At 42.2% G+C, this 284,460-nt stretch overlaps 5 protein-coding genes and 5 long non-coding RNA genes across 20 annotated transcripts; 4 read left to right on the top strand and 6 right to left on the bottom strand.

Annotated features, from left to right (window-relative positions):
* The first annotated feature begins 56,350 nt into the window (after positions 1-56,350).
* LOC120380664 lies at positions 56,351-78,965 on the top strand. Its single transcript, XR_005587852.1, has 3 exons — positions 56,351-56,433; positions 68,936-69,043; positions 78,578-78,965. It is a non-coding gene; the product is annotated as an uncharacterized LOC120380664 (long non-coding RNA).
* Positions 78,966-98,445: 19,480 nt separating this feature from the next.
* RBM38 (RNA binding motif protein 38) lies at positions 98,446-116,689 on the bottom strand. The gene is made up of 4 exons (XM_039498588.1): positions 116,207-116,689; positions 114,817-114,940; positions 114,391-114,445; positions 98,446-100,015 (listed from the first exon to the last, which is right to left on the bottom strand). Exons 1-4 carry the CDS (start codon positions 116,372-116,374, stop codon positions 99,715-99,717), a joined length of 648 nt encoding a protein of 215 aa, XP_039354522.1. The 5' UTR covers positions 116,375-116,689; the 3' UTR covers positions 98,446-99,714.
* An 8,533-nt stretch (positions 116,690-125,222) lies between these two features.
* Positions 125,223-129,275, bottom strand: LOC120380938. Its single transcript, XM_039498860.1, has 3 exons — positions 129,031-129,275; positions 127,072-127,129; positions 125,223-126,615 (listed from the first exon to the last, which is right to left on the bottom strand). Exons 1-3 carry the CDS (start codon positions 129,163-129,165, stop codon positions 125,405-125,407), a joined length of 1,404 nt encoding a protein of 467 aa, XP_039354794.1. The 5' UTR covers positions 129,166-129,275; the 3' UTR covers positions 125,223-125,404.
* A 12,166-nt stretch (positions 129,276-141,441) lies between these two features.
* RAE1 (ribonucleic acid export 1) lies at positions 141,442-159,090 on the bottom strand. 3 transcript variants are annotated; one of them, XM_039497796.1, is made up of 12 exons: positions 158,971-159,090; positions 154,918-155,014; positions 153,206-153,310; positions 151,212-151,304; positions 148,711-148,797; positions 147,816-147,902; positions 147,408-147,479; positions 146,786-146,893; positions 145,694-145,800; positions 145,537-145,612; positions 144,767-144,961; positions 141,442-142,690 (listed from the first exon to the last, which is right to left on the bottom strand). In XM_039497796.1, exons 2-12 carry the CDS (start codon positions 155,005-155,007, stop codon positions 142,604-142,606), a joined length of 1,107 nt encoding a protein of 368 aa, XP_039353730.1. In that variant the 5' UTR covers positions 155,008-155,014; positions 158,971-159,090; the 3' UTR covers positions 141,442-142,603. The 3 variants fall into 3 exon arrangements, with proteins under 3 accessions (XP_039353730.1, XP_039353731.1, XP_039353729.1); XM_039497797.1 differs by lacking the exons at positions 154,918-155,014; positions 158,971-159,090 and adding exons at positions 155,052-155,140; positions 157,429-157,618; XM_039497795.1 differs by lacking the exon at positions 158,971-159,090 and adding an exon at positions 157,429-157,617.
* Positions 159,091-159,326: 236 nt separating this feature from the next.
* On the bottom strand, positions 159,327-179,874 carry SPO11 (SPO11 initiator of meiotic double stranded breaks). The gene is made up of 13 exons (XM_039497793.1): positions 179,553-179,874; positions 177,018-177,131; positions 173,553-173,641; positions 171,723-171,789; positions 171,365-171,473; positions 170,676-170,762; positions 168,399-168,435; positions 168,050-168,159; positions 167,644-167,743; positions 162,048-162,085; positions 160,816-160,892; positions 160,461-160,572; positions 159,327-159,830 (listed from the first exon to the last, which is right to left on the bottom strand). Exons 1-13 carry the CDS (start codon positions 179,705-179,707, stop codon positions 159,711-159,713), a joined length of 1,215 nt encoding a protein of 404 aa, XP_039353727.1. The 5' UTR covers positions 179,708-179,874; the 3' UTR covers positions 159,327-159,710.
* LOC120380252 lies at positions 174,458-177,126 on the top strand. Its single transcript, XR_005587670.1, has 3 exons — positions 174,458-174,488; positions 176,175-176,285; positions 176,464-177,126. It is a non-coding gene; the product is annotated as an uncharacterized LOC120380252 (long non-coding RNA).
* Positions 179,875-180,041: 167 nt separating the features above from the next.
* BMP7 (bone morphogenetic protein 7) lies at positions 180,042-259,926 on the top strand. 6 transcript variants are annotated; one of them, XM_039497787.1, is made up of 11 exons: positions 180,042-180,180; positions 183,681-183,849; positions 198,910-199,065; positions 204,331-204,501; positions 208,752-209,213; positions 235,327-235,519; positions 248,339-248,487; positions 254,181-254,378; positions 256,285-256,361; positions 257,042-257,152; positions 258,567-259,926. In XM_039497787.1, the coding sequence occupies exons 5-11, from the start codon at positions 208,781-208,783 to the stop codon at positions 258,714-258,716; spliced, it is 1,311 nt and encodes a 436-aa protein (XP_039353721.1). In that variant the 5' UTR covers positions 180,042-180,180; positions 183,681-183,849; positions 198,910-199,065; positions 204,331-204,501; positions 208,752-208,780; the 3' UTR covers positions 258,717-259,926. The 6 variants fall into 6 exon arrangements, with proteins under 6 accessions (XP_039353721.1, XP_039353722.1, XP_039353726.1 ...); XM_039497789.1 differs by lacking the exon at positions 180,042-180,180 and adding an exon at positions 180,415-180,475; XM_039497788.1 differs by lacking the exon at positions 198,910-199,065.
* LOC120380253 lies at positions 188,906-209,806 on the bottom strand. 2 transcript variants are annotated; one of them, XR_005587672.1, is made up of 3 exons: positions 209,589-209,806; positions 208,237-208,327; positions 188,906-189,016 (listed from the first exon to the last, which is right to left on the bottom strand). It is a non-coding gene; the product is annotated as an uncharacterized LOC120380253 (long non-coding RNA). The 2 variants fall into 2 exon arrangements; XR_005587671.1 differs by lacking the exon at positions 188,906-189,016 and adding an exon at positions 199,621-199,750.
* LOC120380251 lies at positions 223,680-271,058 on the bottom strand. Of its 3 annotated transcripts, XR_005587667.1 has the most exons (4): positions 270,364-271,058; positions 262,320-262,498; positions 259,554-259,662; positions 259,063-259,173 (listed from the first exon to the last, which is right to left on the bottom strand). It is a non-coding gene; the product is annotated as an uncharacterized LOC120380251 (long non-coding RNA). The 3 variants fall into 3 exon arrangements; XR_005587668.1 differs by lacking the exons at positions 259,063-259,173; positions 259,554-259,662; positions 262,320-262,498 and adding exons at positions 223,680-224,459; positions 246,000-246,134; XR_005587669.1 differs by lacking the exon at positions 262,320-262,498 and having other exon boundaries at positions 259,554-259,726.
* Positions 271,059-271,092: 34 nt separating this feature from the next.
* Positions 271,093-284,248, top strand: LOC120380250. The gene is made up of 3 exons (XR_005587666.1): positions 271,093-271,244; positions 278,248-278,404; positions 281,342-284,248. It is a non-coding gene; the product is annotated as an uncharacterized LOC120380250 (long non-coding RNA).
* The last annotated feature ends 212 nt before the right edge of the window (positions 284,249-284,460 follow it).

Below are 284,460 nucleotides of genomic sequence, written 5' to 3'. Positions count from 1 at the left end.
TAAACATTTTACAAAATGCTAGTTTTGAGGGTATATGATCAAAAAGCTATACATAAATATGTGGATTTTAAGACAATATATGGATATGATTAAATACAGTATAGAGAAATAAGATCGCAGCTGTAATCCTAAGAAGTTAAATTGATCAATGGTATTTAAGAGGCCAAAGGAAAAATTATTTTAAAAGTTTGATTGTAATGCTTTAAAGGTTTAAATGTTGTCTTGTATTTTAGTGTATTCTCAAGGAGCTATCGAGAAAACTTGTGCTGTCTGTTACCAGTTGTTTTAGATAAAAGGCCTAATTGTCAAGTCACATTTAATTTTACATTTGCAGTTTTGTACTTGCAATCCCTTCTGAGTACACATGCTAGAATTTAAATGGTAGTTATTTGATTCTCAATCACAGATGTGTGTATCTGCAAATCAAGTAGTTAATCAACAAAATTAGACTATCCTAAGCCTACTTAAACATTCAGTCTAAAAAGCGCAAAGACTTTTTGTGCAGCTGTCTCAACAAAAATTGGATAGAAATTGGGAGATATTTTTGCAAGGGGGAAAGTTTTATTTGTTAGGGGTTTTATGATATTTTTATCCTGTTGGGAATGACTCATGCACTAATATTACAAATGCTAATCTCTTCGTTAGCAGTACAACATGACAGAGCATCAGAAAAATAATTTTTAGTGGGTCTAAGTGTGAGACTACCATCTAACTTCAAGCAGTTGTAATAAACAGAAGTCGAGCATTTCTAAGAGCGAGTAGAACACTTAGCTTCTGAGTTTTCCCCACAAAAATAAGCAATAGTCTTCCCTTTAAATAGTTGATGGCTTCTATGCAAGCATGTAGAACACACATCCAATCGACTAAGGAGAAGAGGTGGTTAAAAGAAAAGGGGTGTGTGTGTGTGTGTGTGTTACATTTTATGCTCGATGCTCAATTTATCTGATACCTGGAAGCATAGCTGCTTCCAGAGCTTTAACATATGAAATATGAGGCAGCAAAAATAATAAAATACAGAACTGGCCATCAGACTTGGTATCTTCCCCGGACAGATGTATAACCCATTTCAAATAATGTATAGAAAACTACCCAATCCTACTGTCAGAAAAATGACAGGCTGGGGATGTATCTGTTTGAAATTGTGAACTGTTTGCAGTGCACAACAATGATTGATTAAGCACTATGCTGTGTGATGGAAGTAATAACAACAGTTTCCTTAAGATGGCAGTCTAAGTTCATTTGTTTGGTCACTCACTAGGTGAAAGTCTTAATCAGGTAAATGTTAGAGGTTCTTTGGATTTTTCATCTTTATGTTGGTTTAAGTGTCTATTAAAGCTGCAGCAGGAGTTCTTTGTGGCATTTTGCCTTGAGCGGGCACAGTCATTCCAGGTGTGTGTAGAAAGTGTGGTCACTGCACCACCCTTGGAAAGGATGTGGAGTGCACAGCTCACATATGCTCCCACTGAAGAGCTTGTAATAGCATAGAAGCTGGAGCTGCCCTTGAACAAAGGAGAGCACAGCCACTGCCACTGTGCTGGATATCTGCATGGCTGGGTATCTACTGGGTTTCCGGGAAACGGGGCGGGCAGAAGCCCGCCCCATGCTAACGGATCCCCCCCTCAGCCTAAGGGGAGGGCCTACAGGACCTTGCATGGCTGGGTATGCAAGGGGGGGAAACTTTCCTCGCCCTTATGTGTCCACATGCCACAGCACTAAGAATTTGTGTAAAAGTATTTGCCAAAAGAAAGCAGTGGGTCATGAGAGAGTTAACCTGTGGAGCTCATTGCTCCAGTATCACTGACACACAGAGTTTGCTAGAATTTAAAAAAAGAATGATATGGGTAATGAGGTAATAAAAAATAATGTATAAGGGATATTACCACACACCCCCCCCCATGCTTCAGGGCATAAGATAACCGCTAACTGCCTGGGAGTAGGAAAAAACTCTGTAAATGAGCAGGTTATTCCATAATTGTCCATTATGTGGTTTCTTGCACATTCCTTTGAAGTGTATGGCAGCTGATGACGAGATACCCAACTAGATGGAACCCATTTAATTCAGTGCATCAATTCTTACAGTCCTATATTTACTAAGGCTTAATAACTCAACAGTGTGAACATACTGAGAGCTTAATTCCCAACTGTAGAATCCCAGTTGACTTCAGTGCAGTTACACTGATCTAAAATTAGAGTAATGCAGACATTCAGTGGTTAAAGCACCCCTTTAAAAATTGTTTTTTTGCCTAGAATAAAAATGTTTGTTCATGTTCATTGTCCCTGAGCTTTATAAGTGAAGTTAGCTCCTATATATAATTTTTCCCCTTTGGAATCAGCCATAAACTGTTGTTTTACACACACACCTTCTGTTGGCCTCCATGGGATTTCCATACATAGAATGACATTGCTCTAAGGTTTTAATCTAAGGTTTATATTACTTCAAATCTTGCATTTAGTGATTTATTAAGTAATGAAGAAGTAGCTTTGTTTTATTCCCTAGTAGATATTTGTCAGCATTAAAAAACTATCACACAATTAATCATGATTGACTTTCTAAAAAAAGGAACCCAGGACTGGATAGGGACATGACCCATTTAAGTATTGAAATTACTAAAACTGTAACCGTGTATTTTATTATATCTATGAACCTGTTTTTCATAAGCATTTCTTCCAGCAAAGAAAGCAGATAATATTTAGCATTTATATATTGTTCTACTCTTCAAAGCACTGAACGAGCATTAACTAATCCTCAGAATACCCCTGAGATGTAGGTAGTGCTGAGTTGAACCTTTGGCCAGTGACGAAGCCTTAAATTGTCCAAAAAGTACAGAACAGGTGTTGTGCCTGTTGAAAGGTGGCAGGTGAAAGGTGGCAGGTGGATCATTTTAACATGTTACATAAAACTGGTTGAAAGTACAGAACAAAGGCAAAGAAATTATGTAAACTAATTTTATCGGAACTAAGAGGACTGTTAATTAGGGGTTCAAAGCTACGAGCAAAGAACCAGTTTTGTTATAGCAACAGACTTTATGGTGAGGTGAAGTGTACACATATCAACCATTGGCTGCTTGTTTTGACTTGAGAGTTTTGGATGGGACAAAGTTGCCACCTCTTTTAGGTATTTATTTTCTGTGGAGTACTTGGAAAACTGCTCTGCACACAGCATGAGAATGGAGCAGTGTTGCCACAGGTGGGGATGCAGGGTTTTACCACCAGCCCTTCTTTTTCCTGATCCTAAAAGATGTCCTGACCAGACTAGATGAGGAGAGGGAATCAGGTGATATTCATCTCCATGGCTGTGCCCTGAGCAACTCCTGAGATGTGAATCTAAGGTTCCTACTCCTCCCCGTGTGTCACTTTCCTTCCCTATTTTATACCTCTTACATCTTTCCTGTCTCTAATTTTTTGCTATCTACTTAGTGAGAGTCTGGCTTAGCCAGACAGGTTCATTGCAAAACTTTGCTGTGATTCCTCTGGCTAGCTAAGAGTGATGCTGTGTGTTGTGCCTGTAGCTTTCTGACAACTAAAGTGCAAACATGACAAACCAAAGCTGCATTTCCTTATCTTTTCGCTCTTCAGTGCCTAGTCCCCTTTGTGTACATTTGTCTCTTTTTGTAGACGAACAAGCATGGAAAAGAACCAGAGGCCATAGCTACACTGATATCCCCAGGATTGCTACAGCAGATCTCTGTCATGGATATAAAAATGCTAGCAGCTTCTCTACATTAGTGCTCCCACTGTTGCTTGCACAAGTGGAGTTGCTGCCATACTAGAGCAGTGGTGGGACAACTCCCAAAATCCTACCCTAAAATAGCCTCTCCCTTTTTCCCCACATGGATAGGTCAGATTATCTGAGACTCTCACACAAGGTTTTTGCCCTTTGAAAAATGTCTGTACAGAAAGAGAAGGAAAGGAGATTACTAAAATGAAGACTCGCTTGATTTTTTTTCATCTTAATTGTTTTTCCCTCTTTCATTTTGTTTGCTTTAATACTAATAATACCTAATGCTTGCATTTTTTCTCTGTAGATCTCAAAGTGCTTTACAAAGGATGTAAGTGTCGTTATCACAGTTTTATAGATGAGGAAACTGAGGCACAGAGTGAACTGGCTGGGAATAGAATCTAGATGTTCTGATTCTTTTCAGTCCATTGTTCTATCCACTAGGTCACATGGCCTCCCCATAGTACAATAAGTAAAACCAAGCATCTGGCAACTAAACCTCAGACCGAAATGACTGCTAATATGGCAGTTAAAAAGGTAATGACTGGAGTAATTTTAATGATACTATTGTGCAGAACCTATGTGTTAGCTGCATTGTACAGATGGGGAAGATGAGAAGATCAAAGTAATCTCTCGTTTAATTCCTTTCCCTTCAGATGAAGGGATGAATTTGGCCCACAAGGTTGACTGGTCCAAGTCACAAAAATGAATGGCTGTGATGGGATTAACATTAAAATGCAGAATTACCTGGCTAGCAGTCCTGTGCTCAGTCCACTAGAGCACATTGTCCCTTAATTGATACCTAGCAGATGATGGTGTAAATTGTATCAGGGCTCCCCGGGGGGAGGAAGGGGGCAAGTGGGGCAATTTGCCCCAGGCCCCGCAGGGGCCCCCATGAGAATATAGTATTCTATAGTATTGCAACTTTTTTTTATGGAAGGGGCTCCCGAAATTGCTTTGCCCCAGACCCCCTGAATCCTCTGGGCAGCCCTGGTGTGTATTGCCAGATGATCACCCCACGAGATTAGAAATAGGAACCCATAAGTGTTGCAGGCCAGCATGATTGAGTTCCATTATCAGAATTGTGTATGGAAACATACAAGGCCAGCAGCCTTACGCCAGTGCTATTAGCTGCTTTCAGGGCCACCAATTAAAATTGAAATAACATTTATAACTAAAGGTCAACCCTTAAAATGATATAAAGGCATTACAGTAGTGTGTGAGAGAGAGCATGGCTCAGATTGCTGTATTAGAATGTCTGATAAAGAAAATGTGAAGAGAGGTTAATATCTTAGTAGTTTAGAAAAGTTCATAAATAAGATACAGATTCTCATTAATCATAAGAGCTTTCTAAGGTAGGTAGAGTTCAGAAGGTGTCATTCACTTAGATACCTGTGTTTAGAGAACCATTCTGCTGACCATCACCCTGAATACAAGCTGCTTCTATTTGATTAGTGGCAGGCTCCCGGATGGATAGCATTTAAATGACTATTGTTATCGGTATAGAGCTCCAACAGTGTCCTCCACTTGCTCAGGTTAACATCTAGTTTTCTGTTTTTTGTCTGAGAAATCAAATCAATGTTTGAAAGCACTTTGCATTAATAAAGTATGCTTTCAAACAAATATCATTCCCTGCTGTTTTGGTTTGTTTTTAACAGCCCACTATTGTTTGAGGTTAGTCACTGAAACAGTTGGACTCTAGCGTTACGGATGTGCGACCATTATAAAATGGCAAAGTATTTTCTAGCAGTTTGAGTTCAATCTGTTTTCATTCTTAACTAACATTTGACAGTTAACAGAATTTAATTTCTTTCTTCTTTTGTCAGTTGACTGTTTTCATTACATCTAAATTATTTTTCTATTTTTAGCTTTTTGTTTTTTTCCAGATTCCATCCATTATTAGTCTTACCCCAGCCCTGTTCACATAGCAACACTGGCTGGTAAGGGTAAGAATGCAAAGAGAGAGTGACAGAGCTGCATGCTTTGATAAGGAAGAGCCCTGCCTTTATTAATACCAACTAATCAAATGGTAGGTAGCAGTTAAATGGCGATTATAATTAACCCTTCTAACTGCCATCCTTTAGCTGAGAAAATTGTGTATTTAGAGAGCAAAAATGTCCTCCCTTTCTGGCAGAAGTGATTTTGTTTTGTTGTAACAACTCATCAGCAACTTTTCACTGTGGAACTAAAGTTATAAAATATTATATATTTACAGTAGTTATTTCTTGCCATATTACTTTGCATGCTCTGTCTCTGAATTGCTATGTTGCCATCATTGGTCATAGCAGTCTGTACATTACTCAGTTTAAATGGGCCAGATCCTGTAAGCGTTACTCCAGTAAAACTTCCACAGAAAATCAGTGGGTGTTGTGCCTTATCCAGAATTGCATGATTGGGTCCTATGAGCCCAGTTATAGTCCCAGCTTGCATTGGTGCAAATTCAGAGTAAATCCACTTCTTTCAATGAGCTTACTCCAGTTATACACTGATTTTTTTTCAGAAGTGCTGAGCACCCACAAATCCCATAAGAGCCAGTGGAAGCTGCAGGTTTTCAGCATCTTTGAAAATCGGGCCATATATCTGTGCTTTATATTCATAAAGGGGTTTTGCTAATGTTGTCTTGAGATCTCCTAAAAGAGATGCAGCTCTTTTCACTCGGTACTAGATTGAGTGTAAAGATGCCTGCCATCCCAAGCTTGTCAGAAGAACAGTACAGCAGTGAACTGCTGTTTGTTCGGTGCCTTGCCATACCGTCTGGCAGATGTAAGCTAACTACAGGAGGTCATATATACAGGCAGGCAGGCTGTCCTAATACTACTTTCCTTCTCAGAAGCAGATGAATGAGTAGAAACAAAGCATTGCTTTCACGATGTGGTGATGAAGGATGACAGTTTGTAGGAGATGAGTCAAAGGTTATTGATGAGAAGATCCATCCAGATAATTGCTATAATTATACCCTGAGGATGCAGTGCCCCTCAGAAAGAGTTATGCAATAATTCTATTTATAAACACATACTTGACAGTGAACTTGTATTCTTGGCCTTAAATCAGGCAAGTTCCTCCTTTACATCTAAAGGGAGAAACTTTCATTCTAACTTCTTAATCCAATTGTGCTGCTTCTGTTGGCATGTGAAAAGGAAATGTTCTTGATCTTCCGAAACAAAAAAGCAATTGTGATTTTTTTTAGACAAGTTACTGATAAACAAAAATACCACTTTTTGTTAAATCCTTATATGTGTAAGTCGGTTGCTTTGAATCCACAACCAATTCAATAAATAGCATGAGTAAGATAAGTGCAAAATGTCATTCATTGAGAAGGTGCAGCTTTCTTGGAGACCACTTGGTTCATCTTTCTGGAGTGTGCCCAGTGGTGGGTCTGCAATGTAATAGAAAGAGCAGCCCAGGGACAAGAACTCTACCTGGAACAGTGGGGACTGAGTATATCCTAGTCAGGGCACTCCCAATGTCCCTATTGCAATAACACCTGTTCAATCAGCCCCTTACTGTACCACATAGATGCTGCAGCAGCATGAGATTCTATGGGGTGTGAATCAAGGAAGTTACTGGAGAACCAGGACAACAGACAGGTGCAAATGCACCAAATTCCCAATCTCATCCTAGCAATAGCTACTGTTAAATGTACAGTTAGTGTTAGACAACATTTTCAAAACTAGAAGCCTAAAGTTAGGTATCTAAGTCGATATTTAGGCTCCTGAATGTATGGAGAAGAGGCAGAGACCATTTAATTTCCTATACATGAGTAACAGATTTTTAAGGGTACTCCAGGTACTTTAAGATGTAGATATAAAATGTAGGACTGGAAGGGACCTTGGTGGGCAATCTAGTCCAGCCCCCTGCTCTGAGGTATGACTAAGTATTATCTAGATAGGCACCTAATGGGAATTTCAAAGCACCTAGGTGCCTATGTCCCATTGATTTCATTGGGAAGTCAATAGGAGTTAGGGGCCTAGTGGCATTTTCAAAGCATCTATCTGCATTTTGGGCATGTAAGTACCTTTAAATATCTGGCCCTTAGTCTAAATGTGGTTAACGGCTATGGGCCAGATTGATCTCAGTAATGCCAGTATAAATCAGTACTAAAGCAATGGATTTACACCAGTGTAGCAGCCTAGCCCTTTGATTTCTAACACTGAAAGACCCCTTTTTGGATCCCATGGCTGAGAAACTGTACATTCCCTGAAATCATTAAACACATTAACCATGGATAATATTTTTTCAAAATTCAGACTTTTATGAAAATACTAGAAGTCCATCTAGTTATCAGGAAAGAATCAGTACAGGTTGAAATGATTCATAGTTTCCTACAGCTTTAACTAGCCAGATGCCACTCTTCAGTAGTTAGAGACTGGATTGGGAACTTCTTGTTTATAAAGTAATTAAAGGATTTAAGGGAAATGTATCTTTAATGCTTAATAAATCTTTTTTTTTTAAGAGTAACTTACAAGTATCTGACAGTAGCAAGACTGTAACATACCCTGCCAATCAAATGCATCTGGGATTTTTGAAGAAGGAATGAGTTTGAAAAATGCATGTAATTTGGATAATGAAACTGTTTAATCCCATGTAGGGTGACCAGACAGCAAGTGTGAAAAATTGGGACGGGGTTGGGGGATAATAGGTGCCTATATAAGAAAAAAAAAACTCCGAATATCGGGACCGTCCCTATAAAATTGGGACATCTGTTTCACTGTAATCCCATGAGGCCATGTGCTCCCTTCTGCTGTATGACAGAGGCAATAGGATATGTGCAACTACCAAATGTATCCAGGAAGGGGAGGGGATGTGGCATGTTCTCCCTCAGCCCATTGGTGGCTTCCTGTGTGTATGTGGCTCCTTGGGATTTTCAGAGGTGTCTCTAGCTAGAAAGTGAGTGGGCACTTTGGGCAGAACACTGCATTCGTTAAGGTATTTGACTACACTTGTCCATCACCCTCCAGCGCCTTTGCAGGTATGATACTTTACTATAGTACCAGTGCTTTGGTGATGCACCTTTTTCCCCTTCCCAGTGTTTTTGTAAGAAAAATAATTGAGCCAGTTCCTTTATTACTGTTTAAGACATAAATTTTTGTATAGTGTATTGATTATTGCCATATTTTGCTCCTTTTAATGCAAGCTTTCTAGAGAAAGCCACAGCTGTCGCTTGCTGCTTTATGTCTGTCCCATAGAGAAAACAACAGGATAATAGAATCTCATGCTACTTTGGAGTGTTACAAAACATCACGTCCGGTGCTTCTTAATAAGTAGGATTACAATCCACAAGCTTTGTGGATACATTTGTGAGTGCAGCTAAAGCTAACAGCATAACACCATTACTTGTCAATTCCAGTTCTCAGAGACTTCCAGTTTAATTGAGTGAAGAACGAAAAAGCCCTCTTAATCTAAACAGGGCATTCACTAAGCAAGAGTTAAAATGGCATGAACTGACTGACCCACAGAAATCATGTCTTGCTTCACACACAAACAATAATTTACATTCTAAAGATGTTTACATCACAAAATGCTTCCATTTTTAGGTAACCAGCTATTTAACAAGAGACTCGTTTACACCAGGACACCCAAAACAGTAGGAAGTAAAATGATTTGTTTCCAAGAAGACAGAGTCTATACTGTAGCAAACCAACATAAAGAAGCAGAAACAGCTTGCCCACACTTTTGCGAGGAAGCTGTGTTCCTAAGGCAAATATGACCTTGTTTTATTTAACAGACTTTATATCTGAAGAAACGGACAGTGCGTTTTTCAGACTACATGTCCTACATAATGGTTTTCTATGGTTACCAGAGGTTGCCAAAATTAAGAGGTGCTAGGGTTACCTGGCACTGCATTAAACAAAGGCTTGTTCCTCTCTGATGCACTCTGGGGATTGTTGGCATGTCCAGGCATGCTCCTCTCTTACAACAATTACACAAAGGCTTTGAGAGAACTATGTTTCTGGAAGCCATTTGGCCTTTTTCTTAATCCTCCTATATTTTTCTCTTCCTCTGTCTTTCTGATCAGATTCCAAGAAAGTGTGATGGAAAGGAAGAATGTTTTTCCTTTAAGTAGATGCTGGTGTAGGCATTATAGTACAGTAATAAATCTTTGCTCTTAGATGGGGGTTAGCCTGCAGCCAGGAGTCCCGTTGACTCCAGTGAGACTTCAGTGGGAGTACTCCTGTGAGTAAAGACTGCAGGATCCAGTTCACAGTGGTTCATGTCTTTAAAAGTGCCATGCAAACACTCGCTAATTGAGTTTCAGGACCAGCGAAGGATTGCTGTGTTTGCAGAAATAGGACCTTGTGCACAGAGCCCACATTTCCAAACTGGCTTGAAGGGGCCTCTTTTAGCAGGATCTGGGTTAGTTGTGACTCTTTGGCCTATCCTGGTGGCTAGTGGACGGCAGCAGCCTCTACCTTCATTGTTTTCAAGGCAATCGCCGACAACAAGCAGCACAAAGAAAAACGCCACAAGTAAAAGCTCATCAAAACTCAAGTTTACAAGCTTGTGACAGCTGCCCAGGGATGGCAGATGTCCGTGAGGCAAGAAAAAAATTCCTCTGTTGACAGGGAAGTAGGTCCAACTGCTGGGGGCAGAGCAGGGACTTGGTCTGCCCCCACCAGTCAGGGCAGCCTTTTGGTGAGTATTGAGATATGACACGTGCTGACAGGCACTCACCCAACTTTGTTCACCCCTCACTTCCTTTTGTGGGCTTCCTGCCTGCCGTGAAGCCCCATTGGGCTGGATCAAATTGGGGGAGAACATCAGGATTTTTGGTGCCGGAGCCAAAAGGACTATCTATCACCCAATAGCCATGAAGCTTTTTTGCTCCAACATTCCCGCTCTCAACTCCCCAGCATGCATGTGCGCGCCCCACAAAACTTTTGGGTCTCAATGTTCCAGTTGCCAAACACACCCCACAACTTCAACAGAACTTTCTGGCCCCAAAATTCAATTTGATGGCTCCCAACCCCCTCAGCAACTGCCACAGGATATTCAGGGTCCCATCATCTGACCTAACAGCTCCAATCCCCCTGCCTTCCCCCCCACCCCAATTCCCATGGAACTCTCAGCTCCAGGCGTTCCCAAAACACCCCTCTCAAACGCATGTGTGCACACAGAGATATGCACCTGTTGAGCTCACAGACACCCACCTTTACACAAACAAGCCACGGTCTGATCACACAAATAGTTTAATTATGTGTGTAAATATTAATGAAGCACATACTTACCTGATTTGTGTACAAATGTGAAGACACTAGTGTCAGCAGATGTGCACTCAATTTTGTGGGTCACCCATTGCAAGACACTTTCAAAAATGTGGCCCTCCCTGTAATTTTGCACTCTAAACTCAGAGGGGTGTTAAAAGAATTAAAATGGAGCTGCACACAAATAGTCTGCTCACTTTACTGTCTTAAGAAACATTAATTATAGAGAGCCCCAAAGATGTAGTGCAGCTAAAGTGGCTGAGTAGTATTTAAAGCTGAGACACTTAAATAACCAGTTGGATTTGAGTTCTAATAAATTACTGTGTTTTGATGGCAAAAATTCAGTAAGAGTGTGGCAGTCAGATGGGGGTTTGGCAGCAAAAGTTTTAAAAATAGTCTTAAATTACAGGAAATTACAGCAAGCAGCTCCTTTGAGTTCTGTTTTTCCAATGCATTATGTGCCTGGGCAGCTAGGCAGCCTGCTGGTAAGCTTTTGACCTTTTGTGTATGGAATAAAATATGCAGGTGCAATATTGTGAGTGCAAGGATGGGAACCAGTAATTTTACACTGGGAGATTGTGTAATGAGTGTTTCGCAGGGTTTATCAAAGGTGTCCCTCGTCGGCATCTAAAAGTTTACATAAAGCCGGCTAAAAATTAGAACTGCTAATGCCAGCTTGTAGGCAATATGTATATCACAGAGATGTTGTAACATTCAAAAATGGTAGGTCAGTTGGTGCTCATTTTAAAAAAATGATTTTTTCCAGATGCTTGTCTCCTTTACACTGGTGTGAATCCGGAGTGACTATTACAGTCAATAGAGTTAGTCCAGAATTACATTGGTGTAACTAAGAACCAGATCTCAGTTACCCTGGAAAAACGTGTGAGATCAGAATCAGGCCCTATTTTACTCTCACTAAAACTAAATTTCTGTAAAATAAAAATTGAACAAATCTAGCTAAGGTACTAATAAGGCTCCTATTGCCATTGGATTTGATTGCCTCACAATCTTTAATGTATTTATCATCACAACACCCCCATGGAATACAGCAGTGCTATTATCTCCATTTTATTGATGTGGACCTTAGTGACATGCCCAACGTAACATAGAAACTCTGTGGTGGAGCAGGGACATGCACCCAGGTCCCCCAAACCAGGCCTAGGCTCCAATCACTGGACCATCCCTACCTCAGTGAACAGGTAAATATAGTGAGGAAAATACTTGATGTAAGGCTTCATTCTTTAAGGATCTAATAATCTAATGCCCACTGAAGTCAATGGCTTTAGTGGATTGTGGATCAGGACTTTACATAGCACGAACTATGCTAAGTGAGAGAGCCTGTATGATAATGTGGAACTGCTGCAGAAGATGTTTATTGCTATAACTGGGATGACCACACAACTCATGAGTAAAGTTAGTTGAAAAATAGGGAAATAATTTCAATATTTTTCCCCAAAATTCCAAAGTTGTTTCCATTTTGCAATGTTTGAAATGGACCCTTTTCCATTTTTAACAAAGTTTTTCAAACAATATTTTAAAGCATTTTAGCAACATTGTTTTTGAAATTACCAAAATTCCTCAATTACTGAAAATCTGATTTTCTTAGGCTACGTCTACACTAAACAGCCTGTGCTGACATAGCTATGTCATCATAGCCCCTAGTGTAGATGCAGCATACGCTGACAAAAGGAGTTTTTCCACTGGTGTAGGGACATTGTCTCCCCTAAGGGTGTTAGCCAGGCCGGCAAAAGCACTCTTCTAAAGCTTCAGAGATTTGGTTTGGATAAGATCCCAAAGTTTTACCAAATGTTTCACCAAATACAAACAATTTTACAGGTTTCAGAGTAGCAGCCGTGTTAGTCTGTATCCGCAAAAAAAACAGGAGTACTTGTGGCACCTTAAAGACTAACAAATTTATTTTAGCATGAGCTTTCGTGAGTTGCAGCTCACTTCTTCAGATGCATAGAATGGAACACACAGACGGGATATTTATACATACAGAGAACATGAAAAGAGTCTAATCAATTGAGATGAGCTATCAATTGATTAGACTCTGCCTGTTGGTATGCATACTTCCACCTTTTCATGTTCTCTGTATGTATAAATATCCCCTGTCTGTGTGTTCCATTCTATGCATCCGAAGAAGTGAGCTGCAGCTCACGAAAGCTCATGCTAAAATAAATGTGTTAGTCTTTAAGGTGCCACAAGTACTCCTGTTTTTTTTAAACAATTTTACAGTTGCAGAATATGCAAAAACAGGGTAGAACTCTCTGCTAAAACAAGTTTGTGCTCCCTTCTTCTGCTCAGTCTGGAAATGCTGTGAGAACAGATTTCTCATGGGATCTTTGTCACAGGGAACAAAGAAGCATAGAGGCATAAAAAATAATGTGATAAGAAAAGTTATCCAAGCCTTTCCTTGTCTTGCCCTCATTAAAGATTCGCTTAAGGTTCTTTTCAAGTGTACCCAAAGCTTTGTGTCAGTTCTTATTTTATATCCAAACTAAATTGCCAAACCCTAATTCTAACCAGCTGCTCCTCTTTCTTTATGTGAAATCTTTTTCTTTTCCCCCACATTTTGACCAAGACAATTTTTCAGTAGATTAACTATTCCTGATTACTGCTTGCCATCAAATTTATACTGCAGCATGTATTCTGCAGCTGAATTTATTTTAATCTCAATTTCAAAGAAGTTGGTTTAACTTTAAATGATTTACCTCTCACAGAAAAAGGCCATTCACAAATGAGGTTTTCCTATACAAAGAACGAGTTTTGGGCTGTAAATAAGTGACTTACACAACAGTAGAAGTCTGGCCATTCATATAATAGGCAATAAAAACCACATTCATTGAATGGCAGTTTCTAAAATTCATTGCTGATGCCTATCAATAAATGAGATGACTTCAACAAGTTCATTTGCACAGTTTAGGAGTAATGAACTCCTTACACTGGTAGATTCAAGACTGCATGGCTCCACTACCGTATAGGACTTCAACAAAATGAGCGTGAAAGATGTATTTTAAAGTAACTTGTTTTAAAGGTGACCTGGAAAGGATTTTTAAAACAGTTTATATAGATATAGATGATATAGATATGGACATGTCTGTTTTAGTACAGTTTGTAGCAATGAAGTACTCATGTTAAGTTACCTAATCAAACTACTAAAATAATCTTGTGATGCCTTTCGTTGTCAGTTTGAAAGCTACTGTATCTGTAGCATCTGTTCTACATACGAGATTTGAGATTAGATAAAGTAATAGTTTCCTTATGTAACTGTGTTCTTGAAAGGATGTAGGAATTGGGTAAGACATACACTCTGTTGGTCACCTTGAGCTGACAGGCAGTGGAATCTGGTTGGCTCGGGAACCTAAATACAGCAAGGGGAATTTTCTGAGAAACCTAGAGCTTTGTGCAGAGCTCTTGCTCGGCTTTGGGTTTCCCAACCAGAGAGTCCGTTGGATTGGCCTGGAAGAGGGTCGGGGAAGTGGTGGTAGCAGAGGAGGATTTTGCGGGACCGGATTTGGGCAATGAAGAACCAGATTTTGCTAGACAGGCCCATGAAGCTGCTGAGCTGACTTCACCAGGGCTGGACACAGGCAGCCGCTGACTTGATGGAGTTGACCTCATGGAATCAGACCAGGTAACTGCAGGTCAGAGCTGGACCTGGTGGGGCAGGCTCTTCAGCAGAAAATTGGATTTTCAGCCCAGGGGCTCCCATGATGAGCCACTTCCTCTCACCAGAGGGGAAGCAGTGGTGCATTATGGGAGATATTGTCTAACCAAGGAGCCTGTGGAGAATGAAAGCATGAAATACTTGAACATCAACTCCCATGAGGTGCCTTGGCCACATTCCCATATTAAAATGTTTCATTTTTTTCATCAAAAGGTCTACAATTTTTGTGCTTCTGGGAGGGCATGTTTTCCAACCAGCTCCACCCACTTTTCTACCACTGAATCTATTTGGATTTGTGATTGAGTGTTTAGATGGGTGAGGATTGTCTTGTGAATAAGTGTTTTGAGCCTCAATAAGCCAGGCAATTAACAGCTGGGGCTGTGGGTAGGTCAGAACCCTTATATGGGTTTTACTCATTTTTTTTTTTGTGCAACTCTTTGGTTGACATGTTTTCCCCTAATTAAAGGTATTTGTGGTTTTGAATTCCCAAGGACTCACATGTACTTGTGAGTGGGAAAGAAACACCTGTGAAGGTGACCTGGTGCTTTACATTTTAAGTTCCTAAAATCTGGGAGTGGATAATGTTTTAGGTGGGGAGGTTTATTCATATTAGGAAGGGTCCCCATGAATCATAGAATCTCAGGGTTGGCAGGGACCTCAGGAGGTCATCTAGTCCAACCCCCTGCTCAAAGCAGGACCAATCCCCAACTAAATCATCCCAGCCAGGGCTTTGTCAAGCCTGATCTTAAAAACCTCTAAGGAAGGAGATTCCACCACTTCCCACATATTATTGATGCAGGCCCTGGTCACTGCGACTACCAGCTGGCAAAAGGGTTATAGAAATATCAGGTATGTCAGGAATGATCTTCACTGGTTTTGTTTGAGTCCCAGAAACATGCATGGTGAGTTCTTACACCGTAACACAGGGGTTAGCAACTTTTCAGAAGTGGTGTGCTGAGTCTTCATTTATTCACTCTAATTTAAGGTTTCGCGTGCCAGTCATACATTTTAATATTTTTAGAAGGTCTCTTTCTATAAGTCTATAATCTATAACTAAACTATTGTTGTGTGTAAAGTAAATAAGGTTTTTAAAATATTTAAGAAGCTTCATTTAAAATTAAATTCAAATGCAGAGCCCCCCGGACCGGTGGGCAGGACCTGGGCAGTGTGAGTGCCACTGAAAATCAGCTTGTGTGCCGCCTTCGGCACCTGTGCTATAGGTTGCCTACCCCTGCCATAACAGATGGGACCAGAGTGCTAAGTCCTTAAAAAAAAAAAAAAAAAAGCCAGCCTTCAAAGACATCCTTTCTCTCACTTGTTCTTTAGGCATCGGAGTTAAATATGAGGGAAAAAAACAAGTTTCCGTTGTTTCAGTTGTTCAGCTTTGAGTTTTGTGACATCATTATTTCACTCTTTCTTCAGTTGCCACAGAGTCTTTCAAGCTAGATAAAGCCTGCATTTCTATTGAAAAAAATAAGCAGACATCTCTACTCTCAGGCTTTTTTTTAATTCACGAACATTTTTCAGATCATTATGCATCGGAAAGAAGCAAGAAATGTCAAAAATCTTTTTATTTTCCTCTTTTGCAGCTCAGCTTTACGATCAGTTTTTAACTTCCATATTCCTACTGAAGTAGGTGATATTTTTAAAAAATATTTCAGTGTCAAATACTTGTAAACTTAAGCAATGTACATGAAGAAATCCATAATGCAAGATTTCTCTGCTGAAATCAGTTCTAGCTACTAGCTGGTGGTGGCACCATTACTCCAGAGGAAGCTAATCTCAAATCTCTTATGTAGAAGAGATGCTACAGATACAGTATCTTTCAAACTGACTTATCAAAAGGCATCACAAGATTATTTTAGTAGTTTGATTAGATAACTTAACACTTGTACTTCATTACCGCAAACTGTACTAAAACAGATTCTTGCCACTGATTGCTGAGTGTGAAAACCAGCAGGGCTGCTGAACTGGTAGGGGAGGTAAAAGAGTCATGCACAGACTGACGCTGGGACTTCCCCCTGAGATTTACACTCGTGTAAGTGTAACCAAGATCTGGTGGGAACTGAGAATTGGTGGCCTGAGAATCTGGCTAGCTGGGCAAGAAGGGACTCACTGTATTAGGTTTTTCAGAAACATTCAAATACTATGGGGTAGATTCAGACCATCATCTGTGCCAGTGGGACTCGCCGAGAGCCAGTAGAACCAAAACGGCAGCATTCTAGCATGGCAGAGGCCCCTGGAAAGATGCACCTGTTCAGTGGTTCTCTTCAGCAGCCTCTGCTGGTGGAGCTTCCAGATTCCCTGGCCATACATTAAAGCTGCTTCTCCCATGTGGAAACCCCAAGGGAAGGTAGAACTGAAAATGCCATGATCTCCCTTTGCCTGGGATGGGTACTTGGAGCACTGAGAGGTGTATTTAAATCGGTCAGCGTAACAACAGTGGATCTGGCCCTGTGCACATCAGAATCAAAGCCACTATAAAATAATCAGGTTTTATGTCAGCTATCAGTCCTTGGTGGTTGAAGATTTATGTTCTCTATTAAAACTTTTTTTTTTAATTTATGATGAAACAGGGAATGAAACTGCTCGCTGGTGCCACCTAAAGCCTGCAGTCCTTTACACAATCATATCCTGTTCTCTTTCTACATCAGTAATATTCTCCATTAGGGTTTTTTTTCTCCCTCTCTTTTTTTAAACCCCAGAAAAAATGAGTAAAATTAATTCTAAACTCTGTCTACCTTTATTATGCTGATTATTAGCGTTTCATTTTCTGCTTTTCTCATTGCATGTGGATAAGAACAAGACCACAATCCTACATTCCCTGGTTTAGTTTTCACAAAGGCTCTGGTTTGTGGTGTGATCAGTTGATAAGCTTCCTCATAGCTCTTTGTTTACTACATAATTACTCTACCAATGTGCACAGGATTCTGTCTGTGGAGCAAGCACGGGCATTCATTTTCCATCAGCTGCTATGATAGAGAGAGCCTCATTCTGTTCTCATTTATACCCATCTAAATTAGGAGTCATTTCCTTGAAGTCAGTAGGTTATACTGGTGGGGAGAAAGGGGTATGAGTGAAAACTCAATTCAATATTTTGTTCATATATTGGAAAGAGAGAGAGTGTGTATGTGTAGAGAGAGAAAGTGCAAGCAGTTTTATAAAAAGTATAATCAGCACTTTTCAGACTGTTTGGATATATCTTATCATTTTATATACATGATCAGCTTTAAGATCTGTATCAAATCAAGCACACATGCTACAACTCCTTCCTGATCAGAACATGGGCTGGAAGGACAAGCAAGATGCTTATGTGGGATTTGGGGAAATCTACCAAAATCAGGCAGGGTAGCACAAGGACTGTCCCTCTCCTAGTCTCCACAAAGTTGATTTAAGGTTATTAAATAGACCTTTGGCTTATAAACTTACAACATCTGGGTCATTTTTTCCATCGAGAGAGGTGGCTTCCAAACTTTCAGGAGATTGCTCAAAAATCCTCCCAAGCGCTCCACTGGAAAGACCCTCCATACATATCCATCTTTCAGATGAGATATAAAATGTGGTCCTGGCCACTTGTGGTCTAAAAACTCCATAGCATGTTGAGATCCCATAACCCTGGTATTCTGTCTAGTTCCATCTCCTGCATTTGGTACCGTCCTAATTCCTTGTGTCATTTCCTAGATTTGCCTTACATCTAGGAAGGTTTTACTCAGGGGCAACTCGAGGGAGGGGCACAAAGGGTTAGGGTTAAGATCAAGTGCCCCTCCCCAGGGTCAAGTGCCCCCAGCAGCTGGCCCAGGTGGGGAGAGGAAGGGGCAGGGCCAGAGCCTTTCCTCTTCCAGCCACGCTGCCTGGGACGCTGCCCAGTGCAGTGCAGCAGCTGCCACCCACCCAGGCCTGTCATACATGGAGGAGAGGTTGCTGAGTTTGGATTCTTTTGTGAGTGGCAGAGCCATGCTAGTGGCTGCATATTAGTCTGTGTCTGTGTTCTCTAACTTTGGTTTTAGTTTGTTTTTCTTGAAATGACTCCCATGTAGAGTTGAGTTTTTCAGTATTTAACAAAGTTAATACTGAAAAACACGTATAGCTTTATCTATTACCTACAGTGACTTGTATTGGGATATACATTTGCTCTCTCTTCACAAGGAAGTTGTTTGATGATCTAAAAATACCACAGCATGTTGAGATCCCATAACCTTGGTATTCTGTCCAGTTCCATTTTCTCATTATTTTAGAGGCTTTCTCATTCTCTGAAATAATGGGGAAATGGTAGGTTCCTTGATCCAGGGCATATTTTAAAGTATGTTTTAGGATCAAACAAAGACTAAAATTATACCACCTATAAATCCTGCTACTGGTCTTCACAATTTTCTTTTCTTCCAAAATTATAGAAAGCATAGATTCACTTTCTCTCATAGTTAACATTGGCTTTTATCTGGGTAGGAGTCACTCATGCAAAACTTATTGTGTATAGGACAGTGCCTAAAAATATTCCAAAAGGTCACTGCGCCTCAGATAGAAGGCAGTGCTCCTTCCAGGCACCGGCACTAGGAAATTCAGGTCTTTGTTTAATATTCATTGTGCATATTCTAAACAGTCAGTGCATGTTTTAAAATACAGTGCACAAACATGCACCAATGAACATTTTATAATCCCAGAGACTGCCCGGTGAAGCTCAGCTTTTCACTGGTGATTTTAGTATGGTCATACTATTTACTGCCCTTTTGACCTCTTTTTATAAGGTTTACAAATTGGGCCCGCGCTTTCAGAATTGCACAGGTACTTGCAAAAGTCTTGAGTGCATTTCCATGCCTAACTTGTGCTCACAGTTACTGCAAATGAAAATGCAATGACAATAACAATGTGCATAAATTTCCAATTAGATATTTAACTGGTTGTTTGCACTGTCGTTAACCAGGATTGTGCTTATGACGATCATTTTGCAGGCATATCATTCTGAAAATTTTGCTCTTTGGTTCCTCCCACCCCTCCAAGAGTGATTATATGGATTTTGCAAAATATGCTCAACTATTATATGTATTTTAAAAGGGATAGCTCAGTGGTTTGCGCATTGGCCTGCTAAACCCAGGGTTGTGAGTTCAATCCTTGAGGAGGCTACTTAGGGATCTGGGGCGAAAATTGGTCCTGCTAGTGAAGGCAGAGGGCTGGACTCGATGACCTTTCAAGGTCCCTTCCAGTTCTAGGAGATTGGTATATCTCCAATTATTACCTTTATTACTGTGTCTAACTGACAGTCCATTACAGCTTCCCAGTTCTCTCCCCCAGCTCTGCCCAGGCATAGGTTAGAATCCCCTCCTGGCCTAAGGGTCCATCTGCCAGCTGAGCTTACTACTCATAGTGCATTGGCCTCAGCCACTTCTCTCTCGCTCACCCTGTACCGCCCTTGATATTCAAACCAACTTACCAGATCACAATGCTACTGACACTCCTATGCTGTCAGCTTCGGAGCGGGTGGCATTAGGACCCAGATACGCTCGCTGTTGATATGTTGGGGAGGGAGTTAGGGCTGGATTCCCTTCTTTTTCCTGCAGGAGCAGTACAAAGGGAAGGGATGACGAAGGCCAGCGAAACCTTTTCTGACATCCCTGTCTTTGCACCCAAACAAAACTGAAGGGCCAGAGCCTGTCCTAAGATGCGCACCAATCCAAGCATTATGCCTCTAACTGGCCAACCTGAATTTAAGATTGTTGCATCTCTGCCTGGAAAATGCCCAAATGCTTAGATTTTAAAAGACGCTGTCCATTTTACTAGACCAGGAAACTGACCAACCTGAACACTGTTCCCATCAGGATCATCTCACACTCTAGAATCTGTGTGTGTGGCTTTTGAATTCACCCTACGAAAACATAACAAAAGACTGATGCTGAGCTTTCCATCTGACTATGTGATGACTGTGTGCTTGGACTACTGTGCATGCACCACCCCTTTCATGCGATATATGCGCTGACTGTTATATATCGACTTAAAATAATTGAGTTCCTGTTTAGCATGAATTGTTTGGGGTGGGAATTCTATTGTTGGGGATCCAGAAAGTGAAGCCAGGCAGATGGAATGTCTGCAGAAATAATACAATCATAATAAATATCAGCAATGTTAATTTCTGCTAGAAGAGAAGCAGAAGGAGCCCCATCAGGATAGGTGCTGCACAAATGATGCAAAAAAAAAAAAAAAAAAAGGAAGCAAACTGCTGATGTTGACATTTCCTGGTTTTGCAGCATTTTCTATTAAATATCGTATAAAGCAGCCCTTAGTGGCATCATTCTGTTTAATAATAGGGTCTGAAGATACACACTTGAAGTGCAGCAGACATGCCACTGGTTTAGCATGATCAGACTGTGTTAATCTCTTATCTTGTGTGAAGAAACCAGTCTCCTTATGTGATCTCTGCCCTGACAGATGCTTTTATTCTGTAGCTGGAAAAGATGTAGAGCTTAGGGCCAACCATTGCACTCCTTATGCATGTAACGCTCTTGTTGGCCTCCGTGGGGATTACGTATGGGTAGGACTCTGGCCACCTGAACATGTTGCTGGCTCTCTGAGTTGCTCAAATTAGCAGCTCCACCTTGTCCATCCAAAGTTGACAGCCTGTCCTTCCCCATCCCTTCCATTGAACATACCCCCAAACACTCTGTTTCCCCTGTCTTCCCAGAGAGTTAGTTCCACGGGGTGGCACAGGAGAAGAAGCAGAGTGGAGTTGCTCAGCTGAGCAGATGGCGGTGAAGGATCCCTGTTTTCGTCCTTCTCCTAGACAGATTTGTACGATGTCGGATCATCCTTTGGTGCCCTCTGCCCCTAGAGGTGTCCTGCTTTTCACTTTGAAAATCTAGTCATCCTACCGGGGCTCCCACTGTTGCCCATTGATGTTCTGTCTTTGGCTAGTGCAAACAGAAGCCATCAACTAGCCCCGCCTCCACCGTGAATATACCATCACATAAATAACATTCATGTTTGTTCTCTTTACAACATTTGAAAGCAAATTTTAGTGCTTGTAACAAGTGCCTGATTGTCAGCAGCTGCTCGTACTCACATCATAAGCTCTTACTTAGAGGGTGACCTCTTTGTAGCAAGGACTGTCTGTTGGTTCTGTCAGGGCAGCGCCTAATGTCCTTCACCATGACTAGGTGATACTGCAATACAAATAACATATAATAGGCGTGACGGGTTCAATCACAGAAACCCCCTTGGGACTGTCACCTGATGTGCTGAGACTACCTCTGAGCCTGTTTTCTCTGCCAGTTTGGGCCTCCAGAACCCTGCCTTGTTGATCCAGACATGCCAGTCTGCTCCAACACAGACCCAGGGTCTGAACCACGTGCCCCAAAGCTGCAGACTTAACTGAAAACAGCTTAAGAAGTGCTCCTGTCTCCAGCACCCAGACACCCAGCTCTCTATAAGATCCAAACCCCAAATAAATCAATTTTACTCTGTAAACTTGATTGGTTTACAAGGTAAACTCATAAATTGTCTGCCCACTATAATACTGAGAGAGAGAGAGAGATGCACAGCTGTTTATTCTCCCCAGTATTACTTACTTACTCTGGGTTAATAATAAGCAAAAGTGATTATATTAAGTATAAAAAGTAGGATTTAAGTGATTCCAAGTAATAACAGACAGAACAAAGTAAGTTACCAAGCAAAATAAAACAAAACATGCAAATCTAAGCCTAATACATTAAGAAACTGATTACAGGTAATATCTTACCCTCAGAGATGTTCCAATAAGCTTCTTTCACAGACCAGACTCCTTCCTAGTCTGGGCCCAATCCTTTCCCCTGGTACCGTTCTTGTTAGCTCCAGCTCAGGTGGTAGCTAGGGGATTTCTCAAGACTTGAACCTCCTTGTTCTGTTCCACCCCCTTATATAGCTTTGGCACAAGGCAGGAATCTTCTGTCTCTCTGGGTCCCTACCCCGCCTTCTAAATGGAAAAGCACCAGGTTTAAGATGGATTCCAGTAGCAGGTGACATGGTCACATGTCCTGTGAGACTCCAAGCCTTCATTCTTCCTGGCCTGACTCACAGGAAGGCTTGCAAGTAAACAGAGCCATTTACAACCAGTTGTCGTAGTTGATTTGACCCATCAAGATTCCAAACCACCATTAATGGCCCACACTTTGAATAATTACAATAGGACCTCAGAGTTATATTTCATATTTCAAGTTTCAGATACAAGAATGATACATGTATACAAATAGGATGACCACACTCAGTAGATTATAAGCTTTATAATGATACCTTACAAGAGACCTTTTGCATGAAGCATATTCCAGTTACATTATATTCACACACATTAGCATATTTTCATAAAATCATACGGAGTACAACGTAACAATAGGAATAATAAGAACTTAAATTCTGCACCCACAGCACAGGTACTGTATTGTGAGTTCCTCACACCTCCAACTGCCAATCAAAATCCATGTTGTGATGGTGTTTTAGACACCTGTCCACTAAGAAGTGGACTAAGACCACCCACTCATTTCTAACAGGCAATTTAACAGCGGTCAGATGATAATCCCTTTCAGCTAGTGATGACCTGGGCCGTATTCAAACCAGTGACCTAGTAATTTAAATGTTCATGAATATTCATGTGTGACTAACAAAACAGAAATTGTAAGTACAATTATCAGTGTATACTTGCATGAAGATATTGTACTCTGCTCTGAAGTATTCTGTATTGGTTTTAATATGACTCATGCAATGCAAACTTGCTCTGAGCCAAGTTCTCCTTTCACTTATGCCAGAGCAAATCCAGGGAAGTCAAAGGGGTTGCAGAGGTGTAAATGAGAGCTGAGTTTGTGCCACTGTATTATATATGCAGATATGTAGTGGTGCATGCAGGTGGAAGTCTTGTTGTTTTAGAAATTCCTTTAGAATTAATATTCTATTAATATTTCCATTCTCAACCTATTCATGAGGAATTTAAAACTTGTCCATAAAATGTGCTCTGGAATAAGACTAGGCATACAGGGACCCAGTCTATGAGCACAGTGTTTTATTTTTTAAATTGTTTAAATTAGTATTTCCAATAACAGCAGAGTGATAACATGGTTGTGTAAAGAACTGATTCTTTTCCACGCACTTCGCTACTCTAAAATGACATTGACATCAGTATAGAAATGTTGTTGAGTCAGTCAGCACCTTTGGACAGTTTACTTTTAAATGAAGTCATCTGTCTTTCCTGTGGATGAGATTTTGGATTTTGGATATTTGGATTTTTTTAAAAAAGCTTATACCATGTGCCTGGGGCAGATAGAGGTTACAGTGTATATTGCATATAGAGATTATTCTATAAATACAAAACAATGTGAAGGAACACTTTTGGTTCTCTTGAAACTTACCATCTCTAGTAATAAAAATGTGGGGGATGTGGATTTTTAGGTCATTTAGTTTCTTCTTATTGAAACACTATGACAGGCAGTACAAAGAATTTCTTAAGGTTTTTACACAGTATCTATACTTATAGATTGGATGCCCGAATGTGATCAATTTGTAATCCAGTTCTGCATAACTAATCTATCTTTTCTGGTGTTCGGTAAAGCTGTGTTCATATGTCCTCACAATCATGGGCAGTCTGAATTTATCTAGCTGCTTGAGATAGCCATTAGAAGCCAGTAGAAAGCTGTCACTTTCCGGACTGCAAGAAAATTAAATTATTAGAACCTTACTCCTACAAATGGGTGTGCATGGATGGATTCTTGCAACCACCCAGAGTCCTGTTCACTTCAATGGGACTTTGAACTGGCATTAGTGTTCACCTGGACAGATCCCTTTGCAAGGTCTGGGCTTAAGGGACCAGACCTGCAGCTACTTAGAATAACTTTAATCATCTGAGCAGTTCCACTGGTAAATGTCCCACTAGTGTAAATGAAATCAGTCCTCGGTGTGTAATGTTGCTTATCCACTTACAAGAGCAGCCCTCAGAGCCTCTTCATCTGAAGATCTTTTTAATGCCTCGATAACAAAATATTGGTCAGATCTCTCTCTCAATTTTGGTCTCTCTCTGTTTATGTATTTTGGTAAAGGCATACATGCAATCCATCTTGGTATGTGTGTGTTTTTGTCAGGGGTTAATTTAGTGTGCTACCGATCTTTAAAGAACAATTAAATTGGAAATTATTATAAAATTTCAAGGGGATTGCTTACCTTGCAAATGAGTATAAATAAAATATTAACTAACACAGGTGTTGTTCATGTGCTGTCAGGCTTTACAACTGCTAGGAGGAGAAGCGAAAAAAGCAGAGCCATTTGCTAATCCTTCCCTTTTGTTGCTTAAGGGAAATTTCAGTATAAAGTAGCAATTTCCATATCATTTGAATGGCAGTTGCAACCCATTGATGTTCAAAACTAAAATGTGCAACTACTATAATCATCAAAATGTATGCAAATGTCTCTTCCTTTAAATGTGGCTCTTTGCTCCGTTGCCGTCTCAAAAATATCTTGGAATTAAGTTTAGAATGGAAAATTTATGAAGACACTTTAAACGTTCTTTAGAAACACAGTTTGTTTAAATTTAAGCAATTCATACAGTCACAAATGCAGTGAGAGAACAGACCTCAGCATATGCTATGGACTGTCTTATTGCTTTTTGGGGTAAGGATTTTTTTAGATTCTGCTCACACTGCCCGATCCAATGGCACTTTGATTAGGCCCTGTGAGTGTTACTGTGATACCAGTAATTATTAAAAACAACAGAAATGAATACCAGACTGTTCATTTGGTTTTTAGCTAATACCGTGTTGAAGTAGCATATAGGACATTGGACAATAGATTTGTAGGTACCAATGTCCACAGAAACTGCCATTGCTTTGTGTTTTAAAACCGTTCCCCAGTGGGCTTTTTGTTTGTGAAAATGGCACAATGGTGTTGAATGTAGAGCTTAATTAACGGGTTGAACAATGAAAACACAGTGGTGGCACTTTCCCTGGCTTGGTCCTGCTGGCTTAACTAGAGCTGGTCAGAATGATTTTCTGACAGAAAATGTCCTTTTTGCAAAATCAAATTTTCTTCAGGGAATCTCCATCAGGGAAAATCAAATTATAGCTCCCAAGCTGCCCTGCCTGGAGGGCTCTTGTCAGTTTCACTTTATGCCTTCAAGGAAAAGTGTAACGGACAAAAATCTTCTGGACAGGCAGCAGGGAGCCCTAGTCAGGCTGGGAGGCTGAAGGCCTCAGCTGTCTGTCAGCTAGGCTAGCAAGGAAGGCCGATTTTCAGAAGTGACCTAGACAGTTAAAGCAGAGATACGCAAAGGCATTTAGAAGTGTAATTCTCAGTGAAATCAATGGGAGTTAGGCACCTAAATACCCTTTAGGATCTGGGCCTTAGGATCCTAAGTCTCAATGAAAGTCATCTGAGCACTTTTCAGTATTTTATCTGAAGTTTATACTACTACTCCTCAAAAACCAAGAAGCTCACCTTGTGCACATAGTAACTAACTAGCAGCTGTGACATAAAGGTGAGGAGCAATGTGTGTATGACCTACCTGGTTCATGATGTAAATTATGTAGGGTGTAAAAAAACAATAAGCACAACAAAACATCATTCAAAGTTGTGCTTTATCTGGGACTGCAAGGATTGCAGACAAAAATTAATGTAAATACTTATTGTTATATTTAGTAAACAGAGATAATCCCCCTGGAAACCATGCATCCCAAAACTCCCATGTGGGCCCAATCCTGCTCCCAATCAAGCCAAGAGGAGTTTTTGCTATTGCCTTCGGTGGGAAGAGGATCAACTTTTACATTCCTCATGTGGGAACAACAGTTTGGGGATCAGAAAATACACCATGTTCTGAAAACTATATATAAAGTAATAGATCATCATAACCACTGTCTAATTAGTACATAGCCTTAGGAAAAAATATAGGATGTAAGTAAGATCTTAGAGAGAGATAAATCCCATGCTTTGCCATTTACACCTCCCAGGAGAATGCTGTGTTTACACTATTTACTTTAAATGTGAGAACTTTGTGTCAGATCAAGCCATTAGCTACTCTCCAGGGAACACACAGTAAAACACTCAGCAACGCTCTGGTCACTGTGAAGAAATACAGTTTCTACACTCTCACATTTCATCACAGGAAGAAAGCGAGGAGAAGAAATTAGCAAGAGGCAGAGAGAGAGAAGAGAAACAGACAAGCTAGCAGTAAAGGAAACAGCTGGGTTTCTCCAGCCTGTTCATGTGTGACTGCAGAACGACAAATCAGGAAAGCAAAACTGGCATGCACTCTGGGCGCTTGCACTCCCACAAAATCAAACTGTGTTGTTAAGTCGTGACAAACATTGTGATGTGAATCATAAACAATGATGATCATTGCCTGAGGAAACTGATAGGAAGGATGGGCTCCAACCGCAACATTTAGATCCAGACTTTCCTAGCATTTCAAGTCTGTTTGGATCTGAGGTTTTGAGCTGGAACATCAGAGAGATAGGAAATAGCCTCAGTGCAGTCACAAATTTCATAGCTTTCTCCAGAGTTTGAGGGGCTTCAGAACTTGGGTGTTGGTCCCTATCTGTAATTATTCTGTTACCAACAGCATTAAGCACATAGATTTTAACTTCTTTTTTAGGAGTTTTGAAGTATAAATGGGAGTACATTCTTGCTCACATGCATGTAGTTAAATGGATCACTAAGTGTAGGGCCTCTGAGGGGTGGGAATTTTCCTCCAACTCCCAGTGGTGAAGAGGTGAAGTTTATTCCCTTGGTCAAGATAGGTGGGACTATTCCACACAGTCAGTTTTGATTTATTAGATTGTGTATGGTTAGATCTCCTCACCGTTTTGGAATTGCTGACTAGTTGGCGCCTTTGAAAGAAGTTTTATTATTAAGTATAAATATACACTATGGGTCAAATTTTAAATATGGCTGCAACAGTGAGCTTGGAAAAACACACATTTGCTTCTGTGAACAGGCATTTGTGTGCTAGACTACCAGTTTGTGTGCACAGTCACCCAGTTTGTGTGGGCAAATGCCCGTTGGTTTATGCAAATGCAGCTTTTTGTGGGTGCATCTGTTGCCTCCAATTTTGAAAAGTTTTCTGCATGCAAATAAATGCACTGCATAAATAAGTCCTTCTCTATCCTGCAGGCCTGACGAACTTGGCCTTGTAATGATCCTTCCTGCTTCCACGCCTGTGCCATCAAACACTGAAGAGGAAGAGAGAAGCACTTTGTAGGAAGGGGAGGGAAAGAGTTGTAAGTGGTTGTGAGCAAAAGGAGTGGTGTTCTAGGCAATCCTGAGTCAAAGGGGAGGTGTTCATGAGACAATGGGCTGTGCTATGAAAATGAAAAACTCTCATCTAGGTCATAATTAGATGTCAGATATTGCTACCATGGAAGCTAATGGCAGAACTCCTATTGACTTGACCCAAGGTAGCTCCTCCTCATCATTTCCGTTTGGTTCCCACCTTTGCCTAACCCATTCTTAGTGTAGTTTCAGAGTCCCCAGCAGTAGATGATAGATGTGTGTAATGACCCGCTACGGGGAGAGAAAAAGTAATTAGTTGCTGGGCTGATTACTAGGGATTCAGCTTGTGGAAATCAGTAACAGGTGGCAGCATGGACAGAAAAGACTGTAAGATGCACTACTCAGATTTTCTGGAGCTAACTGCTGGAACTTCCTCTTTCAAAGCTTCTATCAGGAGCTCCCAGTGGGAGATGACAACGTTCAACAACCCAGCAGGATTGGCTCTGAGGCCCACTGAAGTCATTTCTGGAGATTAGAGACCCAGGACACCGAGGTTGGGGTGAATTTTTTACTGTTTACACAGCCCCATACATTTTTGCTATATGTTCCCTAGCAGCCACCCTGAATAGTGGCTCTGAATGTTCACCACTTCATTGACTTCAGCAGGGCCAGGATTTCATCCAGGAATCCCAACATGCCATTCCTATGTGCAGCTCCAATAGTTTCTATTGCCAGAAAAAGTCCCCTTTTTTTTTCAGTTCATAAACCACTGGCAAGGTTTTCACTATCAGGCTCCCAGCTTTCAGCAATATATAGCCAAGAAATAATGGTTAATCACTATTAATGGCGTATTAGTTCACGGCCTCCGGCGAACCTGAAATCATTAACAGTCTGCTTACTATGCTAACGACTGATTTTTACTAGATGTATAATTTAATATATGCCAACATTCATGCTTAATTATGCTTCTTCTGGAGGAATTGATTTTTTTTTTCTGCATCCATTTATTTAAGAATGTTGGAAGCTGAATGATTTTTGTCTGCATGCTACACCAGGCTAAGCACTAAACCAGGACAATTTGTCTGAGATTTCAGTACAGAGACGGGTATTCGCTTCTTTGCTGTTTCGTTCAATAATTCCATCTTGAAGTGTTTGAAAAATAACTAATGGGGATGAATTACTGACATTTTTAAAGTGACAACATTTCATGCCTCATTGTGTCTCACCACACCTTTCTGGGTAGGTGTAAAACCAAGGTCCTGATGAATGGGGTCATTGTCCCATGGAACTTTGCATATGGACAAGGTTGTTAAACCAATGTCCTGGCGAAATTCCAATTTGGATCACTACAGTTTACCCACCTAAACATCCCCACTACTTTCAGTTGAATACATTGTTCTTCATTTCCTACCCTAGACTGTTGTGGAATGTTGCCATATGCTGTGAAAAAATTATCATGACTCAGCCCAGAGAGGGCTGCATTTCAGTGCTGGGTAAAGCGATTCCTCTATGTACAGAGTGGGGCTTTCAAAAGTGCTCAGCATTGGCCTCTGTTCCTACTGAAGTCAATGGAAGTTTGACCGTTGACATTAATGGGAGCAGAGTTAGGCCAGTGCTGAATGCTTTTGAAAATCCCACCCAGAGTTTATATGTAATGCTCATAAAGCACTTCGGGATCCATTTGGATGAAAGGGGCTATGCATGTACAATGCTTTTCATTGGCATCCCGAATCCATTCCTGTATCACTGAAAGCATATTATAACATTGTCAATCCTAATAATTTTTTAAGCTAGCAGCTGATTGAGGATGCTGATAAAAAATAATTTTGATTTTCTCTATCTAAGTGCCAATGTCCCCTTCGTGGAGATTAAAAATTTCCCTATATTGTTTTCAACTCCAAAGAACAAGCAAAGGATAATCTCCTGCTTGAATACACTGACACTGTTTCAATCCACTAATAGGATCGCCATAGAATTTTGACTTAACAAGCAGTGGAAGAGGATAATCCTGTTTGTTCGACCATCCAGAACACTGATGATCTGAGATAATCAGAGCAGGGGGGTGGGGAATATCTGAGCAGCTCCAGCCTGAGATTCATCTGTTCTCACTGACACTGGTTTGCCTTGATACCGTCTAATGGGATGAACCTCCTAGCTTTGTGGCATTTATTGCTCTGATAACTGCAGCTCCTTTTTACAGCACAGGCACAAGGGAAGCCATCCCAAATGTATCACAGCATCCCGCCCAACGCAAGCCACTTAGAAACCCATCCGTAGGGGGAAAAATTGGTTGAGTAACACTGATATGTTGCAAAATGATTGGGCCTCTCTTGAGTAACTATAAATCACTTTTTTAAGGCCAGATTTAACAAATGCAAATATCCAGGACAGGACCAGTTCAGTACCCAACCAACTAGCTATGTGCAGAATCAGACACCTTGATTTTCATGCTCATGCTGAGTATTTGCACACGTAAGTTAGGTCTCTACAAATGTACATCTTCAGAAATCTGTCCCTTGCAACACTGTCTATGGTGATTTTGGTGTGTGTGTTTTGAAATGTGCTCTCATGAGGTTTCTTGAGAAAGGGAGAATTATTTACACTTTGGAGGAGATTCTTTTTCTGGTCATGCAATCATTAGGACTTTGACTCCTAATATTATATCCCAGTCACTTGGCATTTAACTTATTAGATAAGGTTACTGGGATATGCTACTGCTCCACTTCTGCTTCATATCTACTGTCATGCAAATGTAACAGTTGATAGCTTTCCATCTCAGAAATTTTTGGTAACATTAACTCTTGCAGCTGACACACACTCTGTGGATTAACTTCAAATAACTGTGTCAGTCTGAGAGCTTTATCTTCTGATCTCTGAGCTGTCACCGTTCATAATGACAGGTTTATAGGGTTTGGCAGGCTGGCAACAACCGCTGTGCGGTAAGCCCTTTAGTTTTTATAACTAAAGCACTGTAGCTAGAGACAGAGAAACTCTTCACCATGGTGACACTGACAAATATTGAACCCAGCAAATGATTCATGGGCCCCGGTATAATTCTTTCTTTAATGAATATTTCACAAGATACTAACTTTATTTTAAACTTCCAAATGTGAATGGATGGGGGATAGGATCCAAAGAACAGCATGCGGCCGTGTAAAATTTATAAGCCCTAGTGTCTGTGAGCTTGTTTAAAAAAAAAAAAAAAGGGTTTTGCTCTCTGCTGTGGGCTGGTATTCTGGGTCCCACAAGTGGCTCTCGTGGTTCTTTTGTATCTTTTATGTGCACAATTAAAGAAATGGGCTTTGAAAAGTAACACTCTAGCTTTAATTTTCTTCTTCCCCCTCTTTTTCATCCCCATTGGGCTCGGTAAATCCTTCGCAACTCGTTGTACAACGGGTGATGTATTGTATCCAAGCCCCATTGCAGGGCAATGTGGCACATCAGTCCCTTCCGGATATTTGGTCGTACACTCTCCGTGCCCTGCAGCCACTCTGAGCACCAGACTCGAGCTTTAGCTGGTTTCCCATTAAATGGGCACTGGCTTCTAGAACGTAATAGAGGGTTCTTTACTAGGGCAGGCAGAAAGGAAAGGTGCCAATGACCTAGTACTATGGTTTAGACAGCGGCCATAGAAGATAAGTGCAGCAGTTCCAAATTTGGCCCCTAGGGAACAATACACTAGAGAGGACGGAGGGTAACCTGGCTGTATGAGGTTTCTCAGACATAATGGCTGGGGTCAGGCTAGGAGAATGCTATTGGCCTTCTATACCTTCTCCCATCCTTCTTTTGAGACCATCTGCCCTCAGCTTGTAGTCACTCCACAGCCTTGCAGTTCTTTGGACTCCTCAGTGCTATTGGGTGTCCAAATACCATGGCTGCAAACCCTCTTTCTCCCCCTTCCCACCCAAATCTTCCATGTACACCTGACTATAAGATTGCAGCCTCATCCAATCAGACACAGATCGCGCCACACAGTGGCCCCTCTACTTAGCAACACACATCACATAACCATATCACTTGGGTGAATTGCTTTCTGCACAGGCTTCCCATTGACTATAGGGTCCATTTGGAGGCCTCTGGCCTGATAGTCAAAGTCCTCCAGGGTACTGGGCCTAGCTACCTGAGAGGTCGCCCCTCTCTCTCTACAACCATGAGCTCCCACTACATTCTGCTGGAACAATGCCATTATTAACCACCAGGGGACTTGTGAGTGCAGTAACCAGAACTGAGGCAGGAACTGCATCTCTAGCATCTGACTGTGGAACTGACCCTTGAGATAATAATGCCCACGGAGCTCAGCATTTTCAGGGCTAGATGTAAAACTCAGTTCTACAATTTAGTTTTCCCCCAATAATTTCTTCACACACAAACTTGAACAAGCCAGCAACCAAAAATCCTGTAAACTAACCAAGCTATTCTTCCTGGAGGGTGGGAAAAAGAGAATCTTATTTCTATCTTAAAGTTTTATATGACTGCTCATCACTGTAGTGTCTGATGGTCTTCCATATAAAATCAATAGCAATTGTGAAGTCCTTAGTCAATTTTATGGAATCTCTGGCACTTTCTCTTTTTTTCTATTTTAAGTATTTCGGAAGTACTCCAATACCACCATGTAAGTAACTAGATACAGCAAAATCCTGCATTAGAAAAATTTCTCATGTGTGTTTCTATAATACTACCATAGTTTTCTGAAACTGTTTTCAAGTCCAATTTACTTTTCACTGTTTGTTTGTACTTCTGCATTTCTTTTCACTTGGACAATGGCCAATCAGTTTCACTGCTCTTTATTATGTTTCTAGTCAGTTTTCTGTAGAACTCGTTGCCAGAGGAGGTTGTGAAGGCCAAGACTATAACAGGGTTCAACAAAGAACTAGATAAATTCATGGGGGATAAGTCCATCAATAAGTATTAGCCAAGATGGGAAGGGAAGGGAAGGTGTCCCTAGCCTCTGTTGCCAGAAGCTAGGAATGGGCAACAGGGAATGGATCACTTGATGATCACCTGTTCTGTTCATTCTCTCTGGGGCACCTGGCATTGACCACTGTTGGAAGACAGGATACTGGGCTAGATGGATCTTTGGTCTGACCCAGTATGGCCGTTCTTTTGTTCTCTTTCTGGTTTTCATCCACTAGCACAATCCTGCAAATATTGACTCTCAAAATGATGCAAATGTTTATTTGTTTAAATAAAAAATCTTTCTAAGTTTATTTGAAATGACGGAAACATTTCTGTCAGTCCTAGGTTTTTGTTTGTTGGTTGGTTTTATTAAAACTCTGGGCCAGATTTGACCTGACTAACCCTTGAAGGAGCCATCATCTTGATTGCATGATAGCGTAGATTTATTTTTCTTTCCAAAGTGTTCTTTGGCTTCCCCTCACAGAAAACAGACTGTAACCATGTAGATGTGTGGGCCATGGGTCCTCCGAAACTTTGGAGGATGAGCTCAAAGGATATCTTGTGTTTGACAGCGTCAGTGGGACATCACTGGTGGACTTTGTACCTCCCGCTCTTCTATGGACCGTGTTTAAAAACCCTGTATTTTTTATTGGTCAGTTACACAAAGCAGAAGGCTGCATGAGTGACCTCCTCCACTAGTACAAGTGGGTTAATGTTGGTCAAAGTTCAAATCAATCAAAAGGTCAAGCTTGTATAAGGGGCCATTATCAGAGCCATATATGATAAGTGAGAAGACAGCTCTGAAAATTCATTTCCAGAAGCGGAAATAGAACCAGCCACGCTGCAGAAAAAGCTGCAACCATCCACAGACATTTTTGGTGCTTGAAGTCCATGGGAATAGGCGGAATTACCTATGAGTTCAATAACCGAGGACTGGCCCCTGGTGTGTAAAATTCTTGGCCTCTCTCCTGCAGAGAAATTACTGGTTAGTAATGGTGTTAAATCTAGGTGCCACTTCATTTGCTTGAATTTTCCTAAGGTTTTGAGGCAAGCAATAGAATAGGCTTTTAAAGGAGTATGTGGCTTTTTTGTTGTGGCACTTTCTCACTGAGGGAAGTAGCTGGACATAGTTGCTAAGGTCATTTGTAGCATAGCAGCCCCCAAAGCAGTGAATCTCTGTGGTTGTCTTTGTTCATATGTAGAGCGAGGCAATTTTGTTAGTTTTTCTTTCTCTTTTTTTGTCAAATAGCAAATTCACTGGAAAGCACAGATTCGGAGCAATCAAAACAAATTGAAGTTCAATTTGGTGAATAGTTTTGGATGCATAAAATTGAAAGAAAGGAAAAAAAAGCTCTGAAAAATCTGAAACAGTTCACTTTTGACATTTCTGAAACAAACTATTTCATTTTGAAATGTTGTTTCCAATCAACTTTTTGTTTAGAAAACATTGATTTGAATCAACCCCAACAAAATATTTTTGGGTCTTGCTTCGGCAAGAAAAATTAAAAAATAATTAGTTTTGGTTTGAAACCAACCAATTTGGTTTGGATTTGTTTTGGTTAGGGTCACCCAACCAAAAAATCAATTATTTGCTCATCAATATTCATATGGAATTAGTTATGAGAAAGAGATGCTCAAAACCTCTGGCAAATGAGGCAAATAACATTGGAAACTGATTCAGCCTGAAAAACAGAGATGTGGGGCAGGGGGAGAGGGGATATGAATCCATTCTGAAATGTACAGCACTGTTGTATTTAAGCTTAATACGTAAGATGCTCTAGCATTGCTGCACATTAAAAAATCATGAGTCAGAACCCAAGAGAGCACAAGATCGGTTTTAAAATCATGAGATTTTTTTTTTTAAATGTCGGGTGCTTTTTATTCGCCTTATGGTTTTTGAGTCTCCAGGCACCATATTTTCCAGTTTTTCTCTACAGCCATGCAGACGGGTGGGGTTCTTTGCTCCCCTCACCCCCTCCCAGAAAGCCAAGCTTCTCACGTTATCACACAACCCCAGGAGCTGGAACTGGCAAAGAAACACCAACTAGCACGGAACTCATGATAAAATGATGAGAGTTGGCAACACTGATTTTTAGACAGAAACACAGGGCCAGTGAGGTCCCGTTTGTCTGTCCTTCCACCTCCCAGTCTAGGCTCTTAGCAGAACCCCTTGGCTCTGTATTCTGAGCATTTAGGCAGTTGAACTCTGGCCTTGAGGTCAAGGCAGGTGTGCTTAATTAAGGACTGATTAACATCTGAGGCCCTCTTGGGACTAATCTGCATAGGGGAAAAGCTTTACAGGAGGGATTAGGAGGAGAGCAATAAAGGATTTTATCAACCTATTTTCCTTTATTAGTGGGATTGAAGGCAAGAATTCCCAAGTCTGCCCCACCCAATCCACAGAACCAGAACCAGTGAAAAACCTTTCAGGGAGATGGGAGAAGCATGTCTCCAAGACAGAATTTCCCCTGTCCAGACGTGCAGGCTTTCCCTTCGTGCAAAAATACATAGGGAAGAATGGGCTTTGGAGAAAGATTAGGCCCTGATTTCACCAGGAGCTGCAGGTGTTTCTGCACCTCTCGGGTTTGGGTCTTGCAGCCATTTTGGGATTAACTCTGCAGTCTGCCTGAGAATGGCTTGTGGGGGCAGGGGGTGTTGTTAAAGAGGACTTTCTTATGGTATAGTCAGGTCATTTGAGAAATGATGAAGGGCATTACCAAGGCATTAGAAGTCCCACTAGCCTCCTGTGGCACCTGCCTATGCTTTCATACACTTGCAGGTGATGGATTTTTTTGTTTTAATCAGAGGAAATATTCCCAGAAGGCCAAATATGTAAAGAACCCGGGGACTGATCTGTCCAAATTCCCTGTTATTGACACAGCAAGGAAGTTCTCTGCTCTGGCTTTCTTATGTTTTACACTTGTTCATAATTTCTCCAGGACCAAACCACCAATCTGACTGAGGGCCAGATTCTGCATTACCTCCCATGGAGTAGGCAAGTAACCCTGCCAGCTGAGTGCAGGGGGAGTACTCATCAAGTACGACGATACTCAACATGAGTCAAGGCGGCAGACTTGTGTGTGGTTTTCTGTTTCCTGGCTCCAGTTCTCTTGTACAGTCAAGCTGTGGCTCAGCACAGGAACTAAAAGGTGTTGCCTTTATCTGACCTTTGCACTTCCCATATCCGGGGCCTCAGAGCTGTTCTAAGCTTGCACTTGATCGCATGTGACATGCTTTCTCCAAGGGCTGGATCTACTTCCCCAGCAGCATAAGCAGCGTATTGCAGCTGAGAATTGGGCCCCTCTTTCTCCACGCTCTGATTCATGTAACCACGCGAGTTGGCTTTTTTAAAAGCAATACACTTCTTTGCAAAATCATCAGTTGCCAGATGTCTCCTAAATGGCTGTACTTTAGTCAGAGGTTAAATCTGTGTCAAAACAGTCACTGATAAGAATTTGTATTACTCTTTAAAACCTCCCCAGTTTCCTTCAGCTTTTTCCACTGATAACTTCTCTCATGAAAGTTTTATAGTTTGCAGAGGGTTTGACACCAGCGTCAGTCCCTGATCTACTGATTAATGTTTTTAATGATTAACAGTTGCAATGGCTCTGCACTTCCAAGTGACATGGATCACATCTGTCAGCCAAGCAATAGCCCAGTGTATTAATACAGTCAGAAGCATTGAATTCTAGTGGATTGAATTCTAGCCTGAGCTGTAACGTCAGGATCCAAATCCAAATTTTCCCAAAGTCTAGAGGTATTCAGCTCCCAGGCTTTCGTTTGGGCCCAACTATAAACTCATAGGAACAGAGGCTCATGGGACGTCGGGGGGATTCCAGGATCCTGCACTTTGGCAGGAATCCCAGAGGGTAGAAAGAATGGAAAGGTTCAGATATGGGTGTGCTCTTCCTTTTTTAATTGCTCTTCAGTCCTAGCATTGGTTGCCTTAACTGTTGGAGGGTCATACTCTAAATTAGTACTGGATGCTCATTTTGGAGGGACATTGCAGTGCAGAATGCTTTAAAAATGCTCAAGAGATCAAGTAGATTAAATAGATTTACAGAGATTTTACAGCCAAAAGGGACCATTATAATCATCTAGTCTGGCCTCCTGCACAACACAGGGCAGCAGCTATCCAGTGATAGATTGGATAAAAAGCGTGCTTACTTTTGTTTTTAAAAGCACTGAAAGCTGCATAGTGCAGTGTGTGAGTATGCTAGGCTGGAGACCCGCATTACAACTCGGAAGTTTGCTGAAGAGTAATTCATCATGTCCAACTCATTCTGGATCACTAGCACCGACCAGAGATAGGGAATGCAAACACTGGTTGTTTTATTATTACTAGGATTGCTTAAGAATCCCAGTCATAGACCGGGACTCACTGTGCTAGGTGCTGTACAAACACAGACCAAAAAGACATTCCTTGCCCCAAGAATTTACTATCTAAGTAACGCAGGGAGAGGAAGGGGGATTTAAGCTTCATTTTTTCCCTTTTTTTGGACACAGGAGAGGGCCAGGGACGTATCATAAGATCACATACGTTCATTACTGACAAAATAATCTTTACAAGGTTTTTAGTGCTGACATCATATATGAAAAGCTACTGTACGTCCTCACTGCACAAATTTAACCAGGTGATGTTGAAGTTTAGTTTCTTTTTCCCCATTTTGTGGCTGGTAAGTGAAAGCAGATGATGGCCTCAGTCTAAACTTTAGCTGGTGTTGGTCCCATGTCACAGGCTGGCTTGAATAGCAATAAATTCTTGTCAGGGCAAGACAAGCCCAGAGAGCATTGCAGATCAGGACTGAAATGCACAAGTGTATATATGATGCTTTAAATCCCTGATCAATGTTAGATAAAGCCAACTGATGTGTTGCTTGCTATGTGCTATCTACTTGTTATTTGGCTAGCATCAAAAACACATGGAGTTGTATTTAACTATAGTATAGTTGAGTTCCTCTGCTCTCCTCTTAAGAATGAAATAAACACTGTATTTTAAATACCCTTTAAAAAATGTGTAGGGAACACTTTCAAATAGAATAATTGCGACACTACTAAGTAATGAACAAAAATATATGTATATTATATATATATATTATAATAAATTATATTTATAATATGTATATTATATAAAAAGAAAAGAGAGATTAATAGGCTTTTCAAGACCTAGTTGGACTAACATAATTCATAATACTAAATGATACTTTGCACTCCCGTAGTGGTAATTAGTAGTTCACAGTTGCTGCCTGAGTAAGAAGGAAGCGTTGACATTACCACAGCTTTATGATTAATATATGCTATGTATCCTGGCATTAATCAGCTGATGGAACTCAGCTCTGCATAGAAACTGATGCCAGGATATGATCCTTTGTGTCTGACTGAGCCTAAAACATGAGGGCGATTTCAGATAAAATATTTACAAGACGTTACAGTCGTGGCTTGTAGAAATCATGCCTCGGTAAGCCAATTACAGGCACTTTCTCTTTGTTTTACTGTATCCATAGATAATGCTTTCTCATGTAAAAATAAGTACTGAAATTACGACTTCAAAACTGCTAGCTTTGGAATGTCCTTTTATGTCAATTTCAGATCCGCTATTTATTTAAGCTCCATTTTTCTGGGCACCCTGAGGATCTCGCCTCGAGGCGTCGAAAGAGGGTGTTAGCGGATTTGTTTCCAATCTTAGACAATGTTTGTAGTTATAGTTTCCAGCACGGTGAGCTATCTTGCCCCACAGTCTGGAAAAAGGAGGAACAGAGATATGTGAACTAGAGCTGCTTCTGAGGACAAACGAGGAGCAAGTGGCCCCGGCTACCACAGCCAACCCCAGGGCACGTCAGCTCACCAATGCACTCACAGTCCTTTCTCCTGGTGATGCTGGTTTCTGAGTTTGCCATTTCTGGGGCTGGCTAGGGAAGGAGCGTGAATGCTGAAAACCTAAGCCAAATGTACACTACAAAGGCAGTTGGCTCCTCTTACACACAGGCTTTATTTCTGAGAGGAGTCAGCTTGCCATGTGTGTAGGGTGATGGCTTTTTCTGCTTTTCTTTTTCTAAAAGTTCATTAGAACTAGTCAGAAAATGGGGGACATTTTGTGAACCTTGTCTAGATTTTTAAGGCCAGAAGGGACCATCATCATGTCTTGTAGTCTGACCTCCTGTACATCATGGGCCATGGAATTTCATACAGTTTCTTCTGTACTGAGCCCTATCGCTTATGTTATGAAAGCGATTATATGACACAGTCATCTGTAATAGCAGGGGACTGGATTCATTGACCCAGGGGGTCCCTTCCAGTCCTATGTTCTTGTATCTTTAGCTAAAGCCTATTTTCTATACAAAAAAATTGTCCTTTTTCATCAAAAATATTTGCATGTTGCCATTGTAGGGATGCTGGCAGTTGTATTACAGGAACATACAATTCCTGAAATGTTTCTCATTGCTGGTAACAGGCTGATGAGAATCAAGAAGGTTATAGTATTCTGTCTCCCATCTGTGTTTTTGAAATGGTAGGTGCAGCCACAAGCAGGATCTAATCTGATCCAGGCCTGTTCATTTATTTGGCATAACGGATTCCTTTGCCTCATCAGGCTAAAAAGGAAAAAGAGAGAATCTTAACCGTAAACTGCAAAGGATTTTGACAAAATGAGGCCTGTTCTATCATCCCCTGCCCCTTCATTATGATGTATAGGGAGGGCGTGACATTCGTAAGGGATTTTTTTGCTGCTTTTTTTTTAACTTAGAAATATCGGGAATGGTAACTTGTTTTTTTGTGGTTTTGTTTTGTTTTGTTTTGTTGTTTATTTTGCTTTTTGCTGTTGTTGTTGTTGGGGATCTTAGTGTTATCGCGCATATCATAATTGTATTGGCTCTTTAACCAAGATGACTTTTCTCCAATGTGTGAAGCAATCACTGAAGTGTTTGACTAAAAATCCCTTCATCTGCTCACTTTCACTCTCCTGGTTTTTGTGGTTGTGATCATTTTCTTAACACTTCAGTTACATGAAGCCTGCAGCCGAGATAGGACCTGAATGTAAAAAACAAACGGAAAACCAAAAATACCTCAGGTTCTTTATGTATTATAACAAAGAGAAAAATCAAGTAAGGCAAACTGCTTTTCCCCTTTCCCCCGCCTCCTGTGTAAGTCACCTTCAGGTAGCTAATCAGAGTCCACACTGGAAAGTGTCAGGAACTCAAACCACTTATTTCCTATGTGGCTGGCGTGGCACACAGATAGTGAGGAGGGGCCGCAAACGGCTAAGTACATAATAAACATGTATTATTATTATTTATATTATGGTAACAGTTAGGTGCCCCAGGACCTCACTGTGTAAACGCAGAACAAAAGGACAGTCCCTGCCCCAAAGATCTTACATTCTTACAGTGTAACCACCTATTTTCCTTGCATGCTCTTCCTTTTTCTACAAGACACGTGCAATGCAGGTTCCATCTGCCCCACAGCCCAGGAGAACCCAGGCTCTAAAAATATCCTGCAAAAATCCACTTGTCAATGATTTAGTGAGACCCTCTAAAGTCGGAAACATCTGCTGCCAGTTTACAGTGGCCAGTGTAAGTCAATGGAAGTTACTACAGAGTCACACTGGGAGAACAGAGATCAGAATCAGGTCCAAAAGCCACTGTGTGGCCCATCTAAAATGGCAGAGTTGAAAACATACTAAAGCATATCTTCCAAAAGACCTACAGCTAATTGAAAAGGGCATGATGAGTCTCAAATAGCAGTCAAAAGTCTGCTAATTGTTAATCAGTTAATGTCAATTGAGATGCATTAATGAGAGTTACTTGATAAAAGTTGCCTTATCATCCTCAACTGAGATAGCTAGTCCTGACTAATGTACTTCAGCAATGCTCCAGGAAATGCCTTGTTTGGTCAAGGAAGCAGATATGCCATTTTCACTCCATTGAACAAGATTTACTCAAAGTATAAATCTGAGTCATTTCAGCAGGAGGCAGTTCCCTCCATCTTTGGTATAAAGTAATTGTTTTGTCCATGCGGCAAGCGGGGTTCTGGCTGCACTGTACGAAATTTAGAGTGCAAGAAAATAAATCCACATAGACATCTGCTGTCCTGCATGCTCATAAACTAAGAAGGGCCCATCGCAGCTCTGCAGCTTTAATAAAGCAGCAGCAGCATTTCCCATTGTTACAAGGCTGCAGCAAGCTCGTCAGTAACAGAGCTGGTTGAAGAAATTTCAGGGGAACAGTTTCTGTCAGGAAATGCTGCTTTGCCAGGGTCAAGATTAGGGTGACCAGATGTCCCGATTTTATAGGGACAGTCCCGATTTTTGGGTCTTTTTCTTATATAGGCTCCTATTACCCCCTACCTCTGTCCCGATTTTTCACACTTGTTGTCTGGTCACCCTAGTCAAGATGTATCACAGGAGCATGCTGATTTTTTACAAGAGTTTTCTAAGAAAAGTTTTCAGACTGATTCCAATTGAAATGGAGTATTTCACTGTGACTTTCTCGTTTGATTTTACATTTTTAACTTTTTAACACTTGCTAGTGATTTTAATAGTATATATTATTGATGTGTTGTACTTATATATAGTCTATAATAATTAATATTTTATATTCTAATGTTCGGGCATTTTTAAATGAAACATTTCAATAAGATCATTTCAGTGTTTTTGAAATGAAATGTTTTGGAATTTACATTTCTCTGTAAATGTCAACGTTTTGTCCCGATTTAGGATGAAAGGAAATTTTGAAATGTCAGAATTTCCCGCAGGACAGGAACTGTGTTTTCTGACTAGTCCTAGTAATACAGATCTGAGGGGCTGCTCCTTAGGGCCAGTCTACACTACAAAATCGATCTAAGTTACATCGACGTACAGCCCCTGCAGTAATTAAATTGCTTGCATGTCCACACTACGCTGCTTGTGTCGGCGTAACCAGGAGCACTTGCACTGATCTGAATATCAGTGTGCAATATTGTGGGAGGGCTTCTGAAAGGCAACAACAGTCAATGTAAGCAATGCAGTGTCTACGCGGACACTGCGTCGACCTAACTACATCAACCTAAGCACTATGCCTCTTGTGGAGGAGGAGTTATTAGGTCAGTGTATCGGGCGAGTTACATTGGTGGGAGCTATGTGTTAGTGTAGTCACTTACAGAGTTAGGTCAATATAAGCTGCCTTATGTCGATCTAACTATGTAATGTAGACCAGGTGTTAGAGATAGTTTTTGCCCTAGGAGATCCCAGATGCAAGAGAGGGGTGTGGAGTGCCATGCCAAAGATGCACCACTGGGAGAAATTCTGTCTAATTTTAGGACTCCATTATGATCTCTGTTTTTTTAATCTTACCTGTCCTGTGCTTTTTTGGGTGTTCCCATAAGACCCCTAGGATTCAGCAATAAAACACCCGGCTGCTTAAGGGAATATGAGAAGTATTTTGGTAACTGCACCAAAGCCCTGGAATTTCAATTATGTGCTACGGTGATTCCAGTTTATTCCTTTTTCTTTGTTATCAAAATATATTCAACAGCAGCTGTTTCTTTTCCTGACGGAAGGAGCCACTTCGGTGACCAAACTCAGAGAGAGCCCCTTCTGCACTTAATCATATGCTATACAGCACACCAGCACAAAAGCATTTTCATTTTAAACATTGAATGAAAATATTATTTTAAAAATTTTCTTTAAAAATGTTCCTCAGAATGTGTGCGCACACAAACACAGATTGTCTACGCTATGGAGACTACCCCAGCAAAAGCTAGGCCACCATAGCCCTGTACCATAGACGCCACCTATATCAATAGCAGGAGTTTTTCCGCTGGCGTAGGAACGCAACCACCCTGACCTAAGGGTATGTTTACACTACAGACACAGTGTCAGCACCTCCCTAAGCAATGGTAGCATTCTTCACTCAGCCTAGCTGCATTTACGCTGAGGGAAATGAGCTCTGTGGATGGAAACCCTCTTCGGTCGACATAGCTGTGTCTGCACTGGGAGTTACATTGGCACAGCGACATTTTTTTTCACATCCCTGCAGATGTAGCTATGGTGATATAATTTTCCATTGTAGACCAAGCCACACCCCCTAACACTACTGTCTATGGCACAAACCAGCACCTCCCTTTGGTAATAAGCTATCTGCCCAGCTTGGTTGAACATTGTCAAGGGCATTATAATGAAACCATGGGAAGCTTGAATGTCAAAGGCTGATCTGTTGAATTTAGGCCACTCCCTTATTCTGTAACCACACAAAACATATTGGGTTGGACCTTCAGTTTGACTGGGTTAAAATAGCCATACACCACCTTTTCCCCTCCCCCTTTCCTGGGGACGGCCTAGTCTGAGCAGCCTTCCTCCCGCCCCCATATGTGTATGAACAGTCACAATGTTGATCTAAGTAAGTCCAAAGGCTCAGGATCATCATAGTGCAGCATGTTCTGGCTCCACTCTCAGGAGCTCCTTCTACATGGAGAGGCAGCGGGTGGGTAATATAGGTCGTTTCCCATGTGACCCAGGGATCTCCAGCTACTTCTTTAGGGCGGTTTTAAATAGAGCCGTTCTGGAACATTTGCACCAAACCATTTTTCACTGGAAAGGTCCAGGATGGAATTTCCGGCCATACACACAGAAAGAGGGAGCAAGAGACCCCACGAAAGCCAACTGGTGAAGGCACTCACTGGGATGTGGGACACCCAAGCTCAAGCGCCTGCTTCAAAGCAGGCTAAGCAGGGACTTGAGCTGTAGTTCCCCCACATCCCAGCTGAGTGCCCTAACCATCAAGCCACAGAGTCCGAAATGGAACATGTCTTTTCTGACCAGCCCTAGATTTAAGTCCCCTCCACACCACTGAAGTGGCATATAGGAGGGACAGCCTGTGTGGAGCCAGATATCTGCTGCATTGTAGATGGTGGGGTGGAGAGGATGGATGTAGGGTTGCTGTGTTCTCTTTGGTTTCCAGGTGCCCGGGCTATGTGGAAGCTGCACAGACTGGCCTGTACACTGTACAATGGAACCAGCCTTCATCTCATATATGCACTATGTAGCATGATTTCATTTAACTCGGAGCAGGGGAGGGAGACTGTGTTCCCTCTGATATAATGATGTATTTCTCTGGAGAAAATGGTCTTTTAAATAGTCCATTAAGGTTTTTACAGATTTAGTACATGGTTTTTTGTTCCCTTCTTGGCTGCCTGCTCCTGTCCATCTGCCAGCTGCGTAATCTACCACCTCTTATCTCCAGCGCATTTTGCTTCACCTCCTGCTCATTTTCATTTTATTGCCTGGCTAATCTCATCCTCTTGCTTTTCTTCTAACTGCTCTTTTTCCTCCCCATCTTCTGGAATTGAAACTCCTTTCCCGTTTGTTTGTGTAACTCAAAATTCCTTCACTTCACTTTCCCTCTGTGACACGTCTCCAGACTCCTGCTCTGGCTGTGTATTGCAGTTTATTGGGTAAAAAGGTCTCTCATCATCTTCCTTCCCACTTTACCTAGACTCGTGGGAGTCTTCTTGTGCTGTCTTCATCCTTCACACTAATGCCCTGATCCGTAGGTCCAGCTGAGCTCAGCTTGGTGTTTGACCCATTGTGGGGGAGGTGGCTGTATGCCTCTGATCTCCAGGGGAATCTACAGCTGCCCATGTAGGAGAGCTTGGTGCCTGCATTAGGGCCAATAAGAGGATTATTATTAGTGGAGATGGCCCCAAAAGCAAAACCCCAGACTAGAACATCTCCAAGCTCTGGAGAAGTTTGGAGCCAGATCTCAGCTTGCAACTTGGATCCAGTTGTACTTATGACCGCATTCAGTGTTTCGACACTACCACCAGGATCACTGCTTCTTTCGTATTTAAAGAACCAGGAGCACCTGATCAGAATCAAGGCCCCACTGTTCCTCACACTTAACAGGATTCTCTCAGTGCTCAGGACACTGTCACCACCAGCAGAAAAGCGTCTGTTCTAGAAGAGGCCTCCTTATCTGCTGTGTGACAATAAAGGGTTTCTTCTGCAAATGGTGTCTCTGCAGAGCAGGAACATGCGGCCTGGCATAATGGGGAAAAACAAAGTGCAAAGAGTGGCAGGACTGAACGTAAATCCAAAGGAGGCCTAGTTTGCACTAGGATTTTTCAGACCCATCTTTCCCACTGGGCCTGGGTCCATTAGGGATAGCTGCAGTGGTATAGATACGGCTCAGACAAGGGCAGATGTTTTGCCCCCATGCCATCTAATCCAGTCCAGAGCCTGCCTGAGCCTTGTATATATGAATCGGTACCTCTCACAATGTTGTCTCAGGTTCTGATCCAAAGCCCACTGAAGTCAATGGGAGTCTTCATTATCTTCAGTGGGCTTTGATTCAGACTCTTAAATTACGTCCTGCAGTTTCTGGAAGGACCATTTCCTTGTGTCACTTAGCAGCCCTGTTTATAACACCACTGAACGGTGATGGATTTATCATATCTTTTGTGCAAGACTTGCTGTAAATAGTCAGCTTACTGACCCTAGATGTCCCCTGTACAGACCTTTCCATTAAGAAGAGACCCGTATCTCTCAAACAAAGAGACTGCCACTCCAGCTGTTCTCAGAATTGGCACGGGATACCTTACATCCATCACAGATCCTGCCTTTCCAATTTGCTGGGTTGAGAATAAAATGTGTCAAGCAGAACAATTCAGTCAATGTTTTAATGATCCCCAGAAGAGGCTTGATCCTGTTTGCCTTACGCATGTGAGTAACTCCATTTGTATGGCTAAGTTAGGCACGATTTGTACCTGAGACAGCAAAAATCGATAGAACCAAAATCCTTGTTTAACTGGAGACCTGTCAGACTACATGCTGCACTGGGGTCATTATTGCTATATTGTTACTTGTGATGCACTAGTGCCCAGAAGACCTCATCAGGGATCAGTGTATCATTGGACACAGGAACGACTGTCTGTGCCAAAGAGCTTACATCTCAGCATACGACAAGAGACGACAGCTGGAGAAAAGCAAACAAGGCAGGTGAAGGACACGGTCACAGTGAGAGTGATTAGGAACAATACAAGAAGTAGCAGACTTCAAACACCAGCTGCTTATCCATTGTGGAGTGTTTTGTAGGTATTAAATATCAGGGGGTAGCCATGTTAGTTTGTATCCACAAAAATAACGAGGAGTCCAGTGGCACCTTAAAGACTAACAGATTTATTTGGGCATAAGCTTTCGTGGGAAAAAACCCACTTCTTCAGATGCAAGATGCATCTGATGCAGATCTTCAGATGCATCTGAAGGAGTGGGTTTTTTACCCACAAAAGCATATGCCCAAATAAATCTGTTAGTCTTTAAGGTGCCACCGGACTCCTTGTTGTTTTTGTAGGTATTACAGGGATCCTCCCTAACTTTGGGGAACACTAGTGCATCTAGCACCATGCCAAGACCAGCTCTTTGGGTTCACAATGCAAAACTTGCTTCACTCTCAGTCAGGTTGGTCCCACCTCCAGCATTTTGCCAGAAGTTCCAGATTTGAACTTGAAACCAGCCCCCAAATTCAAAGCACAAGCGCTGAGTTTGACCAGGCTTGATGTCAGAACCGCTGTATACGTGCTGAAAATGGATTTTCAGAACAGCTGTTTAGAAATCCCTGGCCCTCTTGCACATCCCCACAACTGGGAGTGGGGCGGGGTGTCCCTCTCAGTGAATGCTGCCATTTTGCCAATACTTCCTGTCAGGATGTCCTGTCTAATAATGTACAGATTAGGGCACCTGGGCACTGATCCCAACCTCACACCCATTTTACACTGGTGCAACTCCACTGACTTTAGATCAGAATTGAGACCAGGGGACGCATCTGCCATTTGAATGCATGACAGAAGCAAGAGACTTTCAATGTTGCTTTAAGGTGAGAACTGAGGATCATTGGTCATGGGGCAGGGATGGGGAAGTTTGCATAATCACTGGAGAAGTCTCCAGAGCTGTCAGTCCTGTGTGCTGCACAAACACTAATTCCATCATGTTGGTTGCATGGAGTTGTGATGCTAACAATACCAGGCGAATGTTGAACTCTGAAGTCCTTGCTCGAGAAAAATTCCCTTGGACTTCAACGAGAAGTTTTTCCTTGAGCCAAAACTGAGAAAAACCTTTGATATTTGACCCAAGATGACTCACAGTTTATTCCAGGGAGCATTTAGGTACTTTTTCTTGCACTGGTTACCCACCTCCTCCCTAATTCTCAGCTTGCACTGCCAAGCTTGCTGCATTTAGCCTCTCTCTCCTCTCTGCTTTTATCTGCCAATGTGTTTAAGAGTACGAGTGCTGAAAAATAGGCAGGCAACTTAAGATAAAAGCCAGCAATGTGCTTTTAAAAATAGACTCTCCAGCACCGCTGGAGGTGCCAAGTAAATGGGTGCTCAGCAGAGGGATTGAGTGGATTGAAAAGACACTGTTTAAACAGAAGGTAAATAAGTGGCAGGAGGAGCTGCAGTTCATTTTTTTCCCTTACGTATTGCTCAGATAATGCAGCATATCTGTAGGCAAACTCGTTATAAAAATGGATGCGGCTCTTGGCTTTCAGTGGGTGACAGTCAGGCCCCAGCTCTGGCAGACCCTCCCATGAAGCATCGGTGGGAGCAAAGCAAGTGCATGCTAATGAAATGCACATGGAGACATGAAGTGTTCAAAACCAGCAGTAACACTCACCCTCGCCCTCCCTTAAGAGCCTGCCCTTTGCCGTGCGCAATGTATGCCTTTGTATTACCCCGAGCTGTGCGGCACAGGAGAAGCAGCGCAGAAATCTGAGGGCTCTGGCAAATATATCACGGAAACATCCCTTCTTGCTGGGACAGAGCCACAAAAACGGCAACCTTCCAACACTAGCGATTGCAGCTAATTGGCCATTTAGTTTTGAAGTGCATGGTCCAGTGTCTAATTTTACCGAAGCAGAATTTGTGAGTGACATTAGGTTGATGTAACAAATCAGTTGCCCTGAGAGCTTCCTTGGAGTTTTACTGGTGTTTTCTATTAGCTAAATAGACTGCAGAGGACTAGAGGATATGTAGCCCTGAGCAGCGATGTAAATGGGGCTGGGCGAAGGTAGAAAGAGCCTTTCCCACTCCACCCATTGTGCACTCGTATAACCCCTGGTGAGCGAGCACTCATATAACCCCTGGTGAGCGAGCACTCGTATAACCCCTGGTGAGCGAGCACTCGTATAACCCCCTGGTGAGCGAGCACTCGTATAACCCCCTGGTGAGCGAGCACTCGTATGACCCCTGGTGAGCGAGCACTCGTATAACCCCTGGTGAGCGAGCACTCGTATAACCCCCTGGTGAGCGAGCACTCGGATAACCCCCTGGTGAGCGAGCACTCGTATAACCCCTGGTGAGCGAGCACTCGTATAACCCCTGGTGAGCAAGCACTCGTATAACCCCTGGTGGCGAGCACTCGGATAACCCCTGGTGAGCGAGCACTCGTATAACCCCTGGTGAGCGAGCACTCGGATAACCCCTGGTGAGCGAGCACTCGGATAACCCCCGGTGAGCGAGCACTCGGATAACCCCCTGGTGAGCGAGCACTCGTATAACCCCCTGGTGAGCGAGCACTCGTATAACCCCTGGTGAGCGAGCACTCGTATAACCTCCCGGTGAGTGAGCACTCGGATAACCTCCCGGTGAGTGAGCACTCGGATAACCTCCCGGTGAGTGAGCACTCGGATAACCCCTGGTGAGCGAGCACTCGTATAACCCCCTGGTGAGCGAGCACTCGGATAACCCCTGGTGAGCGAGCACTCGGATAACCCCCTGGTGAGTGAGCACACGTATAACGCCCTGGTGAGTGAGCACACGTATAACCCCCTGGTGAGTGAGCACTCCTATCCTCTGTATTGGTATGCGGGCCTGTAACACTCACTCACCAGTGGGGTACAGGACTCACAGATCCTCCTTGAATGCCCCACGGTAGTGTTACTGGTAGCTCCAGCTTTCCCAGAAGTGGAGCTGAGGAGGCATGGGGACTTGAACATTTGACACCTCTTCAACTGATGTTCCCAGAGAGGCTGTGTTTGAATCGGAAATGTGTTGCTCAAAGCCACTGAAAAGTCTCCATTTCTTGGCCAAATTGATGTGTAAAACCACTGTTCAGCCAAGAAATGAGAGAGAAAAGTAAAGTGACCTGTGTTCCTAATACAGTGAGTGCTACCAACACAGGATCCAATCTGGCAGCATCACAACAGTCCATTCAATGAAGTGTTGGCCCCCTAGTCAGGAAAGTACTTAAGCACATGCTTAACTTTAAGCCTGTGCTTAAATCCCAGTGAAGTCAGTGGGTCTTAAGCCTGCACTTACATGCTTTCTGCAAAAGGGGCCTTTGTTGCTGCAACTCATTATAGTCTTGTTATCAGCAGTGCGTTCCATTCCCTGCACTGGCTTTTCCCTGCACTTCCTTAGCTCTCCCTTGCTTTTTCCATGCACATATCCAGCCTCTCCCCTAGCCCAGGGGGCACTGATTTGTCTTGTCTAGGGGTTTCTTGGCATCTCTGAAAAAGCCGTTTCAAAGGAAATGGTTGTCCCTCTCTGCAAAACCTTCGCTGTGTTGATTAAGGACATCTGGCCAATGAGTTTAGCTGAAATGGCATAGCCGGGCACTGTGTATTCTGAAGAGGGAAGTTTAATGTCTCTCTAATTTGATGTCTATAAAAACAATCGTGCCCATTGGGATAAAATATAACAAGGTCTCTTAAAACACATTTATGGGTATCCTCTATACACAGAATCAATTTTTTTTAATCTCCAGTGTTTGTTTTTTAATATCCTGCCTTGGTAATATTTTCCAGACTCTACTGTCTCCAAATTATTCCTATAAAATTTGCCATGGAATATTTCTTGTGCCAAATACCGTGAAGACGCATGGGGCAGTATCAGAGTTAAGGACTTGAGTGTCATGTTGTTCTGGTTAAACACAGCAGAGGGCATTGTTATTATTATACAGGATCATCCAAAGATTTGTACTGTATATATTGAAGGCAAAAATGTATGTGGATGTAATCTTAAGGTTACAGCTTTAGACATTCAATAAAAGCATGGCCCAAGTCCTCTTCAAGGTTTGTTCGACATTCCCCTTTCAAGCCAAAACCTGAAACCAAGGGATTTTTTTTATAGTGTTAGGGCTCAACCCAATAGCCTTCAACAGTTGTAGGGATTATTGGACATCAATAGCAATGAGACTTTGGGAGAGTGCCCCTAAAGTTCATCATGGCCCCAATCCAGCAAAGCATTTGCTTCCCTGTGAGTTGAGTCAATGGGACTATTCACATGCGTAAAGTTCCGCGTGTACTTACGTGTTTTGCTGGATCGGGGCCTGCGCGATGGGTTGCTGGTGAGACCTGACGATTCGTTCCCTCTCTTGTTGGTGCAGTTTGGGTGTCAGCCCCATACGTTGAGACGCAGATACAGCCACTGCATCATCTGGGAAGATGGCTATTGCTGGTCTTTCTAAACTGCCTCAGAAAAACATAAAGGGATGTTAATTGTAAGCCTCAAGCTGGCTCTGTGGTTTTGAATTGTCCTTTCATAATGAATAAGAGCCAGATTTTCAGCACGTTCTCACCGGGAGCTGCTGGTTGCTGAGCACTTTTGAAAATCTGCCAGTTTCTCTTCAGTGCCTAAATGGGAGCTGAGCAATTTTGAAAATCTGTCCCTAAAGACAGGGCCGGCGCAACCCAATAGGCGACTTTTGACTGCCTCAGTCGTCGGCGGTATTTCGGGGGCAGGACCTTCCGCAGCCTCTGTTGGGGGCGGTATTTCGGGGTCGAGACCTTCCACTGCCTAGGGTGCCAAAAAAGCTGGCGGCGCTCCTGCCTAAAGATGCATTTTTGTAACTAGGGCCTTGTCTATGCTATTTTTTCCACCATTGCTTCCCCCAGTGCAGTCACAGGGATGGTAACAATAGCAGGAGCCCCAGTCCAGTCAAGGCACCAGCAATGTTTTAACCACTACGTCATCTAGAGCAACTCCCAACAAGGTTGATGACACACCTGTGTCTCGTCTACAGTAAGGTTCCCGTCATTGCTCGTGCCAGTAGAGCAGCAACTGTGGTGGCAATAGCAGGCAGGGTTTTTAAAAACAAAAGCTGAGTGCAGACACCACCTCCTTAAGCAAAGGGTTTAGAATCCAGCCCAGCATTTCATCCCATGTGTCAGGATTTCTCCACAGCTCTTCGCGATGCTTCCAAGTCTCTGTTCTGTGATAAAGGGCTTCATTTTAATGCAGGATGAATGACCATTTTTAGCAATCTGAGGAGAGGGGGGAGGGTGAAGCACCAGCCTTTATGCAAAGGTTTTCCAACAGTTACTCCAGGGAAGGCTTCTGTTTGGATCCTGTAGGGCTGACATCCTGTCCCAAAAGACTTGGCAGCAAGGAGCTGAGCTACAGCAAACCTGGGAGTCTGGATGCTCCGAACAAAAGGATGGGAAGGAGTCTGAACACAGAGACTGGCGTGATGCTGGAAGGCTGGCAAGTGTCAGTGAGCAAGAGATTAGCAGAGCTCTTTGGAATGTGGATCCTCATTAGCCACTCCAAAGAGAACTGCAGCCCCATTGACTTTTGCTCAGCCAGTAAAGAGCTCTCACACTCCTGGTGCGGGATTGAATGGGAGAATGGGAAAAGCAACATGTGAAATAATCCCAAGGCTTGTGTGGTATTCTTGCTGCGCTCGTGTCCTCCACGTGTTGAAATGCATGTGTCTGTACAATATTGCCTGCAGTGTAGTGGTAGCCGTGTTGGTCCCAGGATGTTAGAGAGACCAGGCGGGTGAAGTAATATCTTTTATTGGACCAACTCTTGTTGGTGAGAGAGAGAGAGATGCTTTCCAGCCACAGAGCCGGAAGAAGAGCCCCGTGGGGCTCGAAAGCTTGTCTCTGTGATTAGTTCACATGTGGCTTTTCACATTCGCCCAGGTCGGAATCAGAGCTCTGTAGCTCTCTCTCAAACAGAAGCGGGTCCAAAAAAAGATATTACCTCACCCACTTTGTCTCGCTGCACAGTATTGACATTTTCCTTTGCCTCATAAAAATTCAGCATCCTGACTGTTAACACAGCTAACAAGGGCCCAAGGAATTGCCAAATCCTACATGAACATCTTTGTCAAAACTCAGGCTGCAACGCTGTGTAATCCAGCCATTTGTTTACATTAGGCCAAAGCAATAAGGGCCTTATTTGGTCGTGTCCTGACTATTGCTAATTTTGCATTCAGATCCTGTGTCACTGTGGTTTTTGTGTGTTTGTGTTATTGCTGCTTCGGTTTGAGTCTTTTTGGGAATGTATCCATTAGGGCTCAGCATGTGCCTGTGGTCAGATTCCCTTGGTTCATTGCCCTTTTTTTTTTTTTTTAATGTATGCCCCATCCACTGCAGTATGGAGTCAATAAAGAGACAACCATGCAATATGCCTGGCTCCCATGCACACTTATGTTGAGCTAAGGTGGAGAAATGATGCATTCTCTGTTCTGCAAGCACTCCTCTGGGCCTGGGAAATCCCTAGCTTTTGGCTATATATGGCATGCAGTACCTCACTGAGTATTGTTTAAAGAGGGTATGTGGCAATGGGCATCAAGTAGGATTCTTGTAAAAACCTGGCACAAGAAGTTGTTTGACAGAGTCTGACAAACCAAAGGCTTTACAAGAAAGAAAGAGAGGGGGGGAAAGACGAGAGCGATTGAAACCACAGCATATGCAATGCCAAGTGCACACTCTGTCTGTTTGGAACATTGGAGAAAGGACACTTAGCACTACGTCATATGGTAGGCATGTGGGAATGAGAGTATCAGTCAGTGGTGGTCCTGAATTCAAAGCTTTGCCAGTCAGCTGTCACTCAGGAGGAAGTGGGAGCTTCAGCAGAGATTAATATTGCTCAAATCAGCAGATTAGGATCCACTGAACCACAACATGGGACTATAGACTGTCTCTGTTGGGAAAAAATTGAAGAGGACTCCCATAGATAGCTGCTATTCTGATATTGCTGTGCTCTGTTAAACAGCTGCCGTGTTTCACCCAGAAGGTAGTTGCATTCCAATATTGGATCTCTGCGTATAGTTTTCAAGCCATTGGTCACTGTTGCAAAGCACGTAACTATTATTATGCCTATTTACTATTTCAAGTGCAGTAGCATCCAAAGGCCCAAATCAGGATCAGGGATGCCCACTGTGCACGTGTAACCCGCTGGTCAGAGGTCACTGTGTCCCTCTCCATGCCTGAGCCATAAAGTATGGGACTCCCTTCCAGGCCTCCACCTGGAAGCATGACGCTGCAGCTCAAGCTGTAGCAATACAGGCTTCCAGCTCTGAAGGTTCCCATTCACTCCTGAATGGAGGCTGTGATATACATGGAGGCTTATCTAGGATTCAAATTGCTGCTGTGGGCCTCAGAGGCTTGAGATGAGCTTCCGCTGGCCGGAGTAAATAGGTAATTCACTGGTCAGTGTGTGCAATGCGTCCCCCTCTGTGCCCAATGAGCACATGAGTCTGGTTTAGCCTCCATCTACTGAGCCTGGCTGGTTAGCTGAAGCTATAGAGATTTATGCTCTCAGCTGCAGAGGTCCACAACTCAGTTTCAGGTGTGTGAGCCAAGACAGCTGCCATCACACTGGGCACTGTCCACATACAGTCACATGGTCCTTCCCTTAAAGACTTTACACCTAGATTGTTCTGGTTGAAAGGCGCTACACCAATGTAGGATCGTTATCAGATATTTGTTAGGATGTTTTCATAAAGGGCATCCCACCCAAAGACAAGATTTATTTTAAAATAGATTTGAAACAAAGGGGAGCTCCAGTCCCTTCTAACCCCATGGTTCTATGACTCTGTGGCTTGCTTGTTTGCAGCTTTTGTTTGTTTGTTTTCTGGGGGTTTGTTTGATTTGGGGTTTTGAGGTACATCACTGTAGTTTTCTTCAGTTCAATAGGTATTTAGTATAGATGTATGAGGTCATGCTACCTATTTTAGTACCATAAAACTGATATTTAATTTAAGTGAGTTTGTTTAATTTAAAATTGTCTAATATATTCTATATTTAGCTGAACGTGCTATGTTTAATAGGGGGTGGGGGGTAGAAAAATGTTTCCAGTTTATCCCATCTCTCGTTCAAAGGGTCCACTACAACAGAGAGCTTTCACCAAGCAAATGAGTGCTCCAGCCAGTGTTTGTTGTGTGCTGGAACGATTTAAAAGGTTTTGAAATGACCTTACTATTGTAAAATATGTCTCGCCTTTGCCTCACAAACTTCTAATGTAGCACTTCTTACTCCAAAGTTCGCAGTGCATTGGCTGACAGAGTTGTTTTGACTTTGCTCTGCAGCTTGAACAGTGATGTAACAGGTCCTGACACTGCATTAGTCATGATGCTGGAAACAAGGCACTGGCCAAGATGGGCTGTGGGAAGAAAGAACCACAGGTTCTTCATCTGTCACTTCCCTTCACTATTAAACTCCATGCAACAACCAGTGCCTAAGCACAACTGGAGTTTCCACCTCCTCTCTCCAGCATAAAGGTCTCCCATGAAGGACACAACACGCTTCCCCAAGGTGATATATAGGCTGGTTTGGTGTCCAGATCCTGCTGTGTGGGATGCTAATGGAGTAAACCCATGACTCGTGCATACTAGCACATCACTTCCATGGATCCTGAAACTCTATTGGTCAGATAGATATAAAGGGCCAAATTCTGCTCTGTGACACCCGTGTCAATCAAAAATAATCCCATTAACTTCCCTGGAGTTACTCCAGATTTACACTGGTGTTACTGTAATTCTTTTCCTGAAAGCTGCAAACAAGCTTCTCATCATCCCTGGGAGGGGAGAAATACTGCTACAAAATCAGCCTCTGCAGGGCTTCAGAATACCAGGCTCCTTCCCTCTAAATGAGAGACAACCCCATAATATATTTTAATTCCTTGCACCGTAAAATAAACTCCTACAAAGCAATGGAATCATAGGGCTTCTGTTTTGCTTTTCCTCTATGAGAGCATTTGCTGAACTCAGGCATGCATAGAGAGCAGGGAGTTAGCCGGAGTCTGGGAGCCTACCAAGTCTGGGTGTTGTTTTCCCCTTCGTGGGCTTTTTTGAATTGTAAAAAGAACAGCAGCCCAAACCTATTAATGCAAATATTTAACATCTCCCATCCAGTAACAAATGACTGGGCGAACCAACCGCCTGCCCACCCACCTGGTCACCATTAACAAAGCAGGCCAGGGCAGAAAATAAATAGCAACAACTCCATAGGCTTTGTAGTCAGTTTCACTAAGGAACAAACGCTGAGTCGAGAGAGCAAACAACACCTGCTCAGAAGGAAGTAAAAGCAAAGTGGCTGCCTAAACAAAGAGAGCGAAGCATGGCGGGCAGAGATTGTTTGTGCAGCCATTAATCTGTGGGGCGGGTCACCTGGGAGAGGCAGGAGGGAGCTGGCACTCATGTTTTTAGAATGTTGTGCTCCTGAAAGGGGCCAGGTTGAGACCCCCAGAGTCTAGTAAGGGTGCAGCAGAGATGCACTTGCGATTAAGGCACTGGAGTGGGACCTGAGAGATGTGGGTTCACATACCGTCTCTGTGTGATCTTGGCCAAGGTGTCTGATCTCTCCATGCCCCGTTCATACACTAGGGATAAGAATCCTTCCTTCCACTGTCTTGTCTATTTAGATCATAAGTTCTCTGGAGCAGGGGCTGGCTCTCACTTTGTGCTATGCCTAGAAGAGTGGAGCCCTGATCTTGGTTGGGGCCTCTCCATTATACAGAGTACAAATCATATAGCAGCAACACGGGCGGCAGCAGGCCAAGCTTCCTTCACTTTGCCCTGCCAATGGGCCTCAATCCTTGAAAGTGAGCTTATTATAGACCATTTACAGGATACCTTCTACAGTGTGGGAGGTATTTCATTCAGTCCCACCTTTATTCTCTGTAGATCACTGAGGAACAAAAAAACCCTGCAAACTTATGGAAGAGGTGAATTCCTTCCATTGTAATCGGTGCCCTCTCCAGCCTGGCACAGCAGAGAACTGCACTGCGTGTAGGAAAACAAACCTACTGCCCTGTATCCTAATGCTGCTGCCTTTCACAGAACCTGGGGGTGAGATTCTCGGGGAATGTACACTGAGAAAGAAGGGCAGGAGCATTCCCTGCAGAGAAAGAAGATGAGAGAGAGAGAGAGAGAGCACACAGAAAAACAGTGAAGCATTCAGGCTCTGTGGGAGTGGATGGCTTAGTGATCCCCTTCCTTCACTGACATCTGCACTCCCGCTTGAGAAGTTGCTGCATGGTGATATGAGGCTGGTTCCCCTACAAGCGGCTGAACAATACAGTTCCCACAGTATCCTCAGCCCCAGCAGGCGTGGGGAGCTGGAGGGCAGGTCTGAGAACCATGTGGTTCATGTGGTGTTGCAAACCACTAAACCACAAGGTCATTAGACTGGCCCCAGAGAAGGTTCAAGCATGACTAGTTTTAGGGACATTGTAGACTATCCGGAGGACCTCACAGCTGTGGGTGCCAATGAGGAAACAAGAGTCATGCTCTTTGAACTAGAAAGTAAGGGAAATGGTAACATATTTTAACTGTTCCAGCTAGACACATATGTGCATGCCAACGCACCCGTGGCCTGAGTTATCTGCTTTGGGTGGGTTTAGGGTTTTTTTTTTACTGACTCTTCAGAAAACAAAAGTCAGATTCACCAGGTGAAAATTATCCCACAGCTTGAAGACAGCCACTTCTCTGTGAAATTGAAGATCTGGAGTCAGACAGAATCACCGGAGAATTTCACTTAATAAAAAAGGTAAGTTTCTAGTAGAGAAAAGTTTGACAATGTGACTGTTAAAGCTCAAAAAACAGAAGGCAAACAAACAGCACCCAATACAGGAGCACAGGAACTAGGGAGCTGGGGGTGCGGCAGCAGCCTCTGGCTTGAGGTAATAATAGATACCGAACGCATAGCTTCCATCCTATACAGCGTTCACAGTTTTGTTCCTTGGCCTTCAGCACAAATCATTCCAGCACCCAGGCCCAATGTTTATTATATTTTAAATCTTGTGCTTTTAAAGTCAACTTCAGGATTTTGCGGGGACCCAGCATTATCTTTCAGTGCTTGAAGTGGGCAGTGCTGATAAATACAGTCAGGATAGGCCTAGTAACTTTGGGTTTGTACTATAGGGAACACAGTTGGAATTGTATTTGTACTACTGCCAGGGAAGAATAAAGAAGCAAACCCCAGTAATTAATTACCAATATACCCAAGTCTCTCATCTCTTTCTTTGAGTAGGAACTCTTTCTACTACCTCTCTGTTTCTGTGTCTCTCTTGTAAATTCTTTACACAGTCAGAAACCTCACTTCAGTGAGTGGCCTATCATATCATTATTGCAAAGCAAGGAGTAACTTGGCACCTCTTCAAAGGAAGTTTTTATCAACTGCTTAGTGTTATGTGACAAACTGGGGAAGTAAGCCATTACTCTGATCCTTCCAGATCCTCCCAGCTCTACCTTGAGTCAACTGGTAAGAGAGAATTCTTGCCAGTATGATCAAAATGTGCCAGTGTGCACCCTGTTTACAGTTGTACTGTGTGTTGTGTGTTTTCCTGTACGTGATGGTAACAATGCACTCCCAGTGTATGCCAGTAACAAAGTCCCATCTGAGATGGTGAGTGGCATATACCTGCCTTCTTAACCACTGACAATGTGAAAGGTGAACTCTAGCCTGTAAGGATAATCTCATTGGAGACACGGATGTACTTAAAGTTAAACATGTACCTATAAGACCTGCTCCTAAGTCAATAAAAATACTCTCATTGACTTCAGTGGGCTTTGGATCAGGCCATTACATTATACACCCGTCAGGGCAGGGACCATATTCTCGCTATGTGTATATGTGTGGGATGCCAATCTCAGTTAGGGGCCTCTAGCCACTGCTAGAGTACAACTAATAAACAGTAATCGAGAGCGAATCAGGAAAGTGAAAATTAGAACCAGGTGAAATTTGTGTTCTGTTTTTTGCCATTGCAGTTCATCTGATCTTTCCCCATCCCTCATATTCCCAATATGAACAAAATTCATCTTTTTGTATCTAGAAGTTGTGAACATGTGAGTTTTCACATATTCATTGTGATGATGATTTTTAGCTGAAATACAGGTGCCCTTCACTTCATTTTACTTGGGATTAACTGCATGTTTTGTTCCAAAACAGACCTAGTTTCACGGGCAATAATATCCATTTTCTCTAAAACAGAGAAATGCACATACATATATTGGTGACATTTCCTGTGAAAATGGGCCTGGTTTTAAGTTGATCGTGAAATGGGAAATCTTTGAATTTCAAGTATAGTAGCTTTGCAATTTGTTGTTCATATTTTGCACAGCTCCAGCAAAATCTGTAGAGGAAGACAGTTTCTTTTCCCAACCATTTCCTGCTCCCTCCAGTACATCAGCCCCACAGGTCATGCCTGCTGGGGCTCAGGGCTTCAGTCCTACTCCTGCCCTCACCCCCACCAGGTACCTTCTGTGGGGCTGAAGCCCTGAGACCTCCCTGCTGCGCAGAAGCCCCAAGTCCCCCCAGAAGTCTGGTAGGTAGAGAATGGGAGGGGCATGGTGGGCTCCGAGAGCCCCACTTTAACTCATGAGCTGCAGTTTGGCCACGCCTGGCCTATACCCATAAACAGCATGAGGCAGATATGGACAGTCACTGTGATACACAGGAAATAGGGCTGTAAGAATATACATAGAAATAGGTTTTTCCAGGCCAGATCTTGGATACTATGTTGAGACAGATCCAGGTAAAATTCTTGTTTTGCTTTGCTCACCTTTTGTGTTGATGATGCTCTTTGACTAAAGCCAGGCCTAATCTAGATGGAAGCTTTCTGAGAGAACTGGTTGGAGGTTTGTACAAACCCAGGTTTCTGATGGCTTTGGTTGTGGGCCAGATGAAAGCAGAGACACTACAAAATGTGCATTGTATGAAGAGGTTCCTTTTGAGGGATACTCTACCAGCGATGGCCCACTTGACTGAGCCATGTAGGCTTCTGAAGGCTCTTGCATAAGCTGTTCCCTAGCTTGTTCATCATGGAAGCCAGAGCCATACATGCAGTGCTGGAACATCCGCCTGTCTTGGTGCCTTAGCTTGATTGTTTGGGCTGCGTTGGACAACAATTTTTAATCCCTCTTTTCACACTGCTCCATATAGCAGGAGGTGGAACATATGGTCTGTGCTCCCCTCCCCTCCCAGGACTCGCAAACTGCTCTGTCCTCACAGCTGCTCAGGGTTACTCTCCTGTGCATCCGTGTCAGAGAGGTATGTGGGGATGACAGCTATATTACGGTACACAGGGGAGGGCCACATGGCGCCCGTCCCTCACGTGGGAATGCAGAGGGAAGGGGACAAAAACCTTCACACCCCACAGAAGAGTCACAGAGAGTTATAATCTGACAGCTCCCAAACTCTTCTGAGCACTGCTCCAGTGAGTGTGGCAAGGAGCTCCCCCAGACACCAGGCTCTCTCAAGCACAACCTCTCCCTGAGTTTCCCTAGAGCAGGGCAGCTCCACACCAGGCCCTACGGGGTGTGGCTAACTGGCACAATCTAGCTCATAATAGGCTATAAACTCCTCTGGGAAGAGACTGTGGGAAGCAGCCCATCTCCTCCCAGCACAGTGTGCGAGGTGTGGTAGGCAGCTCTTTGGTCCACCAGGCACAGCTCAGCTGCAATTGATGATTGAGCCCAGGGTCTCATACGTCTGAACAATGCTTGATGGAAGCAATAAGGTCCCTTTTTACCTTTTGCAGCTACTCATCATCATAACATTCTTTCCTGGGACACTTGATGTCTTCCTGTTCCATTAACTCTCCATCACATTGTCTGTTGATTGTCCTACAATGCTCCTTTCTCTGGGCCTGATCCTGCACCTACTGAAATCAACAGGAGGTGTGCCACTGACTTCAGTGGGAGCAGGACCCCATTCTCTCCCCTTCTTTCCTTCCACCCTACTTCCTCCCATCTCTTACAATAGCCGCCACTCTAATGCTGGACACCATCTGCTGAGTTTCAGTTTGTCTCATCTCACCAGCTGTCACTCCTCTTGATCCTGGGCGTAATGCACTAGCATTTTACATCAAAGGCCCCTAAAATATTAGCATTTGTAGACTAGCTGGGCTGTAGGAAAGGAGCCAAGCAGTTGGCACTTAGTAAGCAACGAGCATTAATAAAAGCATTCGAGTGAGTTTAGTGCCTCATTAAAATAATACTAACGAACTGCCTGTCTTCCAGCAGCATGAACTTTTAATTTTATGTAAGGGTTAATCTGTCCAATGAGGCAATATTAAGTTTTCTGGGCAATTTCATTGCGTGTAGGACCCATTCTGCAGTGGAGTTACTCTGGAATACACTGGTGTTACTGAGAGTAAAATATAGCTTACAGCTTGCAATACCATCATACAAATGGTTCAGAAAATATCTCCAGCCATATGTCATTATAACGGCAATGCATTCAGTGCACTGTTTTCTCTCACGACAAAGTAAAAGTGGCATCTTGAATAGTGGCTATTGTTAACTTCAGAACATTCAGTCCTGATTTACACAGATTTAGATGAGAGCAAGATCAGATCCAACTTTTTTAGATCCACTACCAGTGTATTTATGATGGATTGAACCCCGACTCTGGACCCAAGTGTCCTTAAATCTGGAGTGTTCAGATTCCAGCTCTTAATCCAGTTATCTCCAGCTAGCACATAACCCCTGCCAGAGCCAGCCAGCATCAACTAGTGCAGCATCTAGGATGTTCTAATTGGGGCCAGGGCTACCCTAGATCTGACCCCAGGATCAGCAAGCTTCCACCAGCTCCATTCATTGCAGTTCCCTTTTCAGCTGTGCCGGAAGCAGGTGCAGCCGGGAATCTGGGCCTGGAGTTTAATTGTAAAGATAGGCTGAAATAAAAGAAACTAAATCTCATGTTTCACTGCTTAGGCTCATCACCTATAAGTTCAGGAAGGAAGAATTCCGATGTTCCTTTTGTGCTTGATCCAAAGTCCATTTCAATCAATGGACTCTCATTGATGTCAGTCGTCTGAGGATCATGTGGCATGGATAGTATTTAAGCATCGTCCAGGTGCATGTTGGGTTGATTTAGGTGCTAGTTTTTTATCGGTGTTTGCTTTCCTTTCAAATATAAGGCTGAGGCAATGCTGGAGGCAGGAGACCTGGTCCCAGGGACCTCTGCTTTAATTTGGTAGGTCAGTTCAACAGGAAATTTATAATCAGCTAGGCCCAATCCTGCAGGATGCAGAGGACTCTCAATGTGAGAGTACACAGCAGGACTGGATCCCACAATGCAGATTAATCTGCAGCGACACAACAGGTAGATGTAACCGTTTAAACGGTCATCAGTTCAATTGCTCAATTTCTATTAAAAAAAATGTTTTGACTCTGTTCCTGGGCAAATATGCAGAGTGGTTCCTCATTGTCACCAGTGTTACCTTTGTTTATCGACTGGAAATGTCAAACGCATAACAGACAAGGAGCACAAAGAGAAAATCGCTTTAGAGCGATGACTTAGGGTTGGGCAAGCAGGCTGGGGCATGTCCGTGAAATGTGGGCTAGTGCTCTGTGCGTATCTGTTGCAGGGGAAATAAATGGGCCTATTTGTTTAGAAAGCGCCAGAGTGTACTTAAAAACAAATAAATAAAAGGAACCAAACTTGATTGCAACATTCAGGAATGACATATTCTTGGCGTGGAAACACAAAGCAACTGCCTCCCAGGTTTGGCTCTGACCTACTTCACTCACGTGTCATTTTACACTGGGGTACCGCTATTGACACTGATGGAGCTACCCTGATTCACACCTGTGTAAGGTCGCAATATTGCAAAGCTTCATGCACATGCTTTGCTTTACTACGAGGAGAAGTCCCATTGTTGTCACAGTAGCAAAGCAAGGCATGTGTGTTTGCAGCGCTAAATGAGAGGCAAATGGGGCCCCCAGTGCTCACAATGAAGGAAACATTTCACAAGGTGGAGATGGTTCCTCAATGGAGCTGGACAAAATTTTTCAAAGGAAATATTTTTAATCAAAAAAGCCCTTTATTTAAAATCAGCATTTTTACATTTTTTTAACAAAACTGGAAAATGAAAACATTTAGGGGTTGGGGGGTTTTTTTTGGAAGGGTATTTATCATTTTTTTCCTCTCCACCCATTCTCTCCTCCCTTCCACCTCTTTTTCAGTGGCAAAATGGAAAAAGGCATCAAAAGGAAAACTGAAACACAAAAACTGTGTGTGTGTGGTTGGGGGGAGGGTTGCAACTGAAAATTATCTATTCACAATTCCCAGATAAAATTTGAATAAATAAAACTTTGATACTTTTAAAAATGTGTGGAACAAAGTTGACTTTGAAAGTTTTCATGGACAACATTCTCCATTCTTGACCAGTTCTGTTTCTCATTCACTTCAATAAAATGGCTGGATGCAGACATCAGAACACAGGGACGTTACCTGGTTCGGCCGGGGGATAAGAGACTTGAGTCTGAACCCAGCTGCCCAGACTTTGAATGAAACTTCAGCTGTGAAAGGTTCCTATGAAGCCCATGCAGGCCCTGCACAGCTCTTGTTGTCTTTCAGCATGATTTACAGAAGGTAAAAATTTTAGCCTGGCATAAACTGGAAAAGGCTCCGAACCGAAACCCCAAACCCAATACTATCACCCCTCCCAAACTTCTGGTTTAAAGCCTGAATAGGAATTTTGCAGCTGGCCCTCTCCTCTGTCCCAAGGCAGAACAAAATGCCCCAGAGGCTTCTGGTACATCTCTGGATCTGAATTGTGCAGCTCAGTCTAACTCAAGGACAAATGAGCCTGTGTAATGAGAGCAAGTAAACTTCCCCAGGCTGTGGTCTTATGGCGACCTCAGATGCTGCCATTACAAAAACCAAAACAAAACAAAACAAAAAAACACCAAGAAAAACCCCAGCGACTTGCCTGAGTGTAGTTCCGTTTCAACCCTCCAAGCTTTAGGAAACAGCAGGGGGACATCCTTAGCATACGTCTGCAGCTGCTTTGGGCTCCATCTGATTCAGACAGTTGCTGCACAACACTGAGGCCATTATGACAACATGAGCTCCCCAGGGCAGAGCAGTGAAACAAGCTTCTAAATATAGGGGGGAAACAAGTTTTTTTCAGTTAAAGGAAGTGGTGTCTATTATTAAAACATTGGACTCACTTCAGACCCTTCTTAAAACAATCCCCATCAGGCAAGGGGGCATCCTAAAAAGAGCTGAGCTGCAAGACGCAGATAGCAGCAGCAAAGACAGTTTGGCTTTCCAGATTGTGGACCGGATAGAAATCAGGTGTTAATGGCAGAATCCCGTTAGATTAGAGATGGGCCGGGCCTGGATCTGGATCTAAACATCCCCAGAGCAGGGCTGTGTTTGGACCTGGCATTTTGGACCATGTCTAGTGTCAATGCTACGTACAAAGGTCCTGATTTTCCAAAGGCTGGGGCCAGGCACAGAGCTGGGAGAGCGAGCAAGGTAAAATGATAGCCCAGCCAGCATAATTACCCCTCCCTCAGAGGCTATTATGCTCTCCTGAGCTCTGGAGCAGCTGAGGATTGGGGCTTCTAGGTCCAAATGATACAGACCTTGATGCCTCTGTAAAGAAGTCACAGATATACCACAGTGGTGGCTCTCGTATTTGCCCACCCAGGGATCAAAACTGTGCTCTCTCTGACTGACTTTAAACATGGTTGCTGCTAGCCGGGCTCTCTCGCTGTTGACCTCTCTATAGGGATTGTTGACTCTGCGTACAATGTGAGCCAGACTTTGCGGCAGACTCTACTCCTCCTTAGGCTTTATACCATTGATATAAGGTGGTTCTTGAGGGGGGAAGAAACCAGAAAATTCTCCGGAGTGAGTCCTAGAACCCAGCTGTCAACACCTGTGTCTGAGCACACTTGGCGATAACAGAATGGCAGCTGCGGGGTGATGGCTGGAATGCTGGTACCATATGAAGCTAATCTATCGACACTGTTCGGGTTAATCCATAGCTACAAGGGATCTATCTCTGAGGAGGATTAGAAGCCACGGTTGCTAACACTGGGATTTTCAGTGGGAATTGGGCATTTAACGCCCCCTAGGCTACTTTGGAACTCTCAGTCAAACTAAAGCACCCGTGGCTGTGGTGTATTGTTTACACTAACAGCCCTGAGCGGAACTGTGCCAGCAGTACAACGGTGGGAAATAGGAATGAAACTAGTGTAGACCTAGGGCAACATTTTCACAAGTGGCTGCATGCCTTAGGCGCCTAACTTTTATTGAAAGTCAATGGGAATTAGGTTCCTAAGTTACTTTTGAAAATTGAACTTAGGCTCCTAAATCACTCCGGCACTTTTGAAAATTTTACCCCCAACCTAATTGGTTGTGCTAGAGCGTCCCGTGTAATGGTTATTTCTTTGCATTTCCTTCTTGATCTTGTTCTTTGAAACAGGAGCAAAATCCAGCAGAGTTAACAAACTTTGCAGTGTCCTTCCCATTGCACATCCCCTGTTGTCTAAAACTAACCTCCGCTTCAAATCTTGGGACGGTGTAAGAGGGGAGGTACATGCTGTAGAAAATATAGACGACTGACAAGAAAACTGGCTCCAGTGCTGGAACCTGCAGGGCTGTTTAAAAGAGAGTATTTCAATAAACCACAAAAATGAAGAAGTGACAAGGGGAAACGATGCATGACTTACAAACGGAAAACAATGGAGCGCTTAGCAGAGGGACCTTCCTGCAGTTTTTTTAACATTTATGTTTGTTATTTATAGATGTAGCTATCAGATGCGGTTCTCAAACTGTGGGTTGGGACACCAGAGTGGGTCGCAACCTCATTTTAATGGAGTCACCGAGGCTGGTGTTAGATTTTCTGGGGCTCAGGGCTGAAGGCCAAGCCCCACTACCCAGGTCCAAGGGCTTCAGCCCTGGGTGGTGGGGCTCAGGTTACAGGCCACCCCCACCCCGCTCCCCTGTGTGGGGAGGTGGAGCTTTGCCACCCCCTCCCCCACATGGGGAGATGGGGCTCAGGCAGGCTCAGGTTTCAGTCCCCCCTCCTGGATCGTGTAGTAATTTTTGTTGTCAGAAGTGGGTTGCGGTGCGATGAAGTTTAAGAACCCCAATAAGCTGTAGAGCCACAATTCTGTGGGTTGACGCTGCACTGGAGGATTGCATGTCTGCTCCTGCAGCTGCATTGCATGCAGAACTTGCCTCAGGAAGAGCTCCAAGGTGCACTCAGAGCAGCGCCAAGGTGGCCTCCAAAGTTCTGCAGCTTCCAGCGCAGAGCTGGCTGGAGGATGACAATTCTCTTTTGCAGCAACTTTCAAGTTTTTGCGAGTTGTTTTCCTGGCACAAAAACAGAACATTTGGAACATTTTTATCCACATTGAATTGTGTCAAAATGTCTGTTTGCCGGTTGAAACTTGAGCTTTTTGGTTCAGGAAGTGTGTGTGCTGGAGCCTAGGAGACCCAGGTTCAATTCCCTGCTGTGTGATTTTGGATGAAAAGTTCGGCTCCAAATCAGGTGGAGCAGGGACTTGAATGTGGGTCTCCCACATCCCAGGCTGGTGCCCTACCCACCAGGCTCCAGAGAGTGAAAGTCTTGCTCAAAAAACATGCAGATGAAAATGTCATCAAAATCGGTACCTCTCCGGGAAACAGCGTCAAAAATGGTCCAGCCAGCTCCAGTCCAGTATTTAAACCAGTGCCATGGTTGAAAATAGTGGCCTTCTAGGTTGTGTGAGAAACTCAGCATTGCCCCGCAGCTCATAAATTCAGAGGTTCAATTCTACCTCTGGTCTTGGACCTGGATTTTACAGCGCTGACATTGCTGTGCAGTTGTAAAGTAGGAAGAAATCAAAGGTGATGAGTTACCCAGTTCTGTTCTGTCTTTCCAGGCAAATCCTAGAGCACAGCTCAAAAAGAGCAGCTGATACCTCGAACATCTTCACCCTCATTCCCAACAGAACACATTCAAATATCTAAGGCTGCATATGAATGCTTAGCTCTTGCTTGATTTGCCTTCATGATGTCAGCACTACTGGCATTTAACTCAATTTTATAGGGTGCTTTGTGTTTGAAAAATGCTGTAAAAAAATCAAGTTCTGTACATTTTAACCCTTATTCAAAGCATAAATGTAGGCTGCAAATTGTTTGGGATACAGAACATCTTCCTATTCTACAGGCTAGCTTCTGACTCAGGTTATGTGCCCACACAAGGAATTAAGATGGAATAAAAAACTAGAACTGTGTGGAGCATGGAAGGTGTTTTTTTTTCAAGGAGGATTTTGAAATTTGGCTTTATTCCACATCGGAAAGAAAACCAAAAGTTTTGAAATACTCTGCAAAGGATATTTGTTTTAAAAAAATGGCTTCAGGTCAGTTTAGACTTTCCTAATGTAATATATTAATAATATATATACAAAATAAAGACAAAAATCATTTCAAAATGAAAAATCAAAATATTTCCTTCCAAAAATATCAAAACAGGATGTTTCAACATTGTCAGATTTTTTTTTTCTGTTTTTCTTCCATACAGAAATCCTGGTAAAATTGACCTGATTTCACAAAGAGTTTTGACTTCAACAGAACTGTGTATTCCAAAGGAGTACGGTTCCATCAAAATGTCTCTGACCAGCTGTATAAGAAATGCTTTTTATAGGAGCAGCGGTGGGCGGGAGGAGTAGGGGGGCAGGGAATGTGCAGAAATTTGGCTCCACCCTCCAGTGACTAACCGAGTAACTGAGCCAATATGGTACTACCTGCAATGAAGGCAAACGTGCACTGTGCTGACAAATCCGGGACTTGCTATTTAAGCAGATGCTATTTAGAAACTCCAGCTGACTGGCTGTGCAATCTACACATTTTAGTTTTATTTTAAGTAACGAAAGCAAAATGGTTTTTCCTTTCTACTGGGAAAAAATATATACATTCAAAGTAATAAAGGTGTTTAGCTGGCTTGAGGAAAAGCAACAGTCCTTTCTGTAAAACGATTAGGTGCTTGATCAGCTTTATTATTGATATTGTGGATTCACCTAGGAGCACCAGTCATAGACCAGGACGCTATTGTGCTAGGAACCACAGTAAAAATAGCTGTGCGGCTGTGACTATGTGGGCAGTCGGAGAGGCTAGCTGCCCCGTGTATGTACCTAAGGTTTCAGACAGGATTGTACTCAGGGTAGCTAGCCCATCCCACGGCACATGCACCCATCACAACATTGCTATTTTTAGCACATAAGAATGGCCATACTGGGTCAGATCAATGCCAGTATCCTCTCTTGCGACAGTGGCCAATGCCAGGTGCTTCAGAGGGAATGAATAGAACAGGCAATCATGGAGTGATCCATCCCCTGTCGTCCAGTCCCAGAGCATGGAGTTGCATCCATGACCATCTTGGCTAACAGCCACTGAAGGACCTATTCTCCATGAATTTATCTAATTCTTTTGTGAACCCCATTATAGTTTTGGCCTTCACAACATTCCCTAGCAATGAGTTCCACAGGTTGACTGTGCGTTGTGTGAAGAAGTATTTCCTTTGGTTTGCTTTAAACCTCCTGCCTATTTATTTCATTGTGTGCCCCCTGGTTCTTGTGCTGTGTGAAGGAGTTAATAACACTTGCTTATTGATCTTCTACACACCAGTCATAATTGTATAGACCTCTATCATGTCTCCCTTCAGATGTCTCTTTTCCAAACTGAACAGACCTAGTCTTTTTAATCTCTCTTCATATGGAGGCTGTTCTATACCCTTCATCATTTTTGTTATCCTCCTCTGTACCTTTCTTAATTCTAATATATCATTTTTGAGATGGGACAACCAGAACTGCATGCAGTATTCAAGTTGTGGGTGTTTCATGGTTTTATATAGAGAGATTATGATATTAGGATATTAGGATATTTTCTGTCTTATCTATCCCTTTCCTAATCAGAGCTAGCACAGGTATGTTTACCTGAGCTGGAAATTACATCTAGCTACCGTGCAGACATACCCACAGAACAAAACAAAAGCTTTCACCCTCTTCTGCTACCATCAATTAACAATAGAGCTAGTCCTATTTTTTTTAATAACCGTTTGCATCAGCACTAGGGGGAGGGGTTTAAATTAAAAAGAATTAACCAGTTTTTCCCCCACAGAATACTTGCAACCATTTTTATCAAAAATGAAATCGTTGTTACAATTTTTAGTTCAGCCCAAACTGGACTTTTTCATAAATGAACATTTTAATATCATTTTTAATAAAAATGTAGAATACATAAAGTATGAAAAAATTTAACCCTCCACCCCCCGCAAAAAATGTAAAATGCTGTGAAACTTCAAACCCCGCAAAAAAACTTTTCCAATCAGGTCTAGTTACCAATGTGCTGGCAGCCAGGCTGGGCGAGAAGTCTGTACGTGACATGTTGGGATTGGATACAGAGCTGTATCCTCAGCCTAGCAGGAGCTGGAACAGTCAGTTAAGTATGCCTGCTGTACCCTGCTAAAAAGTGAGGAAGGCTCATTTGTTATGCAAATGTCTACTTGAGCCTGGCATGTGCAGTGGAAAGCTCTTTGAATTATTTTAAGCAAAGGACAAAAGTTCTTTCCCCTCCCCTATCATCTTGGATCCTTGAACAAACAAAATAATAATAAAAAAAGGAAAGCTCTAGCTGTGTGAACCATCTGAAAATGATACGCTCTCTGCTTTCCTGGCAAGAGTCTGTACAGCCAGGGATACACAAGCAGTTGAGAGATAGAACAATTACAGAAATGTACTGGAGGCGGTCTAGGTTTCTTTTTCATAATGGCAGCACAAACTAGTCATCCTATAGCTTTATCTCCAGGATTATGCTGGGGCAGATCGCACACTGTAAAGGGATATTCCAGTGCTAACAGGAAGACAGTCACTTCCTGACTGCACATGCACTGCATACCCCCCTGAATGTTTCCCAGTTTGCTTCTTGTTTGAAGTGAGGCTCTCAGGGTGATGGGGAGAGGTTACTTTGGACAAATGAAAAGCTTTGGACTAAATGTTCCAGGCTTGCAGCCTCACAGCTGCCAACAATCCACGTTTGCATGTTGCACCCACAAAGGGCCCATTTGCAAACATGCAGGACAGAAATTTGAGTGCCTGAGTTCCATTCTTTTGCACAGAAGTTCCTTTCTGCCCCAGTAAACTCCTGGTTTGAACATGCAGATGAGTGGCTTCTGGGTGCCATTGTTGCACATTGTTACTGCTTTTCATATAGTGTGATGATGGTGCATGGCATCTAAAACTGACGTCTTTCCCTTTTGGAACAGCTTACAAGCTTTGGGCATGATCCCGCTCCCATTGGACTCAAGAGCAGAGCTACAGCTGATTACAAAAGGAATCAAATAATGAGGCAAAGGCATCATCGGCGGCTGCAGGTCAGTGGTAAGAACTCACCATTTCGTCAGTGATGGTTTATATGACAAATGCGATAGCATGTTTACCAAGCAACCCGTTCCTCAAGCTGTATCCACATTTGCCTTTTCATCCACTGGGATGTCTAGACTAGGTTTGAGCAGTATTTCAGGGCCTGGTGGTTAAAACAGCCGAAACGGCCCTGGATGGTCCAGTGTTCCCACCACTGAACCCATAAATGGCTGCAACGGTGGAGAACTAAGAAAATAAAGGCCAACGTAGACACAGCCTGAGTGCTCTGGATTCAGTCCTAACTAGGGTGACCAGATGTCCCAATTTTAAACGGACAGTCCTGATTTTTGGGGCTTTTTCTCATATAGGCACCACTACCCCCCAGCCCCGTCCCGATTTTTCACACTTGCTATCTGGTCATCCTAATCCTAACCCACTCTGCTGTTCCTCATGGCACCTGTATGCAGCTCTGTTTATGTCTGTGTAATAGCCCCTCAGAAAGTCCTGTTCTCCTTTGAGATGCGCTCTGCACATTCACACTCTTGGGACGCTGATAGTAGAGAGTATCTCAAAGACCTCTGGTTTCAAGCGAATAACCTTCATTTCTGCAGCTTGCGGGGGCATAGGAGGGAAACATGGAAGAGCCTAGAATTCCCCTCAAGCTCAGCAAGGGTCCATAGGCTTTGAGTGACCTGTTTGATTTAAATAGTACACGGTGATTTCTGGTTTTCTCTTCATCATCCAGCTTCCAACTGGGCTGCGCTAGCGTGATTTGTACTTTGCACTTTGCTGCCTCGGTGTTGGCTGTGAAGTTTAGGACTGGATGAACTGGTTTGGAGGAAGTAGGGAAGGATGGGCTTATGATTCAGTCAGAGAACTCCAGGGCTCTGTTCTCAGCTCTGCTGCTGACTTGGGCAAGTTAGGGGTCAGCAGTAATGCCTTACTGCATCTTCCACAGCTTCACTTTCCACATCTGCAAAACAGGAATAACAATATCCCCCTGAATTCATTACAGCTAGACTCTGGCCGCTCTTGCATGGGTGAGCAAGGTGTGGGAAGGAGCAGGATACAATGAGACATAGCCACCCCTTAGCGTATGTTTTCATTGCAGTTAGCCCAGGCTCTTGCCTGGGTGTTGTCCCTGTCCCCCTCCCATCCATGCACAAATCTCTGTCACCTGGCACGGCTCGGGGGTTGGGTTAAAGCCCGGATGCTGCTTTCACTCAGGTTGGTAACCCACCCATTCCCTTTGCAGTGAGGATGCAGGCTCAGTCACTCAACTGCTGATAGTCCTCCAGTGTCTTCCCACAATTCCCCCCGCGTGCCCAGAAGGGCAAATAAATTATCCCACCATTGACGGGGAAATACTCGTCGAGCAGTTCAGCCTACTGCAGCACAAAGGACCACAGGATATGTCCCCAGACGTCCTAGTAGCACACGTGGAGGAGTGCAGCCCCAGAGAGCACACGGTCGCGTGGGTAGGGCTTTGCTTTGCAGTGTGGCTGCTCATGTCCAGGCGAGGCTCTCACCTGTGTGCTGATCATCTGAGTTAACTCGGCAGTGAAGACATACCCTGCTCCTCCACCTGGCACTCTCAGCCCAGAGCCGGCTCTCAGGGTAGTTCAAGGTGTGGCAGTGGTAAAGGATACAGCAATGGCTGCTCCCATGTGTGTTTTCCCCAGCATTCTGCCTACCTTTGCCCTTCCTTGGCCTAGAGGAGAGAGGCTGTCAGTCCTCAGCGTACTTCTGGCCTGACTGGAAGCCCGAAAGTCTGCAGTTCTCATGAGAGAGCATATTCCCTTGAGATTTCCTGCCCTATTCACTCCAGAGCATTTCAGAGTGGGAGTGGGGATAAGCAGCTGTCCTTTTGGCCTGTTCTCCCAGCAGAGCTTGTGGAGTAATAATAAAATGGGGTGTGGGGGGAATAATCTTTAAAAATGATATCTGCAATGGGGGACCAGGACTCCATTTCCCTGTATTAACACTGTCTGAAGGCTCATTAATAAATTCAGCTTCCCAACCCTCTGGGTGGTTGGTAAGAATGATTATTTCCATGTGCAAATGGAGGAAGCAGAGGTACATAGCTCCTGCTGTGAGTTGTGGCAAAAATCCCTGGGACAGATCCTTATCCCAATTACGCCAGCAAGAACAGCAATCAGGATTTGGTTGCTGGGATGGTGTGAGGCTTAATTAATTAATGTTTGAGACCCTTGGATGCAAGGTGCTTAGAAGTGCAAAGAACTATTCATTACTATTACTGTACTTAGATCAATCACTCTCTCCTATCTTGGTGGTTAAGTGCAAAAACACCTTCCCAGCTTTATACACATATGGCCACCGGCTAGGTAAAGTTAAGGCAAAAATGAGATTTTTCCCTGCCCACCCATTTAAGCCTCTTTTGTAGAAACTGTTTCCCCATTGTCAGATAAGCATCTTGATTTTACAGCCATGCACCAAATGATGTAGCAGAAATGGTCTCTATTAATGTCTTTGGCTGCACTCCCAAGTTAAATTTATGCTGCCATGAACCAGCATCTCACTGAATTCCCTCTGTACTGAGTTGCAGGCTAAAAGGGGGAAGCCTTCCTTTTTCTATATGACGGGTGTTATACACGTAGCCCTTCCTGGAAATTCCTGTGCCTCGTTTTCTCACAGTCCAGTCCCGCCTCTCGGCGCTTGCACTGCATGTGCAGAACTACGTAGGCAGCCCATTGGATTTCTGCGGGACAGCCACAGCCCAGCAGAATTCCACAGCTTTGCGCCGTGGGGAGGAACATTAGGAGCTCTGCTTATTTTATTACAGATGTTCAATGGTGTAAATAAGGCTGGTCAGTCAGTGGAAACTGTCCATGCCAGCCTCCCAGCCTTGATTTAAGAACCAAATTTGAACTGACTCATAGAATCATAGAATATCAGGGTTGGAAGGGACCTCAGAAGGTCATCTAGTCCAACCCCCTGCTCAAAGCAGGACCAATCCCCAACTAAATCATCCCAGCCAGGGCTTTGTCAAGCCTGACCTTAAAAACCTCTAAGGAAGGAGATTCCACCACCTCCCTAGGTAACCCATTCCAGTGCTTCACCACCCTACTAGTGAAAAAGTTTTTCCTAATATCCAACTTAAAAATGTGGTTTCTGCTCAACTAATTTATAACAAATTGCCCTGTTTTACACTGTAAAATTGCACTGTGTCTGAATGCTTGTGTTCGCTGGCATGATGCTGAATTTAGTTTCTGTTGGCCAATGCTGACCACAAACCTGTGCTCAACATTATTATTTATTATTATTATTATTGATTATTAATTATTATGGTAGTGCTGAACAGCCCCAATCATGGGCACCCGACCCATGCTAGATGCTGAACAAACACAGAACAAGAAGACCCCCTCCCCAATAAGCTTACCATATGCTGACGGGGTAACATTTTGTGCTGGATACCAGGCCTGATTGCTGGTAGCAGCCTGCATGGATGGGGCCAAACCTTGTCAAGATTAGAACTGGTTGACATTTACAAAAATTTCATCAACCTAGTTTATTCTTGGATGGGGGAGGAGTCTCGGGTTTTTTAAAATCACAACTTAAAAGATTTCTCTTTTTTAGTTTGTTGTCACCCTTTCAAAATTCAGAGAACTGAAACAGCTTTAGCTAAGCCCGCTTTTAAAAGCATGTTCTAGTGTAGGCTAGAGCACCAGCTGGCCAAACCATCCGACAGCACGGCTCTGTGGGAAACATTTAACCACCCTTCTTAAATGCGCCTGTGAGACAGGAATAGATGGAGCCTAAAACTCCCTTCAAAAGTAAAGAACTGGTAGTGTCGGTGCTGGCTGGATGGCTAGAACTGACTTGTCACCAAAACGTCGGCCTAGGATGCACTGGATGGTGTGAGGTACCGGTGATGTCTTTTGAAGCTGTTTCTAAATCACTAGTCCCAAAGCCAAGACCTAGAATAATGGACTTTCAGGAACTTTACAGCACCAAAATTAGGGACTTTTCACTGTCCGGTCACAGCTGGAAATAAAGCAGCAGCTTTGCCCATTTCTTTGCCAGAAACAATTCCTGAGTGTTCAGAGAGACCCGAGGCTCAGATTCTCAACAGTATTTTAGGCTCCTCACTCTCATTGCTTAAAATATCTTCGAGGCTCTAGGCCTGAGAATTCCTTCCCTCCCTCCCATCCATCCATCCATCCAGCGGAGTAACTGACTCTCGTTTGTTTGGTGAAAGAGCTGTTCTCATGGCATAGCTCCAGAGAAGACACCCCCGTCACATCCTACAGGCTCTGTATCTCAGGTTTCTTTAGAACAGATACAACCTTTCGCTCACAGTTTAGAGGAATTTCAGTGTCAGTGGGCTCCATCTCCATGCGAATCTTGACGCACACACGCCACCCTGGGAGTGTAGACAGTGGGAAGGTGGGTTTCCAGCTCATGTTTCATGGGGAGGATGTGTCTATGGGCTGCAATTTTTTTTCCAGAAAATATGCAACAGAGTGATTAGACAGAACAACTGGGCAAACCCATTTTGCTTACCGTAGGGGAGTTCCTTAGTAGTGAAATTCACCCCTGGGGTGCGGGGCCCCTGCGAGGGGGAGTATCACAGGGTAGCTATGAGTAGACTAGGCTCAGCACTCCTGTGTCAGAGCAGGTTGGCCCAATTAAAGGGAGTCAAGCTACACCTGGGGTTAGCAAGGGCTGTCAGAGGACAGGAGGCAGAGTTATAGGTACAGGCTGTGTCTGGGGAGCGGAGCCACGGAGGAGTGGAGCTAACGCCTGTAGGAGGGCCCTGTAGCCAGGGGCCAGGTACCCAAGACCTGCTCTTCCAGCAGCAGAACAGAGCCAGCAGAGAGCAGAACTGGCTGACTAAGGGTGAGCTGTGTTTGTTTTGCTGATGTTTGGATAGAAAGCCTATTTAAAGGTGGCTGGTGGGGGAGGCAGAGGTTGCCTGGAAGCTGGGCAGAAGCCCTGCCCCAGGACACTGAGCGCTGCAGTATTTCTCACCATGATGAGGGCATGAACAGCAGCCACCCAGAAGGGCCTACTAACTTCCTGCGCGCCAGGGAGTAGCAGTTCCTGCCAGCTCTGAATAGGAAGGCATGTGGAGAGTGCCGGGGAGAGCACAGGGCTAGTGGAGGACCTGCTGCTGCCTCTGCTGGGAAATGGGAAATGCTGCTACTTGCAGGGACAATGAGTAGCAAATAAGGACGTGCACTGAGGGACTGGACTGCTGCCCCAGGGGTTACCTGTGAGTTGTTGCCTGGATTTCATTTCCACGAGACTCACAGAAATTCCAGCTACCTGGGCCTTGTACGGAATTGCAGACTGTCTCCTTAGGAGTGTTAAATGGCAGTTGGTATAATAATAACACAAGCCAGTTCACTGACAGATCACAACAGCAGTCAATCTCATTTATCCCCATTTTATGGGGGGGGGGAAACTGAGGCACACAGAGGGTGAAGCCCATAGGCAAACCACAAGGAGAGAGGTGTAGAACGCAGGCGTACTGAGTTCCAGTCCAGTGCACTCTCAGCTAGGCCACAGTGCCGCACATAATACGTAGCTCGTTGTGTTCAAGGATCACACACTTTTTGTTAACTAAAGCGGCAGAGCAGTATTATTAGATTGCTGTTTTTATTTGATTATCTCACTATGACATATGGAGAAGCTGAGGGAATAACTGACCAGCCCAAGATCAGTGTCAACAATTCTAGAACCCCAGGATTTCTAATTCCCAGTTGCATGCTGTAACCACTAGACACATTCCCTGGCCTTTTGCAGAATCGCTCAGCAGTGTGTATGATTTAGGAAGAGTCAGGACCGGCTCTTGGCACCAGCAAACCAAGCACGTGCTTGGGGCGGCACAATTTCAGGGGTGGCATTCCGGGCGCTCTCGGAGGTTGGGGTTTTTTTCGCTTCGGGCGGCAAAGAACCTAGAGCCGGCCCTGGGAAGAGTCTTAGAAAAGATCCTGCATAATAATAGTTAAGGCAAATAAGAATGAAAAGACTCGTTGCAGCTAATGTGAGATAATTGAAACAATGTGAAAATATTTTTCATTTTTATTAAAATAAATTCAAGAGTTTGCTCTAATAACGGACCGTTCTAACAGTAAAGCTGTCAGCCCATTGCAGCCAATGTGTCTGGTGTGATGCTACTGTATTCTGGGTGATGTTACCATTCACCATTATAATTCCCCCTCATTATTAATGCCTCCATGGTACAGATACGAAGCTGTAAGGCTGGTGTAATTAGCGAGTCCCAGGACATCAGTTTAAAAAATATGGAGTGCATTGTGTTAGTAATTTACCACGGTGCTGGGAGTAGCTTCCTCTGGTACAGGTAGAGGTTTGTCTGCATCAGTGGTCACCAACTGGTCGTTCCTAGAGGAACTCCCAGTCGATCGTGATCTCCGGCAGCACAGAGGGGCTGTATCTTTACTTAAATGTGTTTTTCAGGAGGTATAGTGCTAAAAATGACTGTCAGGAGACTGGCATGGGTCAGAAACTCTGTGGGCAGCTCTTGAAATACATGCCAATGATCACAGCGATGCTCCCTCACATTCAGAGAGGCGCAATCCTGTTGAAGTATCATTTGACACTGCCTGTAGTTATCAAAAGAGACACACACATTGATCTCTTTCCCCTTGTTCCCTCCCACAAGTCTGTCTCTCTGCTTCTGTCTCACATCATATAAATAGTGCAGCTAATGGTGGAGATTAAAGGTCAAGTTTGTAGGGTGAGAATGGACTCCCAGTAAGACATTCATGAACATGAGTGACAGCACATACCACATGGCAGACAGGTGGCTTTGGTATTTCATCCAAAGCCCAGTGAGTCAATGGGAGTCTTTCCACTGATTTCAATGGGCTTTAGAGCTGGCCCTTAGACTCAGAGCCCTTTGGGGAGGGATAACCTCAAACGAATTCCCAGACAAAGGCAGAAATATACATGGCCAGAAGTGGACATGGGACCGACACACCTTGAACTAGAGCAGTGTTTCTCAAACTGGGGTCGCCGCTTGTGTAGGGCCAATGGGAGCTGCTGGAAGCGGTGGCCAGAATGTCCCTCGGCCTGCGCCACTTCCAGCAGCTCCCATTGGCCCGGAGCAGTGAACCGCAGCCAGTGGGAGCCGCGATCGGCCGGAGCTGCGGACGGGGCAGGTAAACAAACCGGTCCGGCCCGCCAGGGGCTTTCCCTACACAAGTGGCGACCCCAGTTTGAGAAACAGTGAGCTAGAGGTTTTATTCCCTAACACAGGATTCTCTTCCATCTCATGCCCTGTCAACACAAATGTTTGCCAAGTTCCAATCATCCAGACCTGTGTAAACCCAGCGAAGGCAATGGGACTGCACAGATATCCCCAAGCCATCCTCTGAAGACAATGGGGGTGCCCAGGTGTCCGTGAGCACTTTTTGAACCTTGGGCATGGGTGATGGTGTGCGGGATGAAAGAAACCGGCCTGCCTGTCAGAGAAACATCTTCTTACTTTAAACTGAGCACAATCGAAATGCGACCGGGAGACACAGTGAGCATGGAGCATTTTTGCAAAGTCACCTTTCAGAGCAGCACCAGGCTTTATGCAAAACCACAGCACAAACACAGCGCTTCATTTGTATGCTCCAGGTTCAGTGACTAGATTTATTACAGATATGAGCTGGCCGCTTCCACTCATCATTGGCGATATTTAAATGTCATAAATTCTGCTCAGGGCAAACCCCATCTGGAGTGCCCCACTCACTTCGGAGCACCGTCCCATCTTGTGAGTCAGTGGGGAGAGAGCAGTTTCAAAAGCCATTGCTTGAGACAAAGACCAGTTCAGTTAGAACCCCCCTTTCTGAAGTTCATTGGAAAAAAGAATCTGATTCTGACCTCACGTTGTACTGGGGAAAATGAGGAGTAAATCTGCACAATAAATCTGGTGAGAGACGAGGATCTGACCCTCTCCAATTGAAAATGTATTGTGTATTAGATTATTACCCACCCTAGGTAATATGAGTGTATGATTTTGATTACATCATGGTGCCCGGTGCACCATCAAACCTGTAATAGGACAAGGATTATTTGCTATGGGGCAGTGAAATGACATGAAGGCTAAAAGGAACTGCTTCCTGAAGCTGCCTTTATTTCTGGAAGGTGGCCACAGTGTTCAGGCTGTATCAGGCTGCTGTACTCGCTAACGTGGAGAACAGGCCTCTGGGTGCAGTCACAGCTGCATGCACAGTTTCATCTGAATGCATTTTAAGCACGTAGTATGACAATGTCTTTGGGTAGGTCTCCATGGCAGCCATAGGTTTGAGCTGCAGTTTGTGTAGACATACCCACACTATCTGTACTCTAGTGCGCTCACTAAAAATAGCAGTGAGGGTGTCGTGCCATGGCGGGGGAGGGGTAGATAGGGTTGTGCAACTCGCACTGAAGCCTGTGCTGCTATTTTTTATTGAGCAAGTCAGATTAAAGCTGGCGCTGGTATGTCTACATCAGTTGCCATTCATGACCCCAGCTGCAGTATAGATGCACCATTAGTAGACGGCAAAAGAGGAGTCAATTCATTTGAGGGGCTAGACAGATGAGCGGATCAATAAGGGGCACAGAGCTCTGGATCATGAGACAGTCATTAGCACCCACCTTAGCTTTATTCGATCAGTCACTAACCGCCCTCTGGAGGGACCTCCACACGTCAGAGGATGGGCCCATTGGAGGGGCTGCATTGGGGAAACTTGCTGTGTGGATAAGCAAAAGGGCCAGTGGCCAATGCTGATGATCTGGCTTTCTTTTTTGAATGCTAAACTCACTTTAATAAAGAGACGTAATTCATGTTCACCATGACCCATACTTCTTGCCCTGGCTGCAAGTAGTCATACAGAGGTTAATGCCGATGGCTTGGTCTCTGTTCTATTGTTTGGGATAGAAAAGTATTGTCTATGGATATGCATGGACAAGATTTTTTTAAAGCAACTAATGATTGTGAGTGCCTAAATATTTGAAAGCTGAACTTTAGATACCATACATGGACCAAATTTTCAGCCTGCGTCAAGCACTCACCCACTGGAAATCAAGCTGCTTTGCCATGTCTTAGGTCAGGCATCTCAAAAATAGAGGTACCTGATATATTTGCCACTGGACTTAATATCCCTGGAAACAGGTGGGAAAAGGAGGGCACCACTCCCCCACTCCTTCCAAAAAGCACATGTGAAATGCCCAGTATTTCTTCTTCTTTTGATGCCCGGCCATGCCAGATTAGCGTGATAGGAAACGGAATCCCAAGCCTTCCACCTGAAGCTCACCAACTGGAATCCAGCCTGGGTTGGTAGTGACTGAATGTTGTCACAATCTGGTGGCAATACAGTGCCCCAGGAAGAAGTGGTTCGGTGGCTTCACAATGCCTACCACCATGGTTTGTACTATTTGGCAGTCTCAGCAGAGAGGCCAAGGACTGAACTACCTACCTCATGTCTAGAGGTTGCCTCTGAAGGCTGAGGGAGAGGTGCCATGGAGGACAAGATGACGTTTGTACTGTGTGCTATACCCACTAGGTACTCTCACTTATTGTTTTTAAGCACTGACAATATACTTGGAGCTTACGTGGCACAAAATGAAGGTCGCTCCTGCCCCCGTCTCACATTTACAAACAGAGAAGATGGACATTGGGAAGACCAGCGGCAGGAGGAACTTGGAGTGATGGATTCTGTGTGATTTGTTTCCATGTCTTTTGGACATCAAGGCAGAAGTGAGTCCATAGACAGTGGCCTGGAGGCTCCAGGGATGCTAATGCAGCACTTTTCACCAACACTCAATATTAAAATCATTATTAGGTATCCATGAATCGGCAGGAAGCAACAACAAATGAGTGCAATGGAAGGGTATCGAAACATACCAGACTTTGGGGGTTCATTCGGTATGTCCACTTCTAATCATAGAAAGGAAATAAAGTCCAATGATTTTCATTCATTCTGTGGAAGAGCAAAACCCAGTTTAATCAGCCCCAGGTCTATTCCATTGTCGTTCTCATCAAGCAGGTTTGGGGTACAATGAAGATGTGACACACACGAGTGCTGGCAAGGGAGACTGGTTGCATTTTCTTTTGGCTGGGGTCAGGAAGTAATGTCATGCGGCATGGGTCAAGACTCCACTGACTCCAATGCTTTCTGTTACAGGGAGCTAAATGATAGAATAAAAAGCAGCCCATCTTTTTTGCCTGATGCTAAGAACTTTGCTCAGTTGGCCAGGTATGCAAACTAACCAGCTGGCTCCATGGGCTCAGAATAGGCTCCAGCTGTCTTGTTGTTAGCATTCAAATGAAATTATTCTCTCTGTTGCACTGGAGGATTCAGATCGCAGATCCCAGTTTGCAGGTGCAGGGAGCAATTTTGCTGACTCGGCCTGGTTTCCAGACAACGTGAGTATCCTCATCTCAATTCAGGACCATGAAAGGCTGGGAGTTTCTCTGAGGTAAGACAGAGCCAAAGGAAAAGTCAGTATGGCCTTCAGGGAGAATTTCTCATCTACATACACATGGGTACGGGGCATATGTTTGTAAGTCCTGTCTTGCCTCGGAAGTGGAGGAGTGTTTGGGCACCTCCATTGTGTTGGGTGTTGTGTCAGGACTGGGAGGGGGGAGCCGTCAGGGTCTCACCTGCAGTTAGCATGTGAGAACTAAATCATTGTAACAGACTTCCCAGAATCAGCATCTCCACCCCTCTAGCATAAGGCAGTGCTCTGGGGAATGACATCACTGTGTGGGGAGAGGTACGCCGTGTGTAGGTACTGGCAGTCCCACATCTGGAAAACAATCAGGCCTCCACTAACTAGATTTTGCGGGTGGTATCTGTGCCCTCTCACAGAAGGAGCCAAGTCTCCGGATATTAGTGAGCACTTACCTGGCAGGTAACTTGCCGCTGTCTACAGATAATGCTGAGAATTATTGTTTAATTACACATTTGTGACCTTCAGTAAATGCACGGCAGAGTAAATGGAGCATTCCATACATGACAGTACACCACTAGCAAGTGGATAGGACTCCTATCTCATTGTTGACATGGTATAATTCTATTGTGACTAATGGAGTTAGTCCAGATTTGCACCACTGTGACAGAGATCAGAGTCTGGGCCAAGGAGTGCATTGACCTCAATGGAAGTACAATTGCAAAATAAAGACACTTTGAATGAAGGGCAATTCAAATTCTGGTATTACAAAAATCACGCTTTGACCAAAGTTCATCAAAATATGAGCTCTTTCCTCTTGAGTGGAAAGAAGGAAGAATCCCAGAGCCAATGAACTGTTTCGCATGACTTGGGTGGCATGATACAGCTAAGGAACCTCATGGAACATTCCACAGAGCTCCTCCTAAGCAGAATGTTTAGCATTTATATAGCATTCTGCTTTAACAAACAATAATTACTGATCATAATGCTCACATTTTTACACAGGGGAAACTGAGTCAGAGAGGTTGGTTTGCAAACATGCCAAGAACACACAGCTGAAGTCACTGGTAGCTGTGGGTGCTCAGAACCTCTGAAAATCACACCCAAAGTATCTTACCTTAAACCACATCATGTAGATCCAGAATTAGCATTTGAGGCTTCCTGGCTCCCAGCTCCCTGCTGCCGCCTAGAATTTTATATGACCTGGTGAGTTAGTTCTGTGTAACACACTGAAACAGAGTGTCTGTGACACTTTCCAGAGCTCAGGGAATGTGCTGACCAACCCTCCTCATAGCATTCCATGAGCTGAGGTTTTCCTTTACACATACATCCACATGCCATACCCAATGTCCTGGCCTAATCTCTTGTCACATGTAGTTTTTGCACAGCTGTTATATGCTACCTCAGAAGTGGCTGCTCTAAGTATCAAACTGAGAGGGATTTTAAAGTCCAATTTAACTTTTGCTTTTTAGACTGTTTACTTGTGCCAGTGATCAGTTACATTTTTGTAACAGTGACTTTCAGGTTCTTAATGCTGCAGTAATTGGGTTGCAGATTCTTCTGGCAAATATTTACTTATTTAAGAACAGTTGTTCCCGTGGGTTTTTTTTTTTTTTTAAATCATTAAAACATTTCTAGGAGACCTAAGTTTTTAACGTGTTCCCTCTCTTCTTTTCAAATACTGGGCCAAATTTGACACTTTTCCTTTAAATACAACTTATATGATTGTCAGAAAACCGTGGATGATTAGTTGTTTGGCTACTGTCCATACAGGGCTTTGAGATACAAATTGCCAAGCTCTGTTAATTATTGTGATTGGTTACAACTTCTGATTTTAAAAAAAGCAAAAAAAACCCAATAATTTGTTCAGTTGGCAGCAAAGGGGTTAAAAATATGCTGCTAGTTCCAAGCAGTGAGGAGCTGGCCTTTCAAAGAGAGATGCTGGCTTCTTTCGTCCACATTCTTCTCAGCTGGCAGCCAGCATCTGCAATGTAACTGATGGGACCAGCAAATCAGGCACCATTCACGCTAACATAAAGAAACTCCACCACTAAGAAAGGGCATGTGTGTGTTTGTGGAGGGCCATGATTTTAACTTTTATGTAATGTAGCTTTTTACCATTGCTGAAATGCTCTTTAAACAACAGGCCCTCTCCTTCCCTCCCCCGGCCCCCAGGGCTCCCTGCCATTGGCGCGCTCTCATCTGGTGTTCTCTGCTTTTGTTCTGTTTCAGTGGAATTGGCCAAATGACATTATGCAGTAGCCAAAACAGACACGGAAAACAGAATCCAGTGTTCTCCTTGGCACATGCCCACTCTGCACTGCCTGAAGCTCCCAGGTACAAACACATTCTGTGTTCTGCCGTCTTCAGCAGCATGATAACACTCCTTTGGCCAAGTCTGGTGAGCTCAGATCTGGAGGAGGCAGGGGGCCAGTGTGAGGAGGAGTGGGGGAATGTGGGGGAAAAAAACAACCCACCAAACGGAGGCAGGGTTTTTGTCTTTCAGAAGCTGCAGACGCAGGCATCATTCAGTGCTGTGCCGCTCGGCATACGTGACGTGCTGTGACAGACCTGGCTCGGCACACTAAATAATACTTTTTTTTTTTAAACTTGTAAAAATAAAATGTGGTCCCGCAAGGAAGAGCCTTGTTATGCCCAAAGTTGTGCTGGGAGGGTGGCAGCATGTGGAAAATGTAACAACATGGACACTAGCAAACACCACTAGCAGTAAGAATTATTTTAAGACTTATTTCACTACACTGGAAACAAGCCACACTTCAGATCAGACCCTTTGAAGTCCATTATCCATGGAAGGCTGGTGATGGGAGAAGGGGATTTTGTAACCATGGCTTTTTATCTCTGAGATGCTGGGGGCTAGGAAGACACTTTTCCTTTGGGTATGCTAGTCCATAAGTATAATTCTTCAGGGTAGGGAGGTTATCCCTTCCTCTGAAGCATCTGATACTTGCCACTGCTGGAGTCTGGATTCTAGGCTAAATAAACCATTATGGCCATCGCAACATATTGACGTAAACCAAGTCTCACAAGTAGTAGGTGAAACCACATGGCTCAGCCAAAATCACAGCTTAGGTTTTCCCGTGGGACTGACTGACCTGCGGACTCAGTCCCAAACAGAGCCTTGCGGTCCTTCAATTATCCAAAAATCCGGATCCAGCTCAGCTCAGTGGTGATTTACTGACTGGGTGTCCTTGCGAAATGAGTTTCAACCTAGCGGGTAGATGTCCACGTCACAACGAAACACAAAGCCATTTTGTACTAACTGGCCTCCTGACTGGTAGTCTCAACTAGGGTGACCAGACAGCAAGTGTGAAAAATCAGGACGGGAGGGGGGTAATAGAAGGCTATATAAGAAAAAGAGCCAAAAAGCGTGACTGCCCCTATAAAATCGGGACATCTGGTCACCCTAGTCTCAACAGAGAAGCCAAAGACCCAATGACAATTCTCTTGTTTATGGTGTCTGTCCCAGCATCATAGGCATGTTTTCACAAATGTTTCAGTGAAGGAGAGACTCCGGTCTCTTGCTAAACTTTGAGTCTGATTTCCAATATCCTTTGGTTACTTTTTTTGCAGGCATGCTCTCTATAATAGTATCTATTAGTCATTCTTCAGAGGCATAATGTTATGGCCAAAAGGGACCATTATGATCATCTAGTCTCAATTTCTGCATAACACATCCCACCGAACCTCATTGGGTAATTTCTGCATCAAACCCATATTTTCTGGATGAGCTAGAGCATATCTTTTAGAAAGACATTCCAGTCTTGCCAACAAAGACACGTAAAGGATTTTTTTCCATCTCTTGAACCTTTGGTTAAATTACTCCAATGGTTAATTACCCTCACTGTTAAAAATTGCCCCTTATTTCTAGTCTGAATTTATCTAGTTTCAGCTTCCAAACACTGGACGGTCGTAAAAAAAAAAAATCTGCTAATTTAAAGAGCAGTCTACTTCTTTCAATAATTCTTATGGTGTACACACATGCACTATGGGAGAGTAATGCATATAGATGACTAAATCATGAACACATCTTGATTATACATGGGTATATTTCTTGTCTTACACTGAAAAACGATGTCATTTTACTCACTTCAACACCTGTTCTTTGCTTCTTCCCACCAGTTTGTGTTGTTCTTGACAACCTCTCTTTTTCCTCAGATTTCTTGCATGATTTAGTTTTTCACATTTGCTGAATACTACAGTGCTTTTTGCATTGTACACACCTTTCATGGGGGTATGTCTACACTGCAAAAAAAAAGTGTGTTCTTGAGTTGGATTAGCTTATTCAGGTTAAAATAGCAGTGATGACACAGCATCTTGACTTTTAACTCAGGTTAGTGGCTTGAATTAAAGGCTGTTGGGTAGCTGCTAATCCAAGTTAAAAGCAGAGATGCTTTGTCTTCACTGGCAGTCTAACGTGAGTTTGCTAACACAGGTTCGCACCCAAGTTAAGAACATACCTTTTATTTGCAGTGTAAATATACACTGGGGTATGATTGTAGTCACTAAAATGTAATCTATATTTTCTCTTTTAGAAAAATTAATACAACTTTTTTTTTAATAGCCAAATATTCCCTTCACCTTGTTCGCCCCATCTCCACCCCGTTGTACTACTTCCATTTAATCTTCACCCACTCGACTGCATGGTACATCAGAACATAAATGACTTCTCCAAACTCAGCTGAGTGGATTGAGCAGGAGACAGGATATCCTGAGCTATATCACTGGTTTGCTGCATGACCTTCACCTCTCTGGATTGCTGCAAGTCATGTCTCCTCTCTGTGCTTCAGCTACCCTAGTTGTACAATGTTTGTAAAGCACAGGGCCAGTGCAACCATTTAGGTGACCTAGGCGGTCGCCTAGGGCACTAAGATTTGGGGGGTGGCCGGATCTTCGGCCGCCCCGGTCGCCGCCGGCATTTAGGTAGAGGGAGCTGGGGCAGGGGAGCGTAGAGAGGGCCACCTGCAGCAAGTGGTGGGGGGTGCGGCACGCAGGAGAACTCCCCACTCCAGCTCACCCCTGCCCCGCCTCCTCCCCTAAGCTGATTGGCTCCGCAAGCCTGGGAGGTGGGAGAAGTGAAGCAGTGACGGCGTGCTCGGGGAGGAGGCAGAGCAGGGGTGAGCTGGGGTGGGGTGGGGGCCTCAGGGCAGAAGGTGGGGTGGGGAGCTGCCACGGGGGCGCCTCAGGGCGAAGGGGGGAGCTGCTGGGGGGGGGCTCAGGGAGGGGGCTCAGGGATGGGGGAGGGCGCAAGGTGGAAGTTTCGCGCAGGGCACAAAACATCCTTGCACCAGCCCTGGTAAAGCACTTTATTAACCAGAGAAGAGCCTCACCGCCACATAGGAAAACATTCATAGTACTAAATTCTGGCACATTCCTGCCCGTAGATCTCAAACTCCTCTTTTGCTCAGATTGCATGGAAGAGACAAGCCAACTAGAAGCAAAGTCCTCAACCCCTAAAGCATGGCTCATTCCCCATTTCAGCAAAAGGAAAGCCCTGGTGTGATATTTTTCCATTCGGCCTTCAACTACCTGAAGGAGTGTTCCAAAGAGGATGGAGATAGGCTGTGCTCAGAGGTGGCAGATGACAGAACAAGGAGCAATGGTCTCAAGTTGCAGTGGGGGAGGTCTAGGTTGGCTATTAGGAAACACTAGGAGTGTGGTGAAGCACTGGAATGGGTCACCTAGGGAGGTGGTGGAATCTCCATCATTAGAGGTTTTTTAAGGCCGGGTTTGACAAAGCCCTGGCTGGGATGATTTAGTTGGGGGTTGATCCAACCCTAATCTTGTATGATTCTATAATTTCATATTCCCTTGCAAGGTTCCTCCTCCAGCAGAACTTGCATAAATCCACTTGATCATTCTTATGGGGGCTTCTAGGGATTATCGATATCTGATCTTGGAGGTAGGGAATGCTCTTGGTCTCTGCCTGACACTACTGGAGCCTTTTCTAATGTAACATGTTTAGGACGCTGCAGTTTGGAGCATTTTAACACTGCAGTTTAATGATATAAAATAAAGATTTCCTCATTCGTAGCATTCACAAGCTGCAGACCACAACACATTATGCTTTGCAGTGTCTCTGAGAGGTCAATTGCCCAGGTCACCTGGGAAGTCACTGACAGCAGGAAGGAACCCAGGAGTCCAGCACTTAGAACCACTCAGCCTGCAAGCCCCACTAATATTATATACATGCTGCTTAGGTGTCTCACCTATGAATTGTGTGTTCTCCTCCTGCAATGTCATCCAGGCTATAGTGACAGATGGGGTGGCTGAGTCCTTAGCAGTGTCACCCAGTGGAAACCCCTAATCCCTTTGTCCCACCCATTGCTCCAGTATATGGCTGATAGGAGATTTGGGGGAAGTACGATCACTACTGCCATGGCTTTATTTCCCAATCCATTAATCTGGTTTCATGTTCTGTCTTGTTTTGTGGTTCCCTTGTTCCACCCACTCCCTAGAAACTGGAGCCTGACTCCACCTCACCGCCCTTGACCCTGGTATATGCTGGGACACATGAGATCCAGGGGCTTTTAGCTTTCCTATCCCCTACTGTCTGCCCCTCCCTACCCCCAGCCCTCCCTGCAGCCCATTCTGCCATTGTTGACTCAGAGGGAAAAGCATGGAACCCACCTAAGATCTTTTCTGGGATCATTCTCAGGACTGTCCTAAGAATTGATCTGTAAGGATATGCAACCCATCCAACTCCCCCTGACTTTCCAAAGCCCTCCTAGGTCACTTCTAATATGGCCAGGTAGGCACCACTGCTCTGCCCAATATTACTAAAGTCACCCCTTTCCCGAAGGGTTGGATTGCTTACAGCCAGCTAGCCGCTGGGGCAGCCTCACTGTTTGACAGTATTGTGTTCCCACCCCGGTTCCACTGAGATTTTGTTTTTCCTTCTCCTGCCTAAGACTCCTGCTGACGTGAGGGCAAGTTTACAAACAGGCCAGTCTAAAAGTATCTGAAAACATGCCATCCCTCTATGGACGTAGAGGGTAATGGTTATTATCAGCGTCATCCTGTCAGCTGCTGGAGTCGAGATTAGAAAGCTGGTTCTTATCATTCTGGCAGCTCTACGGCCCAGAACCAGCAGCCTTTCACTTTGCAGTTAGAAGAGCCTACGAGCGAGTAGGTTTGTGGTCTTTAAAGTTGCACCATGAGTAAATGGCAGTAGGGCGCTGTATCTCACTTTTACTCACTGCAGAAATGAGTAAGTGTCAGTTCTCTTTTTGGGACCAGATGGTGACTGAAGAACGTTTAAGTTTTTTAAATCAGCTTAGCATGCAACCCTTACTATGTACCAAGCCATGACTCTGCCCTGTAACAACGCATGGCAGTCGATGCAGGAGCTAGGCAGCGTGAAAGCATTTCTCTCTGGCATTGCATCTATTACACGTCCCTACTGATAGCCGTTATGGTTGGAAGGAGGATGCTGTATGTGTGAATCTGGGGTCTGAATTTTCAACAGTTTGCAGGGAGCTGCATTGACTTAAACAAAGAAATTGTAAAACCTTAAAACGGTATGTTCATAGGCTGCAAATTACTTAACAAATCATTTGCTGTTGTTTATTATTTGTCTTAGGCAGGGCTGGTTCCAGGTTTTTTGCTGCCCCAAGCCAAAAAAAATAAAAGAGAGTGCCACTGATGAAGCAAAAAAAACAAAACAAAAAAACCTCCCGGAATGCCGCCCCTGGAATTGTGCCACTCCAGCACGTGCTCAATGTGCTGGTGCCTGGAGCCGGTCCTGGTCAGGGTACCACCAGGAGGTCTGCAACCATTTACCTGGGTGCTGTCTGAACACATAATAAGAAACATCCCTGTCACAGAGAGCTAAACAAATGAGGTGCAAGAGGAAACTCAAGTGCTGCAGCCTGCCCAGGGTCACACAGTTACTCTGTGGCAGAACCCAGAATACACTCCAAGGCCCCTCAGTTCCAGTCCTCTTGACTCCGCTGCCAGTATTTTTATTGTATTATAATATTAAGTCCAGCCAGAACTTGGTCCTTTTTTTTTTTTTGCTTTCATTCAAAGCCCTTTGCAAAATATAATTAACCCCCAAACCAATTTTGTGAATTAGGGACTGTTTATAGTCCACCTTATCAATAGACCCATTCAACAATAGAAAAAAATTAAGGTCTTCAAAGAGCTGAAAATGCATTGCCTATGTTCATATAGTGAGTCAGTGGCAAAGCGAGGCTGAGAACCCAGGAAACGTGATGCCCTGTACCCAGCCCCAAGAGTCAGACCAGACTCCTCCTCACCGAGCATAGTGTGGTGGGACTCCAACCCTCGTGTATTTGGTGTGCAAAGTTATCTAAAACAAAGAACAGAGCAGACAACACCTTTTGTCCTGAGCTGCTGTGCTTCGGACAGCTTGGTTGACTCTTGGAAACCAGGATGCTATCAAAAGCCTCAGGGAGACTGTAGGCTGGTTGTGCCCGCAGCTACATTGGTAAAAGTCACTTTTTACAGCAGTGCAGCACGTCATCGCTAGCAGTTGTGCTAGAGCAGCTCTATCAGTGTAACTACCCTGGGTGCAAAAAAACCTCCAAAGTAGGCAGAGCCTGTCAGGGAGTTCGCAGCTTCTTTTATTTCAGAGCAGGCAGGGGCCTCCTTGCAGCACAGACAGTGGCTGTTAATTATTTGGGCCCTCGTAGAACAACACAGTCCATGTTCGTGCTGTAGTTCTTTCCAGACAGGCGTTGCTGGACTCCTGCTTATTTGCAGAAGGCTTTGAAAAAGCATCCTGCTCACTCACCTGCTGCTCCTTCCATTCTTCCACAAAACCTGGGCTTAGCACCTTGCTTTTTCCTGCATGCTGACTCCAGAAACAGAGTGCATAGGAAGCGCTACAGAAATGTGTAGTCATCACATCCCTTTAAAGTCACATAATCAGTCTCTGGCCATTTGCAAGCCAGTGAGATCAACACATTTGTTCAGTCGGAATTTGGCATTTATTAGCTCATCAGTTGTCATAAAAGCTATGGCTAGAATTTTCAGCAGGGCTAGGACAAAAATCAGAACCGTTCATGAACACGCACTCTCTACCACTGCAGTATATTGCAGCTGTTGTTAGTCACCCATTGCTGATAACATCTGGTTTGACCACAAGTTGCTTCACTATTCAACAAGCATCTACCTCTTGGCCAAGTCCGGCAAACCTAAATGCACCAACATGATTTATGTAGGTGGCTTCTCTCCTTCAAAATACTCTGCAAACACAGCCACCGTATTTAAACAATTTTCATACGGGCTTTTCCCACGTGTGCTAACACTGTGCCTGTACAGAGTTCTCACCAGGGTTGGTACCTTCAGGCACATGGCAGATAGCTGTTTAGTGACAAGCCAGACTGAAACTAAAGACGTCTTCATGGTCTATTGGGTAAATAGAACATTTAGAATGCTATAACTATATGTTTCATGGGACCCAGCAGTATATATAGCCAAAGAACTGCCTAAATATATATTATACCAATAGACAAACTGAGTCCTTAGAGCAGCTTTAGAAACTACCCTGGGTTTCTCACATCCAGGATGGTGACCTTTAGTGGCACATCAGAGGTGACCAGTTTACTTCACTGAGCATTAACTGCCTTGTAGGCTATGGGGAAAATGTTTGTTTGTGCCTAAGCTCCATTTACGAAAGTGCTTTACAGTCAAATCTCACTGATGCTCTCATGTGCCAAAGTCACTTTTGAAACTGGAATTCACACGCTCGAAATTTTTAATCTCCTTTTTTTGAAAATAGTTAACTTTTTTTTCATTAAATAGTGGTTTCCTACTGTTACACACACGCTCGACCCTTTTTCTTCCCAACAATTGTGCTGTACTATGGGCTGTCACAGAACACCTCACTGCTGAGGTTAGAAAGTGGGAAGCATCATGTAAAAAAACCTCCTGGAAGTATGTGGGTCCTGTATTCCCTCTTCATTTCCTGTCTTAAACTGTTATTTAGACTTGCAATGAGCGTTCATCATTTGCTGTGTGCCTCACCAGAAGTGGCTGCATTTCAGTGCTGGGACGGTGCCATTTCACCATAGGTGTATGCAGTATCTAGCACAGTGGAACCCTAATCCCTGATTGTGGCCTCTAGGTTTTACCCCCTCCTCCATAGCAATATTAAAGTGATGCTGCCCAATATATTGTATCGTGCTTAGGCTGAGAGGCACTATAAACATAAGCCACTGCATCATTACCATGGCAAGGCCAAATCCTCTTTAATACAGCTAGTCTGCCGTGCCCATTGCAGCACGGTCAGCACTGTATAACACTATTGTACTATTACAGCGCTGCAAAGCCATTGTAAGTGCCATTTGCTGCTTTTACTGTGGGCAAAGCACGAGGAGAACAGAACTTGCTCTCATGTTGCCAAAAAAGGAACCTTCCAGTCATGACCGTGTTCAACCCGCATGACTGAAACTACCCCTATGCTGACTACAGAGTATGGGTGCTCTACTCATTGCTGTCTAGCGATGGCTGAATCCCTGCAAATCCAGCCCATCTGTATGATATTGTGGGCCTTCCTACGCTTAATCTAACATACATGTATGACCAAGCCCCTGCAGTACCTGAAGCCTGTTTACAGCAGTGGCTAGAGCATGTGATGGTGATGAGCAACAGAAACTGAAATTACGGCATAAATGCTGAACGCTAAACTGGATTGTTGAGGGGGTGGATTCTAACACCCTTGCTCATGTTTAAATCACTGGGGGCTACTCAAAAGTTCAGGCCTGTCCTCAGCATTAATAAGGGTGGCAGGCTCTAATTTATTTTTATATGTGGTTTTAGTTTTCCCAATCTAAAATCACCTTTAAATAGTTTTGTGTTATTAGTGATGCAAGAATGGGGAAAAAAAATCTATCTAGCCCGATAGCAAGCGTTATCTATAAATATAGAGGTAAGGTTAAAATTTTGAAGTGGCGAAGGGCCAGATTTTTTTTTTTTATATGTATGTTGCTGCTATTGATCTCACTGGGAGTTAGGTGTCTATGAACTTTGGAAAAATCCCTCTAAGCACTTATTACAATTTTAGTTGTCTAAATAGCATTAAAAATCTGTTCCTAGGTGCTTAAGGGTTTCTTAAGATGAAGAGTTAGTGTGCAGCAGGATGGATGTAAATCTACCTTGCATTAACTTAGGGTGACCATATTTTCCCAAAGGGAAAACAGGACACCCTCAGGGTGGCCTGTGCACCCCCATGTGGGGCTGGCCCAAGACCTCCCTACCTCCCATTGGCGCAGGGCTGGGCTGAGGTTCCCCCCCACCCCACATGCGGAGCCACCCAAGCCCGCCTGCCTGCACAGGGCCAGCCTGAGGTTCCCCCTCCCCATGGCCAAGCCCTGCTATGCCACACTAAAAGTGTCCTAATGTGAGCCACACCCACTAGGGACGTTTTAGCATGCAGCAGCATGGTCTCTCTGAGGCACTGGTGCGCAGCGTGGTACCGCAAGGTAGATTTACATCTCAGCTTGTTGAGCACTAATTGTTCATACGGTAAAGCACTGTCATACTGAAAGGCACCTGTGTCATTTAGGGGTTGGGGAAAAGTTTACCTAAGTCTCTTTAACTTATTATTGAAATGTTAAGCTAAAGGTGTGTGTAGAAGAGCTTGAAAGCAAAGGCCAAACAGTAGGCTGTAAATGGCTGGTAATGCTGGGTTAAGCAGGTAATTTTTATCATGAATATTACTCTCCTGCATCAATTGCAAAACCGCAAAGAATTTTCACAGCAGAGCACACTCCAAACCAGCCTCAAACTGCTGGGAGCGCCTGGCTCCTCTGTAACGGGCACTGAAGAATTGCCAGCCTGCATTCTGCCGCACATTAGGGAAGGCAGGTTTTAATGTGGCACCAGCACAAACCAGAGCATTAGGAAAGACAGTGATTCCTCACTGAGGCACAGGCTGACATCCACAGGCTACCCCGGCATAGCCGAAGAATGGGCGGATGCCTCTTGTGAATGTGTAGCTGATGTCCTTTAGCGTGAGGTGTGGAGCTTCAGGGTTAATGCAGAGCTGGTTTCTATGTGGGGTTTGTATTGTCGGCTGTAGTTAGGACCCGGGTGACAATCAGACCGAATGCCTGGGCCATGTGTCAGCAAAACGAGAGTGCATGTGAAACCTGACCACTGCGAGTCTCATTTATTCAGGGCTCAATGCTTTTTTGTTACCACTGATTTGTTTGTGACTCTGCCCTAAGTTTGGTTTCAGCCTGCAAGGCACAGAATGAATTGGCCTATGCTTACTGTTTGCCAGTCGCCTGGACTGCCGCCCCCCCCATGCAGACACCAGCACTGTCTCTCTGCAGTTTCAGACAAGCTTTTGCTCTCAGGGCCGTAGGAAGTGAGAAGGATGTTTGCCACGGCTTGCTCAGCGCCTTTGTGCGAGAAATGATTACTCGCGCCCCATGCCTTGAGACTGTCTTCTGCATGTGAACTGGCATCGTTCTGCATCTGAATAGCAAAAGGAGTGGAGCAAAGCGGGTGAGGGGGAGTGCAGAATGAGAGCCGTGCTCTTGGGAAGTCCCTGCATTCATTAAGTCCTTGGCTGAAGGTATAATACTAATCTCTTTGAACCAACCCCTCTGCTTTGGCTTTTTCTTTTATCCATCCTGTGAATTGGTTGCAGCAATTTAAAGGCAAGTTACTTTTCAGGGGAATAGTGGCGAGCAAACTAATTGGGACACATCCTGGAGCCTTGCTCAGTCCGCATTTCTATTGCCTGCAGTGGGCGTTTAGGTTAAGGGCCTGCTGTGGCTTTATTGCCCCGTTGTACATCCTAGTTTCATATTTACTATCCCCTTTATTTTAATCATCACCGGGCTGTCAAAAACCTTTCCTGTGCAGCAATGCAAAGAGAGCGCCACATACACTTCATATAAACCACATCCGGGACTCCACCGTGACGTGTAAGGGCTCCCCATAGAAACAGGGATGTGGAGGTTTTCCTTCACTCTGCTGCCATGAGAAACCACAACCCAACCAACCATTCATAGCTAAATAAGCCGATCAGTTGTTCACAGCTGGCTCCTAGCATAGCTCTGGCCTAACCTGGACTTTTCCTCTGAAAATTCCCCCTCTGTGCATTATCTCAGGTGTGACTCCCAATGAGAGCAGTAGTGAACACAGGATTTTAACCGTCCAACTGGTCAGGCTCCTGCATTTACAGCTGTGTGCACAATCACCATAACTGAGTGCAGGTTTGCGTGAAAATTAGGCACACAATTGGATGCACATTTCTAACAAGCGTGGGCCTCCATCTCCTCCCCACACTCTGTATCCTTATCTGAGACAGACTCTTCCCTCTGCCAGAGCTACCCCTGCTCTAGCTCCTTGGAGTGCATAGGTCTATTTTCATATTATTAGTGGTGGAGGTGGTGTTACCAATAGACTCAAGCTCCAAATTCAGATCTTGTGCCAGATGCAAATGTCAAACACCCCCAGTTTGGGATCTGCTGTGTGGCTTCAGCTCCCTGTAATAAAAGGGTCGTTTGTGAAATTCAGATTTCCAATTCTTCCCCCTCCTCCCCCTTCATGCTCCCTCTCCCCAAGGCCAATGACATGATTTGCGCCCATCCTCGTTGATTAGTATTGTAACCACTGGAAGAAAGGCTGAAAAGTTCCATGTCAATAAATAAAAAATAAAAGGTGGGGGAGGCTGGTGTGAGAAGAGGTGTACTCCTCGCCTGCAGTGTTTCCCAGATAGGAGGGCTCAGCCCTTCAGCTCTGTTTTCAATAACAAGGCCAGTTTCCCCCCCACCCCCACCTCCACCTCCGCCCCCCGCCAAGTAATGCTCATATCATCATTCTAAACGTGTGTACTACAAGGATTTGAAAACTTGCACAGCCTAGATTACCATTTATAGTTGTTTATTATTTAGGTCACAGGAAGAACCAATTTCTATTGTACCACAGGAGGATTTTTTATTTATTTATTTATTTATTTAAGTTTAGGAAATTTTCCACCACCACCACCATAGCTGGCGAGCAGACGCAGCACATCCATTTAAGTGCAAGTGCAGAGATAACAGCAGCCAGGCATTCTATCAGGCTGAACAGAAACTTTTCCAGGAACCATCTAGTAAAACACATGACTGCCCCCCTCCAGCCCCCCTTGACTATATCCTGATATATGGCAGCCATTCACTGGGCGCGATGCAACAGAGTCAGTTGACTTTGTTATTCAACCTATTTTAGGGATGGTTTTTAATCCGGGCTTTTTTTTTTTTTTATATTTAAACAAGGGAATCTCTACATTGGCAGGATTGAGGGAGGCACAAAGGAAGGGAAAGCTAGTTCCAGCCAGAAAATGAAACAGATGGTGTTAGCATTCTTTGTATGTGTCATGGGGGTGAAAACATGACCATGCACTCGAGCCTAACCGGTAAACTGCAGCAAAAGCCCAGTTACCTCAGTTAATGTGCAAATAAATGCTCATCCTTTTCCCCTCTAGGCCTCAACCCTTTGGGCACTGGTCTCATAAGCTAAGCAAGGCTGGCTGTTCCCTGTGCTTGCCTGGGAGATGTCTGAGGAAGGTTCATTGCGCTGTGGAAAATGAGGTGGAGATGCAGTAGGGGGCACTCCTCTTCCCATGGAATCAAGGTTGGACCCTGGTTCCAGCCAGATGAGAACAGGCACCATCTTGTGTTTTTCAATGAAATTGATAACCTAGGTCCTTGGCTCTTTGCACTCATCAAGGATCTCATGGTACTTAAGACTAGCATCCCACCCTCATTCATTCCATCTGGTCCCCCTACTTCCTGCCCTAAACGATGTAAAGTTAAAATGCTATTGTGTTACACTTCTCAGCAGGCTCTGGTTGAGCTGGGGGCAAAGCATCTTTAGACAGAGACACCAAACCTTCCACCTGCTTGTGCAGATATGGGTGGCTGCAGACAAAAGAGATGCCTCCGCTTTCTGACATACCTCATCTACAGAGAAGTTAACGGCTTCCCAGAAAGGTTATGTGAACTCAAGAGACCTGACTCCCAGTTGCTTGTTCTAGTGATAGGATTATATACCACTTTACCCCAGCTGCTATTCCACATCTCTTCAGTCCCTTTGTCTAGGCTCGGGTCTTATAAAAGAAATTGCATCTATTTCTCTTGGGGTGGCACCATGGGAGTTAAAGGCACTTAGCAGCTCCAGGACCTACTCAGTACCTCACCAGATCAAGCCCCTAGCAACTGGAACACTGTGGGCATCTGGAACAAATTAGCTGATGTGGCTGCTGGCTGATTTCACATTTAACTAACCACCACCATTGCTGACACTTCTCCACAGCCCATCAGGGCTTCTCCCAAACCTGAGCCTGGTTTTCTTGGTCTCCCGAGTTCACAAGAGACCAGGGAATGGGTTAATGCAGGATGGCTGTGACTCTACCCCTTTCTCTAGGGATTGCTAATACATCAGGGAGCGAGGAAAGCTATTCATTTAGTTGCCGTGGTCTCTAACTGTTGCTAGGCTGATATGCAAACTCCAGGCCTCCAGCAGGAAACATCACAAGTGTCTGAACCCGATAAAACACGCTGGCCGGTGACTGCAGTGACTTCAATCCCCTGCCTTCACCAGGCAGTTTATCAAGAGCAGCAAATGTTTTAAAATGAGACGTAGTAGCAGTAAAATGGGTTGTTGGGTCACCCCTTTGACCTCACATGTTAAATCTGGAGAGGTAGGGGGAGGGGTGCATCTTTTTTTAGTAAAGGAGAAGCTCCAGTGGGATTTGAGCCTTGAGGGGGATGCCAGCCTACTGCTGGGAGAAATCTCATGAGAACAACTCAGCTCCCACAGCATCCAGCAGCTGGGACCGAAATATCACGAGACAAGCCATGAGAGTTTGGTGCTGTTCAATCCAAAGCTTCAAACTGGCCTGGCCTCTAGGCCCCTGATCTGCTGCAAACACTGCTCTATTAGCCCTCCTCTCATACACATAGTGCACGTGTCCACAATCCATGAGCACGACCTCATTTGAACTCCTGGATTGTTTTGTAGAATCCTAGCTTCAAAGAGTTTTTATGACTGAAAATTCCATCAGATAATCTTGCCCCTCTCCCTCTCCCATTAAAAGTAAGAGCTGCAGCTATGTATACCCTCAAAGCTCAGGCCTCTGAAGTCACTAGTTCCTAGTCATTTACACCAGGGATCTTTCATGTAACTTCTCAGGTATGAGACATTCTGACCTTGACCCTGGTGAGAAAGGAGATCTGCCAGGATCAAAGTGGGGAGGGAGCACAGAAAAAAATGGTGCAGGAGGCCCTCCTTCTAGCAGAGGGATCTAAGTGGCTTGGGGGTTCTAGTCTGTCACTGGGTGAGGGGAATGTTTTGTTCTCTTGATAAAGGCAAATACGAGAAAAAAAAATCTTAGTGCAACCATCAAGTGTACTTTAATACTCAGCATCCAGCCGCACTTGTCAACTCTGAACATAAACTAGGGCTCATAAACTTCCCCAAGCAGCCCTGAACGAGTGGGGTAGCCCCTTAGCTCCACTTGAAAGTAGCCTCCACTGCAGCTTCTTCCTAGCATTGTCTTCTCTGCACACCCTCCACTCCTGCAGTCTTGTGGGCCCTCCCCATCCCCCATTTTAAAACTCCTATAGTACTCAGTGGTATGCCTCCATCTCCCATTAGTAAGCCAGCATGCAAATACACACCTAGGATATTGCATCAGACTCCTCCCAGAGCTTTACAATGTCAAACAGCAGTTCAGTACACAGTAAACAGATACACCTGTCAGTCCTGCGGCTGTTACGTGTCTCAGTTTGGCACACATTGCTCCTAGCTACTCTTGGATATGCTAGATGCTCTTGTTAATCTACAGCTGGAGCAGGCTAGCTTTAGTTGAACAGGTTACAAAGTACAACTTGCCTCAGAGAGAGGAAGCCACTGCCCAGTTTCAGCCCTTATTCATAAGCCCATTTAGATACACTGGCTCTAGGTTTGCTTTGCATTGTGGCAATTATCATCCCAAAGGACAGGGGAAGAGAAAAAAAGTCATTCTTTCTGCATGAAGCTTCCAGATGAAAGTTACATTAGAGACTGGGAATGTTCTAGGACCTTGGCAGGTGTGTAGACTTTTCCTATGCAAGACCCTGTAACAATCAAGAGGCTGAAACCTTATTCCTACATCAGCATTAGCAAATTGCATTTTGAACAGAGGGATCGAAGGGGGCTTTTGGGGTTCTAGCCTGGCACTGGGTGAGGGGAATGTTTTGTTCTCTTGATAAAGGCTAAACATTTCACTTTCCGTTGTGTGGGTCACCACTCCATTTCCACCTGGAAAGCTCTACGGGGTGGTTCATTGTTATCCCACCGCTGGGTTTTCACAAACAGGGACCTGGCAGTTTAAACTATTGTTTTGATGTGGCTTTTTCTAGAAATATGCCTGGGGCAAAACTGATCTGGATCCAGGAATCTATTTCTATAATAATGGGCTGAATAGCTATTGAAAAGGAAACATGTGGGTCAGTTTTCCCTTGTAACTATTGCTTCCTGTTTTGTGCACCTGTTAGGAAGTTGGAGCTAATGGGAAAATCTCTTTTATCAATCAAAAGGTACACTGTAGTACAGCTTTTTCATTCACAAATTAGTCTTTAGGGGCCTCAGTCTTCCTCTTGGCTTCAGGGGGAGCTAGGTGAAGATCCTGGAGGAAGACAGAAGACTACATTTAGCACTCCTAATATCGAATTCAAAGGAGCTTTGCTTGAGTGAAGAACAAGGAATGCTGACCAGAGGTGGAAGGAGAGAGTCACTTGCACATCAATAGATTTGGGTTTTATGACCACCAAACCCATTGAACAAAAAAAGGCTTAAGGGAGAAAAATATTGCCAAATAATCCCCTACCCTTATAGTATTTCTAAACTAGTGACTTCTCAGACCATGATCCTTCCCCTAAGCGTAGAATCATATTGAGACAGTATTCAATGGGGTGCTGTGCTGCCACTATCACATAAAAGTCCTGGAGTAGCCAAAGAACCTAGTTACTTGTTACACACATAAAAGTTCTCGCTTTATGCTTCTCTCCCCCCAACCCTTGAGTGAGCTGGAACAACATTGTATGAAATGTATCTGCAGCCTGAAACAACAGCCGTGAGGGGAGTAAATCACTGTCTACTAGTCGAAATGGGGTGTTCACTCTGGAGCATAATAATGACCCTCTAAATGTCAATAGTTACCTATTTTACTGCTGAAAATGTATAGCAAAAACCATCCAGCTAGTCTAGGATAATAGGTGGGAGCTGGGATTGTGGGTAGAGTATCACAACTTCTTTTGCCCCTAACCTGACACCCCTCCCAATGATTTTGTGCATCAGAATCTTCTTCTTAGCAGCAGCAGCATGTGGTGGTGCTAAAACACAAGGATGGCTTAAGTCTCACTTTTTCAGTGACCAGCAATAGAAGGAAAAAAAATTGTAGGTGTTTATAGAGGTGAAATAAAAGAAAAATTAAACATGTTTAAATAGACTATTTACTTTAACAACAGCTTTTTTTGAGGGTCAAAAGTTGAAAACCAAATTACTAAAGGAAATGGAAGGGGAAAATAAAAGGGAACCATGTTGCCAACCTGAGGAAGGCTCGGGGCCCTCAGGCAAGGTGGCTCTAGGGCAAGTGCCAATCCCAGCATGTCTCTGGCCTGCCTGATCGAAGAGGCCCTCAGAAACCCAGCCCTTACACAAGACAGAATTTTGGCAGATCAGATTTTTGGATGGAATCAGTTGTGCAAAATTCCATTAGCAGAATCATGTGTTTTCTTTGCGATACCATGAAAACCCCCTCAGGGCAATACTGATACTGCACTCCTTGCAAGTCTCCATTGCCTAGCACCTTGGTCATCATTTACATCAGCACATGGTTGGTGACAGTGCTATCAGCTTAGAAAGGAAGCACTAAATACCCACTTGACTCAATGGACAACACAACCTACAGGGAAACTAAGGGCCAGGTGCGCTTACAGGCATGTGACTCCAATGGGAGTTGCTGGAAACTAGTTTGAATGCAGAGAGGGGTCCAGGAGACTTTAAGGTGGCTCAGAACCTCTCAAGATCAAGTCCACAACAGCTGCAGGGTAAAGGCCCAGTGTAACCAATTCAAGTCAATTTCATTTGCGTCTTTAATACCATATTTATTTGGCTGGAGCATACACTATAGTATTGAGTTGTTTAAAAAAAAAAATATTGTCCTCCTTGTAAAAATGCACTTATCCTATGTTGTCTGTTGTCTCTCTTTATTTGGCTGTTGTACCATAGGCATAAAAATGTTACATTTACCCATTTGTTCAAATATGTAAAAAAAAGGTTTTAATCCATTCCTGACATTCACCTAAGCTTTGCCAGCCAACAGCCTGAAAACTGTCTAACTTTTACATAAATACTGTCCATTTCTCCATACGTTGCAGCATTATAACAAAAGATCCATCATAGTAGACAATATGTTCAGTATTCCAGGTGGGGGGGGGGGGGCTTTGTTTTTTATTTTTTTAGCATTTTAAAAATATACCTAAGTCTGAGATAATCTTAAGAGTAAGAATTACAATAAGAAAATATTACAGTGCGTTGACTAAAGGAATATTCTGCTTTCCTTAAAGCCAATATTCCCTTTTGCATGTTGAAGTGATTCAGCAATTACTTAGGAACTTTTACCTACATACAATAATTTAGTAAAATGAGAATTAAACAAGGCAGATACTTACTACTATTCTTCTGTCTGCAATTCACAGCTCATGCGAATAAAATCGCAATAAATATTAAAAAATAGTTTTCTTCTTTTTTCTGTAAGGCATCTCTGAGTATTACAAAGTTTTTGTACAACCAAAAAATACGATTGCTTTTTATCCATGTTCTCCGAGTACCTTGTGTACCTTGACAGTAAATGAGAGGATTGCAGATTTGATTTGGGGAGGGGGAGGGGAGTAGGAAACAACTGATGGATGGGGGAAGGGAGAAGGAGGGGGAGTGAGAAGATGACAGGCAATGGAAGCAGATCACTACGTGTGCTAGAAACTGTAGTTTTCCTTTTAACATTTCAGTCAATTTAAGTCCATCTTCAAGACAATATTTGCCCTGATTGAAAGAAAACTTACCGGAAGTCCTTTTCCATGAGCATAGTCAGACAGCAAGGGTTTAGGTTTGTCCTTAACACTATAAATAGCTTAGGTATTCGTATGCACCTAGTAAGGTTGGGTGGTTTTGTTTTCTGCTTTTTTTGTTTGTATCCGTCCACTGTAAAAGATTGTCCTACATGGCAAACGCGTGGGCAGGGCCCTTATTGCATTCGGTCAGGCTGCAGCTGTTGGGGCTGATATTGAACAAAAGCCGTGGTGTGCGCTGCCGGATTGCTAGCAGTGATGGGCTGCTGAACTGCGCTCGTGTAGCCGTATCCCACAAACCCAGCAGCAGGAGAGGCGGCGTAGGGGTACTGGTCGTAGGCAGCAGTGGTGTACTGAGTGTAGGCTTGGCTCGCAGAGGTGTAGTCTATGTAGGGAGACGTGATAGACTGCACGGGGGTTGGGATGACCACGCTAGGCTGAACGATAGCTTGAGGGTAAATATAGTGAGGGGTGAGCCTGTGGAGTCAAACAGACAAAGTCAGTCAGGTTCCCCCCCCCATCAAAAATAAATTCAAAGTGCACCGATAACAGAGACAGTGCTGCCTGCCAACACCATCCAGGTGCTGGGGTGCCAGTGTAATTAAAAGGTGGGCACAATTAAAGAAAGGCAAATCCTGAAGGTTAGAAGTAGCACAAGGTGAAGATTATACAGTGGGTACTTACCTGATCCTTATCCTCCCTTATCTCTGCTCCTCTAATCTTGACTCTCATGCCCCTTCCACTACAGTATCTGCCACTGAATCGCAATGACAGGGGAAAGAAACCTGGCTGGGAGTTCTCTAGGGAGCAAACCCCTCTGCTCCACTGAAATGGTTCTCGCCGGCTTCTCCCTGAAGAAGTCTTGGGACCTCTAATGTCTTCCATCTGCCCCATCATCTTGCTTTATCTTACTTCTCTAACCTTCCCCTCCACTGTGCTGCTGTCTCCTTCGGCAGCTCCTACCCATGGTGTCCTCAGAGCCGTATTCTTGGTCACCGCCTCCTCTCCCAGGGTGATCTCATCTACTCACATGGTCTCTACTCTCTCCTCTATGCTGGAGACTCACAAACTTTCTCCACCCGGCGAGTGCATCTGACTCCAGGATGGCATACTGGCTTGTTGCCAACTCAAGTTAAAAAACCACAGCCCAGCTTCAGCCTGCTGACTTCCTAATGTGCTTTCCCCACCACTGCTTAACAGCACCACCCTCCTCCTCCTCCCCACCACTTCCCTTGTGTCACCTTAGATTCCTTCCCTGTATTTTACTTCTTTCTCCCCCTTTTAATAATCTGCCTAGCCCCATTTGTCCCAGGCACTCAAACACTTGTCTATGAACTCATCTCCTGCTCTGACTTTTTCCAACCACCTCCCTTGCCTCCCAGCTACCTGCATCATCCCCACCAGTCCCCCTTCCAGTCTTTCCACAACACCATAGCCAACATGACCTCCATAACCCTCAGTCACCTGTGTCTAACTGGTCCACTGAATCTTACTTGCCCACCACGTCCCTGCACCTTTGCAGTCCCAAACAACCCTGACCTGTCTATCGTGCTTCCTTCAACAATACCAGCCTCACTATCTTTTGTTCTTTTCTTCCACACTGTCCTGTGTTCCTGGGGCACCTAGACCTCTGCCCTGCCATCAGTTAAACCCTCCCAGAGGCTTGCTCCTTCCACAAGGACCCAGACTCAAAAAGGAGTGTGATAGCTTTGCTTTTTACCCCCCTTTGTTAATTTAGCTGCCTTCTCTGGCCCAGCTGCAAGCTCTGAGTAAGGACTCTCGATCTGTAGCTTGCACAGCACCAGGCACAATGGGTGGTGCTTAAATAGTAGCACGGATATGAGAGAGAGGAGAGAGAGAGAGAGAGAGAGAGAGTGTCCATCCCCATATTGGACTGGCATCGCACAGCTGCCTTTCCCCCCAGGCTCAGCTCCTGTGCTTCCTCCTGACTAGCTCAGTACCCCTCCTCCCAGCTCTGTGGGCCAGTCCCATAGCCTCTGCACTTCCCAAGGCACCATTAAAATGGCATGATCTCCTCTTCCTGGGGAATTCCTCTATAACAGGGATGAGAGGCTATTCACCCATAAGCCCCTGTCAGGATGCTTTTACTATGCAAGGACTGGTATCTCCAGGATATAATCAGAGGAAAGGGCTTCCAGGTTTAACATGCCAGCTTATTATTTACCATACATTTACACTGGTGTTTCCACAATGCCAGGCTGCTTGGGTGAAGAGCTACATAGTGATTATTGTAAAACATGAAATGTTAATTGTTTGCTTTCCTTTGAGTAATACTTCCCAGCAGTTACCATGTCAACAAACTGCTGCCCCCCAACAACAAGCTGTGACTTGCGTTATTTTCAGTATTTGTGACCTTTATGCTGCTTCTCTTTCTGCTAATGGTGTACCTGACTGGAACTTCAGAAAAAAAGAGCAGAGATGACAAAGAGCTGCCTAGCTTTACACAGTGCTAACCTCCCTTGGAAAAACAGACTCCCTGCTGTGGGGAAAACCATTCCATGGACTGGATTTAAGGCTCCATTTCATCATCAGTGCAGGGCTCCATTTGCATAAGAGAGCTAAGGTCTTTTACTGTGAATCCAAAAAACTTCAGAGTGAACCTCGTATCACCATCTAGCTACCTACTCAACCAGCTCAGTCCCTATGTATTCACTCTGCACTTTCAATTGCAGACTGTGTTCTTCACTTCCTGTCCTAAATTGTGGTGCTGCTGTACACTGTTAAACAGCTGATATGTCACATCCTGGATGTGGCTGTATTGCTAAGTAGAATTTAGTGGTGCTCTCGGAAGACCCTTTGGGATGAAAATAATCTGAGATTATTCATACAGGAGCGCCTATTGGTGAGCTAAAAGCTACTGACTACAAGAAGCCAAAAAAGCCCTCCCTTCCCCCAAATAAATAAAAAAGCCGCCAAAAATGCTGGGCCTCAAACTGTGGCCAAGACTGTGCAAACCTGAAAACAAATCTGAACATGCAAACTGAACTGGCCCACACAAGGGATGATAGGAGATGTCCAAGAATCTGCAGCTACAAGCAACGCTAGTCTAGACAATTCATGATTTTGCATGTTAAAACACTTTGCATAAAATGGCTGCAGTTTTAGAGACTGCTTGAGAAATCGTTGGCCCAGTGAATTTCTTTGCATGCCCAGAATTGGGTCTGCAGAAAAGATCATCCTTGAAAAATAAAAACCAAGAAGATAAGCGTTTGTTGCACCAAAAAGCTGGCATTACAGTAAACTTGTTACATAGAAATGCCCCCTTCTGTTGCACCAACATATATTTAAATAAGCCAATAAGAAGTAATTCAAAAAATGTAGTATTTAAATCCTGCCAAACAGATCTGGGGTAAAAAAATTCAGAAGTGCGTAAGTGACTTAGGAGCATAAGTCCTATTTTCCAAAGTCTCCCATTGAGTCAATTAAACTTAGGAGCCTAAGTGCCTAAACCACTTTCAAAAATGTTACCTCTGGCCAATAAGTCACTGGATCATCACACTGAGAGGTGGAAAAAGACCCATACAATCCTCTGTGAGGACAGGACAGAGTCCCCTGCAAGATGTTTCATCAGGATTTGTGAACAAAAATTAAGTGGTTTGTGTTAGTTCCTCTGACCTTGCTTGTACTGGGCACTGTTCAGTACCTACTAGACAGTTCTGTAACTCCACTATACTGCAGTCTATAAACAACTGGGGTTGCTGTAAACGCTCCTCCTATCTAATTATTCAGTGCATATTCCTGTTTGCCATTCTGACCATGGCAGAGCCTTTTCCACATCTTGAGTCCCAGTTCAGGAATATAAGCAAGGGCTCATCTAAGCAGGGTTCTCAGGCCAACACTTCATTTTTTCCTAGCTAGATCCCTGGCTCTGAATGTGAATGGCTCATACCACTATTGCAAAGGCCCCCCAGCAACAGCTGCCTCAGGAGCTATAGTTATCAGCAAAGCAATTCAGAAACAGCACTATCCCTTGAAGGGGGGTGAGGCAGACTTGAGATTATTACCTCAAATCTGGAGGGCTAGGAGCAGTCACAAATCCAGCAGTCAACCCACTCCTTGATCTACTCATAGAATATCAGGGTTGGAAGGGACCTCAGGAGGTCTAGTCCAGCCCCCTATTCAGCAGGACCAATCCCCAGACAGATTTTTACCCCAGTTCCCTAAATGGCCCCCTCAAGGATTGAGCTCACAACCCTGGGTTTAGCAGGCCAATACTCAAACCACTGAGCTATCCCCCCTTGAAGCAATAACCTCATGGCCTTGACATCCATCCATGTCTCTATCCATATGGTGTCTCTAGACATTGGCACTCATCTAACCAAGTAGATGAAAATAAGAACCTGCTAAAAATTCCCTGTGTCTTTTCATTGGTTTTAATTCGGATCTGAATTAGGCTTAGGATGGAGTTTGAGGCTAAATCGGGGCTAAAGTGCAAATTCACATCCAACAGTGTTGAAATCTCACAAGCTCTTGCAAGGTTTCAACTGTACCCAGCTCAGAACCAGGCCCTTTCTAGATCTGAACCTAACCTAGAACCATAAAGGTAGGTTCAGATTGGAAGATTTGAATCTAACCCAGAGGCAGGGTTCTGGTGCTGGCCCATCTCTGGTTTCAAAAAGGGTATTTTTTAAATACATCTCTGTATCAGTGTTACTCTTTCCCAAACCCCGTAAAGAATTAAACAGTTGCTCTCCCCTGTACTAGCCTATCTGACAAAGGGAAGAGAGTCAGATCATCTAATATTCTTCTACTGATGAGTCCTCTTTTAAAGAGTTTGCTTTCGAAGACGTGCTCCTGCCAGACGAGAGGGGGGACCTGTAACCAACTCTCTTCCCTACCCATCCAAGCTATGGTCCTTCTAATAATGCATTCCCAGTCTCTCTAAGGAAAGGACTTGGTGTGATTTTTAAAAGTGAATGCCCATAAGTAATTGAATAATCCTGTTACAAGTGCAACAACAGTCCACACCAAACACCATCCTCTCCCCCCACCCCCAGGTCTTGTGTTTGCACTCACAATTTCTATGCACATTTTTGCCCACACATGCAAATTTGCAAGTGTGCACCTAGAGGCTGTGGGTTGAGGCCCTTTTGAGCATTTGGCCCTAAATATTCTCTTGTTAAAAACAGCTCTCTCAAGCACCTAGTAACTTGCATGCAGAACTCTTGGCCAAGCTGCTGACATCTCCAACTGAAACTTAACTGTCCACACTCCAACATATAAGCTCACTGAAAGCATAAAGACACAGAATGGGATAGAAGCTTTTGAAGTGCCTTATGGATGTCTACAGATGACATGAAAATATTTGTCCCCAGACATCAATTCTCTTTGCTGCATTTCAGACATATTTCAGGCCAAATTTACAAGAGTAGATGCTGGTGTTGCACGTGGAATGTATCCCTGGACAGAAACAGACCAGGAATCATTCAGAACCAACAGATGCATGAGAACAATCTTTCATACTGCAGAATTGCATGCTATGTGCGCGTGCACAACCTCCACATCTATTTCCTGGCCATTTGGCTGGATGCACGTGCACCTTCCTAAGAGAAAAAAGACCCAATCCTGCAAGGCATTGAATCCACAACTCCCAATAACTTTGGTGGGAGCTGAAGATGTCCAATATCTGGCAGGACTGGACTTAAAAACACCCCCAAAACCTCAAACATCTTTATTTTCTCTGATCACTTACCTACAAAACACAACAACAATTTTTTTTTTAAATGAGTATTTCTTCAATTGTAGTTGACTAGATCGATCTAGTTATTGACCGGTTTGACACTAACTTTTGGACTATTTTCTTCCTCTTAGTATTTGCTTCTCTCAAACAGGACACTGTCTAACAAACAGTATTAAGACCTGAGTAGCATATACTTCTGCACTTCCTTTCCAAAGCCAGAGCTCCAGCCCAGCACATGTACTAATGCATGCTAAACACCTTTTATGTTAAAAAAAAACAAACAAACAAACAAAAAAAACACACACACACAGTAACTCCAGGATCCATTTCTATTTAAAGGGACCACTGGCAGTTTTTAATTGCAGCTAGACATTTCAGTCAGAGTTTATGTCAATTGGACTTGAATTGGATGAGCAGATAGCAACTTATTTATTGGATTAAAAAAACCCACTTACAAACCAAGATAAGGTTTGATTACTAGCAACTATAAAGAAAACAACAAAATCAAGTGCAACGTGATGAAGTTATCTGCTGGCTGGGCTTACTTGTCACAAGTGGTCTCAAGTTGTATTTTCAGGTTTTTAAGGAAGGCTGTTCATAAGCCTTTTTAAGCTTTGCTGAACACACAATTTGCATTTGATGTCCATCTTTTCTGCACGTAGCAACCATCCATAATCATGGTAAAAATGGAACAATCTGTGTAGTTCATCAAAAGCCTTTTTGGATAATTTAATTACATTTTAAAGTGGTATTTTAATATTCTTATTCTCCTGCTGTGCAATTCTGTCATCCAGGTATGACCATGTAATTTTGAAAAATATAGGTCAGACTTTAGGGTCTCCCCAAAAGTTCTGAAAGCCAGAAAAGAACTTCATCCACAATACACCGTGAGATTATAAAAATGTCAAGTGATCAGCAATTGTCATCACACATCAAAGTCATCTTGTGACTAGCAACAATATGAACTGCTTCAGGGTATGATGATTAAAACACTAGTAGAGGACACAAACACTTAGAGAACACAATGAACAATGGGTCAAACCTAAAATTAGAATCACTGGTGCCTGCTGGAGAGACTCATCAAGGGCTTTGCTTTGTGCCTTTGGCCAAAGGCAAGCGTGAGATGGCTGGCGATCAGGATGAAGGCGCTAACCCAATGTTCCTAGCCATGTTACACCTGCCCCAATAGCCAAAATTAAAAGATGAGAGACATGGTTATAGAGCCATCAGAGGAGGACACAGACTTAGCTTTTGATTTTATTCTGCAAAATATAATAAATAAATAATAGGATGAATATAGCTCGTTTGCAATTCAGTTCATGCTGGAAACACTTTATATATTTGAACATTTTAGGGAGGGCTTAAATGTAAGATGCATCTTTACTCTGTTCAATGAAATGTAGCTTCCAATACATTCAAAACAGGCTGTAAAAACAAAAACACACAACCCTACACAGACTGTGCTGACTGGGTCATTTGGCCTTTACGAGGCTTACTTTTAAGAACTCCAGTTTGTTGGATTCTCCCTGGGAGTGTTTATAGCCACACACACCCGCCCTGTTAGCATCGCTACTGTAGGGTGCGGTGCTCAGAATACTGTAGGCTGGGTTTGTTTTAGGCAGCTAGCTGAGGGCGGCATTCTGAGGGTCATCCAGGAAGGAGGCAAGACAGCTAGGTGACTAGCCTCTCATGCTGCTAGGGAAGAGTGCTGACTACATGGCGTGCTGCCCAGGATGCTCTCCCTTCCCAGCCGCGCTCCACAACAGCAAGCGGGCAGGACTATTCTAAACCCTCGCAGTCCCACTGCCACCAGCCACGCAGCAGGGTTGCCACAGGGCCATTCATAACTCAAGTGGGCTGCACAGATTTAAGAGTAGAGGAGACAGGCTCGGGGGAAGCAGCGAGGAAGGTGGATGGCTTTCACTCCCACATCCTGCTCAGTGCTAGCTCCCAAAGAAGCCATGAAGTTGGGCTTTGCTTGGTAGAGGGTAGCCCAACTGCTATTTTTCACCATCCTCCCCCTTCTCTAGGAACAGCCTTGCTACACAGCCCTTTGTACACAGACCAGAAATAAAAAGGTAGGAGATACAGTGGGCCTCCCGCTCGACCTTGGCAACATCCCTATAAGACAAGCCCCCATCCTATGGGGTAGACAACAGTGCTGCTGAAGCATTTAAAGAATCAGCAGCACGTGCTAAGATTGCGTCAGAGGCATGAGCCTGCTTCGGAGGTTTAGCACAGAAATGCCAAGTCGCCTATTGCTTGAGAACACAACCTACAGGGCACCTGCAAGATCAGCACATGAGTGCTACTGGCCGAACAGCCTCCTTATTTCTTGAGGAAAGAAAAAAATACCCAGCCCTTGGCGTTTGCCAACAAGTGCAGGCATAAGACATCTGGCCACTGGAACTGGGCCTCTCTATTTTCATTCCGACTGACTGCTCAGCAGCTAAGGGACATGTTTAAAGGATAAATCCCTTTGGGTTCAGTGCGTTGAAAGGTGCTAGTCTGAGCACCCTGCAGACTGAAGTCATTGTTCTAAATAGTACTGAAGACTTCTTTGGCCATCCCATACCCCAGTGCCATCCCCTGGCTCTAGGATGCTAATGGGCCTCCTACTTAGTAGCAATAGTATTACAGCAGCATCTAAACACCTCCACTGAGATCACCACCCTGCACTAGGTGCTGTATGTATATCTACCAGAGGACAGTCCCTGCTTTAAGAGTTTACAGCTTTAAAGACTGTATAATTTCTATTGTACAAATGAGAAATGGAAGACCAAAATATAGGCCCTGGGCCATCAAGCACTCATGTAAATGGGACTATTCCCAGGGTTAAAGCAAAGCATGTGTGCAAACATTTGCAGGATGGGGGCCTATATGCCTCATTCAAGGCCACACAGGAAGACTGTTGGAGCTAGGAATTGAACTCCCATATCAAGAGTCCCACTTCAGTGGGACAAAATTGTCCCTCCTCTTCCATGCTGAGCTGGGGAAAAAAAACAGTTAATCTTTGGGGTAAAGCACAGTTCAGATATCATCCTTGAGTCTCTGGTTTCTCTGCTGTGACTGCCAAGAAGGATTCCCAACTTCGGTGGAAATTTTGTAGGCATCTGTCCACCAGGAATTCGACTTTGACCAGCAACCTCATTCCACATAGGCCACTAGAACAATCTTCAGATGGTAACCACCAATAAGTCTCTACTTTTGTGGTTGGATTGGAATCAGTGACCTTACACCAAACTCCTGAACCCTCCAGTCTCCTACATACAGCTTGTTAAAGTTAGCACTGAGAAAGGAAGTCTAGGAACGCTCTCTTACTTCAACGTCTTCTGTGGTTATTTTTGCCCTTTCCAAGTGAGATCCAAACAGAGATAGAATTCTACAAATGCTTCAATAATAATTCTCTCCTTACATGTATATGATTTGCCTTAAGTGCCCTCTATGTGGCCTTAAAGATTAGCAGGTGTTTTATTGTAACTTATTTGCCTTTAACAAAATCAAGGCACATCTTAGGAACACTTCCTCTGGCCTCCTCCTTTCTGTCTTACACTCTTCCTCCTTAGGTTCAGCAAGAAGATTTACACAGCAGTCTGAGCAAGCTCAGCATGTCAGTAACTGTTTACTGCTTCCTTGTTGGGATTATGCTGTAACTCTGGGAGAAAACCAGGAAAGGGCTACATGCCATCATCACTGACAGGGATGGGGAAAGGAGTGGAAAACATGCCCACAATAGGACCTGAGGCTATTACTATTGGCCACAGAATTGGCACAAAAGGCTACCAAAACCACTGGAGAGGATGGAAAAAAAAAAAAGTGTCTGAGCTGGGTTCAACCAAAGATATCCATGATTTCCCACTTAACCTAATTTTGAAAGGCTAGGCAGTTTAGGGGTGGGGGAACATTAAACCCATATGGCTCAGCAATACATCATTACTTTATGATGCTGACAAGATCAAGATGCAACCGCTTCATTATGTTATGACGCCAAACAAAAAAAAAACAACCCCAATACAACCACCCTCTAGAAAATGGATTGTAATAGAACAAAAAACCCTCACTAAAGTCCAGGAAAACAGATCCCACAGAATGCAACAGGTGGAAAAAGGGAGAAGAGACGCCACCCACACCTGCTCCCAGGATGTACAACTAGTGCAGAAGTATGAAAGAGGTGACAAACCATAACCACACGTGGTGAGCACATCCCCTAACAAAGATCTAATCCTCCTCTCTCAGCTCAACATGACCACAGCTTTATCCTCTACATCTTGCTTCCTCCACACCCAAGAAAACCCCCCAAAGAGACGCTCTATCAGGAGCAGAAATAGCTCTGGACAAGCAGGCTTAAAAATACTCAGGCAACAGAGCTGAAGAGAATGTCTCAACAAAACAAGAATCACATGACAGTGAAGACAAACCCTCTCAAACTTGGAAGTCTCACAATATTGAAGACACCCTGTGTAAATACTACATTTGGCCCAGGTGTATTAAATACCAGATCAGAATGGTTGCATTTTGTACCCACTTAGCCCAGATGTAAGTAAGTGTCTACACAAGGTGGGAGGGCTTGGTTCTTCACTGCTAAAGAGACTGCTCTCACTCACGCTGGTGAGAATCAAGAGTAATGCAACTGAAGCCATTACGTCAGTATGAGACAGGAGACCAGCCCCTACTCTCACATTTAAGAGTGGGGGCAGAATTTATATTATAGATTAGATAGACTCTTCCAGTGACTTAGTGGAGTAGCTCAGAGTGTAGTGGAATAAAGAATGTGGCTCATGAAACAACAGGCCAGACACTGCCTTGTGCTTTGAGCAGTCATTTACCCCCGTGCAAAATAAACACAAGATGCTATCAGATGAGAAGGGCAGTATTTACGCATTCACTTTGCACTAGTGAAAGCAACCACACAAAATGCAGGGCTATGATGAATTGGGCCCAAGAGAACAGAATGGTGCTCAAGCGCACTCTGAATCTTTGCTCCTTTCATATGCTCATCTCAAAGAGGTGGTAAAGCAGTACAGTCTAGGTGTATATTTACAGGCATTCAGTTCAAAAGGAGCCTGTCTGACTGGCCGTAGTTTGGCCTGTGCGTCAACAGCCATGCTTGGGAATTAACAGCTGAAGCCAATTGGATTGGACTATTTCTTTGGAAATCCCCCCAAAAGCTTTCATGTTACTGGCACAGACAGACAACAGGTGCTGTGAGAGCCACCCCACAGGAGCCGCCTGTGACTGACAGAGCAGCCTGGGGTCTTGCAGCAGGGTGTTTTCTTATGAATTGTACAACAGGAAGCCACCACAGTAAGGAATGTGTGAGACTTTTTAAAACAGCAAAACCACACAGAAGAGAAGAAAGCTTGTTTCTTTTTATTTGCACCCCAATTGAACGGCATTAAGGATAACTATCAAGGGACTTTCTTCACTTCCTGGTTGTAGCAGCAGATTGCGAAAGAAACCAAAAAGATTTAACTATTTCAAGGCAAAAGTGACAGCAGCCGCATGCTGACCTGGAGCAAGCAGGCCCAACACAACTGGATGCAGTGTGCCTTGTTTTCCATTAGCCTCTGCCTTGTGTACAGGAGTGCAAGCCAATCCACTTTGCATTGAGATAAGTGACTCCACAAGGTGCTGGACAATGGAGAATCAGGCTCAATAGCTGGCACCAGACCCACTTAGGACAGGTATTTTACTCAGTAGGCCACATCCTGCTGCATTAAACCACCTCTGTAATATTCCAACAGTGCAGAAAGCAGCCCTAAAGCCAGCTTGCTCTGCCAAAGGAAGATTCCTCCTTTATAGAGGGCTCCTTAGGTGGGGCAGAGCTGTAGCAGTGCCTATGCCACACACTATGCTGACCAGAGCATGAGGCATGGCTGGGGATAGAGGATGTAGCCAGGGATGCCCTATGTGTAGCGACAAAAACAGCTCCAATTGTTGCCTCACCACATGTTCTGGTCACATGGGTGCAATTTTATGTCTTCAAGTAATCATGCCCACAGATAACTGCAGGCACAAATTCATGGAACTCAAGATATCTAGCTTCCCAACTTGCCACAAACAAGATAGCTAATCGTGTCAATTCTACAAACTAAGCCTGTTAGTTGCAGGAACAATCGGTGGGTGCAAAATTGTGCCCATAGGTTTAGAGTGTCCCTCTCAAAAATTAGGAAAATACTGCTGTGCTTGTGTTATTAAAATCTTAGATTAGAATTTGAAAATTCAAAAAAAAAAAAATTAAGTTTGCTTTTCCCCTTTGTGTTGTTTATTTAGTGTCCGTGCTTCAGCAGAGTGAAGAGCAGAGAAGCTGATTTAGTTTCACTTTCTGTTCTGTATGCCCTAGCCCACCGCTTCTCAAGCTATCTGATGAGGGGGGAAAAAAAATTGCTGGTCCCCCACATGTGCCAGGGACCGGTGCCACATCATCCTATTTGATGCTCTTATGAGGAAACTTGCCATGGACCGGCAACCGATGGCTCATGGACCGGCACCGGTCTGTGGACCACCACTTTGAGATGCACTGTCCTAGCCTAATGCTGCAGCTGCATTTGGGTCCCCAGCAGTGCTGGGAAAGGTTTAAATTTAAAGCTACCAAAAAGAATACCTTTCACAGGTATTTGGGGTTTTTAACCTGCATGAAAACACTTCTGTTTGCATCAGTCTGCATTTTGGGCCTTCGCTACTCAGCATTCTCTTCAGCATGAGTCTGAAGTTATTTTTTTTTTAAGAACTAGTTCATTGTGTAGCATTTAATAAATTATTCATTAACCGCTTCATTGCTGTGTTCTGCAGCAGCATCTGAGATGCAGAGGACCATGGCAGTGGTCTCTAAATCCCAGTATTCCATTATTGGAACATCAGCACTTTACCAGGGATGTTTGTGAGTGGCACAGCATTGGAAGTGTGTTTTGCCCCTGTACCAAATATGTAGGTAGCTTGGAAGCAGGTTGCTTATTTATGTAATATTCGTAAGTCACTGAACAGTAGACAGCCAATTACCAAAGAGGGTGGGAGATGACTCAATGAAACTTAAAGTGAAAAACTGGGGCCTAATTCTACAAGAATAATAGATCCAAAAATCCCACTGGTGTTAGATGAAGTTTTGGATGATCAAGGAATGCAGGATTAGACCCTACACTGGCTTTTACTTTGAAAAAAGGCAAAAACAGAACTGACAATCAGACTTTGTTGCTCAAATGAACACCTGACGCTCTGCTTTGGAAACATGGTACAATTCATGGCACCAAGGTAAACTGTACAACAACTTTTTTTTTTTTTTTTTGCCAGCGCAGGTTTCCTGTGATTAAATCATTGCCAAAGAAGAATGCAGTGAAATTCTTGTTTACTGATGCTTGCAAATGAGATCTATAATCCCCTCCCTCTTCCTCCCGGTCTCTTGGCAACTGATAAATAATTTGTAGTGCTCATTGTCATGTGTACTAAATGTACCCCCATTGGTTTTAATGATGAAACTGAGGCCTAAGAAATGGAACACTAACTGTAGATCACAATGAACACGTGTTCAGTCTCTCACTTCTTAATATGTGAAGCTAAAAGGAAGTTATAAAAACCTCTGCAAAAAAGAACCTTCTTTGTTTGCCCCACCTATATGGCTGAAATGGCTGGGCAGAGAGTCAGGGACGGGAATGACAAAAGAGTATGTTTGCATGAGTTAGGGCCTGATCCAAAGCCGACTGCAGTCAGTGGGAGCTTAGTTTGTTTCACTGTATTATTCCTTCTCTTTACACTTCACATGGGGAGAGTCTTGTTGAGGGCAGTTTTTAAGATCCACGTTAATTATGTGCTTGCGCACCCTTTAGAAAAGCCTCTAGTGTGCATGTGCCAGAAATACCAAGGTTACTAGTGGTCTCACCGGCTGAGAAAGCTGTTGTATTTCACATGCAAACAAAGCTTTAAAAAAAGACAAGACCAAAAAATACTGTCTACCTGAAACACTTCTGCTCTTCGCACCTCAGACAAAAGAAAGACTCTTCTTTTCACAAGAAATGTTACTCCAGTCCTTCCAGCACAGACTTAACTATTTAAGAAACCTAGCATGTTTCAACAATACGAACCCAGCATAGGGTGTGAGCACTATTATGGCAACACTGCCTCTTACATCCATACATTCCGGGCTGGAATGATAATACCAAGACAGTTGTGGGCCTATAGGTGTGAGGGGACAGGAATGAAAGAAGGAGACACTGAATTAAGCACAGGGAAGGAATAAAATTGTTTTGTTAAATCAAAAAAGAAAAAAAAATGTATATTGTCATATAAAGTTACAAAAGGGCAGTGCTCAAGAACTTTAAGAAAATGGGTTTTTGTTTAGACCATCAAAGAAGTGCACCCACTATCAATATTCACTTTCTGAAATGATGTGAAAAAGAATGGCATCAATCATTAAACAGTTAAATGAAGGCAGTATGACAGTAGCTATTGTTCTCTTGAAGCACACTTGTATTTTCCAGAGCAGCTGCCAGATCCTATTAGATGTATAAAAAGGAGGACTTCTCGGACTGAGTCGGGATGGTATAAGCTATTGAAAACAGCAGACAAAAGCCCACTTTTGCGGACTATTCAAGCCCTGTATAACATCTGTCCAGAATCAATTTTTGACCTAATGTTACTTTCATTAAGTATTAGACTTTGTTTCCAATTCAGTTTGTTTCCCTGACTAAAATTGTACCCCAAGTGTGATTCCATGGGAAACAAGATGGAGAGAGCAGATCTTATGCTAAAAACATGCTATGGAACATGTTATTTTCTTGACTGTTTTGACACCTTAAATATTATGACAAAAAAATGCATGCCACTTATTTGGAGTCTTCTACATTCTTTGAATTGCCAAGAAGCAAGAAAATTTATTACAAAACAAGTCTCTCGTGATTATGAAGACTGATTTGCTGATGCTGAAAAGAGGATCTTTAGGAGTCATATGAAAACTGAAAATTAAAAAAAAAAAAATGCTACACAACTTTTCCAATGCTCGCCTAAAAGAAAAGTACTATGAAGTTGAATTACTGCTGCTGAAGCTGTACTCCTCTTTATGACTTGGAGTTCTCACACATTTTAAAAATGAGGAAGTTGATTCAAGCATTGGACTTCAAACTGACTGAAGTTAACTACATAAAAAAATACTTCCACTTACCCGTATGGTCGCTGAATAAAGGCTGGATGTAGCTGCTGCACACCTATGGTAAAACCTGAAAAAATATGGGGAAAACATTAGTATTAAAACAAAAAGCATTCACTGTAGTGTGTAGGTATTATAATGCATACATGCACAACTACAAGAGTGTGTGTGTGTGTGTTGAGAGAGAAAACATTTTAAACTCCCTAACAGAATACTTTTTAGAGCTACAATTATTTTAATATACTTATGTATACACACACACGCGTAATTTTGGCATAGAAGGAAGGTTCAAGTAAGGAAACTGGGAGCAGAGAAAGCTGAATTACATAGTGCACTAAACAGGCAAATCTAAGGGGCCAGTGTGGCTCTTCAGATCAATTACCAACACATTTCCCATTTTGCAACTAAGGCTTCTTCAAACAGAGAGAGCTGAGAACTCACCAGTTTGAATACTCCTTGGTTTTGCTCCCAGATATGCCAGGTTCACATTTGCTTTTCTGCCATCAATGATGGGGTTGGGATCTTTGCACGCTCTCTCAGCTGCAGCTCTGTCTGCCATGGTCACCTGAAGTTAAGCACAACCTGTTTTGTAGCAATGGTTCTCCACAAAACCTACACCGAGTGGGGGCTTGATGAAGTTTGCTTATTTTGGGTGAGGAGTTAAATTTGCTTTCTTGAAATCTCAGTTTGCGGGGGAGGGAGAAGACTCAGCGGGACAAGAATGGGTCCTGTGCACTGGGTTGAAAACAGAAAGCACCAAGTTTCTCTCCTGGTGATCTGCCAGCAATTTTTTTTCCACTCTAGCACACACAAGTTGGTAGAGTAACTTAACCCCTCCCCCCTCCAACACTCCCTAAAGCAGAGGCTGCTCAAGGAAACTTGAAGCAAAGGACACACTCATGAATCATACGGAAGATGCAGAAATTGAGGGCTGCACAGAATGTGCTTCACTGAAGCGCTCTAAAGAAACAAGCCAGCAACGCGGGGGGGGAAGGGGTGTTGAAATGAACTACAGAACAGCCAGCACCGGAGGTTCTTATCCCAATGCTCTCAATCAAGGGCCTTTGTCTTGGGCGGGGGTGGGGGGGGGGAAGGTTACTCTCTGCCTCACCCCAGCTCTCCTGCGTTCAGCAGTCTGTCCTGCAGGAAGAAAAATAGATCTGAAGAAGTAGGAAACAACTTTCTAGCAGAGGGTGGCTCTGTACAGAAGAGACCTCCAAACCACCCAGCCCTGTGTACCCCCCAAGCTAGCCAGCTGGTGCAAGAGCAGAGCAATGAAGGGGGAGGCCTTGCCCATGGAGAGCGTGGGGGGATACAGAGGGATTCTCCCCTGCGTTAGAGAGAATCCGGGGGAAGAAAGGGCAGCAAGGAACCACTCTTGACAACTAGAGGAGGCTAATGGGATACAGTGGGGAGGGGAGGACGGCGTTTCACTGGGGTAGGGGCTCTCTTCCCTGGGACGGGGGGGGGGGGACCTCAGGCTCACAGGCTCTTTACCCGATACAAAAGCAAGTTACTATCACAACTACCCCAGCTTCAGAGACCGGGCTCCTCTGGGACATGCCTGAGCTGGGCTACCAGGACTAGGGTGACCAGACGGCCCGATTTTATAGGGACAGTCCTGATTTGGGGGTATTTTTCTCATATAGGTGCCTATTACCCCCACCCCCTGTCCTGATTTTTCACATTTGCTGTCTGGTCACCCTAGCCAGGACCAACTCGAGGAAGCGAACAGGGCACCAGCCCCGGCTACCGCCCGCCTTTCACTCCGCGCCCATCACCGCGGCACCTGCCTGGGCGGGGATGGGGGGGGAAAAGGGGTCGCACTTACAAAACCATATCCCCGGGATTTGCCCGTCTGCCGGTCGGTGATCACCACCGCTTCCTCGATGTCCCCGAACACCTCGAAGTACTTCCTCAGGGAGGAGTCGGTGGTGTGGTAGGGCAGCCCCCCGACGAAGATCTTGGTGAAGGTAGTGTCCTTCTGCACGGTGTGCATGGCGCTGCGGGCGCGGGGCGGCGGCCGCTGCAAAAAGCATCCAAAGTGCCACGGGCGGCCGGGAGCAAACGCCTCAGGGGCTCAGAAGCGGCGTGAGACACCCTGGGCCGGGGTCATCCTCCGCCTCACCACAGGCAGCTGGGGGCAGAGCGAGGCGGGGCCGCCCCCACGCAGCAGCAGGCGGCGGCAGCAGCAGCAGCTGTCGCTTTGTCCCCCATGCACCGGGAACCGCTGCCTGCGAAGAGCCCTGGCTCCAGCCCCGCCTGTGCAATGACCTCCCGCCGAGTGCCGGGGAACAGAGGCGGCCGCTGCCTGCCTGCCGCCGCGCCGGGCTTTGTACCATCCTCTCCCTCCGCCCCCCCAGCCGGGCTCCGGCCCCGCCTCCCCACGGGAGACAAACCCCGGAGGCGCAAAGGCTCCCGGGGCTTGTAGTTCCCACCCGCGGCGGGGAGGGTCGATTGGGGACGGGGCGGGGAGCAGGGGCTGCCATGAAGCAGCCGCCACTGAAATAACAACGCGAGGCAGGAGCAAACCCCACAGTAACAAAGGCCACCGAACATCTCAGCGCCAGAGGGACACATCTGTCTCCATCAGGGTGGCCAGACAGCAAGTGTGAAAAATCCGGACAGGGGATGGGGTAATGCCCATATAAGACAAAGCCCCAAATATAGGGACTGTCCCTATAAAATCGGGACAGCTGGTCACCTCCCATCTCCTCCATTTTAGACACCATCAGATGATGCATCATTTTGTCTAAACACGTTTTGCAAAAGCTAGCTAATAATTGATTGCCTAGAGCTGGAGCTAGAGAGAGATGGGGAGAAACTGGGAAATACTTATTTTTCCACATCTTTGGATTTCGGCTAAATTTGCTTGTTTAGATGAGAGAGAGACTGTGTGTGTGTGTGAGAGAGAGAGAGATGAGGGAGACTTTGTGTGTGACACAGCCAAAAAGGCAAATAAAAAAGGGTAACCCTGTAATTGTTATTGTTAATATTTATGTTATGGTGGTACCCAAATGCCCCATTTGGGCTTGAGGCCCCACTGTCCCGGGTACTGTACAAATACAGCAGTATTTCTCAAACTGGGGTCGCCGCTTGTGTAGGGAAAACCCCTGGTGGGCTGGGCAGTTGGTTTACCTGCCCCGTCTGCAGGTCCAGCCAATTACGGCTCCCATTGGCCGCGGTTTGCTGCTCCGGGGCAATGGGGGCTGCTGGAAGCGGCACGTGAAGAGGGACATACTAGCCGCCACGTCCAGCAGTTCCCATTGGCCTGCAGCCGTGATTGGCCGAACCTGAGGAAGAGGGAGGTAAACAAACCGGCCTGGCCCGCCAGGGGCTTTCCCTACACAAGGGGCAACCCCAGTTTGAGAAACCCTGAAATACAGAAAGGAAACAATCCCTGCTTCGAAGGGTTTACAGTCTAACCAGACAATGGATACAAGATGGGATACAACATAAAAGTAAATAAACCCTTTCTGGCTTTCCAATTGCAAAGTCTACCTTCTTTCCTGGTTAATGCCATGCACTGGCTCTATATCTCGCAATATCTCTGTAGCTAGGGATGTCTCCACTCCTCCAGCTAGAACTGCCTATGTAAGTACAAGGGGAATATATATTTTCATGCACTGAAAAAGCCAAATAAATGGACAGTTCTCTGCATCTGTTAATTTTTCTAATCTATGTCTAGATTGAGGTTTCCCTGGGAATCTAATGCACACATGGTTAGGGGTCTAGTACTCTTTGTATGTACCTTGGTACTTGAGTCTGGAGGCGCCTCCTGGAAGAGTTTTTAAAATTCCCACGAAAATCTCCCAAACGCCTGCTTTCTTTTTGATGTAGACTACAAGTCCCAGCAGCCTCAGCGGGAGCCTTCTGCTGGGTGAAAGCTGCATGCAAATCGGCAGCAGGAGGACAGAGGCAAGCTGAATAGGGTGGAGTGAGAGAAGGAGCGGGCAGCACTGAATTTGAGAAGGAAACATACCTTTGTAAAGCAAATGTTTATGCCCAGGAGCCCGCCAGTAATAGCCGCTTAAAACGAGGTGTTTTTTTTTTAATTTTGCAGCAATCGTGACTGCAAATATTTAATCACTGGCACATTTTCAGACACTCAGATAAATTCATCAAAGGGCTTGCGTGCCTGGCTGGCTCACTTTGTGCTTTGGGGCTGCACGAGACCACAAAGGGGTGCTAGAAGGAGAAGGCTGGGACAACTTGTTCTCTTTTATCACGTAGTACAAGGGGCAGACCTAAGGGTTTTAGCTCAAACACTGGAAAAAATAAATATAGAGATGAGGAGCTCGGTGCATTTATCAACCCCATTTCTAAACTGTCTGTTCTACATTTCACCTGTACAATTGGTGCATGAATGAACAGATGTTTGTGCAAAGCAGGCATTTGAGCATGAAAACACAGAGTGCGCACATTAGGCACATGCACGTGTTTTCTGGGTACAGTTTAGGCACCCTGTATCTGAGTCTGAATGCTTCCTGTACCATCAGCTGTCACCTAGGGCACAAATGAGGCTCCACCATCCCTGTCTATCCTGGGTGGTTCTTTGCCTATCCTTAAATCCCATAGGTTTTCCCTCTTTGAGTACTGTATGAAAAAGGGATTCTTTTGGTTGGCCCATTTTTTGTGTGCCCTATAACTAAGGACAATTTAGGCAACACCACACAGGAGCCCACTCCTCTGGTAAGATTCAAGGTCTATCCAGAGATGGATTAGATGGTGAGGAAATCTGTTCTGCCTCCCTACTCAGGGATGCACTAAATGAGCCATTAGCAGTTCCTCCTCAGCTCACACACTTCTGGTTATGCCCTCAATCTTTTGTTTTTCAGATAAGCGATTTGACATGTCTGTTTTAATGTATTGCTATTTTGTAAGGAGCACCTTCAATGTACATGAACACAGAGGAATACATGGGTGCTACACTGCCCCAAGGACTGTGGTTACACTGCCATTTGTCTTAAAATCTCCCACAGCTGTAATTCCTCCTGTGCAGCACTGCAGATGACACAGCAGTTAAAACACTGGCAGCTGATCTACACCAGCACTTTCTCCTCTGCTACCACAAATGGAGCTGCAAAGGTGGGAGATTTTAAAAGAAAAGCCAGAGCAGACAAGGTCAGGTATGTACAGTCTGACTTAGACAAACAGTACACCATCTACATTAGGGCTCTTTCTCAAAGCAGGACAGACCGACAATTTTCTTTCATTGGTGAGTTACTGTTAAAAGGCTTTGTCGGAAAAGTCTGTTTTAAGTGGGGGTTAACTTGAAGGGAAGATGATACTAGTCCTACTCTTCCACGTTCCGCCCACAAAATAAGCTCCACCCACATAAGTTGCCAAAATGAGAGTGTTCACAGTAGATTGTGCAGATGTTTAAAATATGATCATATGAGTTCTCTGAGCTCCATTGGACTCCTTGAGGTTGACTCTCCTTGGGTGGGACATTGGACATGCCCCTGGGCTTTGCTAGGCTCCTTTATCTTGCTCCTTCATGATGGCAGAAAAGTAAGTCATGTTATCTCCCAAACACGAGCCACTTGTGGAACCAAAAGAAGACATTGTACAGTGCTGTGAATCTCCCTCTGCTTTCTTACATCAGCAGTGAAATAGTTAACAGTATTTACATTATCATCACTAGGCATCAGAGTTGACACTTCACACAGATGAATGGGGCAGTTCAAACCTCATAATGTTCCAGGCTCTCTGCAGACTCACATAGGGTATGGCTACCCAGCAGTTAAGATGTGTAATTCCCCATACACCAGCTAATTCTGCTCAGGCTAGCACCTAAAAATAGCAGTGTGGCCTGACAGCTCTGCCTAGCTTCCCTGCCCAACCACACAGGTATGTACTTGGGTGGCTAGCCCAAGCCACTGCCTGTGCTGCCCATGGCCATGGTGCTATTTTTAGGTTGCTAGCACATACATGTCTGCCTACGTGGGACTTTACACCTCCCAGCTGCTGTGTAGACATAACCATAGCCATCTCTGCATCTCTTAGACCCGGCTCACAGTTCTGAAATTTTCATCACAACCATGACAAACTAGAGACTGTGTTGTTGCTGCTTTTTTGAAATGAAAACTGACTGTGTGGAAAACAAGCCAGGAATTTCAGTGAGCTGTCAGTTTGCCATATTATTGCATCCCAGCTCTGCTTTTAACAAAGAATTGAAAGAACAGAAAGTGGGCACTAAACATAGCTATTGTTGCAAATCCAGTACTGTTTCATCAATTAGATTCTTTTCCAAAATGTTACTTTCCTCCAGTGCACATGGTCTCATTCTAGATAGTACTTAAAAGTTAAATGAAGTAATTTGACATGAAAAATCTATATCTGATTTTTTCCTATTATCATGGTGAAACATAAGTAGAAGGACTGGCAACACAGGACAAGCCATGTGGCCATTTTACTTTGATTTAGTGTTTTATACCCACAAATCTTCCCAAACATGCTCTTGACACTGGTATGATAGTTCTTCAGCCATCCTCTTTTGGGAATCTGTCCTGCTGCTTACTTGATCATATTGCTAAGAGCTCGTGGAAGTAAACCAAGCAAACAGAATTTACCTTCTGTGTGTATGGCTGGGAAGGAGAGGGTTCTGTACCAGGGCCCATTACAAGAGGTAGAAGTCTGTCCACAATAAAATAACTCTTCTTGGTGTGTCTTGCCTTTGTAGGATGAACACTCGGGAAAAACAGATTTGGACTAGAGTTTTCTAAAGATATTTTTCTTTTATAAAAGCCCCCAAATAAAAAGCCGGTTGTTTTAAGGCAAAACATTTTTTTGATTCTGAACTCCACAGTTGTCCATTTATATATTTTGTTGCATTGATTCTATTTGCTCTACACATCCTAGACTTCATGAATGATTAAGGAGGGAGCGGTCCACCTTCCTGTTTCTCAAAGTGTCATATTCCCTTTCAAGGCCACATTGACTACAGTGAGGCAGGATCAGGCCCCATGTTAATACTGCTGGCTGAGTATCTCCCAGCATAACTGCATGAATGAGACGCTCATGCCACTTTGCAATAAAGAGAGTTAATGTTTGAAAAATTGTATGTCTGATGTAATCTTGTGTTTTGTTTTGTGACATACATGTGTTGGTGGAGTCACGAGCCATTGCTGACCTTCCACAATGTATAGTGCAGACAGCCTCTGGATGGTCACACATTTTCCCTGCCATATGACCAATTCTTTGTATTCCTAGGCCTAGAGTCTTCATGATCATTGATTCGTACCACTTAGTTACACCTACCTTATTTCTGCCATTAGAGATGTGTGGGCCCCTTCTTGGATTACTAACGGATAATTACAAAACTCATTGATTTCACTTACCCTCCATCCCTAGTTCTTCATACTGCTCCAATTGATGGCAATAGCAAATCTCCACTTCATCTAAGTTGTTCAGGATCAGGCTCATAACAGATTCCCTGCTCCTGCACAAGAACAGATGGCTAATACTTCTACCCTCTTTTGAGAGCTAAACAAATGCTTACCCATGTCAGCCAGCAGGAAATGTGTGTAGAGAACAATATCACCTGCTTTCTCCACTGAGCGCAAACACAGCAGCTCTATGACATGTCTGAACTCCAGTTCCTCTTTCTCCTTGCAGGCAGGCAGGCTGCACCAGTAGAGTACTTCCAGAACGGGAGAAAAATTATGGTTAGCCTCTGTTTACTTTGACTTCCCAGTTACTTGGCAAAAGCAGGCTCAGCTGCTGGTGTGACCTGGCTGAGCCACATCCCAGAACACAGGACTGTAGTAAGAGAACTGTGTTACCCCATAATGTAGGTGTTACGACCATAGCCAAAAGAGCCCGGATTACCAGTGATCATATCAGAGAGAGAATGAGTAAATATGGTGAAAATAAAGTGGGTGAGGCTACCTTTATGGGAGTTGAGAATGAGGAAGACAGACTAGTCAGAGCCCATTAGGGTGACTGGACTTCCTCCCAGTTCTAGGGCTGTTGAGGAAGAACCCCCCTGTGAGCTTTTCCGAGCAATTCCCCATCTCTCTCTGGTTTCTCCTTGGGGAGAGGACTGTGAAGCATGTGCATACCATGAGTCTGATTCAACGGCCATTGAATGCCCTCATTTCAGTGGGCTTTGGATCAGACCCCATCACAGGAAACTGATTATTACTATTTTTAAAACTGAGTAGAGCTACTGTGGAGCTTTGACCTATTTCAGTTAATGCTGCTGCTTTCTGCCAGGCTCTAAGGGCTTTGCACTTGAATTTGCTATGGAGACCTTGCTTCTTGGTTACTGCAGCAACCTTGAATGGGACATCTCTTTTGGACGCTCTGTGGTTAAGTTAGTTATCCGAAGAACAAGAAATATACTGTGGGAATTGTTCAGCTTGTTAGTTTTACTAATGCTTAATCTGGATGCTGGCCACTGTCCAGGCTGAGAGTGGCAGGAGGGTTGAGACATCCTGGGGGGAAGTTGCACTGAGTCACATTTGGTTTGCTTTGTAGGAGGAAATACACTCTCCAGCCCTTTCTCTTTCTCTTAGTTTTTTAGCTTTGGTGGCCTGAATGCATGGTGACCTTTGCTCATCTCTGTGCAGCTGCTACAACAGACCTGCTGTTATAATCCTTTGTGGGTCACTTTTAATGAAACATTCAAGCAGAGGACCTCTCCCTTGCCCAGGTGTATTGCTTCAGTTGGAGTCTTTTGATGGGAACAGCTTAATCTTCTAAGTTATTTCAGAATTGGGAATTCGCAACAGACATTGCACAGTGCTTTGAAAATAGGTATTAGGCCAGATTCTGTATTCTCCGACACACTCATCTCCATGGACCTAATTTGTTACCTTCGACGGAATGTCGGTTGGCAGCAGAATGTGACTCTTAGGCCATTGATAACACTAGGAAAAGAGGCCATGGTTGATGCTGTTAGGTAAGCTCTCCACTAGAGTCTATCATGACCAGCTATTTATTTAAATTATATTATTAATTATTATTATTATTTCCACTGTGCTAACAAGCAGGATCCCCAGTCATAGATTCCAGAGCCAGAAGGGACCATTGTGATACAGGTCAGACTAGATGATAACACAGGCCAGGAAACTTCCCCAAAATAATTCCTAGCACAGCTTATCGTTTAGAAAAACATCCAATCTTGATTTTAAAATGGTTAGTGATGGAGAATCCACCACGATCCTTGGTAAGTTGTTCCGATGGTTAATTAATGTCCTGGGTAATGTTCTAGGTGCTGTGCAAACACAGAACAATGAGCATATAGTTTAATAGCTGTCTACACTATGGGCAAAGTTTTGGTAGTTGATGTGCTAGGCAGCATAGTGCCAATCACAATCTCTTCCTACCATAGCTAAGGCCTCGCAGGGTATGTCTACACTGCTACTGGGAGTGTGCCTCCCAGCTTGGGTAGACAGACATGAGCTAGCTCCGCTCCAGCTCGCACACTAATAATAGCAGTGTGGATGGGTCATAGAGGACCACAAGCTAAATATACGTCAACAGTGTAACACTGTTGCAAAAAAAGCAATCATCAATCTGGGATGTATTAGCAGGAGCGTTGTAAGCAATACACTAGAAGTAATTCTTCCGCTCTACTCCATGATGATTAGGCCTCAACTGGAGTATTGTGTCCAGTACTGGGTGCCACATTTCAGGAAAGATGTGGACAAATTGGAGAAAGTCCAGAGAAGAGCAACAAAAATGATTACAAGTTGAAAACATGACCTAAAAGTGAAGATTGAAAAAATAGTGTTTGTTTAGTCTAGAAAAGAGGAGACTGAGAGGGGACATAACAGGTTTCAAGTACATAAAAGGCTGTTACAAGAAGGAGGGAGAAAAATTGTTCTCCTTAACTTCTGATGATAGGAGAAGAAGAAATGGACTTAAATTGCAGCAAAGGAGGTTTAGGCTGAACATTAGTAAAACGTCCTAACTGTCAGGGTGGTTAAGCACTGGAATAAATTGCCTAGGGAGGATGTGGAATCTCCATCATTGGAGATTTTTAAAAGCAGGTTAGACAAACACCTGTCAGGGATGGTCTAGATCAGGGGCGGGCAAACTTTTTGGTCTGAGGGCCACATCCGGTTTCGTAAATTGTATGGAGAGCCCATCCTCCACTTCCTATCTGCCCCGCCTCCGGGGCTCCTTCCACATCCAACCCCCCATTGGCTGCTTCCAGCAGTTCCCATTGGCCTGCAGCGGTGAACCGCGGCCAGTGGGAGCCGCGATCGGCCGAACCTGCGGACGGGGCTTTCCCTACACAAGCGGCGACCCCACTTTGAGAAACACTGGTGTAGTGTAAACAGTTTTTCATCTGAGTTCCATGATTGCTTATTTTTAATGATGTAAATAATTTTCATCAATAAAAAGGGGACATGAAATTTGTGTGGAATGTAGGTAGCTTTCGGACTGACAGGAGTGACGTCCCTAGATAGGAAGGGCACATGGGAGGCATGCTTCTCAAATTCTGATACCCAATGAGCATGCCTACACCAGTTTCCCAGGATGGCATGGGATGGGGGTGAGAACTGGAATCTTCATCAGAATGGCTATTTCTGTTCTTGATCCCAAGATGGTCTGCAGGAAGTTTCTCATTTGTGCCAAGACCAGAGATACATTTTATTACACCTACTGACAATTATGTGCCCAAAATTAATACCTGTTTAGAGGAGAAATCATGGAGCTCATACTCACTTGAGCATTCCTGCCACAGAGACTGAATTGCAATGCATACCTAGGAAACCTGGGTGGGGTCAAAATGTACAAGTGAAGTGCTGCTTCTTATATGAAGAAGCCATGCCACCTGGGCTCTTCCCACACCCGCAGCTGTCACTACAGAGAATCTGCATAACTAGGAGCTTTGTGCTTTGCTATTTATTGAAACCAGCACATCCTGAGAGCACCACAAAATAGCAGAGAATGCCATTTGTACTATTCCCACCCACCTAGTTCAGATCTCCCAGGGTTCACCAGGCATCAGAATCTCATCCATGCCAGGAATTGAAGTCAGCTGGGTGGTAAATCCAGTTGTATGATACCTTCAATTGCTAATGTTGAGTGGTGCTGCTTCAGAACCTCCTCTTGTCATGTCTGCCAGGAGAGGTGGGTTGTGGATCAGGTTGGCACCATCACTGCTTCCTGCCAGCTTCTCATAGTCTTGGCTCAACTGCAGTGTGCTAGCTTGGTGTTTTCTCTCCCAGATGCTCTTGCGTTGTGTGTGGGTGTCACAGATAATCTGCCCCGTTGGGCCTTGGTTGGAACTTTCCCAGGTGTGGCCAACAGATACCCGGTTTGCCAAAGTGTCCTTGACTAAGATGGTGCGAGATGCTGAAAAGGGGTGGGTGGACCGTTCAGCGGTGTGCTCTGGGCCGAGAGGCGGTGGGTTGACAAGATAAATGTAGACTTCGGCTCGCTGGACCAGTGGCAAGCTGTGGTGAAATTCAGTCCCAGGATGGTGCTCAGGACTCCTCTGATGATATGCCTGGGTCACTGAGTGGTGGTAATCATTGTTGAGACAGGTTCTGGACTCTGGGGTGGGAGCCAGGGCAGAGTACACTACCTGCTTAGGGCCTGGGAAGATTGGGCTGGGTATGAAGTGTGCCTCATTGACATGGGGGTGAATGTGCACAGCAGAGCACTCTGAACGGAGGCTGATGGGTTCCTCTGTGTTTGGAACAGCAGATTGATGCAGGAAACTCTGCCGTCGTGTAGTTTCTCCTGCACTGTCCAAGCCAAGCTCTTTATCCCTAGTGACTCCTCTTGGGTTGTGTATGTAAATGCCCCAGTCAGCCAGGCTGCCTCTGGTCTTGGCAACCTGCTCTGGGGAGCTGGTGTGAAAACGCACTGATGACACAGTGGATCCGGCTGGGCACACTGGCTGAGGACTGTCACTGTCTGAGTGACGGGAGCTGTACTGGCTCGCCCAGTCACGGTAACGTTGACCTGGGTTAGGCCGATTGTTCACCTGGTGGTGTTGCTGCTGGTGCCCATACCAACTGGCTTTCTCATCATCAGTGTCTTGATGGGTTGGCCAGGAACCATGGTAACCTTTGTCCTTCCTGTGACCCTGGGGACAGTGGCTTTTCAGCCCATTTAGGTTGTTCATGTTCACGGTTAGCCTCAGAGGATCCAGAGTGCAGTGGAAGTGCAACATGGAGATATTTCTCTGGCCTTTGGTCAGCACCAGCTTCTTCCGGCCGCTGGATTTCTTGCTGCAGGAAATGGCTGTTAGTGCCTTGACCCATCTGTATGCTTCAGGAGAATGAAGAGGAAGAATAAAAAATGAAGAAATGAATTAACAGAAATACAGTGTCCATGTGATGGCTAACCTATCATAGTAAATTCATGTAATCCCTGGCCAGACAATGTCTGGTTCCTTTCTTTCCTCTTCCCCAGACCTGCCTGCACAGTGACAGTGGAAGAGACAGAGAGGGAAGGTAAAGGACAGAAACAGAAAGAGAGAAAGGAAAGGAGAGTGAAAGAGATACAAACAGGCTACATCTACACTAAAGATTTTGTTCTCAAATTTCCCACTGCTGCTAATCCTGGTGCAGCTTTGCTGGTGTTAGTAATGGTGAGTGGGAGCCCTAGTGTAGACAGGGTTCCTGTAGACACCAACATTTAGAGCACTGTTTCATCTAATAAGAACTGGCCAAAAACAGTTTAGAACCAAAAAAATTGAACATTTCCTCATCTTCCCCAATTTACCTTTGGTGGTGAAATAATGGAAGTCTCTCTTCAGAAACTGACACAGGTAGATCCAGATCTGAAAGAAGGGAAGAAGGAGAGAAAACCAGTTGCCATTGTGGTTAGCGGCTTCTCTCTAGTACCAATACTTCTGCCTCCCTGAATTCCTGACCCTTTTCAAGTCAATGGGAGTTTCATCATTGACCTCAATAGGATCAGGATATCACCTCTGATCCTAGAGTGGAGCAGCAAATGGTTTTCCCATTCCATGAGAATTTTCAAGATTTTGAAGCATTTTCCCATTTTGAACTGGGACAAAAAGTCAATTTCAAATTTTTTCACAAACCAAAAATCTGAAGAAAAAAATTTGGTTTGGGTCAATCAAAACTTTTCATTTTGGTTCTGGCTTTTTTTAAACTATAATTTAACTTATATTTTGAAATAAAAATACAACTTTCCATTTCAAAAATGTCAGTTCATTGTAATCAATTCTTTCCTACAAACAGCTTCAGTTCCAATGAATTGGCATTTTTTGATGAAAAAACATTAGTTAAAAAATTCTTGACCTAGTTGTACCTGACCCACAGGTGTAAGAGCCTTCAAAAAATTCAGTATCCACTGAGCAAACTTGTAATGCGATCACACCTGAAATTGCAGGGAAAACTCACTAGGAATTGCCCACCCATTCTTGCTGCAAAACAGAAAGACAAAACCCCCACGATCTTCAAAATGCCTTGGCCCTAGTATCACATGGGGGATATTTGGGCAGTCATAACTCTATGGACCTTATTAACAGCAATATAACAGAACTGTATTCAGAATAGGAATATATCTGTAATAGTGGATCACACACCCATATCTATCCTGTATCCCACACCACTGCTCCACTTAATCTGATATTTCCCTCTCCTCCAACCTGCTATGTTAAATCAGGCCACAGGTCCAATTGGTCTAGAATCCCAGTTCCTGACAGATCAGATCAGATCACTAGTCCAGCTAATTTGATCTCTCTCATCCAGAGTGACCGATGCCTTTAGAAGAAAGTGTTAAAATCCCTAATGCAGATAGCCAACTGTGGAATGCCATTCAGGGGGAGGAAATGCCCTTTAGCTCCCTGCTGCAGGAGATCAGCATAACAGCTAATTATCCTTCTTTCAGGAGGCATAACTACAAATGTTATTAGCCATAAAGTTATCTAGCCTCCTTTTTCAAACACAACAAATGAACAGGGATCATTCACTGCAGAGGGGCAGCCAACTGTGGGGTGGATTGTGGCAGCTGACCAGGGATGACCACTTTAGGATAGGAAATAAAGACTATATGCAATTGGGACTGAGAGAGGAGAGAATCAGCAGTCACTGAGACTGGAATTTGAGCAAGACACAATGATTAAACTCTTGTCTTTTACATAAATTGCCATATGATCGTAGATGATCATAAGTGCTCAGAAGACCTTTTCTGTCTTATCCAGAAGGTTCAATCAGCACAGCACCACCTAGTGCCATATCAGGGCAGTAGATTAGTTGTGACTCAGGGAAGAATGCTCACTCTGAGTCACCCACAGCAATCTGTGCGGCACAGCTCCCCCTAGCACCAAGCTATCACTACGGAATGGCAAAAAAATGCCCAGTGAATCACCCACTGCAATACAGTGCCCCCTAATGTCACAATGTGGCAGTGGCATCAATACTGACTCAGAGGAGAGAATGCTCCCTAATTAGTAACCCACGCCACTCCCTCCAACACAGCACTGCTTACTACTTTGTTTTTAAGCTATGAGATAAGCACCCAGAGCATGGAATGATCCCTAAAATATTGTTCTTAATTCCAGGAGATAAATAAAATGCTTGAACATGGGTCAGTACTGATTCAGGAGAGGAGCACCTTGTTAGGGCCCTGTGGTAAGTAATGACTCAAAGAGAAGTGTCTTGGGCCTAATAGAAGAAGCAACCCTCCCCACTCACAACATTGCTTGCTTACCAGGCGGGCAATTTTGATGGCATTATCCAGTAAGGCAAGGAGCCCCAACAAGAGGAGGATGGTAGCTAGGACATTCTGGTAGGACTCACTGATGGAAAGACAGCTATTGGGAATCTTCTCTCCTAGCAGAACCATAGTTAGAAAAGGAGTTGGCAGGGGTTAGTACACCATCTTTACTCTTGTCTTCCCAATGGTGCTGGTCATGGCAACAGCAGCACCAAAGAAAGGTGCCCAGGTAGTGAGGTGGATAAGCTAGGTCAGACCATTGTGATGATGGACCTATGTCACTCTTGGATGTGACTCAGACTGCCATATGGACCAAGTATCTTAATAGCCTCTCAAGGACCCCAGGCCAACCAGGACTTAGTAGAAGGCTCCAGTGAAACAGATTTTCTTAGGCAATTCTCTCTATTGATCTCTCCCGCCCCATCCCTATATATCATCTTTGTCTTTCTTATCTGCTGTCTCTCATTTCTGTTATATTTCAAGAATTAGATATACAGAGATGTACATTATATTATGAAGCACTGTGCATATATAGTTTGTGTATATCAAGTCCCTCTTTTGAATGAGCTAAACTGCTTTAGCTGCCCCAAGAAAGATCTGTATTTGTAGGTCTGGTTCAGTTTTGGGGGTCTGAATTCTATTTTAACCTTCTGGAATTTATGTTAGAGTGAAAAGATAATGGTTTGGTTCAAGTTTTGGTATGAAAATTAGGGGATCTTATGCTTACACAGAAAGTTGCAGGTAGCTTTGTCGTCAGTGATGGTTTGTCAAATTTTGCGGCCAGAAGCTTAAGGTCTCCCATGTATGAAAAGAAGGATGAAAACAAACTGGGCGGTACAAAGAAGAGAACACTAATGATCCGAGGAATGGAAAGCCTGTAAAAGAGAGGAGACTTGAGGAGCTCAGTTTGTTTTCTTTCCTTAACCAAGAAGGATAGAGGAGATATGATTGCACTCTTTAAATATATCAGAGGATAAATACCAGGGAAGACACGAGGACAAACGGATATAAATTAGGGGTTTAGTCAATAGGTCAGTAACATGCTTAGCTTTTTCCAGAGGGTCTGGCTGGAGAGCTGATCCATATTTGGGGGGTCGGGAATTTTTTCCAGGGGTAGATTGCAGTGGTGCTGGGAGGTTTTTTTTTCCCTCCAAGCATGGGGCAGGGGTTGCTTGCTGGTAGAGTGGGGAGAGAAATATTTCAGGAGTGGTGGATCAGCTTATGTGGCCTGCATATGATTCTATGATTTGAAAATAAGTTTGGGATGGAGAGTTGAGGGGGTTAACTGGCATTTGAGGGTTCAGATTTAGGGCCAAATTCTTTGCTAGTGGAATTCCATTGACTTCTCTGTGGGTGTAACTGCTGAATTTAGCTCTCCGAGCCACATCTTATTTTACCCAAACTTGCTTTGCTCTGCTCCCTAGTAGCTTTCCTAATTTTCCTACTTTATATTAAAAGGAGGCTGTAAACTAACAGCCAAACCTTTAGATTTTGTAACTCAAACTTTTAGAAAACACTGAAAATAACACAAATGTTTCCACCTTAAAAAAAACAAACCAAAACCCAAATTAAATCAACCCCAACACAAACAAAAAACAGTGGAAACAGTTATTTGAAGACAAGTTAACATTTCCTTCCAGTGCTAGAAATTCTACATCCATTGATTTTCATTATGTGAGCTGGGAAAATATGCAGAATAAAGAAAGGCAGAAAAAATTGTGACATATTGTAGATTTTAAAAGCTCATGTTTAATGATTATTACATAACAGGTAAATAAATGCTTGTTTACACCACATAATTTTTCTACTTATGAAGGTTTTTAAAGTGAGCCCATAATAATATCCAAGATGACAGAATGTCATCTTTGTACACACCAACTGTGAGAGAGGTTAGCAGAGTGGAGTGTATCCCTCTGTCCTACCGCAGATCAAAAGAGGAGCTGAAAAAGCATTCAGTAGATAAGCCCCATTTGTGCATAAACTAATCCAGGGCAAGGCTATTGCTGTTCACTCCAGCAAAGGGGAATTTAGCAGCCATTACAATAATGGAAGCTGCTACTGCACTTCCCCTGCCAAGATAAAAAAAATGAAGTGACGCTGGCCACACTTTAAGATTAGTTGGTTGTAATGGTTTTGACTCTCAGTTGCTAATAGCCTCCTGACATTGATGTGGGTCATCTTCCATATATGGATAAGCAAAGCAAAGGTTCTAAGCTCCTGGGGGATGAAGCCAAGGCACTTGGGAAACAGGATCAGTATAAAATATCCACATTTAGAGTTAAACATTGCAGCACATCATGCAAGTTATCTAATATATGGCTACAAGCAGTACAGGTTATAGGGCACCAAAGCAGCTGCACCGACAGGTTAGGCCCAGCTCCAATAGGCAGTGGAAACCAATAATTAATGCAGTAATACTCAGACCTTAGTGGTTCAAGAGCCAAATTAGCAACCAGTGTTACCCAAGAGCCAACGTAGTGTGAATTCAAAAGTATATAAAACAACAGTACTATTCACATTTAAACAGTATGACAGGAAATATTTAGTTTTTATATATACATATTTTCACAGCAAATAAGTTAATAACTTAGCACAAGTTGATATCTGAATTGGTAATAAAGTAAAAGCATCCTGACTGGTTACTAACTTTAATATAACGTGCTGAAAAGAGCCATAGGAGACACACTATTCACCGCTCCCGAGCCTCAGTCCGAGTATCACTGAATTAGAGCATAAAACTAGAAGACAGGATTCCACAGTTCTACTTCCAGCTTCGTCACTGACTCCCAGCACCTTCAAGCAAGCCATTATTTCTGTGCTTCAGTTTACCCATCTGTAAATTGGAGATAATGCTAGCTACCTAAGGTATATTACCCTGGGGGTTGGACTTGCTTGTGAAGCACTATGAGTGCTAAGTATGATAAATACAATCATATTCAAAATAAGCCTGGAATATTTCCTAGCTGATGGCCATAGTAATTCCAAATGTTTACTCTGTACAAACAGATTTCTTTAAAACAGAAAAGAGATGCAATATTCATCAGTGTCAGCTTTCTAAAGGGAAAGGTGCTCTCCTACTGACTAATTACTCCATGTATACATTCAGCTAGAAGAGACACTTCAATAATTTAGTAGGAGTGGGCAGGTAACCTAGGAGCTTTTGGCTGGTTGATAGTCCCTTAAATCAGGTGAAACCTAATCTCTGGTTTGTATATGCAAGGAAGTGCTTTGGTGTAGCTCCTGTATCAAACACCACTGAAGAACAGGTAAAAGATAGATAACTCTAGCTATAAGTAGGGAGAGATTGCAGCTGCTTTGTATACATAAAGTACATATGAGTAAAGGTCCAGGATTCTGCTCGTTATAGTAATAGGACAATGCTGAAGGTTGCCTGCAGAGGAAGAAATAATTGGGTTGGGGAGATTTTTTGAGCTTCTCTTTTTACACCTTTATGATGTAAAAAACCCGACAAGGGTGTGTGTTTGGGTTTTGTTTTACACCTTGGAAATTCCTTCCTAAATTCTGCCTTTGAGAGGGGAAATGGTGGGACTGTGACATCAGAGATGCCATACAAGTGAAACCTGATTAATATAGAGTGGTTTCATGAATATTTTAAATTCGTATTTAACACAACCAGTTAAACACTTGGGAGAAAACCAGCTTTGTTCAAAATTCAAACACCCTTCACCTTTAATTGAACAACAATTTTCTGGTAGTGTTGGAAGATGCTCTCATCCAGTCCAGTGTTTGTCAAACTCCTTAAAAACAGGGGACCATTTTTCCCCTCCAAGCTTTGTGAGCACTTTGTTATATGCTAATTAGTTGTAGTCACAGTTTTGCTCTCCTCTATATAGGGGTTCAGGCTCTAACGGCCTTTTTTGGGCAGCCATGAAGTGGCACAAGTAAGCTCATTCCACTCCAAGATACTGACTAATTTGCAACACGGGAAAATAAATCGTTTGTATAGAAAATAGAAGGCATCCTCCTCTGGGTATTTAAAACAAAAATACCTTCTCCTTTGGTGCAACCTAATGCACTCCAAAGGCATAAAAATTAAATTACACTCCAGAAACGTCTTCAGGTTCAAGAGCTAAAAGCCAACCCTGACAGGGATGATTTAACAATATTTGGAGACAGGGATAGAACCCAAAAGAAGCAGGAAAGTCACATACTAAGCCCAACCGTGGGAATATATATGAAGTGCCTCAGACCTGAGCTTGAGAATCCTTTTTACTAGGATTGTTCCTTATTGTATATTCTCCAGTGATTTGTCCTGGCCAATTTTATGATGCAAGTGACCCTCCAGGGGCTATTCATTATCACAGCCCCCTGAATAACACTTCCCCCCCCCCCCCCCGATATTAATTCCAAATACACCAGCAAGAGGTTTGGCACTTTTAAAAAAGCATGGGTTATCAATGGTTTCAGAGTGGTCATCAATGTACTCTCAAAGCACCATTTAGAGCAGGGGTCAGCAACCTTTGACACGCGGCTCGTCAGGGTAAGCACCCTGGAGGGCTGGGCCAGTTTGTTTACCTGCTGCGTCCACTGGTTTGGCCAATCACGACTCCCACTGCCCACGGTTCGCTGCTCCAGGCCAATGGGGGCTGCGAGAAGCCGCGGCCAGCACATCCCTCAGCCCGTGCCGCTTCCCGCAGCCCCCATTGGCCTGGAGCGGCAAACTGTGGCCAGTGGGAGCCGCAATAAGCCAAACCTGCGGACGCGGCAGGTAAAACAGGCCCGGCCCGCCAGGCTGCTTACCCTGGCAATCCGCGTGCCAAAGGTTGCCGACCCCTGATTTAGAGTGAAGAATCCCACAACACTTTACAGAACTATATCCACCGAATCCTAATTTCTGGGGTAAAACACTACATAAAAGCCTAGGATAGGCAGTAAATACTGTAGCCAATTAAAACAGCAGCAAGAATGTGGTTGCTCAAATTGAAATCTAGGCAAGACTGCAGGACTAAGGCCCCCATCCTCTTCCTGCTTCCAGATCTTGAATGAACAGAACATAAGCTTTATGTTTCATTTGAAAGGAAAGCACTCTGTCCCATCACACTATGCTGCAGTTCTGATTCCGTTTGGACTAAAAAAGGATGCGTTATCACTTGGTGATTCACATTCATCACTTGCTGCAGGAGTCTGGTTTAAGAACATTTTCAGGATCATCAACCAGGCCCATAGGTTATCTTACAAACCTAGCAAAGCCGACTTTTCCTTCTCTTGCTTAAATGTGTTCGTTCACAGCCTAAAGTGGTATAGCAGCAGACTGTAATTAGTTGTTTATGAATTAATATATCTGCTTTTATGGAATGTAGCATATAAGTTTGTAAAGACCAAGAATGATCTTGTATCTATTATTAAGAGTGGTCAAACTTTTAGTGTTAGTATATAGCACTTAGAGGCATATCGGCTTGGCTGCTACAGATCCTTACACACAGTAAAAATCCTGAAGGCTTCAAGTTCAGTTTTGGCTGCTCCATATTGGATAAATATTTGATTACTTTATTTACGAGGAAAAAAACCTGGACTCTTCAAAGTCCTCAGCTTCATCCACTTCTGCATCAGAAATATAACAGATATATATTTACACTTGTAATTTCCTACAAAAGCTTTAAGGTACAGTGGGGGGTTGTATATGACAGTCATCATTACTCCATTTAAAGATTTCCTAGAAGACACCATCAATGGTGCCACCTTCTGGTATAAACAGAGATTTACAACAGCAAGTTTAAATTGAAGGAACTCTTCAGTTGAAGTCCAGAGCATTTATTCATCATAACATAACCAGTCAGAATTGGCAAAATATGTGCTTATATCCATTGGGTAAATACTTTATGATGCAGCATTAACAACGGGGGTTCCCAAATGGATAGAAAGATTAGTTAGCTTCCTGGTTAAACACATTGCACAAATGAAGTTCTTCCAAAACAGTTCACTCCTTTAAAATAAAGAAGAAAGGATCTGTAATTTCTATGTTTTGAGAAAGTACATCCTATGATACAAGTGAAATTTCAGCCACAGATTAAGTAAACAAAGCCATTGGTTCCCTCATCCTCAGCCATCACAAGCACCTTCCATCCCAATGGTTATGTATCCAAAGGAAGTATCAAATATGTTGTGTTTGAGTAATCTGGAAGTAGGAATAATACAACAGACAATCAGAATAATAAATTGCCTTAGAAGAAAGAACAAGCAGATTTGTTATCTTCATCTGGTTACATCCTTTTAGTCCATGAATTAAGAACAACACAATCTCAGGCCTGGGTTCAGGAAAGCACATGATTAACTTTAAAAACATATGCTTAAGTCTCACTGAAGTTGATGAGACTAATGCACATGCTTAAAGTGTTCTTCCTGAATTGAGATGGTTTCCTGAATCAGAGCCTAAAGTACTACGTTTGTGATACAAAAAAATCAGTGCAAAACAATCATTTTTACTGGGGCTTTAATATAAATCCAGGTCAAGATTAGTGTCAATCCTAGCACATCTGGAAAAAAGATTAGACAGAAAAACAGAGCATCACCTTAATGATAATCACATAATTAACAAGGTATGTGTGTTATAATTTGGAAGATATTTGTACTAGTTAATTTAAGGTATTTTATGCTTCTATTCAGAATAAAACCAATCAGATACCATACTACATTTGATAATTAGTTATTATTTAGATGCAGTGCAAAAGGGCATTCCACATCCCAATTTAGGATCATTAGTACAGTGATAATCTCTTTCAAAAAGCACCAGAACTCTGGGGTGCAAATATTAAAACCCTTACTGCTTAGCCAACTCCCCAAAAACTGATAGTAAGGGTGCAGAATACCTTAACCTCTTTTCAAAACGGTAGTGCAGTCAAATACAATTATGAAATTTTCAAATTTCATGTTTGCACCTTATAAGAGAAAAAGCTGGGGAACCGGATGGTTGGAGATGGACTTTGTATCCCTTTACCATTTACATCTAGAGTTCTACTTCACATCCAGTCAGTAGCAAAAAAGGACATGGCTATCCCTCTAGTTTATTTTCCCTAAGATTTCTTACTGTTAGCACTAATTCAACTCTACCAACAATACCAATACTGGAACAACAAAAATACATGAGGTGCAAATAGGTGTGGTCATTTTAAGCACCATGCAGTGTAGACCTTTTGAGCACGGGTTGACAGAGAGCCTTAAAAAAGACAATGACTACCTGGGGCATTGTCTAAACTCGCCTTCTTCCCATCACTGCCACTGCTGAATCTGAACCAATGCTAGCAATGGGGGAAATTTCAGCAAAAGCACGTCTTATAGGGACAACTTTTTAAAAGAACACTATGCATAAGAAATGGCAGGTTTAGGACCCAAGATCTCTCAGTCCTAGTCATTTTTCCTTGTCAAGCAACTCTACGCAAAGTACAGCTAGTCTGTTTTGTTGTCAAAACAGTAACAAATTTTGAAGATTTTTTTTTCCTTGTTAGAAGTGTTTGGTTCTCAATGAAGTTTTCCTTTTTGATTGAAAGACCAGAAATTCTCATGAGAAATTTAATTAGCATTTTCAGACCAGCTCTAATGCAAAGCTTAGGGGCACTATTTCAGTTACTGTTCCTGGTAGTGAGTCATCATGCAGTGCAATCATACACCCAAATGAGAGTCAGATAAATATATCAGTCTGGTTGCATCAGCTCTGCATGTTTGATACCATTATCTTTGCCTCTGTATGACATACAGGAATATTTCTTCTGTTGTTCCACTCTAACAAGTCTTGCCATTCTAATCCCATGACTAGATAGGGGCATGCTATATTACAGGACTATAAAAGCAAGATTAGACTCAATTACACAGGAGTGTCAATGCTGGAAGTCTAATCTTTAAGGATGGCTCAATGATGTCCTTTAAATATCAAGACTATTACAAGTGGATTGGGTACATGCCATCCCCCACCAAAATCAAACTTTATAAGATTTTTTAAAAATATACTTTTGGAAGACAACTGCACATGAAAAATACATGGACTAATTTGGACACAGATGCTATGATTTCACATTTAAATATGTAGCTTCTCAACTTCCATGTGCCTAATTACCAGATTTGTGTGCACAACATAGCCATTGCATATGGTAATTAGGCACAAATAAACACACAAAACAGTAAGCAAATCTGGTCATGTTCTTATGCCAACTGTTTTAGTTTTCTAAACCTACTTTATTAATTAACATCCTTGAATGGCAAAAGTTCAATTCCCTAGCCTAGGTAGTTGATCTGGTTATTTTTGTAAAGGTTTCTCTCCACACACTCATATTTCCTTGGCTTGCTGACTAAGAGTTGGTGTATGTTCCTAGATATATTTCTTCTGCTCTCCTTAGAATTTGAGCAATATAAACAAAGAGAATATAGTCATAAAAGTGAACTTAGAAATTTAAACTAGGTATTGATCTATTATATAATTATAAAATATATATGTTTAACTTTAGATATCCCCACTTACCTTATATATATTGGCCAGAAATAAATGCCATAGTATGTTGTGAATGGGTAAGTTTCCATATGTAACATTGAGTTGTATGTGAATAAGGTCTTCCTGCATGTGTGAACTTGGATGGAGTATGGATTCAGCTGTGTGTATTTTAGATGATGATCCGACAGCACCTCAAGCCATAGTGACATATTGCCAAGGCATTTTTCTAACTTTGGTAAAGGGAAACAAGTCAAGTTTGGATCCTGACTTTGTCCTCATAGTTGGATATATCCAGTATACCAAAGTGCATAGGAAAGCGATTGAAAATATTTCTTTCAAAACTTAACCTGAACCACCATAAATGTGATAGCTAAATATTTTTTAACCTTTGCTGATGGGCAGAAGACATGAATTCCTACAGGAATCAGTTTTCAACACATTAACATGCAGCTAAACTGCCAAGCAAAGGGAGTATCACTGTTGGTTCCACACATCATAATGAAAATATAACTTGGCCAAATTCACCACTCACATAAGCAGTCACAATTCCATTTAAGCTAGTGGACTTGCACACCTGCTTAGCCAGTGACAAATTCATTTCTTTTCTATATTTACTAAAATGTGGATATTTGAACAAGAAATCAGATTTTTAAACTCTTAAATAAAGACAGTACTTTCAGTTTTCCCCCCTCTTTACTCCCCACCCCACCCAAATGGTGCCAGTGGGAGTTTCACACAGGTCAGAATAATTTTTTTTCCCATCAACTGTTACACTTAACCTTCATCCACATTCATGGGGTAATGTTGTATCCCACCAGCACATATGTTGCAATAACTCATGAACAAGTTGCCCTCCAATTATGCTGTTTTAGGCCACTGTCACCTACACACATGTACACAATTGAACAAAAAAATTAATTTAGCATAAAAACATTTTTTCAATATTAAAAATGTGGGGTACAAATGTACTCCAAATGTGTTGCACAGTTATCCTGTCTTTTTAGTAGTTTTATGTACGTTTGCTTCAAGTGAGAATATCTCGTAGAGTAATAGTTGGCATTTGCTAACTGATAATGCATTGCACTAACAGCGGTGCTGCATATAATTATCCTAAAGTAGAAGGTACTCCAGGGAGGTTTGTCCTTTCAAATCCAGGCTTGTTGGGTATCCCCAACACAAAGCAGAATGATGCTGGCTTTCTTTGCCTAACATTCTTGTGTGGAGTTTTTTATCCAGGTATCAAGTATCAGAGGGGTAGCCGTGTTAGTCTGGTTCTGTAGAAGCAGCAAAGAATCCTGTGGCACCTTATAGACTAACAGATGTTTTGCAGCATGAGCTTTCGTGGGTGAATACCCACTTCTTCGGATGCAAGCAGTGGAAATTTCCAGGGGCAGGTATATATATATATATATATATATAAGCAAGCAAGAAGGCTAGAGATGGTGTTAAATTTGCAAATGAATTGGAGCTCAGCAGTTTCTCTCTGGAGTCTGGTCCTAAAGTTTTTTTGCTGGAGGATGGCCACCTTAAAATCTGCTATTGTGTGGCCAGGGAGGTTGAAGTGTTCTCCATCAGTTTAGGACTAAACAAAGACTGTGAATGGCTTGCCAATTACAGAACCAGTTTCTCCTCCCTTGGTTTTCACACCTCAGCTGCTGGAACAGGGCCCCATCCTCCCTGATTGATCTAACCTCGTTATCTCTAGCCTGCTTCTTGCTTGCTTATATATATATACCTGCCCCTGGAAATTTCCACTGCTTGCATCCGAAGAAGTGGGTATTCACCCACGAAAGCTCATGCTGCAAAACATCTGTTAGTCTATAAGGTGCCACAGGATTCTTTGCTGCTTATCCAGGTATCGTGGCCCTTCAAATATTGCAGACTCAGAGATTCTTGAGAGGACTTGTGTGTGCTGCGCTATTCAAGATGGCAAATGAAGAGCACAATATTCTGACCATATAAAAATGATTTGCAACTCTGAACGCAAGTTGTCATGAGATGACAACATATTATGTGATAGTGTCTTTGTGCCAGATTGTGTTGACAGTTGGTCTGAGAAGGAAGGCCATGTTTCCGTTGATTGTTTATCAAGTTAGTCTTTAGCCAATGAGGATCTTGTGTTCAGCCGTGGTACAAGATTGGATAAAATGTAGTGGGGGATACCTTCTTCACCAGTATGCAGCTTACTGAAGATCTACTTAACAAAAATTTGACCTATGCTGGAACAATGCGATGAAACAAGATAGATATACCCAATGAGATGCATCCACATAGCAACAGAGAAAAATTGTCATCAGTGTTTGAGTTTGCTGGGCTACTCACCTTGGTTTCCTACACTCCAAAGAAGGGCAAGTCAGTAATAATGTATCAAGCCAAGGCTGTTGGAGGAGACAAAAAGAAACCCCACCTAATTCTCCACTACAATGACACTAAAAGCGGTGTTGATAATCATAGATTATTAGGGTTGGAAGGGACCTCAGGAGATCATCTAGTCCAACCCCCTGCTCAAAGCAGGACCAATCCCCAAATGGCCCCCTCAAGGATTGAACTCACAACCCTGGGTTTAGCAGGCCAATGCTCAAACCACTGAGCTATCCCTCCCCCCATTGTGGATCACCTTGCAAGAACATACTCCTGCAGGTGCAAGATAAATAGGTGGCCAATGGTTCTTTTCTTCAACATGCTTGATATTGCTGGCATTGCAAGTTTCATCATTTGGGTCAGCAACAGTCCTGCTTGGCATCACGCTTACACAAGACAAAGAAGGTGCTTGTTCTTGTCAATCTAGAACAACTTGTAGATATGCATATAAAGAGAAGAATCCTTGATACCTGTCATCTCACCATGTCCATCAAAGCAACACTCTCGTCCCTTGCCTCCCATTAAAAAAACCAGCCACCACGGGAGCACCTAGAAAACTCGACAGTGGACACTGTCACATTTGTCCAAGGTCAGCTGATTAGAAGAGCCACAAGCAATGTGGGGAATGAATTTGTATGTGTTGACCACTACACATCGATGCTGATGTGTGAAAACTGCATATAGGCTTACACTTAATAAGACTCCTGCTAGTTGTTTCAATTTGCTAGCTAAATAAATTTTTTTTGCCTAAAACAATAAAAAATTGTTAGTTTCTGAATGCATCTGGGGGACACAACACAGTTAATGTAACTTTTTTCTCAACATTGGATTAAGATGACCTTTTGCCTGTGCAGTGCTTGTTGGCATTCATAATATTAATTCAACTGCAGAAACTGGAAATATGCTTAGCACGAAAGATTACAATATTGTTTTTTCTTTCAGAAAACATATGGAAACTTCAAAAATGACATTCAACAAAATAATAAAAACTGCTCAAGCAAACAACCATCTCTATTACAAAAAGAACGGGAAACTACTCCATTCTCTGCACTTGAAAACTAAAGCAGATGAACATAGCAGTACAGGGTAGAAAGAAACCTATCTTGGGTAATTAAACATAATAAAGAGCACCGCTGAGAAATAGTGGCATATTGCATGATTATTCCTCAAACATGCAGCTAACAGCTGTTAAATCAACAATGCAAACACAGGAGCACCATACAGCAAGAGATTTTGATGATAGCTTGTTTTTGGTAAAAATGAATCATGCTGTCAGGTGGCTGGCTGTTGAGATACCAAGGAACTTGATTAATTCCATTAAACAAAAGGCCTTTATATTTAATGAACTAAGAGGAGTAGCATTGAAACAAAAACCACAGGAATGATTTATAATGAAATGGCAAGTGGCAAATGAGGTAGATTTCCAACTCAGGACATTTTTGGTGCAACTGCATTTAGCTGTTGCTTTAGTTTTAGAAGAAAAATCTGAAATTGCAATGAAAGGCCAAGAAGCCACTTTTGGAAATGTAGCACAAACATGCTGGCCTCATGCGTTCTGTCCGTATTATTAAAGGAGATTTAGAACTACTGAATACTCAAAAGCGTTGAGTAAAAATTTTATTTTAAATGTAGCTATGAATCTGTAATCACAAGTGTTACAACGTATATTTTTACAGAGATTTTTACAATAAGACACATCTTTGTTGACATTTGGGCCCCATTTTTTTCCACAAATAATCAAAAAGGAATAAGCAGTCAGCTCCAGAAAGAAAACTTTGGCATGTGTACAACATTTAGTTAACAAAAATAAACGGTAGCAGATTTGAGTCAGAAAAAACTCACATCATTTTTGCTTAACTTCACAGCACTGTTTAGTCAGGGATGAAACCCACCTGCACTATAAACTATCCAGTATTAAAAAAGTGATCAAACTTATTTCAGCCTGACAAAAATGTTATGGGGAAATTGGTGGCACACTGAGTTAAAAGAACAGCCTTTCAACTCTGGAGACATCTGGGTGATCAAACAGTTCAGGCCACAAGTGAAAATCAGTTTGGTGGTCACATCTTAACCATTAGCTCTCTGTCCATGCTACTGAACTATACCACTTGATGCAACTGGCGGTCTCTGTTTAGGACTGGGATAAGGAAAGGCACTGCAGTGCACTGTTGGAGTACATGGAAAGAGAAAAGGGGAGTTTGCATATGGCCTCTCTGTTCTACATTGGGTCTTCGTCACTATTATTGGTCACATACATAAAATACCAAATAAATCCAAACCCTGATGAAAACCAAATTTGCAATGCCTTTCTTTCTGCTATAGTCGCTAACGCTTCTATATTAAAATCAGAATGACCAGCCCCCTTTGAGACAAGTTATTCATAATTCCCCAAATAGTTAAAAGAAACAGTATCAGTACAATTTTTCCAGAACTATTGTAAATGCACATATTTTATTGTAGTAATGATAAAATATTGGCACAGATATATTAGCATTTCTAAACAGTAAAGTAATAACAGTCTTGAATTTAGAGATTTTACAGCAGTGACTGCAGAGGAACAGATGTATGTTAAGTCATCCTGCAAATATCAGACACTCCTGTACACATTAGAATACATAATTCGAATGATGCTCTCCAGCAAGTCAGAATACACTTTGGTATTATTTATAAGATTTCCTGCTAAATGTTAGCGATCCAAAATTGACAACTGCAAGGGAGTCCAGTGGCAGAAAAGTACTGCTGTAACACCAGTCAGAATTATACTCACTACTTCTTATTCCTGGGCTTTAACTCTTCTGCTGCATTACGCAGAAAAATGTAGTTTTTCTTTTGTGGATTATAAAATTCATGACCCTGAAAAAGAGAAAAAGTTAGCTATATTCATCACATTCGAAGTATCAACCTAATCTTGAAATACAAGAAGCTGAACATTCTGTCAATTCAAATTAGTGAGACTTTACAATTTAAAAATATGGACTTTTAAAGATCAGACTTACTATGTAACCCAAGGGAAATATTGGTGGGTGTGCATTGTAATTAGAAACAATTCACTACGCAAGGCAAAATTCAAGTAGTTTGAGAGTTAAGGGAAAGTAAAAAGATTGTTCTAGACAGGGAAATGAAGAGGGGACATTATAAAGCAGGGGTGGCCAACCTGTGGCTCCGGAGCCACATGCGGCTCTTCAGAAGTTAATATGCGGCTCCTTGTATAGGCACCGACTCTGGGGCTGGAGCTACAGGTGCCAACTTTCCAATGTGCCGGGAGGTGCTCACTGCTCAGCCCCTGGCTCTGCCCCCCACTCCACTCCTTCCTGCCCCCTCCCCTGAGCCTGCTATGCTCTCGCTCCTCCCCCTCAGAGACTCCTGCACTCCACAAAATAGCTGATCTGGTGGTGTGGGGAGGGAGGGGGAGGCACTGATCGGCGGGGCTGCCGGTGGGCGGGAGGCGCTGGGAGCAGGGGGAGCTAATGGGGGGCTGCTGACATATTACTGTGGCTCCTTGGCAATGTACATTAGTAAATTCTGCCACCCCTATTATAAAGCTACTACAGCCTTATTGTACATTCTGTCTTTTGAGCCAAACGAAAGAAGAACAAATTTCCATATAGTGAAGGGTCCACACACAATTATACAATTACTTTTGTTCATCACTTGTGAATATAAATTAGTATTCTGCGTGTGAAAATGAATAACTGTCAATACTTATTTGCATACACAAGTGCCCAGTGCACACACCCACTGCAATAACATCATGAATAATTCATGAATTAAAAGGCACATAAGACCTTAGGTCTCTTTGAAAATCTAGCTCTCTTTTTTAGCATCTGAAGTTCCTTGGTTTTCTTTATTCAGACACTGTCATTAAAATTACGCATTGGGTTGTAATAGTTAAGTTATGGACTTTCCTTCACTTGATAGAAAAATGGAATCTAGAAAGGAGACTTACTGCCTACCAACTCAAGTTTCACTACTAAATATCGGTTCATAATCTACAGATCTGAAAGACCAGTTAGTTCATATAAGCCAACATGTCCCATTCATGAAGGTAAAAGGCTTATATCTTGGACTGTAACAATAAAAGTAAAATTAGTGTTTCCTATCCAGCAGGACCATAAAGCACATTAATAAATTTAATTACATACAGAGATCACTTTATCTACAAATGAAGTCCTGAGATGTGACATGCCACTGTTCAAGAATGAACAGCAAATCTCCAACAGTTTACAACAGTAAATGAAAGATACTTCATCAAATTTAAAGTACAGAAATACACAAGATATAATAGAAAGAATAATGCTACTGTAAACAACCTATTAGTATTGGTTAGATTTCAACCTTCCTTTTTCAAACTATTAATTGTAGTGTCTCATGCTGTGATTCTATCAGGTCTCAATATCTTAGCACTGAATGCATACTGGGAAGAAAAACCTTAAACCATCACAAAGGAGCTGCAGAAAGTGGTATTGGAAATTAAATACATGGCACTCACCCATTTGTTTAATAAAAGTGATGGTGTCCCAGCATGCTTTTTAGCAGTGCTCTAGGTGTGCATTGCATCTTTGGAAGAGATGCAATATCAATTTTACTTATGGTATGATCCAAGGGTACTCTTCCCAGGAGTAGGTGTGTTTAGCATTCATATTTGCAACAATTTTCCAAAATCAGGTAACTATGTTCAGCCTATATTCAGTTGGGTAAGATATTAATTGTTTAGGCCAAGAAACAAAGATGTACTGATTCTGTGCTATGTTTCATCTGAAAGGTGGCTAAAGTGATCCTTAATCAACCTTTTCCCAATCTCCCAGGTGTATTTGGAAGACTTTATTAATACCTGTAAAGAACTTTGAGACTCTCAGATGAAAAGGACAACTGAAATATTGCCTTATTAGTTCACAACCACTGATATGAAATTTAAGTGTTAATCCTTACCTTGGACCAGTCGTAACTGGAAGCATATGCAAAAATATTACCATTGTGGTTAAAACAACAGGCAGATATTGGCTGGTCAAGCTGTTCTGATGTTTTTAGCTTTGTTCGTGCATCTTTATCCCAAAAGCTGAATCTACCATCAGATCCTACAGTTGCAAGGGTGCCATGGGCAGGATGAAATGCTATCCCATTTACCTGCAGTTATACAAACCATCACATAAAACAACCAACAATATAGACGAGATGGAGTTTCACAATGCATACACTGTACTCAGTGAATGTAAATATATTATCTTCAGATTTACCTAATTTAAATTAAGAGTAGTTGCATTTTAGTCTTGACAAAGATTTTTTTTGCCAAAAAATCATTTGTTCTTCCTGACCAGCTATAATTTAAATACAAGTTGCCATTAGAGAACACAGTAATTCCCTTGGTGCTGAACAGATTCTTAAGCAGAGACTTAATGAGCAGTATGTTTTTCCATAAACAAAAACATGGGTACAGAACTGTTCTAATAAGTCTTAATAGAAAGTCAGCCAAGTTGTGGGTCTTTTGGTTGTTTAAAACAAAGAGCAGAATACTTTGCATGCTCCTATTTTAATATTTGCATATGATAATTTTTCCTCTTAGCAAAAGTGCTCTTTAGGCACAAGAAAAGGTCAGAGAACAGAGAATTAATGGTAGATTTCATACAAAATTGTATATTATGTGTATGTAGCTTCTAACTGCACTACAAAAAATTATGTAATGATATGTGCTGAATACTTACAGCATAGATATCCTGAGGTGCTGATGTGTTCGTTCCATTGGAGCGATGACATTTAAAAGTGAAGTTATCTTTGGCTCTGAAAAGAAAGATATTCCTTCACATTTTCTTAACTTCAAAATGAATAAGATAATGCAGAGTGTTTTAAAATCACACTTACGGATTTGGTGGGTTGATATAGTGAATTGCTACCCTTCCTTCAATACTTCCAAGGGCAAATCCAGTAGGTTTGTTCACTTTGTCTTTAAAAATAGCAACACAGCGATGCTAAATTTGAGAAAGATATAGAGCATTTTAGATAGAAGCTTAAGGGCCAGATTTTCTAAACATTGCCTCTCTATGGGGGCACAACTCACTGCATGTACTAACACTGCACAGAGAAAAGCACATACAACATTAGAAAATAGGTCAAAGCCCCTCTGAAAATTTGGACCCGAATATCTACATTTCTGAATTCACTTGGGAATCAGCAGCAGACATTTCCTCAAAACAAACACAACAGCTCTCTTCCTTCACCAAGGAATTAAATATACAAAAATCTTTTGCATACTAGGTGACATGATTGAATTTGAAAGATTTCTCAAAATGCCATGTCCCAAAATGTACATTAATATAGTGAGGAAAAATTACTAGATTCTAGCAAAATACCATCAATCCTGCTTCTCTGGAAGAATTACCTGTTATACAATACAGCACTGTATTACAGTCTTGTTAAGAACAAATAGAAAGAAGGGAGACTGACATTTTGGACGAAAATTAAAAACAATAAAAAAAATTGAACTGTGAGCCTACTCCTGCAAGACTTCCTCTCCATGGGTGCCAAAATGTGCTTGCAGGATCTGTCTCATTAAGCTGAACTATAAAGTTTTTAGTATTTAACTAAAATAGTTCCTGATTTTAGTTGTAAATATTCAGATATATTTCATTAATATATTGTAATGCATAGTCTTTCACTGTTCCTTATTCCTATAAAGAAAGCCAGTCAAATTACTTCATGTGAAGTAAATCTTAATACATTTCTTAATGCCATGTGTTTTCAAGAAACCTTTTTCAATTGAAGTCATCCACTTGGTAGGAGATATGTACAACAGAGTTGCAGAATATGCACCACATTGAAAGTCTAAGTGTACTCAGGGGCAGAAACTATACCAAGTGAAGAGAATGTAGTTTTAAAATGTTTTTTTGATAAAGAATCTAAACTACCATTTTATGTGCTGCATTAATAAACTTGTAATAAATAATAATTATTTACCTGGTGTTTCAGTGGAGAGTCTATTCGTCTAAATTCAGAAGGCTGATTCTCTAACTGGTATACTATCAAACCCCTTTCTGCAGTGGCCACAACTGCCATGGGATGCACCTGAATGAGGATGAGAGGGACAGGTTGGAAGAGACTAGGCTATGTTAATTTCACAACAGAGAATTCTAACTCCTTCAAGTTACTTATTTCACCAAAGCCCCTCAAAAGTCAACTCAAAGGAGCAAGACTGTTAGTTCTGGTAGAAGGTGACCCATAGACTGAAAATTTTATCTGCAGAATAGGTACAGCAAGGGCAATAGTAGCACAGGCTTCTTCCAACATAAAGCATAAATTCTGATATGGGCAAGGAAGCGAGGGCAGTTCAGTTTCAGTGTCAATTCTATTTTTGGCCCCTCTCCTTTTAATGCCAACAAAGCCACTAATAGTGCTTCATAGGAAGGGAATGTCTATCCACCAGGAAGTAGACTGAGACCAAACACCCATCAAAGAGTAACTTTTATTTAATAATTGGTTTCAGATGACCTAGGTATCACGGGCTGTGAATCCATTAATCCTCTGAGCCATCTAGTTCCCACAAATTTCATTTTTATGAAACAGGAATTTATTGGCTTACCACATCAGCACAGTAGCATCTTTCAGGCAATTGTAATGTCATCATAGGAGTTGGTGACCGTGTATCCCAGAACTAAGGGAAAAAAGAAAACCAATGTATTTAAAAGACTTGAAGAATTTCTTTTGCCGTCAAATATACCATATAAGTAGTAGGAAATATTGCAACTGATTACTTTAGCACAAATGAGCCTGGCCACATTTTCATTTCAAGTTGTTTAACCCCTGGCCAGAGGGGATAAAACACTCATTTTCTTAGGGCTAGAAATGATCACCAAAAAAATGACCTCTTGATTTTAAATTAGTATATTTCAGGAACTTTTATAGCAAACATTTCCAGTGTGTCTCACACACACACACACACACACACACACACGAGTAAGAACCCATTTATCAGGTACAATTTACATACCTTCAAAGTTTTATCCCAGCTTCCTGTCATCACACAGCTATAGTTTGGTGCTTTAATCCAATGGATAGTCTTAACGGGGGCTTCATGCTGAAGGAAAACAGCCAAGAAGAATGCATATAAATTTTTTTAAATAACAGCCTGTATCACTTTTTGGTTGTGTATAGCAAAAGAATGGTACAAAGGCAGGATATAAGTGTTTATTAAATCATCACAACATCCAAAATTTGTATGCTTCACCACAACTAAACTATAAGAAAAGAGTGAACTTTTTCACATATTTAATTTCACATATTGCAGAGACTTTACATTAAGCAACAGAAATAAGTGTTCCATATTAGAGTAAAAATGTGCGTTGAAGTTGAATGTAGATATCAGATTCTATTAACTGTGCACTTATGAGGTCAATACCCTCATGAAAAAACTCTCAACAATTACATGTCAACTCTGTTTTCCTACAATCTTAGTGCTCATTCAAAATCTATGTAAAAAAGATTGGAGAGCAGAACAAACTATCAGTGAAACAGAGCAAGAAAGCAGCACAGAGGACTCGGTAACCGAAACAAAGAAAGCAAACTGGAGCCAAAATGGGGTGGAGAAGCAACACTGGGTAATCAAAGGAGGAATCAGTCTGCAGCTGGGTGCTACAGTAAAGCCATAAGGAATTGGAAATCTCTTGGGAGCACTCAGGGCTTTTGCCTAAGATTTGCATTACCTAAGTCCCAGTAATCATCAGTTACCTCCACCTTAAAATTTAGCTAGCAATTTGACAGGCACTTTCCTCACGCTATTCTTCATATAACAGAATCTACTTGGAAAATGTTGAGTGTTATTTTAAATTGGCTCATAAGGATTCCTTTTTTTCCCCCTTGAGGTAAAGAACTTGAGAGTTACTTGCCTGTGCAATTTGTATGGCCTGGTTACTGTTCAGATCCCACATTTTGGCAGTTTTATCACAAGAGGCAGTAAATACTTTACTCCCGTCCTAAAATGAGAGAAAAATCATTCAGTTTCATAATTTTAAAAGATGAAATATAAACTGCACCACAGTAACTGTAATTGTATGTTTGTAATATCCAATAGCCATTAAAGAATTGCTGGGCCTGATTTTTCACTGCCTAGTACTAGTGCAGTCATTTAATAAAATGGGTATGTAAAATAATACTATTCTGAGAGTATTTGTATAGGAGTAAGTGACTATATTAGGTGCAATGTAACCTACTCCTGAGGGAATTCATGACCCCGAAGAAAAATGACACTCTGACATAGAAGCAAAGGGAAGCTGCAAGAGCAGTCATGCACCACTCCCTAGCTGCACAGGTACATCGTTTCAGGCAACTGGAGCAGCTGATTGAGAGGTAAACCACCGCAGGGCTGGGGACACCCCAGCCAGTGGCTCCTACTCTGAATTAGGATCAGCTGCTAGTACCAGTTGGGCTGGAGGCAGGAGAGGACAGGACTTCCTCTTTCCCTGAATGGAGTGGCTGGGGCCGTGTCAGACCCACCCTCAGAAGCCTCCCCCAGCTGCAGGAAGCTCAGCATCCTCCTCTGCATCCTGCCCCCATCGCTCCTCAGCTGTGGGGGGAGCGGTCACCGTACAGGGAATGCTCTCCATCTGCCCAAAACCCGTGCATCTGGACCTCCCATACCCAGACACCCCCAAGTCTCACCCTGTACACCCAGAACCATTCCCCACTGAACCTCAACCCCTGCATCTGGAGCCCCCTGCACCCAGGCCACCCCTCACTGAGCTCCCTGCACTCAAACCCCCACCCTGGTGAACCCCACCCCTCTGCACCACTCTGAGCACCCACACCATTGATCCAGAACTAGCTGCACCCAGACCCCCACCCCACCATGCCCCACTCCATCAGAACCCAGAACCCTTGCTGAGTCTCCCACACCCAGACTTTTCCGCTGAGCCCCAACCACTTTTACCTGGAAGCCCCTGCACCTACAACCCCACCCCCCACACCGAGACCCCCTACTGAGCTGCCTGCCCTCAGATTGTCCCACACAGAATTCTTTCACCCCACACCTGAGCCTGGCCACACTTGGATCCTGCCTGGTTAAGCCTGCCTGCCTGCCCGCCCCACACCTGGTGTACCTGGCACATAGGGACAGAGCCCCAGGGCATTTCTGGGGCAGGCCCAGGCCTTGTGCTGTGTCAGGGTTGAGTGGAGCGTCACCACTGAGTCCGTGTCTCATAGGTGGGGAGGCTGCAGAGTGATCTCTCAGATTCGTGCAGCCAGTGGCCTGTGCTCCCCATTGCCATGCTGGAGACTCTGCATTTATTTGACAAATAAAGCTTGCAGAATACTGCAAAATTTTAAAATACTGTGCGCATAATTTTGAATTTTTGGCACAAAATGCCCTCAGGAATAAATGTAATGGAGAATCAGGCCAATTGCCCACAAAACAATCATACAAAACTGCATTTTGCCTAATGTTAATTATCTGAATCACTAGCTCAACTGTTATGTACTGTATATCACTACATTTATCTAAACTGACAAAGACGTTGAGACTGCTATCCAGCTGAGTAGAACATGTATTGCCCTGTTCTACTGCTTAACTGCAGTCCAAAATTCTACTTCAAACCTTTCTCCTAATTGTTTTCTACAGTCTTAGAAAAAGCATTGCATAGTTATAATCAAACAGTGCACACACAAGAGAAGATGCCCCAAAAAACTGAGAAGCATCTTAGATCTCAAAAGAATGACATTTAAAAAAAAAAAAGATGAAAGCGAACATTCCAATATTCTACTGTTTTCCTTTTTCCAATACTTACAAAATATTGTACAGAGCAATGTACTGATACTGGTATTTACTAACTTTTGACAAGTGTTTTGATTGAAACTACATGGTTATGATTTAACCAGACTGCCACAATAGTTTACTCTTGTGTAAGGAAGTCTCACATATTAATTTAAACAAAACCCTAAAAGTAATTTACACCCCAAGTCCAAACTGTGAGAGAAAAAACAAAGAACAAAAGTGTTGATCAAAATTTAAATAGTACAAAATTCAAACTATGAATGGTAATGAAACAAAACAAATTCTGCAATTATGCTTAAAATAGTAATATTCTAGGGTGAAATTCACTCCAGTACATAAGACTTATGGAAGGCCTTTTGTACTATCACAAATTAATGAAAACTGACTAGCTATTAACAGCTTAAAACAACCTCCCACCATTGCATCTGCACACCCAAGTAGTAGTCTAATTTATTAAAACAAACCAACCATGGATTTAGATGACAAAAGTCTATGCTACAATCATAGGATGTATCTACATTTTAAGTCTGTGTGCGTTTTGAAACTAGAAGTAAAGCTATTTGTTTTCTGGATAAAGTTATCAATTTCCTTGAAAATACTTTTTGAAACAAAGGAACATACATCACTCCAACACACATCTAGCACAGGCCCTGTGTGCATCTGCTGAGCTTTCGGAATAGTTTGTCCATTATCTTGAACTTCCCAACACCGAACCTATGGGAAAAGATGCATATATCAATTTAGTAATATATTACTATTGTTTGAGTACTCAGGAATGTGCTAGGTGTCTCTCAGAAACAAGGCACTGCCTCTGCCTTGAAGAACTTACCTATACTTAACACATTGAATTTAGATGGAGGGGAAGAAGGGAAGAGGAAAGAAAACAGTCACAATCATACAATTGCCACTCGTAACCCTTTCTAATTTTGCCTTTGATGTCAGCAACACAGAGCATTCCCTATATTTAGCAGTGGACATTTAACTTTGGATATCTTATTATCCACATAAGTGGATAATCCTTTTTCAAATTCTACCAAGCTTTTGGCAGAAACGATGTCTTGTGGCAAAGGGTTTCCAAGATTAAGCCCTATGTAAAGGAATGTTTCCTATCAGTTTTTTACCTTTATAATTTCAAGGACTATCCCGTTGCTTTTGTATTATGAGAAAGGAAGGATAAATAGGAGCACCTATTAAGAATTCAAACGCTATATTTTTAATTACTGAAAATGTTCTGGAAAATTAACTCCCTTCGTTCAATACTTGTTGTTTAATCTAAATTAAACTGGGAACTGCAAGATCTTTGACACTGGACTGAACTTTGTCTAGTCCAGGAGACCCCAATCTTTTAATAGCGTGAACTATATCTTAACAGAGAGATTGACTTGTGGACCATGTTCCCTCCCATTCATAATTGCACAGACCACCTCACCTCCTATTGGAAATCAAATAGCATCCATCCATAAACTCCACCAACTTTTCACTTTGAAAATTAATATTAGGGAAGTATTTAGGCTGAAAGCCAGCACTGAGACTAACTCACTGTGGACTATTGGCTGTCCACATACCACAGTTTGGGAAACTCTGCATCTGCTGAAATTCCAACCTCTTACAACAATACTCTGAATCATAAGAACATAAGAACGGCTGTACCGGGTCAAACCAAAGGTCCATCTAGCCCAGTATCCTGTCTACCGACAGTGGCCAATGCCAGGTGCCCCAGAGGGAGTGAACCTAACAGGCAATGATCAAGTGATCTCTCTCCTGCCATCCATCTCCATCCTCTGACAAACAGAGGCAAGGGACACCATTCCTTACCCATCCTGGCTAATAGCCATTTATGGACTTAACCATCATGAATTCTCTTTTAAACGCAGTTCTCTTTTAAACGCTGTTATAGTCCTAGCCTTCACAACCTCCTCAGGTAAGGAATTCCACAAGTTGACTGAGCTGCGTGAAGAAGAACTTCCTTTTATTTGTTTTAAACCTGCTGCCTATTAATTTGATTTGGTGACCAATCATAACCTATATCTGCATATCATACAACAACTGTATGAGGAACGGATATGGAGAGGAGGGGATTCTTTTTCTTCTGTATAGTGAAAGTAGCAGACAAATGTAACAAATATCTGTGCTACGGAGAATAGTCCTCTCTACAGATATACAAATTGGACTAGCCGTTATAAAGCACAGAATCAAGTAGTAAAAGTCATTTCCTTGAGCTGAAGTTTAAATGACACTGTCAGCTTGAAATGCTGTTAATTTCAACAAATTTATTAAAAGTAATTTTGGGTACTATGCCAGCCCCGTGCTGATTTTTATGTTTACAGAACCATATTTCTGGTTTTTAAAAGTTATTTATGTGCCCTAGAGCTATACAAAGACACAAAGAAAATAAGTGGAAAAAACTGACACTTCAGATGAAACAACAAAACTTGTTTTAGGCAAACTTCTGTCAATTAAATAAAATAAGGAAACTGGGGGAAAATGGCTCTTTTCCTCCAATCTTTAAACTACAGCAATCGTAGGTATAACTTGTAACAAGAGTAGGTAAGTATGTATCAAGCTAAAGAGATTTAAACTGTCCTTTTTACAGATCATGCTCATTAAATACTTACATCATTTGCCCAGGATCCTGCAATAAGGAAGTTACCCGGCAATGCTAGTGGACTGAAAGCTAAACAACCAATGCTGTCATCAGGTGGAGATGTAACTTCAATATCCTGTAAAGACCAAAAAAATTACAAATATTCATACGTCATAGAACTTAACGTGTCTTCTAGTCATAGTGTAAATTAACAAAGTTCTGAGTTTTGCAAAATAGATAGTACATGAAAAAAACATTTAAAAGGCAACAATAATGAATCAAGTGGTACTTTATTTATTTTGACAAATGTTGTTTAAATTATAATTTATAATAAACTAATAAGTTTACTGCTGATATAAGAAGCAGGGAAGAAATCACTTGCATGTAGAATAGCGAGACTGTTATAGTACAGTTTATTTCTTTGTACATTGGCCAAACTGGACAGTCTCTAAGTAAAAGAATAAATGGACACAAATCAGACATCAAGAATTAACATTCAAAAACCAGTCGGAGAACACTTCAATCTCCCTGGTCACTCGATTACAGACCTAAAAGTCACAGTATTACAACAAAAAAAACTGCAAAAAACAGACTCCGAGAGACTGCTGAATTGGAATTAATTTGCAAAATGGACACCATTAAATTAGGCTTGAATAAAGACTGGGAGAGAATGGGTCATTACACAAAGTAAAACTATTTCCCCACGTTTATTTCCCCCCAACCTGTTCCTCACAGCTTCTTGTCAACTGCTGCAAATGGACCATTTCAATTACCACTACAAAAAGTTTCTCTCTCTCCTGCTGGTAATAGCTCACCTTAACTGATCACTCTCTTTAGAGTGTGTATGGTAACACCTGTTGTTTCATGTTCTCTGTGTGTGTATAGATATCTTCCTACTGTATTTTCCATTGCATGCATCCGATGAAGTGGGCTGTAGCACACGAAAGCTTATGCTCAAATTAATTTGTTAGTCTCTAAGGTGCCACAAGCACTCCTGTTCTTTTATTTCTTTTGTAGTTCACCATTATTCTTTGCCTTTAACTTCAAGGTCCTGTGGATCTAAGTTTGGCAAGTTTCCAAAAGACTATATCTTTATAACACCTATAATCATCAGAATTACACACATACAATCAAGGTAACTAACTGTACACAAAACTGTGTACCAAACTTGTTTGAAAATCATGCCCACTAAGTTCATTGAAATAACATACTGTCCTACTAGATTGCTAGAATCCTCTAATCAGTCTAACGAACACAGAAATGCAATGGCGAAACCATTGCTTGAACCATGCTAGAAGTGTGCTTGTGAACTATTTTTCAATACTGCCATTGATAGCACAGTTTCCTGAGAATGTATAGGGTATTATCACCATTCCTCGTTATAAGGCGCGTTAGCCAAGACTGTTATACAGACTACGCCCCTGCCTCATATAGTCCATAGCACTGTTTCTGGGTCAAATTCAATTGCAAACCATGTTAGGTTGTAACCATGTTTGACAACGGTCTCAAACAGTTACAAACCACAGTGTGGTTCGGGCCTAAATCTTCTTCCTTGGGAAGTAAGAAGAGGGATATTCATAACTGCATTTGGTAAAAAACCCTGAAACTTCTCAGTACTTAGGAAGAATGAGTTTGGGGAAAGAGAGAAAACTAACTAACTAAATACATGTTCATGTTCACTCCTGATTCCTGGAAAGGAGATTGCCTGATTCCCACTGTTTACATATAGGTTATTACAAGTACCTTCATGGGGTTGTGATTATCTGTTGCTGTATTTCCAAACATGCTGGTACCACCAGCTCCAAACCCTGAGGTTGATCCAAACAAACTCATCTTGGCCCTGCAAATGACAAGAATGCCCATTAAAAGCAACAGACCTTTACTTGGGGACATAGGAAGTGTTGTACTAGATCAGAGTGGTCCATCTAGCTCAGTATCCTTTCTCTAACAGCCGGTATCAGATGCTCTAGAGGAAGGTGCGGGGAAAATAAGCAACATAGTGGACAATTATAAAATAACCTGCTCACAAAATAAGTTTCTTCCTATCCCTGTCAGAGATTCAACTTTTGTGTGTGTGTGCGCGCGCAAGTTTCTGCTATGTTTATTCAACTCAAGTGTTGGCCTTGGCCTCAGCCTCATTTTCCCAAGAAAATCTGATTTTGGAGGGTCAACAATTCCTTCAATGAGCAATAACCACAGATCACCTTAATCTCATTGGCTATGTCTCTGCATAAGCCCAGAGAGCTTTGGAAAACATTGCTGCCTTTGTCTTTCTTATTATTTAATAACAGTATTTTTGCTATGCAACACTTCAAACATCCTTTGGAAACAGAGAAGAAACTTCATAAATAAAAGCTATTACACTGGGGAAGGGTACACACAGAGAGGGAGGATAATACTTTCTAATCAGGTAGGACCATTTGCGGGGGGGGGGGTTATAATAAACATTGACAGGTCAGCAGATGGGGGTGTAAAATCAATTGTTTCAATGAGTTTACATGTCTGGGGAGCAGTTTGCATTGAAGCAGGGAGCATTAGGAGGGGAAATAGGGGCAGTTGGGCGGGGAGGAAGGAGCAGTTGCTGGCTGACAAGAGAAAGCTGGGGCAGTTGCTGGGGGATGGGAGCAGTAGCTGGCTGACAGGACAGAGCTGGGGCAGTTGCCGGGGGGGCAGGAGATACCTGGGACAGTGGCCGGGGGGGCAGGAGACACCTGGGACAGTTGCCGGGGGATGGAAGCAGCGGCTGCTGACAGGACAGAGCTGGGGCAGTTGCGGGGGCGGGGGGAAGCTGGAGACACCGGGGGCAGCTGCTGGGGGGCTGGAGACACCTGGGGCAGCTGCTGGGGGATGGGAGCAGCGGCTGGCTGACAGGACAGAGCTTGGGCAGTTGCGGGGGGATGGAAGCAGCGGCTGCTGACAGGACAGAGCTGGGGCAGTTGCAGGGGTGGGGGGCAGGAGACACCTGGGGCAGTTGCTGGGGGATGGGAGCAGCGGCTGGCTGACAGGACAGAGCTGGGGCAGTTGCTGGGGAGGAGACACCTGGGGCAGGTGCGGGGGGATGGGAGCAGCGGCTGGCTGACAGGAAAGAGACACCTGGGGCAGTTGCCCGGGGGGCAGGAGACACCTGGGGCAGTTGCTGGGGATGGAGCAGCGGCTGGCTGACAGGACAGAGCTGGGGCAGTTGCCCGGGGGGGGGGCAGGAGACACCTGGGGCAGTTGCTGGGGGATGGCAGCAGCGGCTGGCTGACAGGACAGAGCTGGGGCAGTTGCCCGGGGGGGGGGCAGGAGACACCTGGGGCAGTTGCTGGGGGATGGGAGCAGCGGCTGGCTGACAGGACAGAGCTTGGGCAGTTGCGGGGTGGGGGCAGGAGACACCTGGGGCAGTTGCTGGGGATGGGAGCAGTGGCTGGCTGACAGGACAGAGCTGGGGCAGTTGCGGGGGTGGGGGGCAGGAGACACCTGGGGCAGTTGCTGGGGGATGGGAGCAGCGGCTGGCTGACAGGACAGAGCTTGGGCAGTTGCGGGGGGATGGAAGCAGCGGCTGGCTGACAGGACAGAGCTGGGGCAGTTGCGGGGGGGGGGCAGGAGACACCTGGGGCAGTTGCTGGGGATGGGAGCAGCGGCTGGCTGACAGGACAGAGCTGGGGCAGTTGCCCGGGGAGGAGACACCTGGGGCAGTTGCTGGGGATGGGAGCAGCGGCTGCTGACAGGACAGAGCTGGGGCAGTTGCCCGGGGGGGGGCAGGAGACACCTGGGGCAGGTGCGGGGGGATGGGAGCAGCGGCTGCTGACAGGACAGAGCTGGGGCAGTTGCCCGGGGGGGGGGGGCAGGAGACACCGGGGGCAGGTGCGGGGGGATGGAAGCAGCGGCTGGCTGACAGGACAGAGACACCTGGGGCAGTTGCCCGGGGGGGGGGGCAGGAGACACCTGGGGCAGTTGCGGGGGGATGGGAGCAGCGGCTGCTGACAGGACAGAGCTGGGGCAGTTGCTGGCTGACAGGACAGAGACACGTGGGGCAGTTGCGGGGGGGGGCAGGAGAGAGCGGGGCAGCTGCGGGGGCAGCAGGGAAATAGGGCGCGGCCGCCAGGTGCCCATCGGGCGCTCTCCAGAGGAGAGCGGGCCTGAGGCGGACCCCGAGGGATGGGGTGCCAGGGAGGAAGGCGATGAGAGGACGCGGGAGCGGGAGTCTCCGGGGAGGTGCTGGGCGCAGACACTGGACTCGGCCTGCCCCGGTGAGGGACACGCCGCACTTACCCAAGAGCCGGGCTACGAGCCTGCTTCCGAGGGAGCGCGAGGCGAGGAGCGCGCTTCGGGAGGAGGGCGGGACGAAAGCGGCACGGCACCACCAGCTCACACACGGCCGAGCCGGAACAGGCCGCTTCCCAATGCGCATGCGCTACCAGGAGCTGAGCTCACAGAGGGAAAAGGGGCGGGGCTGACTCGGAGCTAGGCCGAGCGGAGCGCGGGAGTGGTGCTGGACGGGGATCATGGGGCTGGAACGGGGTCATGTGACCAGGCCCATTGCACACTTGTGCACGCCCCGGCCTATAGTATTGCGGGTGGCAGAGCTGTGTTAGCAAGGCCCAGGGTGCATATTGCAGAGAGCCCGTGGGCAACTCTCTGCTGTTTTTCCCCATCAAGAAGGAAAACTGTTATCATGTATTTAATTATTCATAACAACTTGAGGCGGGAAGCCCAAAGACAATAGGGAGGCACCAGATAAAAACACTTAAATTCTTTTGCCAAAAGGCTAAACAAACCTTTAAAGATTACAAAGATGGAAAAAGCAACAAAGAATCCTGTGGCACCTTATAGACTAACAGATGTTTTGCAGCATGAGCTTTCGTGGGTGAATACCCACTTCTTCGGATGCAAGATGGAAACATACTTAATGAGAACGTACTTAAATAATTAACACCTTCTTAAGAAGAATAGACATGTAACCTTATACTATGTTGGGATGGTGGAACAGGACCAACTGAGTTGTGATGGTTATATCAAGCAATGTAGGACAGGAAATGTGCCACATCAGTTACCAGCTAGAGAAAAGTGGAATTTTAATGATCGTAAAAAATATTACAGCTACTGATTAAACAAGACACCAGTGCATTAATTTTCTGGTTTAGGCTATTTTTGTAGCTAGACACTTGAAGTGATGCAAATGACAGAGTGCCACAATGCTGTAGAACCAGACTTTTTTTCCTTGTCAGGTACTAATTTGATGTACTGTACCTTAAATTGAAGTTCTATGAAAAGTTTGAAAAGTAGAAACAGCACATCCCATCCCTTCCCACTTTATCTGGGGAGAGCCAAGGGAGGATGTCTCTGGCCTGGCTGGAGCTGTTCCGGCAGGCTGGACAGCACGGCCGCAGCCTGCTCCGGTGGGCCAGACTGGGTGGCGCGGCCGCAGCATGTTCCAGCAGGCTGGGCGGCGTGGCCACAGCGTACTCTGGGGAACGGGGCCAAGCAGCACGGCTGCAGCTGCTTCAGAGGCTGCAGGGAGAGCAGCGTGGCCAGAAGTGGAGAGACCCTGGCCTCGCCTCTTCTCTTCTGGCTCTGCTGGCTGTGCTGCCTCTCCTTGCTCCCTCTGTTGGGGGGGAGGGGCTGTGTCCCACCTCTCCCTCTCTATACCCGTTCATAAGCCGACTCCCTTCTCTGGTGCTTCCCTTTTTTACTAAAAAAATTTGGCTTATGAACAAGTATATACGGTAAGTGGTCTATGGATTCTATTGTCCTATACATCATAAACAGAATTGTTTACTAAATTCTAATCAGTAAAAAGAAATGCTTGCTCACTTGTGGATTGCAGTGGGGGTGTAGTAACCGAGGGCATAATTTGGCCTGCAGAACCTTATTACTGTTGCAAATGTGCAAGAATGAAAGAACCCATCTTGACTTTCTGATCTCAGCTTGGGTTTATGGAGTTAGCCGTTAGAAAATTCATCTCTTATCTGCAAGCTAAGCACATTTGTTATGGATTCATTTATGAGGAACATGAAATGCCATGTTTATAGTAACTTTTCAGACGATTGTACCTTAAAAATATTACAGTAATTTAAATTACTTCCCTGCCATCAAAAGTAAAACATATCAGAAGACACAGACTTAGCTTGATTATGCTTTAAAGCAGACTGTGAATTAACTGACACAAATTTAAACAAATATAACTTTTTAATTTCTCCCCTCAAAATAAATTTCAATATCTTTTTAAGGAGAATACTTTTACAGTTGGAATTATTGCTACAGTTATATACAGTAGCCACAAAGTGGAAAGAAAAAAATGTATTTAAAATATGTTCATGTCCGTAAGTTACACTAGGGAAAAACAATCAAAATTGTAAAGAAATTAAACTATTGACATAATTTTAAAAAAATTGAATAAGGAGCTGAAGCAAACCTTTACATCTCTTCACTGAATATGTAGAACAATTGCCAGAAATAATGCAATGTTATGCAATTTTTGTAAATAGTGGCTTATATTATAATAGCTCCAAAATAAATCCACATCAGGAAACAGTTGATCTACAAACAAATATTCAGATCCATCCACCAAATTGCAATTTGCTTGGTAGGTACACCCTGGAAAGGTAATCTGATGAAAGAGAAGTCAAAGCTTGAATTTCAGCCTTCATTTTAGATGCTGCCATAATTTCCATCTGAAAAAGAAAAAAATGCAAATTAATGTACTGTTGAGAAAGGCCTGACCAGTAGGGTGATGTAATTAAATGTTTAAATTACATTACAGTTGATTAATATTTATCATAAGGAGATGTGCTCTCTATTGTGCAGCACATAGCAAAATCATAGCAATTCATACAACAGGGCAGTGTAAACAGATGGGGAAAGCATACAATATGTTTTCCCACTATGTAGCCACTATATATCTGCATGAACTGTGCTTTGTGTTCTAAATTATACAGACCAAGCCGGAGGTGGAGGTTAAGTAATTGTTCCACATGGCATGTTCCCTCTCTTCAAGTGATGTAATTTATTCTGTGATATTTAGAACTGTAGTAAACCCCCTCTAAAACATATGATCATCAGATGGCCAATGGCAGCAAATCCTATCATGCTGCTAGTTCTTTGTTGGGGATGGAACTATGAGGCACATTGGTACAGGACAGCCTGCATGGCTCTCAAGCCTGACCACTCCAGGTGGAGTGCAGCAAAACCTTACTGGTTCTGCTGTGTTCAGAGCTCACAATAGCCAGGAGGGATGGCATTGGGGTAGATAGGATTTGTTCTTTAGGGATTAAGAAACAGAAAACAATATAATTTATTCATACTTCTTTTTTCCACATTGGTTGGCAAGCCATATAAGGTCTCTTCTGCATACTGGCGAGTTTATTTTGATCTTGTTTAGTAAGTGGAATCAGTGCATCTTTGCGTATATTTAATCTGAAAATGCGGACCAAAGTTTTAGCCTAATTAATATATTTTTTTAAAGCTACATATCATTTCCAACTTAAATTCCTGTTTCCAACCATCAAAATGCTCTATTAAAAAACCAATAAGTTTATTGAGAACAGAATCAACAGTTAATTGTCTTTTCTTATGTGGATTTAAATCAGACTTAATGTCACATATACTTTTTGTGATAGAATAGAGGAATAATTATATTTCTTCTAGAAAATAACTAACCTTTCAATATCAGATGGAAGGAGACCAAGCCATCTTATAGCTGGAACTGTGAGATGATGGGCTTCAAAAGACATTGACTACAATATGAAATGTCATATATTAAGTTCAGTGTCCCTTTATTTTGAATTATTGATGTTTGTCTTTGAGAAAATATTTATGTTTTTTTTAGGACGGGGTCAAGTTTTGTAAAAATGAAGCTAACTGTTCACAGGCAGAACTCTTTATGAAACTCAGGCTTGTAGAAATTGGGACAAGTGGCTGCAGTAGGTAAACCACAATACAGGGAGGGAAAGGGGAGAAATTAAAATCCAGCTGAGTCCCTGGGGGTACCACTTCCTGCTCTCTCTCCCAGAGAACTGTGCAGAAGACAGTCTGCCCCCCTTAGCCATGAGAGCTTGAGTAGAGCCAGTCAGAAACTCAAGTCAGCTGGAGCAGAGACAAGCAGCTATAGCATATATTTGGACACAGATGATCTGATAGTTTTTACTGTGGACATTCTCTCCCCTCTGCTGATTTTCTGTCCAACTCACTTCCCCCTCCTACCTCAGCGTGTCTTTGCCTAATTCAACTTGCCTTCAGTACTTTTCCTCTCTCTCTTCTCTTCTTACCCCAACTCCTTGAAGTATAATGTGCCCTCTCCTTTCTTTTCTCTCTCTGTTAGGTAACCCCTTCCCATCAAAACCTCCCAAAATTAATAAACAATAGTAAATAATAATAATAAACATTCAATCAAAAATCTGGGAACATAACATGCTGTTTGCAAACTATCACATTGTTCACTCTGCTTACATGTTCTATCTCCTCCCTTCATTCTATATCAGTCTTGTCTATATATAGACTGTAAGCTCTCTTTAGGGCAAGGACTGTGACTTACTATATGGACTACATTGCCTAGAACAGTGCAGCAGAGATCTCACTTGGGGCCCCCTGAGCACTACTGTACCACAAATAATACATAATAATAATATGGACAATTTTGTATAGTAGGCAAAACTTCATAAATCTGCCATTTTCACACAATTTCTTTTTGTTATGGCAAAATCCAACTTTTTGCGATTGAAAAAAAACTTGTTGAAAAAAATAAAGCACCCTCGGCCCAAAAGTTGTTTCTTAGTATTAAAACAAAAGAAAACACCAATCCAAACTACACTTTTACAGTTTTCATATGCCAGCTCCAAGGCTGGATGACAAAATAATTAAGTAGACCTGAAGTGGAAAACAACTATACTCACCACAGATCCATACTTGTAGATGCACATTATTTCTATACCTAATTTACAGAATACCAAATGTCACATATCTATTTGTCTACATTGGGCATGATTCACCATTGTGTTAGTTTCATGCTTATGTAAGCCCATTTGAGTTACATTAGTGTAAAACTGGACTGATGAATCAGGCCCTTTATGTTTTACAATTAGCTTTACAGCATATTGTTATATATAATCAACATTTTTAATAATGTGACACTTACCTCAATATATTTAAAATTTCATACCTGTTATGTATAGGCATCATACAAAAGTAATGGACATCTGAATCTTGTTTTTTTACATATTGTACCATATCTGTCACATAAAACCAGCATCTCTTACTTTGCCCTGTGGCAACTTAATAGAATTCAACACTGATGGTTTAATCAATTCTAAATTTTCATACTTTTCATTTGACAGTCTTAATATTTTAATTATTTTATGTGCTAGTTGTTCAGATAATTTATTAGCATTTTTCCTTTCACGGTATGATAAAAGGAACATTACCAGTGGTTTCAGGTCTACAGTTTTACCTCCTAGGTCTGGTCTATGCTATAGGCCTCTATCGGTATAACTATGTCACTCAGGAGTGTGAAAAATCCATACCCTTGAGCGACACAGTTGTCCTGACCTAACACTGGTGTAGACAGTGCTATGCCGGCAGGAGAGCTTCTCCCATCGACGTAGCTGCTGCATCAGTGTAGAGCATCTTCATTAAAGCACAGCTATGGCACAGCGGTGCAGCTGTGCTGATGCAGCATTTTAAGAGTAGACCTGCCCTTACTGTCCCCTTAAGAAACAACATTTTGATAACTGCCTCTCAGATAATATATTCCATTGTTGCTGGCAATGTTGTGTCCATATTGGACCCAGATACTGAGCGAGACAAGGTGGGTGAAGTAATATCTTTTATTGGATCAATTTCTGTTGGTGGAAGGGACAAGCTTTTAAGCTTCACAGAACTCTTCTTTAGGTCTGTATTTTTCATGGAATGCATCCAATGAAGTGGGCTATAGCCCACGAAAGCTTATGCTCAAATAAATTTGTTAGTCTCTAAGGTGCCACAAGTACTCCTTTTCTTTAGGTCTGGAATACATAACCAGAGTCTCATAGCTCAATACAGGTGGGACGGGTTGTTAACCATCAGGTGTTAACACATGTTGCAAGAAGCCACTTAGAGTGAAGTGGGCAGTTAACACCTCTACAATCATAGGACAAAAGAGGGTTCGTAGGTTACAGGGATCACCACACTGACCACCACAGATTCAATACTATCCCAAACACACCAAGAAATCTGTTATCTACAGCCAGGCACTCACATACCACAGAATATGCTCTGGGAAGAACATCTGGAATATGCTCTGGGAAGAACATTAACACACTTAAGACCACCTTCACCAAACAAGGACACTCCATCAGAGAAGTAGATCACATCATTGAATGGGCCACCCAAATACCCTGAGAGAACCTGCTTCAGTACAGGAAAAGAACCTGCACCACCCACACACCCCTTGCTGTCACCTTCCACCCCACACTGGAACCCATACAGGGTATCATGAAACAATTACAACCCATACTTGATGGGGACCCCATCCTGAAAGAAATCTTTCCTGGACCCCATCTTCTATCCTTCAAACAACCCCCCAGCCTTGCCAAGCTCATCATCAGAAGTAAACTCCCCACAGACCAAGAGATAACAACTCAAATTGGCACCACACCCTTCAGAACAACAGATGCAAAACCTGCAGACATATCTCCACCACTACAATGATCAATATCTGCCACAACACATCTTTCAAGATCTATGAGTTTTACACATGCCTATCACAACTTGTGGTGTACCTCATCCAGTGCATCAAATGCTCAGAAAACCACGATATGGGTGAAACCAGACAATCACAATGCTCTTAAATGAAAAATGATAAAAGACCAAAAAAAAACCCAACCAACCAACCAACCAACCAAAAAATGCCATCACCCATGGGCGAACACTTTTCACAAAGCAATCACTTCATAGCTTACCTATCAGTCCTCATCCTCAAAGGCAACTTGCACAACACCTTCCAAAGGCAAGCATGGGAACTTAAATTTGTAACTCTGCTAGACACTAAAAATCATGGTCTCAACAGAGAATGGTTTTCTGGCTCATTACAACTATTTGTAACTACTAATCCACCTTTGTCCTATAACTGTAGAGGTGTTAATAGATTTCCTGCAATGTGTGTTAACTCTTAGGCTATGTCTACACTGGAAACTTCAAAGCGCTGTCATGTGAATGCTCCTGTGGCAGCGCATTGAAGTGCGAGTGTGGTCTCTCCCAGCGCTCCTGGTAATCCACCTCCATGAGGAGTTTAGCTCTGAGTGCTGGGAGCATGGCTTCCAGCGCTTGGAGCCTGTCTACACTAGTGCTTTAAAGTGCTCAGACTTACTGCGCTCAGGGGGGTGATTTTTCACACCCCTGTGCCAGCAAGTTAGAGCACTATAAAATGGAAGTGTAGACAAGCCCTTAGGCTTGACAATCTGTTCCACCTTATATTTATTTGTGAGACTCTGGTTATGATTTCCAGACTTCAGGAAGAGTTCTGTGAAGCTCACAAGCTTATCTTTTCTACCAATAGACGTTAGTCCAATAAAAGATACGGTACTACTTCACCCACCTTGTCTTCCTCAGACAATAGTAAGAACCAACCAGCTCTCAAAAAGAAAGATATAACAGTTCAAATGAGCATCTCCTATTTTACAGTCAATGGATGAAATCCTGATGCCATTAAAGTCAATTGCAAATATGCCACTGAGTTCAGCAGGGCAAAGATTTCACCCATTGTCTGTGGGAATACACAAAAACTGTTCTATGTTCTTCCAAAACAGAACTATACAGCTATGCAGTCAGGCTATGTTAAAATAGGATAAATAGGTGGCTAAGAAAAACTTTTTCTTAGTAAATCATATTTTAAATTTAGATCATTCTCTAAACAGTCAACTATCAGTCTCAAGCATGCTTAATATATTTGGTTCTTTATTGTCCTAAGGAATATTTACTGAATTTCCTTCTCTACAGAATAAAACACTACTGTTCTAGTGTTTATTTTCTGTTATTTAACTAGTGGCAGTCAGAACATTTTTAGTGAAATGAAATTCTGCCCATCTGATTTCCTTTCTGATTCAGTAAATCGGGTTTGAAGCTAAACTAGGTTGTTTAGAGTTCAGCACTTTTTGTTTTTCATCATAAACTGAGTTGCTCTGCTAATCATAACATTAATATATGACACTGGCAAAATATTATTTAAATTATTCAATGTTACTAAACATTTTTATGTCATGTTTTAATCAAAGGTCATTTTCACCTAGAGCACCGCTGAGAGAAAATTGACCTTAATTTACATTCCATCTTGTTTTTGGTTCAAATTCCAGTTAATTATATTGTACTATTAATTGGTAATGGAGACTACTACTTAATTAAAATGCATATTAACAGCTACTAATTTATAGATTTTTAAAAATGGGATTCCATGACCACACCTAGTTCTGAGCAAAAGCCCAGTCAACATGGAGGCTGTCAAGTTCTTCTTCAATGTCTCAGTTTTTACCTGTTTTTCCATTGTACCTCATTTTAAGTTTTAATGATCAGTATTCTAACTATCCTTAGTCATAAATTCATTAAACAAAGCTATACATTAGTTTAGAAAAAGTCACATTTCAAAGAGTAATTACAAAACTACACATCAAGAAGCATGTTCTGTAGTTGAATCATCAGCTTCTTAAAGCTTGCTTCCCACTCCAGCAACGAGTTACCTTCCACCAGCTCTCAGCTTCATTGCTTTCCCCCACATCATTGTCACAGAAATATGGAGACAGCAAAGATTCTGTCATCCATTAGGTCTGACCTTGCTGCCTCCCACATAATGGTGGGAGAAAGACTGCAGCGCCTATGATGGCAACTGGAATATTTCCTCATGCTCCATCCCCAATATTCTTTGCAAAACTGAAAAGGCAAAATGTCATTATCCATGATGTCTCTATCAAAGTATAGTTAAAATTTAAAGAGAAACAACAAAAACCATTCACCTTTCACTAGGAAAAAGTTATAAACTTGTGAACAAATCTATATTCAGGATTCAAATTTTAGCTGTAGAACACAGTAAGATGCATTTTTATTTTACTTAAAACACATCATACTACTTTCTTAGGGCTAAATCTAATAGGCCTTAATTTAACAAAACTCCCATTATTGTCAATGGGAATTTTGCATGAGTTGCGACTGAAGGATTGGACCTGCAGTACATAACTGTTTGTCTATTAGAAGAAAACAAAACTATGACATTTTAAAATATTTCCCGTTTTTGTTTTTTCCAATGGAACAATGTCCAAAGCACCATTCTGAGATGAGTCATCATACTGGTAGCTCTAAGTGATCCTGCATTAAAAGGCACGCCACTCATTTTAGACTAAAATTGGCTCTAACCAACGTCAAGTTTGTAGTATTTAGCTTTCAGAATGGTAATTTACTGACATTACAAGTATTGGATTATGAGGTGGAACTATAAAGAATGTTGGTTACCCTAAATCAAATTTAAAATAAAATCATGTTGAAATCATCTTGTACTATTTTTTCCTGTCTATTATTTTGCATTTGCCTCACATTTGGGCCTTGGCTGAGAAGTGTATGCATCACAGTTTATATAAAGTTCTGCTGAGAGTATGTGGCTAGCTTTCCTCTAGTACCAAATTGGGAAAAGGATGCAAAAAGCCCTATTCCATCCTCCCATACACCTGCCAAGGGGCAGCTATAGTCTAAGGGTGGACTATTCAAAAATGCCAAAGGGATAGATTTTCAAAGGTACTTAGGTGCCTAAAGACGCAGATAGGCACCTAATGGGCTTTTCAAAAGCCCCAAGGCGCTTAAGTTCCTTTGATATAAATGAGTTAGGCGCCTACAGGGGCGGCTCCAGGCCCCAGCACGCCAAGCACGTGCTTGGGGCAGCATGCCGCGGGGGGCGCTCTGCCGGTCACCGATAGGGCAGCAGGCAGGGCTCCGGTGGACCTCCCGCAGGCGTGCAGGAGACACGGGACCAGCGGACCATCCGCAGGCACGCCTGCGAGAGGTCCACCAGAGCCGCAGGACCGGCGACCGGCAGAGCACCCCCCGCGGCATGCCGCTGTGCTTGGGGTGGCAAAATGTCTAGAGCTGCCCCTGGGCGCCTAGGCACTCTTGAAAATCCCACAAGGTGCCTATTTGCATCTTTAGGTGCACACGTACCTTTAAAAATCTGATCCTAAGTGACTTTGACTCACAAGTTCTATGGAAAGTCCTTTCACTCCTTAGGCACGAAGTCCAGGATTGCCTAGAGCCAACAGCTGTGTTAGTCACCCCTGAGGGTGAGGAATGCCCCACTTCTGCATTAAACAGTGGAGGAAGGCCAGCATAGATGTCACAGTACTCTTCAGTACTCCTGCAGGCATTCCGGTTGAGTTTAGAATTTTCTGCTTTGATGGGGAACCTCCATTCAGATACCATGAGCTCTGGTCTTAAAAGTCAAATAAATAAAGTTCTATTCTGCTGTTAGCATGCAATTACCATGTGGATCTGCATCCATGAGGGTGAAAATAGGAATATGACATGTATCCCACAACTTTCTGACTAGAAGTCTTGTGTTCAGATCTGGTACTCCTTTTCCCTAAGGGAAAATAAAATAAAATCATAAGTTTTGGAATTAACTAAAACGAAGTCTGACTAGACACGTGCTTAGGTATGTCATGTAAATATGTATAAGAACAGAAAATGCATTTCTGTCTTAAATATAATTCTGTTTTTCTCCATTTTTATGGTATTATTTTAATAAAGATGGAGGAAAATGTTGGCGTTAAACATGTCTTATTTTAATTTTAATATATTTGAAGCTATTTTTGGAAATCACCACACTGTTACTATATTATTAAAACTCTTAGTTCTAGAGGTGGAATGTGAAATGTCAGATGCATACCGTAATCATTATGCATGGAGACAATTTATTGCAGAAGTCATCATCCAGGAGCCTCTGAAAAGTTGCATCTTTTTCTACAATTAGTATAAATTTTGCATCTGTGATCACATCTTTGATATTAAGACTAGCTACATATTAAAAGAAATCTGTGGCATTGTATTATATTAATCAACTACAAAATGAATGCTCTAATATATTTGTTTTCAAGCCAAAGGCAGTGCTCATAACTCAGTTTCAGAGCCAAGAAGTAGAGAAAAAAATCATAAAAACATTGTTTAACTTGGAATATTCTTTGTTTATACTTTATTTTTTTTTTAGCCTACAACTAGACTTCTTGCTTAAAGGATACTTCTAATTCCTTGAACATTAGATGGCACAACGACTGCCTAAAACAACAAAAATGAAATTAATAATTTTAAATAGAGAAAATGATGTATTTTAAAACAATGACATTAGGTAATGAAGGTCAAAATTACATCCTGAAATGACCATTCATCTTTTTATATACAGCATTGCTCTTGACACCGTCACTGCTTTATAGGCATATTCTATCCTATAGAGCCTGCTGTGAAGCAAGGATGTATAGGGATCCTACTACTACCATGAGGCATCTTTCAAAAATATCTGATGCTACTTGCACGCAGGATCACCCATCACATGATCACTACACAGTGATGTAGCTCTACGTTTTCCTTTGTGTTTTAGCCAGGAAAAAAACCACTGGGTGTGAGACTGCAAGTTTAAAGCAGGATTAAAAATGTAATTGGATGCTTGTTAAAGATCTTTACAAAAGACCTTTAAACTCCTGCTTTTGATAACTTGTGTTTGGAGTTTGTTTTATATTTATAACTGTTTTGTAACAGATAATTTGAGATATGGTAATGCTTACTTCACATCTCAGATTAGGAGTTGGCTCAGTCTGGTAAACATATGGATGAGATAGCAGGAAATGGAAGAAGATCTTGGCAAAATAGTCTGTATATATTGACATGTGTGGTCTGTTTTAATTTCTTACTGCTGTATCATCTCAGGTGCCAATGTGGACCAGCTCCATAAATAGAAATGTGAGGCCCTGTAGAGGAGCATGGATAATGGAGATCTTTACAGTTCTGATTTAGATGAAAAACAAAGTAAAGATAGATAAGGTTGTCTTTCCATTTTTAAATCATTCACGTGTGCTTACAGTAAAAACATTGACCAGGGAGTGATAGCGGAAGTCAGAAAATCAGTTTTATTTCCTGCTTTCTACTCACTAGCAGCATGATTGGTAAATCTGTTAGGCTTAGACTTTCAAAAGAACTCAGCTCCCATTTAAGGTAGTGCACAGTTTTTCAAATTCTCAAACCAACTATTGGTGTTGAGCATTTGAAAATCTGGCTCTTAACGTCTCTTTACCTCAGTTTTTTCATCTCTAAAATGAGGTTGATGACAGAACTCTTTCTGATGTCTGTAAGTGGTATGATTATAAATAGCTCTTTCTAATATGTGAGACCCTATTGTTATAAGCCATAATGTGGCACAATACTTGGATACGAATGAGTTGAAGACTTTTACTTACACTGATGGAGGTCATGAGTGCCTCCACTGAACTCAGTGGGTTTTTATTGGTGTAAAACTTGTGTAAGTGAGGAGAGAATCAGGTCCATAAATAAATTAGTGTCTCTGAATATATGGCTTTATTCACTGTAAGTACTTTTACTAACAGAGATCCTAGTGGCATGCCCATTGCAGTGAAAGGTATACCCAGAGGACAGAGTCTGAGTTCTGCAAAGGGATTATTCTCCAACTCTGCCAGAAAAGCACATGGCCAGAAATTGTGTGTGTTCATGTGCCCAGGACACTCAAATTCAGAGCACAACATAGACAGAGCAATGTCACAGAGAGCCTCAACCACAAATTAAATGTCTTCCTCTGCAGAACTTCCAATATGGAAGGTAATCAGGACTGAATCTAGGCACCAGCAAAGCAAACGCGGCACAGCATAGTTCAAGGGGTGGCATTCCAGCCATTCTTTTTTTTTTCCTGGGCAGTTGCGCTTTCGGAACTTGGGGCGGCAAATTTTTTGCTTGAGGCGGCAAAAAACCTAGATCCTGCCCTGAAGGTAATGTAAGCATAGTTTACTCTTCCCAAGAGGTAAGTGCTTCTGTTGATTCTATAGCTGACCCCCAAATTTATAATATATAAAGCACACAGAGATTACATTCAAAAGTATATGGAGGCTCTGATCTTACAGTCCTTTCTCATGCAAAACTTTTTCTGCATTCCTTAAGAATTTTGAATGTATAACACAGGGCCACCCAGAGGATTCAGGGGGCCTGGGGCAAAGCAATTTTGGGGGCCCCTTCCATAAAAAAAAAGTTGCAATACTATATTCTCGTGGGGGCCCCTGCAGGGCCCGGGGTCTGGGGCAAATTGCCCCACTTTCCCCCCCCCCGCCCGGGGCGGCCCTGGTATAACATTTGTAGGAAGTGGGCATTAGTAGTGAGAGTTTAAGTAATGTCTAAGTTTGCCACAGGCACAAATGTACATACGTTAATAAATTAGGTCACAACAAATATAGGAAATCACACAATATAGGAAATCACACAAACTTGGACATAAAAATGTTGATATTAGTAATACATACTGTTGCACTGCATGTACAATTCACTTTCGTACCATCTTCCTCAGTATAACTTAAGTTACCAGCAATGCAACCTTTAGTTGTAGAAAGCTGGGGGAAAAAATAGCAGTAACTCAAGTTTTGTATAGTAAATTTTGTATATTGGATAGGAAAAGTTGGAGTCAGCTACAAAAGACTTCTAACCAGAAATAAGCTGTTACTGACCATTATTATCATTATGAAATACAGATTTTTTTAGTTAATTCATCCTACATAACTTAACATATGCTATTAATTGTGTTTACAGAGAAAAAATGTTACAAATGTCAAAGCATGAAACAAATATAAAATTTGAAAGGATGCCATGTTTCTGTTAGATATGTTAAACCCTCATTTAGACCCCAAATCAGCAAACCACTCAGCATAAATTACTGAATCAAGGCCTTAGATTCTAAGGCTGAAATCCTGGTTTAATTGAAGCCAATGGCAAAACTCCCATCAACTTCAAAGGAGCCAGCATTTTACCTCAAGCTCTAGTACATCTGTGAGTGTTATAAAAATAATAGTGTATTTTATTTAACAAAATTACAATTTTTAATTTTTGCTACATAAATACTTCCTACCAATCATTTTCTTACTTTTTCAGTTGTTCATATAATGGAATATATATGATTTAATAATAACAATCATAATAATCATAAGCAACTACTTACTATATGTAGACTTCTCCTAGGTATCTTAAGCATGCAGGAAATGTCATTGACTATATTGTCCACAACACTCTGGCTACCAAATAGTAGTGTATCACTGTAATATATATCTCTATCAAGATAAAACATTGTATTTGTAAAAATAAACTAATTTTAATACAATACTGATTGACTCATAGGATTCTGAGATTGTAAAAGAACATTTTAATGAGAGCATGAATAATTAAATCAGTTTGAAACATTTTACGTACAAAAATCTGTTATGATATTTGACAACCTTAATAGCTAGGTTCTTTCTTTATCTATATAAAATTCTTAAAATATATTTTTGATTTGCAGTTAGAGAAATGCAGTCTATTACCTTTTGGTTGCATACGTATTGTTTTGCACCATCTTGTAGATCACAGATAATATTTTAAGCATTAGAGCTGGAAAATAAAATAATATTTTAAACTTAGCCAGTATAAAGCTATAGAATAAATAAACTAAATTATATTATACATGAATAAAATGGCATAGGAGCTTAGGTATTTTTTGCAAAGTAACCCATTTATTTTTAACAATTTAACAGTTGTATTCCACATTTTCAAAACTGTGTTTGCAAAAACAGGGATTTCCCTACACGCTCCTCTTCCCTCCCCCATACCCCTGGGCGTGTGTGTACATCCCTCCTGGATTTCCCCAACACACAATCCCCCAGTTAACATGCAGTTGCGAATTTAGTCATTGTTTGGAAATTTGAATTGAAATCGAAACAATAATGCATGCTTTAAAAGCATTTACAGTATATGATAAAATACTTGTACCTGAAAAAGCATAATAAGTTTGAAAAGTGTGAACAAAGACTAGCTTCCTCACATGGCTGTTTTTTTGTTTTTTTCATTTTGGTGATGTTGGCCAACCTTATAATTTCAAATTATGATTTGTAAGCAAGGTCTGAATGAGCTCTTCAGGGCTGCCCGGGGGGGGGCCAAGTGGGGCAATTTGCCCCAGGCCCCGCAGGGGCCCCCACGAGAATATAGTATTCTATAGTATTGCAACTTTTTTTATGGAAGGGGCCCCCGAAATTGCTTTGCCCCAGGCCCCCTGAATCCTCTGGGCAGCCCTGGAGCTCTTCCCTCACAGCTAGTGATGAGTGCCTCTCTCCTCCAGCCTAGGTGCTGCTGCAAGGAGAGAGAGCTGGAGGCGAGTCCTCTCTCCCCACCGTAGCCCTGAGGAGCCCCACTGCACCCCAAACCCCTCATCCCTAGCCCCACCCTGGAGCCCACACCCCCAGCCAGAGCTCTCACCCCTCCGCACCACCCAACCCTCTGCCCCAGCCCTGAGCCCCCTCCCACACTTCAAACCCCTCGGCCCACATCACCTCCGTATCGGTGCACATAACAAAATTAATTCCATAAATGAGTGGGAAAAATTAGAGGGAACACTGTTCAGGACAAGACTGTATTTACATGAACACACCTACTCTGCCTAGGTATCCAGCAGATACAGCTGTGTTGTCCAAGTGATCAATTTTGGCTGGTGTTGGGTTACAAATCACTTTGAATGCGGGGGTAATTAAATATTGTTATTGTATGAGGAAAGGGCAGGAGAACTGTGCTTAGCTTGTCCTGATTGAGGGGGTCACCCTCAGTGCTTAATTTGTGCCAGGACTTGCCAAGGCTGAGCCCTGGCACCTCTAGGCTTGGCAGTTAATAGCCCCGGTACCTGTCGGCTTGCCACATCAGTAATGAATATAAAAAACTTACTTGAGCCCTGGCATCTTTTTCATTGCAAATTAAGCACTGGTCACCCTCAACTGAACGGACTTTGTTAAGCAGGGGGTTTGGATGCTAGATCCCAATGGGGAGAGAGAGCGAGAGAGAGAGTGGGAGACAGGTGTTTTGCTTGGTGGTGCAGTTGAATACATAGGCATGCAGCCACAGAAACTAATTTCTACTCTATCAATCAGAAAGGTTCTATGTTAATTATTAGTTATTTCCATGGTAATTAACATTATAATTTAACGGAGATGGGAAAGACTGGGTGAGGACTGGGGCTTAGAAGATAGATCTAGGTTTTATTTTATTTATATACTTCTAATGACACAAAGTATGTTTTATTTCTTCTACAGAATACTGCAGTATGATAAACAAACCTTAAACAAAAGACAAAACTAATAGAGAACTCTGTTGCTATATTTTTAGCTTACCAAATTTTGGTGCTGATTTGGGACAGTCACTTTTTATTTTTCTTGTGGTATAATGAGAGATCATCTGTAGACCTACAGAATCTTTAAACCTGACATTTTGTGAACAAATAAAATAAAAATGTAAGCTGATGAAGGGAAAGTACAATTAATTATTTTGTGCCAGATCATTCACATTAAGCCTCTATTCTTGCAATGAGAACTGCTAGTGCAGTTTTCAAGACCCATGCAGAACCCCATTAACATCAATGGGGTGGCTAAACCCATCTGGAAAGCCAGTGTTACTAGCTACCTGGGGATCCACTATGCTGTTTCTATACTACACCACCTCCTGGAACAATAAGGTGTTTATATTTCCATCAAAGTACTCCATATTAGCAAAATACTAACAATATTTATTTTAGGTGCCCTTGACAATTTTAGCAAAGTGCCTCAACTCCGTCTCTAACGCTTTATGGATCAAACATCTTATGTTCCCTATTGCCTCAAAAATGGATTCATCAAAATTTCTTTTAATCAATTTCACAGTTGCAGGATTAACAGTCACCAGATTATTGAAAGGTACAACCAGAACAAAATTTTTCCTAGTGCCATTTCTTATTAGGTAAGAATGATTTCTATAATTATTATTGTTGTTATAGATCATTTTTGTTCTAAAGCACAATGTTCCCACAAGAATTCTGCATATATTTATCCTGTTTTTTAATAACTGATCTTTAAAAAAGTATCAATATTAAAATTACAATAATAGTTTCTAATAAACTAACATAACACTTCTCTATTTCTTTACTTCTCACATGTATTGCCTCATGCATCCTTTGGGTGGCAGAACACACCACACAGCACAGCATGAGAATGTGCAGGGTGTCACAATGGACAAACAGAACCTAAATAAATAAGAGAAAAACTGCATATCTGAAGAGATATTAGAGCAACAAGGTTTTTGTTCATTGTTATTTTGTAAAATCAAAGCTAAATTGAAGTATTTTGACAAATGTTATAAGCATCATCTTCAAATCTGATGCAATATAGAATGATGACACTTTTAAAAACTATCAGACTTAGGGTGATGGTAATAATAATTATTTTATTGAGTATAATAGCATCATAACTGTATATCGTGCTTTATAGACAATACATATGAGAAAAAAACAGCAATGAAAATCTTCTCTCAAATCCATTGTATTTGGCTTTTTATTTTGAAACAACTTTTTGCTCTTGGACTGCAACACTGCAGAGAGTGTTCCTGCTTTTCAGTTGAATGCACCCTATAGTGTACCTACACATTGTAAAATTCATGAAAAGGGAACAGAGGGCCCAAGACACTCTGTTAGGCTGACTTCATGCTGGGTGTGAGAAGTGTTCCCTTTAGGGAGCAGAATGCTGAGCTCTGCAGAGAAATACTGAGAATAAGCTGTAAACACTGTGGCTCTCAGAGACACTTGGGGTAAAGGAAGTTCCAACCTTGCATTATGTAAGAGATCCAGCAGTGCTACCTGCTGTAGCAAAATAATTCCCTACTGATTGTCCCCTCCATGATTTTGCAATACCTCCCTTTCTGAAGGAGGTATAATTGGATAGAGGAAACTAATGGTACTACCGTAGGGACCAGTACTACTTATTTTCAGACAGATATCCAACTGGATACCTACCGGTGTTTATGAGGCACATGCTAAGTATGGAGCTGTTGCCTAGTTCCACCCCTTCCTGCTCTTTAGAGCTCCAGCCCTGCAGGTTTGAAATGGAAAGGCTCCTGGGGAAAAGGGGAACATGCCCCCTGACTTTACTGCCACCCCACACATAGTGCCTTTGAAGCATTCTGCTCCTACTTATTTTTATTTGCTCTCTTCTAGGCTTCAGGGCAAAGTGGAATATAGGTGCCTTACTTAGTTGGAACTACATCTCTGAGATTGGAATTTGGCCCATCATAAATAAGGGTGTAATTATTTTTATTTAATTGGTAACACTTTATTTTAACACTATGGTATTCACTTGTTTTGATTTGAACACTTTTTTTTCTTCCTATGTGATCTGATGGCATATAATATCTCATATTTGGTCTCTTAGCCTGGAATGTCAGTGCCCCTAACATTGCCAAAGATTGTTATACTATTTTAATTGTATTGCCATATAAGAAAAACATTTTTTGAAACTATGAGGATATAAACCATTAAATCCACTGGACCATACAAAGCCCTTTGGTTAACTGAATATCTTTAGGCTGTTCAGTTTTTCACTGAGAGAAGTTTCTTATTCTCATTATATAAGAATTCCTTATATAATAATTTCCTGCAAGTGCACTCAGAATAGAGCAACAAAGAAACAGTATTCAGGGGAGGAAAGACACTAAAATAATAGGACAGAAAGGAGAGAGGATAGCAAAAAGGTAGAAGCCTAAACATCACAAAGTAGATGAAAGAAGCAGAGCTTGAGATGAGGAGATAACATGAGGGAGAACAGAGAGAAGAAATTGAGAAAACAGAGAGAATGAATTGGAGAAATAGATCCAGCCTGAACTAGATTTCTCAATCACATGCAACCCATTATCTGTTTTCTCTTCCCACCAGAAAAGGATAGTCTAATATCCTCTGTATGACCTTTCTCTACTTTATTCTCCTTTTGCAGTGGTGTCACTCTTCCCTCCACGTTGTGTTCTTCTGTTGTGGTCCCTAATGACTCTTTGTACATAATGATTATTAAAGGTCACTTTAAAAAAAAACAACAACTTCTTCTAAGGTTGGTTGCTTTTTGTTTTTTGAACAAATAAAGTTATAGTCATAGAGTTTAAGATAAGAAGGGACCTTCTGAACTTCACAGGCCCTAGCACTACCTGACGATGCCCCACCAAGCCTAACAATTAGGATTTGAACAAAGTATTACAGCCCTCATGAGAATAACCTATTGTGTGCCACAGGTAAAGAACAGGTGCACCAGTGCCAGAGGCTCCTGCAATGGCAGGGATTTGATTAAGTGACATATACTCAGAAGTTCCCAGAAAGCCACCCATGTTCCATGCTACAGAGGAAAGTGAACTCCATCTCCCCAAGGTCACTGTCAATCTGACCCGAGTGAACATTCCTCGCTGGCCCCACATATGGGTGGTGATGAGTAAGATCTTGATCATGTGAGCAAGACCACCAGCCAAGCACCTGAGAAAGGGAATTTCAGAACCACCTCACAGCATTGGTCTACTCTAAGCAGTGTCCCAACTCCAGCTGTGGCAATTGCTGATGCTTCAGAGGAAGAAGACAAACCAACACCCCAAAACCCAGAATATATTGAGGAAAAAATGTCATTCCTGACTCCTAGAGTTGATCGGCTGAAGCCATGAAGCCTGAAGTCATTTATTGATTCTGTTGTACATGGGATTTCATAAGGTGGACTCATTTGAAAATATTTAATGGAGACAAATAACAACCATTTGTGGTATTTATAATAATCAAACACACACACACTAGTAATACCTACTGTATATTTCCCCAGTCTGATCTGTTAACCAAGGTGAGAACAGGTGCTTTGTTTCTGGCAAGACTTGTAACTATATCTTGTATAACATTTTCTATTGCTCCAAGGATCTCAGAACTGAAACAATTAATGTTAATTAAAGTTTTATATGATTAACCATAATTCACTGTCAATTCTTACCATTGATTCCCTCCCCTAAAATCTACAACAAATATTTAAAATCTTAATTGCTACAATTTATGTATTGATTTTAAAGATGGATAACACAATTTTCTCCCACTACTACTTTCCTGAACTTTGTCTTGCTTAGTTTCCCTAGAATCTTTGATTTGCCATTCCATATGCATGACTGAGTTGCACAAGTTAAAAATACATTTCCAACCACTCCTCATACCATCAGATTTTCAACCAGCTGAACTTTCAGACCAACTGGTTGGTTTGAGACAGATGATTAATGTTTTAGTTTAAATGATGTAATATTGGTTTTGGCTATGATTTGGGTTAACTTGTTTTAAAATGCTGTAAATTGCAAAAATATTCAAGAGTACAAATAATTCCTGTTGTACCATATCACATTAACCTTTTGATCTGCTGCCCTGAACGAACTGTTGAGGTTTTTAATTATATGAAGGATTTGGCTCAAAAGATGCACAGTGAAAAGGACAAAATCTATGTTTTTCACCTAAGCAGACAAACTAACCATGCAGCAAATCCCTTATAGCATAATAGTGGGTTGGTCCAAGTGTTGTGACAGATGCCTTTTATTTTCAAAAGCAATCTGATTCCAACCTCTGAGCTGTCCTTAAAATTACAAGTGCACCGTGTGCCAGTATAAATCTGGGTAAGAACTAGAAAATGTATTAAATATATATTGCAGTGTTCTACCTGCAACCCAATTTTGTCACTGACTAAAGTCAAATAGCAACACAGTTGCAAAGTCAATAAAAATAAAAAGGCTTGATCATACAGCCCCTGATAAATTCACTTGCCATTGTGAAGCAGCTGCATAATTGAGTCCCCTATCTCTTAACCTTCTTAATGACTTCTAAAAAAGATTCTGAGTGCAGAGAAAATGGGCAAAAGTTGAAACACTGTAAAGTGTAGAGAAAGGATAGAGTAAAATAGGAAAGCAAAGCTGAATAGGGCTGTTCTGCAAGTAAGATGTATACTCAAACACTATGGTGATGAGGGACATATAAATACCTAGGATAGATAGCTAGATAGATCATCCAAATTTTGGCATTGACATGCCTCTTATAGATACTTTTATCATTAGGCTCTTCTGACTCTAACTATTTCTTTAGATACCATAGTTATATTTTATGTTCCATGTGCATCTTGAAGTTTGCCTCAGATCTGCACAACTCATACTGTTTGCCAGGTATCTTCTCATTTCTGTAATAAAATGCATGGTCTGCTCTACACTGTCAAATGGAAGGTCCAGGCTTCATTTCCTATCCTGATTTCTTCCTTTCTGGGCCATCAGAAGCTGGGAGGGCTGCAAAGTTCTACCAACTTACATATATTCTTTCCTCTGTTCCATCTCCTTTTCAAGAGATGAACTCAGTTTTAGTAAGTAAGCACACAGTGCTGGCCGACTATGCCTATTTAAAATGCACTTTGGGTTAATAATAATGAAATCTGGACTAAGCTGTGCTAGGCACTATAGATCTTACATCAGGATACAGCCGGTTAGCTCATTTCTAACAGGTCACACATGAACATTTAGTAGTTTGGCATAGTACATGGAATGCACTTAAATAATTATGTCATAAAACAAAAAACCTGTTGAAGAATTAATCTTATAGTACTTTTAGCAAACAATGATATGTAGACAAGAGTAAAACTATTCCAAATGCAAATCTGCAGTTTATGAGACTAATAATTTTATAACTAAATTTTAATCTGAGTTTGTAGTTTAAACTGGGAATGAAGATAAATAAAAATATTTAATTTTATTTATCTTCATTCTCAATTTAAGCAATAGATTACAAATTATGGTTTTGAAAAAACTGATATTAAATTCTATTATTTAGAGTAGGTATGTGGTTTTATGTGAAACCTGATGCTGTGTGTGTGCTGTGACATTTCTGACAACGGGGGACTTTAGGGCACATCGTCCATACTGGGCTGGTATGGTTCCATCAATACGCTATATCTGTATAGTGGCACAGATATCTATTTTGCTCAAGCCAATGGGGTATTTTGGGGGGCATCATCCTTTCACATTAGCATGAGTGATCAGGGCACCGTGTGCAATGGTGCAGGGACCTGTTTTTGCCTATGCTAATGGCCTTTGGGGAGGATTGTTATTTTCCACACTGGCATGAGTGAATTATAGCGCCGTGTATGTGCAGTGTCACAAGTACCTTTTTTGCCTGTGTCAATAGCATATTTTTATAGGGGAACTTGTGTCTTGCCTTGACATGGAAGAACTGAGATGCTGTTTGTGTGTGCAATGGTGCAGGGACCTGCTACACCCACACTAGGGGAAGATTGTGTGAGTACCCTTTGAGATTTCACCCTGTCAAGATTTACCTAGTGATTTGGCAAATGTTATTGGAGGGGCCAGTTTCCCCAATTCTGGTCTCTTCTCTGGGTGCCTCCTTGATGGAACGCAGCAGGGAAACCCTGTGGTGATCCAATAAGGTGAACGCAGACCAGTCTGTCTCCCCAGGGAGGGACAAAGACATTCTGAAGAAGAGGTGAAACCCTCAGCAAAGGGATTAAAATGGGCTATTATGGGCATCAAACATCAAATTCCTACCCTCCCAACCCAATAATAGGGGCAGCAAAGGGCCAGTCAGTGAGGAGGAGTAGGAGACTCCTGAAGAAGCAGCAGTGTGAGACCAACGGCTTTTCCCGCCCTTTCTGACTGACACCTCTTTTCCCGCCCTTTCTGACTGACCAGCGGCTTTTCCCGCCCTTTCTGGCTGACCAATGACTTTTCCCACCCTCTCTGACTGACATCTCTGTTCCCGCCCTTTCTGGCTGACCAACGGCTTTTCCCGCCCTTTCTGACTGATACCTCTTTTCCTGCCCTTTCTGACAGACCAATGACTTTTCATATCCTTAATGACTAATGACTTTCCTGAAAGCATGCACTGACTGAGCCTTGATTGCTCAATCTTGATCCCTACTAGCACAGTCAGGTGGCTAACGAGAGGTGAGGTGGACTTTTTAAACAGCATGATAATAGCTGCCATGTAGAAAGAGCACCGCATGTGGAGGGAATAAGTGGCTCCTAGGCAGGGATAAAAGGTTGTACAGTAGCCCAGGTGTGCACCTGCAAGCAAGGAGTGGGAGTGAAAGGTGTTCTAGGCTGAGGAAAAGAGGGAGGGGCTGCAGGGGCGCAAGGCTGGCAAAGGTGTTGAGAAGCCGAGAGGAAAGTTTAGGGGCAGGTACCCAGGTCTGTGGCAGGCAGCCTAAGTCTGTGTCTGACCAACAAAAGCTACACAGAGGTATTAGAAGTACAAGGCAATGAAGAGTATCCATACCCTGTTTCCCAGACAGAGTGCAACAAGCAGGAAAAGGGAAGGGGCTAGGAGAGGTCTTCAAATGGCTGGGTTATTAGAGAAGAGACAAGGGGAAGTGCAAAGTAAGAGGGACAAAGAGAGGATGCTGAAAACTGCAGTGCAATATTTTACCAACCCCAAGTATTCAAAAAATCCTGAGTCCCTCTCCCCAACCATAGACTCTGACTTAAAATTATGGGATTTTGAAAAATAATAAATATTTTATCTTTTTATTTGTCTTCTGTTTGAGACTTCAGTGTACACCCACGTCATGTTTTCAAGTTTCTCTCTACAAACAGGAGGGTTAGAAACTTACTTTTTTTTAAACTGAAAACTGAGGTTCTGGATCACTGGATTCCAGGAGCTTGGGCTTTTTGAAAAAAAACCCACAATAATTATTGCATGATAAAATCATGGGAGTTGGTGTGGGATATCCTTAGTCAGAGAGCATCTTGCAGTGTCACTCCAAGTGGGATGCCAGGGTGCTGGAAGTGGGGAACAATAGATTTAAGTTTTTATCATATTCAAGTGTTCCATACACTGTTTCCCCCCGTTAGTAAAACTTTTAGTTCTCTCTCTCTCTCTCTCTCTTTAAAAAACAAACAGCCTTTCTTTTCATGCCACCTTTAAAAAGAGATGTCCTGGCTTAAGAAGAATTTCTGAAAACCTATGGTCTTCAACACTGCAAGTGTCAATTTCTGCTTTCACATTAGTGCAATCTGATCACAGCTCTCATTGAGCCCTATTGGTGTTGCATGAGTATGTTAGTAGAAATCTGTCCTCTGTTTCTTTAATAGTGGTTGTTGTGGCAAGATTATTCCATTCTTTTGTGGAGGAGCCCAACTGCAGAAGAAAAAGCAAAGTTGGAGAATTTATTTTGTGCTGTCTTCACCTTTACAGTTTTTGATATACCAAAGATTTTTGTATTGTCAACTCATAACAGCATCATAATAATTGTCAGGCTGAAAGTAGTGGTTTAGACTCTTGGTTAGGGGGTAAGTTGGGGGATATGCACATTGAAGACGTCTACATTTTTTGAAAAAATTCCCACTGTTACTAACACCAGTTTTGCTGCATTGTAGTTAGCAATGTTGTGGGCTGCCTAACATCTAACTGTGTTGTTTAGACTTGTCCTAGGAGGACTTGATGTCATGATGCTTAAAAAGTTGGCAACCACTAGCAGCTGGTCTTCACTGGCGTTCCCAGTGTTGCTACCATCAATGAACCCTTGCTCCCTATACTTGTTGGAGTAAGCAGCCCAAATCCAGCCTGGGTTGGTAGTAACAAATCCACAAACATATTCATTCAAGGAAAACCTCAGGCTATGATAACATGAAAACAAAGTGCTGCAATTATCAGAGGCATACAAAAGAAGAGGGAATTAATAAATCCTTGAAATTCTCAGATCTTTAATCTTGACTCTTTGGCCTTTAGGTATCTTCAGATCACTCAGGAAATATTTATGCAAAACCCTCATAGCTCTTTTCAGTAATTCCATGTCAAAATCAACAGAGTCGGAGAGTTTTGTTTGATATAGAACTGACAAAATTATACAATGCCCTTAGCAACAGATTTCAAATAAAACTGCATATGTGAACTTGCAGGGAGGTATTTTAATGACTTACTTCTTCCAGCAAAGCAGTAAACCTCAATTTAAAAAAGCATGACCCAAATACTGAATGCCTTGTCCAGTGTTAGCTAAGTGTAAGCAGGAATTGAGAGCAATAAACAACAATAATAAAATAATAATAATAAATAATAAAACCCCTCTATGTTTCAATATTTATTCATGCCAAACCAAAAGCCCACATAAAACTAGCATCCAGAAAATTATCAGTTAATCTACAAACACTGGGCTATTTCCGGAGGTCCTAATTCATTTTTTACTTGGCAAACTCTGAGAGATCTCAATAAAAAATGAGTTAGAGCCCCAAGTACTGACTCAATGTTTTCCACGTATATGAGAAGAAAAAATGACTGAAAGAACAAATAATGATCCATTATATTAGATGCTGAAATGGAAAGAGAAAGAGGGAGCAAAAGAAGCATAGGTGATGCAATTGCCTCAACATTCGCTGAGTGTCTGAAAGCACATGAGCAGTAGAGGACACCACAGACAGCAGACATAAGAAAAAGTAATTGCTTCAGGTTTTAACCTATAGCTGCACTAGTCCTTGACAAAATTGCACAAGGTAGATAATGAGATACATTTGTATTTGTTAGCACAATTAAAAAATATCCTTGCACCAAAAAGTTCTCTTCATTAGGTTTTCTTTGCTTTTACAAATGTATGCTTTATTTAAGGATATTTTTAAAGGTCATTATACTATAACATGGTCTATCAAATTTTAAAATAATTTCTGTAAATGACTGAAGAGACTTTTCTGGTTGGATTTGTGGGTCCAGTCAAAAGTAAAAAGTATTACATTAAATTAAAGTGCATGTTTAGCTTAATGCCACATTTTTAACTGACCCCAGACTTAAAAGTTATTCCTATATTAACAGCTGTATCAAGCAAAGTACTCCACAGACTAATATATCAAAGTATGTGGACTTTAAATGCTTTTTTTTTCTGTTCATTGCATATTTTATCTGAAGAAGATAAATTTTTTCTTTGGTATGGTCAGTCTCTTTCCTACAGTGATTTTTCCATGATTGTGATGATACTCCTCACTCACTAACTAGGCCATAATTAATTACTTTAACGGACCAGTAACCATAGTAGTGGCATTGAGATATCAAGTCAGTTATTTTCAAACTGTGTATGAAAATCATTTCTAAGTAATCAATCCTAAACAGAGGGAGAGGCCTATGAAATGTCATGCAGCAGCGTACAAGCAAAACTGGTTGGCTTAGTTCTGCCATCCTTATATTCCCATTGACACTTACCACATTGGGAAACATATTGCCCTTGATCTTATAGAAGGGAGAACTCTTTTAGTCTGTGACAGCATGAGACCAGGTACAATGCTAAATATGTGGGCCATTAGGAATGCTTAGTAGGTTGGTGGAAGCTGGCATACCAGTTGCTTCTGCTTAGTGATACTTTAAAAAACAACAATAACAAAACCAAAACATTTCCACGAAAGTCATGTAAGAGCTTCCTGGGAGTGCAACTAGTAAGTTATATCAAGTTTCCGTCTCTTTTCAGCTTCCTAAAATGATGATTTGGACAAAACTTGAAACTGTGTGAACTAGCAGATTTTACTGTGAACAAGTTAGTGGAGTAGGGGAGCCAGATCCCTCACCTACCATTTATATGAACAAAGCCCAGGGAAATAGAAGATGAAAAGTCACGCACCGCTAACAGTTTACAAATGGTATATCCCTTTCTATTTGACATGATTTGATAAAAAAGAAAATCTAATACATGTTTTTATCTTATATAACATTTGAGTGAGAAACACCTGCAAGTCATTTACTATCCAGTTAGCCAAGTCTATAATAGGAGGATTTTAGTTTCTGACCCTTTTCTTTGTCTTGAATCATTTAGCCATATATAAATTCTGACAGGTCTTGTCTTTTGTGGAAAGGAAGCTTGCATCTAATCTCTGTCACAGTGGTTTTCAGAACTAACATTTTCTAATGCCTCTAGAGATGTTAATACTGTTTTTGGGGGGTGAGGGGAGGGAGGGCCAGAAGGGTAATGGAGAAAAAGCAAGACTGACAAAGTAGTATCAACAAAATGTTCCTTATCTCTTACAGTATGAACGTTGTGTACACTTTGTTTTGTTCACAATAAGTGAGCAGCAGGCAGGCAGAGTAGTAGGGAAAAGATCTTTATTGAGCATGCATAGAAGCACGTATTACATGCTGAGAAATCAGTGCTTGCCTAGTACCACCCTCGCCACCAACTCCCATTCCTGAGCTCACAGCAAAATAGGGTACTCCTAAAACCTGACTCTTTCTTCAGGCCCACTCATCGTGTCACATACTTACATGTGTCACAGTTTTAAGGCAGAAAATTGTATTTGATCTATTTAGTATTCAGACTATAGTGGCATTATTTCAACATGGCTGTATTGATATGTTAAAATATGTTAAAAGAACATTATTAAGGTTGCACAGTCAAGCATTCAAAAGATAGGAAATACCAGAATTAAGGCTGTCTCAGAAACCTTAATTTGCCCCCCCTGATGCATATGCATTATGATGCAGTCATTCACACCAACAAACACCCACCCTCCACCACTACCACCACCACCAAAAAGCAAACTGGAAAAAAAAATAATTCCATCATGTCACATCATATTGACACCCACATGGGTCACCACAAGGGTAGAACCTTTACATCCACCACACCGGTATCTGCTTCTTGAGCTAATGGAGTAACTGACGGCAATAGTAGGCTGTCATCCTCTAAGTGCATAAGCTCTAGAGGGGGATGGGACACTTTGTCAGTGGGTTTCACAGATATTTGCTGACAGCAGAGGAAGGTGAGATTCAGGGTCTGGAGATGTTCCATTGCAGGCTCTAGATGGGAGTATTTCCTAGGGCACACAGATTCTTTTTCCCATTTCCCCCTGTTACCCTGTCCCCCCAACCTATTCCTGTCCCAACCTTCTCCCTTCTTTGCTCCTCATCTTGGTCACTTTGCCCTCAACTAGTCAGTCCCATTTCTACTCCACGGACTTCTCATTCCAGTTCCCGTTTGTTTGCATAGGCTGTCCTAGTCTTACCCATCTGGACTCATCCTTCCAGTCCAAGTCTGCCCCAGCTCCCAGTGTCCTTGCCCAGCTAATGGGGCTAGCAGAGTGGGGTGGGCTGGAGCACAGGAGAGAGAGGCTCCCTGCTTTCAGTTCTGGTGCCAGGAGCTGGCCCAACAGTGAAAATCCTACTCAGCCCTGTGGTGGAGCATGCCCAGTGCAGATGGAAATCTTTGGAAATTTAGCTCCAAAACTCTCTACTGAGCATGTGCAAAGTATGATTTTTCAAAGGTTTATAACCTGGACAAATATAGGAAAATTTTCATGGAGATGGCACATCCCTGACACAAGGGCCACCCCCTGCCACACTTCAAGTCTCTGCTACTAAGAATGGGGTGCTTCTCAAAGAAAATGTTGCCAGAATTTGTTAACATAGACAAAACAATATTTTTCCTTTACCTCATTCTTGGAAATGGTGAACAATTTTAACTGAAAATTTCCCCAAAAATCAGCCTGAAGCAGACATCTAGTATGAAAAATTTCTTCCCAAATGGTTAAAGTTTGGCAAAGCTGTAAGCAACAAGGTCTTATAATGAGAAATGTTGGGTAACCTTAATAATAGGCAGTGCTATCAGCCTCAGCTATAATTACTACTTTTATTTTTTTAAAGACTATATTGTTGTGAGGGTTTAAAGAATACCAATAGAGTCAGCACTTCTAATAAATACTTCAAGTCTCCACATTATGATGAAAGCACAACAAAGAGTCTGTTTTGCAGTTGAATAGACATTTTTCTGACATGTAAATAATATGAAAAATTATCCAGATATCTTCTGGACAAGGCACTAAATTGTCTCTTCTCCTGCCTATCTGCTGGTTGCATTGATAAGTGTTAAAAAGCATATGGCACTTGGATAATCCAAATGATGTGGCTAACGTTCATTCTCGCAGGTGCTGTTCAATAAATACCTGTATATTAGTTTAATAAATAATAAAATGGCCTCTGGCATCAAAGGGATTATGGATGAATTACAGGCAAGCAATCTTCCCTCCTCCTCACCAAATGGCTGCTACAGTTGTCTGCACAGTAAAGGCTGGATCCAAACCCTTTTAAGTCAACAGTGGAAGTTTTTCAATTGCTTTTGAATCAGGCACTATATGTTGTAAAAATATTTAATTCAGAATGTCTTTTATACCTTGGTCATGTCACAACTTGAATCTAATGATCAGTGATTGAGCCTATCCCCAACAACAGCTGCATCATTTTTGTCTGACTTCAAAACGTCTAAAATATTTTGTTCCTTTGCTATTTTCCTTATGTTGGCCAAATCCTAAAAAACATGCCCGCTCAAGTGTGATTTGCTCTTTGAACCCACAGTTCCAGGTGCTGTGTATTATAGATTCTTTGGGCCAAAATCTGCTCTCAATTATACTCATGCCACGCCACTGAAGTCATGGGTGTAACCCAATTGACAGTAACAGGTATAACTCAGGATGGAATTTAGACCCTTGTTATTAGTCACCTAATAATGCCTAGGGGAAGTGAAGTAAAAGGATGATGTAGCAGCCTACACTGACATTGGGCACTATGAGTCTTACAAATAATGAGCTAGGTGGGGCAGTTGATTAATACACTAGATTTTCATCCCTGGAAATCTAGACTCAAATCAGTTTTATTCACCATTTAAAATGCATTTGGCGATTTTAGCCTAGTTTCTAATGTCAATTAGTCCACACTACAAAACCACACACACATGCTTTTGGACAAATGGCAATCTTTGCTTTAAAGAGTCCTAGGGCTGAAATAAAAGGGATGTAAAATAAAAGATAAGGAGAGAGAGAGTGTGTGGGTGTGGGTTAGGGGAGGAGAGAAAACAACTTCATTCACATTTAAGAAGGACTTCATCCCAAAGCATGGTTAATCAACTTGTTTTGTAAATGTTCTGGTTCTAGTGAGTTGGTTAACATTAACAAGCTTTTAAAATGAATCTCTGATTGGTTTTCTATATTTCCCTGCTATGATGAATTCTAAGTTCCTTTAAACTTTTTCATAGACCTCTTATGTGTGTGTAGGTCACTCTTCTTTGTCGGCTCAGAACAAACCCAGATGAGTCAGATGAATGTATTGTTGTGAGCCACCTTCCATATTTGAGCATGGAGGAAGATATAACTTTTACTTCTCATTTGGCAATGTGGACTGCTAATGAATTTGATTCCTGGCTCCATGGGTCTGCTTCCAAACAACTTTTTGGCTCTTGGATCTGGACTGGGTTCTGAAAGGTATCAAGCCAGAGAAGCCCTGAGGGCACCCTGCAGCCAAAAAGAGCATACAGCTCATAGCTATGGGAAGGTGTTAAATAAATATTCTGGAAATAAAATTACAGTACCAGGGAAGATAAAGGCAAATTACTAGTATATAGAACTCTCTCTAGCTGACCTCAGTCATCCAGAAGGGAGCTCAGCCCCATGTTAGGGTCTCAAAGGTTTGAATAAAATGTACTTACTATACTCTCTAAGGACAAAGCGCTTTGGTCCAAGTTTGGAAGACTGTGGACTAAGTACTTGTCTACACAGGGAAATTGATGGGAATAGCTATTGCAGAATAAGGTATTCCACAGTAATTCTCTGTGTATCTCCCTGTAAACACTCTAGTATGGAATAAAAATAATGTTATTCTAATTTGTTTACACACAAAGCACATTAATTGTTCCAGAATAGAGTGACTTTTATTCCATAACAGAGTGTCCATATGGGGAGCTCTTCGGGAATAGTTGTTGTGAAATAGATAGATAGATATTCTGGTCAATTTCCCATGTAGACAAGTGCATAGAGGCCATGTTTACACTAGGAAAAATATTTGTTTTTACAATGAAATAACTAACAGATGATAGCTAATACATTATAAAATCCTAGAGTAGGCAGGGAGGTAGTAGTCTTACCTTGATGTGTAGCTGGTCAAGGACCTTTATTGAATTTACTAAAACAAGCTATAACAGTATAATGTACTGAAAGCAATTATATTAGTGTAAACAACTTTATACTGGTGTGAACACCTTTATACCACTATAGCTGTATTCACATTAGGAGAATACACCAATTTAACTAAATATTTTTTTCTAATGATTTAGTTAAATCAGTGCATAAACTGTGTGTTGACAATCCAGTAAAGAGAATAAGATTTGTAATGCAGCCTCTGACTGAAGGATCTCACATCTCAGCAGCCAGTCTCAGGATTACTTCACACAAGCTGTTAGGAATATGGTGTCAAATAAATACACGTTAATGCCATGTTGCTGCAAAAGCCTAACTTCTTCTGTGTTTGGTTGTTTAAAAGAGACACAAGATTTAACTGAAAATGGTGTAACCTATGTTAAGACAAACCACATGGTCTAAGTAGTACTGTGTTGTGTACAGTCTATAGTTATTTTGGAATAACTATCAACAGTTAACAGTTTGTAAACAGACAGATGCTTGGAAAATCAGGCAGAGTCAGTCAGTTCTTTGTAGCCTTACAGAAAATGAACCAGAAGATGGCAACAAAAATGTGTTATAATAAATTGATATATGCCATCAAAGATACCTCTTCCAGTATAAGAATATTCATTTGTGTCATAGACAAAGTCGATAAGCAGTAGGTGGTTCTAGTGCCCACATCATGAATGCTTTCTTAAGAATCTGATAGCACACGTTAATTTATTATAAGACATTCCATTTGTTTTCTGCAGACATTCTTCTGTGTATCTTTAAAGCTTCCCTCATTTGTTTGTGCTGGAATGTTTCCAAATCTGGATCATTTCTTCACTCATAGTTCTGAGTATGCTTGGAATGCCAAACTGGGACCCTGGCATGGCAAAGAGAAGTAAGAAATAATTGGGGCAGTGATGGGGTTGGTGAAAATGCTATATAATGCCATTATGTGCATTAGTTCCTAGATAATCATATATTCAGCACCCTCTCCAACTAATCAGACTGCAGCTTTTCTTCAAGTCACTTAATAAAGTTTGATGTCCCACCAGAAGGATAACAAACATCCCCATCAGCCAATCCAGATTCCCCTCCATGGAGAGCTGGATGAGATGAGATCATGGTCTCAGCAAAATTATAGAACTCTCAGAAGTGAATCAGGAAAGCGAATTCCTAACCCTCTCATTTTACCTTCAGGTTGCCTCATGTTAGCGATGTAACAAAAACAAATAATAGCCGTTGCCTACCGGTCATTATTACACTACATAAGTTGTTCTGTTTTATGAGACTGGAACAGGAAGGAATTGTTTATTTAAATTTAAATACAGTTGATTTTCTAGATTTATGTTGCAGGCATACTATTAGTTTGTTGTTCATCAAACTGGGTTTCTAAATGCTTCTCCATAATTGAGTTAATGGGTCTTCATTCTCATTAAACAATATGGGTATGAAAGAAATTATGATTCTACAGCTCATTGCTGAAAGTGTTCAGCAGGCACTTCTGATTCCAACACATTACAAATTTAAAGAAGAGTGCTCTAGAAGACTGGTGAATCTTGAATGATGGTTTAATAACGGTGTAATAATTTATATAATTTATTTATATTCAAAATGTATGTAAATACCATTTGTATAGTATTTTTATCTGAATATCTTTAAGCATGCTGTAACAGTGAGGCACAGAGAAGCTAAGTGACTTGTGCTAAGAGCTGCCCACAGGAAGCCATTTGAAGTACATAAAAACAACTCTCATAACAACTTTTCCAAAGTCACTCAGTGAGCCAATTTCAGAGCTAGAATAGAATCCAGGTCTCACAACTCAGCTGTTCAGTGCTCTGTCCACTAGACCTTGATGCTTTCCATAATTCTTACTAAAAGAAGTATGATGAAGGGCCTAAATTGGAATCGAGCTCACAGTGGCTTGCTGCAGCATCTCTGTGTGCTTTTCTGAAGTTGGAACCCCTGATGTTCTACAATACATTAGAACTAGTTTCCACGTTAAGGCTGCAAACACTTGTACATGATTACCTTTATTACTGTCAATAGTCCCATTGACTTCAATGAGTCAATGTGGATGCAGTTATACCACTATAAAGGTGTCTAATACTGGTATACTTTGTGGGAAAATGCTATACTGGTATTAACACCTTTATACTGGCATAACCATGTCTACATTAGGGTGATAACACTATAACTATTTCAAAAAAATAGTTTAAAAATAGTGTAAAAAAATCACACTCCTAACCAACATAGTTATACTGGTACCAAAACTATGTGCAGGCCACACCTAAATGTCTGCATGATTAGCAACCAAGGTAAGAACATTTTAAATAGAGCTGGTCAGAAACTGGAATTTCCATTCTGGGAAAAAATAAGACATTTTGAAAGTTGTTTTTGTCCCAAATCAGGATGAAAAATCAAAATCTTGAAATATTTTGTGGAATCAAAATTCCAAAATATTTTTATTTGGAAACACTGAAACACCTTTACCAAAACAAAAGGTTTTGATAATGTCAAAATGTTTCGTTTCAATAATGATGATATATTTCATTTAGATGTCAAAACCTTATAAGAAGACAAAAGAAGGTGAGGTAATACCTTTTTTTGGACCAACTTCTATTGGTGGTAGGGGCAAGTTTTGAGCTTCACAGAGCTTTTCCTCAAAAAACATTATAATGCAAGTCCAAATGAACTAAAACAAAGCAAGAAAGTCAAAACAAAATATTCGATGTTGATTCTGAATAATTTAGAAACTTTTCCTGTGAAAATTTTCTTGAAATTGACACATTCCCACATTCTTGGGTTTTTTTACAGTTTCATTAAATCATTATTTCTTCCTTCCAGGCAGGAATAATATTCCAGTATATCCTCCATCTTTCAAAACTGACTACATTTCTTTTAAAAAAACAATTTGGTGTAAGCTCCCTCTCTGAAACAAATATGCCTGCCTCCCCAAACTGCAGTGCTCTTATATAGATATATACACTGTATTTGATGAACTTTGTAAGAAGACTGTGTCCTGCATGTTGACACAAATCATTATCCATGCTCTTCTCTGATCTCCTGCCATGGATCAAAATGCTAATATGTTCAGACCACCAACATCTTTGTCTTTACATAATTTGGTTGCACCCAACTTCAGAAATTAATGAGTATCTTTCTATCATGATCCAATACCCATCCCTCTCCAGAACACCTGAAGGAAGGAATAGATTTGGTTAGGAAGACCTCCCAAAAGTATCAGTATTGAGTTACAGGTATCATATGTACTGGAAAGCTGGAAGATATATTAATCATACTCCCTGCCCCGCTCTTCCCCCCCCCCCCAAAAAAAAAGAAGCAAAGCAAGCATGGCTAAGAATGTTATAAAGACTTGCAGAAAGACAAGGTGGGTGAGGTAATATATTTTATTAGCAACTTCATTACCTCATCCACCTTGTCTCTCTAATATCCTGGGAACAACATGGCTACAACTACACTACATAAAGACTTGTACATTGTGTTGTGCTCAGAGGATTTTGGGTGCTAAGCAGTGAAATCAAAAGAAAATACACATATAAATGAAAATAAATTAGCAACTAAGAGACAGAGGGAGAAAGAGCATTTTACATGGTTTTAAAAAGCATTTTGAAACACTGAAAGCAATGTTATTAGTTACTACAAAAAAGTAAATGTTAGATTTACACATAAACATAATAAAATGATAATTAGAATAATTCTGAGTAGCAAGAAAAGTATACCACATCTTTTATCTAAAAGGTTTCTGAAGTGCTTTATAAACTTGGATCACTCATGCACCACTGAAATGCGGCCACCTCTGGCATGAAATGTGGAAGTAATTCCGCTCCAGTAACACTACACAACTGTTTCTTCGAAAAGGCAGTAAAGAGCTATTGTGTGGGAATTAGAGTTTATAGAATCATGGGGCCAGATTGCCCCCTCCCATGGATAAAACTAATGGTTGCAGGGGCTAAGGGAGAGGAGAACTCTGTGAGGATCTGCTCAGGGAGAGAAAATCTGTAGGAGAAATGGTGGGGCAAGGAGTACTGAGAGAGGAGAAATGGGGCTTCACATACGCACAGTCACAGGATTGGTGCCTAAGTCCTTTCATGTCACCGCTAAGCTGGAGGGAATCAGAAGAGGGTGAGCAGCAAAGGGGAAGGTGAAAAAATGAAGCAGGAGAAAAACCAAAGTAGGAGGACAAAGTCTAGAGACTGGCAGACAGAGAAGACGGGAAGCCTGAAATAAGGGAAGTGTTGAAATGAGTGGGAGGGACAATGAGCAATGAGTATCCTATCATTTGCTGGACAGAGTAAAGTACTGTAGAGGACAGAGTATGGGGGGAAATGGTGACGTGCCTTTGTGTATGTGTGTTTTAAACTAGCCACTTTAGGCTGAGGACACAACCTTAAAAATGTCACTCTCCTTTCCCCTCTATGCCTTTCTTCTCCTCCCTTCCCATTTCTTTACTTTTTTTTTCTTTTTTTTCTTTTTTCTGTCCTTGCTTGCTTGCGTTCTTTCTTTCAAAAAATAAGGCAAGAAAGAAAATCAGTGGAGTCCACGTCTCAAAGATTCCAGGGCTTTCAAATTGCTTTCCAAGCCCTCCTTTTATTCTAGCAACATATCTTTCTTGGGAGACCCTTGCCACATCTGCACTTTACTTAATTCCATGGTGTGGAGGGAATTAATACTGTTCCTACCAGCGTAGGAGAACAGAGGCCATAAGATGGTTTCGGTCATTGATTTTGTGTAATTTGAAAAAAAAATCAAGTATTTGAATGATGCCCAAAGTCAATATTTATGGGGGGATGAAATTGGCAGGAGAGTTGAGCCTTTATTGCCATGTGAAAGAAAACTTCACATTTCATAAATTAAGTATTGCTTGTCTCAGTAAAAGAGGAGCTTGCAGAACATATGTTCAGATTCTCCTTCCTTTGCTACTCATCTGACAGGGAAATTAAATACAAAATTCTATTCTTGTGCGCCGCCCCCCTGCCCCCCACTTTGCAGCTCATGCAGTGTCATGTTGAAACCAATATTTAAACAAAGGGGAATCTTTGAGTTCTTTGAAAATAGGTATTTGTTTAAACATGATACCCGATATTTTTGTAATAAATATATTCGGCAATACATTGAGGTCATGCATGTTAAACACTGGTAAAATAAATATGCTAAACTCATCAGAAGGAAATATATATTTGCATTCATTTCTCTTTTACCTGAAGGCTTCAAAATATTTTAAAAAAACAAATCTAACAATAATATTGCATCAAATGTTATTTAACTTTTCTGGTAATGAATATAGAATCCAACCCTGCAAACGTTATTTGGACCATAACACCCATTGCTTTCAATCAGGCCCCAAACCCTTAAAGCCAGATTGCGGATAATTGACTGGAAGTAAAACTGCCTAAAATCACAATGAAAATTGGACACAGATTTGGACTAGGAAGGATAGAGATTGTCTTGCTCTGCTCTAATCATTAGACATGCTGTCTTCTACATGCAGTATGTGATAGTCATCGTAAAAGGGTTGTTTTGTGATATAGGTATATTGATCTATGTTTTATGACATCATCCAATGTTTGAACATTTATTTTCCTGGCATGGCATTCCTGGGAGTTCATCTCCGGATACTAAGGTAGTTTCAGTCTGACCTAATGAAATACCTCTGTACTTTTCTGGAACATTAAAAGGACTAATATAACATTTCACACACACACATTAAGTCTCATCCTGATCTCTAATAGTAGGTCCTAAAGCACAAGGTTTAATGAGATGAGTTTCCTGTGCCTTTCTTAGGAGAGAGGAGTTTATGTATTAACTGTTCAAGGCAGCAAGGCGATGGGACTCAGAAACACGTTTCTGTTGAGATGGAGGAATAAGAGAAAAAATATAACTTTTATCTCTACAGTTTGCCCTCTGGCCACCTGGGGCTTAGTAGTCTTTTGTTCTCCTTTCCCCCACCCTTCTTGCTCTCCATGTCAATTGCTGTCCCAGAACGGTGAGCAAGAAAGGAGGCACAGAGAGAGATAGACAGGAGCACGACCGCTTAGGGGCCTAGGGCAAGGGAGAAGAGGATCTGTTGCCTAGAATCCATGGAAGATTGTTCTTTGAGGCAGACGGCAAGGCCTGGTCTACACCACAGGGTTCTGTCAATGTAAGCTGCCTTGAGTTGACCTAGCTGTGGAAGTGTCTTCACTTAAATTTGGCTCCCACTGACATAAATGCCTCTCTCCTCTGGTTTGGTAACACCACCTTCCTGAGCGATGTAGAGTCACAATCGATGTAATTAGGTTGATGCTGTGTCAGTGTAGACACGGCATTGCTTACATCGACAGTGACTGGCTTTCAGGAGCTGTCCCACAATGCCACACACTAACAATACAATCAATACAAGCGGCTCCTGGTGAGGTTGCACACTTGCCGACACAAGGAGCCAAGTGTGCATGCACACAAGGAATTTTATAACTGTGATGGCTATATGCCGACATAAGTTAGGTTGACATAATTTTATAGTATAAGAGTGGGTAGAGGGCTAGGAATGAAGTCCATATGAGGAAAAGAAGAGGTTGCTGTGCGGAGGGAACTAAGTCTTTCCCCCATCCACACACAGTTCAGCTCTGCCTCTGTAGCAAGACAGGAAATCAGATTCTTAAATTCATTAAAATATGGACAGATATGGCCAAATTTTACCTTAATTTACTTCCTGTGCAATGCCATTAACTTCAGCGCATGGGATCTGAGGTGAGAATTTGGCCCCTAGGATGTTCAAACAAAGTAGAAGCAAGCCACTGCTTGCATCCGAAGAAGTGGGTATTCACCCACGAAAGCTCATGCTGCAAAACATCTGTTAGTCTATAAGGTGCCACAGGATTCTTTGCTGCTTCTACAGAACCAGACTAACACGGCTACCCCTCTGATACTAAACAAAGTAGAGAAATAAATAAGTAGATGTCTCATCATTTCACTTACACCATTGGAGGGAACCTTTTTGCCCCAGCTTGAAAAATAGCTTGGGTATGATTAAGATTAAACAGATCATAGAGAATTTGAGCTATATGTAAATTTCTCTGGATATTTAATCACAGGGGAAGCAATGGAACAGATTTGCACAGCCTACTGGTTGATGACTTGCTCTGATAAAACTTGGCTGGATTGTAGAAGCCATTCAGAACCCATTCTTCTGGAATGTCTCATGGGCAGCTATATGGAGGAGAGATGCAGTGACTTTATTAGAATTTAGTCCTCCATCTTATGAAGGATATAGCATTGGTACACAAGAAAATAACCTGAAATGGCCATTGAAGCTTTATCTATTTACTTCAAACCTTGAATATTAAATTGGCATAAATCTCCAAAATATATTGGATTAGGATGGGGAAAATCTGTGGGAAATCCTGCCTAGGAATCCTACTATGTTCACAGACATGAAGTTTGGCTGTCCATCTCGTATAAGATAAAATGTTGGCTGGCACAGTGCTTGCTGTAAAAAAGCTTGAAGCCTGGGGCTTTGTGCCAGGCAACGACAAATTTAATTAATGGGGTGGATCTATAGGGAATGCAGAAACCTCTTCTCTTAGAAACTGTTGCAGCAGAAACTCACTCAGGCAGGCAATAATTTCTGCAGAAGTACTGTACTTTTATTTCTCATCTTATTAGATTTGCTTTGGTGTCTTGTATTGTTTCACTCAAGCAAACTTATTTCCACATTTTTTGGTTATGAATCATTACAGGATAGAAACTGGCAGATGAATGTGTAATTGTAATTGAAATGGTTATTTAAAATGCTAATGCTGTTTTTGTCCTGGATCAGCATAGAAAATGAGATGATACATCTTCATACATTTACCTGGCAAAAGAATTTTAAATCAATAAGATTTTAAATTAAAATCGTAATGAAAAAGTAAAAGAGCTGCCCTTGCACAAGAGCTTTTAAGTGGGAAGATTGGGGATTTTTATAAAAATTTTATTTGTTCTTTTTTTATACAAGAGTAAATAAGAAGATGACTTGGGGACATACTAGAAAAATAATGCAAAAGATCCCCATATATAAATAAAAAAAGGAGAGGAAAGCGCATTTTAGAAATTTGTGCACAGAACTAGGAAACAAACACTCTTGAGGTATACCTGTGGCTCAGATACTAAGGCCATGGCTACACTTGCAAATTTGCAGCGCTGCAGCAGGGTGTGAAAACACACCCTCTCCAGCACTGCAAATTGTGGCGCTGCAAAGCGCCAGTGTGGTCAAAGCCCCAGCAGCGCTGTACGTTATTCCCCACAGGGAGGTGGAGTACGGACAGCGCTGGGAGAGCTACACCGGAACCTGAACAACAAAACTTTTGTCATTCAGAGGATGGGTGTGAAAAAAATCACCCACCTCCCTGAACGACAAAAGTTTTGCCATGAAAAGCGTCGGCAGGAGAGCCACTCATTGGGGGTGGAAGTTTTTTGTTGGTGGGAGAGCTCTCTCCCACAGACAAACAGTGGCTACATTACATGCCTTTTAGCAGCATGGCTGTAGCAGCACAGCTGTGTTGCTAAAAGGTGCAAAGTGTAGACCAGTGGTTCTCAAACTAGGGCCACCGCTTGTTCAGGGAAAGCCGCTGGCAGGCCGGGCCGGTTGTTTACCTGCCACATCCACAGGTTCGGCCGATCGTGGCTGCCACTGGTTACAGTTCACCGCTCCAGGCCAATGGGGGCTGCAGGAAGTCGCGCGGGTCAAGGGATGTGCTGGCTGCCCTTCCTGCAGCGCCCATTGGCCTGGAGCAGCGAACCGCAGCCAGTGGGAGCCGCAATCGGATGAACCTGCAGACGTGACAGGTAAAAAAAAAAATGGTCTGGCCCGCCAGGTGCTTTCCCTGAACAAGCGGCGGTCCTAGTTTGAGAACCACTGGTGTAGACATAGCCTTAGTCTCTGTGTTTAAACCTCTACATCTATAAAATGGAGATATTAATACTTTTAGTAATCTTTATCTCGAAGGGCTGTTCTAAGCTTTAATTACTGAATATTTGCAAAACATATAGAAGATTATAAGTGCACTGCTAGTATTATCAATACTGCTGCACCAAAAACCAACCAACCGTTCAACCAAACAGACAATAAATTGTTGGTCCAGAAAACAAGATTTGATTTCATAGATGGAAATAAATGCATTAACGTGAGCCATTTTTCTCACAAGTAGCATTACCAGTTGAAGAAACGTGGAGCAACAATTATTAAATAAAATAAACATTACTAAAGAAAAAAGAAACTACCATCTTGCCACTTTGCCATGGATCAAAAAAGCAACTTCCAGGTACATCAAATACACAAATGTTTCATCTTTGTACAATGTCAAACCTCATCCTGCACCAGACATAAGTTCAGTTATGCAAATTTTGCTTAATAGGACTACAGACTGGTTCTACAGAAGAACTATACTGTATGAGCCTATGAACTCCCTGCCTTTCCCAGAAGCTCTTGCTGCTTGGCTGATTCCTGAAGTGTGAAAAGAGTTCACAGAGAGGCAATGGGATTAGCCTTCCCTTCCCCCGCTTTGTTGAGGGAAAATAAAAGGGTTTGCCCATTACAAACTCTGCTTAGAACACTTGAGGTTGAAACTCAAAACAGACAAGCATAGACACACACACACACACACACATACAAAGTTCACAAAGCTGCCATCTTACCAATTTAGGGGCCAGAAATTTAAAAACTGCTATATACAACTATATCAAGTTCATTTAGGGCTCGATTGCACTGCCATTTAAATGAGTAGAAAAATTCCCTATGACTTCAATGGGAGTTGGATTGGGCCCTTAGTCCTTTCTGATTTTTAGTTTCCTGAGAAAAAATGAGTGAGCCGTCATCATGACACCCCCACCCTCTCACCCCTGACACCATTGCCAGTTCCAGGTCACGCAAATTAACTTTTCACATAAACACACTTTTTCTTATTTGAAATGTCAAAGCCTCCTTAGTGGAAGGTTAAAGTCTGTCTAATGACAGAATCCCTTAGAGTGTTAATTAAACAGGACAATAATAATCCACCAATGATTTATAGTTAGATGGATTACTAGCCTATAGTGGTTGGTCTGATAGGCATTTATTGCCTACTTAACCATTTAAGTATAACAAAAAAAAATCATTGTGGTACAAAAGGTGATGAATGTTTCTGCTAAAACAGTCCATTAAGATGATTCATTAACATTACAAAGAGGTCTGTGGCCTATGTGCCATTTGGTGCCTGTAAAAGTCTGGGAAAGTGAGAGGCATTACCATAGGAAATGTTTTATGCTAAACGTGTGCTGATATAATCTAACACCCACTTTTTATATTTTACATAACAAGGTCTATGGATGCTTTGTACTTTTCATTTCTTCAGCTAAAGTGCTTATCTCTCCAACAGGGAAACATAGGAGGAAAGGTATAATAAAATTTAAAATGCTTAGGAATCTGTTTGAGTCTTGCAGCCTACTCTTTGAACTGGTGTCATCGGAATGTCAGATTGCTGGTTCCACCATTGAAGAATGAGAATGAGAGTCATGAATTATGGTTAAGAAGGCCACAACTTTATTAAATACACATAAAATAAAGGTATCATAAACAGTCTTTTCAGGTCAAATAACAGCACAGAGTCTCAGGGTGTAACAGTGAGAAAGAATACCATCTATTCAGCTGAATTGATAGCAGAGCTATGATATGTATACTTACAAAAAAAGCATTACGGGATATTTAATGGCCATGAGTGATCAGAACCTTGGTTTTATATTTCATCTAAAATACAGAACCACAAAGGGCACAACACTTCCTAACGCTATTCAGCATCAATGGGAGCTGCAGGGGCGGTGCCTGCGGACAGGGCAGCGTGCAGAGCTGCCTGGCCACACCTCCGTGTAGGAGCTGGAGTGGGGACATGCCGCTGTTTCTGGGAGCCGCTTGAGGTAAGCGCCTCACCCCCTGAACCCCTCCCGTGACCCAACCCCCTGCCCCAGCCCTGATCCTCCTCCCACCCTCTGAACCCCTTGATCCCAGAGCAGAGTTCCCTCCTGCACCCCCAACCCCTCATCCCCAGCCCCACCCCAGCTGGAGCCCCTCCCACACCCCAATTTGGTGAGCATTCATGGCCCACCATATAATTTCCATACCCAGATGTGGCCCTCAGGCCAAAAAGTTTGCTCACCTCTGCTGTATAGTGTCTCTGTTTAAGAACTCTCTGGTTTAAGGGATTAAAATTAACACATGGCTTGCACCACACAAAATATATTAAAATGCACAGGAAAAATGACACATCTAGAAAGTATTTGATAAAAGAAAAGATGCTGACAAAGCCAAACAGTATAGTCAGTTATATTTTCATGTGGCCTCTAAACATGATCAAATAATTAAATGAAATATATTTTAGCTGACATTAAATACAGTTACAAAAGCATCTGTTCATTGTGTTCTGGATAAATTAATTCTCCCAAGCTGCTGTAGGTGGGTTCAGAGAGTAAGGTGTTTTAGCAATTTATCTGTCTGGAATTCCCAAGCAGAAACTCTTTGAAGTTGTAGCCAGCAAATTGCAGGCAGTTGTTGTCAACCATTTATCAGAAAACTTCACTGCAAACAGTACACTTTGAGTTCAGACTTTTGAAGAAAGAGACAAAGTGACATAATTAAATTGTATACAGTAGTATTAATACAATGCATAATTAGCATATTTCATCCTGAAACCCAGACCCCTCAGGAGCCATATAGACTGTGCATGCACACACACACGCATGTGTAAAACAACAGTATGTAGCATATATCACAATAGTGGAAAACAGTAGTTTGCATCAAAGGCCCAATCATTTCAATGATGTTCTATTTCAAAATTATCCCTTACATGAAAGTATTCTTCAGTCATGGTCCAAAAATGCAGTTTACAATAGTTAGATGCAAACAGGACTTTGCAACCAATTGGCTTTCCTGATTCCCATACTACTCCTCTATAATGTTCCACAATATAGCAAGTAACAATATTTTCCATTGCCTGTCAGTCCTACAACATCATTAACTGCTTTAAATCCCTGCAGTGGCGCTCCTTTACTTACCATATCAAGTTAAATTTCTTGATTTTGCCTTCAAGGCCCTGCACAACTCAGCCCAGACCACATATCAAAGCTCATTTCATATTGCGTCCATGTTGATCCCCTTAGCTTTGCTAACAATACCAGATTTACAGCCACTTTTACATCATTTTACCACTAGTGTCTTTATGTCTTCTTCCACATTAACCCCTCCAAGTGGAAAAAATTCCCAAAGCTAGTGTACCAGGCCTTCATCCTCCCCTCATTCAAATCCCTCCTAAAGACTCATCTCTTCCACAAAACATATACATGCACAAACCTTCCATTCTAACATTATATAAGAGGAGGTGTGGCCAGTGGATTCATGACTACTCAATCATTGCACCTGTCAATCCTGTGACAACTCAATCCTGTGAGCTTCCAAGGACTTCCTACCAGCTTCTGAGCACCCTCAGCTCTCACTAACCATAGTGGGAATTGAAGGTGATCCACATCTTGTGAGAGGGATTAGCTCCTGGAGTTGAAATTATTTGGTTCCTGTCTCAGAAATGTATATATATATATATTGTTGTTTCCTCTCTCGTGGTCTCTTACTGGCTATTTCCAGGAATACTTAACGTATGTACATACCCATGTTTTATTTATATAAGTTAGCAGTTACCCTAGTAAATCAGATGATAGAGTACACAAAACTCCAGACTCTTTCAGAAAAGCTTGGCACCTCTACTGGTAAATTTAATCAGTGTTAGTCCAAAATCATCCAAATTATGGGCTTGTACTGTCTGACCTATCATCGCCTCCTAATTACATACAACCCGAGAAGCTCTGTAAATAGGTTTTTGTTTCAATGGAAGATCTTCTGTTCTATTGTTCAGACATATGCAGGGCATCGGAATAGAGAAATGACCCATCACAAAGTGATTTATAACCTCCATAACTCTCCCTTGTGTGAAAGCACACTGATTATGAAATTGACATCCATATGGAACATCCTACAAGAATATGTGTTGGCCTTTTGTGGTTACATTCATCATCAGGTCTTGAATTTCTTCAGAAGTTAAACAGCAGAAACCTGGGAGCTCTGTTGCAAAATTTCCCCCAGTTCATTGGACTGTGAACATTATGCCCCAAGGGAGATTTTTATTGCAAAAGGAAAAGTGAGGATCTTTCTGAGTCTCCAAAATCTTTGCTCCCTTGGCACCGAACATTTGCACCATCATGGCAGGTGGGCTGCACACACCTCCCCCGCTGCTTATTTAGAATTTATACAGAATCTATTTTACAGTCCATTAGTTTAAATTAGATAAACAAACAAACATCTTGACATCCCAAACATTAAGAACTCTTTACAAGGTACTGTTTGAGGAAATTCATGCTTTTAAATGTTTTGGGGGTGCCTTAAACAATAAACAAAAACAACAGATTCTCTCTTGTGGTCAAACCACCAAAGCAGAGTGAAGTGCACTGACTCTCTGAGAGTTTCAGCCCCATGTTCTGCTCTGCTTGTCCTTTTGAAAGGGGTCTCAATGAGGTGCCTTGTTGAAACCTCCGCTGGTGCTACTGTTTATAGAGGGAATCATTAGGAACAGTTTAGTCAGAACAAAAGGGGGGTTGTTTCCATTGTTCTCCTTGCAGTTTGACATCTTAACTGAAAAATTATCTTAATCGTCTAACAATATATATTTGCCTATGGGGTTCAGACAATTGTAAAAGAGATTCTGAATGACTGCTGAAAAGAGATAATTTACAGTGCAAACCCAGTGCATGCTGAACACCATTTAGTTATCACAAATGTTTCCGATGAAAAAATCTGCAGGAAAATCCCCACCAGTAACTATAGCTTTGATCTCATGACTGTATGTGATTATTTTTATGCATTTATGATTGCAGCATCCCCTAAAAAGAACACGCTTTGTAAGATATTACTCTAATAGTAAGATAGTCTGTTTCTGTATTTTGATAAGTAGATAGCTTAGGTTAGATCCTCAGCTGGTATAAATCAGTGTTACTCGTAGACTTGAATGGAAATATGCCAATTTACATCAGTGGTAGATCTGGCCCCTTAATTTTTTTTTAAAAGCCTTCAGCATAAGCCTGGTTGTTAATGGTTTTCTGCTGCTGAAACTCTAGGAGATTGCTTGATGCAAGCACTTGCAATGTGGCAAACCTCCTTTCTCAGTCAGACAGGGAGCTGGAACGTTCCTTAAACCATGGAGGATTGGTCCCAAAGTGTAATTGTTTGTGTAATTCTGGAGGGGATATTTGTGGCAAGAGCTTTGGCAAGTCAAATGAATTCTCAGCTTCATTCTGCTTCCACATCAGTTCACAGACTTTTATAGAAATCATTATATATAGGAAGAGAGTTTTTTTAGAGACAGGATCAGAGTAAAAAATGCACATTACACCTCTTTAGCTCTCTAACCCCATGCTGCACAAAAAGTTTGCAGCTCAGAATGTGTTGCCAATTAGAGTAGTTTTAATATGTATTCAGAATAAACCATTAAAATAATTGTTTCTATAGAAATGAAACATAAATAAAGCAGAAATTGATACTGAATAAAGATAACATTGGGGCCAAATTCTGGCTTTTGCTTACTCATATGCATGAGCAAGATAAGCCTCAATTAGAAGAGAAACTTTGGAGTACTACTGTTGCACCTAATCTTGCCTCCCCACAAACCCCAAAGTCCACAACCTCCATAGTTCCCTAGCTCTAGTAACAGAGGGTTGTACAGTTCGGGGGCATGATCCATATGGTTTTGCTTACATACCCCAATTTTCCATGCAACCTCCCCGCTCAGGTTACTAATGCTTGTGGCACAAGTAGTTTGTGCAGCAGCTGTGCAGGGGTTATGCAAGCACCAGTCAGAATAAAGGCACAAAATATTGGTTCTTCTGAGGTATTGTTTTGCACCAGCCTAAAGAGCAAAAGCGAAGGCATTCAATATTTGGCCCGTTGTATGTTGCATGTTGAAGCCAGTCATTGCTGTAAACTCCTGAGAACAAAGGTCAGATTTCAAAGGAAACCTGCACAAAACTGACTGTAAAAATATGATAATTACTACATTTGCAGTAATTACAAAGTGTAAATGACAAAAAAGAATTTTTTCAAAAAATATAAAATGACTTCAATATAACTAAAAAGAGTAATTAACAATCAAACAGGAATCTTGACAGCCTGTTGATGAAGAGTTAGGATGAAATGATTGCAGTTTACTATAAAAATGCATGATAAAGCAAGAGACTTTCAGAGTCGAATTGTCAAAGGGAGCACAACACAGACTAAAAGACTGCACCTACAATACGGCATATAACACTGTTGCCCACATATTTTTTTTCACAAGTGTGAACCTAAGGTTTTAGATGCACAGAGCACATTTTTGCCCATAAGGACAATTTCCTGCATTATGCCAAAAAATTACCTCCAAAACAGTGTTCACGAAATAATTGGAGAGTGCGAAATTAGAGAATAAATTTTAGACGCTTCTTTGGAAAATCTGGACCTCAAAGTGGTTGTATGGTAAATTCTGTTTAAAAATATATTATTGATGTTAGCTTATAAGAACCACAATATATATTTTACTATGTGGGCTTGATCCTAAAATGGTCTACATCTAGTGTCTGGTGTAAATCAACAGTAACTCCAGGGAAGTCTATGGAGATCTAGACCAACTTTATAAATTTAGGGCAAAAATTTAGTTGCCTAATTCAAGCACTCGGCACTTCTCAGGATTCAGTCCCATGATACCATTTGATTTTTAGGATTCAAAGGTCCCTACTGTTCCAAAATTATTTCTTTTACAAAATTATTAAAAGGTTTTCAAACAGGAGTAACAATGCCCTTCAAACCTGTGTGCACCGCTTCGACCACTGTATCTCCTCTGGTGAGTAGAGCTCAGGGCAACAAGAGCTATGGCTTAATTAGTATAACGTGATTAGCACAGTCCAGAACCAGATTAGTTCAAATTCTTGGGACAGTGCTAACGCGTGGCTTATCCATAATGTGATTACTTTCATGTTGAGGAATACATTTGCGATAATGGTGTTAAGGGGAATGAATAGAAACTTTGATAAGTATAATCCAATGTGGGCGTAATGCAATATTCAAGCTGTTTATGTAATCTTATAAAAACAATACTTTTTTTTTATTGTTAGAATCTGAATCACATGTATGGAGGGACCAGGAAAGGCAGAGGATGTACAGAGGATCCTGATGATACTGTCAGCCAAGATTCCCAAAAGACATTTATTTTAGTAGAAGCATTTGGAGGAAGAAAGAAAAGATGCTCAGTGTTTAGGAAGAGGAATTTGTTCCAGGAATAAGAGGTGGGAAGGTACAAAGCTTTCAGAATGGGGAAATGAGTAGGAAATAGAAATGGTTAGGAGGAGGGCATCTAGCTGTAAGGATGTGGACCTTGAACTTGATTTAGAAAAATAGGAGGAAGGAAAATAATACATTTTGGGCCTGATCTTTAAACAAGTTAGGTGTGAAAATGTTTGCCTAATCTGAGTGTACAGTTATTTAGGGGAACTTTACACAAAAATGACCAGAATGAACCATTTGCAGGCATTTGCCCCATTTGCATTTATGATCATGGCAACAGTGCATGCAAACTAGGCACATACAATTGCACATGCATTTTGGGTGCTTAATTTTTTTTAAAGTAGGGCCCTTTATTTCTAAAGTTGTCTCTTCCACCCATCAAGAGTGTGCAGTTGCCTGCACAAACAAAAAGAGCAGTAGCTAATACACAAAACAGATAAAAACATTCAATTCATGATGAGACCAAAAAGTAGTTAATCTGGTAACATATGTAACCCTCAAGAAAGAGGCAATCGGTTGGAATTTTTTTATCTAAAGAAATGATCTGAAACAACTGCCAACATGCAGGTATTGCTTCATCATGAGCATTCAGCTCTCCCTCTCTAACAAGGAGGAGGAGGAGGAGGAGAAAGGGAGAAGAGAGCCGTAAGAGGAAAAACTGGTTTTTTAATTGACCTGGGAAGAAGGAGGAGAAAGAGGATGATGATATGGGCTGCCATTATTTCCAGCAATATGCCTGCAGAGCTTGGGAGGTAGCTTGCAGGGAGCAGATGAAATGAGTTTAAACAGTATGCAATGTATGATGGGGAAAAAAGATGGAATCCATAATAAGGATGGTACAGACTATAATCTATATAGATTGGTGAGTGTTTGAAACCCAAAACTGAATCCTAAAATTGAAGTTTGAGCCCATTTCAGTCTATACAGAATTATCCTTTATTGAACATACTGGGACAAATTCTGCTCTTGTTTACAACCCATAACCCCACTGATGTCCATGAGGGATTAGGCATGTGATGTGAGAAGAATTCTCTAATAGATTCCCTTTCTTAACCCACACTCATAAAGAATCCCCCTAGCATAATGTGTTAGAGGTAAAGAAGCAGTGGCATGTGGACTATTATATATATCTGTCATGCATCTATTGTATTGTATTGTATTTATTAGTTTACAACCACAAACCAGACATTTTGGGAAGGTGTGTGGGGGAGAGGGTAGAGTGTGGAGGCATTACCCACAGCAGCTTCAAAGAAAGAGTTTGGTTCACTGATTCTTACAATAATCCCCTTTCATAAAAGCCCAATTGCTTGTCCACAACGTGATCTCTCTACTTTATTCTTAATCTCTGCTACACCATGTACCTTGCTTTGCAATTTAGACAGGAAATGAAGAATAGGATCATAGAAGAAAGCAATATAATGATATAATTTAATTAATGAACTCATTAAATCATCTGAGTTGTTCCCATGCAAGTGTAGCATATACCCCCAATGTTCCCCACCCCTCAAGAAAGGACATATCCAATCTTAAACTGATACACTTGCTTAGAGTCAAAAATAGGCAACCAAAACAGCTGAATATATAGGGAAAACAAAGAGAAATAAATGACCTCTTAGGCAACCCTAAAAGCTCACCAAGTCTTAAAATTCATCTCCCATAAAAATGATAAACTAAGTCTCAGCAACCAGTTTCCTGGCAAAACACCTTCCAACTCCCAATATACAACTACTTTTCTTTCCTTCCCCCAGAAGGAAAAGTTAAAGGGACACTGTCAACTTGAAAACTAGTCAGTTTCAAAAAGTGAGCTACAAGTAGTTTCAGATACTACCCATTCTTGAGTCCCCTTTGACAATTTTGATGGTTTGACTATCATGTTTTCCTATTTTTAAGATGTTTTTCTTCCCCCTGTTGCTGAATGAAAGATCCACTCACAAACAAGATGGGAACGAACTGGCTATATAAGAGAAACAGTGGAAGTGACATGGTGCTGTCAAATGCACAAAGGAAACAAAATGAAAAAAACCCACAACATTTTGTCAAATCTATTTAAGTTATACACTTGGCAAGCATTTTTACACAGAAAGGGCCTGATTCTCAGAGGTGTTGTAGGTAACTCAGCACTTCTTGGGATCAAGCCCAAGATTTGTATAAAAGTTGTTACACAAAATAAGGTTGTGTGTAGTATTGCAGGCAGTTGAAATCACAGAGCTAAGCCAAAGTGAAGGGCTCTGGAAGATCAGAAGCAAGAGACAAGCTTTATGTAAATTACCCACTCCTTCCCACTGCTTGACAGCTGGTTGGTAGTGCTTCTCAGGTAGTATAAAAGATTTTGAAAGCTCATTCTTGTTGCCTCCATTGGGGACCCAAAACTCTCATTGATTTAGGAGCTTTGAGAAGGAATATGGTCCAGAGGAATGAGCACAGGGCTGGGAGTTAGGAATCTTAATTCTGGCTCTATCACTTACTCACTAGGTGGCCTTAGGGTAATTTACTTCAATTATATGCCTTAAGTTTCCTCTTCTATTCAGGCTATCCCGTTTCCATAGGCCTCTTATGATAAATAGCTAGTTACTGCTTATATGATGCTTTAAATACACAGAGCTATATAAGTGTTTGTAGGTGAAGAAGGTGTTCAGGATCAAGTATTGAGACTTTTGAGTATGGTAGAATCATCAGGAAACATCAAAAGCATATGCTGTCAAAATTAGTGTGACTGACCCACTTTCTTCATTCTCCCTTCCTTCCCAAGACTGAATTTGAAAGTCAGCATATACTGTGAATTATTTTCACTCCTCTCTTTTCAAGTAACTGTTGAGAAGCAGTAGTTAAAGTTGGTGACTAACTCTTATTAATTTTTTTTATATCACAGTAGATCCCAATGGGCCCAATCATGGGCCCCAATGTGCTAGACTCGCAGGGGTAGGCAACCTACGGCACACGTGCCGAAGGCGGCATGCGAGCTGATTTTCAGTGGCACTCACACTGCCCAGGTCCTGGCCACTGGTCCGGGGGGCTCTGCATTTTAATTTACTTTTAAATGAAGCTTCTTAAATATTTTAAAAACCTTATTTACTTTACACACAACAATAGTTTAGTTATAGATTATAGACTTCTAGAAAGAGACCTTCTAAAAACATTAAAATGTATGACTGGCACACGAAACCGTAAATTAGAGTGAATAAATGAAGACTCGGCACAGCACTTCTGAAAGGTTGCCGACCCCTGTGCTAGAGGTTGTACAGACAGGTAGTAAAAGACAGTTGCGACTCCCTGCTTTTAACACTTGATAATCCAATTCAAGCCAAGATTCAACAAATGAGTGTCACAGACAATAGAATGGGAAGAGGTGACGGGAGAGTAGTAAGATAATATAGTGACAAACTAGCAATGTGCAGAGGCTGATGGTTCAAAATCATTTAAATGTTATTAATTGTTAGTATTTTAAAGTTTCTCCATCATCCCACAGTCCCCCAGTCTTCCTTGACTCTTCCTTACTAACTCCCCCTGCTCCCCACCTGCCTGTGGAAAAAGTGACCCTGGTCTCTCTGCCTAGTATATTTATATCATTAAATTTTAAATGTATGCATTTATCGTTTTCCCCCTTCTGGCCAGTGTTATATATATACAAATTCTCTCAAAGGATTGCCCCCCCTCCCTGTACATAAACCACCCCTTCCCCTTGGGTGCTTTCTCTTTAATCAAGTTTACATTCATTTAACTACTTAGAAATGGCTCACCCTTTCTTCCAATCCAGCAGCTTCCATAAACATCCTGAAAAGCAACCTGATCAGATGTTTCTGCTCTAGGCACTAACATGGATTTTCTTTTCTAAGCAGTTTGGAGAGAGAGGGAGGGAGAGGGGAAGAGAGAGAGAGAGAGTGTTGAGTTTTGCTGCCTGCTCCTCCCACAAGATACAACCTCCTGCTGCCAGTGCTGTCTGCAAAGAAGCATTTCAAACGTACTTAGACTTAGCTTGTGAGAAGTGAAGCGAAAGAGATCAGACCCCAAAGGAAGAGGGTGGAAAGTAACACTCAGGATTATCTTCTCCATTTATCTCTTTCCTATCATATGGATTTTACAAACTACACAACCTCCCCCAGAGCCAGACTTTTATCATGAGTGCACTGAAGCTGGATCTCCCCTCTCTACCCAAGTGATCAGAACTTTGAGGGGCAGGCACCAGCTGTCTTTAATGGTAAAGTATTTATTCCTGCTCCCCAGCCCACTGGATCTCTTTATCTCCCCTCCACAGGGAGCTGCGTGAAGGAGGAGAGGAGAGAGATGCATGTGGTGTGGCTCAGGCAGCCTGCCTCCTGGCTGCTGGTCCTGTGGGCTGCTGCTCCCTTCTTGTGGCTGCGCTGCATCCTGGCTGATTTCACCTTGGACAATGAGGTGCACTCCAGTTTCATCCACAGGAGGCTGCGGAGCCAGGAGCGCCGGGAGATTCAGCGGGAGATCCTCTCCATCCTGGGTTTGCCCCACCGGCCCCGGCCCCATCTGCACGGCAAGCAGAACTCTGCCCCCATGTTCATGCTGGATCTCTACAATGCCATGTCGGTGGAGGAGGAGGCGGCAGGAGCAGCAGGGGAGGAAGGAGAAGGATTCTCCTACCCTTACAAGCCCATCTTCAGCACCCAGGGGCCACCCTTGGCCAGCCTACAGGACAGCAACTTCCTCACTGAGGCAGACATGGTTATGAGCTTCGTGAATCTGGGTGAGTCTCTAACCCCAGTCCCGGGGACCTCTGGGATGAGATTTTTTCTTTGCAGGGGAAGGAGTGCCTGAGATTGGGATTAGTGCCTGGGGGCGAGATGGGGCAGATCTCTCTTGTGGGCAAAGGGAGGACAAGAATCTGATGGCACAAGTGTCTCTGATAGGGCCAAGTGTCTCTAATGGTGGGCACAGGTGGCCTTGGTGGCAGGTGGCCCCGATGGCAGGGCAGGGAAAATAAGTAGCCCGAGGAAAAACTACTTTTTTATGTGATATGTAAATAGCAGGAATATTGAAATTCAGCTGGGCAGGGCTCAGTCCCTATTTCACATCATTGGGATTTTTACAAGCTCATGTATTGTGCTGAATCAGCTCTCACCCCACGTGCCGAATTCTTCCTCCTCCTACCCCTGCCACTGGGTATTTTCCCTGTCCCCGAGGTGGGGTTCTCCGGCGCGGGTCTTTCCAAGAATCACGAGCGGCTCTGGCCTGCATATTGAACCTCCAAGGAAGATGTGAAACCAGCACAAGACCATGAGCTGCCGCGTAGTTCAAAGCCCTAGGCGTGGAGTCATGTAAATGATCAACAATGGCACTAGAGCGGCTGTAAATGCATGGAGTCCAGTGGAGCGGGGAAGACAGCATTAACTAAACGGAAAGGGCTGCTCAGAGTCTGTTTTCTTCATTGGCTGAGAGGGTTTCGGTAGTAAATCCTTATTTACTCCTGCAGCTCTTTTTACTGACCCCAGTTTTAGGCAGCTAATTTGTCTTCTTTCAGAAGCCCATGTCTGTGGATGGGTTTATGCAAATGACGTGAAAGTTGTCACCTTTGAATGCAGCTCACTAGGCCTCTAATTGGATGCCATGGGCCAAGCTGAGTTCTGTTTGTCTGCTTTAGATTGCATGGCCTTTTGGACTAACTGGTCTGGATTTGAGTAAAAGGCTGTCATGGCCAGCATTCTATTTTAAATATATAATTATAGGTCGGAGTTTGCCATATCCAATTTTAGCACTCATCACGTGTGGCTCTGAAACCACCGAATGTACAGATTGGGTGCCTACAATTTCAAGACCAAATCTGAACAGTAGTTTCCAAACAGGATCAACTCAAACTTTGCCTTAATGAGATGCAAGAGGGATACCCGATGCATAAAAATAATAAACTGGTACAGATTGCAAGCACCCTTATCTTTACTACTGTAAAAAAATCCATCATTGTCAAGGACTTAACAGTTGTCACTATGTTTCACACCATGGCCACCTAGAACTTCCTGGTGGCAACAGAAATTGAACCATAATCCTTCTTCTGGCACTTGCCCTAACGGAGAATCATTAGTAGCAGTATAAGGTCTATGCCACATAGCTGAATAGTTATGATTATATACAGTTACCATTCCATTGCAATCTTGGTGATACCTGGAGATGGAGTATTGTATGCTGGACTTCCAGTTTCCATGAGTCACTCATTCATATTAAATACCATGAGCCTCATAGGAGGGCTTTATGAGCTACATTTGGCCAGGGTCTACACTTTTCTGAAAGTGATAATAGGTTCCATTTAGAATTATAATGCTTGTCTAATCTCTTTTAGATATTTAAACCAATCATCAATAATACATTTTAAAATCAAATATTTGAACATCCAAAATTATTGTTGGTGGTCAAACATTAGACTTTAAAGATAAGATATCATGTTAACTCTGTGCTTGCTGATACCTTAGTTTTAAGTATAAAGTACAGCCTAATGCTGAGAATGCAGGGACACTCAATAAGCTCTAACCGAAAACAAAAGATGTTGAAATAATGAAACTAAAATTTACACTTTTCTTTTTATATTGTAAGAGGATTTTGTGAAAGGGATAAATAATTAATGAGTCAGCTCCAGATAAAGAAATGTTTATCTCCAGGGGAATAATTGTATCCTTTATAAAAAGCAAAGTTAGTTCCAATGTAGCTTTCATAAGTATAGCTCTAGGAACCCAGTCTCATACTCCTTATGTAAGGAAAGGTCATCTTTGAAGTCCAGGGCAGTTTTGTATAAAACATATTAAGGTTCAGGCCCTAAAGTAAATTATATTGCACACAAACATTTTAGCCCAAAGTGTGATTATAGTGAAATTAGTCAACATATTATACAATATAGAACAATTTTTGGAGAGCTCCTGCTCTATAAGAGTATCACAGAACACAGAGTGATTGCATATATGTAAACAGAAGTTACAATGTAACATTAAGATTATTATGCACTCCAGCACAACTCTTGGCTTTTGTAGTTAGTTTAGAGAGCATAAAAATATTCTTCAAGCAAAATGATCCATTATAGTTTTATTTAACTGCTGTCAGGATGGCCAGTCATTAATCAGAAGGTAGGCAATAGTCAGTGGTTTTATATAGACAGGTGAAATTATTACCAACAAGGCACTTTTGGGAGGTTTATCTGTACTGTTTTGTTCCCCTGTCAACAGTGCATGCCAGGACAAGTTTAAAAAGGACATAGATCTGCAATAGCTTTCTTCATCACTGTGCACACCTTTCATCCCATTATAGTCATCGTTCTTTCATCTGTATCGGACAAAGCCTGGCTTGTTTATGGACTTCTTAATGAATCAGACTAGCTCCTAACTCACATTTATAGTCTAATACAACACCTGCTTTAGTATGAACAGTTTTCTATGACATACCATGAAAATTAGATCTATTGTAGACTGTTTTTTTTAAAGCTTTCTACAATGATTCCATTTAAATCAGAGCTGAATTGCTAAATGCAGTCTGTATTAAACTGTGTCCTAGTTTTGTAAGAGATACTCTGTGGGCATTGTATTTCACAGGTAGGTTTTTATTACATTCTAAAGCCAGCACAATGAGGAAGTGTCATAGCATAATAAAATGTGCATCTTAGTAATGAGGGAAGTGAGAGTAAGTAGAGAAGTCATTACTAAATCTAAGCTTCAGTAAACAAGCTATGTTATTGCAGATCTGTGTGACTTTCGAAGGTTAGTCTACTAATATACTTTCTCTCTTTGAATGTTTCTCCATCCATCCAGCTTAAAAGCTTAACATATGATAATAAATTACAAGATATGAAAGAGGAGATACATTCATTGACTTCTGTGGAGTTAGATCAGGGCTGAATTTGCTCAAAGAGTTTACATTTGACCTTAGTAGTTAGGAATCAGAATACAGGTGCTTTATTTCAAGGGTAGCTTGAAACAAACTAGGTTTATATCGAACAAGTAGCATTATTATAATAGCTTGCTAATTAACTAGATATAGCACTAGATCCAGTTAACTCATGGGCCAGTTTCTGTTCTCAATTACACTAGTACTGAGATGGATGAGGAATGGGGCTGTGTAGGAATAGGCTTGGATGTAAACAAAAGCAGAATTAGGCCACATAGGTCTGAATACCTAATTCAAATAAATAATGACCAGGCTTATAAGGGTATTACTATAAATTGTATTCCTCTGAATTTCATTTCAAAGAAAAAGTGTTCTCTTGCACAACCTTAATTTTAAAATTCATAAACAGCAACTAATGAGAAAACATCTCCTAGGCTGCAGAGGAGCTTTTTTTCTAAAAAATAATTGGATTGTCTTTATGTTAATAGTCTTGACTTGGTAAATAGTTCTTCCTTGAATTTTTTTTTTTAAAGACCCAGCATGAGTGATGTGCAATCAGTTAATTTGTCTCACAGCTGATTATAAAATGGACAAAAAATTTTAATCCTTGAAAAAATGAGATTAAAAAAACAGAAAATTAGTCATTCTTGGAAGAAGTGTGTGAAAGTGGCTTTTGTTAATGTAAATCAAGAAGCTGAAGAGCCCCTAAGTTTCATTTTATTTCATACCATCTGGCTATCCTTTTTGTTGACAAGTGTTTGGCATAGAGAACCATCTCTTTGCCCTTTAATAACAGGCTTTAACACTGTAGGGTATTAGAAAAAGATTCTATAACAGTTAAAAAATTTCCTCTGGGGAATACTTTATAAAGTGAGCACGGGCTGCAGGCATTTGCAGCTGTAACCTGGCTTGTGTTAAAATTTGGAAGGGGCTGCCTTGCATTCCAGCTCACTACAGGCCTTCACTGGTGTACAGCCAAAGGTTAATATAGATGTCACACGGTTTTGCTTTAGAGAGTCTTAGATATAAGAGTACGTGTACAGCTGTGTTTTTAGTAACCCTTTCATAATCACTTCTTTTAAACCTCATTTTCCTGCTTATATAAATCAAAGATTTTCAAGGATATTTGACCTGGATTTGAACTTTTGATCTTCACGTATCTCCCACATGAAACAAAGCAGATTAAATCTTGGTCCTGAATGTCTGCTCATGATCAGATGATTTGGTCCATATATTAGGCCAAACCATCAGATTCCCCCCTCCCCTCCACCGCTGCCCTCTATTCCTGTTCCAGTTCTCAAACCTGAACAGATATGCCCTGTGATAGTTTCAGACAGTATGGATCCAGCAGTGCTTAGGTGGTGTGGAATTACCTTATGGGGAAAGGTTTGTAGCAAATGACCTCAAACAAAAATAATGAAATATTGTGTCTGTGTAGCAAGGAGCTATCCAGTATTCTTGGAATGTACAGACCAATCCTACTGAATTTCATGCTAGCTTCCTTATCTGTAAAATGGGAAATGAGACTAGGAGTTAGTTACCTGCCTCACACAGGAGTTGTGCAGACTGACTCATTATTTAGGGTACAGACTGTAGCTGACCCTGTGAATGGCGTAGGAAAGGGAACATGAAGGCTTCTCATTCCCTTGTACTTCTGTGTAGGACACAGTCACAATCCCAATCCTTGCTCTTCCAATGGCTACATTGGCAAGCAGGCCTGGATAGGACTGGAGGGCTGGTCCATTCTGTCTGCTCCTTGTCAAAGGATGTAACTTTGGCCACAGCAGCATACTCTCTTCATTGCTCCCATGCATATTATCCCTGGAAGCTGAAGCCCTTAACAGGACCTGTAGTTTAAAACAGACACAATGTAGGGTAAGGTAATTTGAAGAAAACAAGCCCTTAGGACCAGATCTTGCGATCCCACAGTAAGAGGGTTTTTTTTGTTCCCCCCCCCCTCCAATCAAGTAAGGACTGCAGTGCCTTGCTTTATAGAAGTGGTAAATACTGTATTATTAACCATTGTTTTAGGATATGCTACCCCTCCCTTAGCACCCTCCCTTTTGCTTGTGTGAGAATTGTCTCTACCATGCTCTCTTCAGACTAAGTTTAATAGCCTGTTAGCATACACCATGAAAATCAATCTTTAAGTTTTCTTTTGTAAATAAGCTTGTGTACAGTTTGGAACACTTTTGTGGGTGGGGAAGGTTGCACAACGGGTTGGAAACATTAATTAAAAAAAAAAGATTAACTATTAAAGCCTAGTCAAGGCTGTCAACAGGCTTCTTTTAAATAGGACATTGCTATGCTTTAGTTTAATACATTCTGGCAGTGTCACCGGGGTTAAGGCTAATACAAGGATGTGTGGATCCTGTCATGTTATTGTCAGGAGGAATGTGGGGATTAGGTTTAAAAGTGGCAGAGGGTGAGTGGTGCAGCTGTGTACACTTATTATAAAAGATTTAAGTCCCACTGGTAAAATCAATATATTAAATTGCAAGAGCCTCTGTTTTTAGTTAAGTTAAATCAAATATGTTGGTAGTGCTAATATGGTTTCTGTCCTTGGACCAAGTGAAGAAATGCTAATATTTATGTAGAAACTGCTAATATGTGGTTAAAATGTAACACATTTAGTTTTACATATCTAAGTTATTCTAAGTCGATGAATACCAGAGAAACATTGAGATGATGGATGAAGTCATCTGAGCGACTGAATAAGTTAAGGAAATATTAATAGTGGCCAGATAGAGAGGTTACCTGATGATATACAGCACTAGGAGGACATAGTATTTTTAATTCTCTTCCAAATACAGTCAACTTCTTCCAAGCCAGAATCAAAATATTCAGTTAGCTAAAAACACATTTAAGTTATTAATTGTAAAAAAAAATCACCTTTTAAAATAAATTAGTGGCCTGTATGTTTAAAAGTTAGTTTCAGAACTAAGGTTCTGATCTTGTAAACATCTGAAGTCAGTGGGACTACTCAATAGGACAACTCAGATGGATAAAGTTAAGGACAAGCATAAATGTTTATATGATTGGGGCCTAGGAGCAGATTTTTGGTTAGATCTTCAGCCATGTAAATTGGCATAGCTCCATTGGATCTGCCCCCTTACACTCATTTACACCAATGTAAATCTAAAGTAACTACATTAAAATCACTCCAGATTTACACCAGGATAACTGAATTCTGAATCTGGTCAAGTATCCCTATACAGAAATAATCAGTACGCAGTATTTCATTTTGAGTCTTCAGATAGTTTTCTTTCCTAATCTTAGAAATTAGTTGTTTAGAGAAAAGGTTTCCCTTACTGCAAATAATCAAAACATGAACCAGATCCTATTAGTCACTGCTTATCATGATTATTTGAATCCAGGTTGTTGAACTACCATTGAATTCCTGTCTTTGTAACAAGCAGAATTTAACAAATATTTTGTTTGACAAAAATGTGATACATTTTAATACAAGACATGTTTCATATGGAGAACCCTCAGTGATGAAAGATTACTGGTATCAAAATATCTGAACCTCAGCACAAATAAACAATATGGTGTAAAGATTGTAGAGCCAAATTCTCTGTTGGCATAACTCCATTGACGTCAATAGAGTTATGTCATCATTTTATCTGCCACCTAGATTTTTTTTGTATAAATGTAAAAACAAGAGACTTTATGATTTTGTCAATATCTTTCACAAAAAATATGTATCTTGACATATTTATGAAAATTCAAGTGCTTATTTTTGAAGCCCATACTTCCCTGAATAGAGCTTCAGGACCGTATTCAGGTTGTGATGCTGATCTGATTTACATTGGTGTAAAAATCAGTGAAACTCCATTAATTTAAGTAGAGTTACTCCAGATTTGCACTGAGATCGGAATCAGGTCTGTTGACTTCTACAAGAATGCCTGTGAGGAAGAATACAGAATTAGGCCCCCGAGTAACATTCTCATTCTTTTAAACATTTGTGTCAGCTACATGTTGAGTGCAATGAGAATCTGTTAGAGATCCAGATTGAGTGGATTGAATTAATGGCAACTCTGAGACTACAAGTTTTAGTGTAATTGCTTTATTGTTTTGGAACCAAGATGCTTACAATCTAGTTCCTGTGCAAACATATTTAACGTGTGTTAATATGTCTCAAAACCAGACCCTCTCCACAAAATTCTGCTTTTCATTAATTGACATCAGTAGCATGGTACAGTATTTCAAAGTGCTGGCCAAATATAAACTGTGTTTCTAATTTCCTTACTTTCCTGTGTTTGGAATGCCAATGTTAATTTGTTCCCATGGAAGAGTGAGAGCTGCCAACCACAGTTTTATATAAATGGCTTTACAGTGCAGAGCTGCCAAAATTAAATGATACTTAGGAATTTTCATGACATTTTGGGGAGAGAGAGAGAGAGAGTGTGTGTGTGTGAGAGAGAGAGATGTATGGGTTGTTCCACAATAGCAACTGATCATCGGGAGAAATGTTTGAAGTGATTTATATTTTGTTTAGCTATCAGTTAATGTTTCTTCTCATTTAGGATCCAGTTTTTCTGTCTGTCAGATGTTATACAGCATGTTACTTGTGCGCCAAAGACAATCTTTACATAGTGAATTTCGCTGATAGCTATCAAGAGTGATTTTGTGGATGCAATTATTCCCAGCATGCTTTTATTTATTTATTGGCAGCTTAAAACTGACATTTTTGTTATCTGATCATTATGATACAGATTCTGTCACCTATACTTGCAATAATAATACCTTACTCCTTGAGTAGCCCCATTCATTTCTCTGAGACTAGCCAGTGAGGTACTACTCAGCATGAATAAGGATGACAGAATCTGGCTGTATATTTATATTGTCAGTTTGATTAAAAATACCAAGAAAGGGTTTTTGTTTAAAATATAGCAGTACATAAACCAAATTACTTTCTTTAAAAAAAAAAATTAAGTCAGAGGTACTCATATTTACTTTAACAACATGTGTTGTCTCTTACACAAAAAAGAACTAAATTTTTGATTAAATGCATCTATTTTATTTTAAATTTAACATGATAAAAACAGATGTGTTTTTTTTTCTTTCCAGGAAGGTATTCAAAAAGTACAAACTGTCCATGTTTCAGTACACTTCTGTTAATGAGTGCTATGATTTTGTATCTCACAAATTTCCCATTTTATTGGAACAGGTGCAGTGTTCTACCATCTGTGCCAGTGTTTCACTATACCAACAAACAAAGTGTTGTTTTGGTTCAGTGGATTTAAAAGTCTCCTGAGAATAAAGAAATGAAAGAGAAAGAATTTAGAAAGTGCCTAGTGAAGGAAAGGCACTTCAAGTAATGTGCTTTGTCACTCAAGTCTTCTCATAAATTAACTTCAACTATTTCCAAACTGTTTGAAAAATTCTATCCATAGAGTATTAAGTTTCTGTTGCATCTCTGAGGTCACATGTTATTCTTTACCATCTTTATCTTCCTGGAACTGCTTCCAAGTTAGATTCTTTTGTCGTCACATTGAATTAAATTTTATGCTGAGTAAAAATTCTGCCTTGTTTTGAAAATAGAAGAACTGTGAATTTTCAATGTTCAGATTTTGAGTTTTGCTGATTCTGCCCTTTTAAAGATGATGCAAATATTCCTCAAAGTTTGTAAAAGCTCATTTTGCAATTAGATCAACAAGCTCATACTTAGCTTATGGCTAAAATAACAACCACCACCACCCTTCTAGGTTCATCTTGAAAGTGTTTAGTCAGTGTGTCTGGAAAGACTTACAGTTAAAGTGCCTGAAGGGTGGGGATGAGATATTTCAGCATGCAGCCAGTATCAGGTCCACCTGGCCTGGGAAACTATGCAGGCTTTGTAGCAGAGAAAATCCTTTTACTTATATCTTCATGGGAAGCTCTTAAAAACCATACACTGCCATCCTCTGTTTTTAAAATTAGCATGACCCTCATTTGACTATGTTCCTAATGAGGGAACAACTTCACATAGACCAAGCCAATTATCATTCCAGGGGTTGTTTTTTAAAAAAAGTTGTCTGTCCATGCATGATTGCTTTCAAGTAGGAAAAAAGTTTCCTTTCTTTAGCCTTGGTCTTAACAGTGAATCAGATTCTGCTCTGAATTACACCTCCATGCAACCCTGTCAATGTAATCAGGCCAAGATCCTCAGTTAAACTGGAACAGCTCCATTAAAGGCAATGGAGTCAAAACAATTGACAACAGCTGAGGATCTGGCACAGCATCTTCATCAAGTTTGATGGGGTTGTAAATGAGGGCATGATTTAACTCCATGAATGCAGCTATTGGGCTAAATTCTGCCTCCAGTTATTGCATCTTGTTGGAGTCAGTGGGATTGCGCACATCCTAACATTTTACCAATTTGTGGTCTCTACAGCTCAATGGCAGTGAAGTAAATAAATAAAGGACCTGGAAGAAGTACCAAAAATACTTGTAAAAAAACACAGCATCAATATTTGTGAGTAGTAATTTAAGTTAAGAGGTAAATTTATTTTACGTGGGGCCTAATTCATGCCTGAAACTCCAATTGACAATGGGAGCTTTGCTTCCAAGTAGAGATGCAAGATCTGGTCTATCATTTTAATAGCACTATACAAGAGCTAAAAGTTATAAATAATGAATTCTGTTTCTTACAACTTATTAGGATTTGAATGATTATTTTAATATGTGATTTTTTTCTTAGCATATGTCTATTATCTATAAAATCCCAAATGGCAAATATTCATAACTAGCAAGAATTAATCACCGGTACCCATTATGCTGGCATGCAGGAAGCTAACAAACAAACAAACAAACCAAAAAAACAGTTTTCAAGAAGTTTAAAACTAATTGCTGGTACCATTAAAAAGGCTCTGAACATTTCAGTCTTGCTACTTTTATTTATTTATTTATTACTATGCAATAATTCTAACCCTATGGGGACTCTCTAGAGATTAATAAAGAATACTGTCCATCACTTTTCCTGAACCTTGTGTGGTGCTATAAACATTCTGCTGGGTTTAAGTTCCCCTTTCTGAACAGAGACTTAAAAATTCAGCAATTGTTAAGAGAAGGGAGGGGTTTTGTTGTTGTTTTAAGAAAAAATGTAACTTTAGCCTCACAGTCTGTTAGCTACATGAAGCAATAAATGTTTATTTGAAACCGGGAAAATCCAGGGCTGCTGGTGGTTGGTTGTTTCCTTCTAGAGGAAACAATAAACATGCCCACTTGTATTTTAACTGCTTTACCACTAGACCCCCTAATGACACAAATATACTTGTACTAAGCTTCAGTAAGGAATAGCTGAAAATAATCACTATTGATCTCACCATCCTTGACAGTGGAAAGAGAATCTTTTGACTAAACAGCCATTTAATTCTAGGCCAGGATCACTAGAAGATCAAGATTTTTCCATACTCAGGCCCAAGTGAAATCTCTTATCCTACATGATGAGCAGTCTGCCCAGCACTGAGTCAGGGATGCTAATCACACATACCGTCAGATCGTGTTCCCATTTAAGTGAAGGGGATTTTGGTAACTGACTACAATAACTCTTTCAACTCATTAGCATGCATTATAATAAAAACTGCAGGAATTTTAGACTACATGACCCACAGAAACCAGTCAATGATTGTGCCACATTAAGGCCAACCCAAGGAATGAAGAATCAGGCGTGTATTAAAGAATCCAGAATCAAAAATACTCCAGCAGGCCCAAATATCTTCTAGGTATCAGTAGCCTTTGTTTTGCTGATAAATCCATTTCACTATAAATTATGTGGTATACATGACAGCATTATTTAAGTCAGCGTGTCCAAAGTTTTTGTGATTTTTTTTTTCCCTTTCTGTAGTGATAATTGGCAGTTAAAGTCCTAAGGCAAAGTAGTACTGCACTTGAACGTGACATGTTGGCAATAGACCAAACTGGAGGAGAATGCTTTGTATTCTGGTCCTATGAGGGACCCTTAACTCCCCTTGTGCATAAATCCCATGGCCTCATTTGTGCAGTGTTTAAAATAATGCAACACAATAGAGTGTGAATTATGTTGCATTCATTTCATTCATTCATATAAAATTGACTTCGGGAAACTAGAGTACTAAACAGCTAATCTAATACAAAAGTACTGCAATCAAAAAAATGTATCTGAAAAAAATTGCTATTTGTTAAGGATTGACTCCAGGAGACCACTTTGGTCTAATGTTAGTGAGAGCCTCTATCGCCTATATTTTGTTAAACTGCTAGCAAATATGTCTCTCCCTATTCCCAGATGACCTTAGTAATGGACGGTAGGCCAACAAAATCTGAACTCTAAACTACACATGGCGTGAAAGTATTTCTGCAATAAAACCCCCAGCGTGGGAAACCACCATCATTCCATACACAATGCCCCAGTAGACTTATGCATATTTTTGTATTCTTAATTCACCCATCTCAAAATTCCTGAGCACATATACTAAATTATTAAAATAGCACATAATTCATTTCTCTTTGTCAATGAAAATAATCTTTATTTTAGCCTCCCCTCCCACAAAGGAATAAGCTGTATGAATATGCCCAGATACCATCTCAAGCAGAAGTCTGAAAGAATACATGGGTCTTAGACTAAACAGTGAAGGTCTGCTGACTCTGAGCCAAAGACTGCCTTCAGCTCCCATACTTGCAGATCCAGAAAGCTGTGAGCAGGAGCAGCCCAGTTGATCTGAATTGGCTTGGTGGCACACAAGAAGAGTGGGGTCTCAAATTAAAATGTGAAATGGGTCACTGAGCATTTCTTGCAGTAGTGAAAGAGGCTGACCCCTCTGGCTGGAATAACTAAGATGAAATTCTGCTCTCAAAACAGCATTTTTAAGATCTTTTGTGCATAATGCATCACAATATCCAGTATTCTACATTTGATCCCAGCAAAGAAATCTCACAGAAATATGCAGAAGAACTCCACAGTATGGGTCCAAAAAGAAGATCTTTACTCTTATTGAGCTTTCACCTCCAGGGTAGCTATACCTTTCCCCTGAATAGTTTGCAATCCCCCTGGCACAGCAAGGATCTGTAATCTTCCAGAGACTGCTTGACCTAGAAAGGTGCAGATATTTGTTGCTGCACAGAGAGGCTAAAAAGGTCTAATCTATTACTGTATCACAGCATAACTCAGAAAGTATACATTCCAAGCTGTAAATTCTATTGATTACAACCAAGGGCTGAGATTCGCATCAGTCACATATCTGATCTCTCCTGCTTATTTTGTAATGTCACGGGAACTACATTCTCAACAATACAGGAATTTGGGATCCAAGCTAGGAAGTCCAGCTGGCTGTATGATTTAAAACCTGGAAAACTGATTCTTGGATTTTTTTTTTTGTATAACCATAAACCATCCAAAGGTCCCAATCCTGAAAATCCTCAGTGCTTGGATGCCCTCTGTGCTCCTCCCAGATGGTCTGTGGGCTTGGGCCCAAGATTTGGTAAATGTTGGGTATACTCTAATTGCAATGACAATAAAACATTTAAGGAGGAATTAGATCTGTGTTATTTATCTGGGCAGTTGTTCGGAAGATGAAAGGAAAACATATATGAAAATGAAATTAAACATTTCAACATAGAGAAGTCTATTTCCACACTATTCTCCAATACAGTACTTAGTCAATATCAGTGCAGAAATGGGTAAATTCCATTGACAGAAATGAGGTATATGAAGGTTCCATCAATTCTCTTTTAAGGCTTGCCAATAGATATACAAAATATATATGTGTGCTTTTAAAAGACTTTTATTTTGAACTCATGATGTGAATCTATGGTATTAAAGAAAGCAGAACAATCCTTTATTTAGCTGCACCTGCACCTTAATGCCTAATGAGTTTAGTCTGATGGAATCCAGACCTCAGGAAGGATTATAAATTCTCATTTGATTTCATTTACTTCTAAAATACCTTAAACCAGCTGTACCAGTCCAGAATCCAGTCCTCCTTTCTATACCAGTTTTGCAAATGTTTTTGCTTGCTGTACTAGGTAACTTTATGCTATATAATAATATACACATAGTAATCAGGAACAGAAGGGTGTTTTAAAAAAAATAATCTAGTTCTAGTGGAAAGATAATTAGAGGTATATGAGCTTGAAAACCACTACCTTGTGAGTAAAGTTTTTAAAAATTTCTTCATGCTCAGCAAGAAGAATGGAAAAGAAATTAAAAAATCATAGGTCTGAAAACAATGTTCTCTCCGGTTGGTCCAATAGTAAAATACAGAAGGGAGAGATGGCCCCAAGGCATAATGTTCTTTCAAGTGTAGTGATCCCAAGTCACCATGAGTTTATGACAAGATAACTTGTTTTAGTATTTGTCAGTAGCAAAATATCTAATAGTTGCAAACTTTAGTGGCTAGAAGCTTAACAACAGGATATACGCTCTAGTGGAGAATGACCACTTTCCTTAAGTGGCAAATGGTACATTCAAACATGTCATTCTCCTTTGTATACTGTAAACACAGCAGTAAGCTTGAGCAGCACCTTCACAAAGACTGCTAGGTCAAGCTATTTAGCTTGAACAATATCTAACCATCAAATAAATTTGCAACTTTTGGACTTTGTCCCAACTTAGCTATTACTACACTGCAACACAACATTCCATCAGACAGGCAATCAACACATTGCAGAGAACTGTGATCGCATTGCAATGCTTGTGTTTCTAATAGTATAGCAAGGGGAGTGGTCCCAGCTATCCCTCAGTTCCTTCCAGCTGCTGAAGGTGAGTGGTTGAAAAGGACACTTGCCCTCTTGAAAATTTTGGAAGCTTGTGGCACAGGCATCTTGACTCCACAAGTGTGAATGTGCAGAAGCTCATCTTGAAGAATTCCAGTTAGTAACCTTCATTTTCATGGGACTTGATTTCAGGATTTCATAAACCTTCCAGAAATTTCAGTGCCATATTTTCATAATTCCTATTGTCTCCTTGATTTGTTAAAGGGGGAACAATTTAATGAATTAGCATACACTCAGAAGCAGAGTTGCTTCATATATAACTGTGTTTCTCAAACTGGGGTCACCGCTTGTGTAGGGAAAGCCCCTGGCATGCCGGCCCGGTTTGTTTACCTGCCCTGTCCACGGGTCCGGCCAATTGCGGCTCCCACTGGCTGCGGTTTGCCACTGCAGGCTAATGGGAGCTGCTGGAAGCGACTGCCAGTATATCCCTCGGCCTACGCCACTTTCAGCAGCCCCCATTAGCCCAGAGCAATGAACCGCGGCCAGTGGGAGCCGTGATCGGCCGGACCTGCAGACGGGGCAGGTAAACAAACCGGCCCAGCCCGCCAGGGGCTTTACCTACACAAGCGGCGACCCCAGTTTGAGAAACACTGATATATAAGTTGAAGATCTTGAGTTCAAATCCCAGCTAGGGGCATTCTTCAACTGTACAAACTCCTACACCATTTTCTTTCCTCAACCATCCTAATGTTGTTAATGTTCAAAAACTCCTGGGTAACATGTGGGATGACAGGATGTGGTGGTTTCCAATATCATCTAAACTCATTACTTCCTGTTGCTGCAGCAGTTCTAGGAAGCCAGGTGGTTCAACACCATTCTTATGAAATCAGACAGGTAAAACTAGGTTTGCCATTTCAAGCCTAATGGGTGAATATGAGAAAGGGCACAAACACTTTGTTTTAATATCAGTCTCCAGTCTATGCATCCTTGCTTGCTGGAGTTCAACTCCATTTGGGAAGAATTTGCTGCTGCTCTAGACATAATTAAACCCATCTTCCCTTAGCCCTCCCTTTTGGTACATATACAATGACACCATTGTTCAGAGTCCTGCAGCACATATGCTGACATTAAAGTGTTTAATCTTGTAGTACAGTATTCCATTATTTCTTGGACATCTGTACATAATAGAAATAGTCTGTTTTAAGGGATTTGTTGACAAAGAAATGGCTAATGCTGATGCATGTGCAGACTGAAAACATCTTTCCCAATTCCATCCAGCAGTAGGGAGGTTGCTTCTTTCCAGTCCTGAAGCCTAGTACAGATGTGATATGCACCATTGCGATTAGCAATCTTGAATTTATAACAAGGAGTCAGTGTTCTGGAAGACGTTTGGAAACTCCCCGCTTGGTTGTCAGCTAGGTGATGTTATTGGCAACACTATTTTTATGATGAAAAGCTGAAAAAATGAAGTTATGGTTAAGGGCAAAACATTGACTCCAGAGGTTTGTTTCCCTGTAGCACAAATACTGAACCTCATGAGTTCACAGCAATAAGTACTAAGTACTTCTCAACCTCCTGTTTCTAAATAGTGACTCTTGGGGCTGGAAATCAGGACTTGGGGGAAAGGGTCTGTTTGTTCTGATCTTATTTTATGCTATTGAGTTACACCAGTAAGTGAGAGCTGAATCAGGCCCCTGGTTTCTACACTCATCTGTGGCACTGATTTACTGTACGATTTCAGATAAGTCACTTACCCTCTCTGTACCTCACTTTATCCATATGTATGAGGAAAGTCGTTATTGTTACATCCATTAAAGGGGTCTTATGATGCTTAATTGTTGCAATACATTTTGAGATTCTAAGATGAGAGCACAAATTATTCATCTTAAAAAGGGTTCCATTCCATAGAGTAATTGAGTACTGGCAAATGATGAGCTCAGCGCACACCCTTCTGCAAAGGGCAGTATTGCACTGTCCCTGAGGGAGCATCAGGAGAGAACATGCCTCAGGAGTCGCAATCACTTTCTGTGACTGGTCAGTGTGCACAGGGGTTGTTCTCTTCATCAGGATGGTGCTCTGCTGGAGTGCTGGCCACCCTAGCCCAGGGGTTAATGCAGAAGGGGCACATGACAGCACTCCTCCGACATCTTTTTAGGTGATATGCTCTCCCAGAAGGTGCAGGCACTACTGTTATGATCTGCCCTGTGCATGCTGCTCAAGGAGGAAGGGAGGCTCCTTGTGGAAACCCTCTTTCCTTGCTCACTCATGCAAGGGCAAATCAGAGCCAGGCCAGGGAAAAAGGAGCTGAGGACTATTTGCAAGTTACCGGCACAGCATTCAGGACATTGCAGGTGCTACTAGGACGATGATAATATTATTAGAGGGAACTTGTGATTTTAGATGTGGCAGGATAGTGGCAGTTGCGGATGATGTGATGTATTATTATATTATAAATAAAACACAGTATTTTTCTAGTAAACTTATTTCACCAATAAAAATCAAGACTGCATTTGTTTTTCTTTAGTTTTCTTCAAGTAAGAACATTTTTAGAATGTCTGGAGAGCTCATAGCAGTCCGATTTGACAGCGTCCTCCAAATACTGTATTAGCACAAAAAAGGGACATTTCACATCCATTATTCACAATCTACGGCATTTTATCTACTCGGTTTCCAGAATTCCCAATGTAGGGTATTTCTTTAACTGCTGTTCCAGCTCCCTACTGTCAGTATGTTAATCTTTTAGCCAAGAGGACTGAATGAATTAAAACCAATCACAGATCCAAATTCTTGCCACTGTAAATTTACCAGAACAGCCCTGTAATTCTTGCTATAAAGCGCCATGTAGAGGGAACCATGTGCCTTTAGTAGACTGTGGCTTGGAATATAATTATTGCAATCCCCTTTATACTCTCTCTTCTGCTTAGATGAATATAGGAACTGATTCAGCACTCCTTGCTCAGCCAAGATTCCCATTGGCTTCATTGGAAGTTTTGGGTATGCAAAGAATGCCGAATCTGGCCCACAGTTTGCTTTCTTCAACCTTATATCTCACTAACTTAAAGAGAAGGGGCCAACATTTTTAAAAGTAACTAGTGATTTTGGGTGCCCAGCTTGAGATACTTTAACAGGATTCTGATTTCCAGAAAGAGCACCCAACTTCTAAAAATCAGGCCCCATGAAGGTGTCTCAAGTTGAGCATTCGGAAACTGAGGCACCCAAACCAATCACTTTTGAAAATGCAAGCCTCTGATCTTTTTTAAAATTAACTTAATGCAAGAAAGATTCTGCTAAGTTCACAGTATTTTGTTGATTAAATTTTTTTGGTATTAAAATTGTGCATGTGTGCAAAAAATTGTGCATGCAAAAATCAAATAGATGTATTGATGTATGAAAAATTATCTGATTGCATGTGCAGTTAGCCAGTTTATGTCCTCAGTCACCCTAAATGCTTGCACAGATAAGGCAGGCAAATATGTACCAAAATGGTCTGAAAATCTTAGCTATAGTGATCACCTAAGAAACAATTTCTATTTCTCATAGATCTGAAATTGCTAAAAGAAAAGATTTCTCCTTCCCATTTCAATCTATACCTACTTCTGTTAGTGGGGTCAACAGTAATAAGCACACATGGTATATGAAAAGATATTAAGCAAGATGTTTGATGCCAAGATGTGGCAAATTTTTCATTGGCCTGTGTCTGAATCCCTGGTGGGTTTCACAGGCAACTGGGTTGACGACTTTGGAGCTGAGACTATTACATGTCTTATAAGCTGCTGGTGGGGTGGTGGTGTCTTTTGGAATCTATTTTCCTTTGACTTATCTTTCAGCCTCAGGAATTCAGGACCTTTAATCTATTTGAGATTAAAGTCCTTCACAAATCCCTCATGGCCTTTTTTGGGATAAAAGAAGTTACAGGCATCCTACTGCACATTCCTTTTGGCACTTTTTTTTTTTAACACTTTGTGAATTGGAAACAAACAACACTCTAATTTTTCCATATAATAGAAAGTCATCATTATATTTAGAGATCAGTAAGAGTTTAGAGACTTTAATAAAATGCCTTATACAAAAATAATAAACAAATTTCCTAGTGATAATTGTCATGTATGTTTAAATATTCAAAACATTTTCCAAATGCACCATGAAAACATTCCAGGAAGATTAAAGTATGGATTTACCAACCTATGAAAAAAATCTGCTCACCCATTCTTTACCACTACTACTACTAATTATAATAATACCTAGCTCTGACATAACACTTTACATTGATGATTATGATAAACTCATACATTTTACTTGTGCATAAAATAATTACTTTCCTTAGGTGAGCAGAATTTAGCAGTGCTGAATTAGAGTCTAATTCAAAGAAAGCTATGGAAGTTAATGGAAAGACTCCAGTTGGCTCCAATGGGCTTGGAATCAGACTCTTAATGCTTTTGAATGCCTTTTTTTTGTTTTGTTTTGTTTTGAAGTTCATGTGAATTGTTGCAAAATTATTCCTCTGATTCATTGAACCTTTGATTTACATATTGAACTTGTCTGCGCTAGAGTTCAAATAGTGCTATCCTGTTTGTCCTAGCAGGGTTTTAGCACACTTTCCTGCTAAATTACTTATGTGCTATGGCTGTGTCCACACTTAAAACTCTGGCCTACTTGACATCAGGTATCAAGCATGGATCCCCATCATCCATATAATCAAACGAGTTGCCCTGTTGATGTCAGAGTCCACAGAATTCAGTTTCCATAGTAACAAAGCACGATTGGGTATAACAGGGTGACCGTGCTTTGTTACGACTAGTGTTGAGCATGGTTGGCTCTGTCTGTACGAGTGGGACAGTCATTTTCCACATGGATGAATGCAGTCAAAGGGAGCAGTGTTTTGAAACATGAAGTCAAACATGACAGATTTTTAAGTGTTCATACCACGTAGAATGATGTAATCTATAGCACCGTTGTAAGAAAAAAAAGATCTCTCTGTGCTAGTCAAGAAAACTGTGCTCGATCTCTGCTAACATGTTTGTTAACGCTGAGGTGAAGAAAGGAGTGAAGTCTGATATTTTCTCCTCTTAACTTAGGCCATGATCCTGCAAACATGTATCAGACTTGCTCTTTTCTTCTCCTCATGTAACTGGGCCATTGTATGTCCTCTTGAACACAGGAAAAAAGATGGCTTTCAATGAGAGCAGCAGTGCACGAGCTAAACAGCTTCTCTGACCTTGTTGAGAGACAGAGCTATAGAGGAGGTACAGCTTTGAAAGTTTTATATAGATAATAATTAATAAAACAAATGTTGATGTCTTGCTTATCCCTTCCCTGCCTTCAATTCTGACATTATTATAGCTGATGGTGTTCTTGTGAGCTGCTTGAGTTACAGCATAGGCTCTAGTTCTAATAATTTTCAAGACAGTAAACACTAAAATCGGATCAGAATCAAAATAGAGGAAAAAAAGATATAATGGTAATCACAAGGGTGTGATTTTTAACTGTGATTTCAAAGGTAATCTCAGCCTTAATGTGCTATGGCTTGAAAACCTCTAGGCCTGGAAACAAGTTAAGATTCCTACCTTTCCAATGAGGTACATTTTATCCTAGACACTGAGACATATCAGACATTAAAATGTGGTCATTGGTTTCTCAGTCTAGAACTGTTCATTTAGCTTGAGGTGTAACACCTAGAGTTCCGAATGTTTCATCAGGGTTATTTTCAAGCTCTGTTAAAATGAGTGTATTTTGATGTTACGAGTGTTATGTCTAAAGCAGGGGTGGGCAAACTACGGCCTGGGGGCTGCATCCGGCCCTTCAAAGGTTTTAATCTAGTCCTCGAGCTCCTGCTGGGGAGTGGGGTCCAGGGCTTGCCCTGCTCTGACGCTCCAGCCAAGGAGCAGAGTTGGGGGCTTGCCCCGCTCCATGCGTGCCGTGGCTCTGTGTGGCTCCTGGAAGCAGCAGCACATCTCCCTTCCAGCTCCTACGTGGAGGGGCAGCCAGGGGGCTCCCCACGCCACCCCCGCAGCTCCCATTGGCCAGCAACTGTGGCCAATGGGAGCTGCAGGGGCAGCGCCTGCAGACGTGGCAACGCGCAGCCGCCTGGTTCTGCTTCTGCATAGGAGCTGGAGGTGGGACATGCCACTGCTTCCAGGAACTGCTTGAGGTAAGTGCTACCTTAAGCCTGCACCCCAGGCCCCTTCTGCACCCCAACTCCCTGCCCCAGCCCTGATCCCTGTCCTGCCCTGTGAACCCCTTGGTCCCAGCCTGGAGCACCCTCCTGCACCCCAAAGCCCACACCCCCAGCTGGAGCCCACACCCTAACCCCATGCCCCAGCCCGGAGCCCTCTTCTGCACCCTAAATTCCTCATTTATTGCCCCACTCTAAAAGCGCTCGCATCCCCAGCCGGAGCCCTCACCCTCCCGCACTCCAACCCCCAATTTCGTGAGCATTCATGGCCCACCATACAATTTCCATACCCAGATGTGGCCCTCGGGCCAAAAAGTTTGCTCACCCCTGGTCTCAAGCAATAAATTTAGGGTTGTGTCAAAACACTTAGAAATAATATGAATCTGTCAAGCAGATTTTGCAGATTTCAAATGCCATGGATTCTTTAGTATTCATATCTTCAGTATTCCCGTACATTTGGATCAGGTGCTCAGTCACCATTACGACTGAGCACAACTGTCCAGTGTGTTTTCTTTTAACTGTTCACTGTCATTTCATGTTATGCCACATTGCCTCACCTTGCATCACTGCAATGCAGCAACATAGCAGGTCTGAAGGAACATAAATCATCAAGACTTCACAGAGAACACAGGCCCTTTCTGTACTGGATAGTCAGACAAGCTTTTATTCAAATTGTTGATAGAAAATGAGAGGCCAGATTTTCAAACAAACTAGATTTACTTCTGTGTTTCCAACCCAGGAGCATCATTTGCTATGGGACAAGGGGAAAGGGGGAGAGTTTCTGGCCACCCCCCAACTTTTCATATGCTCCACTTTTTATCCCCAGACATTGCAGAATATAATATAATCACAATAACGACTGATATGCTGACACAACTTTGCCACTCCCCTTCACCCTCAAATTTGTCTGAAATTATGCCCCAGGGGCCCCCATATTTATCTGCTACTATGACAACTAAGCCTGCTGCTCTGTTCTGCTCTCCCCCCACCCCCACTTAACTGGTGTCCTGCTACTTCTGTCATGACCCACTGCTCCTCCGCTCATTGCTGCTAGGATTTCATCTGTTCCTCAGCATCTCCTTTCCCACTCAGACAAAGGCACATGTCAAAGGAGTAAAGGATTGCTAGAAGATCATCACCTAATGTTTCTGCAATGAACTGCAACATGTGGATTCTTGAAGCAATTACAATACAAGCACATGGGGTTCTTCTTAGCCCACCCATTCAACTGATTGTGGATGAGTGGATTTTGAGCCCTACGTTTAACCAAATATCTCATTTGCACACACATTTTACATAAACTGAGTATATGCACATGCAAATGGAGAGAGAGTTGCATTTATATATGCAGTTACCTGAACGTAATGCATAATTTTGTGCACAATTTTGCCAAGCTTACTGTGCGCTTAACTTGTTTTAAAATCTGGTCCCAAATGTATGTAATGACAAGTCATACTGGATGGTTTTATTTTTTAAAGGCAGATAGTTACTAGGGTACATTCTGCCATTTACTTTTATGTGTGTTGTGTCCTCTTTTTATTTTATGTCCTCTATTTGACCCAGTGTGGGTGCAGCAGGGAGAGTGGCAATGCCAGCTTCCTCTCATACTGCCCTGTCAATATGTCATGGCAGTTCCATCATCTAGGTCTCTGCTGAGGTTTCCAACAAGGGGGCCAACGGTTATGATTGGGCACTTGTCCATTAGGAAGTGGACTGAGAGCATCAGCTAAACAGCCTTTGGATAGTAATGATTTTCACTCACAACTGATCTCGGATGAATGTGAACTCTAATTCTGTAGGTGAAAGCCTGTATTTCATTAATTATATATCCCACAAATTTCCATAGACAAGGTAGGCCACCATGACTTCCAAGAGAGTCACTGAAATATGTAATGTCTCATGAACCCCTTAGATTAAATCCCCTCAGAATGACTCAGAGGTTCTCATGATGGTCTGTTGTGTCAGCAGGGATCGCTGACAATTTTATGGGCCTAAAAGAGAAACTACAGTCACATTCAGAGAACTATCACAATTCTATTGTCTCACTGTAACAGTGAACACCTTTCAAAGAGAATCAGGCCATTTTTTCCTCTCTTATTGAAAATACCTCCAGCTAACACTTCTCAGGCAATTAATCAGAAACAGCCATATTGCAGTATTGTCAAAGGTCTAACTAACACCCACCAAAAATAGGAAATTCAAAACTCTCCTGCTCACCTCATGCTGTTGTGCTTAAGGTATTGCTGGGGTCTAACAAACAGTGCCTGATCTTCTATACTGTACCATATGTGCACAAATATCAAAGCACAGCAGTATGAATTAAGGATAGGATTTCAGCCTTCATTATGAAGTATCTTGCTCTTATGAGAACAAGGTCAAACCCTTAGAATTATTTTAGCATAGATTTTGGTGTTTAATTATGTAATAAGATTTACTGCAGTCATCTAACAGATGTTGATTCAGGGTCAGTGTTTCTCATAAATTAGTTCTGAAAGGATTTGTTACTTCTGGGTCAGCAAATACATCCAGAGTGCAAAGAAAAAGAGGGAAAACAAACACTGAGTTGAAGGGTTTCTCGGGATTCTTTCTTCAGTTTCAAATCCACATATTTTCATGATTTTAATGACTATATAGCCATAAGAATGTTTCTCTTAGCACTAGAAATAGCCCAAACCAAAACCCTATATCCAAACATCCCCAAAGTCTGGGAAAGTTCAAAGTTTGGGGATCTTAAGTTCATGACTCTGGGCCATTGATTTTTCATAGTAGTGGGGCGTAATTATTATAGGACTCAACAATGGAGCTTACTGAAATGTGTGCTTTAGTTTCAGCCATAAGAATTTTCCTTTTCATATGTACCCAGTGAGTCAGGCATCAAACAGCGATTTTTGCATCCAAATGTAGGGTACAAGATGTCCAAGGCTTTGAACAGCTGTGTGCCTCAAACATTCAGGACAAGCTTGCTCTGGGCAGAGAAAGTAAGTAACCCGCTGCTCACTGTGTGAGCAGGGCTGGCTCCAGGCACCAGCCCAGCAAGCAGGTGCTTGGGGCGGCCAACAGAGAGGGGTGGCACGTCCAGCTCTTTGGCGGCAATTCGGTGGCGGGTCCCTCACGCCCTCTCCGAGCGAAGGGCCAGCCATCGAATTGCCGCCGAAGACTGAAGCAGTGGTGGTAGAGCTGATCGCGGGGTTTTTTTGGTTTTTTTTTTGCTGCTTGGGGCGGCAAAAACCCTGGGGCTGGACCTGTGTGTAAGAGATCACTCTGACTCCCAAACCCAATTCACAGAGGATAATTGTTTGTTATAGCCGCTAGCTACAGAGCCTGACTCTTTAGCTCAAGTTGTAGAGGCCAATGCTTTCAGATCCAGACTCTCCAATTCACTCTCTGAAGTGTTGGCTAAGATGGTGACCATCAGACATGCATATTCAAAAGGTGCATATGTGAGATGTATATCATTCATACTTAAAAACACACATTGCATCTTCCTTTTAAAATTCATCCATAAGTGTTTTTGGAAGTAGGTATATCTGTATATTCTGCAGTTGGAACTCTCTGAAAGACACCCTACCACCAGTGAGGTTATCCAGAAATATAATTAAAAACACCCAATATAATATCAGTGACTCAATAGTTGTGGGTACAGGATCCATTTTGTTCTAACATCTCTCTCTCTCCTTTTTTTTTTTTTAAACTCCTTTATAATTTATGCACAAACAAATTCCTTTGGGGCTGAAATTATACTCTGCCAGTTTAACAGTGAACTTTATTTTGCTGGGAATAGTTTCGAGGAAACCAGACAAGGCATTTTTAATAATCTCGTGCTTAGCACTCATGTGGCACTTTTCATCTTCAAAGAGTTTTAGATCATTAATGAATTCTCACACCACACCCCGTGTTCAGATATAGGGAGACTAAGTGACCTATATAAGGCTACATTGGGCGTCAGCAGCAGAGATAGGATTAGAATGAGTGGTTTTGGAGCAATAATTGTGTTCATTCAATGCATGCTTAGAATGCCCAACATGCTAAAGCATTTACTGAAATTGATTGCCTCTGTCTTGGAGAGGTTAGAGGGAGTGAGGGGTAGATACATAAAAGCCTGCATTAAGATGAATCCCAATTATTACTGTCAACTGTAATAGTGTGTCCCTTAAAGGCTACCATACAGCCGTAAATTGAGAACCACAAAATAGTTAGTAGATATAATGTATGAGTTGAAGAGGAATGTAAAGCCAACTGTAAAATAGTATTGGACCCATTTCTGTGGATGTGGTTGGATTTACTATTTGATTCCACAAGACTATCCACAGTCTATTCCACTGCAAAGTAGTGCCTCACTGGTGCTTCATCAGTAACTGTAATATTATTAAACATATGTACAATATAGCACTGTAAATTTAAATAGCACTTTATACACTGATGACTGGATATCTCACTTTGGTGTAAATCAGGAATAATTCAGTTGAAGTCAATAGATTTACATCAGTGTAAAAACTGCTGTCAGGAGAGAATCAGGTCCATAGAAAAAGACCATCATTGCCAAGAAAATCTTAAAGTTAAATTACCTGAGTGACGTCTAGTGGACAGAGCACTAGATTAATACCTAGGAGACCCTGGTTCTAATCTCAGCTCTCCCACTGACATGCTCTGTGAGCTTTGGCAAGTCACTTCATCTCCTTGTGCCTGTTTCCCCAACCTTCGACTGTCTTGTCTATTTAGATGTAAGTTCTTCAGAATATGAATTGCCTCTTACTCTGTTTGAAGTGGAGTCCTTCTCTCAGTCAGAACTCTAGACATCACCATACTACAAACAATAAACATTTGCCATTACTATTGCTCTATCAGACACAGTGTACATTGTAAGGGAATATTAGCGGTGGTCCTAGGTACTATGTACCAAGTTGGACATAAGTTCTGCAGAAAGGCTTCTGCTTTTATTCTCTAGTGGTGAGTTCTTCAGCAGCCCCAAGTACAGTAAAAGAAGAAAAAAAGACTTTTAGTGCATTACTTGTGAAAATTAATAATAAAATAGGCACACAGCACACATTTTGAAATTAAATTCACTTTATGCTGCCCTCACATATTCAGGCTGCAATGCACCACACATTACAAACCCCTCATTGCAATGTAAGAGCTGCTGCAAGGAAGCTAGAAGTTTGACAGTGAAGTAGTGCGAAATGGGGCATTTGACATCCAGGACGGCTGGGAGGTGATTTGCATTATTGGCACTCCAGAGGCAGAGGTTTTAACACAGGGAAGGGGCCAGGTAGGGTGACCAGACAGCAAGTGTGAAAAATCAGGACAGGGGGTGGGGGGTAATAGGAACCTATATAAGAAAAAGACCCAAAAATCAGGACTGTCCCTATAAAATTGGGACATGTGGTCACCCTAGGGCCAGGTCTCCTCTTTTCCTCCCTTTTGCTGGCTGAGATGGAGGTGACTTATAAGACTTGTTGTGGGGAGAAGCCTGACATCTTTAAACTTCAGAGTTAAAACACTGATGATGAATTTGATGCTTTACCCATCCCAAAGCTATTGTCACAGGGTGTCAATTTGCAGACTTAGGAAGGCAGTCACATTGAAGGTTTTTTGTCAGAGCCTTTATGGGCTAGAATTGATTACAAATGAAAGCTTAAGACATTGTGGAACAGAATTCAGTAACTTCATTGAGTCCATAACAAATTCCACTGGCACAGAACATTGGGTACTAGCATGAGAAAGGTTGTAAGAACTGGAACATCTTTTGCTGGGATTTCCAGAAGTACTTAGTTCTGGTCTCACTCTGTTCCCATTGTTTCAACAGTCAGTGCTTCTGAAAAATCCCAACCTTCACTTTTAGATCCTTCACACTGCAGATTGTACATTGGTAATGGCAAATGCCCGGAAAGAGTTATCAAGCAGAGCTCTGCCAAAAATCATTACAAGACAAAAGTCAGCATTACTCAATGCACTGTCTGATGACAACTGTTTCGGAGACAATGCAATCACTAGTTTCATATTGCACGTGTGCTAAAACTAGTAAGAAATTTAACAGCAGAATGCAGTGAGGGAGTCAAATATTCATGCCTTCCTCTGTTTGGGCTACTTGCAAGCTACTTGATAGAGAAACTAAACAAAAGCTGGTGGCTAATAGGCTGTTTTTCTGTTTCAGTGGAGCATGACAGAGAGTTCCATCATCAACGCTATCACCATCGGGAGTTCAGGTTTGATCTTTCCAGAATCCCAGAGGGGGAAGCAGTGACTGCTGCCGAGTTCAGGATATATAAGGATTACATCCGAGAACGGTTTGACAATGAAACATTCCAGATAAGTGTCTACCAGGTACTGCAGGAGCACCCAGGACGGTGAGTGACTGGAAAAGAGCATACTGAGTATATTGTATAACTGTCAGTGAAAATACTGCTCCTAGTTAATATAGGGTTGCCAACTTTCTAATCGTACAAAACCAAACACCTTGCCCCACCCTCTGCCCCACCCCTTCCCCGAGGCCTTGCCCCCCCCACTCACTCCAGCCCCGCTCCTTCCATCGCTCACTCTCCCCCACCCTCACTCCCTGTCACTGGGCAGGGCCAGGGGGCTGGAGTGTGAAAGGGGGTAAGGGCTCCAGCTGGGGGTGTGGGCTCTGGGATGGGACCAGAAATGAGGGGCTCAGGGTGCAGGAAAGGGCTCATGGCTGGGGTTGAAGGTTTGGGTGTGGGAGGGGGTGAGGGGTCTGAGAGGGAATTAGGGTGCTGGAGGGGGTTCCAACCTGGGGTTCGGGGTACGGGTTTAGACTGGGCGACGCTTACCTCAGGCGGCTCCTGGTTGGCGGCACAGCAGGCCTAAGGCAGGATCCCTGCCTGCCCTGGCTCCGCACTGCTCCTGGAAGCAGCCTGCATGTCTGGCCCTGTGACTAGAGGCAAGGCCAGGTGGCTCTGCGCGGTGCTTGCTGCCTGTGCCCTGCCCCTGCAGCTCCCATTGGCCGTGGTTCACGGCCGATGGGAGCTGCGGAGCCAGCGTTGGGCAGCACGCAGAGCTTCCCTGATCCCCCCTGCACCTAGGAGCTGGACATGCCGGACACTTCCGGGGAGCTGTGCAGAGCCAGGGCAGGCAGGGAGCCTGCCTTAGCCCCGCAGCACCGCTGACCGGACTTTAAACGGCCTGGTCAGCGGTGCTGACTGGAGCTGCCAGGGTCCCTTTTCGACCGGGTATTCTGGTCGAAAACCAGATGCCTAGCAACCCTAAATTATTACCAGTGTAAATCCAGATTCAGTGAAGTAACTCTGGATTAATGTAGTGAGGTAACCATGAGCAGAATTTGGTTCCTTTAGGAAGTAAGTATAGTTTGTTCCATTTTAGAGATTGGAAGTGCCAGAGCTTCAGGAAAAGTGTATTTATATAATTTTATAGTTTGGTTTAGAGATCATTCATTATGCTTGAATGCCAACAAATCTTAATGGTCTACAGCCTGACACCACTCAGTACTCTGTTAATGCTTTGATTGCCATGTATGGTACCTACTCAGGGGTTATAAAGCTTCCTGTGGTGACATGAATTGCAGTGTGAAAATTCAGTAGAATGTAAGTACAGCATACCCCTTCAGGAAGTTCTTACCATGTCTGGACTGTCCACTAGCCATGGAGCAGTAAAGCAGAGATGGGAGAGAGGCACTGCATGTATGTGTCTGTACTGGGAGGGGAAGGCTGGAGGAGAAAAACGGGATCATAGACAAAGCAGTGTAAAATTTTAGAAAGAACTGCCCTCTTCCTCCTGCTGCTTATGGATTCTGGGTGGCAAAAACCACATCTAAATACTTCCTCTCTAACCCTATAGGGTATCTTATTTACTGATCTTTATTACAAGAGTCATTTGAGAATCCTAATTAACACAGACAGATGACACCATGCTCTTCATATCAGCTGACTGGTTTTGTGTGCACAAAACTAGAAAATGAGCTATTTAATCCATATCAAGCAATTATTAATTTACGCCATGCTCCCTGACAAATTCTTCAGGAAACTTGAACAAGAACACATGTTTAATTTTCTCATCTGTTTTTAGTCCCAATCAATCAGCAACCTCAAAACCATTTATCGGTAACACTTAGTCAGATGCATTTGCACATGTCTCTTTTACACATGAATCCCATTGACAGTAGCAAAATCCTTCCTGCAGTTATGCACATAAAGTGCTTCACAAATATTGGTCAGAAAGTTATTCTCCACAACTACTTAACATGTACTAATAACATTACACATACCTGAAATAGAGCTATTACACAGCCAAACAACAGATCTCAAAACAAGATGAACAAAAAATAGTCCAATGAGAATTGCTTGCTTTGTATAACTATTTATTGCAGATAGTCAAAAATTCAGGGGAAAATAAAACAAAGAAATGTGCTAAGTAAACATTCATTTCAAATTTATTCTACACACAAAAGTTCTTTCGAATTCTTGCTTGCAATGTACAAACCAAAACGTGTGCTGGCAGAAGTTAGAGGATATGTTTATTGCCCCAATTCTGGTTACCCTACTCAGTCACACAAGACTTGAAGAATGGCATCTCCAAAGGTTCTTTGCAACTAACTTTGCAGAGGGGTGTAACTAGATGTGACCATGTGAACTGGGGATGGTTCACATGTACATGCATTTACCCATATGCAGCTAGTTGGACTGAGCAATGGTTCTTGCAAACCGTCCCTTGCACAAGTTATTACTCCTATAAGCAAAGAACGTGAGAGAGTGGATGCACTGCCTATATATGAATCCATTAGGTAGGGAAGATGTGTTTGGGAAGAAAAGATGATCTTGTGATTAGCACATGCCACTACTGTAATACATAAGCTACAATACATAAGATGAGCAGGCACACTGGGGTACCCACTGTCTCCAGGGGTTTTGTGAGGATTAAGGGTGATGATCGATGGCTAAACTCAGTCCAGGTGAAAGTGGGTGCATCTCCATAGAAGTCAATAGAACTTGCCTATTTAGAACTGGATGGAAATTGGCTTTAGATGTTTTGAAAAGCACTGTTTTGTACATCTTTTTGGAAGTAGATTTGTAATTACAGAACATGTACACATCTGAGCTGGAAATTCTACATTCCATGTCCTATTTTGTCATGCTGCTCCCAGGGCTGATGATCTGCAGCTTGGGCTCTCTCTTTTATCTCCTGTTTCAACAAGATCAGCTTTTTTTAACCACAGTCGATATGCATGGAGGACATGTGACTGACATGGGTAGCTGTGTGATCTGTTTTTCTAGCTGAACATCTGGCTCTTTAGCTAGCATTTACAGGGGCTCCATAAAAATCTTTGGGATACTTGAGACATAGGCAGCAGTGGATCTTGAACTGTCTGTTTCTGCTGGAGAGCATTTCCTGTTGACTTTTCTTGAGTGGAGGTGGCCAAAAAACAAAAATATTTTCAAAAAAATTGGTGAAAATGTTTTCTCTGCTTTGCATTGAAATTATATTTCAGCTAAAGTTTTCCAACCAGCTCTGTTTATGACCCTCCAATCAGATTAAAGCTGTATAAACAGTCCAGGCTATCAGGTTATTGTGTCTCTGGGCAGGTGGAGAGAGAAAGCAAACTCTCTCCAATGTTGACCTATAAACACACTTACACCTTTGTTTCCTTGGTTGCTTGTTTCCATCTTTCTAACCAGGTTAGAGGACTATACCAGTCTAATGTAATTAGCATAAAAAACCCTAAGAAAATCTAGATATATAAGCAAAGGTTCTTTTACTGAGAGCACGACAAGTACAGTGTCCTTTTAAAGTTAAACGCAAAGATGAACTGGCCTTTTTCTCTTCTAATACTGCTGGAGTCTCCATAATGCCAACTTGACCATTACATAAGGATGAGAGTATGAATGAGAAGGGCCATCTAACAGCAGATTCTCCAGGATTGTTCCTCTTATGACTTGCCTCGCGTTTACTAGTGCACAGGAGCTCACATCCATACTATACAGAATCTACAGCCTACAGCAGTGGTTCTCAACCTGTGGCCCACAGGCCACTTACAGCCCAATCAGCACAGAGCTGCAGCCCATGTGACATCCTCAGGGCCATAATGGTACTATTGGATGCAGCCTACATAACACATTGTGGGCCACATATAGGTTGAGAACCACTGGCCTACAACATCCTATCACCTTTCTAATACAGTGGAATGACACCAGTTCAACTATCAAAGAAGCCTCCACAGCTGCAGAAACAGGATTTACCCCACAGACCTGGGTTGTGGCCCCATAAATATTTCTCCTTTGAAGAGTACTGTATGTATGCCAAAGGCTTGGTTTTCATCTATGCCCAAACATCCATTTTTATGGATGCAGTTTTTCACTCCGTATTTGTTCACCCACAATGCAGATAAATCATAAGAATGGCCTTACTGGGTTAGACCAATGGTTCATCTAGCCCAGAATCCAGTCTTCTGACAGTGGCCAATGTCAGATGCTTCAGAGGGAATGAACAGAACAGGGCAATTATTGAGTGATCCATCCCCCGTCGTTCTGTGCCAGCATCTGGCAGTCAGAGACTTAAGGACATCCAGAGCGTGGGTAAATACTAGTAGCTGAGCAATTAATTACCTGCTTTGTAAGCTCAGACAGGTTGATAGATATCTAATTAGTGATATTTGTACTTTTAGTTCATGGTGGGTGCAAAATGAAGGCACAGTTCTTTCTGGCTAGACGTATCTGCACCCACAAACTAGAACCCATATCTGAAATTCTGGGCCTCCGTAATATTAACAACTTTGAATGTACCATTGGAAGTGCTGTCATTTACCCATATACTGTATAATGTGCATAAAGCAATCGTATCAGTGAAAATGAGATCACAGCTATATTCTTTGAATCAAGGCTGGATGCCTTTCTGGAAGTTATGCTTTAGCCAAACATAAGCTATGATTTAGTAAAACACAAGTTATTGGGCTCAAGACAGAGGTAACTGGGTGAAATTTAATGACCTGTGATATACAGGTGGTCAGATTGGATGATCTAATGGTCCCTTCTGGCCTTAAACTCTATGAATCTAATAATTCATTGCAAGTTGCAGTTTCAATGTTGGCACAATTCCCTCTACAAAAGTATATAAAATGTTCTTCAGTCTCAAAACATCAGGCACTACCCTGAAGCAATGTCTTGAATTTCATAAACACCGTGAAAGCAGTTGACCCTTTGACTGATATAACGTCTCACAGTTTCCTTGGGCATAATTTAGTGTCCAGTGATTTGTGTCCAACTCCCATTTGGTCTTCATGGTTCATTCACTTAAGAACTTGGGAAGGAGTTTTGCAAATGCAAGAAATTGGATCAAGTAACATGCCGTGCAGCATGACCTAAAGTCACTATTTCTGGTTTCACAAACAATGCTAGTGGAAACTAAAGTTTACAACCAGGGTATCCCTGATTGTACAAGCACAGTTCTAGCTCTTTGTCGGCATCAAAGGAAAACATACTAACTCCTTTCATCTCTGAGCACTAGAGAGTATGCACCAGTAAAATGTGTAAGAGTGAATAAGAGGTGCCGAAGATAGTTTATTATAGAAACTAAAATGGGAAATGTTTTCATATAAAGCCACTCTCCCAAATAAATTGGGGTCAAGACTGAATCAGCAAATAAGGCTCAAGAGGAGGATCTCAGTCCATTTGTTAGACATTGGTGAGTCCTGGGAGAGTCCTCCTACACTCCAGTTTGAAAAGGTCTTCTGATATTGTTTGTAGATCACATTCTAGTAGGATATAGATTTGGGAGTCTGCACTTTGCTGCATTTATATTGATACATGCAAACAGTTTTTTCAAAAGTAAATATCTGTTCCTCAAAAGCTCTCCTTCCCAGTACATTATACAGTGTAAGGGCCAACAGCCACATTTTCTAAGGTACTTAGGTGCTGAAAGATGCGGATAAGGCACCTAGTGGGACTTTCAAAAGCACCTGAACTAGGTAGGCACCTAACCCCAATTGAAATCAATGGAAGTTAGGCACCTAACCTTCTTGGTTGCTTTTGCAAATCCCCATAGCTGCCCATTGCACCTAAATACCTTGAAAATCCTGATCCCAGTTTCACCACTGGGTTTCAGTGGGACCAGGATTTAGCACTATGAGAGAAACGGTGGCCATATTGAAGTCAGTAGCAGTTTTGCTATTGATATTAATGAAGCTAGGATTTCACCCTCTGTGAACAACCTTTGATAATTAAAATTTAGTTGCGACATGTTCACTTTGCAGCTGTTACCTGTTGTTCAGTCATTTCTAACAGCTTCATAGTTAGTGTGCTAGCCCCAAAGACTTGCATGAAAAATCAGGGGTTGCCTTATGCCTTCCATTGTTTGACATGCATCTGAAACATTTTAGCTTATGTTTTAAAATATGCCAACCTTACTCCCACCCCAACTTGGCACCCTATTCGATGGAGCCTGTTTCCATCAGGGCATAAGGAATTTAAACCTGTAACTCCACTGACCACTAAAGCCTTTGACTCTCACAAAGACTGAGTGGGCATGTTTGAAAATAACCCGTGCAATTTCTCAACAGATCTGACGTCAGGTGGGAGGATGGCACCACACTGAAACTGGAGGTTGGTTTTATTGTAGCGCACCAGTCCTCTAGCAGTGTTCACCAACTTCTGGACCAAATTTTCAAAAGGCATCCAGAAATGCACCTACAATATTTGGAGGTGCAACTGCTGTGATCATGTAAAAAGCCATCATTTATGCACACAGACGGCGTAACTACCCATACCTTGCATGCTGGTAAGTGCACTAATGCACTTAGAGGCCCGTTGACAATGTTGATGAGTTTGGTTCACTATTCATGAGCACCCCGTGTGAGCAGCTGCAGCCTGTAAACCCATGACAAATCTTGGTGTCATTTAGCCAGGTAAGGCTCATCACAGGCACTTGACTAGTTGCAGGAAACATTTTGCGTATCATAGAGGTTCCTACTCAGCCAAACGATGCACTAACGAAAAAGTGATCCATAAACTCCATTGGTGAACAGCAGCTTCTGCATTTAAAACATTAGCTTTTTATATAGTATTTTCCCTGCACTATTCCTACTGTGTGTCTGGAAAAATATGTTGTGCTTCTCCACAACAAGATAACTGCTGCCAAAGTTTAAGTTGCGTTTTTGGAACCCAGATTTTATGTGATATCCATATCACTTTCATAAACACTGAATGCAAAAGGAGCTATCACTTAGCAGTAGATTGGATAAAATTGGAACCTGCTGAAAGCTTAACTGAAACTTTTTCTGAGGCACTAAGAAGTTTGGCAAGCTGGGTAAAAAACAACTAACCACCCACACACCTTTTTCATTTTGTGTGCATTTCTGCACTTGCTGACTCAGGCTGAGTCTACCTGGCTGAAACACCAGGAAAGGCTAGAAAGTAGTAGCAGAAAAAATGTCTCTTTGAAATATTGCTATGTGATTTGCAGCCCAGCTCTCTAGCCTCAGAAGATACATTTAAGCATACATATTTTGGTAGCATGTCTGGTGGGTGGAGCGCAAGTAAGGAGACTGAGGTTCCAGTCCTGACACTGTTGCTGACTCACCAGCTGAACTACAGTTAGTCATTTAACATACCTGTACCTCATTTCCCCCTTTATACAATGGGCTTAACCTGTTTTACAGGGAAATTGGAAGGCTTGATCCATATTTGTGAAGTGATCTGAAGATGCTACAGAATTCCTGCTTATCTCTAAGGCCATGGCACACGCCACTATATCTGTGGTGGGACATTCTCTGGACTATCAGTTAAGGATTGAAAAATGTAATACTAGAGCTGTCACACAGTATTATCACTGGTGCTCTTCACACTAGCCAGCTTTTGCTCAAAACCTATTGGTGCGGTGTACACTAGTATTTGTTTGCCCTTGCTTGGAGTCTGTTACTGTCAGGAGATGTTCAGGTGAGTGGTCAGGACCCCTAGATCACCAAAGGGACCAAATTTCAGCCAGTTACACCAGTCACCTCACCAGACGCCTCACACTGTACTGAAAGCTAACACCACTCCATGTTTCCTTCCTGCTCCCTCTTCCACTTGTCCATTCATCCTCTCGTCCATTCTTTTATTCAATTTGGAAATGCTCATTAGTGTTCATTAACATGCATCTTGAAAGTAACAATGACGAAGAAAGAGAGGGATGGGGGAGGTCGAAAGGAGGCGAAGGAAGAGGCAGTATTCAGTATAATTTAGGGCTATCCCTATATTTTATAGCATTTGACTCTATAATTGTAAGATTTTTATATACTATTCAGCCTTGCTATTGCAGTGCTGCCAACTCACCATTTCACTGAGTCTCTCTCAACAATTCATGTTCTGAGAGTCCCAGCTCATAGAACCAAGTGATTATGTGACAGTATAAGCTTTCATTTTATTCAAAAATAAGTTCTTAGCATTCATGCTTGCTGAGAAAAGCTGGAAAACATGGCCTGAGTGTACCCTAAAAGTTCAAAAGAAAGAAGACAAAACACCAAACTTACTATTTAAAAAAAAAACAAAACATGATTTTTTGAAGCCAGTCTCATGATCTTTGAATTCTTGGCATTGGCAATACTCATGACATGTATCCAAGAGGTAACATATTTTGAGATAGTTGCCTGTGACCCAAGAGACTAATTCCTTTGCTGCATTTGTTTAGGTGTTGAACGCAGGGGAGAGGACAACCAATATCAAGGGCAGCGTGAAAGCTTGGGGAAAAGGAGAATGCATTATCTGGTGGTTAGAAAATGGGAATGAGTCACGTTCTGAGATGTGTTCACTGCACCACTGCGATTTTTCTGTATGACCTGTTGGAAGCAGCATTGGCAATAGCTTTGAGCAGTCCAAACATAATAAGGATGGGAGTTGCCTTTGTGCCTTTGAAAATCCTCTCCTAAGTTACTTGCTGAAGTGGGGGAATCTTGGTTACAGTTTTAGGTGAAATACTTTGAAGAGACATGCCATTTGGTGCATTCCAAAGGCAAGCAGAATCCAACATTGTTCACATATATTGTATTTAATAGCAACATATTGGCAATTGAATTTCTCATTAATGATCATTTAAAATGAAATTTGCTTGTTTCCTTTGTTTTTCTTACACTTGTCTTCTCACTCCACTTTCTGCTTCTTTTCTATTGGATTATAAACCATGGTATATTTTTTCTGCCTATTGTTACCTTTTCCCCTCCATCAGCCATGTGAGTTCTATCCCGACATTGTGCTCTCTCCCTACTTCCTTATATTTTTGTCTCCCACTTTCCCTTCCAATCTCACTCCTGCCCATGTTCTTCTTTTCTCTTCTAATGTACCCCTCAATCTCTCACCTACCCCTCCATCTGCATCCTAGGTCACTCTCAGTCCTCCCACATCCTCATCCATTTGTTCACCAACATCTACCCCTCCTCAGATGTACCTAGTCTTCTAGTCCCTCATATAGGGTTCCTCACTTTCTGCTCCTTACTCTTGCAGCACCGTGTGGCAGGAGGAAGGCAATTGTGCTAGTCAGCACAAGCAGGCCCTAAAGTCCAGAAAATGACAGACCTACTAAGGGAATTTCCTGGACTACCAGGCAACCATCCAAGTGTTAGGGCAAGTCACCTGCAGCCAGATTTTCAAGAGTGCTTTCTCATTTTGGATGCCTCAGCTTTCTAGTGTCCAGCCTGAGATGCCTTAAAATGGTCCCGTTTTCTGCAAGTGCTGAGCTTTCACTCTCTCAGAACTAGGTGCTACCATGCTGAGGGGGCCTAAAGTCACTAGTCACTTGCCAGCTACAGGTCCTGTGTTTTAGAATTGCTATGTGCTTGCCGCTCCCATTGACTTCATTTGGAGTTGTGGGTGTTCAGCACCTCGGAAAAAAATCTAGTCCGTAACTCTGGCCCCAATTTTCAAAAAGATGGATTGGGGCACAGATCCTACTTCCCAATCTTTAGGGGGTGGTGGTTTGTAAAGCCCTTTTAAACTCTCAGATAAGCATAGCTGTAGCAGTGCAGAGAACATGAGCAATTTCTTTCAGTCCTGACTGTAGAAGCTTAGTTCACAAAATTGCAAGTATATTCTAGAGCTGTTTATAGTTAGTAGACAAGGTTTTAGGAGATGGCACTCAAGAATATGTAGCATAATTCCTGGAGTTTGCAGGACTGATAACACTTTTAGTGTTCAGCCAATGGTTGCCTCTGTGCAGCTCTTAATGCGTGAACGGTGGAGCTGAGGTTACATTGAACTGGTGGTAAATCACATGATAACACTTCGGGTTGGAGTATGTTAAGTAAAGCCCCCCACTCCCCAAAGGAAAAGGCAAGTTCAGGAAGCACACAGAAGTGGTGTCTCAGAGTGCAGACTGTTAATGCTTGCTGTGATGCAGAGTGAAACTGCTTCTGTGTTTTAATATACCTGTCACATGTTTAACGATTGTGTTTAAAGAGCTTGCCTTGCCATCTGCTAGTTGCTGCTCTGATTTTATTTTGCTATGTATCTTTGGTAAGCAGGCCATTTTATTTAAAGGGCAGTTCTTTTAAAAAGAACAAGAGGTTTCTTTTAATTAGAACAAGCTCTGCACTCTTGAGCCCGGATATTCCGCTTGCAACACTATTCAGGTTTGCAACCCATTTTTCTCCATTGGTCGCAGGCTAGAAAGAAAAGCACTAACCCATTAATACCGTGAACCTCTCCAGAGAATATTTGACACAAGCCCTTTTTGGGTCTTAGCGTTCCAATTGTGTGTGGGAAGGACAATTCCCTTCAGCATGTCCCTTTGATCTCTCTTACTGAGGATTTCCCCTCCAGGCCTATTGTTTGCACATTGCTGTAACTACAGGCAAACAAATACTTTACACAATTTCCCAGACTGACTCACCCCTGCACTTGATGCGTCATGTTGTCTGGTTACCCTGATTGCATCACAACAGCATGGGAAGCTTAAAGGCTGGTTTTTCTGAGTAATAATATTGCAAGACAGCAGTAACTTCTTATTATTGCTATTATCTTCAACCTGCAACCCACAAAAGAGAAAAATCAAGCAAGCTACATATCTATTAAGTAAACCATTTGTGAATCATAGGCTGGAGGCAGGAGGCATTGTTAAATCATGCGGAGTGTTAACATAAAAGCCTTGTACCTCTGGAACCTTAGAATCAGATATTGGCCTACATCACAAGTGAACACAAGTGTAGCATTCTCTCATCTGCGTTTCCTGTGGAACATGTTTTGTCTTAAGTTAGTTATTACTTACACCCTAAGGCAGTCTCACATTTCTGTAATTGATTTATACATATTGTGATCCCCTTCCCCTCTACACAGGCAAGAGACAGCTTTGTAGCACAGTCCCCCAACAAGTTAGATTGTGATGTATGGACAGAGCCTAAAGCCTGGATTTTCCATAAGCAACAACGTTGTTTAAAAGAACAAAAGGTTGTTTAGGTGACATCTTCCCAATTTCCCTCCCCCACCCCTTGCCAGCCCTCAACAGCAAGGAAATGCCAAGTTATGGGATATATCTGAACTGCACCCTAATACCTACAAGCAGCACAATTGCACTGGGAGCAAAAGACTCTGCATCTTCACAAGGAATTTCCTTCTGCCTCCCGCTGATGAGATCTCCCTCACATACAATATGTAATAGTAGTTAGAGCCTCAGCAATATTTGTAAATATTCCACATTAGCACATGCAGAGGTTAAGAGTGTTATGCGTTTGTGGGGGGAAAATATGAAATTGTACTTCCATAGGCATTTCGTGATGTGGTCATTTGTCCTTCAGGGACTGGAATTGGATATTTAATTTCATATAAGCTACTAAAGAGCTATGAGGTAATAACTACAGACACTTCTATTATTCACACTAGTGACTTAGATTAAAGCCATTACTGTAAAGCTTGGAAGGATAGCCATGTGGTCAAGACACGCTGAAACGGGACTCAAGTGAATGAGGTTCAATTTCCTGCTTTGCTAGACTTATCTGGGGCAAGACATTGCATTTTTTTGATGCCTCAGTTTCCCAGCTATAAAACACGAAGGATAATAATATTTCCCTACCAGACAGTGGTAAAGTTCATATACTTTTTTGAGGCTTTGGGGGCCATATAAATCCTCTCATTTCAAATTTTTGCATCACATGATGTTCCAGGCAAACAAGGGGCCCTGAGTGAACTAAAGACGTTAAAAAAGTTTGTACTGACAAGTGTATAAAACAGATTAATCTGGCCCTCCCCAGGCTGATGGGACACAATAAAAGAACTTTCCTTATCACTTTACAAGGTTTCTCTTTACTCAAAAAGCTACAGTTACTCTCCAACATCTGCACATTACAAAATATGAAGGAATCTCCTACAGGGCTTGTCCAGACACCACCTTGCTGTCTCCATCCTTCTTGTAAAGACTTTTTCCTTTTGGAGGTAGCTAAACCATTACCCAATTTTCTTGTTGTTATGATCCAAGTTACTTCTTTGCATTGGCTTCTGATGAAAGAGATCCATTCCTCTTCAGAACCTTTGTAATTTACCAGATTTTCAGCTGCAACTCATCTCAGTGGTAAATTGTTGAAGACCCAGAATGATTACCACAGCCTCATCTGAGACCTTGAAGTATTCTCCAATTCTGATTAGTTTTGATTTCTTGTTCTCAATTTCTGGTCCAAAATAATCAGATTGTGTCTGTTTATTTAGCTTTTAAACAATAGATTGAAAGGACATTACTGCACAAGGTAATGCTGCATTGTGATCCTTATTGAATTGTATGCAGCCTCAACAGAGCAGATTTTTAAAGACTTTATATATGTTAGTGTTTGCAAAAGGCACACAACCATGCTCCAATTTGCTTGCACCATTGCCATGATTATGCACAACAGTCAGGTTATTATGCATGGAAAAGGATAATTAGGTGCATTTGCATGCCTAATTACCAAGTTTCATATGCAAACACAATAACTGTTCACATACTTGCCTGGAAAACCATTTTTAAAATTACATTAGTAGGATTAGCTGTAATAGTACAGCAATATGTATGCTCCAAACAACTTTAATCCATCCTCCGATTGTTCAGAAGAGAAGGCATTTAGGTTGGCATTGTTATCTATGACATAACTTGTGTATTGTGATGGGGCTACCAGTTGTGTTGCTTAAAGTACTAACTTGAATTGCTATTTACAGTAAGTTATTGCCATCTGAAAATCCAAGTAACTGTTTCTTTTTTTCCTTCAGAGATTCAGATTTGTTTCTGCTTGACACTCGAATAATCTGGGCTGCAGAGGAAGGTTGGCTGGTGTTTGATATTACAGCAACCAGTAATCACTGGGTGGTAAATCCACAACACAATCTCGGCCTGCAGCTATCAGTTGAGAGTATAGATGGTAAGTTTCTGAGAGTAAATGTCATCAAAAAGTCTCAATTTTGGCTGTAGGAATCCAGTCAGGATTAGTCTGAATGCGACCAGTGGTCATTCATTTGAGTGGGGTTTCTCAAGATTGTCTTGAATTTTCTTAAGATGCAGATGTTGGAAAAGTATTACAAAATTACAATATTAACCCATCACGCTTTATTTGAACGTATCTAAATAATCACCACCTAATTTCAAGACAGTCATACCTCCGTGTCCGAATCCAGTAAAACCATAAGTTCATGCTTAGCTTTAAGCATCTCAAAAGAAACTATTAAGATGCTCAAAGTTAAGCATCTGCTTTAGTGGATCTGAGCCCTAATTTGCACACACATTTACCATGATTGTATGTGCAATCTAGTAACTATGCACATGACTAATATGCACATGCATTTACTTTATTTGTACTTGAAGTCCTGGAAGCTACACATAAAAATTGGCTATTCTTTTGGCTCAACCAAACTTATAAATACTCTGGCCCTAGCGGTGTTTCAAACTGATTGGATTTTCTTTTTCTTTTCTTTTCTTTCCCCCCCATTTAGTAAATACTTTTTCCAATGGTGTCTCTGTGGGTGGGGAAGGAAATGTCAGGAAAGTCTTAATTGCTGAGTTTCTCCAATTATATTACATTAGAAAGTGAGAAAAAAAACCTGTACAGGATAAAACCTCAGCTGATGGATCTAGTCCATGTTTTCTCTTTAACACTAGGTAGGAATCATTAAGACATGACCTCCTTCCCCACTCACAGAGACACCATTGTCCGCTTCCATTTAGCAAATGATTTTCTCCTGCTCTCCCCAGCTGCAATAGTCACAAACTGGAGCATCTGAAATGCTGGTCAGTCGTGGTGACTGTAGCAAGCACTCAAGTGAATCAAAGAAAGAGTTATTCGGCACACAGCCTCCTCTCTGGTCCTCTATGCAACTCCTCCCTACGCAGGCCTTTTTTCTTTGCTCTGTGCTGTCTCTTTTCCACCTCCTCTACTCCTCTCCCCCCCCGCCCCCATCTCTAGATTTGCATGTCTAGTCTGCTGAGAAGAAAATGCTTTCACATAAACAGTCCAATCAGTTTTTAATAGTGAAACATGAGGAATGGCATGACACACTATGTACTCCAAGTTCTTCAGCCAGCTTGTGATGCAAGCCTATGAGAGTTAGGAGTGGGGTATGAGTATCAGAGATACAAAACTGGTCTGATCTTGGATCTGATCCAATATGGCAATGTCTTTGTTCCTATGTTCATTTGGTACAATTGACTGGGGCCTCCTTCTCAATCATCTTTCATAGTTTGCTTGAGTCTCAAAAATCTTTGCTCTCTATGAACAGGGAGAATTAATCCAACCAGAAATTTAAAAGATTTCAATTGCTTAAGTTACCATGAATGCCTGTGATATTAGAAAATTCAAGCCCTGTATCCTGGGGCAGAATGGATCACTTTATCTTCTGATTATGTTGCTAGGTGCTTAGCCGTTGCAGCCTAGAAATATTTTCCGAGCTCTGTGTGTATTCCATGTGAAGTAAATCATGGCTATAGGAAGTAGTAAAACCTTGGCAGAGTGAGCATTCAAGGGAGCATTAGGACTTACATAAGTTGTGATTGTGTAAGCAATAAGTCTGAATATAGTATAACTAAATTATTTACAATAATAACGTATTGCCTTAAACACTAGAAATGTGCATAGCATTTTATAAACAGATATTATGCTCTTAGGCCTATGGAATAAACAGCAGATAAGATCATAGCAGTTGCAGTAAGGGAACAGATGATTAGGACATCTTGCCCAGATTTTCAGAATCCTGAATGAGAACAAGTGCCACAACTGTGCATGCATTTATGGTAATTGCTCAGACAAAGCAGGTAGGTAGACAGTTAGGTTTGTATAAGGGTGCAGTTCTGTCTCAGAGAAAAAGCTTGGGGAGAGATTTTCAAAGGCCTAGAATGACAATGTAGGGGCCTGACTCCCATCAACTTTCAATGAGAGTTGGACACCTAAATGCCAGTTGTGCCTTTGAAAATCTCTCCCTTAGTTTACAAATAGGCTTGTTTTTGGTTTAACACACACACACAAAAACTAACTCCGGGACTGAATTTGGCTGCTTGCATTTTAAAAATTAAACCTATAAGTGGCACAAATCTTTGCACTCTCACTTCTCCAGAATTCAAGCAAACATTTTCTTCCATTTTGAGCTGCAAAGGCAAGTCCCACCAAGCCCAAGTTTAATTTGGGGTTCAAACAAACTGCACACTCCTAGCAAAGCTGCAGTTTCACCTGGTCGTCATGTCACAATTCTGAAGACCTGCAAACATAGCATGACTTTGATGGAAAACTATAGATTTTTGAATGTAGCAAACCTTTCAGTGGATATGGCCTGAGTTTAAAGTGTGTAATGAAACTGAAAACCTGGCAAGTTTTGTCTAGAATTTGTACAAGTTATTTTGTGTCAGTCTCTCTATACGTGAATAAAATGCAACCAGGATAGAAGGGAAGAGTCAAAAGTACTGTCTAGATAGAAAGATCCAAAACAGATTAGTTCATTTAACTGCTCTTCATATTCCTTTACAATCATGCCAGATAAGTTCATCAACAATAGCAGCTCATGGGGAATTAAAGGATATTTGTTTACGCTTAGAAAGTTGGGATAAGCTCAAACAACAAACTAGAGAAACACTAACATGATTCATTAGCCTTAGGCTTCCTTTCACCCTAAGCTCTGAAATGCTTCACGCCCTCATAATACATAGGAACAACAGCTGACTATTTAGGTTTACTTAGCCTATTACTTATTGCTTCATATCCTGTTTTTCTCAGTTTAAAAAAAAGTAGCTTCTTAAAGACAAATAGTCTGCATTCTCTGATCTGAGAGTACAGCTCTATTTTGTGTTAGATAAGTATATGATTGGCTAATTAGGAATACACAGGTATCTTAAAAACATTTTTTTCCTTGAAATTTGGTCCCTGGCTGCAGGTAGAGGTTGAAATACTTACTTCTAGTCACTTAAGTGTGTGGGGGGAGAGGGGGGAGAGTTCTCCTCACAGTTTAATGAATGAGGGACACAATAGCTCTCTGGTATAGGTCTTACTCAGAACATTTTTCTTTTTAAAATAAAGCATAAAGCAAAGAAGTTGTACTCTTTGAGAGAAAGAGAGAAAGAGATTTGCTACAGCAAAAGTAACTTTCTTTCTGTCACCAAAAAACTCAAGCCTCTCCCTAAATTGATGCATTGGACAAATTCTGCTCTCTGTTACCCTCATGTAAACCCATCGAATCAACTAGGAGTGGATCTAGGGCAGTGATTCTCAATGTGTTATGTGGGCTGCATCCAGTACTATGTGTATGGCCCTGAGGATGTCACATGGGCCACAGCTCTGTGCTGATAGGGCTGCAAGCAGCCTGTGGGCTAGAGGTTGAGAACCACTGATCTAGGGTCACTACCTGCAAGCTGCTGAGGTTCTTGTTAGTGAGATGATGCAACTCAAAATAAATTTACTCTCTCAAAACCATGGCCTTTTTAAATGGCAGTGCAATCAGAAAAGGTTTCGTGCTGATAACAGGGGGTGGGAGGGAAATCAATGCCATACTAGATGAATTCTGACTCATTTTTGGCTAAACTTGTTCTTGAAAAATGGAATAAGGCCCTGATCCAGAAAAGCATATGTGTAGCTTTTAAGACCACGAGTAGTTCCAGGTTCTTCAGTAGGACTACTCATGTACTTAGAGCTACACACATGCTTAAGTGTTTTTTGGGAGCAGCCTAGCTGTGTAAAATAAAGACTATGTGGCCAAATTTACAGGGCTTAAACGGAGGATGAAAATGATACAGTCAGGTGGAGGTGCTCATGCCCACCAAAACACACACCTTTGCATATGTAAATAGGTATTTATATAATCAGCACATTTCACTGGCGAACAATATACAACTTGGGCCTCATTCATGGAAAGCCTGACCCAGTGTCTTATCCTTAGGAGATAAGTTTTGCTTAATCCCATTTAGCATATCTACAGGTCTAAACCTATCGCCTCCCCACACGGAACCATAAGGGGTTGTAGCCATGAGATGTAGGTCACACTTAGTTGCCAAGCTGTCATGCTCATATAAAAAACACTTTATGATCCTCTGTGCAAATGCCACATACACCAGCTTTGCACAGGGAAAGAAATTTGTCCTTTTGTGTTGTGAATTAAGAAAAATTAAGAGTGAGACAAGCAAATGTAAATTGGCCATTGTTAGCCTTGAGCTGTGATCATAGGCAATTCTTTTCCATCTTAACATTATGTACTCAAAAAGCTGCTAAACACAAAAGGGATGAAAAGATCTAATAGAGACCCTGGTTCTTGAGATACTGGCGTGGGCCATTCCCTTGTTATGGGACAAATGCCTTGAAAACCGTAGTTATGGAAATAAACCTTAGAAAGCCAGGTTCTTTTGTTGCCTTTTTTTTCATATTGCACTTAGAAACCGGTAGAAACCAGAGTACCAAAGGACTCAGTGGATTGCTAATGGAAATACAGATCCTTTCACTTCCACAGTGCTAGTGCCAATGTGGTTCAGCTTGTGACTGAGGGCTTGTTTATACTTAGAGCACTGCAGTGGTGAAGCTGTACTGGTGCAGCTGCCCCACTGCTGCACTTAGTAAAGACGCTACCTACACTGACGGAGAGCTTCTCCCATCGGCATAGCTACTCCACCTCCCCGAGAAGCAATAGCTGTGTCGGCAGGAATAATGTAGACCAGGCTAAAACTAGCATCAGCTGTTCTTTGACTTACTTGGCAAGTCCCAGTTCAGTTCCTCACAAACATCACAAAATCCACTATCAAAACGGGTGTGAATTATCATCACTACCAGAGTCCTAAGGTTGGTTGGTTATAGAGACTGAGGTGGTCTCCAGAAATGGTTCTTTCACAACACAATTGAGACACAGTGGAGTAGGGGGAGGATCCGGGGAACAAATTTGTACAGCCACTATCCATGCCTTATCTTTGTAAATAGCTGACTTCAGTCTCCTGGACTATCAATCAGGCATCTTTGACCAAAACTAAAGTTAATTTAAAAATCCTGCGTCACAAAAGGAACAAGCAATAATCATCATGCATCTATAGCCAGGATATCTAATTCAGTACTGCTGTTGTGTGTGACAGATGTGGCAATAAATAAAATGTTGCTAAATAACTGAACTATGTTACTTTCAGATGCAATATATCTGGAACTGTGTCAACATTTAATACAAGGCATTTTTATTTTAAGTTAATAACCTTCCAATGGGAATTTAGTGTTCCTATGGGCTGAGTTTTATGGTTCCTTTTATGGGATCACTTCAAGTTATAGGTTGGTGAACTTTAAGAAACCCCTCTAAAGAATGCAGGAAAATCTAATGCAAAGCTGATTTAGGGTAAAATAATTATTTGTAGGAGCATTTTATTTAACTTTTACATTCAAATATAAAATGAAGTTAGTGGTACTGAGATATTCCTTTCAAAAGTGGATTTGCTTATTAATTTTAGGCCCACTCCATCAGTTGATCCAGGCATATGGGCCTCAATGGGAATTTTATATGTGGGATGTAGGCCAGTTGTCTCAATCACGTTGTCTTCAATATTGCTGGTGGAAATGGAAAGTTGTAGCAATTCCTCTTATGGGCTGATTGTGTCGTTGATATTTCTGTTAAGGACAAAGCATCAATCCCAAACTGGCTGGTCTTATTGGAAGACATGGCCCACAAAATAAGCAGCCTTTCACGGTAGCATTCTTCAAAGCCACAGAAGTGCATCTCCGCAGTATTCGTTCCACGGGAGGCAAACAAAGGAGCCAGAATAGATCGAAAACACCAAAAAACCAGGAAGCCTTTCGGGTGTCCAACATTGCAGGTACAGTGAAGGCTGCAAAGTCAGTTTTTCTGGGTACTGGATAATTCTGTATTGTTTTGTAGAGACTAGAATGAAACAATATTGTGCTCAAGCAATATGCTCTCTTTTTCTCTTGTATATTCAGCATCATCCAAATGTTTGTCTGTCATTGGCTTGAAGACTAGAATGTTTTTTTACTAAATGTTGCTTGGAAAAATGCTGATTTGTCATAACTACATTTTTTTGTAGGAAATTTCACAAATTTCTTGACAAACTATTTTTGAAATAAGCTAGTTATAGTAAAAAATAAAAAACAAAAAAAAATGGTCAAAATAGAAACAATGTTTCAATTGACCTGAACCGAATTTTAAATTTTCAAAATTGAGATTAAATATTAATTTGGCCAGAGAAACTCACTCAATTAAAGTGGAACAAAAAAGGATGAAAAGTCAATCTCACTCTACAATACTCACCTAAGAGATGATGGCAGATCCCCGTTTAAATCCTTTCCCATCAGGCAGAGAGGGAACATCAACCAGGGGGTCTCCCGCCTCCCAGGTGAGTGCTCAACCACTGGGCTACAGGGAGGTCCCCTCCTTCCCTGGCTATTTTATGTAGATCTTGGCAGCCTCTGAGCACACCTACCACACTGGGCCACAAATGCTAGTTGTAGAAGCATGCCCATGTTCCCCTGGTTAGTGAATCTCTCTGGGGCTTGAGGGGAGACAGGTGTCTGGACCCTTAGTTGGCACCTCAGAAGCATGCATGCTCAGAAGCAGAAACATAGGCACCTAGGGAACTTTTAATGCAAAAGCTTAGGTGCCGAGTGAGCTTATGCCCCGACAGTGTTAGACAGCAGCTGAGCAAGAGTTTTGAGAATTGCAATGGCACCTGAAAATGGGACTTACATGCCTAAGGCTGGGGGTGAGGATGGTATCTAAGTACCCTTGTGGATCCTGCCCACTGGGTCAACAGTCAGAACTTGTGATGTATCAGATAATAGATTCCAGCTCACTCTCCCATGATTCTATTGCTTTTGCAGGCCTAACAGGTCAGCAGCAGACAGTACTCAAAGAAAACACAGATGTTAAGAGGGTTCCACTCTTTAGAGTCACTTTACTATTCTTATTCTCTATAGGTTCTTATACCAAGCTCATCACGGTGTATGTGAGGCCTGGTCTACACTGGGGGGGGGTTTCGATCTAAAGGTACGCAACTTCAGCTACGCGAATAGCGTAGCTGAAGTCGAAGTACCTTAGTTCGAATTACTTACCGTCCTCACGGCGCGGGATCGACGTCCGCGGCTCCCCCGTTGACTCCGCCACCGCCGTTCGCGGTGGTGGAGTTCTGGAGTCGACGGGAGTGTGTTCGGAGTTCGATATATCGCGTCTAGATGAGACGTGATATATCGAACTCCGAGAAATCGATTGCTACCCGCCGATATGGCGGGTAGTGAAGACGTACCCTGAGAGTGCCTTCCTGGGTCTCTCGCTGCGTTCTCTTGCCATACAGTAAAGGCACGATGAAAATAGATTTTGTTTTGCGAACTAGCCCACATAGAGAGAAAGCCCTGAAAAAAAATTCCCAGGACTTTCTTGGCTTTGTTTAGAAACCAGATGGGCATTTTATATTTATTGAATCCAGCCCTTATTTTACTATTAAAATACAAGAAGCTGAAACAGCTAAAAGTGACAACTGCTGTAAAGCAGTGCATGGCTCCAGAAAGGGAGCCACACCACATTCTCCATCGCAATGCTGCCAAAGGTGTCCGTGGCGGGGAGTTTCAAACTTTGAAGGATTAGTCTTAATGGGCCTTGCTTTCAGCTGAACATTGCACTGAAACATCCAGTTGGACAACACAATCTCACTTGATGGTTTCCATTTTTTTCACCCCTACACCCTTCCGCACCCCCCCCCCCCGACTCAGAAAACAGCAGCAGTGATCAGCGGCAAGCCTGCAAGAAACACGAACTTTATGTCAGTTTCAGAGATCTTGGCTGGCAGGTAAGGTTTCTGTGCTCAGGCTTAAGAGAGACATGATGCCTTTTCAATCATTTGTCATTTACTAGTAGCGTTCACTCATGGACCACAGTTTTAGCCTCTGATTTAGTGTGTAAATGTCTGTGCTTACAAGAATGGGTGTGCATTCACACATGTTAATTCACTGCCCTTGGCATACACAAAAGGGGTGTTTGCCTGTGTGTTGGCACAACTGATTGCGTACACAAAAGGGACGTGCAAATTGGAGGCCAGTTTAAGAGTGGCTGAAAATTTGATAATCCCCAAAGCTTTATGGCTAATTTTAAATTCAGAGCATTACTTTCTGGCCCTATAAACTCCTTCTGTAGTTTCAACTGGACACAGCGTTCTTCACTTTCTACTGGATAATTCCTTTAGACACTGGTAAACAGCTCCTACTTTTCGCACTGGAGGTAGCTTCTTCCAATAGTGGATGAAGTGATCCTTCTGCTATATACAAAGTATTCTCTTATGTAAAGTGCTCTGGGATCCTTCAGGATAAACAGGTGCTGCAGACAGAGTTGATCATATTGTTAGAGCAGCTAGTTTAAGAGGAGACTTTTTCATGATTTTTTGACTGCCCTGCATGTATTTGAATTGATTGAATTGTGTACAATGAAATTAAATCCATCTTTTCTCCATGATTTAACATCAATTTAATCCAGGACTGGATAATTGCTCCAGAAGGCTATGCTGCATATTACTGTGAAGGAGAATGTGCCTTCCCCTTGAACTCCTACATGAATGCTACAAACCATGCTATTGTACAGACACTGGTAGGTGCAATTTAAGTTGAATAATGAAGGCTGTTAACTATGATCAATACTTCACTGGAATAATTTTGTGCAAGCAAAACCCTCAGAACTAGCCAGAGAAGGAAGGTCTGGGTTAGCTCATAATGCCTTCAGCATCTGGCTAAACAGGTCTAGCGGAATGGCCTGAATTAAGAGTTGGCCTGGAAGTAATCTCTTTGTTGCAAGCATTAACATGCTCCATGCGTGTAGAGGGGCCCTAGATGTAAACACAAATGGCACAGTCCCTCTGCTCCAGAGGGGAAGGGCAGGAATGGATGGCCCCCAAGTAGGGGGGAAGGGGTCAGCCTCCCTTGCACAAAATTCCCTGGAGATCCATTGCATCCAACTGCAGGGAGTGGATTAGGGAGGGGCCTCTAGAGCTGTAACAGTACAGATCAGCCCTACTTCTGCCTCCTTTCCCATATGGATGGAGAGTAGAGTGGGGTGGAGGATTCCTTGATCTCCCAAGTATAGTCCAGTTAGTGGGTGTGTTTGCCTATTCCCAACAAAGTGCATGAAGGATTGAAGCCAATGGGAGTCTTTTTCATTGGCTTCAGTGGGCTTTGGACCAGGTCCCAAGAGTAGATGAAGAGGAATAGCTGCAGGATCTTAACTCTTCCAGATTTAAACTGGCAAGTAAACAGCACCATCAAGTATCACAACCCTAGAGAACTTCCACCTGTTTGTAACAAATGAGAGCTTCATCACCCTTCCTTAGCTGCGTAGCTACAAGACTCCAGGAGTCTAACTGGCTGGAAATGCAATTGAAACTAGAGGTTTGGTTTTTTTAATTTAATTTGCCCAAGTTTTTTTTTTGCAGGGGGAACATTCAGACAAGTTAAAAATGTGCAGAGTCCCCATCACTTCCCCTTCCCCCATCCAGTTCTAGTTGAAACTCATCTCCGAGACCCTACAAAAGGCTGAGCTTGATTCAAGTTTGGGGTCAGAGCTATTTTAAAACTAATCAGTTTCCCCAAATTTATTGGTGATAGGATCTGCTGCCCCCACTCCCTTACCACTACCGTTTATCCTCTCCAGCACAGGGCTGCAGCAATACGGAAGCAGCATGCACTAAAGTCCTTCCTGTATCCAGTGCTCGACTATTCGCTGGACACAGAAAGGACTTCAGTGTCTAGGCCTGGCAGGTGACTAGATTTCATCGGCACTACCCTTATAAGGAAAACAAACAAAACAAAACAAACAAACAAAGAAGAGGCAGATCTTCCCAATTTAGGCATGCCCAAGTGTGCCTGTGAATTTCACCTTTTGTGTGCGTACAGTGAGGTATTTGTGTATACAAGTCAGTGTGCCAAAGGCATACATACAAGTTGGAAGGTTTGCCCAAAAAGAGGGAGGGAAAAAATATCTTAACATTGTTTCCTTTCCCCTCTCCCAGGTTCACTTTATAAACCCAGAAACTGTGCCGAAGCCATGCTGTGCTCCTACACAACTCAATGCCATCTCAGTGCTCTATTTTGATGACAGCTCCAATGTTATCTTGAAAAAATACAGGAACATGGTGGTACGGGCGTGTGGCTGCCATTAGGTTTTCAGGAAGGAAAAAAAAAGTGGCTGTAAAGAGTGTTTTGATATGGATTTGCAAAGAGGTTTAAGTCTCCTGCATTGAACTGCCTTAAAAAAGAAAAAAAAAAAAGTTTGTAGGGACCACGCTTCTGAAGGTGCAGAATCAACAGGAGATAGTGGAACAAATTCTAGATTCCAAGTGGCATTTGAGTAAAGTTTGGTTTAGCTTATTATAGACATGATTCTGCAAACTGGTGCTAAGTGAAACAAGCCAGAGGAACCATTTAAAAATCAAGCCCGTCCAAAATAATTGCTCTTACTTCTGCAAATGAGCCTTTCAGAAGATGGCTAACTCACCAGTGTTGATTGTGAACATCTTTTTTTAAACAAATCCATCCAGGGTGAGAATCTGGTGTGTTTATGCACAAAATAATAAACATTTGTTTTTCCTGTACTAAATTTTTCACAATAAAATGGGCCTGGAAAAAAAGATATATTTTGTTAAAGAATTACCTCCAACCCTTGGTTTATCCAGCTTCATAATCAGGAGAAAAAGACTAAGTACATGAACTTCCACTATTAAATTTTGCACTAGCAAAAAATAGCTGGATTGACTCAAATTAAAAAGGACAAGTCTAGAAATGTCTTTTGGAATTGAAAGAATTGAAGAAAATAACTCCAAAGAACAAGATTATCTTGATATGTATTTTCTATGTTGAGATAATATCTATTTCAACTACCAACAAGAATTTGCATTTACTATGGACTAAAACAGCTAAAAGCAAAATTTAAATAATAGCGAATAAAGCCCAAACAGTTTGGTAACCCAACTCTCCACTTGGACATCTCAAACACTTACAAGGTTATAAAAGGCAAGCTCAAAATCCTGCTCCCATAGGAAAAATACCCATCGATTTCAATGGGTGCAGATCAGGCCCCTGGAATTTTGCAAGTCTGTAGGCTTGATCCTGTGAGGAGATGAAAGCCAAGGATGGTGCTGAATGAACACCCAGCACTATGCAGGATCAGGTCCTTAATAGGGAAAAGAAACCCATGACATTTGTAATCCTGGTTCCCTGGGTCTGTATTTCCTGGGTGACTCCTATCTTACTGTCAGTTTCATCTGTAGTAAGAAAACTGCTTGGCTCTATGAATAAGTAACTGCTCTTTTACTTTTAAGCCACAGTTGAAATCCAGACCGGATGCTCTCTCCCCTCCCCCCCCCCTTTTTTTTTTTTAAAAAAAGGAAAAACACAACATAAGCCCCAAAGCTCTATACAATGAATTGGAGCTTGTTTCTTTGGACCCAAGTCTAATTCCATTGTAGTAGATCTGAGTTTTACCACTGGAGTTCCAATAGCAGCAGGATTAGGCTGTTGAAGAATAGGAGGAGTCCCATGGGCCTTGGATCAGGCCCTTGAACACCAGTCAGCATTGCCAAATGCATCACACTTATCTACAATGGGAATCAAGAGTCTGACTTGGCTCTAACCCTTGTTACACTAGATTTAACTGAAATCAGAATCTGGCCCAATATTTACTAGGTCACGTTCCAAAATGGTGGCTGAAATATTCTTTCAGCTTTTTCTGAGAAGTCCTTAGATGAACTGTCAAAGAGAAAGGTTGGTTGGGCTGCAACTGCCTCAGTGTGTCCATTGTTTTAAAGGAGAGATGCATAAAAGCCTACAAAATCCTAAATGCCACTCAATGTTGTATGTGTATCAGCCACCAATGCAACCTATTCTAGATGTCTGTGAACCTTGTACAGGGAGTTAAGGTGCTACCAATGAAGTTAAGATTGGATGGTCCGAGCTGATTATTTTTTTAACGTAGTCAAGGTTGAGTTTGCCACTAGTGCCCAAAAGTACTGGTATATTGTGGTTCAATCCTGACTGCCCTCTCTCTCTGTACTATATACATATCCTGCGGGGGTTTTTTGTTTTTGTTTTTTAAAAACATGACTACAGGATCTCTGTTGCTAGGCTATACATCAATTCCATTGTTTTGTACATTTTTATGTAAATAATTGTCACAAAAGTGGGAAAAAAATTATTTATTTCCATCTCTGAATTCCTTTTCAATCACGCATTCAGGAAAATGATTCTCATCTCTTCTAAACCTTTGTTTCCTTATTTAAGAAAATATTTATTAACAGTTGGCAAAAATATATGTACACATTTCTGGTTCTTTTCATAGAGCAGTTGTTAGAAGCATTTTGTACAAAGTAGTTGAATAAATCATTGTGACTTTACAAAAGATATTCCAACAACTTTGTGTATGTGTGATTATTCCCACTAAATCTAAAGGGTATTTTGTTGTGAGTAATATTTCATGGTGAGTCAGCTATTCTGCAACAGTGCTTCCATGTCCACCAGTTTCTGTACATTGGCATCATGGGCACATGGTCAATATCTGCTGCTGAAGTATAAATACAGTAGAGGGGAAAAACAAAAATATGAATATATTTTGCAGGCTGCATTGCAAAGATCCATGATTGAATTATAGTGCAGCTGTCAGCAGCTGTTTCAAAGACGCAGGGGGTAAATTAGTTCTGTTTACTGCTAACATAGTTCAGAGTTTAGTCATCCCAATAAAATTAGAGAGGCACAAGAAAGGGGGAAAAAAACCTATCAGCCAAGAAACTGACATTTTCTAATTGAGATTGTTTTAGCATATTTCAGAGGTGCTGCTGGCATGAGGTTTCCTACTATTGATACCACACTGCACTGCAATGGAGGTTACTGGGGTCTTGTGTACTTTGAACTATGTGCAGCATTATGCCAGTTTATGTAAATATATTTGCTGGCCTGTTGGATGAAATCACTAAGATCTTGAAACAAACGACCATCTTCCAAAGAGTCTCATATGGCTACAGCTACAAAAAGTGGAACCCCTCAACGTTTAAGGGCCTGATCCAAAGTTCAGCGAAGAGTCAGTGGAAAGACTCCTTTTGACGTCAGTGGACTTTGGATCAGGGCCTAAATATGCTCTGGGTATTTAGAAAGAGATTCTTCATTTTCTTTCCTTAGTGCACAATATGGGCCTGATTCTTTTCATTTACAACTAGTGTAATTCCAGAGTAACTCCAGCGAAAGGAGAATCTGACCCTACTAGAAGTTTTGCCACTAGCTTCATTGAGAGAAGGATCCAGCCTATATGTTTAAATGCTACTTTTCTTCAGCATTGCTATACACACATTACTTAGCAGGGTTTCCTCAAACTTCATTGCACCGTGACCCACCCCAGGCCCCAGCAAGTCTAACACCAGTTTTGGTGACCCCATTAAAACAGGGTCCCAACCCACTTTCCGGTCCCGACCCACAGTTTGAGAACCACTGACTTATTATATATGCTCAGCAGCTGCAACCCCTGTCTGGGAGCCAAAAATCCACTTCTCAGTTTGTTAGCCTCCCATCAGTCCACAGTGCTACTGCAGCTTTGTCTCTGAACCTACTGTTTTGGAAAGGGAATTCTTGACACAAATATGAATGTTACCATAAACTGGCATTGGCCATAAAACCCCACTGAGTACAGGCTTCAGAGTTGTTAGATTTGTCTGATTAATGACATTATAAAGCACATTTAGAACATTAAATAGGTCAGTTATTGTAAGTTTGTTTCTTACTGAGCTTCCAGGGTGTTATTTTTTGCTTCATGAAGATTCATTAGTTCTGCTCCATTATAGTCAGTCATTGTGCTTAGGCTGGTAAGATGCTACAAACCTTACTGAGGTAACATCCCTGTTGCTGCCAAGGATTTCAGAATTTCAGCCAGAGTTCTCTATTTCACTCTTTTCAGCTTTGCCTGCAATTGGAAGAGACACTTTTGGATGGAAGAAAGCCAGAAATACTCTGCCTTTGAGTCAGCGATTTGCATCCACAGTGTATGTTCGTCCAACTACTTCTATTGACAACTTCCATTGTTGCCATGGACACATTAGTCTCTCTATATTAGCTATTCCTCTTGGAGAGAAAGTCAGCCCAATTAAGCAAAGAGAAGCCCGTTTGAAGTTTTTATTTATCAGGTAATGACTGACAAGAGCTTGAGGCAACAACTATGGGAATTTAACACTATGGCCATTCATTACCCGGGTACAAAGAGAACCACAAGTGGGTCATTATGATTGCTTTAAGAGTTGAGTTTTATTTAAAGAGAAAAATAACTTATCTACTGCTAAAAAATGTGTGCTATTGCCACTCCCCCACTCTACTTATGCTCATCAGCTGACACCTAAATAACCTCAGATTTTAAAGGGTAGAACATGAAGGTTTATTTCAATACACACATTATGTTCTGTCATATGCATTCCTTTGTTTGTTGCTAGGGCTCTTATTTGCTGACAGTAAGTGCGAGGTGGTTTAGAATTTTAAAATGTGAGTATTGGTATCTTGCTATCTTAATGCAGACATTAGGAGCTCATTAATTTTATTGATTCTATCTAATGAATGTCCCTTCTTTCACTGAGAACCATGATATGGTCACATGTTTAAGGAAGTAAAATACAGAGATGAGAAAGATCATCAGTTAGGGCAGAATTTATCTTAAGAAACAAGAATGAACCTAAGCCCTCTTTCCTGCTAACTTTTATATAAGTGCTTAATTTTGCTCACAAGCGGGTCCACTGAAGCCAATGGCAATACTCATATGAGCAGAGTTACACGCTTAGCTGCTTGCAGGATTAGGCCCTTTGTTAATTGTCAGTTGGTTTGCTCAAATCAACCTGATCCCAGAAGAGTCAGCTTGGGTGTCTACATGGACTGCATATTCTGTTGGACTGGACGACGGGGAGTTTTGGGGCTTGACTGTATATCAGTGTGTGTAGACTGCCATATAATCAGAAAAGTATCGGGGGCGGGGGGAGGTAGCTGTGTTAGTCTGGATCTGTAAAAAGCGACAAAGAGTCCTGTGGCACCTTGTTAGTCTATAAGGTGCCACAGGACTCTTTGTCGATATAATCAGAAACATGCCCTTCTCCATTTCCAATCTGGGAAGTAAAGTGATTGCAGAAGCAGTCACAACAGTGTTCATTGTTAATAGGCTCTCCATAGCTTAGATAAAACATGAATGCTGGGCTAATGGTCTTATTTTAGGCAACTCTTAAAGGAAGTGGGGATTGTGGGAGCATTAACGCATCAGTCATATTTTGCTTTGTCAGCACTTAGTTAAAATCAAGCCCTGACTGTTGGGTTTTGTTACCTTTTTAGTCCAGCACATGCAACTTCTCTAGTCAGGCTAACTGTGAAAGGGAATATGATGGTGTAGGGCCTGAAAGTGCTTGTTTGGAGTTCACATTTTCCCCCCTTTTTAAAAGGGGAGAAAACATGGTGCTGGTGATAGCGTCAGACAGGGCCGACTCCAGGCACCAGCTTATCAAGCAGGTGGTTGGGGCAGCAACTCCGGAGGGGGGCGGCACTTTCAGGTATTCGGCGGCAATTCAGTGGAGGGTCCTTCACTCCCGCTCGGAGCGAAGAACCTCCCGCTGAATTGCCGCAGATCACGGCTTTTTTTTTTTTTTTTTTTTTGGCTTGGGGCGGCAAAACCCCTGGAGCCGGCCCTGGCTTCAGAGCAGGGAGTAGCAACATACAGCAGATGACAAAGTGGTATGAACTTTGACCTGATTAATAAAGGCAAACGGTTCAATGCTGGTGGATTTACTCCTATGTTTGCCACCAATGTGTCAGATCATGAGCTCTTCTGAAAAATCCATTGTGGTGCCTGATTGGTAGTAGAGTTCTCTTGCAGATGTTGGTCCCACTGACTAGATTGACTTTAACAGCTGGTTTTCTTAACAGCAAGGCTGTTTTATTTCTGAAATTAAAAATTCAGCGGCACCACTAATTCCAGGTAGAGCCTATCAGCAGTTTTGGTTTCACATCACTACTGAGCCATCAGCTGTAAAAGCTGGTGCAGTACTATACACACATACCATGCACAGGACACGTAACTATGAATACTGGTAGAGAGCCTGGTCTACACAGCCTCAGGCAGGGGGTGATGTGGAGAAGTAGATGAGAATGTATCAGCACAAACTCTCAGAGTTGCTCAGAGTGCTTGAGGTGAGGGGCGAGGCACTCTCCCCCGTCTGTGACAATGGTACAGATCTACCTCAGGTACTTCTTTAGCCCCCATTAACTGTAGTACCTAAGTGCCTCACAATCTTTAACAGATTTATCCTCACAAACCCTTGAGGCAGGGCACTGCTATTATGCCCCCTTTCACAGGGGCACAGAGAGGGTAAATGACTTGCTCAAGATCACAGAGTTCTCGCCCCCTGGTGCACAGCTTCTGCTCCGCAAGCCAGTGCAAAGGAGGAGGCAGCAGGGTATTTCCAGCAGAACTGCACAGTGTGGGGGTTGTTTCCCAGTGTAGGGGATACATTCAGGGTACGTCTACACTGCAGACAAAAAACGAGACACCCGGGTCAACAGACTTCAGCTCATGGGGCTCGCGCTATGGCAATTAAAAAAAAGCAGTGTAGAGAGGTTCAGGTTCAGACTGGAGCTGGCTCCAAGACTTCCTTTCCCCCCACCGGGCTCCAGACCCCAGGCTCCAGCCTGAGCCCAAATGTCTACACTCCATTTTTAGCCCCGTGGCATGATCCTGAGTCAGTTGACTCCACGACCCTCCACGCTTTCACAATCCCATTGAGGGGCTCATTAGCTTTGACAGTTTCCTCTCTGCTCCTTGATGGCTGATGGATACAAGCCTTAATATGCTCCGGGGAGCACAAGCAACTCTGAGCCATATGACACCAGACTTCCAAATGCTTCAATACAAAAGCAGCTATGGCCAAGCTTAGCTGTCAATAGAGCTACTGGGCCTTGTGACGTTGCAAAGACCACTGGTGGGTTGTAGGCAGTGAAGGAGACTCACAGGGTTAGTGTAGGGTCAAGATGGGGCGGGGGGGGGGCGGAATGGAATGGAGCTATTGGAGGGTCAAGGAGAAGGTCAGGGAGGGAGCTTCAAAGAGCCAGGCATGCATCCAGCTCTCTTGGTGCTTATCTAAAGCAAAGTCAACTTCCAAACCTTTTGATGTTTGTTTGTCCAGCACTAATTTCATGTTCATCTCCGCATGGCACTGCCCAGGAGTTTTCCAGCTCCTAGGGTGCTGTGGCAAGTCCTAACCACTGCTGTGGTTTGAGTACACTTGTAGCCATGCTGCTTTTAAAAATGTGGCGGCTTGACCACTTACCCAGAGAGCAGGCGAGCCAGACCGTTCGCTTTCTTTGGAAAACCACGTAACCGCTTAGCGTAGCCTTGGATGGAATCTACCCTTCTGCATATTTACTTCGTGTTTGTGTACAGAGCAAAGCTGCTTGATTTTTTTATTTTTTGGTTGGTTAACACCACTAACTTGGGTGAGGTTCTGGACTTGTTATACAGGTACAAAACCCACTACAGTCAATAGTAGTAGCCTCCCCGGCCCAAAATGGAAACATTCATAGATTCACCTGTACAAACAGGTGCATGGAAACCCACACCACTACTGACAACCCTTCTGCTTGTATTGAGAGTCTCGCAATATTTGAGGTTTTCCTTAAAGCCCCAGCTCCTGCAGCCAGGTGATTAAGTGAGGAGCTGAGGTTTTGTTTCAGTTTGCGTTTACCCTTCAGGACTCCTAGAAGCGTCGGGAGCAATGCTGTATGCAAGCTCACCAGGAAGTGAGCCTGTTGGTGCCTAAAATTGCCCTTTCCCACATATGGATTCAGAATTACAAGAGCCTTCAATTAAGTCTTACTGCCTTACTAGAATAACTAATGAACAAGAAATTGGAGCAGGGGGACTGGACCCAGGGTCTCCCATCTCAGAGGTGGGTGTCCTATTGACAGGACTAGAGTCATTCCTATTCTCTCCCTTTGTCCCAGTAACTATTTTAATATCTATCCACAGTGGAACAGCCTGTCGCTGGCCATGGGACTATGTAGCCCCGTGGTTAGGGCATCCACCTGTGAGTTGGGACACCCTGGGTCTGCTCCAATCACTCATTATTTATTCACAGTGCAGCAGGAGGGACTGAGGAAGTCCAACATCAGAATGTCCCACAACTCAAAGGTTAGAGCACCCAGCTGAGATGTGAGGTGAAAGAATTTGAACAGGGGTTTGCCACATCTGACAGAGAGGAGGGGGAACTGAACCAGGGTTCCCCTCATCCTAGGTGAATGCTCTAATCACTGGACCAACAATTATAAGGTGAGCACTGCCACCAAACACCTTCCCCCCCGCCCCCTATTTTGTGTGGAGGGAGGCTAAAAATGCCTTAGGCACCTAAGCCATCTGATTCCAGGCAGTTTGTGGATCACTAGTGGAGCTAGGTGTCTCCCTGCAGCCCAGGCTTAGGCACCTATCTCTGAGAGAGAGGGGCAGGGTTTAGCCTGCACCCCTTTCCTCAACATCTTCATTGGCTAGCTTAGGAAGCTCCTCACCTAACATGCTGGCTTTTGTGGATCTTGTTCAAAGATACCTCTCTCCCCACATTCATTGTATAGGGAACCTAGGCATCTAACTCAGACTTTGTGTATTGCAATGTCCTTCCTGTGATTTTTTAGGTGCCATGACATTCAGCATTGCATAAGTCCCTTTGTGGATCCCACCCTAAGTGATTTGCCCAAGGTCACAAAGGAAGTCAGTGGCAGAGGCAGGCATAGACCCCCAGATCTGTTAAATCCCGGGCCACTCCCTTACCCACAAGGCCATCCTTCACATCAGACACACTGACTGAATATCTTCTCCTACTGCATCATCATAAGCCCTTTCCCCACATGAAGAAACCTGTGAGATTCCACATTACTAAATCAATAAGTGATTAAACTGCAGTTTTCCCCCAGTTCAAAACAGAAGAAGCGAGGTGGGGGGGGGGGAAGATTCCTTGATTTTTTGCATCAGTAATTGATAATCCCATGCTGTAGACATGGATGTAAAGTATCTGCCTTAAGTGCTTCTTTCAGTCTGCTTTGGTTGTAATCAAAGCAAACAGAAGACCAGTTCATCACCAGTTTTACACTGGGGTAACTCTGGTGATGTTAATAGATTAGCTCCTAATTTACCCTGGTTCACATGATAGCAGCTTCACACTCCAGATCTCTTTTGAAAATTGAATAAGGACTTGTCATATTCAGTATGAAGTGGCTTATGAATCTAGAAAGCTGGCCCATTTTTGCCTACAATCCAGCACAGTTGTGGGCCTAGTGTTGTAGGCTTGCACGTACGAAGGCAGTCCTCTCTATTGCTGTTCTCGATCTTTCAGAGAAGATTCCTAAGCTAACCCCCCACCCTGCCCTCAAATCTTCCTTAACATACACGTGGCAGAATGAACCATCCTGTATCCTTTTTGCAGGGATTGACATTGGTCCAGTCTCCACAGGTTTGCTTGTAAGTTCATGTTCAACCGGAGCCAAGTCTCCTCCAGAAAGAACCCCTTCCTCCCCAAGACACCCACAGCTGCCCTCTCCAGGACTTAAACTTCATAGTCTCCAGATGAGGACGGTGGCCTGATATCCCCCACCTCTGTCTGTGTTTCTCAGCTTTGGAGAAAAAACCAGGCCCACAACGCTCAGAGCAGTAAATGGGTCATTTAGGGAGGAGAATTTTCTTCTTGTTCTCCTGAAGAAACGAGTCCAGTGATTTCTCTGGAGAGAACTAACTAGTCCAGGTAACAGACCAGGCAAATTTCTGAGATTTTACCCTTCTGATCCCTCCATTTTCTTAACCCATTTACTTGATTGCATTTACATAAAGAGAGGCACCATCAGAAAACACTTGTGGTGACGGGAGTGGAATTTCTCGGTCGAGTTTATTTTAAGCGACGCATTTAGAATATCTAGATAGCCACAGAGCTATATATAGATATGGCTAAATTACAGAAAGAGACCCTATACTTCTGAAAACCACAATGCCACAAGGACAGATTATATGAATTATGGTCATTACTGAAATTGCTAGCTAAAGAAGAAACAGCCAGACACCATACAGTGCCCTAGCAGTTTGACTGTAGGAACCACTATAATTACACAAAGTATTTTAAACTGGGCCAGAACAAACAAGACCTGGAAATGGAAAATACCATGCTAGTCATTACGTCTGAAGATTAATGGCAGACATGGAAGTGCACTGAATCAGTTACTCATGCCCAAGCCGTGGGTATGAAGTCATGTTCATCACCTTTGACTACCTTGGACTACCAGCAAAAGAGCTATTTCCATAGTATCACCCACAATACATTGTGCTTTCAGCTGACATTTTTTGGGCAGTCTTTCCAACTGAACTCAGTCACTAGCAAAGATGCACCGTATCCTTGACTGAGAAAGCAGAAGTGGCACTAACTTCATGAGCTTCAAGAAAGGTACAACAATAAAGACCATGTCTCACAGTTCTTAGCTGGGAGTTTCCACCTTTCTGGCAATCTGCATGGAACAGCCCATTAGGAGTTAGAGATTCAGTGGTAAGAGGGCTCCTATAGTCCTTGGTGGTTTGGCCCAGAATGGCCCTCAATGGTCCTTTTTTATAGCTGCTTGGAATTTTTCATGCAGAAGTTTTCTAGATCCAAAAGTAATTTCACAGACAGAATTTTTCACGAGAATAGGGCAATTTCCTCAAACTTTGAAATTTTAGTTTCAATTAAAAAAAAAGCAAGCTTGTTTTGACTGTGTGAAATGTGTTCCAAAGGGTCAATCAGACATGAAATAGCTTATTCTGAAGTTTCCTCTCAGCAAAGAACACGTTTTTCCCCCTAAGGTTTTCATTCAACATTTCTCCATAGGAAAAAAATCAGTTTCCTGACCAGCTCCACCTCTGTGCCTTTCCCCTGGTATATGGAGCTTCACCTCACAGCCCTTCTCCAGGGCAGGCATTAGTCGCCTCTATCAGAGTCATTCACTTACGCATTTTTAATTGCCTTGGAGAGTCTATCTAGTCTGCAAAATTGGATTAACAGTCACAAGAGAAAGCCTGTTTCTTGTGATATTTCAACCCAAGGCCCTGATCCTGCAAGTTGATCATGACAGGTCAGAGCAGAGCCATCAGATTGCAGGGTCACAGCCCCAGTTAGACACAGGAGCCTCAGAAATTCATCGAGGAGACCCTGCTGCTGGTTACTGAAGGTGCCATGAGAACATCTGACCTCACAATGTTTCATCACTTGTCTTCCTGGTTTCAGTCTTGTAACACCATTCCTGCTGTAATTTACAGTAATGGCCTAAAGCCGGGGCGGCCAACCCGGGGCTCTGGAGCCACATGCAGCTCTTCAGAAGTTCATATGCGGCTCCTTATATAGGCACCGACTCCGGGGCTGGAGCTACAGGCACCAACTTTCTAATGTGCTGGGGGGTGCTCACTGCTCAACCCCTGGCTCTGCCCCCACTTCACCCCTTCCCGAGTCTGCCATGCCCTCGCTCATCCCTCTCCGCCCCCAGAGCCTCCTGCACACCACCAAACACTTGAGGGAGGGAGGGGGAGGCACTGGGAGGAGGGCTGCTGACATAATACTGCCAAAGAGCCACAATGTACATTGGTAAATTCTGGCTCCTTCTCAAGCTCAGGTTGGCCACCCCGGCCTAAAGTATTGTAACTTCCCTTAGCTCTACTGTGATGTTTTGGGCAGTTATTTTAAAATACTGTAGCTTTTTTTTTTTTTTTTTTTTTTTTTTAAAGGGAGCATGTAAGATAAAGCTTACCTCTGCAACATCAGGTTCAGAACCATCCCTCAGCTTCTTCCTACTCTGTCTCAGCTTCACAGTGTCTTTCCCAGCGTGGTAGGATGAGTCGGGTGGATAATTTTAGTGGTTTGGTCCTCCAGATAGAGGGAAAGTCCTTCCACTGCCAGGTAAATAAAGTCCAACACAGTAAATCTTTGTGCCTAGACAAAGCACAGCCTTCATCCTGCAGCACAGGGCTCCGCTGATCAACCTCTGCCCACCACAGCCTAAGCATCAGTAGTAATTTGTTCCTCAGTGCAGGACTCCAAGTTCTTCAGTACAGTCCTCTGTTCAGGGTCCCAACCTTCAGCCCCAGCTGGCAGGGATTTACCACAGTGCTTTGCCCCACATTCACTAGTGATTATCAGCTCACATCTTCCAGGTGGGACAGCTGACACATAAGGGAGCCCATGCCCTGGCCCCAAGGAAAAAATTGATGAAACAGCCATCCACACCCACCTCCAGATGCCCATTCTCTCCACTTTTTGCCAGGGCTACTTCCTACATTGCTTTGCCCACCAGCAGGCATGTATCCCAGGCCTTACATCTAGCCTCCAAGTTCCCTCTCAGCAGGGAACAACACCAGGCCCTAGCCCATACACCAGCCTCTCTAGAGCTTCCTGTCCTCCCAGGCTGTCTTTCCAGCTCCCTCACTGCAAGAAATCACTAACGATCCTTACCCAGCCACTAGAAACCCACCATCACTGCTAAGCCTGCCAGGATCTGCCTTTTATCATGTTTACCTCTTCCCAGCAGGCTTTGCTCCTAGCCCTTAGTCATGTGATCTGGAAGGAGTGGGAGAAATCAGGCACAGGTCTAAACTGGGAATTGAACCTCCTAAAGGTACAGCTTGCCCCCTGGTGAGTACTAGTAAGTGCACAGTAGTGCAATAATTTATATAATGGTAAAGAAATGCTAGCTGAGATTTGAACCTTAAAAATCATAAGAATACTAGACTGGAAGGGACCTTGTTAGGTCATCTAGTCCAATTCCCTACACTGAGGCAGGACTAAGTATGATCTAGATAATCCCTGACAGGTGTTTGGCTCACCTGTTCTTAAAAACCACCAGTGAAGGAGATTCCACAACCTTCCTAGGTAATTTGTTCTAATGCTTCACTACCCTGACAGGAAGTTTTTCCTAATGTCTAACCTAAATCTCCCTTGCTGTAATTTAAGCCAATTAGTCCTTATCCTGTTCACAGTGGTTAAGAGAAGCAATTTATCACCCCCCTCTTTATAACAACCTTTTACATACTTGAAGACTGTTATGTCTTCCCTCAGTCTTCTTTTCTTCAGACTAAACACACCCATTTTTTTCCCTCATAAGTCATGTTTTCTAGACCTTTAATAATTTTTGTTGCTCTCCTCTGGACTTTCTCCAATTTGTCCACATTTTTCCTGGAGTGTGGTGCTCAGAACTGGACACAATACTCCAGCTGAGGCCTTATCAGTACTGAATAGAGTGGAAGAATTATTTCTTGTGTCTTGCTTACAACACTCCTGCTAATGCTTCAGTTCAGGTTTAGATCAGTTCAGATTTGGAAAAAGCAATAAAACTGAGGTCCTGACCAACTTATTAAAGAGGTCACCAGGTTTCTGCAAGAATAGGGATGTCAGCCCCAGTGTTCTGGCTAAATTCTGCTTGGGGTAATTAGAGTCTCCCAACTTAAAATTAACTTTGTAGTTTTAGTTGGATGTAGTTTCTTTTTTACTCCCTGTCCTACATTGCTGTGCACTGTTGAATAGTTGGTGCCAGAGTTTCAGAGTTTAAGCCTGCAGTTGCATATACAATTGCACATCTGGTTGTGTATGCTTAATTTGCAACAATTGAGTGAATGGAGATTTCAGCCATTTGCATTAATCTATGTTAATTTTTTGTGAGACTTATATGTGGAATTGCACATGCTTTTCAACAGGCACAATTGCATACCTAAGCTTCTGTGAATATGATCCTTGTTGTAGTTCATCTTCATTGTCAGTGCATTCAGTGATGTGGCAATAATTCCTCTTTGTATGGCTAGTAATGCGTTTGGGATACTTTTTACTAAAAGACACTAGGTAAATGAGAGCCACTGTTATTCCATGAGAATTGGTTTGCCTGCCACTACTAAAGGCAAATCTTACAATCCCTTTGCTGACCTATGATCAGGATTGTTCTTGAGATATTCACCTGCCAAGTTTTCTGATAAGTGCTAAGGTCCAAACCTGCGAGGAGAGCAGTGGGACTAATCACGTGGTTAAACACATGTGTAAGTGTTTGTAGGATTGGGGCCTCACCTTGGAAAGGTGGAGCTAACACTAGTCACACTGTCCTTTTCTTTCATATTCTTGGAAAATATGATTGTGGGCTGCATTATCCTTCACCCACTTCTATATCAGCCTCCTGGGAGCTTCCTCATTTTCCTTTAGATCCATAGCTTGTATGATTAGGGTTACTTTGAGGAGGTCTTTGTCATTTTTGCATCTGGATTCCACATTTAGGAGTTCAATATTTTGAGGTCTAGGGGTATTGAGTGTCAGTTGTGTTCTGGTTATGAACTGCTTAACTATTTGTTCACCATGTTTCTCAGTGCGTGTCTTATGGTGCACTATGGATTTTCCTCTGGCTTTCTCCTAGGTAGATCAGCTTTTCCAGAGTCTGAAGCTGCTTTTTATTTTTTAAATTATAGTTTTGTGAGTATAAAGACTGCGTGAAAATCCCAGATACCCCTTCAGCAGATAATGAATACAATAGAAAGAGTGTTTCCAATGCTCTTATACAAACTGCTGTTGCACCAAGCAACACCTCACCTGAATCCAATAGGTTAAGCAAGAAGACATGACAAGAGGGAATACCTGGGTTCTGGTCTTGAGTCTTTCACTGATGCACTGTATGGGCAAGACACATTGCCTCCCAGTGCTTCAGTTTCCCCTCTGTAAAATGAAGGTAACAATACTTTCCCATTTCACAAGGATGTTGAGAGGCTATGCTATTTAATTAAAGTCCTTTGGGTTTATCTGACGAAAGAGGCTATTGCAAGTGCAAAAGCATTAGTACTGCGTGTAGTAAGTCAGAACATGCAGTTATTGGACACTATTGTTGTGAGTATGAAATTGTTGACCCCAAAGCATTGTAAGCCATTTAAGAAGGAAAGACAAACACCCTATAAGCCAGGAGCCTGGTGAGAAATAACTACGGCCAGCTGGTGAGTAATTAGCCAGGAGGTCAAGCATCAAGTGTCTCTAGGCACTGGTGCTGGAACTGGGGGTGCTGGAAACCTGGCTTGAATTGGTTTCCATCATATACTGGGTTTACAGCTTGGTCCAATGGCTCTCAGCACCCCCCACTATACAAATTGTTCCAGCGCCCCTGTCTGTAGGTCCTGATTAGTACAGTTCTCACAGTAATAACCTCACTCCCTGGAATATGTCACATAAACAGTGGCATTTGGAAGGAAAAAATCAGACAAGCTCAAAAATGCCAAACCATTTGGCTGCAGTCCCATAATCCCACTGGTCCTCAGTAGCCAATGAGGATGCTTTCTCTTTTATTTAAGGTGTTATATTGAGTAATTGCTCTCTCCAGATATTTGAAATGTGTCACATTCTGTAGCCTGGCAAGCTCAGTCCAGAGTGTTTCCTTAATGTAGAGATGGCCATTAGGTGATGGCGCATCTCATTTTTATTAGTTTTATTGAAAAGGGAGCTGGTACAGTGGTCATGGTCAGTCAACATTTGCCAACAGTTCCCATGCTGTGGTGTCCGAGCCACTGCAATGATTTGTATTCCAAGAATGAGGGAATATATGACATCTTAGAGACCACTGGGTAAGCAAGCGTTAGTGAATGATCGCTTTTTAAAGGGTGACCACAATAGACTTGATCTTCATTTACCATAGGGTCTTTTTGTGCTTCCAAATTGGTGTAAAGGGGCCACAGCATAAATGATAAGATGACCCTTTATGCTCATTCAAATTGGTGCAACACCATAGAATGGAGAATGGCCATGCTGACTGACTGGGTGACATTTCCTTGTTGAATGTGTCTTTTCAGGGCAATGGTTGTAGGGTTTGTATCCATATCATGGCATGTATAAATATTAAACAAATGTGGAAATTTCACCTATGCTACCTTTAGGCTTGTAGTGGGGCCAGTCCTTATTAGTTTAGCGACCCACATGTATGATGGAATTCTAATGCTACTTTGTGCCTGAGACACAATGAACCAAATTCAGCCCCGAACTAAGCAGATGTGCAAACAGACGGTGTCCGCATCCCACTCCTAATACAGCACACAAGTGGATATTGTCCAAACTTTTCCTTCCCCCACCCTTTTCAGGGATCTGCCTTTATTCTTAATTCACATAACAAACCCTAAAGCAGGAAACAAACCAACCTTAGCTTCCAAACTCCATTTGGATCTGCTTATCCTGAGGTCTTCTTGTCCCTTCTTTTGACTCTCTCTTGCCTGAGAGAGACACTTAACCTTTTATGTTCTTGAGTGGAGACATAGGGAAGAGTATGGCTATTCTGCTGTTACACCCCAGGTAAAGTTCCTTCAGCCTATAGCAAGATCAACTTCCCTTGAAAACCCTGGGAGTAGCTTTCACTTATGCCAGGGTAGAATTTAGCCCACACATTTCTAGCAATATATGTTTTATCTGGAGCTTAGTAAAATGCAGCTTTTTTGCTGAGTGGAATTTGGGGAATGGCAAATTACAGTTGGCTGACATTTTTTATTTAAAACATTTGTTTCCATGAAAAATGGTTTTCTGACCAAAATGAACTTGTTCAATTTTGTCAACATTTTCTGATTTTTTTTTCAATAAAAAAAATGGAAATTGAAAATGCTTCAGTAAAAATGTTCGGTTTTTTTAACCAAAAATAGTTGTCAAAAATAAAAAAGGGATTTTAAGTATTTTTTTTAATCAGAAACAAAAATGTTCAAGAGAAATTTTGGAAAAAATACCCAATTTTTGTTTTTCCAATATTTCCTGCTGAAATCGAACTTACGTTTTTTCTACCAGCTTGCCATAAAATACGCCATAAAGATCACCACTGCTGAAGGCTTCAGGCGTTTGGTTTGAAAATAAGAAAACGATAGCAAAAATAGCAAGATGGAGAAGTGGGTTGGGGGCCAGGGCCTGTGGGTACATTAGTAGGGAGGCTAGTTTTACAAATTTTACCAAAACTGTTACCTCATGTTTGGTTCAGTTTGGGGATGGGAGAAAGTTCCAGCTGGGTCTTAAACTGATTTATCCATTTATATAAACCATCAGGTGTGTCTAGGGCAAAGAAATTGAAAATGGAGGGTATGGAAGCTGAGAAGCCAGTTGTTGCTGTAAGATGCAACTTGGCACTTTGAGTAAATCACAGTCCTGAAGCCCTGCACAAGATGTACTGAGTATCTGGAAATTTAAGAACAAGGAGATCTAACAGACTGTTGAATAGGCTCCCAGGGACTAGATGACCTAACAGGACTTTTCCATCTCTCCTTTCCATCTTTCTGTGATACTGATCTGGAATGGACCTACATGACCTGCACAGTTTCCTACTATCCCAGAATGTTACTAAATTCCCATTTGTCCAAAAAATCTTGAAAATGCTTTGAAACTTGTCTTGTTTTCTCTAATCCAAGAAACATTCATACTAGTGCCAGCAGATACTGCCCACACACAGATCCAAAAAATTAGAGGGTACTGCAAAAATGAGTGTTTCTAGTGGTCAGATTAGCTGCGGATGGAAGTAATTCAAGATGCATTAAAATCTAACAGACTGTGATTGTCCAGGGGCATTATCTTGCAATAATGCACTTCACTTTAGTTCTTCAGAGATATTTCTTGGAATCTTTTCAATCACTCTTCTGCTTAAAATACGTGCCAACTTTCAGACATTTCCATCCCACGTCAAAAGAGAATGAACTAAACGTTCGTCAACAGCCTGTGGCAATGTCTTGATGGAGAAAGCTGAAGTCATTTCTTAATGCCATTACTTATTAACTATCAGTATTGTGTAAATGTTGAGAGAGTGCAAGAAAGCAAAGATCTGCTCTTAATTATTATGATCCTGGGTTTCCCACTGGCCAGCAGTTAAATCTACCGAGTTGCCCCATTCCTTTAAACATACAGAACCTCGGCTTCCTCCAGTCTTGTCAAAGTTCTAGTAAGTATTACTGTGCCCTCTTAACTCACCATCAGCTTTCCTAGTTAATTGGTCAGTTACATTTTCTATTTAAAAATAAGTTCTTTCTCCCCCTCCTGCAATCTGGTTATAATTACTGGTTACTGCCACCCGCAGACTGATAAACTTATAACAGCTGCACTGCAGGAAATCACCTCCAATTCAACCCTGATGTTGTATGGATGTCTTTAGTTAACGTAAATAGGCTTTTAACATTCATTTTTGTTTTTGTGCAAAACACCTATCATTAATTTTGACTTGAGAGATCAAACAGTTAACAATGTGTTGATCCTCACTTACTTTCAAGTGATGTATTGTATCATTTCTGAGAGTTATGAGGGGTTGATACTTTCTTTTACTAATGCATCAAAGTTGATAAGTGAGCGGGGTAAACCGCGTCCTGGGAAAGGAAGCTATTAACAGCTATACTCTGAGGGTTCTGAGGGCCACATTGCATCATAGCTCTTGGGTTTATTGAACGTGAACTTTTTTTTTAACCAAAGGAAATGAGTTTCTATAATCCTCTGCTTTGAGCTACATCCTCAGTGGGGTAATGAAAAATGACCTACGCCATTAGATAGCACACTGCTTTACACAACATCGATCTTCACAAGACTGAATGCAATTTAATTTATGCTTTTTCTTTTCCTTAATGTTGAACTGCAGGCATCCACAATGAATTTATCACAAATCTACAAGCCACTAGGACAGAATGGGCACAGAGGGGGGAAAAGCTCCAGTTTAACTTGGCATAGTAAGAAAGCAATCCCAGAGAAAATGACCAACATTCAAATCCGGTAGAGCAGAACATTTTTATAAAGAAGATCTTGAAATGGTGGTTTCATACATACATTGCAAGCACGGCAAATGGGTTCCAAGAACTAGGCATCTGCTTCCTTGAAAGCTTTTTTTTGGGGGTGGGGGTGGGGAGAAGGAGGAATTTGTATGTGAGTTGGGCATGTTGAGTGATTTATGGGACCATTAAACATACACTAAATCAATCTCTATTAGGGGGGGCAAAAAAGCAATGTACTTAAAGGCCCCCAAGCTAAATTTCTGAACCCAAGGTCTGACATTGCAAGGCAAATGGCCCTTGGTACTTTGGGGGCTGTAACGTGAACTCAGTCAATTTGGATATGATAGTTTTAAACGTTCCATGAATCTAGCAAAATGTGTATCCAATTAACTGCCACAAACGGACCTTATTTATAAAATAATACTTATGCGGTCAGGTTGCACTTTTCCCAATCATTTCTGCACACAGTTCATGTTGCAGATTGAGAGAGAGATAAACATCAGTTTTACGCTAGCCTGTATTGGCACATTACAGAGGGTTTAGGTGGTAGGATTGTGAAAATGAAATACTTTCTATGCCCATTATTACAGTGTTTTCCTGGGAGCTAGGTCCACCAAGCAACTCTTCTTTTAACTTATCATATTCTGACATAGGTGCTTGCCCTTTAATTAAGGTTGCTCTCTAAGTGCAGACAAGTGATGCAAAGTATGCACGGGTAAGTCAATTTCTTAATGCTGCTTTGGATCTGAAGAACATTGTAGCTGGTATGGAACTGTCCTTTAGCCTACAGCACCACAAGCATTCTCCTTTGAAAAACTGTCTGAGGCATTTAAAGGAAATATGCATAATTTATACATGGTAACAACCATCCCAACTGCTTTCTCTTTCCTTTGCTGTCCATTTTTAAGCCATGTACTGGGAGGTCCTTCTTGAGTGCAGCCAGAAAGAAGTTTTATGAGCTGCAGGCCTGCATGCTTGATGCCTTGCCTATGCAAACGAGGATGAAATTCACAAGGAAAGAGGCCAACTGCATTTTATTAACAGAGCTATTTTCTTCTTGTCATGGTAAGAATTGGAAACTCCGGGGCAAGAAAATTGTACAGCCCATTATCCCAGCTATGTGTGTGTGACTGACATTGATAACTTCCGTTAACTTTAACATCCATGGGCAGGTGCGGGAGTAGCCTGAGAGCTGCTGGAGAAATGAGAACATTTCTGCAGAATGTTTTGCAAACTCAAGAGCATTGTACATCTTAGGACGTTTGGTAACTGCTCTTTTCATTTTCCAAATATTCTGCAGAATAATTTACAAAAATTAATATTTCAATTTCAAAAATAAAATAAGAATCGGAATCATTGTTCTGATTTCAAAACAGTTCTAAAATCTGCCAATTTCATAAATGTAAAAAAATCCATTTTCAAAACAGAAGTGGAAATGCTGTTGCAACCATTTAAAAAATCTTGGCCCCACTGATGTCACCCTCTAGTGGTAGTGATGGGAAAGGAAGGAGAGAGGGGAAATAGACTAGCTGAAATGAGGCAAGGGTCAGATGGCATTAGCCCAGTGAAAACCTAAAACATGGGAGGAGTTTTGCCTTCATGAATGTTCATTACACCCCACCAATCGGAGAAGGGGCCACCCAAGAGTTCTAAGCCCCCTGACTCATGCAGTATAATGTTCATATTAAAAGAGACATAGAAAGAAACAGACATCAAATGCTGGAGGAGCGTGAGACTCTTCTCTGGCTTCCCGAGTAAAGCCTCTTCCTCACCAAAAGAAAACCATGGGAACACCCTGCAGGAAAGCCTTGCCTTGCAATGGCCAATTCACCTCCCATCCAGTCATCTCTGGTAGGTGTTTGGGATGAAGAGGCTTTGTATGGAATAGTGGCAAGTGCATGACACTTTGGGACAGAAAGCACAGTTTTGATTCCCTCCAATGCATGGTTGGGGTCCAAGCAGAGGAACAGGATTTTGGGGACAAGTGAGGGTAAAGGAGAAGGAAGAAGTCTGAGGTTGAATGAATTTGAATTCTGCATTCTCCTTTCCCCCTCAGGAAAATTTGGCCTCTGAGGGGCAGGGCTGGGATTCTTTAGTCAGGGCAGAATATACAGACGTGAGTCCTGAAGTCCAGGAGAATGGGAGAATGGTCTCAAGAAATGGAATCCCAGGAGGGGCACAGTGGGGAATGGTGCCCCACTGGGGGACTGGTATGTGTAGAGGGATGAAGGCCAACCATGAAGGAGCTCTCAGCTACTCCAGTCCCAGTATCTCCTATCAGGAGGTGCTATAGGGCAGTGCTTCTCAAAGTCGGGCCGCCACTTGTTCAGGGAAAGCCCCTGGTGGGCCGGGCCAGTTTGTTTACCTGCCGCGTCTGCAGGTTCGGCCCATCGCAGCTCCCACTGGCCGTGGTTCATCGCTACAGGCCAATGGGGGCTGCGGGAAGGGCGGCCAGCACATCCTTCGGCCCGCACTGCTTCCTGCAGCCCCCATTGGCCTGGGGCGGCGAACCGCGGCCAGTGGGAGCCCGATCGCTATGAGCTTTCAAAGATAATAGCCATTGACTCTGAAATCACATCAGCCAACTCCCTCAGCTCCTTCGGATGCATTAGATCTGGACCCATGGACTTGTGCATGTCCAGCTTTTCTAAATAGTCCTTAATCTGTTCTTTCACCACTGCGGGCTGCTCACCTCCTCCCCATACTGTGTTGCTCAGGACAGCAGTGTGGGACCTGACCTTGTCTGTGAAGACTGAGGCAAAAAAAGCATTGAGTACTTCAGCTTTTTCCACCTCTGTCATTAGGTTGCCTCCTCCATTCATTAAGGGTCCCACACTGGCCAGGTTGTTGTCCCACTGGACAACAGCACATGCATGTCTACATATGAGGGGCGCAGTTGGCTTTCCTCTATTAAAAAAATCGCCCAGTGATGATTTTGGTGTCTCTCTCTGGTCTCAGCCAGTCTCCCACCAAATCTGGACTGCCTTTGAGACAGGTGAGAGAGCTGCCTGTACCAACACCAGGGAAACCTTCACAGTGCATCCCAGATATCTGAAGCAATGGAATGAAGAGACAGGGAAGAAGTACCTTATCCAGTGTCGGCTTGCCTTCCGCTCACCTATTTTCATGGCCCCGCCTCTTATGTAAATGACTCTCTGGTGACAGCTTAACCAACAAAATGAAATCAGCATCTGGAGAGAATCACTGCTCCCTCATTCTATCCTTAGGATGCTGCTGAGTGACACTGACAGAAACCTCTGCCCTCACATGGCAGGATCCTATTGAGCAGGGCCGGCTCCAAGTTTTCTGCCGCCGCCCCAACTCCGCCCCTTCCCGCCCCATTCCAACCCCTGGAGCGGTTCCGCGGCCCCTCCCCCCGGGTCATTTCCTGCGGCCCTCCCCGTGCCCCCCACTGCCACAGATCACCTCTGCTCAGGGCTGGCTCCCGGCTTTTTGCGCCCCAAGCAAAAAAAAAAAAAAAAAAAAAAAGGAGCCGGAGTGCCGCCCTTTGGAAAGTGCCACCCCAAGCACATGCTGGGAGCGCTGGTGCCTAGAGCCAGCCCTGCTGTTGAGGGGCACTGTGGCCCATGTCCTGCCAACTGGACCCAGGTGGCGGGACCTACCTATGCAGGGTGTGAAGTGGTACCATCAGAAGCTGCATACCATGGCGTCCACACCCTCTTTCACTTCACAATGCTGGAGGATGAAGTGCTGCTGATGACAAATTACAGGATACAGCGTATCTGAGGGAAAAACAGAGCAGGTCAGCAAAGGAGCAGGCATTCTAGCAGTGTGGCAGGAGGCCAGTCTGGGAGCATGAGGGGAAGTGGGTGAAAGTCTTTGGCTGAAATTTTTGCAAATTTAGGTCACTTTTCCCAAAGGATTCGTGTCAAACCCCTTACCCCTCCAAAAAAAAAAAAAAATCTGAAAAAAATCAAAATGTTTCTATCTTTCAATTTGAAACACCTGTTCATTGCAATAGTTCCTTTAATTTTATTTTAGGACCCATTCTCATGTGTCAGCGTCATGCTTGGATGAAGAGGAAGCTTTGCTGAGACACATGTTGGGGAACAAGTGCCGTCAGAGACCATAGCCTGGGCATCCCTCCAGCATGGGCTCTGTGGGCCTCAGAAGGCCAAAGACTCTGATGCAGTCTGCTGGATGAACTTTGACGCACGCCCTTGGATCAGCAGGGCTCTGAGTTTTGCCAGGGGAGCTATTTCTCAGTGGATGCCACTGATGCTCACACCTTCACAGCTGCAAGCAAGGGTGGAGCGTGCTACATGTTCCTGGCTAACGTCTTGTTGGGTGAGTCATCGTGTGGGAAGGAACACTACCCTCAGGTAGGCCCCAAAACAGGGGCCTGGCAGGCTGCACTATGACTCGTGCCACAACGGGAAACCCTGTTCCCAACCCAAAAGCCATCTCAGCATCTACGTGATCTTCCACAGCTGCCAGTGCTATCCATATTTGCTGATCTGCTACAAAATGCTCTCGGATCCCGTGAGGCTGGATAGCTGACGGCACCGGGAGGAGTAGCCAGGTCATACGTAAGAGAAACCCTGTCAAGTTCATAGCAGCTTTGCTAATCAGAGCTCCGGCCTCTGGGGAGTGTCTGCTTTCTGTCTTTCCAATCTTCACAACCCTATAAAATACTCTTGACATCCCACACATATGCACCAAATGTGTGCGTCCCCTGTTCTGTTGCATGCAAAAACCATCCCAGCTCATTCACAGAGAATCCCGTCCTCCACCCCCCCTTCACCTCCCTTCTTATTGTTGTTGCTTCCATTGGCATCATGGGTGGACCCCTGTAGAATCCCGCAAGGGTGGACCCCCAAACCCAGGTAGATGCTATTCCCTTAGACAGTCAGAAGGGGTCACTGTTCAGTAAGAAGTGTCATCCATCCCTCTTTCCTACTCTCTCATGGGTTCTGAGGAACGTGGTGAAATTTCCATTTGTGGCCCCAAATGCTACTCTTATAAAATATTATTCTTCCCTCCTCATCTCTACATCCTTTCTCACTCTGCATAATATATGTTTATGCATAGATCATTGACAGGGGATGTTGTTAGAGCTCCTGCTCTTTGTTACGTTGATTATTGAGTCAAATTTTACAGATCCATTTACTGCTGTTCTTTGTTACCTCTTTTGCTATGCTTACTTTGGTTCAAATTCATTTGCAATTGTTGTTGTTCTGATCCTTGCTCATCTGGACAATTTTCTGGCCTTTAATATAATTTGAAATGGGCTGAAAGAATGAGTGTCTTTATTATCCAGGACCAATTAATTTGATCCTCCCTTAAATCTACTCAAATCCTTGCGTACAAATAATTGCCATTTAAAAACAGCTCACGTGATTCACTAGCCTGGTGCAAGGGACATGTTTCCATTCTCCAACCTGTGCTAGCCTCCTGATTCATCTTCCTGTCTAAAACTGACACTCACCTCCATCTTCCTTTCCCTTGTCATACTGCCATTGGAGACCATGTCCAATCCTAGACCTGCATTGAATATTGGCCACCTTACCTCTGATCTCCAAACTACCCCTGCCTATGTCAGAAACCCGCCCTGAGTCCCAACCTCTGCCTCTCCTGCCCTCTCTCTGTCATAACCAACCCTAAATCCTATCATGAGATATCAGTTAATCAAAGTTCTATGCATCAGGACATTATACAATTTACCCTTTTAAAAATAAAGGCTCCTTCTCTAAAGTTCCCACCTGGGCAGGATTTTCACTCGGGGGATTTGTGTTCCCCAGTGTGTGAGACAGAACTATACAAACTCTAAGGATTTTTGATCCCTAAGGACACTGGTAGCTGGCTGGGAAGACAGACAGACAGACACTTTGTGCATCTGCTTCATTTCTGTATATTCTAGTAGCCTATAAACCTAACAGGCAAAGTTGAAGAGAACCACAAACACCTTTTGGGTCACAGTAAGGGGAGCGCCTTAGATTTGTCTGTGTCATTAAAAGCTTCAGGGAGTACCATTAAGATAGCTCTGTAAAAACAAATACCATATTTACTCTGACCTGAACCTTCATGAAAACTGTCCCAAAAAAACATTTTGTAAAGGAAAAAAAATGGATTTCAGTAGAGAGAGAGAGGGCAGAGGAATTAGAAGAGAGTGTAAACTCTGAACCTGTCCTATTTGGCAGTGGCTAACTGCTATTATGTATATTAGCAGATCATGTAGCTAGCTACCTATGGTTTTTCAAACTGCTGCTTCCCGCAGCCCAACAAACTTCAGAAATGAAAATGGACCTGGCCAACTTTCCTTCAGTGGGGCACTGAATTGAACTGAAACTCTGAGCCATTGGACCTTTTCCCATCCTGATTCTATCCATCACCTCCTAATCTTCCAGTCCAGGATCTAACTGAACCCTTTCTATGGACTTGATTCTGCCACTTCCGCTCACGTTCATTAGCATTTTACTTTAGGTGTCGACTCATTGAAATCAGCAGGACTGTCGGTGTAGTAAGGGACTACCCACTGTAACAATGGCAGATTCTGGCCCTGTATTTCTGTGTAACACCACAGAATGAAGGGATCCATGTAATGGACTCCTTAGGGTTACATTGTGCAACCCTTCCTCATACTCAGTGGAAATGCTTGTGTGAGATAATGCCCATCAGCCTGAGCGAAGGCTGCACGCTTTGCTCCGTAGCAAGTCCTCTCAGTTGAATGAACATTAAAGATAACCGAAAAGGAGATGCTTATTTGAAGACTGTTTTTTGTTCACGAGGGGCTGAATCTAAAACTCTGGGTTCATTCATCCAAGCTTCGGTGACAATCTGAGCCAGATCTGATCTACTTTTCTTGCTTTAGCTCATCTCAGGTTTTGGTCACTTCCCGCCACTGCTCCAACTCAAAGTAGCCCAGTCTAGAGTATCCAAAGTTTTCCATTGACAATCCCATATGTTTTCACTCCAGCATACATTTTTCTTGTTCTCTCTCTCGTAGCTGAGAAATAACACCCTTCCACTCCCCACCAACAAAATAAAAAATCCACCTGGGAGGTAGAATGCTCTTTCTAATTTCATTGACAGTGCTGGTGATATATAGGGTAATTTTATCTTAACAACCTGTAACAAAGGATAAGACAGTAGTTGTCTTG

The sequence above is a fragment of the Mauremys reevesii genome, linkage group 13 (genome assembly GCF_016161935.1).
Source record: "Mauremys reevesii isolate NIE-2019 linkage group 13, ASM1616193v1, whole genome shotgun sequence".
In the NCBI taxonomy this organism is placed as follows: domain Eukaryota; kingdom Metazoa; phylum Chordata; order Testudines; family Geoemydidae; genus Mauremys; species Mauremys reevesii.
Note: the sequence above shows the minus strand (reverse complement) of the source record. Positions and strands in the feature narration are given on the sequence as shown.

What these genes read in the sequence shown, in the direction of transcription:
- RBM38 (XM_039498588.1), bottom strand. Translation starts at nt 116,374, where the DNA reads ATGCACACCGTGCAGAAGGACACTACCTTCACCAAGATCTTCGTCGGG. An exon ending in AATCCCGGGGATATGGTTTT is followed by an intron (nt 114,941 to 116,206) that starts GTAAGTGCGACC and finishes GCTTAACTTCAG; the next exon opens with GTGACCATGGCAGACAGAGC. An exon ending in ACCAAGGAGTATTCAAACTG is followed by an intron (nt 114,446 to 114,816) that starts GTGAGTTCTCAG and finishes ATATTTTTTCAG; the next exon opens with GTTTTACCATAGGTGTGCAG.
- LOC120380938 (XM_039498860.1), bottom strand. Translation starts at nt 129,165, where the DNA reads ATGGTTCTGCTAGGAGAGAAGATTCCCAATAGCTGTCTTTCCATCAGT. An exon ending in CCATCAAAATTGCCCGCCTG is followed by an intron (nt 127,130 to 129,030) that starts GTAAGCAAGCAA and finishes CCCTTCTTTCAG; the next exon opens with ATCTGGATCTACCTGTGTCA. An exon ending in CCATTATTTCACCACCAAAG is followed by an intron (nt 126,616 to 127,071) that starts GTAAATTGGGGA and finishes ATTCTCCTGAAG; the next exon opens with CATACAGATGGGTCAAGGCA.
- RAE1 (XM_039497796.1), bottom strand. Translation starts at nt 155,007, where the DNA reads ATGAGTTTGTTTGGATCAACCTCAGGGTTTGGAGCTGGTGGTACCAGC. An exon ending in GCTGGGATAAAACTTTGAAG is followed by an intron (nt 147,480 to 147,815) that starts GTATGTAAATTG and finishes TTTTTCCCTTAG; the next exon opens with TTCTGGGATACACGGTCACC. An exon ending in CACCTCAGGATATCTATGCT is followed by an intron (nt 144,962 to 145,536) that starts GTAAGTATTCAG and finishes GTATAACTGCAG; the next exon opens with GTAAATGGGATAGCATTTCA.
- SPO11 (XM_039497793.1), bottom strand. Translation starts at nt 179,707, where the DNA reads ATGTCTTTGTCCCTCCCTGGGGAGACAGACTGGTCTGCGTTCACCTTA. An exon ending in AATACGTATGCAACCAAAAG is followed by an intron (nt 171,474 to 171,722) that starts GTAATAGACTGC and finishes TTATCTTGATAG; the next exon opens with AGATATATATTACAGTGATA. An exon ending in CTTCCATCTGATATTGAAAG is followed by an intron (nt 160,573 to 160,815) that starts GTTAGTTATTTT and finishes CCGCATTTTCAG; the next exon opens with ATTAAATATACGCAAAGATG.
- BMP7 (XM_039497792.1), top strand. Translation starts at nt 208,781, where the DNA reads ATGCATGTGGTGTGGCTCAGGCAGCCTGCCTCCTGGCTGCTGGTCCTG. An exon ending in CTGCAGGAGCACCCAGGACG is followed by an intron (nt 235,520 to 248,338) that starts GTGAGTGACTGG and finishes TTTTTCCTTCAG; the next exon opens with AGATTCAGATTTGTTTCTGC. An exon ending in ATGCTATTGTACAGACACTG is followed by an intron (nt 257,153 to 258,566) that starts GTAGGTGCAATT and finishes CCCCTCTCCCAG; the next exon opens with GTTCACTTTATAAACCCAGA.